This window comes from Cervus elaphus, chromosome 26 (assembly GCF_910594005.1).
Source record: "Cervus elaphus chromosome 26, mCerEla1.1, whole genome shotgun sequence".
Classification (NCBI taxonomy): Eukaryota; Metazoa; Chordata; class Mammalia; order Artiodactyla; family Cervidae; genus Cervus; species Cervus elaphus.
Window position 1 is genome coordinate 12,953,488 of NC_057840.1, and position 288,358 is coordinate 13,241,845.

The 288,358-nt window shown below is 40.1% G+C and overlaps 3 protein-coding genes across 4 annotated transcripts; all 3 read right to left on the reverse strand.

The window, feature by feature from the left end:
- Nucleotides 1–59,485: 59,485 nt before the first annotated feature.
- On the reverse strand, nucleotides 59,486–165,555 carry LOC122684216 (cytochrome b5 reductase 4). 2 transcript variants are annotated; one of them, XM_043888213.1, is made up of 16 exons: nucleotides 165,346–165,555; nucleotides 156,607–156,760; nucleotides 136,131–136,231; nucleotides 129,703–129,784; nucleotides 109,518–109,547; nucleotides 106,617–106,677; nucleotides 102,408–102,465; nucleotides 100,487–100,580; nucleotides 96,691–96,723; nucleotides 94,560–94,682; nucleotides 81,530–81,670; nucleotides 79,743–79,895; nucleotides 72,942–73,092; nucleotides 72,556–72,642; nucleotides 62,219–62,383; nucleotides 59,486–60,076 (listed from the first exon to the last, which is right to left on the reverse strand). In XM_043888213.1, exons 1-16 carry the CDS (start codon nucleotides 165,418–165,420, stop codon nucleotides 60,022–60,024), a joined length of 1,563 nt encoding a protein of 520 aa, XP_043744148.1. In that variant the 5' UTR covers nucleotides 165,421–165,555; the 3' UTR covers nucleotides 59,486–60,021. The 2 variants fall into 2 exon arrangements, with proteins under 2 accessions (XP_043744148.1, XP_043744149.1); XM_043888214.1 differs by lacking the exon at nucleotides 109,518–109,547.
- Nucleotides 165,556–167,648: 2,093 nt separating this feature from the next.
- RIPPLY2 (ripply transcriptional repressor 2) lies at nucleotides 167,649–187,073 on the reverse strand. The gene is made up of 5 exons (XM_043887966.1): nucleotides 186,970–187,073; nucleotides 171,980–172,144; nucleotides 171,589–171,667; nucleotides 171,195–171,259; nucleotides 167,649–167,915 (listed from the first exon to the last, which is right to left on the reverse strand). The coding sequence occupies exons 1-5, from the start codon at nucleotides 187,071–187,073 to the stop codon at nucleotides 167,768–167,770; spliced, it is 561 nt and encodes a 186-aa protein (XP_043743901.1). The 3' UTR covers nucleotides 167,649–167,767.
- A 23,442-nt stretch (nucleotides 187,074–210,515) lies between these two features.
- LOC122684217 (protein LEG1 homolog) lies at nucleotides 210,516–227,252 on the reverse strand. Its single transcript, XM_043888215.1, has 6 exons — nucleotides 226,856–227,252; nucleotides 225,455–225,541; nucleotides 217,286–217,470; nucleotides 216,672–216,808; nucleotides 211,960–212,198; nucleotides 210,516–210,689 (listed from the first exon to the last, which is right to left on the reverse strand). The coding sequence occupies exons 1-6, from the start codon at nucleotides 227,169–227,171 to the stop codon at nucleotides 210,589–210,591; spliced, it is 1,065 nt and encodes a 354-aa protein (XP_043744150.1). The 5' UTR covers nucleotides 227,172–227,252; the 3' UTR covers nucleotides 210,516–210,588.
- Between the last annotated feature and the right edge of the window lie 61,106 nt (nucleotides 227,253–288,358).

The following is a 288,358-nucleotide window of genomic DNA, read 5'->3' on the forward strand; positions in this document are numbered from 1 at the left end:
ATAAAGATCACAGACTGATATATTTTTTTAATACTTTTTTAGAAACTATGACATATATAAAAAATAACAGAATTGAGACTACATGACTTTTAAATCAATAAATATAAATGGAATGAACATATTTATTAAAAGAAAAAGAATTGTAGGCAAGACTAAAAAGCAAAACACAACTCCAAGCTGTGTGTATAAGATTCACTGAAAACAAAGTCAGAAAGGTTTAAAATAAAAGTGGGGAAAGTTATACCAGGTATTTAGAAACCAAAAGAAAGCAGGAATCCCAATTATAAAATAATAGTAGATGTAGTACCAGAAAAGGAACATTAAATGAAACGATGAGAATACATTTTAAAATCCTAACTCCTTATAATTAATGGTGACTCTGTAACAGCTATAAATATTTACTTGAGCATAAAATAACATAGCAAAAATTTTCATAATTCAGAAACTATAGGAAATACCAGAAAGATTGGCAAAATTATATTTCTAATAGGAGTTTATCTCTCAGAAATAAATTGGCAAAAATGGAATTAGGATATAGAATGCCTAAATAGCATAATTAATAAGAGATAACTAATAAAAATGCAATACCTAGAAAATAGAAAATACATCTCCTTTTCAAGCACCCATAGTATAGTCAACTAAAACTGACCAGACTAGTATACAAATAAAATCTCAATAAATTCTTTATGATAGTGAGTTTTGCCATCCAAGAAAATGAATGTCTTTCCATCTATCCAAGTCCATTTTGTCCTTCATAAATATCCTATTATTTACTTCACATAGTTCTTTGTTTAATTATTGATACACTTGTCTCTTGATATTTTACCTTATTCAAGACTATTGTTAATAGACTTATTCCATTAAGTTGTTAACTGTATATATGGATATATAAAGAAACATATATGTGTGTAAATATATATACTATTTATTAATATTAGTGTAATACTATGCTCCTTTGGGCTTCCCTGGTAGCCCAGGTGGTAAAGAATCTGCCTACAATGCAGGAGATCTGAGTTTGATTCCTAGGTTGGGAAGATCCTCTGGGGAAGGGAATGGCAACCCACTCCAGTATTCTTATCTGGAGAATCCCAAGGATAGTGGAGCCTGGAGGGCTACAGTCCATGGCGTCGCAAAGAGTTGGACATGACTGAGCTATTAACATGCTCCTTTACTGAACTGTAGATTTTTCAGCTGATTTTTATTGCCAAATACCCAGTAACTTCAATTTCCCAGTAGCCCTATAGTCCTGAGAAGGGTGGCTGGAAGGGGAATCTGGAAGTTCCCGCAAAGACTCAGAGCAGCTGATGGCCACTCATTTGCCTCCACTGCTGGAAGAGAACATAATTTCTGCTTTCTTTCCACCTTCTAAAATCTTATAATATGCATTTTATTCATACTACTCCAGTATTATTGCCTGGAGAATCCCATGGACAGAGGAGCCTGGTAGGCTACAGTCCATGGGGTCACAAAGAGTCGGACACGACTGAGCGACTTAGCGCGTACTAACACACCAAAATTACGATTGTGTGTGTGTGTATATATATATCCCTTCACATAGAAACTGCACTTCAAAAAACTTATCCTCTACATATATGTGTGAAATTTTAATAGCAAACACATGCATACAACCTAGCTGTCCATCAATAGGGGGTTGGTTTAAAAAATTATAGTATAGTCATTCAATGGATTATTGTGCATCTTAGAAAAGAATGAAGAAAAACTTTGTGAACTACTTTAGAAATAGTTGCAAGACATTAAGTGACCAAATTAAAGTGCAGAACTTTATGAAGAGAAATCTAACCTTTGTTTTTAAAAAAAGGAAAAATCACATATTATTCCACTGGCTTTTATATGCTAAAAATCCTGGAAAGGCAAACAGGAAACTAACAACAGTGGTTGTCTTTGGGAGAGGACAATAACAAATGTGCAGATGGAGGATAGGACGGGAAAGATATAATACTATTTGGGAATTTATGTTTGAATTATTTAAATGCATTGCCTAGTCAAAAATAAATAAATGAGTTTTTAATGATGAAGCTTGGAGGAAGAAAAGAACTTGGCAGAAGTTCAGTGGAACCCTATAAAAGCAGTTATCTAAAGACTTGAGAATAAGCTCCATGAGGAGTAAGTCTGATTCAGCCTAGAAAAGGGAAAACTGGGAGGTGACACAGCAGAACTTCTGTGTACAAGACGGTTGCTGACCATTTGCCATCTTTCCTGAAGACGTGAATGGTTGAGCTTGAATATCCAAATCAGACTGTGAAAACAGGACTAGGTTATCAAAAGCTTATACAGACTGAAGCCAACCCGCCTTGAGATACTGAATTCTCAATTCGCTTGCTTAAACACTCTGCACTGGCTTTTTGTTCAATTACTTTATTTTTTTTTTTAATTAATTAATTTATTTATTTATTTTTGTCATACATTGATATGAATCAGCCATAGATTTACACATATAGAACAGGGAGCAGAGCCCTTCATAATCCGCACCAGGATACCTTTTAAACCAGGCCCACTGCTAGACACCTGCTGCCTCTCTCTACATGATACACTCTCGTCTCTGGCCTGGTTTTAACTTCCTGTTTTTAAAACCTCTTGTGCATTTTCATGCCTCCATGCCTTTGTTGATGCTGATCTCACTTTTTGGAATATTCTTCTACTTATCTTCCTAAAGGGACCCTACTCATTCTTGAGACTGAAGAAGTAATGCCTTTGCGAAACCGTTTGAAGCCCTCCTTAATTATGGCATAATTCACTGGGTCTTTCTATGTCTTCTCCAGCTGAATGCTGGATATCTCTGTTTTATTGTTCACTAAGCTACATGGTGATTAGTGGAATAGAAGTTTGGTGTCCCATTAAAATCAGCAGATACTAGATGTTATCTTTTTATCCTTAGAAACCAATATAGTGGCCCATAGTTAGCACAGTCCCTGGTCTTAAATCATGCTTACTATATGGAGTGTGAGGTATAAAAAATGTAATTGGGAATAAGAAAATTTAGACACTCATTCTGTGCTTATACATTTCAAACACTTTGATAGAATGATTACTAGTCTGCTCTCCTATGTTTACATCTTAAGGGACAAATTCCAAGGCAATCTGTGGGATGTACTAAACAGACTCTTGAGTACACCGGGATATATTCATTTCAAAAGATAAACAGTGGGTTTGCCACGAATGCAGTTCTACAATGGGGAATATAAATGTGCTCTGAAAGTGAAGCAGCACCTATTTTCTTCATACATGAAGAAAATGATCCTTTAGGTGTGTATTTTCTGAGACTGTATGTATTTAAAACTATGAAACTTAATGTTCCACTAATTCATTTCAGCATTTTAGTTCTTTTCCTTAAGGAGACAAAGAAGAGAAGCCCACAAAAGCTTCTACCTGATGCTACCAACACCCACCTCTCCACACCTCCCATGACACAGTAGACAGAAACAGGGCCTCTTTAAGAAGACTTGGTTTTAGAAATGGATCTCTTACATTTCAGAAAAATACATTTTAATTTATCAAAATGTTTCAATCAGGGAATTCCATCTCAGGCTCATGTTTTATATCCAAAGTCTTGTTCAAACACCTGAGTCCCTGTGAAATCATTTTATTTATCATAACTGAGTATATTATTCATAATTGTAATACATGATCATATCATTTATGAGGAACTTGAATCAAACAGAAGCCTGTGCCTTTTTTCAGTCCAATTTTATACTGACTCTGCTCAAAAGAAGTGGAAACAAAGTCCTCTAAGTTCAGCTGAGTTGGTCTGGATGTCCCATTCCATCACTGGGACCTCGAGCAAGTACCCATCCTCATTAAACCTCTGTTTCCTCCCCTCATAAAAAATAATAATGATTTTTAAAAAAGAAATAATAATAACAACATACCTTAAAGCACTTCGAATTAGAAATGGGTTGCACATAGTACCTGGCATATAATAAATTCTCCACAAGTTGTGCGTTTTTTTTTTTTTTTTCTAAATCATAGTTCCGTCTGCTTACCAGTATTTTCCTAGCTTATTGAAGTTTCCTCAGTCCACAGCAACTGTGCCCTCCATCTACCTTACCCTGATAGGCACACTCATCTTGGTCCTTAAATATCAATACCAGCGTCAACTCCCCTGAGAAAACGTCCTGATTTCCTCCAACTTTTCTAGGCCAATTAGTCATCCTTGAATGTTCTGCATACCTCTCTCATTACCCTTACTATATTGTTATGTGATATTTATTTATTTATCTATCTCCCCCACATTAGTGTAAATTCCTTGGAAAGAGAAACTGTCTTCATCTGTGATATTGTAGTATCTTTACTTCTAAAGACACTAGTTCTTTCCCACACCTGTATTTAGAAGGGAAATAAAAACAAAGCTCTTACAATGCTTTTATTCAGATGGCTGAAATGAAAGACACTCTGGATGTTAATGATATTTTGATGAGGAACTCAAGGGGAAATTTCCTATTAAGAATGTTAATCACTCAGTCGTTTCCAACTGTTTGCAATCCCATGGGTGGTAGCTTGCCAGAATTCCCCATGGAATTCTCCAGGGGAGAATACTGGAGTGGGTAGGCATTCCCTTCTCCAGGGGATCTTCCTGACTCAGGGATCGAATGCAAGTCTTCTGCATTGCAGGTAGATTCCTTACCATCTGAGCCACCAGGGAAGCACTATTATAGCAAATATTTAAAATTTTCTTAGTCCTGAGTTAGTCATTACTCTTCTCAAAAAATAAAATAGTGGTACTTATAAAAAATTAATCAAAAGAATCTTAGGTTTTGAATCTAAAGTCTACTTTGCCATATAAGTAAAACAAAATATACCTCTTCCAGAAGCAAATTCAAGTACAATATTGACAATATCCATAATGTATTTTCAAAATGTTCCAAGTTCACAATAATCTCAACAAATCTATAGATGAATAAAGAATGAATAATAGACCCTCTGTTTTAGGCGAAGTTAAAGTTTAGGGAAAAGGTTAAAAGGTTTTAATGATCAGTGTCTGTCAGAAGATTCTGTTTTTAACTCTCTGATGAACTGTGTTTGAGGGTAGAGTCGTGCTGGTTTCAGAACAGGGCTAGGAATATGTAAAAATCCTCAATATTTCCTTCAAATCCCTCTTTACATACAAATATTTCATCAAGATTAACTTATCCCTTACATGTGGAATCTAAAAAGAAATGATGCAAATGAATTTACTTACAAAACAGAAAGAGACTCAGACTTAGAAAACGAACTCATGGTTGTCCGTGGGAAGGCACAGTCAGGGACTTTGGGAAGGTCATGCTCACACCGCTATATTTAACATGGACTGTGCAGTGCATGGAGCTCTGCCCAGTGTTATGAGCCAGCCTGGATGGGAGGGTGCTTGGGGGAGAATGGATACATGTATATGCATTTATGTGGCTGAGTCCCTTCACTGTTCGCCTGAAACTACCACAGACAGTATTGTTAATCAGCTATACCCCAATACAAACCGCTTTTGGTGTTAGAAAAAAAAAAAAAAGATTAACTTAATTAACAAAATTATTTTTCAAGATGGAAAACATCACTGCAGAAAGTGAAGCAATCATTTTTTGAAAGTTATATTCAAGCACTCAATTAGAATGAGAACAACACTTTGCTAATTAAGTTGGAGGCAATCTTATACTGGCTTCTCAGGCAGCTCAGAGGTAAAGAATACTGCTGCCAATACAGAGGATGCAAGACATGTGGGTTCGATCCCTAGGTTGGGAAGATCCCCTGGAGTAGGAAATGACAATCCACTCCAATATTCTTGCCTGACACATTCCAAGGACAGAGTCTGGATATAGTCCTTGGGGTCTCAAAGAGTCAGACATGACAAGCATGCATGCAAATTCAACCTTGTACTAGGAGTCTGAAAGGCTCAGACCCTTACTCTCTATGCTTTTGCAGGACAGTACATCCAGATTTTGTTATTGATGGAATCTGAAGAGGTACTCAACTTCAAAAGCCAAGAAACCAGGTTTCAAACCAAAAGCATGCACAAGCCTACAATAACTCATATAGTTTTACACACAAGCAGAGGGAAAAAAAAGATTTTTTTATTTATAAGTACCCCTTTATTTTCTAAGGAAGAAAGATTCTGGTAAGTGAAGGATTTCAACATAGGGAAGAGGTAAAATGGACTGAGCTCTGTAATATAAACCAGCTGCCCAAGAAGCCTCCTTTAAAATGTTCATTTCTCACCAATGCTCAAGGGAGGGGCATTTTATTGGAGAATGAGGACTCTCTGACTTCTGCTCCCAGAAAGTCATGGAGTGAGGACAATAGCTTTCCCCAGGACCCAGCCACATGTGTCTCACGCAATTATTTTTGTCTTTTGGTTCGATTCAAAACCCCAAGTGGAGCAACTAATTTTATCACTGACAGAACTGAAAGCAAAACATAAACTAACCCCAACCAACGTAGGGGTTTATATACATCCTGCTGGGATTTGCTCCTGGTAGCTGACAAAAATAGTGATGTTACCTAGAATCAATAACAAACTCTTTAGAAATGTAGTTGAATGTGCCATGAAGTCACAGTCTCAACTGGAACAGCTATACTGACAGAGCTGTAACGATTTCCCTTCGAAATCACAACAGTCCAATATAGGGTGTCTTTGTAGTAAGTCCTCCCTCCTGGCTGATGAAATCAGTCACCATGGTAACAGGTAAACACAGCAAGAGGCAGAAAATCATTTTCCATCCCCAGGACGATTCCTTCCCCTTTTACAAAATAACTCCAACACTCAGACAAAATAACAAAAAGCCCTAACTGTGAACACTACAGAATTCATAGATACAGTCTCCTCCCTTGCTCCACTCAACCCATCTCCCTACACCACCCCATCCATACCAAAAATACTCTTTTTTTTTTTTAATTCAAATCTTCCCTCACTATAGCTCTCCCTTATCTTTGGATTGACTTGATAGTGTCAATTCATAGTTCTTCCCAAATGTTCACAGGCAGCCAGGAGCCAGGACAGACCCAGGAATGGCCCCAGTTTCCAGTTCATCCATCCTCCAAGTCCATTTACAAATACCTCCCCTGTGAAGGTGCATGCATCCCCTTCCCTCCCAAATGACCTACCTTCCCAAGGTCCTCATTTCATCTCAAGGTGGGGCCACTTTCTCCCAGGCCCAGACTTCTCATGCTGGTCCCAGACTTTTCACTTCTGGTCTTCAGGCCCCACCAGCTGCTAAATTTTTCAGATACTTCTTTGTTGTTTTGCTGGACTTCATCCCTTCCTCCACCCTCCCCAGCAACTTCCCAAATGTGCAAACTTCATTCACATACACTTTCCTTACTAACCTCTCTCTTGGCATCAGCTTCTTTCTCTCTGACCTGTTTCCTAACCCTTGTGTTGTAATGTAGAAGTTCAAAAACACTTTTCTTAGCTGCGAAAAACCAGAGACATCCCTTGAAGTGCAAGACCTGCCCTTGTTGAGGAAATGATCTGAATCAGAATCAGCTGCTTTTGGTTAGGAAGGGACTGAAAGTGGGTGGGACTGTTGTGGGTGAGGTGAGGGGAAGCGTTTGTTACCCGGAGGAGGAAGGATGGGACGCCAGCGAGATGACAGAGGCTTTGCACCCTAGGGCTCCCAAAACGTTTATGATCAGAGTTACAAAATGCCTGGTGAAAGCAGATTTTGGTTTTGTTTATTTTGTGAGGTTGGTGTGTGTGTGGCAAACTGGTGGGGTGCTTTGCTTGTCATCCCGGTTGACATGACAGGACTCACTCAGGCCCTTTGTCTCCCTGAGGCGGACAGAGCGCTGAGGAGAAAAACGATGAATATATGACTTGTAAGAAATTCTCAAAACCATAGAAGGGCTCTGAATTCTCACTTGTCATGTTTGACTCTCTGAAGGAGGCCCTGGCTGATGCCTAGCATACATTTTACTAAGCTTATGTAACTTTATAACCGGCTTTTAATGCTTTCTGGCCCAAGGGAGAACGTAAAAATAAACAAACACATGTAAATCCATGGCTGATTCATGTCAATGTATGGCAAAAACCACTACAATATTGTAAAGTAATTAGCCTCCAACTAATAAAATGAAAAAATAAAAAAAAAGAAAAATTGTAAAATGTGAATAGGACACTTTATACACTGTGATTATAACCTTATGAAAACTATTTATACGCAGGGGGCATGGGTTTGATCCATGGTCAGGAAGCTATGATTTCACAAGCCACATAGTGGGGCCAAAAAGTAAAAAAAGAAGAAAAAGTTAAAAAAAAATTTTAAGTAAAAAAATAAGAATTAATTTAAATAAAAAGTAAATTTGAATTAAAAAAATATACCAAAGATCAACAGTTTGGTAGTGGAATTATTGGTAACTCTTTTTCAAATGTTCTGTGATACAATTATATTAGTTTTACATTTTAAATAGGCAATTATGAAGGTTAAATAATAATATGAGGAACTGTTCATGACAGTATATTAAGTTTAAAAAATAGAGTAAAATAGTGCTCTGGTATGTCTGCAATAATGTAAAATAAAAATCCAATATAGTTAGTTACCCTCCACTCTCTTTAAAAGTTCACTTTTATACCACTTCATTTTTATGAGGGTTTTACATTAGCACCTGCTTTCACTAATGGAAAGAAATCCTAAAAGGATTCTTGCTTTTATGAAAAAAAGGTGAAAAACAAACAGAATGTTCAGCATTTGCTTGCAGTGAGCGGTCACAGGCCATGTGTACCCTAAGCAGAGAGAATTCACCACCAAGCTCTTTCCTTGGATCTACAGTCAGCATCTCAGTACCAGGGTGTCTTAGCTTTGACTGGGTCTCTGAGCAAGTGCACCCGCTCATTTGTATCTGACTCTGCAAATCCATGGACTGTAGCCTGCCGGCTCCTCTGTCCATGGGATCTTCCAGGCGAGAATACTGGAGTGGATTTCCATTTCCTCCTTCAGGGGATCTTTCTGATCCAGGGATTGAACCCGGTCTTCTGCATCTTCTGCATTGATGGCAGGTTCTTTACCATTGAACAACCTGGGAAGCAGGTGTCTGTGAGCATCTGCAGTTTAATTTCAATTTATTTTGTGTCTCCCTTAGCTGGGTGTGTCCCTGGGCAATTGCTTCTTCACTTCACACCATTCTGATTTACAAAAAGTTTCTTAGGAACACTCTGTTTTGGATATGGACGAAACCCAGTATGTAGATAAGGGGTGGAAAGGTGTTAAAAATGGTCCCAGTTTGATTCTTTTCAATTAATTTTTATTGGAGTATAGTTGTTTTCCCTGGAGGAGGGCATGGCAACCCACTGCAGTATTCTTGCCTGGAGAATCCCCATGGACAGAAGAGCCTGGTGGGCTACAGTCCATGGGGTCATGCCTGAGCGGCTAAGCACATAGCCGTGTTATAATGCTGTGTAGTTTCCACTGCACAGCAAAGTGAATCAGTCGTGTGTGTGTGTGTGTGTGTGTGTGTGTGTGTGTGTGTGTGTGTGTGTGTGTGTGCCCCTCTTTGGATTTCCTGCCCGTTTAGGTCACCACAGAGCATTGAATAGAAGCCCTGTGTTATACGGTAGGTTCTCATTAGTCATGTATTTTATACATCATAGTTTATATGTCAATCCCAACCTCCTAATCCATCCCACTCCCCACCTCCAACCTTTCCCCTTTAGTGTCTATAAGTTTGTTCTCTATATCTGTCTCTATTTCTGCTTTGCAAACATGTTCATCTGTACCATTTTTCTAGAATCCATATATACTTGATACTATACGTCACTCTGTGTGACAGAGTGAAGTAAGTCAGAAAGATCCAGTGTGATTTTTATGGGAGGCAGACTCTGTGATAGAGTTGACTTCAAGTTGTGTTTTAGGGAGCCCTTAGTATCAAGACTTGTGGGAAAGAAGAATTGGAAGGGGGGAGGGCAGGGAGAAGTCTAGCCGCCCTGGTCCCTGAGTTGTCCCTGTTGGGCCGGAATCCCTGTTCTGCATGGTTCCCCAGGCTCAGTCCCAGGACGCGGGCCACTCCAGGGAGGGGTGGCCTCAGGGGAAACAGTTCTCGGTTGCAGGGGCTCCATCTGAAGGTGTCTGCTGACAACACTCTTAGCAGATGAGCCCACAGTTCCTTCCTTGAAGCAACCTGAGTCACACATGTCCCTGTTCAGTGCAAAAATGAGAACATTTGGTATGAAATATACAGTGTCTTCGTGTGTGTAAAAATCCCTTTTAATGTTGCTACATCAAATTTTTATTGCTATAGATCTGTGCTTTGAATAGTACCCATCTCATAGTATTGCCATGAGAATTAAGATAACAAATGTAAAGCACAGGCCTGGCCCAAAGTGCTCAATATTATTTAATGGTTATTTGCTTTTCATTTCTCCTAACTTAAGCCATACTGGGATGAGTTAGTCTTCTCCTCTGCCTTCCTTGTGTCACGAGTCAGGGCCAAGCTACACTTTTTTGCATCTGCCCCTTCTCTTTCTGCTTCCCAGCATTAAATATGACATAGGGAGTTTGGGATTAATATATACACATATAAAAAAGACATAACCAACAAGCAAGGCCCTACTGTACAATGCAGGGAACTATATTCAATGCTCTGTAGTAAATTATAAGGGAAAAGAATCTGAAAAAGTATATATGTGTGTGTATATACATACACACACAAATGATGTATATACATACAAATATATGTGTAGGTATAACTAAATCACTTTGCTGTATGTCTTTACTCATATATATATGACTATATTTATTATATGTTTTCATATATATGTATGGCTTTCCTGGTGGCTCAGTGGTAAAGAATCTGCCTGCCAATGCAGGAGACTCAATCCCTGGGTCGGGAAGACATCCTGGAGAAGGAAATGACAATCCACTCCAGTATTTTTGCTTGGGAAATCCCATGGACAGAGAAACTTGGCAGGCTATAGTCCATGGGGTTGCAAAAGAGTCAGACATGACTTGGCGACTAAACAACATATATGTATATATTGATATATATATATATGAATATATTATATACATTCATATATATGAATATATATATATGTATAACTGAATCACTTTGCTATACACCTGGAACACAGCAGTGTAAATCAACTATACTTCAGTGAAAAAATTTTTTTAATTTGAAAATAAAATGATGTAAGGATGTGATGCTGGAGTCACACCAGCCTTCTTACAAGCATCTGACGACGGACAAGAGGGACAGACCCACACCCTAAGATTGGGGAAGCAGGAGGACACATAAATAAATGAATAATCCATGTTTTTAACGTCGTTTTTGAGATGACAAGCAATCCTGAGTTGTTTTACTCAGTAAACAAATATATATATATCCTCATGATATTTAAGCTACTCATACTTGCACTTTATTACTTGCAGCTAAAGATATTTCTACCTAAAACATAGGGAAGAAGGGATAGATGGAAGATTGGGAGGAAAGAAACACTTAAGGTTTACAAGCTGGCTTGAGTTCTGGAAAGTTGGGAGAGTTGTGTGAATACAGGAACTTTATAAATAGAACTTCATGATGAGGTCTCTTCCGACTGTGTCTGCTTCAAATTGATCCAAAGTTTAATTTTCTGAATACCTCCCTTCTCCTGACACAGAACAAATTAAGCCCCTCTTCGCCTCTAGGCTACATGGAGCAGGTGTGTGCAGAAAGAAAGGGTGCTAATGAGATTTTCTGTTATTGGTGGAGACTATTGTGGCCATTAAAAAACAAATGAAAAACTGTTTCCTTCAGACATAGATTCCTAGAACTTTAGTAAGAAGACCTGCATTCTGACAGTTTCCAACATTACCTATAATTTTAAGCTGTTCATCCTCTTTATTATTCATCAGCATGGAGTTGTGGAAAGACAGTTGTGGAAAGACATCTCCATCCTCAGGAGACTGTGTGCACATGATTCAGCTAGTGACTGGCTGTGGACCTTGGGGGAAGAAATTCAGGAGCTAGGAATTTAACTCACTTGCCAGAATTCCCCCAGTAAATGAGGAATGGAAAGCGGAATAGACTTTAGTGCTTCCCCAATTTTTATTCTTCATTCTAACTCTCTAAATGATGCTGCTTATCAGAAGCAGATTTCAAGCTTCTATACTGTCATAGATGAAAGAGATGGCTAGGAAATAAAATCTCCTTGAATGATTAATTTAAATGAGTTTCAAGAACTGTAGAGTTCGGAACATTATGAAAAATAAAATTTTGAAATATAAAAAATGAAATTATGAAAAATAAAACTGACTTCCTAGGTTGACTTTTAAGAAAATAGAGTGAATCCATTTCCAAGAGATGGACGAAATGACCCCAGCCCAGGCCCGCGGATCCCACACACTCATACACACTTGGAAATGTCAGTTATTTAGCGAGATGCGGGTTATATGTATGCTAAAACTTCTGTTTTGTGTTGGCTTTTAACTTTGTGTGGGTGACCGTACACTTCTCCCAACAAAATGATTTCTCAGTGCATGGTGGAGGCTCCCAGGATTAGCAGACCAGCTCCCTGCTCCTCTCTGCTGGGCTGTGCTTCTCTTCCAGCGTTCCACACTCCCCAGCTCAGGCATCCTGTCACGTCTTCCCAGACCTGTCTTTCAACTGCTTACGTGACTGTGTGTTTTATCTTTGACCCCTCAAGTCTGCACAATCAAGTTCACACATATAGGGACTTCCCTGGAGGTCCAGTGGTTGAGAATCCACCTTGCAATGCAGGGATGCAGGGATGTAGGGATGCAGGTTGGATCCCTGGTCAGGGAACTAAGATCCCACATGCTGCAGGGCAACCAAGCCCATGTGCACAACTGCTGAAGCCCGTGTGCTGAGGGCCTGTGCCCCACAACTAGAGAAACCCACAGGCAGCAATGAAGACCCAGTGCAGCCAAAAAAGAGGACGTCGACACATGAAATGTCCACAGAGCCTGGCTCTACTAAGACTGTCTGCTGCTTCTCTCAGCACATTAGATGAATCCAGAACCCCGAGGAGGGGCACTGGGGCAGCTGGTAAGTACAGCCTATGGAGCCTCACTCTGACCTGAGTGCTTCTACCAGCAGGCCAGCTCTCAGCTCCTTTGTTCTTGTTCCCCTTGGGCCCTCTGCTCATAAGCAATGCCTCAGCAGTTCTCAGCATCACACACAAGTTAAACAAGTACATTCTCACCTTGAGGGTGCCTACAAGGCACTGAACCAGATCAGGTGATCTGAGTAGATAAAAAGGCCTCTATAAGCACAGCCATGCAAACCCTGAATAGACACATCAAGTGCATAATCAGTTTAGTTCAGGGGCTCAGTCATGTCTGACTCTCTGCAACCCCGTGGACTGCATAATGATGGTTACTTTTTAACCTCAAGCCAAAGAATTTGGTATAGAAGGGGCCACTTTTAATCTGTGAGATCAAACAGTAGTTAGCAAAGTGATTCCCTCTAATTCATGTATGCCATGAACTGGTAGCAGAAGTAAAGGTATAGGATATTTCCTCCGGATAACAGACTCTTCTTAGAGTTCTCTGTTGAGGCTAAATGGGGGTGTGACAATGTTGGGCAGTGTCTCCCATGTGTGGGCTGAGAGTCCTTTTCCTCATATATCACCAGGGTGGCTTATTTAAAAAGTAATTTTGTAGACTCCATCCAAGAGTTAAATCAGAATCTCTGGCAGGTGGGATGCTAGGAGTGTGTACTTTAACCAGTTCCCCAAATTTGAGACCCACCCAAGTAGAGACAGGGCTTCCCCTGTGGCTCTAGTGGTAAAGAACCTGCCTGCCAGTGCAGGAGATGGAAGAGACTCAGGTTTGATTCCTGGTTTGGGAAGATCCCCTGGAGGAGGGGATGGCCACCTATCCCAGTATTCATGCCTGAGAAATCCTATGGCCAGAGGGGCCTGGTGGGCTACAGATCATAGAGTCACAAACAGCTGAACACAACTGAAGCAACTTTGCACACATGTGGAGAATGTGGAGTTTGACTAACATATCAATGTTTCCCAAATGTGCCTGGAGCCCCAAGGTCCTTTTCAAACAGACTCCCAGACCCCTTCCCTGGGAGATGCAGGTTCAATAGGTCAGGGGCAGGGCCCTGGAATCCGTACACTTAATGTGTCCCCAGTGACTCTGGTGGGACAAGTTTGGGGAACTCTGAATAGGGGAAAATTGCAAGGCACATCACAGTTAAAACTGTAATAGTAAAGCTGACAGTTATTACATCCATCCCACTAAACACTGCTGAATGTTTTCCAGTGTTTGCTTACCTTGAAACAATCTTATCAGATCAGTGATCATTATTTTATGGAGGAGAGGAATGAAACTTTTTAGCAAAGTAACCTGAGGTCACACAGCTTGTAAGTACTGAAGTCAGGTCCTAGAAGTTAAAAGCCCCTGCTCCTTCCCAGGCTGTCTCTGTCTTTACACACAAGACAAGACCAGGACAGAGTGCCTTCTCTCCTTCACTACCCCAGGGAGAGCCTCTTCCATGTGGTTTTACAGCGTTTTGAAATAGGACTTAGCACTCAAGGTCATAAAATACATTCCTCTTCATTTTATAAAATGTTTTGCTGATCAGAATCTTATTTTTAGGGTTTCATTTTGAAAACTGTTTTTCCAATGTTCACATTTTATGCTAAGTTCACTTCTTTATCAGGACATCTGAAGCTTCACATCATCAGCTTCTCCCCCAGTGACCTTGTAGAATTAACCTCTGTGTCACAGCTGAGAACTCAGAATTATCTATTACTGCCAAGAGGCTAGAATGAACATCACAGAGTCTCTCTCTGAGCAGCTGCAACAAATATGCTTTGGTCTTAGGTGTTCATAATCTTTTTTTTTAAACCATGTGTATTGTTCACATGGAAATTCCAGGTCAGGCTGAACTCCTGAGCTTGTTAACTAATTTTTAAGTTTGCTGAAGAGAGTTTGCTTAAAAAAAAAAATCAATCTTCAGAAAACTACTTCCTGTGCATACATATTGTCATATTGCCTGGGGCTCTGGTATTTCAAAGAAAGGGTCGTGTCAGGGTTAGGGAAGGCAATCAGGTTGGGGGGTGGGAGAAGGAGATGAGGTGGTCTTATCCTAAACTAATGGATATTATATGTAATTTCACATTCAGATTCAAAGGTAGCAGGAAGAACTTGATGGCAGGCAGCCCAAGCCTGACTTTGAGTGTGGCCAGTGTCCTGAAGGATTGTATGGGTCTCTGAGGAACAGAGCAATGGACCATGAGTAGTTCAAATGCACAGGAAAAGCAAATCAGGAGTTATTCTTAAAAAGCAACTGCATTTTTCATATATCGTGTTATTGAACTGGAAAAATTATTATTGTTAAAATCACCATATCCCACCCCCCCCAAGGCAATCTACATTCAATGCAATTCCTATCAAATTATCAATGGCATTTTTTTTTCACAGAACTAGAACATTTTTTAACTTTTTATGGAAACACAAAAGACCTCAAATAGCCAAAACAATCTTGAGAAATAACAAGCTGACGGAATCATGTGCCCTTACTTCAGACTACACTACAAAGTTACAGTAATTGAAACAGTATGGTGTTGGTGCAAAAACAGACACATAGATCAACGGAACATGACAAAGAGTCCAGAAACAAACCCACACACTTATGTTCAATTCATCTATGACAAATTATGCAAGTGGAGAAAAGATAATCTCTTCAATAAGTGGTGCTGGGGAAACTGGCCAGCATGTAAAAGAATGAAATTGGAACATTCTCTAATGCCAGATACAAAAATAAATTAAAAATGGATTAAAGACCTAAATGCAAGATCAGATACTGTAAAACAAGGGAAAAACATAGGCATAATGTGCTTTCACATAAATTGCAAAAAATTTTTTTGATTAATTTCTTAGAATAATGAAAAAAATAAATAAATGGAACCTACTAAAACTTAAATCCTTTTGCACAGCAAAGGAAACCATAAACAAAACAAAAAGACAATTTATGCAATGGGAAAAAATATTTGCAAACAATGTGACCAACAAGGGATTTGTTTTGAAAATATGCAAACAGATCATACAGCTCAATATCAAAAAACAAAAAGCCCAATCAAAACATGGGCAGAGGACCTAAACAGACATTTCTCCAAAGAAGAAAGATGGTCAACAGGCACATGAAAAGATGCTCATTATCACTAATTAATAGAGAAATGCAAATCAAGACTATAATAAGGTACCACTTCACACCAATCAGAATGTCCATCATTAAAAAGCCTACAAATAATAAATGCTGGGGAGGGTGTGGAGAAAAGGAATCCTCCTATACTGTTGGTGGGAATGTAAATTGGTATAGCCACATAGAGAACAGTATGAAGTTTTCTTAAAAAACTGAAAATAAAGTTACCATACGATCCAGCAATGCCACTTCTGGGCATATAGTTGGAAAAGATAAAAGATCTAATTTGAAGAGATACATGCACCACAATGTTCATAGCAGCATTATTTACAGTAGCTAAGACATGGAAACAAAATATATAAATATATAATATATAATGGAATATTATTCAGCCATAAAAAGAATGGAATAATGCCATTTGGAGCAACATGGATGGACCTAGAGATTATTACATTAAGTAAAGTAAGTCAGAGAGAGACAAATATCATATGATATCACTTATAAGTGAAATCTACACTGGATCTTAGCCAAAAGGCCAAGGAGTGATTATAAGTGAAATCTAAAATAATGATACAAATGAACTTATTTACAAAGCAGAAATAGACTCACAGGCAGAGAAAACAAAGTTAAGCTTGCCAAAGAGGAGGGATAAATTAGGACTTTGGGGTTAACAGATACACACTACTATTTGTATGTAAAATAGATAAACAAGAAGGACCTACATTATGGTCCAGGGAAATCTATTCAGTATCTTGTACTAACCTATAATGGAAAAGTATATATATATACTTTTTCATATATACATATATAAAATGGAATAACTTTACTGTATACTTGAAAATAACACACCATTGTAATTCAACTATACATTAAAGAAAGTAGTTTGTTTTGAAAAAAATTGTTTTAAATTTTGAGATGTTAGGGGGAAAAAGTAATTGCACTTTTATAACGAGATGAAACAGTGGCCTGTTTAATTACTGAGAATGATCAAGGTACTACTCAGACCTGTCTGCTTGAGAGTCCTATTTGTTTTTTCCTTTAAAGAAGATTCCAACAGCTTCATTGAAGTACAATTGGCATAGAATACAGTGCTCCTATATTTAGTACAGTTTGGTAAGTTCTGGCATAGGTGTACACTGTGAACCATCACCACAGGCAACATAGTGAACTACACACCACCAGCAAAAGATTCCTTTTGAGTTGTTTCCACACGGAGTCATTATGAATGAAGCTGCTATGAATATTTGTTCACAATTTTTTGTGTGATATATGCTTTTATTTTTCTTAGGTAAATACCTAGGGGAGGAATGGTTGGGTCATGTAAAAATTAGATCTATTTTTTAAAAAACCAACCTGACCTACTACATCCCAGGCCAATACTCTGGCCACCTGATACAAAGAGCTGACTCATTGGAAAAGACTGATGCTGGGAAAGACTGAGGGAAGGAGGAGAAGGGGACAGAGGATGAGATGGTTGGATGGCATCACTGACTCAATGACATGAATTTGAGCAAGCTCTGGGAGATGGTGAAGGACAGGGAAGCCAGTCTATGGGGTGGGGTGGCAAAGAGTCAGACAAGACTGACTGACTGAACAACAAAAAAATTTTTTAAATTAGATTTATTTTAAAAAACCTGACCTACTACATCCCAGGTCCTGAGTTACAGATACACTCTTCACAGGCACTCTGGAGGCTGATTCATAACCGTATCTTGCCTCCCTTCAAGCAGGACATCCTACCACACACAGGATTGCTGGTGGTGCCTCTGCTGACACCACACACCAGTGAGTGATCATAGTCAGCTTTTTCAGGTTCATGGACTGGTAGTTATGTTATTCGTTGGCAAATGCAATACTTGGATCTCCTCAAATGCTCCTTGAAGACCACCCATTATTTCAAGGCTAATTAAGTGACTGGACTTTTCCCATGTATAAACAATATGGAAATGGACAAATTCTTAGAAAAGTATACCTTTCCAAAACTGAACCAGGAAGAAATAGAAGATCTTAACAGAGCCATCACAAGCAAGGAAATCGAAACTGTAATCAGAAATCTTCCAGCAAACAAAAGCCCAGGACCAGATGGCTTCACAGCTGAATTCTACCAAAAATTTAGAGAAGAGCTAACACCTATCTTACTCAAACTCTTCCAGAAAATTGCAGAGGAAGGTAAACTTCCAAACTCATTCTATGAGGCCACCATCACCCTAATTCCAAAACCAGACAAAGATGCCACAAGAAAAGAAAACTACAGGCCAATATCACTGATGAACATAGATGCAAAAATCCTTAACAAAATTCTAGCAAACAGAATCCAACAACATATTAAAAAAATCATACACCACGACCAAGTGGGCTTTATCCCAGGAATGTAAGGATTCTTTAATATCCACAAATCAATCAACGTAATACACCACATTAACAAATTGAAAGATAAAAATCATATGATTATCTCAATAGATGCAGAGAAAGCCTTTGACAAAATTCAACATCCATTTATGATTAAAATTCTCCAGAAAGCAGGAATAGAAGGAACATACCTCAACATAATAAAAGCCATATATGACAAACCCACAGCAAGCATTACCCTCAATGGTGAAAAATTGAAAGCATTTCCCCTGAAATCAGGAACAAGACAAGGGTGCCCACTCTCATCACTACTATTCAACATAGTTTTGCAAGTTTTGGCCACAGCAATCAGAGCAGAAAAAGAAGTAAAAGGAATCCAGAGAGGAAAAGAAGAAGTGAAACTCTCACTGTTTGCAGATGACATGATCCTCTACATAGAAAACCCTAAAGACTCTACCAGAAAATTACTAGAGCTAGTCAATGAATATAGTAAAGTTGCAGGATATAAAATTAACACACAGAAATCCTTTGCATTCCTATATACTAACAATGAAAAAACAGAAAGAGAAATTAAGGAAACAATGCCATTCACCATTGCAACAATAAGAATAAAATAGTTAGAAGTATATCTACCTAAAGAAACAAAAGACCTATACATAGAAAACTATAAAACACTGATGAAAGAAATCAAAGAGGACACAAACAGATGGAGAAACATACCATGTTCATGGATTGGAAGAATCAATATTGTCAAAATGGCTATACTACCCAAAGCAATCTATAGATTCAATGCAATCCCTATCAAGCTACCAACGGTATTTTTCACAGAACTAGACCAAAGAATTTCACAATTTGTATGGAAATACAAAAAACCTCGAATAGCCAAAGTAATCTTGAGAAAGAAGAATGGAACTGGAGGAATCAATCTGCCTGACTTCAGACTCTACTACAAAGCCACAGTCATCAAGACAGTATGGTACTGGCACAAAGACGGAAATATAGACCAATGGAACAGAATAGAAAGCCCAGAGATAAATCCACACACCTATGGACACCTTATCTTTGACAAAGGAGGCAAGAATATACAATGGAAAAAAGACAACCTCTTCAACAAGTGGTGCTGGGAAAACTGGTCAACCACTTGTAAAAGAATGAAACTAGAACACTTTCTAACACCATACACAAAAATAAACTCAAAATGGATTAAAGATCTAAGTGTAAGACCAGAAACTATAAAACTCCTAGAGGAGAACATAGGCAAAACACTCTCCGACATGAATCACAGCAGGATCCTCTATGACCCACCTCCCAGAATATTGGAAATAAAAGCAAAAATAAACAAATGGGACCTAATGAAACTTAAAAGCTTTTGCACTACAAAGGAAACTATAAGTAAGGTGAAAAGACAGCCCTCAGATTTGGAGAAAATAATAGCAAATGAAGAAACAGACAAAGGCTTAATCTCAAAAATATACAAGCAACTCCTGCAGCTCAATTCCAGAAAAATAAATGACCCAATCAAAAAATGGGCCAAAGAACTAAGCAGACATTTCTCCAAAGAAGACATACAGATGGCTAACAAACACACGAAAAGATGCTCAACATCACTCATTAGCAGAGAAATGCAAATCAAAACCACAATGAGGTACCATTACACGCTAGGCAGGATGGCTGCTATCCAAAAGTTTACAAGCAAGAAATGCTGGAGAGGGTGTGGAGGAAAGGGAACCCTCTTACACTGTTGGTGGGAATGCAAACTAGTACAGCCACTATGGAAAACAGTGTGGAGATTTCTTAAGAAACTGGAAATAGAACTGCCATATGACCCAGCAATCCCACTTCTGGGCATACACACTGAGGAAACCAGGTCTGAAAGAGACACATGCACCCCAATGTTCATCGCAGCACTGTTTATAATAGCCAGGACATGGAAGCAACCTAGATGCCCATCAGCAGACGAATGGATAAGGAAGCTGTGGTACATATACACCATGGAATATTACTCAGCCATTAAAAAGAATTCATTTGAATCAGTTCTAATGAGATGGATGAAACTGGAGCCCATTATACAGAGTGAAGTAAGCCAGAAAGATAAAGATCATTACAGCATACTGACACATATATATGGAATTTAGAAAGATGGTAATGATAACCCTACATGCAAAACAGAAAAAGAGACAGAGATGTACAGAACAGAGTTTTGGACTCTGTGGGAGAAGGCGAGGGTGGGATGTTTCGAGAGAACAGCATGTATATTATCTATGGTGAAACAGACCACCGGCCCAGGTGGGATGCATGAGACAGGTGCTCGGGCCAGGTGCACTGGGAGGACCCAGGGGAATCGGGTGGGGGTGGGGTGGGAGGGGGGATCGGGATGAGGAATACATGTAACTCCATGGCTGATTCATGTCAATGTATGACAAAACCCACTGCAATGTTGCGAAGTAATTAGCCTCCAACTAATAAAAATAACTGAAAAAAAAAAAAACACAATATGGTGGACAAATCTTGTGTATTTTAAGATATTTCTTATAAAAAACACTGGACCCTGTCTCCAGGGCATAATAGCTCCAGGAGATTTCTCAGCCCTTCAGGTGCTTATTAAAGACAATATTTTTTTCTTTCTTCCAACTCTGAAGAAAGACATTAACCTCATAAACAGTTCATGGGAAATTAAACACATCTAAACTCCAGAAGCGACTGAACTGAACTGAACTGAACTGAAACTCCAGGTTTAAATAGGAAAAAGAAAGGCTTGCAACTGATCCAATTTGAAGTGATTTGAAGGTTCAGCCAACATCATGTGACTAATTCAAATGTATAATAATGACCTGCTTTCCCTGAACAAACTGCAAACAATATTATGTGCTTTCAGGCAACAAGTCTTCTCTAGTCCTTTTCCCAGTGTCTGAAAGAGTGTACACTAGAGAAGAAGATTTATTGATTCTTTTGGGCAGGATGACTTTTTCCAACTACAAACATTTCATAACATAATCCAGAGATGTTTATTCCCAATTGGAACTTATTTGTCTTCCCTTCTGTTTTGTTCCTCTGAGTAATTTCTGCTGAGAGAAGTGCTCTCTTCACCTCCTTCTGAAGGGGTTTTCTATTTATACACAGCGGACGGATATCTTGTGCAACAGTCGTGTTTGAAAGGTGGCCCCTTTCACTTATCCTAGACGTGGAAAGTTTTGTTCTGTGGTTAAGCTAGTCCCTCTCAAGATGCATCCAGATATGACCCAGCGTGGTGGGGGCGGGCGGTGAGACAGTCTGTCTAGGACTTGGGTCCAGAGAGCTGCCCACTGGAGCAGGAAGGCACAGAGGGAAGGGCTCTGGAACCTGGAGATTCCCACCCCACCCTGAATCTGGTGAGCTTCTAAAGGTCAGCTGAGCCCTACTGCACTTATCTTTTTAAAATTTATTTAATAAACATTTATAAAGAACTTAGCGCAGCCAGGCATCACCTAATCATTTACAAAGACTCATTCGTGAAACGCCCATCATTGCCTTGTGAGGGTGTGTTATGATTCCCACTGTTTAGAGGAGGGAATGGAGGCATTGGCAGGTTAAGAAACCTGACCCCAAGTCACCAGGTCAGGATGCAGGAGAGTCAGACAATGGGTATCTGAGTCCACTCCCTTCATCTCCACCCGTGCCAGATGTGGACAGTGGCTATGGCAGCAATCCCGGCGCAGTCGGATGAGGGTGAGGGGAGGGGGCACACAGGAGTCCAGTTGAAGGGAGTGTGTAAAGGAGGTCTGTGGGACCACGGGGACAGGACCCAGGCTCCCAGACCAGCCCACAGGTGGACAAGGAAGCACTGAACTGCAAGTGCAAGAGGTGGCATACTCATTCAAAGCCTCAGCTTTGCTTCTACTTTGTCTTGTAGTTAAATCTGATCTTTTGATTAAGGACTCTATTCATTCATCCATTTGCACATTCATTCACTTGTGTATTTGCTCAGTCAGTCATTCAACAAACATTTACTGAATGTGAATTGCCAGGATCTTTGCTAAATGCCAAGGAGAAAACATAGCAATAAACCACAGACTGTACACTAATTTAAGGTTTAATAATAATGACCTTAAGTTAAAGGAATCCATGCTTAAGAATCCCAGTGGATAATTTACATTTAGACTTATTTAAAAATGAAGGCTCATTTCAATTGAAATAGATACATTTCATTTAATAGACACATACACATTTAACGTGTATCCCAGTCATTGAACCATTTTGGTCAAATGAATCCATTTCTCCCACTTTGCTAAGCAGATATTAAAAAAGAAAGAAAGGGTAATAGGAGGTGAAAATATAAGTTTTGATTTCAAATTCACTAAAAAGAAAACAAAATACTATAGGTACTATTGAACCATACTTTCTTTCTGGTTGGCTTGTGGGATCTTAGTTCCCCAACCAGGGACTGACCTCAGCAGTGAAAGCGTAGCCCTAACCAGTGGAGAGTCAGGGAATTCCCCGAACCATATACTTAAGTGCTAAACCAGCATTATTGTTTCTATGAACAATTTTATAAGGCATAGGTTAAATTTTATTTCCTTAGCAGAGTGTAGCTTTTTAATAGACAATGTAAATATAATAGGTAATTTCAATTAAGGCATTAATTAAATAAATTGGGCAAACTTGGATTTACTTTAGACCAGTGGTTCTCAAATGTTTTGGCCTCAGGACTCTTTTTTACACTCTTAAAAGATTGTTATCTCATATATTTTCCTTTTTTTCTCCCCTTTGTGAGAATATTTATACTCTCTTAAGAGATTTCAGTTATATAATTCTGTGTTACTAACTACGATCTGCATGTTTTACATTAGCTCCTCACACCTTATTCATCTTATTCCTGAAAGTTTATATCCTTTTCTCAGCCTTTTCTTAGTTTCCCCATCCCAACCCCTGCTAACCATTTTCTACTCTGTTTCTAGGAGTGTGACTTTGCATTTAGATTCCACATATAACTGATTTCATGCAGTACTTGTATTTATTTGTCTGACTTATTTAACTTAGTATAATGCCCTCAAGTTCCATCCATGTTTTCCCAAACAGCAGGATTTCCTTCTTTCTCATAGCCAAATAATATTCCTTTGTATCTATGGGGCTTCCCTGGTGGCTCAGTGGCAAAGAACCCACCTGCCAATGCAGAAAACTCAGGCTGGATCTCTGGGTGGGGAAGATCCCCTCTAGAAGGAAATGGCAACCCACTCCAGTATTCTTGGCTGGGAAATTGCATGGACAGAAAAGCCTGGCAGTCTACAGTACATGGGCTCACAAAAGAGTCGTAAAACACATCTTTATCTGCTGCCAGACACTTGGGTTGTTTTTATACCTTGGCTTTTGTGAATAATACTGAAATAAACATGGGAGTGCAGATACCTCTTTGAGATCCCTTTTTTTCTTCCTTTGAATATATATATACTCAAATGGGGTTGCTGGGTTGTACTTCTGTTTCTGGTTTTTTGAGGACCCTGCATAATTTTTTTCCACAATGGCTGTACCAATTTTCATTCCTACCAGTAATGCATAAGGGTTCCCTATTCTCCACATGAGAGAAGCATTTAAATAGCCTTTAAATAACTATGATAGCATCACCAACTCAATGGACATGAATTTGAGCAAACTCCAGGACACAGTGGAGGGCAGAGTATCCTGGCTTTTTATAGTCCATGGGGTCACAAAGAGTTGGAAGTGACTTAGTGGCTGAACAACAACAAATAACCATGGATAACCTTGTTTGATACAATATCAAAATTCAACCACAATAGTTTCTCAACAGTAAACCACATTGTGGAAACTGAAATGATATCAATGAACCTTTTATATTTTGTAACATTAAAATCCATTGGTCTATCTTGTACTTTGAGTAGATCTTTTAATTATGGATTTTTTTTTTACCAGATTGCATATTGGTAAATATCTACTCACAACATTGTACAGGTCTTTCAAATGTTGATATCAACTAGATGGTGAAGGACAGGGAAGCCTGGTGTACTGCAGTCCATGGGGTCACAGAGTCAGACATGACCAAGTGACTAAACAACAAATTGTACAAAATCAAAAAAAAAAAAAAAATCACATCTATCAACAGCTCCATCAATATCATCAAAAATATCTTTAAGTATTTAGAAGCTGTCAAACCCACAGAAGACACAAGTTTTCCAAAATTCTAGCCTCTTGAAAGTCAAAACTTTATCATTAGCAAAGAATAAAAAATTAGCCAAAAATGTCAGTCCTGGGAGTGACAACCTACTTTATAGGTTTAAAAAAAAAATTGCCTGCCACACCGACCAGTCTGAATAACCATAGCTTGTATGCCATTTGTTATTTCAAGTAAAAATAGTCTTCTCTGAATAAAACAGTCAGCTCAGCTTACAATTCAAAGAGCTTTTCCCTCAAACAACTGCCTTCAGTCTACAGCAGAAATATCTTATGTGTCTTTACTATTTTGTCTCACACAATATTTTTCTTCTGCATCAAGGGCATTGTTAAGTGAAACTGGTGTTTGTTTTTTTCAGGGCGTGCGTGATGTTGAATAATACAAACACCACTGGTTCAGTGCAATTACCTTAATTTGTATTAAGGCTCCAGCTCCAGCGTTTTTACACACCAATGCTTTTGTATCTTCAATAAAATGTCAACACATTTGTAGAAGGATAAATCATAAGATTAAAAAAAAAAGTGAAACAACCCTTTGAATTTCCCAGTGTAGCTGAGGCTTATTGTGGAAGGTTCACGTTTAGGAAGCTCTTCTTTGTGCTAAGTTAGTACTGATAAGAGATGAGCCGATTACATCAAGAAACAAGAAAAAAGCCAAATAAATAACCTAACTCTACACCTAAAGCAACTAGAGAAGGAAGAAATGAAGAACCCCAGGGTTAGCAGAAGGAAAGGAATCTTAAAAATTAGGGCAGAAATAAATGCAATAGAAACTAAAGAGACCATAGCAAAAATCAACAAAGCTAAAAGCTGGTTTTTTGAAAAAATAAACAAAATTGACAAACCATTAGCAAGACTCATTAAGAAACAAAGAGAGAAGAACCAAATTAACAAAATTAGAAATGAAAATGGAGAGATCACAACAGACAACACTGAAATACAAAGGATCATAAGAGACTACTACCAGCAGCTCTATGCCAATAAAATGGACAACTTGGAAGAAATGGACAAATTCTTAGAAAAATATAACTTTCCAAAACTGAACCAGGAAGACATAGAAGATCTTAACAGAGCCATCGCAAGCAAGGAAATCGAAACTGTCATCAAAAATCTTCCAGCAAACAAAAGCCCAGGATCAGATGGCTTCACCGCTGAATTCTACCAAAAATTTAGAGAAGAGCTAACACCTACCTTACTCAAACTCTTCCAGAAAATTGCAGAGGAAGGTAAACTTCCAAACTCATTCTATGAGGCCACCATCACCCTAACTCCAAAACCAGACAAAGATGCCACAAGAAAAGAAAACTACAGGCCAATATCACTGATGAACATAGATGCAAAAATCCTTAACAAAATTCTAGCAAACAGAATCCAACAACATATTAAAAAAATCATACACCACGACCAAGTGGGCTTTATCCCAGGAATGTAAGGATTCTTTAATATCCACAAATCAATCAATGTAATACACCACATTAACAAATTGAAAGATAAAAATCATATGATTATCGCAATAGATGCAGAGAAAGCCTTTGACAAAATTCAACACTCATTTATGATTAAAACTCTCCAAAAAGCAGGAATAGAAGGAACATACCTCAACATAATAAAAGCTATATATGACAAACCCACAGCAAGCATCACCCTCAATGGTGAAAAATTGAAGGCATTTCCCCTGAAATCAGGAACAAGACAAGGGTGCCCACTCTCACCACTACTATTCAACATAGTGTTGGAAGTTTTGGCCACAGCAATCAGAGCAGAAAAAGAAGTAAAAGGAATCCAGAGAGGAAAAGAAGAAGTGAAACTCTCACTGTTTGCAGATGACATGATCCTCTACATAGAAAACCCTAAAGACTCTACCAGAAAAATACTAGAGCGAGTCAATGAATATAGTAAAGTTGCAGGATATAAAATTAACACACAGAAATCCCTTGCATTCCTATATACTAACAATGAAAAAACAGAAAGAGAAATTAAGGAAACAATGCCATTCACCATTGCAACAATAAGAATAAAATACTTAGGAGTATATCTACCTAAAGAAACAAAAACCTATACATAGAAAACTATAAAACACTGATGAAAGAAATCAAAGAGGACACAAACAGATGGAGAAACATACCATGTTCATGGATTGGAAGAATCAATATTGTCAAAATGGCTATACTACCCAAAGCAATCTATAGATTCAATGCAATCCCTATCAAGCTACCAACGGTATTTTTCACAGAACTAGACCAAAGAATTTCACAATTTGTATGGAAATACAAAAAACCTCGAATAGCCAAAGTAATCTTGAGAAAGAAGAATGGAACTGGAGGAATCAACCTGCCTGACTTCAGACTCTACTACAAAGCCACAGTCATCAAGACAGTATGGTACTGGCACAAAGACAGAAATATAGATCAATGGAACAGAATAGAAAGCCCAGAGATAAATCCACGAACCTATGGACACCTTATCTTTGACAAAGGAGGCAAAGATATACAATGGAAAAAAGACAACCTCTTCAACAAGTGGTGCTGGGAAAACTGGTCAACCACTTGTAAAAGAATGAAACTAGAACACTTTCTAACACCATACACAAAAATAAACTCAAAATGGATTAAAGATCTAAATGTAAGACCAGAAACTATAAAACTCCTAGAGGAGAACATAGGCAAAACACTCTCCGACATAAATCACAGCAAGATCCTCTATGACCCACCTCCCAGAATATTGGAAATAAAAGCAAAAATAAACAAATGGGACCTAATGAAACTTAAAAGCTTTTGCACTACAAAGGAAACTATAAGTAAGGTGAAAAGACAGCCCTCAGATTTGGAGAAAATAATAGCAAATGAAGGAACAGACAAAGGATTAATCTCAAAAATATACAAGCAACTCCTGCAGCTCAATTCCAGAAAAATAAATGACCCAATCACAAAATGGGCCAAAGAACTAAGCAGACATTTCTCCAAAGAAGACATACAGATGGCTAACAAACACACGAAAAGATGCTCAACATCACTCATTAGCAGAGAAATGCAAATCAAAACCACAATGAGGTACCATTACATGCCAGTCAGGATGGCTGCTATCCAAAAGTCTACAAGCAAGAAATGCTGGAGAGGGTGTGGAGGAAAGGGAACCCTCTTACACTGTTGGTGGGAATGCAAACTAGTACAGCCACTATAGACAACAGTGTGGAGATTTCTTAAAAAACTGGAAATAGAACTGCCATATGACCCAGCAATCCCACTTCTGGGCATACACACTGAGGAAACCAGGTCTGAAAGAGACACGTGTACCCCAATGTTCATCACAGCACTGTTTATAATAGCCAGGACATGGAAGCAACCTAGATGCCCATCAGCAGATGAATGGATAAGGAAGCTGTGGTACATATACACCATGGAATATTACTCAGCCGTTAAAAAGAATTCATTTGAATCAGTTCTAATGAGATGGATGAAACTGGAGCCCATTATACAGAGTGAAGTAAGCCAGAAAGATAAAGAACATTACAGCATATTAACACATATATATGGAATTTAGAAAGATGGTAACGATAACCCTATATGCAAAACAGAAAAAGAGACACAGAAATACAGAACAGACTTTTGAACTCTGTGGGAGAATGTGAGGGTGGGATATTTCAAAAGAACAGCATGTATACTATCTATGATGAAACAGATCACCAGCCCAGGTGGGATGCATGAGACAAGTGCTCGGGCCTGGTGCACTGGGAAGACCCAGAGGAATCGGGTGGAGAGGGAGGTGGGAGGGGGGATCGGGATGGGGAATACGTGTAAATCTATGGCTGATTCATATCAATGTATGACAAAACCCACTGAAATGTTGTGAAGTAATTAGCCTCCAACTAAAAAAAAAAAAAAAAACAAAAACTCCAACTCCATATATATATCAAAATGTAAAGCCCTTAGCTATTATTCTGTTATTTTCATCAATTATTTTATCAATTATAATCACTATTAAATTTTATCATATAAAAAAAAAAGAGAGAGATGAGCCATAGGGAAAAAAGCCAGTCCATCCCTGTCTATAGGCCAGTGCATTTGCAAGGTGAAAGTGTGGTTCTGCAGAGGGAAGATGAGGACTCCGTCACTATGTTTGTAGCTAAGTCCTGGGTTCACTGAGCTGCTGATGGGTGCTGACGGGATTCCATTTGCTTACTGTCCACCCACCAGGCAGTGAGCAACACCCGGTTATAAAGTCGTTACAGGATATATGTGTCTCAGACTTGTCTGTCTCCTTCAGTCACGTAACTTATCCTAGAAGATGCTTCAGGGAGTTCTCATCTCTAGTTCAAAAGCTGAAACAAATCATTTTTGGAATTTAAAGAGCTCATCAAGCCTATGTTTAAAATATTTGATTATTTATTCTTTAAACTCTGATTTACTGGTCTCAATGTTGGCAACTCTAAATTGGCAATATAGAGTGACAATTTAATTAGTATTCTATATTATCTAAAAATTTTCTATTGCATAAGACCCAGTTGGCAAATTATTAACACCTATAAAGCAAAGGAAACAGAGGTTTTGTCATCTGTTTCATGTAGTTTTGCAGTCTCTTTTGTCAGAGAATTCTACAGTGTCAGTTTCCATTTTCGTCAGCATCTTTAGACATGGATGGTACAACGATGGTTTGAGAGAGCAAATCTCATCTTTCTTTTTTATGTCAAGAGCCTTTCTTTAATGATAAGAAAAATTATAACTTTTAAATTCTACAATAAAATTATTAAACTCATAAAATTCTCAAATATAGTTTTTTCAATCAACTTTTAAGTCTTGTTTGTATCTATCATATGCTCTCACTTAAATAAAATTATGTATGTCTGTACATCTAAATGTAGAAAATGGATGCAGAATGGCCACCCACATGTTAATTGTAATGGTGATCATCTTGGAGTAAGATTGGTGGGATTTTAGCCAGTTTTGCTTTTTCCTTTATGTTTTTGCATATTGCCTACATTTTTTGCTGTGTTTTTAAAACAGCATTTAGAGGCTATTTTCCTTTGTTTTTTGCAGGGAGTTACCCATTCCCTACTTAGATTCTGGTGTGTGATGTGCTGTGGAAAGGATGAGTGGGACTAATCAGGCAATTTGATTGATGACTGTGATGAACCTGCCCAGAAGTAATTTGGGAGACAGAACTTGTCCATGCTAATCAGAGCTTGCAAAGATGGATCTGAATATCAGAAATTGAATATTTTCACTTAATTTGCTAAGAGAACTATAGCTGTCAGATTCGACCAGAATATCATCATCTCATTCTCTTCCAAATCACAGAGTTGATGTGTGAAAACACATTATGGAGTCATGGTGGCACAGTGGTAAAGAACCCGCCTGCCAACGCAGGAGATGCAAGGGACGCGAGTTCGATCCCTGGGTCAGATGGATCCCCTGGAGTAGGCAATGGAAACCACTCCAGTATTCCTGCCTGGACAATCCCATGGACAGAGGAGCCGGGTGGGCTACAGTCCACGAGGTCACGAAGAGTCGGAAACCGCTGAGCACACACACACACACACACACACACACACACACACGGAAGGCCAGAGCAGGAGAGGAGCTTAGAGACTGGCTGGTCCAGACCTGCCATGTTACAGACAAGAATTCTAGGCTGCAGGCAGAGGAAGTACATCTCCCAGGTCATGGAGGAAATCTCAGAGCATGTGTGTGGTAAGAACTGGTGCCATCTGGGAGACCTGGGATTACGTTCTCATAGAGCCCTGATTAACCAGCCCTGGAGAAACGGTGTCCCAGCCCTGACCCTCTACCTCTCCTTTATCAGCATCATGAAGACTTCCCACAAGCTTCTTGTCAGAGCTTCCAACATGTCTTCTTGTCGTGGTTGAATTACATGTACTCGCCTCTTGGTACAGGAGAGGCCAAGGAGGACACTACGCAGCCGAGTGCTGGACAGACAAGACTCACACACAGAAAGAGACAAAGCGAGATGAGCCCCAGTCATATGCACCGGGCTTCTTGGCTGGTGGATCCACCTCCACGACAGCAAATGCAGTGCAATTGGCCTAAGAACCCCCAAGCTCCTAGCATCGCTCCTCAGCAGCAGTAATAGGACCCTGACTGGGTCTGAAATACCACAAGCTGGGGTTGTACCTGAAGGCCATCGACATACCTACTTAAACACAACAAAGAACACTTATCCAGGAAAACCTTTGCCACACAAGGTTACTAAGCAGCATGAGAATAATCTTTACTTTGAGGTGAAAAAAAGCAAAGTCCTGCTTTAGGTACCGTCCCCTCCTCCCTCCTGCCCACTGTCCTTTGAGGCCACTTCACCCCACTGAGCACTCCAGCTGCCCCCACCGTGGCCTTGGAGGAAGAAGGTAAGGCAGCGGTCCCCAACCTTTTTGGCACCAGGGACCAATTTTGTGGAAGACAGATGGTGGGCAGGGGAGGGAGAGGATTCAAGCATTACATTTATTGTGCACCTTATTTCTATTATTATTACATCTACCTCACCTCCACCTCAGATCTTCAGGCATTAGAACCTGGAGGTTGGGGATATAAGGGGCTATCAGGTTCCCTGATATAAGGGGAACAAGGTCAATTCCTCCAACTGCTGACCCTGTTCTCACTTCAAACTCCCATTATGCTCCCCAGGACTGAGAACCTCCTTGGTCTGCCAAGCCTTAAAGGACGAGACATCCTGCCCATCTCCATCCTCTCATAACCAACCAAGAGTACCCAAGGCCGAGGCTATGGTCAGGGAGACGTCTATGTGGGCTGAGAAGTCCAAAGACCTGGGCATGAATCCTGAATGTTGTACTCACCAGCTTAGTTAGTTATGTAAGTTCCCCAGCACCTCTTCCCCACCTGCAAAGTGAGCATTATTGATAGAGTGCAATGTGTAGAGCATACCGTTTGGTGAGGAAAAAATGAGATGCAGCTCATGAAAATGCTCTGCAACATTTGCTAGAGACCTCAGTTATTCCCTTGACTGGGGCTCATTGCAACCTCATTCCTCAGAAACACTTTGGATCAGGGACTTACCCCTGTTTACACATCCAGGGCCGTGTTGGAGAACAGAGGGAACAAAAATTGCTCACTGAACTGAGAAGGCATCTTGAGATGGAAAAGTGAGGCAAACAACTTCATACAATCAAAGAATCAGTTTAATATAGGGTAACTTCCAGGGTGGTATCTGGATTGGGGGAGGGGAGACAATGACCTGGAAGTATTTGCAGCTGCATTCTGCACCACACCAAGGGGTCATTGGGGCAATTTTACAGTTAACCTGAGTTATTTGGTTAGGTATTCAGAAACAGGAAGCACATTCTTAAGTCAAGATTCATGAATGGGTAACTAGTCTCATGGGTGCCAGGAATATGTCAGTGAAGGTTTTCATGATTTCAGGGGGCACTAATAGAGCATTGAGGCTACCTGGTCCTATTGATTGTTAAATAATACCTGTTAACTAAAAAGCCCTTGATAACAGAGAAGTGATTTTTGCTGTATAGTACAAATCCTGGGCAGTCAGCAGGACAGGAGAAACTGTAAGGGCCCCAGATGGCATCGGTTATGCTAATTGCCACACACTCCATCCATGACATCTTTTTTTAAAATTTTTGGCCACAAAGTGGAACCTTAGTTCCCTCCCTAGAGATTGAACCCACACCCCCTACATTGAAAGGTGGAATCTTAACCATTGTCCCATCCCTGACATCTTGAAGGCCTCTGAAATCTTATCTAGCATTCTTCCGCACAGACCCTAGAGCCAGAGATAAAGATTACGTGTAAGAAAACTGGTGTAAGAAATTCTATTAATAACACAATTTTCTTATATTTCTTATGGCAATAACTTCAAAGTTATTTTTTAAATATTACATTCTCCAAGAAGGTTTAGGTCCCCTATTTGCTCCCTGTCGCACATGGTGGGGTCAGCCTGTTGGTCAGAGAGCATGGCCTTCATTCAGTTTACATGTCCCAAGGCCTGGCTTTTACTGACCAAATCAGCCTGGGCCCCCATCCTTGACCACCCTGGTCTGGCTCAGCTGATACTCCCTTCTAGAAATGACAAGGCAGGAGAGAAGATCATCAAGTGGCAGGGTCTAGTCATTTGAGGGCACATGCAAACAGCAGACCAGCCGGGTGAGATGGGAGCAGACATCTCAGGCTTGGAGCAACTCTGATATAGCGCTGTTGTCCTTTAGGTGAAATCTGAGACTTGGAACCCATCTTCTGCGCAGGACAGCACTACTGCTCATCCATTAAGGAAGGGATGCTCCAGCACTCCGCTCTCTGCTCCTCTCCTGCCTCCTTCCTCATGACTGGAGCATTTCAGCTTGTTTGACACTGGCTTCTCCCTGGCCTGGCCTCACTTCCTTTTATGACTCACTCATCCTTCATCCCTCTGGCCTTAAATCGTCTTACCCCTCCATGCCCATTCTGAAAGTGACTCCCCCAGCTTGATAACCTAAGCTTCTGTTCTTCTTCCAGGAAACCTGTTATGATTCCTTGAGACTAAGAAAGGAGTATCTCTATACTTCTAGTATTCTTTGCATATTTCTAGTGAGCATTTATTGCAATGTACAATTGTTTGTTTACTTATTTGTTATGCTCTAAATTAGGGTCTTCTGGATTAAAAAAAATATTCTATTGTACTGAGGGATGGAAGTGTCCACCCAAAGTGGGCTTGGAGGTCACCAGAAATTTTGAGTTAACACAGGGATGAGGTGGGTGAAAATAAAAACTGAGATGAACAGACTTCCTCACAATTGTGTATCACTTGGGTGCTTGCAGATGCTGGAGGTAGGGAATATCCTGCCATTTGTGTGGGCCTTGGCTTCATGTGGGTAGGGGTACATCAACGAGGCAAAATGCCAGAGCTCAGCTTGTGAACTGTGACTTAGAAATAAATTATAGAGTCGTTGTTTTCTTATTTTCTCCTCCCTTGCCTTCCATGCTGTAATGTAGCATTTACAAGCTCTACAATTAATCATAGCAATAAAGATCCTTTTCCTGTCGCCTCTAAGATTGCCTAGACATTTGTTATTCAGTAAAAACAGCCATTAACATTCTATGAAAATATTCCCCTAGAACATATCTTCCAGGGCTTTCCAAATAGCTGAAGGAAGAGTTTCAAAACTTTTCCTTTAAAGAACAACTTGAGACTAGCACTTCTTGGAAGAAACGCCAGCCTCAATTTTTCTTGGCTTAATTTCATTTCAAGAACAGCACATTTTCTTCCTCCTCCTCTTGAGCCTCACTTGCTAGTCCCAAGAAGAAAAGCAGTCATGATGAAGCAGCTCGGGTTAGTCAATGAAAAGGGGAAGGATGGAAATAGTAAGGTTGACAACAAAAACACATTCGGGAGGACAGAAAAAACCAGAAATTCATCATGTGAAAACACTAGTAAAATAGCTAAAGTATGGAAAATACTGATGAGAGAGAGATAATTAGCAAATAAGGAATGAAGAAAATGCCCTTAACTACAGCTATAGACCCAACACCCAAAACAAGAAAATACTTTGAACGATTGTTTCCCAGTGAATTAGAAAAGTTAGATAAACCATTTTCTAGATGAATACATTAGGAAAACTGACTCAAATGAGGGGGGAAAGCACAGAATCCCTGCTATAGTCTAAAATGTTTATGTCACCACAAAGTCATATACCGAAAGCCTAACCCCTGAAGGTGATGGTATTAGTAGGTGGGCCCTACTTAGTAGGGGGATGCTTAAGCCATGGGGATAGAGCCCTCATGAATACTAGTGCCATATACAAGAGAGAGCCCTACCCCTTCCACCATGTGAGGACGCAGAGAGTAGGTGCCAGCTGTGAGCCAGAAGAGGCCTGGCTGGCACCCTGATCTTGGGCTTTTTGGCCCCCAAGACTGTGGGAAATAGATTTATGTTGCTGATAAGCTACCCAGTCTGTGCCATTTTATTATATCAACCTAAACAGACTAAGATAACTCCAAAGAGACTCAAAAATATTAAAGACAAAGAAGAATATATTGTGTTGGCCAAAAAGTTCACTCAGATTTTCCCCATAAGATCTTAAGGAAAAACATAAACAAACTTTTTGCCAACCCAATAAAAATCTGTCCATAGGATCAGGGGAAAGTGATGAAAGTTTCACAAAAGATCCACCAACAATGGAAGTGCCACCTAGGAACTTTACCATAAAATAGAAAAAGAAGAATTATCTACTCCAAAACACACATTCAGTTCAGTTCAGTCCCTCAGTCGTGTCTGACTCTTTGTGACCCCATGAACCGCAGCACACCAGGCCTCCCTGTCCATCACCAACTCCCGGAGTTTACCCAAACTCATGTCCATTGAGTCAGTGATGTCATCTGGCCATCTCATCCTCTGTCGTTCCCTTCTCCTCCTGCCCTCAATCTTTCCCAGTATTAGGGTCTTTTCAAATGAGTCAGCTCTTCGCATCAGGTGGCCAAAGTATTTGGAGTTTCAGCTTCAACATCAGTTCTTCCAATGAACACCCAGGACTGATCTCCTTTAGGATGGACTGCTTGGATCTCCTTGCAATCCAAGGGATTCTCAAGCGTCTTCTCCAATACCACAGTTCAAAAGCATCAATTCTTAGGCACTCAGCTTTCTTTATAGTTCAACTCTCACATCCATACATGACTACTGGAAAAACCATAGCCTTGACTAGACGGACCTTTGTTGACAAAGTATTGTCTCTGCTTTTTAATATGCTGCCTAGGTTGGTCATAACTTTCCTTCCAAGGAGTAAGTGTCTTTTAATTTCATTGCTGCGATAACCATCTGCAGTGATTTTGGAGCCCCTCATAATAAAGTAATAACCAGTATTACTCTTATATCAAAACCAGGTTAGAATGACTTAAAGAATGAAAATAACAATGCTAATTTCACAAACACTGACAAAAACCTCCTTAATAAAATGTTAGCAAAGAAGATCCAATGATTAGAAAATGAAATAAAAATTATGACCCAACTGGGTAACTGGGTTTACTCCAAGAATATGAGTTAAGTCTAGAAAAACCTGTTTTTTTAATATCTATATCTAAATTTTATCTATTATCATATTAACTGAATAAAAGAGAAAATAAGATCCTCTCAATAGATGGAGAAAAACTTGTTTTTTAATTTGATGATTTTAAAAACATAGCATATTTGTTTGCAGACTTAGAAGGAAATTTCCTCAACCTAATACAAATTTTAATACAACTGAAAAATCATACTTAAAATAGAAAATAGAATAAGAAAAACATTTGATAAAATTAATACCATTAAAAATTAAAAACATAGACTCTCAGATATAAAGAACAAAGTAGGGGCTTTCCTGGTGGCTCAGTGGTAAAGAATCCACCTGCCTACCAATGCAGGAGATGCTGGTTTGATCCATGATCTGGGAAGATCCCACATGGTTGCATGGAGCCACAAAGCCCGTGCTCTACAACCACTGAGCCTGTGCTCCGGAGCCCGAGAACCTCAACTACTGAAGTCCCCATGCCCCAGAGCCCATGCTCTGCAACGAGAGGGGCAGAGAGAGTTTGTCTCTCAGTCATGTCTGACTTTTTGCGACCCCATGGGCTGTAGCCCACCAGGATACTCTGAACATGGAATTCTACAGGCAAGAATACTGGAGTGGTTGCCACTTCCTTCTCAGAGGATCTTCCTGACCCTGGGATTGAACCTGGGTCTCTCACATTGCAGGTAGATTCTTTACTGTCTGAGCCTCCAGGGAAGCCCCCATAACAAGAGAAGCCACCACAAAGAGAGGCCCATGGACCACAACTAGAGAGTCACTCCTGCTTCACTGGGGCAGTGAAGACCCAGCACGGCCAAAAATAAATCATAAAAACTACATATACAAAAAGAACAAACTAGGGTCATCTGTGGGGAGGGGGGCAAGACAGAGGTAGGGAATTAAAAGGTATAAAATAAGCTACAAGGATGTATTGTACAATGCAGGGAATACAGCCAATATTTTATAATAACTATGAATGAACTAATTTAACAGTTGTGATTCACTATATTATATAATATAATATATAATATTGTACAGCAACTATACTTCAATTAAAAAAATTAAAAACAAATGCCATGCATATATCTGGAGAAAATTATAGTTTGAAAAAGACACACGTGCCCCAATATTCAAGTTACAAAAGCCAAGACACGGAAACAACCTGAACGTCCATTGACAGATGAGTGGGTAAACAGGACGTGGGGCACATATGCAGAAAAGAGTAAAATAACGCCATCTGCAGTAACATGGATGCAACTAGAGATTATTGTACCAGTGAAATAAAAAAAAAACACCATATGATGTCACTTATATGTGGAATCTAAACTATAACATAAATCAATTTACCTGTGAAACAGAAGCAACTCACAGATAGAACAGACTTGTCGTTGCCAAAGGGGAGGGGGTTGGGGCGGGGTTGATTGGGAGTTTGGATTAGCAGACGCAAACTATGGTACGTAGAATGGATAAACGACACGATCCTTCTGCAGAGCACCATAGTACCGGACCATAGTGTTAGTCGCTCAGTCGTGTCTGACTTTTTGATTCCATGGACTGTAGCTTGTCAGCCTCCTCTGCCCATGGAATTCTCCAGGCAAGAATACTGGAGTGGGTTGCCCTTCTCCAGGGGATCTTCCTGACCCCGGGATCAAACCAGGTCTCCCACACTGCGGGCAGATTCTTTACCATTTAAGCTACCCAGAAAGCCCTCTGTAGAACACAGGGAAATATACTCAGTATCCTGTGATAAATCATAATGAAAAAGAATATGAAAAGACTGTATATGTATGTGTGTGTGTGTATAACTGCCTCACTTTGCTGTGCAGCAGAAATGAACACATAATAAATCAACAATACCGCAATAAATTAAAAAACAAAAAATAATGCTGTGCAAACTATGAATAAAAAGGGATTTCCTAATCTGGTAAAGCTTGTAAAACTAGCAAATATCCTATCTAATGGTGAAATGTTAATTCTAAAGAATTTTAAAATTAGTTTAAAGGTAGAAATAAAACAACCATTATTCACAAATAGTATTCATTGGCCTGCAGTCCAGGGGGTCGCAAAGAGTCGGATACAACTGAGTAACTGAACTGAACTGAATTCATTATTTAACTCAAACTTGAGAAAACTCAATTATTAGAATTACTAATTGAGGTCATAATAAGACAAATATATATATGAATAGGTTGCATTCCTACATACCTAAATATAAGTATGCATACAATTTTAAAGTATATCATATGTAACAGCAACAAAATGTAAGGTATTATAAGTAAATCTAAAGAAAACATGTATATCTTTATAAAGAAAATCATAAAAATCTATTGGAAGACATTAAAGAAGTTCACTATATAAATGGATAAGAAGAGTGGATCCCATGTTCAAGGATAAGAAGAGTGATTATAAGGATGTTAACTGCCCTCCCACCCCATAAGCTATAAAGCTTCAGTTACAATCCCAACACTATTGTTCATGGAATTTGACAAGCTGTCTTAAATTTCATGTAGAAAGCAAAGAACCAAGGTCAGACATGACAATATGGAAGAACTTCAGGGTGAGGACCCTCATCCTGGCACCTATGCAGACTCTCCTAAAACTTGAAGAATGAAGCAGCATGGAACAGCGGAGAGCCAAAGAAGCATACAAACAGAATGGAGAACTCGGGTATTGATGCGTTCACAGATGAAACCCTGACCTGTGACAGAAGCGACTTTGGAAAACAAGAAGGACAAAGTAGTCCGGGGTTTTTCACATTTTGTTTTAAATTACCCACAGTAAGAAAAGAATCTAATATTGCAACCCAAACCACACAATTATGTGTACGTAGGTCACTATATATCAAAACATAAAACGAAAGCAGAAGATTCAAAGAAAATAGTTGCAGTTACTATGTGCAATGCATTCTGGTATTTTTCTATCAGTCCTATTTATTTAAAAAAAACCACAGAATTGTTGCAATGCGTACAATTGATACCACAATGACTGCAGACTGTAACCCTCAATGAGAAACACTGCACCGCACAAGGAAGCTGGTGACAGACGTTCCATGCAGTGGGGATGCTAATGTGGCTCTCCAGGAGTGGGAGAGGGAGTTGATTTGCAGTGTTTGCCTGTAACTGTGGTACAAAAATTCCTACCATGGCTGATATGAACTAGCAGTGTGATTACCAGCCAGCTAAAGAGATTCTTGAGAATTAACAAAGAATTTTTATTGTTGGTACAAGGTAGGGGCTGCTCAACACTGATTCTAGGATAACTGGTTACGCAGAAGAAATAATCAGACCTCTATATTGCACCATACACGGACATTAACTTCAGGTGAACTAGATACCTGGCACATCCTTGAAGAACAAAGATGTGAATATGAAATGAGAAAAGCAAAAGTTAGAAAAGTGCAAAACAAAAAAACAGTAGTATGTCCTTTTAACTCCTCTGTAGGAAAGGATTCTTAAATGATATGAAAAAACATAAGCCACATAAACATAAGTCATGAAGGGATAGCTTGATACATATGATTACATTTAAAATAGACATTCCTAAGTAATAAAATGTGTTTAGTTACTCAGTTGTGTCCAGCGCCTTGCGACCCCATGGACTGTAGCCTGCCAGGTTCCTCTGTCCATGGGATTCTCCAGGCAAGAATACTGGAGTGGGCTGCCACGCCCTCCTCCAGGGATCTTCCCGACCCAGGAATGGAACCCAGGTCTCCCACATTGCAGGTGGTTTCTTTACCATCTGAGCCACCAGTGAAGCCTGAGAATTAAAAAAACATCACTTAAAAAGTGAAAAAAAAAAACAAGTCATAGACCAGGAGACAACATTTGCAGCTCATATATATTCAGAATTTTAAAGGCATGCTTACAAATCAATAAGAAAACGACACTCCCAAAGAAAAAAGTACAAAGATATGTGCAATTCGTTCACGGCCGAGAAGATCTAAAGGGCAGAAGAAAAAGGAAGAGAGGGGAAAGAGGGCTGGTGAGGAGGGTGAAGGAAAAGAAAAGCTCAATGCCACTTGGGTCAGATGTATCATCTGGGTTCACAGTGGAAAGCAACTATACATTAAGTCCTTCAATTTGTTTGCTGTTGTTGTTCAGCTGCTCTCGTGTCCAGCTCTTTGTGAACCCATGGACTGCAGCATGCCTTCAATACAGGATATTTAATATAGAGGCTTTGAAAACAAAAGAGACATAACTGCAGGAACCCCTAGGCTGGAAAGGCAAGAGAAGTGATGGTGTTTTCAGACTCCAGGACTTGGGGCCGCCCAGCAGGCCGTGAGTGGAAAATGGGCCATCCAGCCAAGTTAGAGCCTTGGCAGGGGCTGGCCAAGGGAGCTGGGGCCATGGAGACACAGCCCAGGCCCCACTGGAGGCAGAAGGGATGGAGAGGAAGACCCTGGCTTCTCCCCTTCCCTTTCCTACCAGTGTCTCCCTCCCATTAGCTGAGCAAAAATGGAAGCCAGCAGGCAAGGGACCCTGGGAATTGTCCTTTAGAGATGGGCTACCTCCAGGACTGTTGTTGTTTGCTCAGTCATGTCTGACTCTTTGTGACCCCCTGGACTATAGCCCACCAGGCTCCTCCAGCTATGGGATCTCCAAGACTAGAATACTGGAGTGGGTTGCCATTTCCTTCTGCAGGGGATCTTCCCAACCCAGGGATCGAACCTGCATCTCCTGCATTGGCAGGTGGATTCTTTACTGCTGAACCACCTGGGAAGCCCTCCTTCTGGGATAGGAGAGAGGAAAGATTTGATAGCAAAGAGGTAAATGCCCAACACACTGGATGCACTGAGAGCATTCCAAATCCATTAGATCTGAAATATTTCTAAAGTTAAGCAATAAAAACCATTTAAGGATTTGAATGGATGAGAAATCCAATCCACTGATAGTGAGTGGGTAAACTGACACAATCAGTTGAAACAGAGGGTTTTTCTCTAGTCTAAAGGAAGGTACACACATCTGTGACCTAAAAATTCTACTCCTAGGTATAAATTCCAGAGAAAATTCTCACATATAGGTACAAGGAGACATGCACAAGAATAGTAACTATTTGGAGATGGTTAAAAAAAAAATGGAAAAACTTTCAATGTCCATCAATAGGAGAGTTGATTTTTTAATGTTATGTATTCATATCCATGTTTATTCATATGGAACACTATATCACAGTTAAAATGAAGAAACTAGTGCTACATGTATTAAAATGAATTTATCTCTCAAACCATGCCATTAAAGCAAAGTAAGGAGCACAAGACGATATACAATTATCAGTTATATAAAGTTTAAAATTATACCAAGGAAGTTCTTGCACTGTTGAGAAAGTTCTAGGCCCCACAAAAGACTTGCCAGCCAGGAGATCCAGCAAAGGGACTGGGAATACCCAGAGAATCTGACGTTGAAGGTCACTGGGATTTGATTACAGAACTTCCATAGGATCGGGGAAACAGAATCTTGGAAAGCACAAACAAAATCTTGTGCACACCAGGACCCAGGGGAAAGGAGCAGTGACCCCACAAGAGACTGAGTCAGACTTGCCTGTGAGTGTTTGGGAGTCTCCAGAGGAGGTATGGGTCGACAGTGGCCTGCCTTGGGGTCAGGAACAATAGGAGAAGTGGTCCTGGGAGGCATGGCATATTGGCATAAGTCTTCTTGGAGGATGTCGCTATTAGCCCTACCATAGTGACTGCAGGCCCCAGGACTGGGCTGCCTCAGGCCAAACTGCAGTGGGTGAGCATAGCCCCATGCATCAGCAGAAAATTGGCAGATCAAGGCCCTGCCCACCAGAGCAAGACCCAGTTTTCCCCACAGCTAGTCCCTCTCATCAGGGAGCTTGCACAAGCCTCTTATCCTCATCCACCAGAGAACAGACAGAATGAAAACCACAGTCACAGAAAACTAACCAAAATGATCACATAGATCATAGCACTGCCTAACTCAATGAAGCTATGAGCCATGCCATGTAGGGCCACCCAATACAGATGGGTTATGGTGCAGAGAGATGACAAAACGTGGTCTACTGGAGAAGGGAATAACAAACCACTTCAGCATTCTTGGCCTGAGAACCCCATGAACAGTATGAAAAAGCAAAAAGATATGACACTGAAAGATGAACCCCCCAGGTCCGTTGGTGTCCAACATGCTACTGGGGAGAAGTGGAGAAACAGCTCCAGAAAAAATGAAGACGCTTAGCCAAAGCAGAAACAACACCCAGTTTTGGATATGTCTGGTGGTGAAAGTAAAGTTTGATGATAGGAAGAACTATATTGCATAGGAACCTAGTATGTTAGGCCCATGAATCAAGGTAAATTGGATGCAGTCAAACAGGAAATGGCAAGAGTGAACACCCACAATTTTAGGTATCAGTAAACTAAGATGGACAGGAATGGGAAAATTTAATTTTGATGACCATTATATCTAGTACTGTGGGCAAGAATACCTTATAAGAAATGGAGTAGCCCTCATAGTCAAGGTCAAAAGAATCCAAAATGTAGTACTTGTGTGCAATCTCAAAAATGACAGAATGACCTCATTTTGTTTCCAAGGCAAACAATTCAGCATCAAAGTCTATGCTCTAGCCACTAATACCAAAGAAGCTGAGGTTGAATAGTTCCATGAAGACTTACAAGATCTTCTAGAAATAACACACACACACACACAAAATGTTCTTTTTATCAAAGGGGTTTGGAATGCAAAAGTAAGAAGTCAAGAGAACCTGGAGTAACAGGGAAGTTTGGCCTTGGAGTACAAAATGGCAAAGGCTAACAGAGTTTCGCCAAGAGAACACACTGATCACAGCAAACACCCTCTTCGAACAACACAAGAGACACTCTACACATTAACACCACCAGATGGTCAATACCAAAATTGATTGATTATATTCTTTGCAGCTGAAGATGGAGAAGCTCTATACAGTCATCAAAAACAAGACCTGGAGCTGACTGTGGCTCAGATCATGAGCTCCTCATTGCAAAATTCAGGCTTAAATTGAAGAAAGTAGGGGAAACCACTAGGCAATTCAGGTATCACTTAAATCAAATCCCTTATGACTATACAGTGGAGGTGAGGAATAGATTCAAGGGGCTAGATCTGATAGACAGAGTGCCTGAAGAACTATGGATGGAGTTTCATAACATTGTACAGAAGGCAGTTATCAAAACCATCCCCAAGAAAAAGAAGTACAACAAGGCAAAATGGTTGTCAGAGGAGGGCTTACAAATAGCTGAGAAAATAGGAGAAGGGAAAGGCAAAGGAGGAAGGAAAAGATATACCCGACTGAATGTAGAGTTCCAGAGAAAAGCAAGGAGAGATAACAAAACTTTCTGAAGTGAACAATGCAAAAGAAATAGAGGAAAATAATAGAGTGGAAAGTTAAAGATCTCAAGAAAGTTAGAGATACTAGGGGAATGTTTCATGCAAAGATAGGCACAATAAAGGACAGAAACAGTGAGGTCCTATCAAAGCAGAAGAGATGAAGAAGAGGTGGCAAAAATACACAGAAGAACTTTACACAAAATGTCCTAATGACCCGGGTAACCATGATGGTGTGATCATCCACCTAGAGCCAGACATGGTGGAGTGGGAAGTCAAGTGGGTCTTCAGAAGCATCACTATGGACAAAGCTAGTGGAGGTGATGTAATTCCAGTTGAGCTCAATATGCCAGCAAATTTGGGAAACTCAGCAGTGGCCACAGGACTGGAAAAGGCCAGTTTTCATTCCAATAACAAAGAAGGGCAATGCCAAAGAATGTTCAAACTATTCACATGCCAGCAAGGTAATGCTCAAAATCTGTCAAGCTAGGCTTCAACAGTACGTGAACTGAGGGCTTCCAGATGTGCAATCTGGATCCAGAAAAGTCAGAGGAACCAGAGATCAAATTGCCAACATCTGTTAGATCATAGAAAAAGGAAAGGATTCCAGAAAAACATCTGCTTTATTGACTACGCTAAAGCCTTTGACTGTGTGGGTCACAGCAAACTGTGGATAATTCTTAAAGAGATGGGAATACCAGACCACCTTACCTGCTTCCTGAGAAACCTGTATGCAGGTCAAGAAGTAACAGTTAGAACTGGACAACAGAGTGGTTCCAAATCAGGAAAGGAGTACGTCAAGCCTGTATACTGTCACCCTAATTATTTAACTTATATGCAGAGTACATTATGTGAAGTGTCAGACTGGATGAAACACAAGCTGGAATCAAGATTGCTGGGAGAAATATTAATAACCTCGGGTATGCACATGACACCACCCTAATGGCAGAAATGAAAGAGGAAGTAAAGAGCCTCTTGATGAAGGTGAGAGAGGAGAGTGAAAAAGCTGTCCTAAAAGTCAGCATTTAAAAAACTAAGTTCATGGCATCTGGTTCCATCACTTTATAGCAAATAGATGGGGAAAAAGTGGAAACAGTGACAGATTTTATTTTCTTGGGCTACAAAACCACTGCAAATGATGACTGCAACCTTGAAATTAAAAGATGCTTATTCCTTGAAAGAAAAGCTATGACAAACCTAGACAGTGTATTAAAAAGTAGAGATATCACTTTGCCAACAAAAGTCCATATAGCCAAAGCTATGCTTTTCCCAGTAGTCATGTATGGATGTGAGAATTGGACCATAAAGAAGGCTGAGTGCCAAAGAATTGATACTTTTGAACTGTGGTGTTGGGGAAGACTCTTGAGAGTCCCTCGGACAGCAAGGAGATCAAACCAGTGAATCCTAATGGAAATTAGTCCTGAATATTCATTAGAAGGACTGATGCTGAAGCTCTAATACTTTGGCCACCTGACCGGAAGAGTCGGCTCCTTAGAAAAGACCCTGATGCTGGGAAAGACTGAGGGCATGAGGAGAAGGGGCGACAGAGGAAAAGATGGATGAATGGCACCATTGACTCAATGACCATGAGTTTGAGGAAACTCGGGAGACAGTGAATGACAGGGAAGCCTGGCTTGCAGTCTGTGGGGTTGCAAAGAGTCAGACAAGACTGAGTGACTGAAAAACAATGAACTTAAAAACATAAAAGACAATTCCCTATTTTGCATGGGGATATTGTTTAGGCCCAGGTACAAAGTTAAAGAATAAAAAACTATGCATGGGAATGATAAACACAAAATGCAGAATAATGGTAACTCTGGGGGTTACCACTCCATGGAATCACGGGAGTGTCCCAAGGAGTCTTCACTAGTATTTAAGTGCTTTGTTTCTCAGGTTAGGTGGACAATACTTGCCTGTTCCTGACAGTTTCTCTAAATCTTTTTTAGATGTCTAAAATCCTAGATTTTTGTTAAAAAGATAAGAAGTGCTGACATCAGATTACTTTGTTACTCAATCCTCAAGTTGGCCAAAACTCTGAAAAGTGTTTATAAGAATTCATAACACAAAGTAGTGTAAGAATAGCAATGGTTCATAAAGTTCCCATTAATTTCATCCTATGTTCCTGAGCTTACAAATACTTGTGACCTTTCCTCCAAAAAGCTCAGCTCTGTGTTCTATCAAATATATAAAAAGTCAGAACATTTTGAGATTGCATTAGAGGCTAAGGTGTATTCAGTACTTTCTCTGCTTCAGGCACCAGCATCCCACTGTACATAATGAGAAAAACAGGGCACCAAGGGAGGACGTCCATTTCCCAAAGCCACCCAGCTAAACGGGGACAGAGCCTTCTCTGCACTCACTCTTCTGCCCTGCCCAGAATAGCCCCTGTTTTTCTGTCTCATCTCAGAGAAATTTTTAAACCAGGATACATAAAATCTGTAGGCCTATGCAATCTCTAGGCCTGATCATAATATGAAAGTGAAAGTTGCTCAATCGTGTCTGACTCTTTGTGACCCCGTGGACTATAGAGCCATGGAATTCTCCAGGCCAGAATACTGGAGTGGGTAGCCTTCCCTTTCTCCAAGGGATCTTCCCAACCCAGGGGTCGAACCCAGGTATCCCGCATTGCAGGTAGATTCTTTACCAGCTGAGCCACAAGGGAAGCCCAAGAATACTGGAGTGGGCAGCCTATTCCTTCTCCAGCGGATTTTCCCGACCGAGGAATCAAACCGGGGTCTCCTGCATTGCAGGCGGATTCTTTACCAACTGAGCTATCAGGAAAGCCCTGACCATAATGTGGTGTTTTCTAATTTCACAGAATAGAAAATAAAACTCAAAGGGCTCCCAAGAAAGAAGACAGCTCTCTCTATCAGCACTCCTGGCTCCAAGGCCCTGTGACAACTCCTACCAGCTTGTGAATTTGCCCATGTTAATCAGACCAACTGCATTCCAGTCCTGGTTCTACCACTTTCTGACCTGTCACAGCTTCTTGCATGCTCAGTAGCATCCATGACCCTTTGGACTGTAGCCCACCAGGCTCCTCTGTCCATGGGATTTTTCAGGCAAGAATAATGGAGTGAGTTGCCATTTCCTTCTTCAGGGGATTTTCCCGAACCAGGGATCGAACCTGCGTCTCCTGTTTCCTGTATTGCAGGCAGATTCTTTATCCACAGAGCTATCAGAGAAGCCTTAAAGAAGCCTTTAAGCCTAAAAAACAAACAAACAACAACAACAACAACAACAAAAAAAAACAGAGTATTTAATACCTACCTCATTGAGTGACTGAGAGTGCTAAGTGAAAGTACATCAACAGCTCCTGCCCACTGTCTGGTCCATAACCTGAGATGGTTACCCATGGGGTAAAGTCAACGGCACCCATCTCTTCCCAAGGCCATATTCAGTCACCTCACATTAAATCTGGCCATAGCAAAAGGACCTAAACCACACAAATGGGCAAATTATATACACCAGTGCTTTTTGTTCTTGTTTCTCTTAAGAGTTCAATGTTCCATGTCCACTTCTAACTGTTACCTCCTGATATAAATACAGATTTGTGAGGAGGTAGGTCAGGTGGTCTGGTATTTCTTTTTTTTTTTTTTTTTCATTTATTTTTATTAAGTTGGAGGCTAATTACTTTACAATATTGCAGTGGTTTTTGTCATACATTGACATGAATCAGCCATGGATTTACATACATTCCCCATCCTGATCCCCCCTCCCACCTCCCTCTCTACCCGATTCCTCTGAGTCTTCCCAGTGCCCCAGGCCTGAGCACTTGTCTCATGCATCCAGCTTGGGCTGGTGATCTGTTTCACCCTAGATAATATACATGTTTCGATGCTGTTCTCTCGAAACATCCCACCCTCGCCTTCCCCAACAGAGTCCAAAATTCTGTTCTGTACATCTGTGTCTCTTTTTCTGTTTTGCATATAGGGTTATCGTTACCATCTTTCTAAATTCCATATATATGCATTAGTATACTGTATTGGTCTTTATCTTTCTGTCTTACTTCACTCTGTATAATGGGCTCCAGTTTCATCCATCTCATTAGAACTGATTCAAATAATTCTTTTTAATGGCTGAGTAATATTCCATGGTGTATATGTACCACAGCTTCCTTATACATTCATCTGCTGATGGGCATCCAGGTTGCTTCCATGTCCTGGCTATTATAAACAGTGCTGTGATGAACATTGGGGTACACGTGTCTCTTTCAGATCTGGTTTCCTCAGTGTGTATGCCCAGGAGTGGGATTGCTGGGTCACATGGCAGTTCTATTTCCAGTTTTTTAAGAAATCTCCACACTGTTCTCCATAGCGGCTGTACTAGTTTGCATTCCCACCAACAGTGTAAGAGAGTTCCCTTTTCTCCACACCCTCTCCAGCATTTATTGCTTGTAGACTTTTGGATAGCAGCCATCCTGACTGACGTGTAATGGTACCTCATTGTGGTTTTGATTTGCATTTCTCTGATAATGAGTGATGTTGAGCATCTTTTCATGTGTTTGTGAGCCATCTGTATGTCTTCTTTGGAGAAATGTCTGTTTAGTTCTTTGGCCCATTTTGTGATTGGGTCATTTATTTTTCTGGAATTGAGCTGCAGGAGTTGCTTGTATATTTTTGAGATTAATCCTTTGTCTGTTGCTTTGTTTGCTATTATTTTCTCCCATTCTGAGGGCTGTCTTTTCACCTTGCTTATAGTTTCCTTTGTTGTGCAAAAGCTTTTCAGTTTCATTAGGTCCCATTTGTTTATTTTTGCTTTTATTTCCAATATTCTGGGAGGTGGGTCATAGAGGATCCTGCTGTGATTTATGTCAGAGAGTGTTTTACCTATGTTCTCCTCTAGGAGTTTTATAGTCTCTGGTCTTACATTTAGATCTTTAATCCATTTTGAGTTTATTTTTGTGTATGGTGTTAGAAAGTGTTCTAGTTTCATTCTTTTACAAGTGGTTGACCAGTTTTCCCAGCACCACTTGTTAAAGAGGTTGTCTTTTTTCCATTGTATATTCTTGCCTCCTTTGTCAAAGATAAGGTGTCCATAGGTTCATGGATTTCTCTGGGCTTTCTATTCTGTTCCATTGATCTATATTTCTGTCTTTGTGCCAGTACCATACTGTCTTGATGACTGTGGCTTTGTAGTAGAGTCTGAAGTCAGGCAGGTTGATTCCTCCAGTTCCATTCTTCTTTCTCAAGATTACTTTGGCTATTCGAGGTTTTTTGTATTTCCATACAAATTGTGAAATTCTTTGGTCTAGTTCTGTGAAAAATACCATTGGTACCTTGATAGGGATTGCATTGAATCTATAGATTGCTTTGGGTAGAATAGCCATTTTGACAATATTGATTCTTCCAATCCGTGAACACGGTATGTTTCTCCATCTGTTTGTGTCCTCTTTGATTTCTTTCATCAGTGTTTTATAGTTTTCTATGTATAGGTCTCTTGTTTCTTTAGGTAGATATACTCCTAAGTATTTTATTCTTATTGTTGCAATGGTGAATGGTATTGTTTCCTTAATTTCTCTGTTTTCTCATTGTTAGTGTATAGGAATGCAAGGGATTTCTGTGTGTTAATTTTATATCCTGCAACTTTACTATATTCATTGACTAGCTCTAGTAATTTTCTGGTAGAGTCTTTAGGGTTTTCCATGTAGAGGATCATGTCATTTGCAAACAGCGAGAGTTTCACTTCTTCTTTCCTATCTGGATTCCTTTTACTTCTTTTTCTGCTCTGATTGCTGTGGCCAAAACTTCCAACACTATGTTGAATAGTAGTGGTGAGAGTGGGCACCCTTGTCTTGTTCCTGATTTCAGGGGAAATGCTTTCAATTTTTCACCATTGAGGGTGATGCTTGCTGTGGGTTTGTCATATATAGCTTTTATTATGTTGAGGTATGTTCCTTCTATCCCTGCTTTTTGGAGAGTTTTAATCATAAATGGATGTTGAATTTTGTCAAAGGCTTTCTCTGCATCTATTGAGATAATCATATGGCTTTTATCTTTCAATTTGTTAATGTGGCATATTACATTGATTGATTTGTGGATATTAAAGAATCCTTGCATTCCTGGGATAAAGCCCACTTGGTTATGATGTATGATTTTTTCTAAATATGTTGTTGGATTCTGTTTGCTAGAATTTTGTTAAGGATTTTTGCATCTATGTTCATCAGTGATATTGGCCTGTAGTTTTCTTTTTTTGTGTCATCTTTGTCTGGTTTTGGAATTAAGGTGATGGTGGCCTCATAGAATGAGTTTGGAAGTTTACCTTCCTCTGCAATTTTCTGGAAGAGTTTGAGTAAGATAGGTGTTAGCTCTTCTCTAAATTTTTGATAGAATTCAGCGGTGAAGCCATCTGATTCTGGGCTTTTGTTTGCTGGAAGATTTCTGATTACAGTTTTGATTTCCTTGCTTGTGATGGCTCTGTTAAGATCTTCTATTTCTTTCTGGTTCAGTTTTGGAAAGTTATATTTTTCTAAGAATTTGTCCATTTCTTCCAAGTTGTCCATTTTATTGGCATAGAGCTGCTGGTAGTAGTCTCTTATGATCCTTTGTATTTCAGTGTTGTCTGTTGTGATCTCTCCATTTTCATTTCTAATTTTGTTAATTTGGTTCTTCTCTCTTTGTTTCTTAATGAGTCTTGCTAATGGTTTGTCAATTTTGTTTATTTTTTCAAAAAACCAGCTTTTAGCTTTGTTGATTTTTGCTATGGTCTCTTTAGTTTCTATTGCATTTATTTCTGCCCTAATTTTTAAGATTTCTTTCCTTCTACTAACCCTGGGGTTCTTCATTTCTTCCTTCTCTAGTTGCTTTAGGTGTAGAGTTAAGTTATTTATTTGACTTTTTTCTTGTTTCTTGAGGTAAGCCTGTAATGCTATGAACCTTCCCCTTAGCACTGCTTTTACAGTGTCCCATAGGATTTGGGTTGTCGTGTTTTCATTTTCATTTGTTTCTATGCATATTTTGATTTCTTTTTTGATTTCTTCTATGATTTGTTGGTTATTCAGAAGCGTGTTATTTAGCCTCCATATGTTTGAATTTTTAATAGTTTTTTTTTCCCCTGTAATTGAGATCTAATCTTACTGCACTGTGGTCAGAAAAGATGACTGGAATGATTTCAATATTTTTGAATTTACCAAGGCTAGATTTATGGCCCAGGATGTGATCTATTCTGGAGAAGGTTCCATGTGCACTTGAGAAAAAGGTGAAGTTGATTGTTTCAGGGTGAAATGTCCTATAGTATCAATTAGGTCTAGCTGGTCCATTGTGTCATTTAAAGCTTGTGTTTCCTTGTTAATTTTCTGTTTAGTTGATCTATCCATAGTTGTGAGTGGGGTATTAAAGTCTCCCACTATTATTGTGTTACTATTAATTTCCTCTTTCATACTCACTAGCGTGTGCCTTACATATTGTGGTGCTCCTTTGTTGGGTGCATATATATTTATAATATTTCTATCTCTTTCAGAATTTTCCAAGTTTGTTGTGATCCACACAGTCAAAGTCTTTTGCACAGTCAACAAAGCAGAAGTAGATATTTTTCTGGAACTCTCTTACTTTTTTGATGATCCAGCAGATGTTGGCAATTTGATCTCTGGTTCCTCTGCCTTTTCTAAATCCATCTTGAACATCTGGAAGTTCACAGTTCATGTATGGTTGAAGCCTGGCTTAGAGAATTTTGAGCATTACTTTACCAGTGTGTGAGATGAGTGCAATTGTGTGGCAGTTTGAGCATCCTTTGGCATTGCCTTTCTTTGGGATTGGAATGAAAACTGACCTTTTCCAGTCCTGTGGCCACTGCTGAGTTTTCCAAATTTGCTGGCGTTTTGAGTGCAGCACTTTCACAGCATCATCTTTTAGGATATGAAATAGCTGAACTGGAATTCCATCACCTCCACTTGCTTTGTTCATAGTGATGCTTCCTAAGGCCCACTTGACTTCACATTTCAGGATGTCTGGCTCTAGGTTGGTGATCACACTGTTGTGATTATCTGGGACATGAAGATCTTTTTTGTATAGTTCTTCTTTGTATACTTGCCACCTCTTCTTAATATGTTCTGTTTTTATTAGGTCTATACCATTTCTGTCCTTTATTGTGCCCATCTCTGCATGAAATGTTCCCTTGGTATCTCTAATTTTCTTGAAGAGATCTCTCGTCTTTCCCATTCTGTTGTTTTCCTCTATTTCTTTGCATTGATCACTGAGAAAGGCTTTCTTATCTCTCCTGGCTATTCTTTGGAACTCTGCATTCAGATGGGAATATCTTTCCTTTTCTCCTTTGCCTTTCACTTCTCTTCTTTTCACAGCTATTTGTAAGGTCTCCTCAGACAGCCATTGTGCCTTTTTTCATTTCTTTTCCATGGGGATGGTCTTGATCCCTGTCCCCTCTACAGTGTTATGAAACTCCATTCTTAGTTCTTCAGGCACTCTGTCTATCAGATCTAGTCCCTTAAATCTATTTCTCACTCCCACTGCCTGGTCATAAGGGATTTGATTTAGGTCATACCTGAATCGTCTAGTGGTTTTCCCTACTTTCTTCAATTTAAGTCTGAATTTTGCAATAAGGAGTTCATGATCTGAGCCACAGTCAGCTCCAAGTCTTGTTTTTGCTGACTCTATATAGCTTCTCCATCTTTGGGTGCAGAGAATATAATCAATCTGATTTCAGTATTGACTATCTGGTGATGTCCATGTGTAGAGTCTTCTCTTGTGTGGTTGAAATTTTTGCTATGGGTATTTGCTATGACCAGGGCGTTCTCTTGGCAAAACTCTATTAGCCTTTGCCCTGTTTCATTCTGTACACCAAGGCCAAATTTCCGGTTTACTCCAGGTATTTCTTGACTCCCTACTTTTGCATTTCAGTCCCCTATAATGAAAAGGACATCTTTTTTGGATGTTAGTTATAGAAGGTCTTGTAGGTCTTCATAGAACTGTTCAACTTTAGCTTCTTCAGCATTACTAGTCAGGGCACAGACTTGGATTACTGTTGAATGGTTTGCCTTGGAAACGAACACATGGAACAACAGATTGGTTCCAAATAGGAAAAGGAGTACGTCAAGGCTGTATATTGTCACCCTGATTATTTAACTTATATGCGGAGTACATCATGAGAAACGCTGGGCTGGAGGAAGCACAAGCTGGAATCAAGATTGCTGGGAGAAATATCAATAATCTCAGATATGCAGATAACACCACCCTTATGGCAGAAAGCAAAGAAGAACTAAAGAGCCTTTTGTTGAAAGTGAAAGAGGAGAGTGAAAAAGTTGACTTAAAACTCAACATTTAGAAAACTAAGATCATGGCATCTGGTCCCATCACTTCATGGCAAATAGATGGGGAAACATTGGAAACAGTGGCTAACTTCATTTCTTGGGGCTCCAAAATCACTGCAGATGGTGATTGTGGCCATGAAATTAAAAGACACTTGCTCCTTGGAAGAAAAGTAATGACCAACCTAGACTGCATATTAAAAAGCAGAAACATTACTTTTCCAACAAAAGTCCGTCTAGTCAAAGCTATGGTTTTTCCAGCAGTCATGTATGGATGTGAGAGCTGGACTATCAAGAAAGCTGAGCATCAAATAATTGATGCTTTTGAACTGTGGTGTTGGAGAAGACTCTTGAGAGTCCCTTGGACTGCAAGAAGATCCAACCAGTCCATCCTAAAGGAAATCAGTCCTGAATATTCATTGGAAGGACCGATGCTGAAGCTGAAACTCAAATACTTTGGCCACCTGATGTGAAGAACTGAGTCATTGGAAAAGACCCTGATGCTGGGAAAGATTGAAGGCAGGAGGAGAAGGGGACGACAGAGGATGAGATGGTTGGGTAGCATCACTGACTCGATGCACATGAGTTTGAGTAAACTCCGGGAGCTGGCAATGGACAGGGGGGCCTGGTGTCCTGCAGTCCATGGGGCGCAAAGAGTCAGACACAACTGAGCAACTGAACTGAACTGAAAAGTTGGTTGTTAAACATTTACCCAGCTACCCTTGCAGGATTATTAGAACTGGCTTTGTCAATGGAAAAAGCACTACGTAAGTATTCACTATAATTAAGATTTCAAGACCAAGAGGACAAAACAGGGCATGTTTAGGAATGAAAACGCTTCCCGCAAGAGCTGATTGTCCATCCCACAGGACACATGGCAGCACACACAGGTAAGGCCTTCCTTTGTGCCCGAGCTAGGATGGGGGGCACCTAGGAACCAGGAGTTTTTCTAGAGTTGGTCCAGCATCAAGGGGATGAGTTCCACAGCTTCATTACTGAGTGAGCAGATGGTATCTTCACATGTTACTTTTGTGTATTTTTTAAAGTTAGAGTATAATTGCTTTACCATATTGGAGAAGGAAATGGCAACCCACTCCAGTATTCTTGCCTGGAGAATCCCATGGACAGAAAAGCCTGGTGGGCTGCCGTCTATGGGGTCACACAGAGTTGGGCACGACTGAAGTGACTTAGCAGTAGCAGCAGCAGCTTTACCATACTGTGTTAGTTTCTGCTATACAATGAAGTGAATCAGCTGTATGTATACATATATTCCCTCCCTCCTGGACCTCCCTCCCATCTCCTCCATCCCACCCATCTAGATTATGCTTTTCCTAAACCCTAGTAATTACCAGGAGCCCTGTATTTGAGTGCTTTTGCCACTTCCTAACTGGGTGAGGTGGAGAAGGCATTGGCACCCCACTCCAGTACTCTTGCCTGGAGAATCCCATGGATGGAGGAGCCTGGTAGGCTGTGGTCCATGGGGTCGCTAAGAGTTGGACATGATTGAGCAACTTCACTTTCACGCATTGGAGAAGGAAATGGAAACCCACTCCACTGTTCTTGCCTGGAGAATCCCAGGGATGGGGGAGCCTGGTGGGCTGCTGTCTGTGGGGTCGCAGGGTTGGACACGACTGAAGTGACTTAGCAGCAGCCACTGAGTGAGGAAGAATGGCCCTTCTTCTAATGGTATATTGCACAGAATTCTCACCTCCCCAAAGAATTAGAACAATTAATTCAAGATTTTAACATACTATATACTTTATGAGTGTATACACAGTTGTTAAGTCATGTCTGACTCTTAGCGAACCCCATGGACTGTGGCCTGTCAGGCTCCTCTGTTCATGGGATTTCCCAGGTAAGAATACTGGAGTGGGTTACCATTTCCTTCTCCAGGGAATCTTCCTGACCCAGGGATCAAACCTGCATCTCCTGCATTGGCAGGTGGATTCTTTACCACTGAGCCACCATAGTATATATTAAAATACACCACATAATATGTGAAAGGCAATGAGGAAAATCTAGATTCATAATGATGTGATTTTTTTTTTTTCTAAACTGTGTGAGCACATGGCTATCCAAGACCTGCCTTGTGACAATTCTTATATATAAGTAAAATATTAACTTGCTCAGAAAGTGAAAGATCCCCAGCATAACAAATACCTGAATGTATTTCACTAAGAATTTCAGCAGCCTTTCCCTTAGATGTGTTTACAAGTAAGAGTTATTTGTACCGAACACAAATAACTGTTTTTCAGCATGTTCTAAATGAGAGGAAATAGAATTGTAATGAAGTCCATGCAGGCTGCCTCAGCAAACATTATGAAAAAATACATCCCCCTCGCTGTTCTAATCATCATGGGCTGCGATGGCTAATTAGAGAATCCTGAGTCAGAACATAAGCTCTTCGAATTTAAGGAAGAGGGTTGCCAGCAGCTTTTTCAGATTTACCTCCAAGTGCCCAGTTGCTAACAGAGCAATGGACAAAATGTACTGTAATAAGTCAGTGGTTGTTTCTCCCCCAAAGCAAAGCTTCCACAAAGCTCGTGTGGTTTGTATTTGCCGACAGTGATGATTTTCATTATTTAATGTGTTTGTCACTGAACCAGAATTGAAGCTGTTTCATTATGATCCTGCTTGTCATTAGCTGTCTGCCTCTCTGATCGTTCCCTTCCAGAATATTCTCCCAACTCCATTGCCAGAGTTCTCGTCCTAGAATTTTAGTCATTCACATATCAACTTCAGAGTGGCCCTCTGCACTATTATTTATTTTACTCTCTTGGTTTAGTCAAATTTAAATTGATTTATATCTCTAAACTTATTCTTGTACTAAGCACTCCATAGGATTTGCTGTCAAATAATGGAAGAAAATATTCATGAAACAAATCTGAAAAAGGACTTATCTAGATATATAAAGAATGCTTACAATTTAATAATAAAAACAATCCAATTAAAAATGGAGCAAAAGATGAAAACAGACACCATATGAAAGCCAATACACCAGCGGCCAATAGGCACATGATAACAAGTTCGACATGAGTAGACACCAGACAATGCGTTAAAACTATAATATTGTAAAGCAATTAACCTTCAATTAAAAATAAATAAATCAAAAAAACCACAATAAGGTACCCCTACAAGCTTAAAAGATTAATAATTCAAGGTTGTTGAGGATGTGGAAGAAGTGAAATTCTGATACAGAGCTGGCAGGAATGTAAAATGGTACAACCAGTTTGGGAAAAACAAACTAAAAACCCACTAAACCTGGCATTTTCTTAAAAATCTGAAACAGTACATTCAAAAGCATGATTATCTAACTAGCATGTCTCAACATTAGATCTAAAAATATATGCAGAATAAAATAGAATTAAATATACAGTTACCATATGACTCAGCAATTTCAGTAGTAGGTATTCATCCAAGAGGAATGAAAAAATACATCTATGGAAGGATTTGGATATGAATATTCTTGGGATAACAGAAGCTTCTCTCGAGGTGAAGAGAGCTGAGCACGTGCTGGAGGACTAGGGGGCTGGGGGCAGCGGCCTGAAGTCCTCAGGCCTTGCTTTCCTGGTGAGGAATCAGTGCCTCATTATAGGGGCCCCAAGCTCAGCACGTTGCCCCCAAGGAGGAGCCTCCATTCCATGAGTGGGGACTGGGCAGCAGAGGAGGACTGGAACCAGGGTAGAAAACACGTTTTTGCATTGTAGATAGGTTACCTTGGCGTTCTGAGGCCTGCCAAACTGGCAACCCTGCGTGAAGATGATTCACTGGAAAACCAAAGCAGAAAGACACCAAGAGAAGGAGTCTGGTGGAGGCTTCATTTTTTTTGGAGCTAGCAACCACCATTCTAAATATCAGAGACCAAGCAGAGACTGTCATCTGCCCAAAGATGGGGGTCTGTAGTTATTAACAAACACAGCCCCAAACTAGTTTAGGACAAGTTTATGTGGCTAGACAAAATATAATTATCTTACCTTGGACAAGTTTCTCTCTGTTCCCTTCACAGACTGCAGTAGGCAGAATGGTCTTCCAAAGACGTTCTTCAAATGGTCTCCAAAGCGAAATGTTCTCCAGGGAAGAGTCGAGCCCAGCTGACAAGCCTGATTACAGGCTTGCGAGAAGACCCAGATGAGCCTCACTGGGCCCAGACATCTAAGCCATGGAACAAATGGGCTGTTGTTTTAAGCCACTAAATTTGGGGTACTTTGTTCTGGCAGAAATAGAAAACTGACACATAAACACATTTTTAAAAGGGAGTAAGCAAGCAGAATTCTCAAGGAAAGGTGACTTTGAGTATAATTCCCTTTTCTTATTGCAAACACAGGAAATAGGAGTCTTGGAGCTCTTTGCTCAAGAACAATAGTTACAGCCACGTGTGCCTCTCAGCATATGGCTGCGTTAAATGGGAGACGGGCTCTAGTTAGAGGAGTTCCCCAGGCGTTCTAGAACACACTGGGGTGAAGAATGGATTTCAGTGAGATCAAGGCTGCAATCTTTTGTTGTTGTTCTTAGTTGTTCAGTTGTGGTGACTCTTTATGAACCCATGGACTACACAGCTCGCCAGGCTCTCTGTCCATGGAATTCTCCAGGCAAGAACACTGGAGTGGGTAGCCATTTCCTTCTCCAGGGGATCTTCAGGCCCAGGGATTGAACCCTGTTCTCCTGCACTGCAGGCAGATTCTCTATCACCTGAGCTACCATAGGAATAGTAATTAAAGACTACAATAGGAAGACCAATTCTAAGGCTTTCACTGGTGTGGTTTAGGGCCAACAGGGAAGGGCTGGTTGGAATGAAATCAGACTGGAGAGGGTGACACTGAGCCTGAATAGTTCTAGAAGGACTGGCGAGATGGAAGGTAGCACCGGTGAATCGAAGAATTCAAGAGGAGGAACAGACTTGGGAGAGATTTAAACTGTGGGTCGATTCAAATCCACTTCAGCTGGCTTCACTAATCAAGGCAGTTTTAAGACTTGCCTGTCTTCCAAGGGGCATGTAGCCAAAGCAATAAGATATCTGCCTAAGTTACTTTCCTGGGAACTTGGAGTCAGCTGTGTCTAGCTGGAGCTGAGCTGGTTAAGACTAGATAGGATCACTGACGCTCCAAATGGCACAGATGATGGCCACACAGTGACCTTTTGATATCAGAGGGCTAAAAACTCCACACTTGGGTCCTGCAGAGTGCCTCCACTTTGGAACATGCAAGGGCCTGGAGCTTAGTCACGCACGTGCAGAATGACAATTGCCCTACCTTTTCCCAATCACCTCTCCCCATGCCTCAGAAAATCCTGCTTCTTTATTCTTTATCCCATAACTACCCCAGCCCCTTCCAGATCTGAGACTTGTTCTCCGGCCTCCTGACTTGGCAGATTTTTTTAAAATAACCCTCAGTTCAATTCAGTCGCTCAGTCATGTCCAATTCTTTGCAACCCCATGGACTGCAGCACACCAGGCCTCCCTGTCCATCACCAACTCCGGGAGTCTACTCAAACTCTCGTCCATCACGTAGGTGATGCCATCCAACTCTCTCTTCCTCTGTCATCCCCTTCTCCCACCTTCAATCTTTCCCAGAATCAGGATCTTTCCAATGAGTCAGTTCTTCGCATCAGGTGGCCAAAGTATTTGAGTTTCAGCTTGAGCATCAGTCCTTCCAATGAATATTCAGGACTGATTTCCTTTAGGATGGACTGGTTGGATCTTCTTGCAGTCCAAGGGACTCTCAAGAGTCTTCTCCAACACCACAGTTCAAAAGCATCAGTTCTTCGGTGCTGAGCTTTCTTTATGCTGGAGACCCGGGTTCGATTGCTGGGTCGGGAAGATCGCCTGGAGAAGGAAATGGCAACCCACTCCAGTACTCTTGCCTGGAAAATCCCATGGACGGGGAGCCTGGAGGCTATAGTCCATGGGGTCGCAAAGAGTCGGACATGACTGAGCTACTTTACTTACTTACAGCTTTCTTTATAGTCCAACTCTCACATCCATACATGACCACTGGAAAAACCCTCACTTTGCTGCAAACCTTGGTGTCAAAGTGTTTTGGCTTGCTAACCATCAGCCAAACAAACCTGGTTGGGTTACATGGTGGTCATGGCAAAAGTTTAGTTTGGGATCTATTGAATTTTAGGGGGTTGTGGAACATCCAGGTGGTGAAACTGGGAGGTGAAACTGAAGCTCAGTTGATTCTCAATTTAAGACACTAATCTGCGGATTATTAATATACAGGTTTAGAGGATGCTTATGGGTTTTATTTTGCTTTAAAATGCAGTATGAAGAGGATAGAGGAAGAGATATAGAGGGTAACAACAGAGACTTTGTTTACTGGAGGCAGTTGAAAAAGGGTTGGAGGAGAGAAGAAAAAGGATAGAAAAAATAAGAAAGCTGGCTAAGGTAGAATTAATTTCTATATTACTAATTAACAACAAAAAAGGTATACCTAGAAAGTTCATAGTCTTAGGGGAGAAAAAGCAGGGGGTAGGAAGGCAGGAGGTAGAAAATGTTTGTTAGCCGCCAGGGAGCACTGAAGCCCAGGACAGCCAGGTCCCGCCTGGATGAGTGAGGACAGACAGACGAGGGACACAGGGATGGACAGTGCTGACTCAGCCACTTGCACTTGGGGAGCTTCCGAGGCTGGGGGTGTGTAATTTGAGGAATGTTAATACTGTGTTTTCTCTTGAGTATACCATTCATTCGGTGAAGCTTCTGTTTACAAAATCATTTACAGGGAACTTGGAGACACCCCTCCCCCGACCCCCCTCCCCGGCATTTCTGTAAAAAAGCAATGCTGCTATCCTGAATAACACTGAAAAATCGAGGTCAGCTTATGCAGAACCACCCATGCATCCAACACGGTTTCCTCATGAAAAGCTCACAACGGCTCTTCCTGATACCCTCTGAAGAATCCCCGTCTGTGAGAGCTTTTGCTGGTTGCGCACAGCGGCAGGCAGAGAGAGTAAGATGACCTCACGGCAGTTTAGGAGGGCTCCCCGCTGAACTGGCATTTGTGGGGCGAGCAGCCAGTCAGGGAAGGTATCATTCAGGATGGCGTGTTCCTCATTTTCCTAGCTGGTCTAAAGGCAGACTCAAAAAGAATTTAAATTTAATCCATTCCAAAGCAGCAAATGATTGTTTTAGGCCATGGGACCAGAGGCTACACTTCCATTATCTTTCCCAATGCCTCTAGTTTTGGCTAAGAATAGTTGTCAAAGTTATCTAAATTTCTAAATACATCTAATTCAAAAGTACCTGTGTGAAGTGTCTCCAGAATCTTTTATCATTGCCTCTTAAAATTCTCCTTAGATACCACCCCAAACATGCATTCAAACACATTTCTATGACAAAGATTAAAAAGTACTTAAGTATATTTTTATTCTACTCTGTATCAAGGCCATAGACACAAAATGTTTGGATTGCTTAATAAGTTATAACATTCCATGTTTTCATAATAAGAACAAGGACATAAATAATCATTTCCTGAGTTAACAGTGCAATGTAAAATTTAATTTGTATTGCTAATCAGACATTGTACAGCATAGAAATGTGATCAAAATGATCATTTGCTTTATCATGTCATAAAACACGAGAGCTTATTGTAGAACAGTGGTATAGTTTACATGGTAAGGAACATTGTGATTCATAACAAAGAATCCTATATGTACTTGTTGTCATGATTGACTTTTCAGGACAAATATCAGTAGTAAAATAAGTTAAAGTACAAAATAAAGTCCACAAGGTAACTATAGTGAAGAAACATTTGTTTTTGTTTAAGAAACTGAAACTTGGATTCTAGTTAACCTTTTAGTATATACAAAAATGTTCTCTTAAAAAAAACCCGAAGTAATCACAAATTTAGATTAAACAGTTGAATGACAGCTCTTCATTATGCTGTAAAACTATGGATCTCATCTTTGGAAAAGTTCAGATCATGCAGCATCCTGAAAAACAAATACAAAGCACGTGTTTCTCATGGAAGATGCTTGAAAACAAAATAAGGTCAAAGTTTACCATTGAAACCATAGTGTTTTTTCATATTTCCCAGTTAGTATGTGCTGTCTAAAAAATCCCATAATTTTCACTTCTAAAAAATTAACAATAATTCCTTAGTGTCATCAAATATCTAGTAAGTGTTCACATCTGCAGCTGTCTCATAAGTGTTATCATTTTTAAAAGTATGTTTGAATCAAGATCCAACTGAAGTCTATTCACTGTGACTGGCTTATATGTGTTTTAGGTATCTCTTGAGCTGTAAGATCCCCTCCATCTCTCTCTGTCCTGTAATTTTTTTGTTGACAAAATGAGATTTTCACACATTGACTCCCCCATGGTTCTGATTTTGCTGTATCCCCTTGGCTTTACTCTAATAATATGTTCCCTTTTCCTTTTATCTCCCTAAATTTAATCAGATCTAGAGTTTGATCAGATACAGGTTCAATTCTTTTTGACCAGGCTACGTCATAGATAGTGCTCTCTCATCACGAGGCACATAATACCTGGTTGGCTCTCTTTTGGGATGCAAACCACCATTGATGATCTAGGTGCAGATCAATTAGTTCATTAGGGACTGAAGTTGATGACATCCTACTTCTATCATTCTTTATTTGTTTATCAGCCAAGGAATTCTCTAAAGAATAACTTCTTCTCACTTGTTATGTGGTTACCCAGTAGTATAGCTCATACAGAAAAGGCAGAATAAATCCTTAATTTTTTTCCTTTTATTTATCAGTTTTCAAAGTAAGGAGTTGATACCATAGCATTCTATTTTAATTTTCCCTCACTGAACAGGAAAAGCAGAAAACACTATCAAAGGAGACTGAAATCTTAAAAGTAGCTGTTTAAAATGCTGCTGTAAAAAATAAACATTTATTTAGAACTCCCTCTATGTAGTCACTGTGCTAAGCACTTCACGTGCATAAACGTTATCATTTATTCCCTTGTATAAATGGGGCTTCCCAGGTGGCAGTGGTAAAGAATCTGCCAGTCAATGCAAGAGATGCGGGGTTGATCCCTGGGTCGGGAAGATCCCCTGGAGGAGGAAATCGCAACCCACTCCAGTGTTTTTGCCTGGAGAATTCCGTGGACAGAGGAGCCTGGCGGGCTACAGTCCGTAGGGTCCCAAAGAGTGGGCCATGACTGAGCCACTGAGCACACACATGTGCATGCAGGTGAGCGCACTGAAGTTTAGAAGCTTTGGCTCATAGCTAGTGGCTGCAGGGCGCCTGTAAGCGGTGGAGCTGGGACTCCAACCCAAACTGGCAGCTTCCAGAGCAGACACGCATATTCACACCAAGGGCCAGGATGGCACAGTAGTCAACAGGACCCATGTAGCACAGCGGGAAGCCTCTCACCATCTAATCCCACCCTACCTTTCCAGCCACACCTCCTGTTTTTTTCATAATTAAAAATAAAACAGCAAGAGAGAAAACTGTCTAGAAAGTGTTAGGTTCAGTCATATACCAAACAAGGAAAATGCAGAGCATTTAAGGCAGCTATATTTTAAAATCATCTAGAAACCCAATAACAGTGGCTATCGCTGTATCTAACCAAAACACGCTAATGTGTCATTTTAGAGTTAAATCAGATCAAGGTGATTTTTAAATAAGATAGTCATACCACTGATTTTTCATTGTGCAGAGTTCAACTCTTTGACTAATGCTCACCCAGCTGCAGAGAGTGAAGGAGGATCAAAAGCTAAAATGAGATGAACACAGCTTATATTTTTAAAAGATTATTATATATTATGAAGCTTTGGTGGAAGGAGAGGTTGAATCTAGCGTCCCAGAAAAGACTGGGCACCCATTCTGTGAATGTGTTCATGCTGCCTGCCCCTATGAGAGGCTATCAAGAGCTGGGTATGTCTTACTTTTGTGTTCAGGTTTAACTCTGTGCGTAACTGGGGCCTCCAACCCTTCACTGCATACAGATTAAACACTTCGTCATGATTTTCTTACACTGTGACAGACTACTAAAGTGTGGGCTCATATGAACAGGAAGAACTGAGAGCCACATCAGCTGCTTTTTATAGAAGGTGGTCATTTCACCAGTGCTGCAGTTCTTTCACCTACCACATTGCTACTCACTTCATTCCTTGTTCTGTAAATGGTGTTGGTCCACAAAGGCAGATGAGGACTTTGGATGTGTCTGAACTTCTTTTCAAAAATTCAGAGAGCAGAGCTGGTGAAATGTATCCCTGTTTGCTACTCCATTCAGAAGTAGGTGCTGAGAGAACAAATTCAACCTCAAATCTGGAGAAAAGAAACATTTCTTTAAAAAGTTTATTATGTTAAACACACAATGAACATGTTTCAAGTTCACTAAAACATCTTTTTCTCCTCTGGAGAACAACTGAATATAGGAAGGATGATACACTTGCTAGAAGAGCACTGGAAGGGATTGTAAACAAAGATTTCACAAAAAATACAAGTAAATCCATAGTAATTTAATATAAACTTTTGTTACAGGAAAGAGAATAATGTGACATTTTTTACTGAACTCAGACAGAGCTTAGCCTGGGTTCATGACCTGTGTGTAATTACATTCTACCTACATATAAATGTACTCCACTCAAACAATTGTTGAATTAAACCAAGGATGACTATACCCAAGACAGAGAATGTGGTTTTTAGGGACCCTACAAACCAAATCATTTGAAATTAAAATATTTTGAATTAAAAAAAAAAGAAAGCTCACAGTTACCTTAGCTCCAGCTTCTATTGATCTGCTCAGTAAAGAACACGTGCATTTTAACCTGACTCAAACCCGTCCAATGAGTCCTTGACTCCGATAGCCAGCTGCCTATCTGACTCTCCCACTACTGTCTGCACCTCACCACGCAGGGTCCCTGCGCCACACCTGGCTTCACTGCTGTGAACGGTACCACAGGCACGTGGGGCGCACAAGCCAGAAACCGGAGATGGACCTGCCTCACCTTTCACACCCAAACCCCCCCAGGCCTAGCTCCCAGCTCTGCGCCCTGCCTCTCTGCCTGCACTGCCACACCCTGCCTGCTCTCTTTCCCTAAAGTTTCTACCGCACCCCACCGCTCGGCTCTTAGCTCAAGCATCACTTCCAGGGAAGCACTGCTGTTCCACCAAGTCTCTCCTTACACGTGTTGTAGAGACGCTTCCCTTTTCCTCTTCTTTATCACTCTTAAATCAGGCTGTAATAGGTGGCCACCGAGATGATCATGTTAGTAATGTCTACTTTCCCCATAAGACTAGAAACTCCATGAGGGCAGGGACTGGTTACCGCTGCGCCCCTAGTGGCCAGCACACGGGAAGCGCCCAGACACTGGGGAGTAAGGCATTAGACAAGGGCACAGAATTACAATAAGAAAGAAGTACATCAAACCAAGCCTCACAGGAGCTCCAGACCAGTTCTTCCCACAGCTCTGTAATATGTTATGTGAACTGCTGGTGAAGAGCCACAGCAAATTGAAAATTCTAAGCTGTACCCGGTTCCTTTGCTCTGTTTTCACAAACACCACTAATTCTTATCATTTTTCAGCAGCATACATCAAATTCCTTGCTGCATTTTCTGCTTGAGTAATTCAGATATTTTCTCAAGAGTGGCAGAAATTAATTATATGCTAATCTCAAGAAAACGCTGAAGTGAATTACTTCTCTTGCGAGGTGGCCTGGGTAGCCAAGTATCAGAGCAGAAACAAGAGGCAGCTGGAGCAGCGGTCCTCGCCACTGCGCGCTGCAGCAGGTTCACGCTCCGAAGCTGACGGGAGCCGGGGCGGGGAGGGTGTGGGCTGGGGATGGTGAGGGTGGGACAAGGACACAAATCAGCTCAGGGCCAGCTGGGGATAGAAAAGCCGTCCCAGCTCTCAGCAGAGCCAGACTCGAGGTGGGAAAAACTACATGCTCTTACAAGTCTAATAATCTGATTTTATATTTAAAAACCCTATAGAGACATGTTTTATTTCTTGCTTTCAAGATTCCCATTTTGTTTTAGCAGTCATTCAAATCCACCCTATACAAAATAGCACCCCCCAAAAACATTCTTTCACTAACATTTTTTCCTTTCCTGCACTTATAATTAAGAAAGTGTTAGATAATTCTGGAATGTGATGTCTGTTTACTGCTTCATGAGGGCAGAGTCCTTGTTTATCTCCTTCTACACTGTATTCAGGCTTGGTTTGAGACAAATGTGCAAAAAATACTTGAGGAATAAATAAAGGACTTTTTTGAACAAGCTATATTGGTTAAAAATAAACACTATACTTGGAAAAGCAAAGCCATGTGCTGGTATCTATGAAATTACATATAAAAATGTATGTGAATTTGTAAGAGCATTTTTCTGGGAAGGTCCATAACCTTTCATCAGATTATCAAAGGGAACCCAAGAGCAGCTGCAGAATCTTAAGACATTTCTAATCATACATAGTGCAATGGAATGCAGCAGCTGCCTTGTGAAATTACAAATGAAAGATAGTCTCCTCTGCCTCTATCTTCCAATAAACCTCTCAGCTGGAATAAAACTGCTAAGATATGTAAATCAATATTGGTGTCCTTTGTCATCCAAAAAAATCCTGCTTCTCCTTGAATGAGCTGCTTTAAAAAAAAAAAAAAAGCCTAATCAGTGGCATACTTTCTGTAGGCATCTACCAAAGGGTGAGGAATAACTGTGATCCTTACGTAAATGGTATAAATGCCTTATGTGTTTCGTATTTAGTTACACAATGGTCCCCTGGGCAGACCTTAGGGGCTCTCAACGGAAGAAGACCAGGTGGCATGGATGCAGTTTTAAAGCATGGAAGGAGGCTGCCCTGGAGGAGGACACGGCGCCCACTCCAGTGTTCCTGCCTGGAGAATCCCATGGACAGAGGAGCCTGGTGGGCTACAGTCCATGGGGTCACAAAGAGGTGGACACGACTGAATGATATTCTCCTTCTTGGGACTGCAAAAGAGCTTAAACTGGAGTGGGAGCAACCCCAAGTTAACTCAAAAATACCTGAATGAAGGATTTTTTACACCACATCAAGATAGAGATGGTTATTATGGATGGTTACTTCTGAATTTTTCTAAAAGGCAACTTACTGTCTGGAGCATTTGCAGCTCTGAGGCATGCAGGGGTGCACTGGTGAATGTCCTGAAATCCCTTTCTACCGTATGATTTCAAAAGTGCCAGAAAGGACTTGGACTCTTGAAAAAGTTATCAGAAAATACATTTCGAGGATCCATAAAGTGCAAGGCAATATATATGAGAGAGAAAGAGAGACCTGATTCTATGAGGTCTAAATGTCAATGGAAGTAAACAAGCTTGTCAAAAAGAAATTATTTTCAAGTTGACTAATGACGACTTGAGATAAAAAATCTTGAAATACAAATGTATTCATTCAGTCTAAACCACATGCAGAGCCTGAAGTCATTTCACAACATATTCCCTCCTCCCCCAGGCAATAAACTTCCCGGACCCACTGATTCTTATTTCTTACACATGCGTGGCCCTGCCCTCCCATTTTTACTGCCACAGCTTCAGTTCCAGCCCTTCTATCTCTTGTCTAAGATGCTGCTCTATTAGCCTTATCCTCATCTACCTGGCACATCCTTGTTACACTAGTTCTCCTAAAAACCCAGATCCAATCTCACAATTACTTTGCTTAAAAAGCTTCAGTGACTTGTTACTACCCACAAAATAGTATTTTAAGAGTATTTGGGGCCCCAGCTTTCCCTGGCTTCTCTAAAGAAAAATACTAGAAACTGTGGTGGATGCTGTTTGCTCATGGGAAAAACAGCTCCTAAAATAAACAGCTGATGTTAACAAGAGATAAAATGTACATCTTATAGAAACATTTCTCAAAATGAATCTGATGACACTTGTGTTCTTCCCAATGTTAGTGGTAGTCTCATGGAAAAAAAAAAAAGGTAACCTAATCAAGTAAGTTTGGGGGAAAATTAAAAGATATTTCTTTAGAATTTTTCAAAGCCTTGAATATGGTAAGTTCATATTAAGCTTCAAGAAGCTAACAAAGCATACATTATTTCTCAAACCTATTTAATCACAGAGCCCTTTAGGGTGGGAATACATGAACACATTCCAAGAAACACACCCCTGGAGGAATACCTAACAGGGAGACAGAAAGTGGTTTAGGGTCCAGATTAGGGACCCACATATCTGAGTTGCCTCACAGGCTGCAGGAAAAGGAAGGGATTCAAGCATTTTGTTCAGTTTCCTTATGCTTCTGGAATCACTGGATTTTGCTATCTTAAAGGAACTAACACATTGCTAGTCCCCAGAGTACAGAAAAACTTTTACCTTTTGAGAGGCTATCTGTCAAAATGGATCAATAGCCTTGGTACACTTTGATTTAGTGATTCTTCTGGTGAATTTTTACCATGCAGTACACAGAACTGTACAAAAAAGGTCTTAATGATCCAGATAAGCACGATGATGTAATCCCTTACCAAGAGCCAGATATCCTGGAGTGTGAAGTTAAGAGGGCCTTAGGAAGCATTACTACGAACCAAGTTAGTGGAGGTGATGGAATTCCAGCTGAGCTATTTCAACTCCTAAAAGATGATGCTGTGAAAATGCTGTACTTGAGCTGTCAGCAAATTTGGAAAACTTGGCAATAGCCACAGGACTGGAAAAGGTCAGTTTTCATTCCAATAACAAAGAAAGGCAATGCCAAAGAATGTTCAAATTACTGTAAAATTGCACTCATTTCATATGCCAGCAAGGTAATGCTCAAAATCCTCCTAGCCTGGCTTCAATAGTACGTGAACTGAGAACTTCCAGATGTACAAGCTGGATTTAGAAAAGGCAGGAGAACCAGAGATCAAATTGTCAACATCCGCTGGATCACAGAAAAAGCAAGAGAATTCCAGAAAAACATCTACTTCTGCTTCATTGACTACACTAAAGCCTTTGGCTGTGTGGATCAGAACAAACTGTGGAAAATCCTTAAAGAGATGGGAATACCAGACCACCTTACCTGCCTCCTGAGAAACCAGTATGCAGGTCAAGAAGCAATAGTTAGAACTGGATATGGAACAACAGATTGGTTGAAAATTGGAAAAGAAGTACATCAAGCCTGTATATTGTCACCCTGCTTATTTAACTTATATGTGGTGTACATCATGAGAAATGCTGGGCTGGATGAAGCACAAACTAGAATCAAGACTGCCAGGAGAAATATCAATAACCTCAGATATGCAGATGATACCACCCTTATGGCAGAAACCAAGGAGGAACTAAAGAGCCTCTTGATGAAAGTGAAAGAGGAGAGTGAAAGAGTTGGCTTAGAACTCAACATTATGAACACTATGATCATGGCTTCCGGTCCCATCACTTCATGGCAAACATGGAGAAACAATGGAAACAGTGACAGACTTTACGTTCTTGGGCTCCAAAATCAATGCAGATGGTGACTGCAGCCATGAAATTAAAAGATGCTTGTTCCTTGGGAGAAAAGCTATGAAAAACTTAGCATATTAAAAACAGAGATATCACTTTGTCAACAAAGGTCCATATAATCAAAGCTATGGTTTTTCCAGTAATCATGTACCGAGAATTAGACCCTTAGACCCTAAGGATGAGCACTGAAGAACTGATGCTTTTGAACTGTGGTGTTGGAGAAGACTCTTGAGAGTCCCTTGGACTGCAAGGAGATCAAACCAGTCATCCCTAAAGGAAATCAATCCTGAATATTCATTGGAAGGACTGATGCTGAAGCTCCAATACCTTGGCCACCTGATGCAAAGAACTGACTCATTGGAAAAGTCCCTGAATCTGGGAAAGATTGAAGGTAAGTGAAGGGAACGACAGAGGATGAAATGGTTGGATGGCATTACCAACTTAATGGACATGAGTTTGAGTAAGCTCTGAGAGTTTGTGGTAGACAGGGAAGCCTGGCGTGCTGCAGTCCATGGGGTAGCAAAGAGTCAGACACGATCAAGTGACTGAAAAACAATGAACTCAATGACCAAATACAATGCAGCTATTAAAAACCATGGTATAGTGCAGGCTTTCCCAACTAGCACTACTGGCATTTTGGGCAGAATAATTTTCTGTCATCTTGTGTTGTTCTGTGCACGGTAGGCTCTTAACAGCATTCTTGGCCTCTACCCACTAGGTGCCAGGGGAACCCCCTTCATTAGTTGTTAATCAAAAATGTTTCCAGACATAAATGCCCCCTAAGGTGTAGACTCACTCTAGGTCAAGAGTCAGGTTTAAAGTATTCTATACATAGAACACACACAATACACTAAAGAGAAAATGTGGTTATAAAAAGTATAGTCAGTAGGACTACATTATTTAAAAAATACAAAAGAAAACAAATAATACATGTATGTAAGTATGTGTGGGCGGGGGGAAAAGGGGAGAAAGAGAAAGAAAATGGAAAGATACAGACCATTATTGTTGCTTGGATGGTAAGACTATAGATGATTTTTTTCCCCATATATATTTTTCTACATAAATTCATATTAATTCTATAAACAGAGAAATCAACAAATCATCAATGCCACCCAGAAGTCAATCTCATTGTAAAACTGTCCTTCCCCTAAAAACTAATTCTGCAAAAACCGAGAACTCAGAGTAGGTGCATTCTACTGAGGAGCGAGGGAAGTACCAATGCATAATACTGAGCCAAGCAGGCCTCATAACACTGCTCAGTAAAAGACAAAAATACGAGAAACTTAATTTGGATCGCAGTTTACATAATAATTAGCTATAGCTGCTGCTGTACATATTTATGTTCTGTTTCTCTCTCATTTTTCTTTAGGAACGTATATGTGGGAGACTTCCCTAGACTTGGAATGTTGTGAACCAAATTCCAATTACTGGAGTTAATGGTCAAGTGTAATAGTATATTTGGATAAAATTCAGGCAAGCTTTCTTTCCCCACTCACATTTACGGCTTAATGACATGAAAACTGAACTGAAACAGAAACATCCTAAAAGAACACTTATGGTCTTCCTATTTTCTGTGGTTCTAGTAAATTTAGCAACGTGGGAAAATGGATTGCATGAGAAAACAAGGCAACACAACATCCCTGTTTCCTATCATAACCCTGGGGAACAGGCACATGGCAGATGCTCACAAGTATTTCACGAATGAATGAACGTTACAAATATACTAATTCTGGGCCCAGCACCTACTCTGCCATTCCACTGCCCCCATATGCAAACAATCCTATGATGCAGATATTGATGTCCCTTTTCACAGATGGAAAAAATGAAGCTCCATCAGATCAAGTAACTTGCCCAAGGTCACAAGGTTAATAAGTTTCCATTATACAATTATGTTTCAAAGAATTTCCCTTGCCAACCACATTATTTGGATAAACATGCTTGTTGAAAATGAAAATACTAGATTACACACCAGTCTCAGCATCCATTTTTCCTATTCCTCCTTTTTCCACAAAGGACTGATTAGAAAACTGTCCTAAAAAGAAAAAAAAAAGGAAAACTGTCCTAATCCTACAGAGAACAGGGTATTTCATTTAACTACACATGTTTTTATTGCCACAATCCAATAATAATCTAACCAAGATGATGTGTTCAAGTGTCACATTTTGTCATCAGAAATGTATTGGTAAAATGAGAAGTGACACAGGAGAGTCAAGATGTAGGAAAGGGTGACTTAACAGAAAAAAAAGCCTTAAATGTTAACTAAATGATGTTTATGACTGTAGCCCACCAGGCTCCTCTGTCCATGGGATTTCCCAGGCAAGAGTACTGAGTGGGTTGCCATTTCCTTCTCCACTGGCAGGCAGATTCTTTCCCACAGAGCCAGCCTGGAAGCCCAACTAAATGATAGATGTGACCAATTAAAACTACCTTACAGTAAATTTAAGCTTTTACTTTCCTTCTATGTATGGGACTCAACAATTATATATCTTGAATGAACACTACTACCAAAACCCATCGGTAAGCCTTTAAGGCCAGGTTTCTCCTCCATCTGCATCAGTCTCAGAATATGGAAGGTTCCTGATAACTGTTCCAAAGCCACGTACCCATATGAAGCCACGTGTTTTCCAGTGAGGGTCTGACCATGAGTCTCCGGAGGACACAGGTCAGCCAGGGCTGGAAGTCAGTGCCAGCAGCAGACCTTCAGTAAGGCGAGTGTGTCTCCAGAAGGCAGAAGAATGGGCAGGGGGCAGAGAACACACAGGAGCGGGAGCAGAAGAGAGAGGATAAAGGTGGGCTGGCAGTCAAAACATTCTCACTTCTCCCAGCAAACTGGAGCGTCTCACTCACCTGATGAGTGCTGTTAGAGCCACTCATCCAGGAGTGGGGAAAGGGGGGCCTTTCCTTATCCTCAAGCCCACACAATGCCACCAACCCAATTACGTGGGCCATGCAAGAAAAAACACACAGGGGATGTTGTTAAAGAGTACTTTGTGTTCAGAAGCTGTCAACACAGTCCCTTCACCAATTAGTTCTTACATCAAAGAAATACTGTTCGCTGAAATACTAGTAAAGGAATTTTCCTTGTACAAGGAAAAGATCTTACAAAATACCATGTCCCCAAACTGCCAGAAGTACTTACAAAAGAAAAAACAAAAAACTAGCTACAAAAGTATAGCTCCGTCTGTCTAAAGTCTTTTAAATGATTGTTTAGGAAAAAGAATCTCAAGTAGTCAATACAGAAATGAAATGCATGTCCACAGAGGTCCTCCCTAACCGCAATCCAAATATCTGAGGCAGGGCTTCACAGTTTCCAAAGCATTTACACTGCCTTCTCTAGTCCTCACAATAGCCTTAGGAAGGAAGCACGACAAACGTCATTATTCTATTTCGAAGATAAAGAGGCCCACAGAGTCAAGTAATTTTTGAATACAGCTTCAAGCTAGTAAAGGGTAGACAGAAAGCCAGAATTTAGGTCTTCAGGTTTTTTCATAAACGCTGCTTCCAATTTTCCACTTTGAGTGAAAAAGACACTTGAAAAACCCAGGAATCTGTATTTCTTTAAATTAGGCTCTAAATTGCCATGCAACTACTTAGACATAATAAATATTCTTAGGATTATGTTTTAAGTATATTAAGAAGAGAAAACACTTCAAAGATCATTAAGTTCAGATCACTCTTAATTTGTGCAAATTACTTACTAAAAGAGAATGAGGGGGAGGATGGGAGACTACAGGGAGGAAAGACGAGGAGGAACCATGGCATCACCTTACGAAAGATGTTTGGAAAATACTCAGAAGTACCTGGAGGCCCTGGGACAGCTGAGTTCCTGAAGTCTTTAGGTCTGAAAACGCAGAGAACTTTATCTATACTATATCGTCAAAAACATAAACATTTACGTCAGCTGTTTTGTGTGACTTAGGAAGTTCTGCAATTCTAGAAATAGTTTTTAGCAATTACAAAAATGCTTCAGGATGTATGACACATTGTTCAATTCGCTCTTCTTCTAAAAGATGTGTTTTGAATGTCATGCTGCACCTCTCTTTAGGGGAGATGGAGCATATGCCTGTTAACCCATCTCACCTTCTTCACTACGCTTGGGCTCCTTTCTCAATGAAACAAATTGTGACGCTGCTGTCCTTGCTGCCTCATTCTACCACTGAATTCAGCCTGCCTCAAATTCTCTTCCATGAACTACACTGGCATTTCCCAAAGTGTCTACTGAGGATCATTTGTGATATTTAATGTGTTTATGTAAACAGACAAAAATGAAGAGAATCTTGCTAAACAATGTATAACTAACCCCCTTTCTGGAGAGTCACAATGGGCACTGGCGTGGCTGGTGAAGACTCTAAGGAATCCTGTAGCAGAGAATCATGTTTGCTTATTTATTTAATGTGGGATCCTGAGTTGCACCATGCAGGACCTAGCTCCCTGACCAGGGATCGAACCCAGGCTACCTGCACTGGAAGCATAGCGTCTTAAACACTGAGCCCCCTGGGAAGTCCCAAAACATGTTTATTTTTGTTTAACTCATCTCACCAAACTGATTTGATTTGTCCCCATTATAATTAGAAAATCTTGAATTACCAAACTGACTACACTGGATCATTTTCAAAGAAACCCAACTCACTATAAATAACAATATAAACAGAAAGCCCAGAACTTCCCTGCGGTCCAGCGGTTAGGACTCTGAGCTCTCAGTGTGGGGGGTGTGGGTTTGATCCCTAGTTGGGGAACATGATCCCATGAGCAATGTGGCGCCGACAAAATTTTTTTTCTTAATTTAAACAATCAAGTCCATTATAAAGTCCATTATATATTTTATCAATACATATTTGATGTCACATTGACCTTATCAAATGGTATTTCTTTGGGAAAGGTGTATTAACATTACTTGCATTTAAATTTTTTTAAAGAGAATTACTGATTTGTTTACTTTTTGTTAGAAGGAGTTTTCTGGTCAACTAAAAACTTGAACTGAAAGAGGTTAAGGTCTCAACTGACTGAACACGTATGAAAATATCTAAACACAGAGCTAGTACTACTTTAATACCTTTTATCCTTAAATGCTAATTTCTCCAACTGGCTTCTCCAAATTATGTCATCCTCTGTTTTATTGAAGAACATCAGCTTCACTTTCCTTAAAAGAAAAAACAACAATTCAAAAGTACTATTTCAATTATATTTAAAATATGCACGAATGGAAATTCTAACCGTGAATTAGCAAGAATGTTTTTCAGTGCCAATTAGGTAATCAAAGGTATCAAAACTAAAGGAATCAAATGAATAAAACAGCTTAGAGTAGAGAAGGAGTAAGAAATGATGACCGATGATGAGAACATGTCTGTTGAAGTCCACTGAGTTTTTAATCAATTTAGAATACCTTCTACTAATCTAACAGCCTCAAAAGGGATAGTAATTAAATGTAAAATGACATACCTGAGACTGGGTATATTAGTCAAAGCATAATTCAGTACTTTAACCATTGGTGTGAAGCCTGTTCCTGCTGCCAATAAAAAGAGATCTTCCAATTCTTGGAGCTGGGATATTATAAAATTGCCCTCAGGATTGCTTACAGAAACATAATCTCCTACACAATGAAATATACATGAAATCAGAAAAAAAAAAAATCAGGAAAACTCAAACAGAACACTAGGAGAAGCAGGTTGCATAATTATCAGACTACATCTCAGTTTTCAAGGAATGTAAGCAGTTTTGCGAATATTCATTAGGCCCCCAAGTATGTCATTATACTCAAATTTTCATTATAATCAAATTAATAATAAGGTTTGATTATACTTATTTCCCAACATTATTTTCCTAAACCATCTGGAGTCTCTAATTTATAAACTACTGCCACAAATTATCAAAAAGTCTTGATTGCTAAATTATTGATAAAACTAAGTATTTCAAAAGCAGAGTCTGTGTATACCTGTCTTGCATAGTACAGAGTGGAGAATATATATTCACTACTTACATACTGATTCTTAATCATAGTAATAAACCTAGTAGGAGAAAAAAATTGAAATAGAAATACTTTCTAATATGTTATTATCTTTTTACTGTTAATTTTTTAATTACAAAAGTTACATTTCCTTACCAAAGAACATTCAAAAATACACAAATATATAGCAATAAAAATCACTCCTAGATACTGTTAATAATTTGAGAGAATTCTTTAGCCCATTTTATTTTAATTTTTTTAGTTCAGTTTATTTTATTCCCCACTCCCTTCACTGAGGTTACTTCATACATTTGTAAAACAGATTCATTAGTCACACTCTGAATTCCATCTGGGATTCCCTGACATCACCAAACACAAGTTGCAGAACTTGCATTTTCTTCTGAAAGTTTTATATTTTTTTCACATAGTAAAATTCACTCTGCATGGTCTTTGACAAATGCATAGTCATGTGTCCACCATCTCAATAGCATACAGAATGCTTCTATCACCCTAAAAATTCCCCTTTGTATTCAACCTCTCACCCCACCCCTCACAACTATTTATCTGTTCCATTCCTACAATTTTGCTTTTTCCCAGAATGTCATATAAATGGTAAAATTGTACAAAAATTGTAGCCTTTTGAGCCTAGGTGGTTTTGCATAGCAAAATGCATTTTTTAAATATTATTATCTTATGTACTAATGTTTTCTTAGCTCAGTCTCCCTAGACAATAGAAATAAAAACAAAATAAACAAATGGTATAGACTTTTGCACACAAAAGAGACTATAAAAAGAAAAAAAAAAGACAATGTACAGAATGGGAGAAAATATTTGCCAATGATGTGACAGACAAGGACTTAATCTCCAAAATATACAAACAGCTCATACAACTCAACAACAAAAAAACCAAACAACCCAATGGAAAAATAGGTGAAAGATCTTAGTAGACATTTCTTCAAAGAACATACAGATGGCCAATAGGCACATTAGTTCAACATCACTAATTATTAGAGAAATGAAAATCAAAACTACAATGAGGTACCACGTCACACCAGTTAGAATGACCATCATTAAAAAATATACAAACAACAAATGCTGGAAAGTGTGTAGCGAAAAGGGAACCCTCCTACTCATTTGGTGGGAATGTAAATTGGTACAGCTACTATGGAAAACAGTGTGGAGGTTCCTCAGAAAACTGGAAATAGAATTACCATATGATCCAGCAATCCTATGCCTGGGCATTTACCTGGGCAAATCAATAATTCAAAAAGAGACATGCACATCTATGTTCACAGTAGCCAAGACACAGAAACAATCTAAATGTCTAGCAACAGATGAATGGATAAATGTACATGTGTACAATTGAGTATTACTCAGCCATAAAAAAGAATGACGTAATGCCATTTGCAGCAACATGGATGCAACTAGAGATTATCATACTAACTGCCGTAAGTCAGAAAGAGAAAGACAAATACCATAAGATGTCACTTATACGTGGAATCTAATGGCACAAATGAACGTATCTACAAAACAGAAACAGACTCACAGACATAGAAAACAGACCTGTGGTTGCCAAGGGGGCAGAGGTGGGAGAGGGAAGGACTGGGAGCTCAGGATTAACAGATGTGAACTATTACATATAGGATGAATAAACAGCAAGGTCCTACCGTATAGCACAGGAAACTACATTCAATATCCCGTGATAAACCCTAATGGACAATAACATTAAAAACAGAACGTCTCTGTGTGTGTAACTGGGTCAGTTTGCTGTGCAGAAGAGACTGACACAACATGTAAACCAACGATGCTTCAATAAAAACGTCTTTAAACACAACTGAAAAAAACCAAAATAAAACAAGAGCCGTTCTGAATTCCTATAAAAACAAAGCATGATCAGAGACCATACTTGGGGCACACTAGTACTGAATCTATAATCAAAATAGTTGAATAAACCCTTTTCTGGTATGCAACTGATATAATCTCTGTGCACCACTCAGATAAGAGAACTGTCTTTAGGACATTTCAGAAATTTTCAATGTAATATTAAAAATAAAAAAATAAAGCTGTCCATACTTTAAAAAACAATTTCAAATGCTCTGGTTTATTTTTAAATACTTGGCTGCTCATCTCTTTTCCCTTTCTTGTCCATGGAAGGATAGTAAGAATTGGGTATTAATTGGTGAGTTAAACATTAGAAAGTAACAGAAGCTCCCTGTTATAATTTGAAAGGAACTATGAGATCAGAATATCCTCAAGAAAAAGTCAGCTGTTTGTTTACTAAAGAAGCCTCACAGAATGATATTATCTTCATAACTTCTGTGCACAGTCCAGTCTTTCCAATGTCATAAGATTGATTAGACTCAGGCAAGGACCTGCTGCTGCTGCTGCTAAGTCACTTTAGTTGTGCCCGACTCTGTGTGACCCCACAGACGTCAGCCCACCAGGCTCCCCCGTCTCTGGGATTCTCCAGGCAAGAACACTGGAGTGGGTTGCCATTTCCTTCTCCAGTGCATTAAAGTGAAAAGTGAAAGTGAAGTCGCTTAGTCCTGTCCGACTCTCAGCGATCCCATGGACTGCAGCCCACCAGGCTCCTCCATCCACGGGATTTTCTAGGCAAGAGTACTGGAGTGGGGTGCCATTGCATTCTCCGCAGGCAAGGACCTAATGCTACTCTAATTCACAAGAGATTAAAGCACACCTGCCAGAATGGCAACGGATCTTCAGCCAGACTACCCGCATCTAGTGATCTGAGCTCCATCCAGGGCTTCTCATTCCCAGTGCAGGAAGATAAAAAACTGGACCATTTGGACGGCCAAAATAATCATATAAAATTGCTTGATGAACATAGAATTGAAACAAAGTGGATAGTTTGATAAGGTAGCTCCTGTAGGTCATAACGGAGTTTCCTGAGTTATCACGGTCACGCCAGTGTACAACCCTCTAAGGGGCGCCAGTGTCTGTGCCATGAGAGCGCCCCTAGATAAAGTTGAAAAAACACTGACGTTACTATTTCAGCTTCCTTCTGCATGCTGTAGGCTGCCTCTCCACCCTGTTCTCTGATACACAATGTCTACAGACAGGCTATAATACCACTGGTTAAGTTTCCACCTTCTATATTACTCCTTCACGAGGTGGTATCACCTTCATCAGATCTGCAGGTATTCCAAAATTCTATGGGTTCACATTTATGTTCAATATTCTGATTTATGTAACCAAAGATGCCTCATCACATCTGTTATGTGTTGACTGTTGAGCTTAACTTTCAGATAGCAATAAATTTTTTCTATTTCCAAATTTCAGCAATCTATTTCACTCGATATAACTACTAATATGGTCTTAAAGGGGGAAGGGCACATTTATTATTAGGCAAAAGGCAGTGAAAAGTTGAAGACACAGAAAAAGGAGTAAAACAGTAAGGGAGGGAATATCTAAATATTAGTAGATTTCATTATAGTCCCTTTATTAATTCTTTCAGAGTACTTTTATTGAGAGCCCATTATGTGCCAACTGCTCTGCTAGGTATGGGAAATACAAAGACAATCTATACGCTTAAACTCAAAGTCCTGTAAATAAGAAATATTATGTATTCTTATCCTAGAGCTATGAACAAAGTTCACAGTTACTGAGGGGTTACTCAGTTACTGAGGGCTTCAGAAGAGGAGGGAGGTTTCATAAAGGAAGTGATATTTTTAAAAAATACTAAAACAAAGGAACGTGACAAGTAGAAAGAAGGTCAGTGGGCTCCTACAAAGCTCATGTACCCATGAATGAGGATGGCAAACTTGCAGAGTCTGAGTAGCGCAAGTATTTTGTATAGTGAGAGGTGAAGCTCAGAGTTCATCAAAGTCTTCATAGGCCATGAAAAGGGTGTTATCAGTTAGGTAATGGAGACCCATCCAAGGTATCAAAGCTGCAGAGCAGCATGATTAAATTGATTATCAGGGCAGATATGGATAAGGAACTGGAAAATGCAGATTAATAGTAAGATACCAGTTAGAGGCAACTGAGAGAGACCAGTTACAGATCAAGAGAGAGGTGATGAAGGATTGATCTAAGAGGTGGCAGAAAGGTTGGAAAAGACAGATTAAAAAGCCACTGGGAGGTAGACTCATCAGAACTTAGCCATTGACTGGACTGGGAGGAAGGCAATCGTTGTCTGAGGAGGCCTTATAAATAGCTGAGAGAAGAAGAGAAGTGAAGGCAAAGGAGAAAAGGAATGATATATCCATCTGAATGCCGAGTTCCAAAGAATTAGCAAGGAGAGATAAGAAAGCCTTCCTAAGTGATCAATGCAAAGAAATAGAAAACAATAGAATGGGAAAGACAAGAGATCTTTTCAAGAAAATTAGAGGCACCAAAAGAACATTTCAAGTAAACATGGGCACAATAAAACAGAGAAACAGTATGAACCTAACAGAAGGTATCAAGAAGAAGTGTCAAGAATACACAGAAGAACTACACAAAAAAGATCTTAATGACCCAGATAAACCACAATAGTGTGATCACTCACCTAGAGCCAGACATCCTGGAGTGTAAAGTCAAGTGGGCCTTAGGAACTATGAACTAATCGCTATGAACAAAACCAGTGGAGGTGATGGAATTCCAGCTGAGCTTTTTCAAATCCTAAACGATGATGTTATGAAAGTGCTATACTCAATATGCCAGCAAATTTGGAAAACTCAGCAGTGGCCACAGGACTGGAAAAGGTCAGTTTTCATTGTAATACCAAAGAAAGGCAATGCCAAAGAATGTTCAAACCACTGCACAATTGCACTCATTTCACATACTAGCTAGCAAAGTAATGCTCAAAATTCTCCAAGCTAGGCTTCAACAGAATGTGAACTGAGAACTTTGAGATGTTCAGGCTGGATGAAGAAAAGGCAGAAGAAGCAGAGATCAAATTGCCAATATCCATTGGATCATAGAAAAAGCAAGAGAATTCCAGAAAAACATCTACTTTTGCTTCATTGACTATGCTAAAGCCTTTGATTATGTGGAAAATTTTTCAAGAGAATACCAGACAACCTTAACTGCCTCCTGAGAAATCTGTATGCAGTTCAAGAAGCAACAGTTAGAACTGGACATGAAACAACAGACTGGTTCCAAATTGGGAAAGTAGTAAGTACGTCAAGGCTGTATATTGTCACCCTGCTTATTTAACTTATATGCAGGGTATATCACGTGAATCTTTGATTCGATGAAGCACAAGCTAGAATCAAGACTACAGGGAGAAACATCAATAACGTCAGATATGCAGATGATACCACCCTTACGGCAGAAAGCAGAGAGGAACTAAAGAGCCTCTTGATGAAAGTGAAACGGGAGAGTGAAAATGTTGGCTTAAAACTCAACATTCAGAAAACTAAGATCATGGCATCTGGTACCATCACTTCATGGCATATAGATGAGGAAACAATGGAAAGAGTGACAGGCTTTATTTTCTTGGGTTCCAAAATCACTGCAGATGATGACTTTAAATTGAAATTAAATTGAAATAAACATGAAATTAAAAGATGCTTGTTCCTTGGAGGAATAGCTATGACAAACCTAGACAGCATGTTAAAAAGCAGAGATATTACTTCACCGACAAAGGTCCGTCTAGTCAAAGCTGTGGTTTTTCCAGCAGTCATGTGTGGATGTGAAAGTTGGACCATAAAGAAAGCTGAGCACTGAAGAATTGATGCTTTTGAACTGTGGTGTTGGAGGAGACTCTTGAGAGTCCCTTGGACTGCAAGATCAAACCAGTGAATCCTAAAGGAAATCAGTCCTGAATATTCATTGGAAGGACGGATGCTGAAGCTCCAATATTTTGGCTACCTGATACAAAGAACTGACTCATTGGAAAAGACCCTGATGCTGGGAAAGATTGAGGGCAGGTGGAGAAGGGGACAAGAGAGGATGAGATGGTTGGATGGCATCACTGACATGATGGACCTGAGTTTGAGTAGGCTCCAGGAGTTGGTGATGGGACACGGAAGCCTGGGCATGCTGCAGTCCACAGGGTCGCAAAGAGTTGGACACAACTGAGTGACGGAACTGAACTGAACTGAATGGGAAGACTCAGGGAAGACTCAAGTCTCCAGATGGGGTGGAGGATGAACAGATAATATTCTGCAAAGAAGCAAAGAACAGATGAGGGATATGGAAAGAATATGGGGAGACTAAGAGAACACAACTTTGGCTGCAGACATGGTGAGTTTACGATATTTGACAGATTCCACAAGGAAACAACCAAAGGAGAGTGTCATATGTGATCCAATCTAGAACAAAATCTAAGTTAAAAAAAAAATACTAACCAATCTGAAGCTGATCAAGCTCTGGTGTGAAGAATCCAGCAGGGTAGATTTTGATCAAAAAGTAGATGTATATATTGTTGGGAAGAACTGGTTCCTTGAACTCTGAGAATAAGGAATCAGATACAGGTGTATATGGCTTCACAATTTCAGTACCTGGAGAAAATCAAAACAAAGAAATTCAATTCTAAAAATCTAAACAAATGAAGACGAAACATAAAAATGTCATGATGCTATCAGTATATATTTAAAACTGTACCCTTACTGTGAATACAGTTCTGACTATATTCTATATGTATACAGCACATGTCTATATACTCCAAGCCAATGTGTGTTGAAATAATTTTAACAAATCAGTAATTCACCATAATGTAAATAATCTGTTTGTACTAAGTGTGGCATAAAATGATAGGATTTTATGTTAATAAACTTAAAACAACCATCTATGCCATCAGCATATAGCTTTGTAATGGGCCACAACAAAAATGGCATTAGAAGTTTACACAGAGATACAAGGAGATACTTACACAATAATTTTAATTATATACCAAATTTTTAACAATGAATACCAATGACCAATGGGATCATTTGGGTTCCAGGAAGGCATGAATTTCACTTTTTATTTTGTATTTTTGAATTATTTTAACAATTTATCATTTTATGTATTACTTTGGTAATTGAAAAGAACACTAATCCAACTACTACTAAGAATATAATAGTAAAAAACAGTAAAATTAATAAGAAGCCATGTTATATTTTAGCTAGCCAAAATCCAGAGAGGAGTCAACACATTTGAAAGACCAAAATTTTATACATGGCTCCTTCACATATATGAAATTAACTATGTGTAAATTATATACAATACTTTGACAATAAATACACTGGGGAAGATATCAGTTATTGAATAACTTGGCATTAGTGATGATGAAGAGACAAACTGAACAGTATGTATCATACACTATATTTATCAAATCCCGGCTGGTAGTCTGTGAAGCTACTTGCTGGAAACACTAGGACTGACAAGGGAATGTTACCTTTTGCAGCTTCAACAGGTTACGAAGATATTAGATAACAGCTGAAAGGGTATTTAAAACAAGTAAACGAGGTAATTTGGGGGTGAAAATAAGGGAAAGAGAATTTATACAGTAAGGAATACATTTACAAGAGCTTCTTATACTGATGGAACATGCAAGGAAATCATCTATAATCATCCACTCATTTTCAGCTTTATGAATTCAACTTCATAAATGACCTTGAACTTAAAAGTGGCTAATAAGAGTTGCTAGTATATGCTTCTGGTAGCTGTCTTCACAGAAGACTGTGTGCTCTGTATCTTCTTTCTTTTAAGGCTTTGTTAATAACAGATTCCCTGGTGGCTCAGTGGTAAAGAATCGCCTGCCAATGCAGGAAAAACAGGTTTGATCCCTGGGCCGGGAGATTCCCTGCGGGAGGTAATGGCAACCCACTCTAGTATTCTTGCCTGGGAAATCCCAAGCACAGAGGAACCTGGTAGGTTGCAGAGCTGGAGACAACTTAGCAACTGAACAACAAAAGTAATAAATTACAATGCTGGTGGTGCTGTCCCTGTGACGAGTGACAATTTCTTTGCTCCGCACAGTGATGCCGCATAGCTAGAGTTCCCACTTGCAGGCACCCTGCCTCCACAAACCCAGAATCGGGCTATCACAGACCAGCTGCCCAGAAACGTTTCACTGATAACCTACATGGGTGCTTCCATTAGTACTGATGACAAACTCCTTACGGAAGAAAATGTCTCTGCAAAGCTTCACCTGTAATAGGTAGCTTGAGGTAAACGTGTTGCCCAGCTGGCACCTGAAGATGTGTGCTCGGAGGCAGCATTAAGCAGAAGAGCTTCGTATCATGAGTCACGTCTTCCTTGGAAACTAACTGGCACTTTCTGTAGAACAAACCTAGAAAGAAGTTCATTTTCTCTTAGTGACGAATAAATCAGATAAGAAGTACTCCCAGACCCACTACTCGAAAGCACAGACTCAGCTTCTGCTCTTTAGTGAGCTGGAATTTCACTAACAGGCCTAGGACATTGAAAGAAGTTCATCGCTATTTTGAAAATCTTATAGTCTTTGTTTTTTCCATTTTACTTCCTGACATATCCATTTCCTAAAACCTGTAAATACTTTCGTAATTTGAAAAAACAGCTCTATAAAATGAGTGTTATTTGCTCATGTCTGTTATTATAGCATATTAAAACCATTACAGTCTAGGAAATGAAAGCCTAGTTTTTTCTTCCTAAATTTACTTTTTAAAAGAATTTCATCCTTTATGTCTTTATCAATAGCTATACAATTAAATTGTAGATGTGAAAAATAGTTAATAACCATCAAAGCTCATTTTAAATTCTTTTCTTATAGAATGGCGAAGTCCTGAAACTCAAGCATTTAAAGTTTAACAATACCAGCACTATTTAATAACTTATAAACATTTCTTTGATAAAGGCAGGAAAATATACATTCTTGTGTCTCTGTATGTGTGTTATATATACACAAACAAAATTTATATGTATATAAATTATAGGACATTTCAACAGTCAAAATATGATTAAAGCAAAAAGAAAAAGGTTAATAAGGGTATAAGCTCTGACTATCTGGAAAAATTTAAATGAAATACTGAAGATGCCAGGTTTGTGGTACTAAAATATAAATAAAAGGAATCAAGTATTTCCATAAATACTGGAAATATCTGAAATTAATATGCTATAGAGCAAAATAATACCATTGGATTGGAAGATCTTATTATAGAAGTTCTGAAAGCATGAATATTTTCACTGGCAAATTCTCCTCTGAATGTAAACAGCATACCAGAGTAGGCTAATGACACTGATTTGTTTCATAATTTCCTCTTTTTTATGAAACAGCATTCGCAGAGATGTATTAGGAATCAATCCTAATAAAGCATATCTGGCCATGTGAAGAGTCGACTCATTAGAAAAGACCCTCATGCTGGGAAAGACTGAAAGCAAAAGGAGAAGGGGGCGGCAGAAGATGAGATAGTTTTAGATAGCATCACCAATTCAATGGACATGAATCTGAGCAAACTCTGGATGGTACTGGAGGTCAAAGGAGGCTGGTATGTTGCAGTCTGTGGGGTCGCAAAGAGTTGGACACGACTTAGCGACTGAACAAAGACAATAACAAAGCATCTTATTATTCTAATTATGCTTTTTTAACCTAAAAATATTTAAGTAGGTAAAGATTTACTTCAGACCTTAGCATGTGAAGGCCCTACATCGAATAATCAATGGTTAGTAGAAAACTAAAATTCACATAGAATCCTAAGAAACCATTTTGGCCACAGTTTCATCCAATTCTCTTCTTCCCTTTTTACTTGGTCCCCAAAAGACCCTGGTCACTACATCTTTCTACCTGGTACCATGGTAGCTCAGCATGCACATAAACTGAAGAGTGTATCGTGGCCACGGCAAAACTTAGACAAGATCATGGCCAAGGGTACCATCCCAGAGTTATACCAGAAGGCCTAATCCAGTGCTAGACTGATGAAGGATCAAAGGAGCTAGGCTCACCCACAAGAAGAAATGAAGGTTCAGATGATCTCCTTATCCCGTCCTCTAGACCCTTCCTGTGACCCAGAGTGGTAATATTGGGTTGGCCACAGAATTCGTTCAGGATTTTCCATAAGGTGTTATAGAAAAACTGGAACAGATTTTTGGCCAACCAATATGTGATGAGGGCTTCCCTTGTAACTCAGTGGGTAAAGAATCTACCTGCAATTTAGGAGACCCGGGTTTGGTCCCTGGGTCAAGAAGATCCCCTGGAGGAGGAAATGGCAACCCACTCCAGTATTCTTGTCTGGAGAATCCCATGGACAGAGAAGGCTACAGTTCACGCAGTCACAAGAGTCAGACACGACCTACACGACTTAGCGACTAAATCACAATATGCAATGAGATCTCCAGGTCTAAACACATGAAAGTTATAAATCAGACAAACAGCTGTTAAATAAAATAAGTTCTATGCTGTACCCTGAAATGTACCTTCATAATGCCCCTTTGGAAGGCTAGGTTCAAGTTTAGGATTCGTGAACTCCTCAGAGTTCCATGCGAGAAGAAGGCAGGGGGACGAGAGCTGCACCCCCAGACTGTCAGTGGCCTGAACCCTGCTCTTCTCAGCCCCGCTGTCTGACCTTGGGTGGATGTGGGGACACTAGCCCATACGTTCAAGCTTGTCTACTTGCTGTCCCCATAACTAGCCTTGGCCACTCCTTGGATTCGCTTCCCAGGTGGCTCAGTGGTCAAGAACTGCCTGCCAGTGCAGGAGACGTGGGTTTGATATCTGGATCGGGAAGATCCCCCAGAAAAGGGAATGGCTACTCACTCCAGTATTTTTGCTTGGGAAATCCCATGGACGGGGGTGCCTGGTGGGCTATAGTCAATGGGGTCTCAAAGAGTCAGAAACAACTTAGTGACTAAACAACAATTTCATGGGCAGAAGTGGATTTGGGGTCATTTGTGCAGGGAATTCTGGGGCTCCAGATACCCGGAGTGCAGTGATTAAGGAAAGAGCCTCAAATCCAGGGGGACAATTCCTCGCCTTGCACACTCCTCACCCTGTGAGGGATGTGCAGCTGGTGGAGAGCCCTTGTGCTGTTCTCCAAGCACGGAATCCAGGGTAGGTGTCCCCTGTGAAAAGGTCTAGGGGCCACAGTGCTTTCCTCTAGTCAAATCTAGTGCACACCCTCTGATGAAAAGACTCATTTTCAGACCTGACAATTTCATCTCTAGCTTTTGTCAGAAAGGATTTGTTCCAGTAAGTCTGCATCTCTTTGATTATACTTAAAACACAAGGGAACTTTGGGCTACAATGATGCACTGGCTTTCTAGACAGAGAATTAACACAGTATTCCTGCTATTTAACACTGTGAGATACTGTCAACATCTTTGTGTTAGTCGCTGAGTTGTGTTTGACTCTTCACAACCCTATGGACTGTAGCCTGCCAGTCTCCTCTGTCCATGGGATTTCCCAGGCAAGAACACTGGAGTGGGTTGGCATTTCCTTCTCCAGGGGAACTTACTGACCCAGGGATCGAACCCTGGTCACCTGCATTCAACATCTTACCAATAAAATAGTAAAAGTGCCATAATTTCAATGGGACATGCTAACCATAGGTTCTAAAAGACTTAAGAAAGATTTAAGAATGCTTTCGTCTTTCACTCTTTCACTTACACTGAAGAGAAGAGAGAAGTCACATAGGCACAGACCTAAAACATGGGGATAAAGGAAGATAAAGCAGATTTGTTGACCTGAGTCAGAATAATGCTGATATTAAGGTGTCAGGTTTTTGGTTTTATAAGCATAACTATACAAGGAAATGAGAAATAAATTTGAGATGGTAAAACAAAAACACAAGACAGAAAAATGTTTGTTCAGAAACCTAACTTCTTCTTAAAAAAAGTCTTAATTTTTAAATTGGAGTACAGCAAAGTGATTCAGTTGTATACATGCACACACACACACACACATTCTTTTTCAGGTTTTTTTTCATTACGGATTATTACATTTTTTTTTTTTTTATTAGTTGGAGGCTAATTACTTCACAACATTTCAGTGGGTTTTGTCATACATTGATATGAATCAGCCATAGATTTACACGTATTCCCCATCCCGATCCCCCCTCCCACCTCCCTCTCCACCCGATTCCTCTGGGTCTTCCCAGTGCACCAGGCCCGAGCACTTGTCTCATGCATCCCACCTGGGCTGGTGATCTGTTTCACCATAGATAGTATACATGCTGTTCTTTTGAAATATCCCACCCTCACATTCTCCCACAGAGTTCAAAAGTCTGTTCTGTATTTCTGTGTCTCTTTTTCTGTTTTGCATATAGGGTTATCGTTACCATCTTTCTAAATTTCATATATATGTGTTAGTATGCTGTAATGTTCTTTATCTTTCTGGCTTACTTCACTCTGTATAAGGGGCTCCAGTTTCATCCATCTCATTAGAACTGATTCAAATGAATTCTTTTTAACAGCTGAGTAATATTCCATGGTGTATATGTACCACAGCTTCCTTATCCATTCATCTGCTGATGGGCATCTAGGTTGCTTCCATGTCCTGGCTATTATAAACAGTGCTGCGATGAACACTGGGTGCACGTGTCTCTTTCAGATCTGGTTTCCTCAGTGTGTATGCCCAGAAGTGGGATTGCTGGGTCATATGGCAGGTCTATTTCCAGTTTTTTAAGAAATCTCCACACTGTTTTCCATGGCGGCTGTACTAGTTTGCATTCCCACCAACAGTGTAAGAGAGTTCCCTTTTCTCCACACCCTCTCCAGCATTTATTGCTTGTAGACTTTTGGATAGCAGCCATCCTGACTGGCGTGTAATGGTACCTCATTGTGGTTTTGATTTGCATTTCTCTAATAATGAGTGATGTTGAGCATCTTTTCATGTGTTTTATTACAAGTTATTGAATATAGTTTCCCATGCCATATAGTAGGTAATTGTTACCTATTTTATGTATAGTAGTGTGTATCTGTTAATCCCAGAATAAATCCTTTTTAAACATACATACCCTGGAGATACTCAGGGTAACACTGAAACAATGAGGATAATATGGTAATTTGGGCATTCTTTATTCTTCTTGTTGAAAAGAAACTACAGCTTTCCTTCTAGAGAGTAGAATTTCACAAGGCAAAAATTAAGATAAAGTTCAGTGGGAGAGAGCTGTGAAAGAGCTCTGGATTGGGAGTCCACACCTTCCTGTTCTAAGCACTTTTTTTTTTTTTTGGGCCATGCCATGTAGCACGCAGGACCTCAGCTCTTAGAGCAGGGATTAAACCCAGGCGCCCCTGCAGGGGAAGTGTGGAGTCCTAACCGCTGGAATTCCCCTAGTGTTCTTTCAAAGCACCTATTCACTCTCATTTTCCCTGCTGGAAACAGGGGCTTACAGAAGTTAAATAGTTTGTCCAAGATCACAGGGTCACTAGAGAAGATGTGGGATGGGGGAAGAAGTTATGAGAGTTTCTTGCACCAACTCACAAGCCTTGTTCAAAAAGTTTGAGAACTACTGTTCAAGACCAAGACATTGTCCTTTAGCACCTTCCTCATTATTTTAACCATGTCGGTTCAAACACAAGTTAGACTATTCCCCAACCCTTTACAACTCCCTCAGTTCAGTTCAGTTCAGTTCAGTCGCTCAGTCGTGTCCAACTCTTCGCGACCCCATGAATCGCAGCATGCCAGGCCTCCCTGTCCATCACAAACTCCTGGAGTTTACTCAAACTCATGTTCATCGAGTCGGTGATGCCATCCAACCATCTCATCCTCTGTCATCCCCTTCTCCTCCTGCCCCCAATCCCTCCCAGCATCAGGGTCTTTTCCAATGAGTCAACTCTTCGCATGAGGTGGCCAAAGTACTGGAGTTTCGGCTTCAGCATCAGTCCTTCCAATGAACACCCAGGACTGATCTCCTTCAGAACGGACTGGTTGGATCTCCTTACAGTCCAAGGGACTCTCAAGAGTCTTCTCCAACACCACAGTTCAAAAGCATCAATTCTTCGCCACTCAGCTTTCTTTATAGTCCAACGCTCACATCCATACATGACCACTGGAAAAACCATAGCCTTGACTAGATGGACCTTTGTTGGCAAAGTAATGTCTCTGCTTTTTAATATGCTATCTAGGTTGGTCATAACTTTCCTTCCAAGGAGTAAGCATCTTTTAATTTCATGGCTGCAATCACCATCTGCAGTGATTTTGGAGCCCAAAAAAATAAAGTCTGACACTGTTTCCACTGTCTCCCCATCTATTTCCCATGAAGTGATGGGACCAGATGCCATGATCTTAGTTTTCTGAATGTTGAGCTTTAAGCCAACTTTTTCACTCTCCTCTTTCACTTTCATCAAGAGGTTTTTTAGTTCATCTTCACTTTCTGCCATAAGGGTTGTGTCATCTGCATATCTGAGGTTACTGATATTTCTCCCAGCAATCTTAATTCCAGCTTGTGCTTCTTCCAGCCCAGCGTTTCTCATGATGTACTCCCTAGTAACTATTTAATGTCCAAATTAAAGAACCAGTTCAGCAAGTCACCATCTATCTCAGGTACCTCTCTTCTTCAACACCCCCAGCAGGACACCTTGGGATTTCATTATATTATTCAGAACAGTTTGCAATTGAAAACTTATGAGTTATTTCTGGAATTTTCCATTTAATATTTTTGGACCATGACTGACCAAATGTAAGTGAAACCTCAAAAAGCAAAGCTGCAAATAAGGTGGGTGGGGGGTGGAGGCACTGTATTTGTCTTTAACTCTGATCTCGAACATGGGATTCCTAATACCCTGCTAAATTCCTAAGTAATAAGGGAAAACTAGGAACATCTTTGTTCTCATGTGGTGACTCTGGGTGGATTCCTGGATGGGGGCTGGTCACCAGAAAGACTGAGCTATGGTCAAAAGTTTGGGATTTCCTGCTCCATAGCCCACCTTCTGGAGAGGAAAGAGGGGCTGGAAATGAACTTACTCAGAAGAAACAACAAAGTTTCAGTTATTATGTGCTTTTAAAAGTATTACATAGACTGAAATTTTGCTGCTGTATTTAAAAATTATTCAGCCTTTGTACTAATTTTGATAAGGCATTCACTTAACCTCTGGTGGTTGCTGTTCAGTCGCTAAGTCATGTCTGACTCTCTGCAACCCCAAGGACTGCAGCACGCCAGGCTTCCCTGTCCTTCACCATCTCCTGGAGTTTGCTCAAACTCAGTGATGCTATCGAACCATCTCATCTGACCTCTTGTAATACAGCTTTATTATCTTCACTCAAACCACTCTTGCATATATGAGTAAGAAAATATTCATAACACATCTTCAGACACCCAGAATGATAAAAGTGTATGGGTACATGCTTTTTCCATATACTGGGGTAAAAACTAATGAAGCAGTATTAGTAAATTGACAATAGGGCATAGATTCCTTTCTGTTTTAACTATTAATATTGCTATTAAAAATAAATTTGAAATGTATTCAGTTCTTTTACTATCTTACCTAGACTGATGTGAGCTGAATCTCTCTTTCAAAGTGAGGATTTTGTAGAGTTTAACAGTGTTAAGCTAAGAAAAAGGCAGCTTTTCTTCCAAGACTAGGTTCAATGGGGCCCTTAGACAATGAGGCCCATATTGTTTAGTAAGGTTGTCACTAGATTTGAACATCTCTGTGCTTATCACCTTTCCTTAGCTCCATAACTAATAATTCAGTCAACATTATACATTAAAGTGCTTGAATTCTAAGTTTTTAAACTTCTTCTATTCTGTCTTTTAACACAGTAAATAATTTCTTACTTATTTACAGCCTGCTTCATCTATTCTGTGATTCTTCATATTCAGGCCGTTCTGCTAGAAATGAGAATGAGACAGCAACATGATAACACATCTTATAGTTACCGTGCAAGCGACAACTTTACAAATCTGCTGGGCCGAGCAGGCAATTTAAAAGCATGAAGTACTGTGAAGCTTTACTTGCTAGCCATAGATTCTTTTCTTTTCCAGTAATTCTGAATGACTGCTTTAGGCAGCAAAGAAACACAGGCAAGAAAGGGCTGGGAAGGGGTGAGGGTGGTTCCTTATACACTGACAAGAAGAGCTGTTGTCCCTTATGGCAGCGAACAGCTTGCCTGCAGAATCCCAGGCCCCGTGGAAAGCCTCAATTAAGTGACTGCTCACAAAGCGTCAACAAGCACGTTTACAAGTACAGACAGCACTTCTGGATATGTAGGCATGTGGTGTTAGCAACTAAAAAGCCCTGATAAAAGAACAGGTCAAATCACGCAAAACTGCCATTTTTCTAGGTAAAAAATAAACAGCAGTGGTTTCATACAGTTCAGCATGATTTAAAAAACCACCATTATAGATTCTATATATATTTAATCTAAAGGTTTATAAATGGCTGTTGACATATCAAAATTATGACACAACTTTTCAAAATCTTGTTTATCCTTTAGTATCTCAATATTCATTTACTGAGCTGTTAGTTGTCAAATTTACAAAACAATTGTGTGATGATCTGAGTCCCCATATTAAAGGCAATCACAATTAAAATAAATTTTTAGGCTGGGTACAGAAATAGCAACCCAATATTCTATTAGTTTCTGACTCTTAGCAGACGAGTTTCTTGGTCATATCACACACACATCACACCACACAAATACTCACTCATAATCTTCATCTTTGAGAAGAAAAAGATAATTGGAAGTGCCTAAGTTACAAATGGTAATCTGGTTCTATGCATACAATTTAATTTATCAACTGTTAAACCTGGATTAAAGGTAAAAAATGAAGTAGTTTCTCTGCTCTGATTATGTTCTTTGCTATATTTAAATCTTTTGTGTAAGTAAACTCTAGATTTGACACAAGAAGGTATTGCTTTAAAAGTCTTCAAGTTACATGCTTAGTTTCAAACTTAAATTTTTTAACTAAGAAAAAAGGAAGAAGTCAGCATGCTAATATCATAAAAATTGATAATTCTGGTAATACACATTGAAAATCTAGGAATCACATGACAGAGCAAACATTTGAACTTACTGACAGCAGGTTAAATCATAATATTTTGATGATGTAAGTATTCAGCTTTGCTAGTGCAGAAAATAATCTATAGTTTTTGTCATGAGTTAGGGAAGAGAAAGGACAAAGAAGAAATGAATCTGTGCTAATTCAGGCAAATAAATAGAAAAAAAATCCCCTAAACTCTGCATCATTTTCCAAAGTAGAAAATCCAATTCACTGAAAAATACAAGCGGGGCTCCAATTTCACACAAGAAAGCAAACTATGGTGGCTCACGACTCAAGCCGAAATTTATGGCAGGGATGAAAGAGTTCATGGAAAGCCTCAGGAAATTATAGGGAAGAATACTTGAGCAATGTTCATTCGAACTATTCCTAAATAGAGGTCAACCTTGGTTCTCAGTATCATTTATTTCTAGGACTTAGCTTTTATCTGGTTTGCTATGATTTTTCAATCACTAGAGAGTCAGATAGTTGCAGGGCAACAGATTTTACCTTAATAATATCTTTTTTCATTTTCATGGTCTTTTACGTGTTCTCTTCTGATCTGTTGCATCTGCTATTATTCCTCTCTCTTCTGCCTACCTTATACCATGCAATTGAGACCTCCTGCTCTTGGAAAATGAATCTATTTGACCTTTCCCACATATGGCTTACATTTTCTTTCTCTGCCACCTGCAAAAGGTCTGGCACAATAAGTACTCAGTAATGATATCTGGAAAGTCCTTCATGATTTTCTTTTTTAAGTCACTTTCAAAACATTGCATGAAATTCACCTTCATTCATGGAGAGTCATTCAAGGTCAGATTGATCTGCATCTGTTCACTTAAGGTTACCTTAAAATATATTCAAGTTTGCACTAAGTAACTTCCTCTTATTGGCCTATGTCTTAATATAAGTATTCTTTAACCCCATGTTTATGTATGTTCTTTCTTCCACCTAGGAAAATAATCCTGATGCCATCTATTTGTTACATACCTAACAATTTGTTACATACCTAAAATAGCATTCCACACACAATAAGTATTCAAAATGCAGCTACCTGATACTCTTCTGAAAATTAAAATATTACCTACAAATATATTTTTATAGTTTTAAATATTTAAAGATGGTAAACTGAATATATGCAATTAGTTTCTTCCCTAAAATAAAAGCAAAGATGGTGCTGGTGTGTGGGTGTGTGTGTGTGTGTGTGAGACAGTGAGAGTGTTTGGTTGTTTTTTAAGGCATAGCCTGTAAGGATAGAAAGAACTGACTCAGTTAACTGGAAAGTTAAATCCCAAACTAGACATACAAAAAGCCAAGAATCAATCCATCTGTAATACAAGATCTCATTAAGGCTCAGAAATCGGCAGGACCAATTATCTCTGGAATCAGAGGGAAAGCAGAGCTGAAACTGCTTTCCGGATTGAAGTTCATTTAAGAAGCCTATCTGTCTCCCCAGCCCCACCTTTCTGAAGTCTTTCCCTATTTCACACAGCCACAGGCTGATTCTCTATTATTCTGGCAAAATATCAGAATTTTGCTCTCTTGTAGAGGGCAAAACAAAGGGTCTCTGGATTGCGTATGACTTATAGGCTGAACTGTGTGCATCTCAATATTCAACATTAAAGTCACGTCTCCAGTACTAGAGAATCCAACTATATTGTCAGGAAGCATTTAACAAAACGCTTCCTGTGTGCTGTTTTGGATCTGTCAGGAACCTTCTGGCCCTTATTGATTCCTGAATATTCAGGAGTTAAGAGGAGAGGCACACCTTTCCCAGGGTTGAGGAATCCAGGCATTTCTCATTACGGTGATAAGTACCCTCTTCCTTTTTATGAGCCATACGGCAAAAGGTGATTGTTTGCAACTCTCTCTTTGATAGGGATCGTCTTATGTTTTGTAAGTCTGGAATTTTAATCTTTATCTTTGCTGAGAATAACCACCTTGTAAGACAGTATATATGCCCACGCCATGTTGATTAAAACACCTTTGCTCCATCAGAGCTTTGGTCCCCGTGTCTTTCTATCTTTCTTTCTTTCTATTCTTTCTGTCTTTCTCTCTCTCTCTATTTCTGGCTAATTCCTTGGAGCGCGGAGGCCCGCTGAGCTCACTTTCTTGCCGGGCTTCTAAGCCCCTCTCGAGAAGGCGCACTGTGCCTTCACCCACTCGAGAGGGTGCCCGGTGCCCACGTGCAGCAGCGTGAACCCTAAGAACAGGCCTCTATTGGCTTCCCGCGTAAACCAGGGGATAGCAGCCTCTTTCTCTCTCTTACTCTCGGAACCACCAGGTTCCGGTCCATTAAAGGACCAACACTATATTAGGAAATGGGGTATTTTAAAAAGTAAATTAAAATGAGGTCATTTGGATGGTCCCTAGTCCAATGAGCCTGATGTCCTTGTAAGAAGAGGCAACAGGGACTGAGACACAGAGGGAAGATCATGTGAAAACAGCCATCTGCAAGCCAAGGAGACACGTCGGGAGAAGCCAGCCCTACCAGAATCTCAGTGTCAGACTTTAGCCTTCAGACTGGGAGAAAATAAAACTTCTGTTATTATCCCACTAAGTCTGTGGTACTTTTTTATGGCAACTTTAGTAGACTAATACAGGGCAGTTGACAAAACAAATTTTAAAAAGGAAGTTAAAGTTTACAGATACCCCTGCCTTCTTTTCCCATGTAACTTTTGAAATGTTGGGTGCAAGGTAGAAAACTGTTTAGAGACTCCAGCAAAACATTGGCATCAGACTTTTCTGATCCAACCACACAGCGAATGTTTCTTTTCTGATCCAAAGAAAGGAACCAGCCACAGAGCGAACGTTACTGTTAGCAAGGAACGTCCACACACACAGTTTCCAACCAGCTTTTTGAGTTCAACTCAGAAATACACGCAGTCAAGGATCAGCAGACATTCAAAGGAAGCATCTAATATGAAAGACAGACTAAAGTGAGGCTAGGCTACACAGGGAAACAAAAACTCTAAAACACTATTAGTAATTCTTAAAAAGCTAAGAGAACAGAGTAAATAGGATGCTAAAACAAATAAACAAAAATCAAAAGAATTCTCTGAAGCTAAAAATATGAAAGTAGAAATGTTACTCAACAGCAGTTAGAAGACACAGCTGAAAACAACTCCCAAGAAGTAGAACAAAAGGACAAAAGTGAAAATGAGAGAGAAAAGACAAGATAAATAGAGAACTGGTTAAAAAGACTTAAAATAAGAACACTTCTAGGGACTTCCCTGGCTGGTGGTCCAGTGGTTAAAATCCCACCTACTAAAGCAGGGGACATGGGTTCCATCCCTGGTCTGGGAACTAAGATCCCACAGGCCATGGGGTGACTAAGCCATAGCTACTGAGCCTGCACGCTCTAGAGCGAAGCTCCTCAACAAGAGAAGCCACTGCAACGTGAAGCTGAGCACCACACTAGCCAAAGCCCGAGCACATCGATGAAGAGCAGGTGTGCCACATCAAAGGACCCGGTGCAGCCAAAAATAAACACATAAAAAATAATATATTTTTTAAAAAGTCTTAAAAAAAAAAAAAGAACACTTCTAAAGAGTAAAAGCAGACCATGGAGGGAAGACAGATCAGTACTTGCCAGACACATGGGTCTTAAGTTTCCATAATGGAAAGATTAGCACAAAGGATGACCATTTGGCACAAAAGTTGAAAACAGACCTCCATTAAGGTCTATCAAACCATGAAATTTCAAAACAAGAGGCAAATCCTACCAATTGCCAAAGAAAATATGGAGTGTATTCACTTTGTGAAAATTCATCAAGCAGAACACTTATATCACACACCTTTGATGTTACACTTAAATTAAAAGCTCTGAAAAATAAAGGAAGAAAATGAACGGTATTATCTTTAGGAAGTAAACTCAGAAACTGGTTTAGGTAAGCATAGAGGCAATAAACGTGCCTTCTCTAACAGAAAAAAATTAGATGTGCCTACAGGGCATAAACTTTACTTGTTTTTGCACCTTTTGTAAAAGGGAACTTGGAGGAGTGAAGGAGTGAAGGAATGAAAGGTCTAAGTGGGTATTCTCCATTTAGCTATCATTACTTAATGACCCCATTATGCCTAAACATTAGACGGCAGTCAGAAATGTAATCTCTGTTTAAAAAACTAAAAAAGGAGGATAACAACCCCAATGCCCCATTTCAATTCCTTAGAAAGAGATGCAAGGACCCTTTGGCTCACTGAAGGTAGCCCTCCAAATTCTGGTACAACTGAGCCACTGACATACATTTTCATGAACCCAGGACTCAAAATAACAGCATAGTCTACCTGTATCTTTCTTCGGAATAAATGCATTATGATTCTCCAGGGGATGACCAAGGCGTTTCCAAGAAGTATTCTCTTTTTTCTTCAGGACAATCTCTATTTTTCCCACATTCTCAACAACTAGCACTGAAAAGAAGATAAACTCCATTTGTATTCATTGATATTAAATATGAGAGTTTATTTTTAAACCAGTCTTTCTCAAACAACCCAAATGTCCTGATCTGATATGAATGACATTGATCATTACTGAAATAAATACAATTTTTGGTACATACTGCTCAAAATTGTTTATGCCTTATATGATGTTAAATCCAGTTTATCTTAAATTCAGATTAACTTCTTTCAAATTAATATATCAGGGGCCGAACTAATACATAATGCTGGTTTTCATACAAGCTCAAATAGAGCCATGGCAACTAACACACAGCTTTAAAAAAAAACCTTAAATATACAAACTAGCCACTGAATGAATCCACAAAAGCAAATTTAATTTATACTCTATTAACATTTCTTGGGATCTGAGAGAGTCTTATGAGTGAACTCAGTAAACCAATACTGAGCTTAATAAACAGAAGAGGCTCCAGGAGAATGAATCCCTATAAATTATCCTTATAATTATCAATCTTTGATAATTAAAAATCTTTTATATTATCTTTTTATTTTTAAATATTTGAAATAGTTTAGGATGTATGAATATAAATAATATAATAAGCTTTAAAAGGTGATTATATTTTGTGAATTAAATGTGTTTTTAAAGATTTAAAGTATATTTCTTTTTGCCTTTAGAAACAGTATTATTCTTCCTCACTATAAACATAAAAATCAGCAGCAATTTAATAACTTTTAAAGACAGACCAGTCGGATGAATTCAATTCCATGGGCACTGATTTGAAGCTTAATAAACATAAAAAGTCCTTGACTTCAAAGAGCTTAATTAATATGATTTATAGAACCTACTATGGTGTATATAGAAAAAGGGAGGTACAGAACCAGTATAATGTAATCTCACAGTGCTTTGAAACAAGAAACCACATATATACGAATATAGAATGGAATATTATTCAGCCTTAAAAAAGGGGATCCTGATAGTTGCAACAATCTGTGATAAACCGAGAGTGCCTTATACTAAATGAAATAAATAAAATAAATAAGATAGAGAAGACAAATACTGCATGGTATCATTTATTTGTGCAAATTAAAAAAAAAAAATTCAAACTCATAGAAACAGTAGCAGAACAGCGCCAGGCATCGGGAGTGAGGGGGACGCAGGAAGAGCTGGACAAAACAGTATGAGCTTTCAGTAAGGCGAGTGAGGTCTGCAGGTCTCATGTATAACATGGTGCCTGCAGTTGATGACACTGTCTTGTGTTACTGAAATTACACACAAAGGTAAACCTATGAGATGATGGACTGTGTGAATCTTCACAATGTATACCTTTATTGAATCAACATGCTGTATACTTTAGATCTTTAAATAGATCACAATTTTGTCAATCATATCTCAATAAAGCTAAAGAAATAAAAACTACCATTCTCTGATGCGTCTTCTACCGTTAAACAGCTGTGTAAAATCCATTGTGCATTTATATGTAATGATATACATAATTTAATATGCTTTGGGTCTCCTGCATGTCAGACAGACGCTTTACCATCTGAGCTACCAGGGAAGCCCTTGTTAACATTAAATATTTATATATACACTTAGAAAAACTTGTTTGGTCAAGTATATTTCTACAAGCTACATGTCAGGAGTAGGGCAGGAGGGAAGAACGGAGACAGGAATTTTTTTTCTAATGAGAGGAAATGAAAAGGGCAAAGATGAAATGAATAGGGAAAAGGAGCAAGGGGTGGGAGGAACTGAAACCACAGGGAAAAGGTATATGTAAAAATTAACATGTAGGTTTATATAGAAAACATCATATCCCTGTTCTGCAACATGAAAATATACATATGAACAATAAGACAAACTGCTGTCCCCTCATACATGCGTATGTATATGTCAGTATATGTACATATATATATGTATATGTCTGTATATGTACATATATACATTACATTGGTAGCTGTCCCCCATAGGTGTGTATCTTTGTATGTGTGAGTATATGTACATACATACATTATGTTGGTAGCTTACCAGAAAAATCTTCCTGAATCTCATGACTTAGGGCTGGAGAAAAAGAAAAAAAATTCAGTTAAGATCCAACTTCAATTCCTACAGTCTACAAACACTGTATAAGATCATTCAAATAGTTCTTTCATGCACTATTTCAAATCTCTCAAACATATCCTAAGAAACCATAAGAAAAAACTGAATACAACCAAAATGTATCTAATACTTTGAGAAAAATTATTTAAATATATTCCTTTAGTTGTTCCATTTCTCTCCTTATTAATTAAAGAGTAAATACTCAATTGCCCACAAATGGGTAACCCACACTGGTTTAAGGATGGTCCCAGCCTGACAAATCCTGCAAACCAAGAAAGAGCAGGGCAGGGAGAGAGGCAGCACATGAAACACACAAGCTCCAGGGTGTGCATATGTGTGTGTGAGGACAGGCCAGGTCTGGGTCTGGATAAATTTTTCTTTTCTTACTGTTCTCTAAGTTGGATAGTCATTAAGAAGAACTGTATTAGAAAGATCTTCATGACCCAGATAATCACGATGGTGTGATCACTCACCCAGAGCCAGACATCCTGGAATGTGAGGTCAACTGGCCCTTAGGAAGCATCACTATGAACAAAGCTAGTGGAGGTGATGGAATTCCAGCTGAGCAATTTCAAATCCTAAAAGATGATGCTGTGAAAGTGCTGCACTCAAAACGCCAGCAAATTTGGAAAACTCAGCAGTGGCCACAGGACTGGAAAAGGTCAGTTTTCATTCCAATCCCAAAGAAAGGCAATGCCAAAGAATGCTCAAACTACCACACAATTGCACTCATCTCACATGATAGCAAAGTAATGCTCAAAATTCTCCAAGCCAGGCTTCAGCAATACATGAACTTTGAATTTCTAGATGTTCAAGCTCATTTCAGAAAAGGCAGAGGAACCAGAGATCAAATTGCCAACATCCGCTGGATCATCGAAAAAGCAAGAGTTCCAGAAAAACACCTACTTCTGCTTTATTGACTATGCCAAAGCCTTTGACTGTGTGGATCACAATAAACTGTGGAAAATTCTTAAAGAGATGGGAATACCAGACCACCTGACCTGCCTCTTGAGAAACCTGTATGCAGGTCAGGAAGCAACAGTTAGAACTGGACATGGAACAACAGACTGGTTCCAAATAGGAAAAGGAGTACGTAAAGGCTGAATATTGTCACCCTGCTTATTTAACTTATATACAGAGTACATCATGAGAAACGCTGGGCTAGAGGAAGCACAAGCTGGAATCAAGATTGCCAGGAAAAATATCAATAACCTCAGATATGCAGATGACACCACCCTTATGGCAGAAAATGAAGAACTAAAGAGCCTCTTGATGAAAGTGGAAGAGGAGAGTGAAAAAGTTGGCTTAAAGCTCAACATTCAGAAAACTAAGATCACGGCATCCGGTCCCATCACTTCATGGGAAATAGATGGGGAAACAGTGGCTGACTTTATTTTTTGGGGCTCCAAAATCACTGCAGATGGTAATTGCAGCCATGAAATTAAAAGACGCTTACTCCTTGGAAGGAAAGTTATGACCAACCTAGACAGCATATTAAAAAGCAGAGACATTACTTTGCCAACAAAGGTCCATCTACTAGTCAAGGCTATGGTTTTTCCAGTAGTCATGTATGGATGTGAGAGTTGGACTATAAAGAAAGCTGAGCATCAAAGAATTGATACTTTTCAACTGTGGTGTTGGAGAAGACTCTTGAGAGTCCCTTGGACTGTGAGGAGATCCAACCAGTCCATCCTAAAAGAGATCAGTCCTGGGTGTTCATTGGAAGGACTGATGTTGAAGCTGAAACTCTTAATACTTTGGCCACCTGACGCGGAGAGCTGACTCATTTGAAAAGACCCTGATGTTGGGAAAGATTGAGGGCAGGGTGAGAGGGGACGACAGAGGAAGAGATGGTTAGATGGCATCACCAACTCAATGGACATGAGTTTGGGTAAATGTCGGGAGTTGGTGATGGACAGGGAGGCCTGGTGTACTGTGGTTCATGGGGTTGCAAAGAGTTGGACACAACTGAGTGACTGAACTGAACTGAACTGTGTCACACATTTTGCAGATGCTGTGGGTACCACAGTTGATGAAAGGGAAAAATCTGTGCCCTTCCAGAACTTACATCCCAGAAGGGGGAGATGTAAGTATTTCTACAAACATCTGTTCTAAAGTTCTCTATGTTAATATGGTTCTGTGAAACTTACAATTTTGATTCTGATTTAATATTAGCAACCAGGAGTTTCACATTTTTGACTGCGGAGTTTTTGTTTTTTTCATGCATGTGCTAGCTACGGTTAGCTACGGTGTGAACAAAACTAGCCATAAAATATGTGAAACATAATAAATGCTGACACAGAAGTCTTCGTTAAAAAAAAAATCATGACAGATCTAATGAATAATATATACTTTTTTAGACATCTGAGTTTTTTTTTGTTGTTGGTAATACTCTCCCTAAGAGGAAATATATATTAGATCTTATGCTGGTAAAAAATAAGATAAGATGTATTTCCAGAAGAAAGGTTTAAGATTTGAGGTTGATTAATCTAATGAAAGGGGGAAAATAAGAAACAAAAAACATTTATCAACTTCAATCACATTTAGGACTAAAGGTCCTTCGTTAAGAAAGCCATGAGCAGAATCCCAAGTCAGCTGAGTCTGGAGATTTTCAGTTTGTTTTACAAAAGTAAACAGAACATTCTTTACATAAGAAAGCATGCTTAAGATACAGTTTTCCTCTTGTTGTTTGGTTTGTTTCATTTTTACTTTCTAACTGGAATATTACCTTCTTTAAAGGAGAAAAGGATGAAATCCTAGAGTCATTCCAGGTGAGAAATGGATTAGGAATCTGCTATTAATACCTCTGATTCCAGGTTTCAGTCCTGAGTTCCTTCTCCTGATATATCTGCAACCTCTCAGAGCAGACAGAAGTGAATTACATGGTTGGCCTCTGGCTGTGGCGGGACAGGCAGCGAGGGTACAGTACAGCCTTGCGGCCCAGGCTACCGTGACGTAGCCGCTGACTTCCCATGGCAGCCGGCAAGCAAGGCCCATGGGACAGCGCCTGGTGACGCCCACTCAGCAGAAGCACGTGACAGGCAGGCCTCTGCAGATGTGCTTGCAGGTATTAAGTAATACGGTCTTACAAAGCCGGGCCAGCAAGCATTTCATATGACTGATTTCGATCACATCTAATCTAACCGTGTAAATTTGGAAAAAGTGAGGTCATACTGCCATTTGCTAGCCCTTTCACTAGTATAAAGAAACAATGGAAAAAAGGAAAACAAGACCAAAACTGATCAAAAAATGACAAAGCAGGCTTCCCTGGTGGCTCGGTGATGAAGACCTGCCAATGCAGGAGACACAGGTTCAATCCTAGTCCGGGAAGGTCCCACAGGCCATGGAGCAGCTGGGCCCGGGTGCCACAACTACTGAGCCTGTGTCCCAGAGCCCGGGAGCTGTAAATACGGAGCCCATGTGCCACCACTACTAACACCTGCATGCCCTGGAATCTGTGCTCCACAACAAGAGAAGACACCACAAGAAGAAGCCCATGCACGGCAACTAGAGAGTAGACCCCACTCGCTGCAACTAGGGAGAAAGTCCACATAGGAACAAAGACCAGCATAGCTAAAAATAAGTAAGTAAATAAATAAATCTGTAAAATGACAAACCAAAATGACAGTAGCAGATAAAATATTATAGTTATCAAGACTCTACAACCAGCTACGACTGTAAGTAAACAAAAGTTGTTTCTATGAATATAGAATAAGTTACTTACCAACATGTACAAGGTATGAATAATCCTTGATGACTGTCTCGGCTCTAAAGGAATCATCCCGATGATCAACTATTACTGAATCTAAATTGATATCCTTAAACAGAAATCGAAAAGAGAAAGTAAACTTCTTTCTAAACTCTATCACTATACATTTAAGCCGATCAGTGGAAGTTCACATGGTAATTATTTACAGAGCCCACAAGCTAAATCCACATTACTCCTGTTTTTTGCTCTCTCATACAACCTCGTTCTTCTCCTTCAAAGCATACATCATAATTTTAACTACATATTTGTCTATGCTTAATGTCTACCTTACCCATTCATCTGTAAACTCTAAGCAAAAGGGACTGTCTTAACACAACTTCTTAAGCTCAGCTTATCAAAAAAAACCCAAAAAACAATTCACTAACAACTTTTCAGATGTCTCTAGTTTCTACATAGCTTTGATGCAAGTTATTCTTGTGCCTGTCATTTACACAAGGAACACACCTTTCCACACAGTAAGCCCCCTTACCCTCAGTCATCCACCCCCTGTGCCTCACTGGTGTCGCCAACGGGAGAGATGGACCCCAGGCTCCCTAGGCCCTGCCCCCTTGGTTCTAGACTGCGTGGTGAGGAGGGAGCAGGAGGCGGGACAAGTGGTGCCTCTGGACATCCTGGCTCTTTCAGGCGGAGGCTGGCCACTCCGGCAGGATCATCAACTCCTACTTCAGGAGGAGGAGGAACCCACTCACTCAGATGCAGCTCTGCCACGACACAAGTAGCATGAATTCTCGGGAATCCCTTGCTGCCAGAACTTGTCTCTAAATCTCTATGGTTCCTCAAGTGTGGAGACCCTGCAGGCTGCTGGAGGATGTGCCTGGAGATGGTGTACGTTGCCCGCTTATTCATCTGATTTCCCAGGCTGGACTATAAGCCTGGTGAGATCTCAGTCTCTATGAATCTGGCCCACCTGTAGATTTCTGAATTCTACAGCAGTGTCCATAATGAAGCAGTGTTCAATAAATACTTAATGAATGAGTTAATTCCCTAATTTTAGTTTCCAGAGGACATCTAAAGCTGGTTAGTAGCTTAAGCATACTAAGATACAGCAATACTCTCTCCTGTCTCTTGAATTCCAATACATGTGCAGAGAATCAGTCCATAAGGTGAAGTTAAACTGGGACTCTCATGCTGTTCAGTTCAGTTCAGTTCATTTGTTCACTCGTGTCCGACTCTTTGTGACCCCATGGACTGCAGCACGCCAGGCTTCCCTGTCCCATCATCAACTCCCGGAGCTTGCTCAAACTCATGTCCATCGAGCCAGTGATGCCATCCAGTCATCTCTTCCTCTGTCGTCCCCTTCTCCTCCTGCCGTCAATCTTTCCCAGCATCAGGGTCTTTTCCAATGAGTCAGTTCTTCGCATCAGATGGTCAAAGCACTGGAGTTTCAGCTTCAACATCAGTCCTTTCCATGAATATTCAGGACTGATCTCCTTTAGAATTGACTGGTTTGATCTCCTTGCAGTCCAAGGGTAACTCACTGCTGTTATCCATGCACAAAAACAAACAAAATCACAGAAGAGCATATAAAATAATGGATTGGCTGAAGGGTTTCTTCGGGTTTTTGTACGATGTTATGGAAAAATAGGATCGAACTTCTTGGCCAACCCACTACTTCCTGTTTTTTTCCTGAGATGCTATGGCTTGTTTGTTAGGAGCATATACTATGGAGCCAGCCTCCCTGGAATCACAATGTTGGATCTGCCGTTTACTGTGTGACTCTGTTAAATTATCTACTCTCTGTTTCCGCACCCGTAAAACAGGGGTAATGAAAGGGTCTATCTCATAGAACTGCTGTAAGTTAACACAAGATGAGTGCTCAGAAATGTGCCTGCAAGTAGCTTATTATTTTTTTCTGATGTTAAAAAAACATGTTTACCTTCTGTTTAGTATATATGACGATGGTGACTAAAGAGTCTGTTTGGAACCAGTCATAGCTGTAAAATATTCAAAAAAGAATGAATAGTTATATGCATTAACATAAATTAACCATTAAAGATATAATTTTAAAATATATACAATCAAAAAAACATACAATATGACACAATAGATGATTTAAAACATGTATTTTAAAACCTACAGTAAGAAATATATTTTTTGCAGGAAACTTTTTCACTAAATAATCAGTAGTGTGAGATGAAATAACTCACAATTATTTCTCAATTTAAAATGCCTATACTTCCATGTTTATGCCCCAACCACTAATGCCAAAGAAGCTGAACTTAACAAATTCTATGAAGACCTACAAGACCTTCTAGAATTAACACCAAAAACAGATGTCCTTTTCATCATAGGGGATTGGAATGCAAAAGTAGGAAGTCAAGAGATACCTGGAGTAACAGGCAAGTTTGGCCTTGAAGTACAAAATGAAGCAGAGCAAAGGCTAACAGAGTTTTGTCAAGAGAACGCACTGGTCACAGCAAACACCCTCTTCCAACAACACAAGAGACGACTCCACACACAGACATCACCAGATGGTCAATGCCGAAATCAGATTGATTATATTCTTTGCAGCCAAAGATGGAGAAGCTCTTTATTATCAGCAGAAATAAGACCTGGAGCTGACTGTGGCTCAGATCATGAGCTCTTCACTGCAAAGTTCAGGCTTAAATTGAAGAAAATAGGGAAAAACACAAGGCCATTCAGATATGACCTAAATCAAAACTCTTATGATTTTACAGTGGAAGTGACAAAGAGATTCAAGGGATTAGATCTGGTACACAGGGTGCCTGAAAAACTATGGACAGAGGTTTGTAACATTGTACAGCAGGTGTTGATCAAAACCCCTCCAAAGAAAAAGAAATGCAAGAAGGCAAACTGGTTGTCTATGGAGGCTTTACAAAGAGCTGACGAAAGAAGAGAAGTCAAAGGCAAAGGAAAAAGGAAAGATATACCCAACTGAATGCAGAGTTCCAAAACTCTGCATAAGGAGAGGAAAAAAAAAGCCTTCTTAAGTGAACAATGCAAAGAAAAGAGGTAAACAATAGAACGGAAAAGAACAGAAATCTCTCCACGAAAACTGGAGATATCAAGGGAACATTTCATTCAACAATGGACACAATGAAATGACAGAAATGGCAAGGACCTAAGAGAAACAGAAGAGATTAAGAAGAGGTGGTAATAAAACACAGAAGAACTGTACAAAAAATATCACAGCAATCCAAATAACGATGATGGTGTGATCTCTCACCTAGAGACTCCACACATCCTGGAGTGTGAAGTCAAGAGGGCCTTAGGAAGCATTACACCAACAAAGCTAGTGGAGGTGATGGAATTCGAGCTGAGCTATTTCAAATCCTAAAAGATGATGCTGTTAAAGTCAGCTCAATTCATCAGCAAATTTGGAATACTCAGCAGTGGCCACAGGACTGGAAAAGGTCAGTTTTCATTCCAATACCAAAGAAAGGCAATGCCAAGGAACGTTCAAACAACCATAAAAGTGCACTCATTTCACATGCTAGCAAGGTAATGCTCAAGATCCTTCAAGCTAGGCTTCAGCAGTATGTGAACCAAGAACTTCCTGATGTAGAAACTGAATTTACAACAGGCAGAAGAATCAGAGATCAAAACTGCCAACATCCATTAGAGAAAGCAAGGGAATTCCAGAAAAGCATCTACTTCTCGTCATTGACTATGTTAAAGCCTTTGACTGTGTGGATCACAACAAACTGTGGAAAATTCTTAAAGAGATGGGAATACTAGACTAACTTACCTGTCTCCTGAGAAATCTGTATACAGGTCAAGAAGTCAAGAAGCAACAGTTAGAACTGGACATGGCAAACAGACTGGTTCAAAAATTGGGAAAGGAGTATGTCAAGTCTGTATACTGTCACCCTGCTTATTTAACTTATATGCAGAATACCATGCAAAATGCCAAGTTGGATGAATCACAAACTGGAATCAAGATTGCTGGCAGTAATATCAATAACCTCAGACATGCAGATGATACTACTCTAATCATAGAAATCAAAGAGGAACTAAAGAGCCTCTTGATGAGGGTGAAAAAGGAGAGTGAAAAAAGCTGGCTTAAAATTCAACATTAACAAAATGAAGATTGTGGCATCTGGTCCCATCACTTCATGGCAAATAGAAGGGGAAAAAGTGGAAGATTTTATTTTCTTGGTCTCCAAAATCACTACATATGGTGACTGCAACCATGAAATTAAAACACATTTGCTCATTGGAAGGAAAGCTATGATAAACCTAGACAGCATATTACAAAGCAGAGACATCACTTTGCTGACAAAGGTCTGTATAGTCAAAGCTGTGGTTTTTCCAACAGTCATGTACAGATCTGAGAGCTGGACAATAAAAATGGCTGAATGCCAAAGAATTGATGCTTTTGAACTGTGGTGCTAGAGAAGACTCTTGAGAATCCGTTGGACTGCAAGGAGATCAAACAAGTCAATTCTAAAGGAAATCAACTCTGAGTATTCAATACAAGGACTGATGCTGAAGCTCCAATACTTTGGCCACCTGATGGGACGAGTCGACTTGTTGGAAAAGACCCTGATGCTGGGAAAGACTGAGGGCATGAGGAGAAAGGGGCGACAGAGGATAAGATGAATGGATGGCATCATTGACTCAATGACCATGAGTTTGAGCAAACTCTGGGAGATGGTGAAGGACAGGGAAGCCTGGCTTGCTGTACTCCATGGGGCTGCAAGAAGTCAGACACAACTTAGTAACTGAACAACAATACTTCCTGTATACCAGCAAATACATGGACATACACTACAGGTATACCAACTTGGATAAAAACAAACCACCTCCTTGACAAGACACTTTTTATAAAGGTTACACATCTAAAATGCCTTGTATCAGAGCAATAACACAACATGTTATCTGAAGGAAAATGACAAAATCTACATGCTTATTACCTTGACCCTTCCCTGTCACAAATATATAACTGACGAAATTAACTCACCATGGGTGTTTAACAGTCAATAGCAAAAATTTAAGGAAAAGCTACATCATATTTTGTAAAACTTCTGATCAAATTGATTCAGTTTTTGTTCTTATTATCTGTACACAGGCCCCGAGTGTGAATCTTACAAGAGATACCCCGAGGCCCTTAACTTAAAATTGTATGTGAAATAACTTAACAGATATAACAAGTATAGCAGAATGCTACTGTTACAGACTCACCTTGTGGGGAAAGGTGGTAAGAGAAAAACGACAAATAACGCCCATAACCCTAGGGCATGTGAAATATCATTAACAAAATTATACATGGATTGCTTAATTTACTAAGATAGTGCAATACATTTCTAAGAATTTTCATTAAGAAACTGATAAAACAAACTAGACATACAAAACAATGCTCTTGTTTAGTTGCTAAGTTGTGTCTGACTCTTTTGCAACCCCATGGACTGTAGCCTGCATGGCTCCTCCTCTGTCCATGGGATTTCCCAGGCAAGAATATTGGAGTGAGTTGCCATTTCCTTCTCTAGAGGATCTTCCTGACCCAGGGGTTGAACCTGCATCTCCTGCATTAGCAGAAGGATTCCTGACCACTGAGTCACTAGGGAAGCATACTGCAGTTGAATAAATTATGGATACTTGATCAATTTCCATCATATGATGGAATACAGACCAAAAAATGCCTTTGCAGAATATTTCATGACATACAAAATTGATCACAGAATATACTGTAATACTGATACTGTCAGAATAATATGGAAATAGGTACTACATGAATCAAAGTGGATAGAATAAACCAAATATTAAGAGTATATATCTAGGGTTGATGGGACCAACTTTTATCACTTTCTTTTGTATTTCCCCATGTTCCCAAGTTTGCTACCATGAATATATACGTGATAATCAGAAAAAAATAGTTTTAAATAGTTGTTTTTTTAAGTTGTGGTATTTAAAATGGGTTAAACTTCAGTTATGCTAAAAATTTGTATTTAAGGAACAGCTCATTTTTCAACAATGCCTGATAAATGAGGCAGTGCAGTTCTTGTGTCAAAAAAGCATGACTAATATAATAAGCAATAAATCAAACTTAGAGCCTTTTTTTTAATGTGCACATTTTGGTGTAGAACTGATTAAGCTTTACAGAAAGTAAAATTAAAAAGCATACCTTGGAGAACTAGGACCTTCTTTGGCAAGTGTATCTGTCACTTGGCTCTGAGGAAGCATGCCTTCACAAAGAAAAATAAACAAAATAACTACAGTTCATCTATGCAGCATTTTTCTTTCTTTCACCCCATCTCTCCAGTAAACTTCTTATTGAAATATCATAAAAGGAGACAAGTCATAAATATACTACTCAATGAATTTTCATCTGTAAAATATACCCTTGTAACCATCATCCTCCCTGTGCCCTCCCATTCACTACCCCTGCCCCAAGATAATCACTATTCTGACTTCTAACATCATAATTAGTTTTTGCCTGCATTTGGCCTTTATAAAAAAGTGGAATCATAAAACATGCTCTCTTTTGGTCTGGGTTTTTGGGACAGTTCCATAGATGTTACAGTTAATGTCAAATTAGCATGATTAACAGTAAGCAATGAGTCAGGTCTGGAGTTTTCTGAGATGTTATCCATGCTGCTGAATGCATTAGTAGTTTGTTCTGTTTTACTACTGAGTATTATTACACTCTCTGAATATACCATATACCACCATATACTAGAATCTATTCATTCTACTGTTGATGGATATTTGGGCAGTTTTTGGATATTATGTATAGTGCCGTTATTAATATTCTTGGTACACGTACACACTCATTCTTAAAGAACATCCATCTACATATCTGGTAGGTATACAGGACATGAGTATGTTTAGCTTTAGTAAATACTGCTAAACAGTTTTCCAAAAAGGTCACACTAACTTACAATTTTTACCATAAGGGTTTGGATGCCTGGCTGCTTCACTGCCTTGCTGACATGTGGTTCTGTCTTTTTTCATTTTAGACTTTCTTGTGGGTGTGTCTCATCACATTTTAAATGGTCACCAAGGCTCTGGTTTTTGACTTGTTTTTGAAAACTCTGAGAACAGGGAAGAGCTTCAGAGATTCTGTAAACATTAACTATTTTTCTTCCATAATAGGAGTGTACTCTTTGTGCAGGAAAAAAAAAAAATTTAGGCTTTGGCAAGTCTTAGAATTCTCAATTAGAAGTCATGGTAATTATATAAAGTCAGTGTTGGGAGGCACCTAGGAGACATGGTAGTCTAGAGGTTTTCAAGATTCTTCTTATCCAGAGAATCTTCTGCTAAAACACGAGCGAATTGATGGACTTATGTCAATTTGAAGAAATTAGGTCTCTGGAGGAATGCTGGCTTCAGTGTTTTAAATGAAGTTTAAATGATGACACGGAAGGCAGGCAGATGCCGTCTGTGAACATGCAGACTTAACCACAGACACTCATATAAGCCAAATACCTGAGGCATACACAGTCATATAAAAGAGGTAACTATGCTGGCCAGACCACTGGACAATGTAACAGAACATTTTTAAGGCCACTGTTAACTGAGATGTTAAATGCTATGCATCCAAAGGAAAGCAATGTGGTGGGAAAGAAAATACCCAGACAATCAGTAATTAGCCTTTAAGGAAAGGCTGTTTGCCTAGCATTATGGAAGAGCAAAGCATGAGCCGAAATCCAGGAAGAGTCCCTCCTTCACTGCGGTGACCCCGTCAGACAAACAGCTTCAGGCGGCACATCACACGCTGCATACATCAGTCTATAAGAAGACTGTTTCCTCTACTTGAAAGAGAAGAGGTCATTCATCTGGCAATCCAGCTTGTTGCTGAATTTCTGTAACTTTCTTGTCCAAAACAGAAAGGAAAAAAAATGCCTTTTAAAACATATATTAGTATTACAGTTCAGTCAGAGTAGCCCCAGGCAGTTTTGAAAGCCTCACACCAAAATTTCTGAGGGGTTAGGGGTAGTGTCAGTCATGATTCCAAATCACAGTGAATGGCTGAGGAGAGCTGCCAAGCCCAGAGAAGAGGGGATTAATGGGCGACTCAGTATCTGGAGGAGAGCCCTGTGCCCGAGGGAGAGGTGTCCTCAGCCTGGCGTCGGAGGGGCAGCTCCCAGTCAGCGCAAGTGTAGTGAAGTCCCCTACACAAGACCCTTCAAGCCTGGAGCTCTCAAAGCTGCGCACGCGCGCGCACGGCCCAGGCACGTCACTCAGCCGGTGTGTGTGGGGCACGCTGCCGCCCGCGAGCGTCCTCCACAAGCGCTGCGCCTCTGTGTCCGGTGCTGTGCACTTCTGTATAGACGGCACGTCTGCTGAGCCGCTCCAGTCGTGTCCGACTCTGCGACCCCCTGGACTATAGCTTTCCAGCCTCCTCTGCCCATGAGGTGCTCCAGGCCAGAATACTGGAGTGGGTCGCCACGCCCTCCTCCAGGCGATCTCCACCAAGGGATTGAACCTGTGTCTCTTCCGCCTTCTGCGCTGGCAGCTGGGTTCTTTACCGCTAGTACCAGCTGGGAAGCTGGGCACGGAGTATCTTTATTTCAAGCCCAGGATACTGGGAAGCAAGCGCAAAAGCAGCAGTGATGCAACTGGTACCGCTGTACTTTTCAAGGTACTATAAGCCTAAAAATGTTTTCTTTATTTTTTGTCTTCTTTACGTATTATTTGTGTGGAAAGTATTATAAATCTGTTACACTACACTACTATATAGCCTATTGTACTAGGTGGGTACCTAGGCTAACTTTGTTGGACTTATGAACAAACTGGACTTATGAAGGCACTCTCGGAACAACTTGTTCGTATACAGGGGACTTACTGTATTCCAGCTGAGGACAGATGAACACAAGCTCAGAGATGCCATAGAAAGGACTATAGACGGAGTCATGGCTTCAGTAAGGGATCTACAGAGTCCTGTCAAATCCTCTAAGCTTAGGCAAGTAAGCACATCTTTTGCATAAAAATATCTAAATACCCTAAATAATTATGTAAGGCAACTTTGTATACAATCATGTGAATATGATTCAGTTTTTTACTATAAATGTATACGACTTACCATTTAAGACTTTCTTTTCCTCATGATAGTCTGTACAGCAGTTTAGGAAAATAAAAAAGTTAGGTAAGAAAAGTGTAACATCAGAGAATATCAGTTTATATTATTGACATAAGGATAACAGCCCTCTTCTAGAAGGGCTTTCTTTAAGAAAAGCCCTGAGGAGAGAAATAAGGCTGATAAACAGATGGCCTATCTTTTAAGTAAGTCATTTCATGTCTGAGGACTGCCAAGTCATTTCTGCAGATGTTTGTCTCAGAATTCACTGGGCTTTCCCCTCCTTTTCTGGATTTTTTCCCCCCTAATATCTTGGTGAATTTCTTTAGAAAGCACACAAAGAGCAGAGTTTTCTCCAGATTGTCATTATCTAAATTACTCAAAACTATCCAAAATTTATTAATTTCACTTTATATCAGAAACATACATATTAACCCAAAGAAAGACACCTTACTACCTTTCTCTCTTAACCAGGTGAGCACTTAAAATGATTATTCAAATTTAAGTGCTGAAATATGTTAAGATTTTCACTTGTATATCAGTACGATCAACCATCAGGGTTATAAGCCAGAAAAAGTTTAATGGGTGTTATCTTTCAGGATGGCAACCAGCCCACAAATCTATATCATACCTTGATCACCACAAGTTTTATAACCATATGTCAAAATAAAACCCTCAGCAAGTTGCCAGAGTTCTATTAAAAATAAAGAATGCCAAGCTAACAAAAATATTCAAGAAGTAAACTGAATTGATACACATTACTTGTTAACACGACATCACCTTGTTTTGTAGAAAAAGAAACCAAAATATGTACATCAAAGTTTTCAAAATTTTTTATATTCTAATTTTCAATCAACTAGAGATCTCACAAAATTACTACCCCTTGTCACTCACATGTCATAAAATAACTATGATTAAGGAGGTCAGATAACCATTCTTTTAATTTATTTTTCCCATTTTACTGAAATAAGTTCAGAGCTGAAAGGGATGTTAATAACACACACCAAATTATCATCCATTCTCCTCACTGAAGGTTGAAAATAGAGGTCAGGACTTGAATGAAACCCATGGCTCTTTAGCAGTAAAGCTGAGGTTAAACTTTATATCCCCTGAACTTAACACCATTTTTCTTAACATGCCATTGAGAGAGTTAATACTTTCTCAAAAGACACAAGACCTAAAGACCTTTTAAATTATGTCTCAAAATGAGTTTTGTTTCTCAACTTCTAGATAAAAATCTAGTCATTAGTTTACAAGGGATCACTGACGGTCTGGCTTGGCAACTGACCTCCATCCAATTTCATCTGTCTTTGCTACTGTACTTGTGATCATTGGTTTTATCTTAGAACAAATACAAACTCACCATAACAAAGTAAATTAAGTCTATTTTCAGTGCACAACATATTTGGCAGTTCAATGAATCTCATCGATCATGTAAAATAATTTGCTTTTATCTAAGAGGCTCACAGATTTTAAACACTTCTCCCAAGTAATTTGTTTCTAGGGGAAAAAAAAATCATCTATGTTTACTTCCCATCTGATGTGAATAGATTTGAACCTGTCAGATCCTGCTAAATTAACTGCTTTTTTCTAAGCTTTTTTTTTTCTTTAATATAAAAGGTACCAGCAAGAAGAGAACACCTACTTAAATGATCTAAAAAACCTTTAAAACTCTACAAGTCTTATCTTTGCAATTCTTTTGGAAAACTGAGTCACAGAAATAAGAGACTATTCTTTACTATGAAGCATATTCACAACTGAGTCATTTTAGGCACGAGATACTTTCCTCTTTAACAAAAAACTTAACATTCTGTTTTGTTGACTAATTCTACTATTTGGTTGGCTCCATGGCCAAGAAAATTTGCATCTTCTTATAACAGTGGTCACGTATGGATGTGAGAGTTGGACTGTGAAGAAAGCTGAGTGCCGAAGAATTGATGCTTTTGAACTGTGGTGTTGGAGAAGACTCTTGAGAGTCCCTTGGACTGCACGGAGATCCAACCAGTCCATCCTAAAGGAGATCAGTCCTGGGTGTTCATTGGAAGGACTGATGCTGAAGCTGAAACTCCAGTACTTTGGCCACCTCATGCGAAGAGTTGACTCACTGGAAAAGACCCTGATCCTGGGAGAGATTGGGGGCAGGAGAAGAAGGGGACGACAGAGGATGAGATGGCTGGATGGCATCACCGACTCGATGGACTTGAGTTTGAGTAAACTCCGGGAGTTGGTGATGGACAGGGAGGCCTGGCGTGCTGCGATTCATGGGGTTGCAAAGAGTCGGACATGACTGAGCGACTGAACTGAACTGAACTGATAACATTGGTCAGAGTGCATTACTCTGATAAGAGCCTCTGCTTTCTGGAAAATGAAAGTCACTCAGTCATGTCCAACTCTTTGAGAACCCGTGGACTGTAGCCCGCTAGGCTCCTCTGACCATGGAATTCTCCAGGCAAGAACACTGGAGTGGGTTGCCATTTCCTCCTTCAAGGGCTCTTCCCAATCCAAAGAGCGAACCGACATCTCTCGCGGCTCTGGGATTCGCAGGCAGATTCTTTACCACTGAGTCACCTGGGAAGCCTCTAGTGTCTCTAGACACTGTCAAATGTCTGGCAGGGAGAAAAATCAAAACCCAAGAACCACTGGTGTATACCAAAGGAAAAGAAATTATTCAAAAGAGGATAACTTTAGTGAGGTGATCTCTACCTTACAAAAAGAAGGACCCAGGATTTCTTTCAAGGGTGAACTTTTCCAATTAAGTAACTATTATTAGTTAAGGAAGGTATATATACCTACAAGCTTCAGTATCTGAACTTTTAAACTGAGGTTGTTAGAACAGAATCCCTCTTCCACCTCAAATGTATTCTCCTGATTTATGGCTCTAAGCGCTTTATAGTCAGTAGCTGCTTGAGAAAACAGGCATGAAAACTCACAACATAAAGCATTAATATTAGAAATCATGGTAAACCTATGAGAAATTAAGCAGAAACACCCAGGTGGTAAAGAATCTGCCTGCCAAAACAGGAGATACAAGAGATCTGGGTTCGATCCCTGGGTTGGGAAGATTCCCTGGGGAAGGAAATGGCAACCCACTCCAGTATTCTTGCTTGAACAATTTCAAGGACAGAGGAGCCTGGCGGGATACAGTTTATGGGTCACAAAGAGTCAGACAGGACTGAGCAAGCACAAGTGTGTGCATGCACACACACATATGCACATTTCTGACATGAGCTATGCCATTAGAAAATATTTTACAGAATGACCATCATTACAAATAAATGCTGGAAAGGATGTGGAGAAAAGGGAACCTCCTACACTGTTGGTGGGAATATAAACAGTTGGTGTTTACATTCACTGTTGGTGACTGTTTGGTACAGTCACTAGTATGGAAAACAGTATAGGGGTTCCTCAAAAATCTAAAAACAGTATTACCATATGATGGTGCTACGGTACCATAGCATAGGTACCATATGATGGAGACTCTTGAGAGTCCCTTGGACAGCAAGGAGATCAAACCAGTCAATTTAAAGGAAATCAACCCTGAATATTCATTGAAAGGACTGATGCTGAAGCCGAAGCTCCAACGTTTTGGCCACCTGATGCGAAAAGCTGACTCATTAAAAAAGACCCTGATGCTGTGGCAAAGACTGAAGGCAGGAGGAGAAGGTGGTGACACAGAATGAGATGGTTGGATGGTATCATTGACTCAATGGACGTAAGCCTGAGAAAACTCCAGGAGACAGTGAAGGACAAGCCTAGCATGCTGCAGTTCATGTTGGGGTCGCAAAGAGTGGGACATGGCTGAGTGAATGAACAATAACCAGCAACCCCATTCCTGGGCGTATATCCAGAAAAAACTCTAATTAAAAAGATACAGGCACACCTAACAACAAGAGTCACATTAGCCAAGACATAGAAACAATCTAAATGCCCATCAACAGATGAATGGACAAAAAAGATGTGGTACCTATATACAATGGAACACTATTCAGCCAGGAAAAAGAAAAAAACAATGCCATCTGTAGCAACATGGGAGCACTTATCATACTAAGTGAGGTAAGCCAGAAAGAGAAAGACAAATATCATGATACATGATATCACTTATATGTGATACATATAAGATACATATAAGATACTTATATGTGATACATATAAGATACATATAAGATACATATAAAGACAAATATCATGCTACATGATATCACTTATATGTGGAGTCTAAAATTTGACACAAATGAACCTGTCTACAAAACAGAAACAAACTCACAGACATAAAAAACAGACTTATGTTTGCCAAGAGGAAGGGGAGGTAGGGAAGGGATGGAGTGGAAATTTGAGGTTAGCAGATGTAAGCTATTACATATAGAATGGATAAACAAGGTCCCACTGTATGGCACAGAGAACCATATTCAATATCCTATGATAAATCATAACAGAAAAGAATTTCAAAAACAGATTGTGTGTGTGTGCATGTGTGTGTGTGTGTGTGTGTGTGTATATATATATATATATGCGATTCACTTTTCTGTGCAGCAGAAATGAACACACTGTAAATCAACTATATTGCAATTAAAGAATATATATTCTTTAACTGAATGTACATTTACATATATATACATATATATATAAAGAAAATGTGACTATTTAAAAAAATGATTTCAGCTGGAGTTTTGTCATTTTTTTTCAATAAATAATTACTGAAAATCAGAAATGAAGGGAACTCCCTGGTTGTCCAGTGGGCAGGACTCGGTGCTCTCACCACCTGGGCTGGGAAGTAAGATCCCATAAACCAGGCAGTGAGGCCCCTCCCACAAAATTAAAATTTTAAAAGTACATTTAGGTCTGGAATAGTGCTGTCCAGAAGAAGTATAATACAAGTCACAAGTATAATTTAAAAATTTCTAAAAACCACATTCAGTTCAGTTCAGTTCAGTTGCTCAGTTGCATCCGCTTCTTTACGACCCTGTGGACTGCAGCACGCCAGGCCTCCCTGTCCATCACCAGCTCCTGGAGCCTACTCAAACTCATGTTCATTGAGTCGGTGATGCCATCCAACCATCTCATCCTCTGTTGTCCCCTTGTCCTCCCTCCTTCAATCTTTCCCAGCATCAGGGTCTTTTCCAGTGAGTCAGTTTTTCTCATCAGGTGGCCAAAGTACTGGAGTTTCAGCTTCAACATCAGTCCTTCCAATGAACACCCAGGACTGATCTCCTTTGGGATGGACTGGTTGGCTCTCCTTGCAGTCCAAGGGACTCTCAAGAGTCTTTATCAACACCACAGTTCAAAAGCATCAATTCTTCAGCGCTCAGCTTTCTTTATAGTCCAACTCTCACATCCATATCACATAACCACATTAACAAAGTACAAAAAGAACAGGTCAAATTAACTTTAATAATATATTTTTACTTAATACAACATATTCAGAATATTATCATTTACACATGACAATGTAATCAATGTAAAGTTATGAGATATTTTACAATTTTTCGTCCTAATTCTTAAAATGTAGCACTTAGGCTTCCAGCACATATGGAGAGAATTCCCACGCTCACTAGGCAGCCACATGCGGCTAGTGGCTATAACAGACAGCAAAGGATTAAAAAAAGACAAAAAGCAAGAATATTTCTCATCTTTGCCAGAGAATGAAGTATTCCACATAAATAAATCAGCAGTGACTGAAGCTCACCTTTTCAATCAAAGTTTCTCCTTTTATTCATTATTGATATCTTTCTAAAGCATGAAACAAACTACAGTCCTTTTTAAACAAAGGATTATAAAAAGCAGACTGATTTTTGGCTTGATAAGGCTCACTAGTATTACCTGTTTTATATTCTGACAGTTAGATCTTCTGTGTTCTTTTCAGACATCTCTCCCCCATCAGAAGCCAGGTGATAAATGGAAAACTGTCCTCTGAAATCTGCTCAGCTGTGAGGATGCCCATGAAATGCTACTTCTGGACCCTCCCTGCACTGGGGTCTGGCAGTCACCCCACCTAAAATATGGTGTTGGGGATCTTGTATGGAAAGAAGTCCATGTACAAAATTTCTCTTCAGTATATCCACTGTCCCTCCCAACCCCTTGTAAATCCTCATGTTAGCAAGTCTCCCCATCTACTACCTACTGTCTCTGTTTTTATCCTCTATTCCCATTTCATCTCTCTGTTTCCATTTCATCTAGAAGTTCTAATTGTAGATTAGAGCATGTGAATACATGCTTGAGTTTGCCACAGAGAGTCACCGTTTACTGCCTACCCTCTCTTGAACTAGTGTAACTACTAACAGAAGCCCCATCCTTTCTCAAATCCATCCCAGTTTGGACAATGACACTGCTACCTCATCTAATAGTTCTATCCCTAAGTCTCAGGCCAGTAGCCTGCAATGATAACCCTGCCCATAGATAAAAGGCATATGAAATACTCTTAAAAAATATTTCACTTTAATTAATAAATAATTCTTTAAAATAAAGAATATTCTTTATCTCTGACACATTAAACCCTTCTCTTCAGTTACTCTGTCCCTTTTACATGATCTACTCCTCTTGTTAGCCTGCAATTCAAACTATAACTTGTTAGATCTTAAAGTCTCTACTGTTTAAAAAAACAAACAAACAAACACACAAACAAACCTGATCCATTTACTTGCAATCAACACGTTCCTGCAGAATTCTTGTCTTTGCTCCCTAACACCTTGCAAGCTGCCTTATATCACTACCTGTTACCGGCCACACCCCAGCAAAACATTTATAATCCCCAAAGGTTTTATAGTGAAACAGAGATTCACAGCCATGCTCTCACATGCCCTGTCAATAATGATGATAATACTTGATTTTTCCCAGAAACAGAGCCACGGTAAGACACATCAGTACATGCTGATAATTACAAGGACACAAAAAGGGAACAGAAAGCATAAGCAGCCTTAGCATCACAGGAACAGAGGGGCAAACACAGCCACTAATAGCAACACCCACTTCTACTGTCCCTACCAAGTGTTGCTTCTAAGACATCGAGTGGTTAGCAAACATTATTTAATCTTCACAATGACTCTGGGATGTTTCATTCTTAAACCCCATTATACTGCTGAAGAAAAACAAAACAAAACAAAAGTCAGGTCTGCTAACTGATGCTGAAGATCACAAAAGCATACAAGTGTAATCTGAGGCAGAGATGAGGTCTGAAGCCATGTCTGTCTGTATGAAACCTGTGCTCTTTCTACAGATCATGCAGCCTCAGGAATCAAACTCAGAGCTACAGACAGTGTGGAAAAGGGAACTTTTAATTTATGAATGCAAAGCATTTCAGAGTCCACGTCTCATTCCAGGTAAGAAATACATTTGCACTTTGCTGAACCAGATGGTGAGAAGGAGAAGGAATACTCATGACGGTTTAGTTCTTTACCATTAAGATTCAGTCAAATCCTCAGTTTCCTCAACCCTGCTGATTTTGGTTTCATATATTTGCTTTCATTAGTCTTTAAAAAAAAATAATTTATTTTAATTGGAAGCTAATTATTTTACAATATTGTAGTGGTTTTTGCCATACATTGACATTAATCAGCCATGGGTGTCTGTCTTCCCCATCTTGAACTCCCCACCTACCTCCCTCCCCATCCAACTAACTTTATTTCAACCTTGTTACTAAATAAACTTAGGTTGTCATATTTTCTCTCAGAACTTTCAAGGTAATGTTCTATTGGCTTCTGTCTTCTACTGATATTCTAGTAAATTAGCTGTAACAGCTAGTAAATTACACAAGTAAATTAGCTGTCAATTTACTGGTTTCTCAGTGACTCACTCTCTCTGGATGTTTTTCATATCTTCTCATTGTCCTGGTGTTCTTCAATTTGACTACAAAGAGACTATGTGCATATTTCTTTTTATTTATCTTGATCAGGATTTGGTGAATTTGCTATCTCTGAGATTTGTGATTTATCAATTCTGGAAAGTTCTCAGCCATTCAGATGCCTCTTCCTCATTCTCACTACTATTTCCTTCTGGAAATCTGATTATAAGTGTTAGATCTCATTACTGTATTCCCTGTGGCTCTTGAATGTTTTTCTATATTTTGTTTCTCTGTACCACATCCTGTCCAATTTCTGCTGCTCAATCTTATAGTTCACTGGTCTCTTCTATGTCTAATCTCTCACTATCCATGTTATGCACTTTTTTATTTCACCAGCTTGATTTTTCATTTCCAGAGGTTCTATTGTTTTCAATTCTACACAATTACTAGTCTCCTTCTTTACTATGTTATTAATTTATTCTTATTTTCCTAACACATCAAACAAAATTATTTATTCTGTATACAAATAATAAAGTCCAACGGGTGAAATTCTGCCTTTATTTCTGCTGACTTGTTTCCTCAAATGTTGTTTAATTTTTCACTGTACGCTAATAACTGCTGCTCTATACCTGTGGGGATTCTGAGGGTTTTAGATTGAAAATTTTTCCACCACTAAAAAGGTATACATAAATCTGCCAAGCAGCCTGGGAAACCAGTAATGGGAGACCATTTTACTTCCTGGTTTGAGGTTTCTAAGACTACATAGGTGGTATATATTTGAATTCCCAACTCATATATGGGCAAGACTGTGGCTACAAATTCTCAAAGGAAACTTCTCTTTCCTCTCCCCCGTCACCTCATAAACAAGGTCAAGGCAGGCTATCCTGACATCTCCCTTTGTTGTTGGACAGATTTTTCTGTTAAGCCTTCTCATTTCACTGATTATACGGACTTCAGGAGCCAAGCCACAGGAAGAGATCTCAGTTCTAATTCATTCCTTTACAGACCCAAGATCTGATCTTTCTTTTCCTATGTGACCACTAAAATTCCTGTGGGCTCTAAGTTCCAAGTATATGATAAGTGTTTTCTGAAAGTGAAGGTATGAGAGCTAGCTTATCACTTTGGATTGCTCCTTCTAACTACTTTTTTTCCCCTTAACCTGCCAACTTCCCTATGGAATCTGCTCATTTTAAACAGCGTCTGCTGTATTTGGTGAAACATTTTGAAGGTTCTCTGTCTTTCATTTCCAGGCAGGAAGGAAGGAAATCCTAAGGGTCCTTTCATTTGTTTCATGCCTATGACACAGAAGCCTAAGGAGTTGGGACACTTTCTGACCACCCTGAATGGTATTACGGAGAAGCATGTGACCTTTAGTACCAGACTGTGTAAACAAGACATGTAAAATTTAGGGTGACGTAAAGTTAATCACTTAGAAATCTTAGTTAAGAACATGTTCCCTGCTGGCAGTGACCTGGTGAGCTCTAGAGCAATTAAGAAAAGAAAGGGATTTGTTCACAAAAGTAAGTTGGTTTGGGAGAACTGTCAGACACTAAATTTCAAACTAATTTGCTTTTGGTGTACCAGCAGACCTCGTTTATTGTGCATTGCTTTATCCACTTTGCAGATACAGCATTCCTAAAAAATTGAAGGCTTGTGGCAACCCTGCATAGAACAGGTCTACTGGGGCCATTTTTCCAACAGCATTTGCTCACTTCAGGTTTCTGGGTCACATTTTTCGTAATTCTGGCAATATTTCAGAATTTTTTTCATCATTATTATATTTGTTATGGTGATCTGTGATCAGTGATGTGATGTTACCACTGTAACTATTTGGGGGCACCATGAACTGCACACCCACGTAAGACTGCAAATTTAATCTATAAATGTGTTTATGATTTGACTGTTCCATGGACTGGCCATTTCCCTCTCTTCCTCTCCTTGGGCGTCTCTATTCCCTGAGACACAACAATTTGATATTAGGCCCATGAACATAACCCTACAATGACCTTGAAGTGTTCAAGTGAAAGGATGAGTTCCACGACTCTCACTTTAAATCAAAAGCTAGAAATGATTAGGCTTAGTGAGGAAGGCATGACGAAAGACAAGACAGGCTGAAAGCTAAGTTTTCTATATCAAACAGTATGGAGATGTACAAGATTCATGCTGTTTTCAGGTCTGCTAACACAACATCTAGGATTCTCTTGCAGCTCAGTGGTAAAGAAAGTGCCTGCCAAGCAAAAGACGCAGGTTTGATCCCTGGGACAGGAAGATCCCCTGAGGAAGAAATGGCAACCCCCTCCAGGGTTCTTGCCTGGAGAATTCATGGGCAGAGCCTGGTGGGCTACAGTCCCTGGGGTCACAGAGTCAGACACGAGTGAGTGACTGAACAACAACAGCACAACATCCACTCTGTGGCCTGTGGATCAAAGAGTCACTTTGACTTGCAGGTGCCATAGATAGTGATGGGTCTTGGCAAAGTCAACTGAAAACCTTCTGGGAAGGAGTAACTATTCTAGATGCCACCAAGAACATTCACGATTCATGGGAAGAGGTCAAAATACAAACTTAAAGAGGAGTTTGGAAGAAGTTGATGTTCTGCCCGTAGTCCGAGTCCCGAGTCGGGAAAGAAGACTCCTTGAAACAATGCAACTCGCATAGGGGAATTTATTTCTGACTCGAGCCAGGGCCTCCTGCCCTCACCAGGTGTGTGAGGACGAAAGGCCCCGAGCCCCAGTTCTCTCGGGTATTTATTAGGTCAAAATAAGCAGCAGGTAGTTGGCGCAATCGGATTGGTTACACAGTGGGTAGTTGGTGCAAGCTGATTGGTTACACAGTTGCAAGGTAATTTTTGTTGGCCCAATGTGGGGCTTTCAGCTTTCCCCTGATAGGTTCCCTTTTTTCTGGCTAGGCATATGTTGATTGGCTGGCTCCAGGAGGCCTGATAATTATGTTACCCCGGGAAACCAGGCCTACTCCTAATCTAGGCTGCCTGCCATGGCATTAGCCGTGACAGCCTCACAGTTCCCCCCTGTCTTTGTACTTTTGTAGAGAAATCTCTCTCTTCACCCTGTGAAACTGACTGATATTGTTGTCTCAATACCATAATTTGGATGGTATTTAGGCGCTCCCTAATAAATGAGACCAGACGGTTTAAAATGCATGGACCAAAGGTCAGTATGAGTGGACCCAGGAGGGTGGAAATCAAAGTGGTCAACCAGGGGGAGCGCTGAAACCAAGATTTAAACCAGCCTTGTTGGGCTTTTCGTTCTCTCTTTTGCTGGGCTAGTCCCTCTCTTACTTTCTGGAGAGATTTTTGTACCACCCCTGAATGGTCGATATAGAAACAGCATTTTTCTCCCAGTGCTGCACATAATCCTCCTTGTTGCAGAAACAACAAATCTAAACCTCTCCTATTCTGTAACACTACTTCAGCCAAGGAGCTCAAGGATTCTTGGAAGTGCGAAATGGACTGTTCCCGTGGTTTCGCAACCCCAAGCGGCCTAATAAAAAGAGTCAACTCCCCCACATTTTTCAATTTGGTTTCGATCCCTTCTTCCCCCTGGGCAGACATAGACAGGCACCTGTCCGTAGTACTGTGGGCCTTTTCATCTAGGTTCTAATGCTTTAGATTGGTGTCGTTTTACTCAAACCCAATCACCTGGGCCAATATTATGTGAGGAGATGGTCTCCTTGCTTGGACCCTCGTGTATCTCTCGAATTAATTTTTAAACATGGCTATGTACCTTACTTAATGCCATCAGTGTTTGCTGGAATTGTCCCAAGGTAGGGGGTGGTAGGCATTTTCCCTCGAATATAGGACACACAGGAGGGGGTCTTCTATACAGAATCTCAAAAGGGGTAAGATTCAGCTTATAAGGGGTGTCACGCGCTCGAAAGAGTGCAAAGGGAAGGAGGGTCACCCAGTCCCTGCCAATCTCTATTGCCAACTTTGTCAAAGTTTCTTTTAGGGTCCAATTCATTTTTTCAACCTGTCCTGAGCTCTGGGGATTATATTCACAATGTAACTTCCATTTTGTCCCCAGAGCTTGGGCCAGCCCTTGTACAATCTGGCACACAAAGGCAGGTCCGTTATCAGAGCCCATAGTCACTGGCAGCCCGTACCTAGGCACTATCTCTTCTAAGATCTTTTTAGCAACCACTGTTGCTGTCTCTCCCTTAGTGGGGAAGACTTCTACCCATCTCGAGAAGGTATCTACCAGAACCAACAGATAGCGATACCCGTACTTGCCTGGCCTTACCTCAGTGAATTCTATCTCCCAGTGTTGCCCTGGCTCTTCCCCTCGGTACCTCATTCCAGTGTGCTGCCTTTTCCCTGTCCTCATCAGCTGGCACGCTTTGCAAGCCTGGATTATTTCTCGTACAGTTGCATTTTGTCGAGGGAACCTCAGGCAGGCTGTCTGGAGAAGTGTCAAGGTCTTTTTCTCCCCCAAGTGTGTGGTTGTGTGCAGGTGTTCACATAGGTGACGACCCAGGATGGCAGGCAATATCAGGTTGTTGTTTTGATCTCGGTACCATCCATCTTTGTCATCCTTCTGGAGGGTGGTATCCTCGTTGATCCAAACGAGGTCAGGGAGGGAATAGTCGGGGACTGGCGGCAGAGTCCCCATACCAGGAGGTGGAAGTCCCACGGCTAATATGGGGGCGGTGTAGTCCCGCCTGGCCGCTTCTCGAGCGGCCGCATCAGCAGCCTGATTGCCCCGTGCCCTAGGATCTTCTCCTTTCTGGTGACCGGGGACATGTACAATTGCTACTGCCCCGGGCAGCTGAACAGCTTTCAGGAGCCTGCGGATCTCGGGCAAATTCTTGACTTCTTTTCCCTCCGCTGTTCTAAATCCCCTTTCTTGGTATATCGGACTTTGAATATGGACAGTGCTAAAAGCATATCGGCTGTCTGTAAAAATGGTGACTCTCTTCTCTTTTGCTTGTTCCAGAGCCTGTATTAGGGCAATCAACTCTGCTTTTTGTGCAGACGTGTTTGGGGGAAGTGTCTCAGCCCATATTGTCTGCCCTGAATAATCAACTATAGCGGCTCCCGCCTTCCTTTGTCCATCTTTTACATAGCTGCTCCCATCAGTGAACCATACTGGCTCACTGTTGTTTAGCGGCACATCAGTTAAGTCTTTTCGAGCCGCCAGGGCCTCAGCCAGTATCTCACTGCAATCATGGAGAGGGTGGTCCTTCTCTGGGTTAGGTAGAAGCGTGGCTGGATTCAGGAAGCAAGGGGTCTGAAAATGCACCCATGGGGCATCAAGCAGCAGGGCCTGGTAATGTGTCAAACGGGCACTGGAGATCCACTTACCCGGTGGCTGCTTTAGAACCCCTTCAATGGCATGGGGGGTGTAAACCCAGAGTTGCTGTCCATACGTCAACTTGTCGGCGTTGCGGACGAGGAGGGCAGTGGCTGCAATGATGCAGAGGCAAGGGGGCCACCCAGAGGCCACCAGGTCCAATCGCTTTGAAAGGTATGCTACCGACCACTTCCATGGTCTCCATTGTTGCGTCAAGACCCCCTTTCCTATTCCTTGCTTTTCATCTACAAACAGCTGGAATGGCTTATTTGGGTTAGGCAGGGCAAGGGCTGGGGCTTCTAGTAGGGCCCGTCTGAGTGTCTGGAAAGCCTGTTTCATTGGCTCAGTCCAAGTCCAGTTTGGGGTCTCTTTACTTCCCTCATACAAGGGCCGGGCCTTCTCAGCAAACCCCGTGATCCACAGTCTACAATCTCCAACAGTCTCCAAAAACTCTCTCACCTGGCGGGGGGGTCTTGGGCTCTGGTACCTGCAATATTGTTTCCTTCATGGCCTGAGTTAGCCACCTATGCCCCTGCCTGATCTTATACCCCAAATAGATGACCTCTTGCCGGGATATTTGCACCTTCTTTGCGTTAGCATGATATCCCAAGGTGCCTAGAGTCTGTAAGAGGTCACCGGTGGCACGGCTGCATGCCTCCTCTGTGGCTCCAGCCAACATAAGGTCATCCACATATTGCAGCAGGATGACCTCTGGGTGGCGAGTCCAATAGTCATAGAGGTCCTCACGCAAAGCCTCGTTAAACAAGGTAGGGGAGTTCTTGAACCCCTGTGGGAGGCGGGTCCAAGTTAGTTGTACTACAGGTTGGCCTTCCCCCTCAGTCCACTCAAAGGCAAATATTTCCTGGCTCTGGGCTGCCAGGGGTAGGCTGAAAAAAGCATCTTTCAAGTCCAACACAGTGTACCAAGTGTACTCAGGCAGCAGACTGCTCAGGAGGGTATACGGGTTGGGGACAGTAGGGTGTATGTCACTCACCCGCTTGTTGACTTCTCATAGGTCCTGGACAGGTCTGTAACCTGTACTCCCTGGCTTCTTCACTGGTAGTAAGGGGGTGTTCCAAGGGGACTGGCACCACTTGAGAATTCTGGCATCCATGAGCCATCGAATGTGGGGAGTGATCTCCCGCCGAGCCTCCTGGCTCATAGGATATTGTTTCACCCTCACAGGAGTCGCCTCAGCTTTTAGTTCGATGACGACTGGATGTCTCTGTTTAGCCAGTCTCATTCCTGCTGTTTCTGCCCATGCCAATGGGTATTTGTGGACCCACGGTTGTATATCTGGTGCTATAACCTCTGAGGGCTTAGGCACAAAAAGTCTGTGTTCATCTCTTAAAGCTAGAGACAAGACATGTATTGGCTGTCCAAGGCCATCCGTGACTGACATTCCCCCAGGGTCAAAATGGATCTGAGCATTAACTTTAGTCAACAAGTCCCATCCAAGTAGAGGGGCTGGGCATTCTGGTATCACCAAAAACGAATGGGACACCTGATGGGTCCCCAGATTTACTTTCCGTTCTGTAGTCCAACAATATTTTTTTTGTCCCCGTGGCTCCCTGCACCAAGCTGGTTTTCTTAGACATTGGTCCCAGTTTTTGATTTAAAACAGAGTGTTGGGGGCCAGTGTCCACCATGAAGCCAACGGGTTTCCCTTCCACATGTATGGTTACCCAGGATTCGGGGAGGGGTGCCGAGTCTTGACTCCCCTAGTCACTGTCTTCCCCCACATATAGAACTCTAGTTCCAGGGGAAATTCTCTCTCCCTGGGTTGTTCTTCCCTTCAGGTCCCTCTTAGGGCACTCCTTTTTCTAGTGCCCCCGTTCTTTGCAGTAAGCGCACTGATCTTTCTTTAGGGCCTACCTTTTTGGTCTCTCTGTTTCTCCTGTCTGGGGGCCTCGAGGCTCCCTCAATTCTGTTCCGGCCTTCATCCCCACAAAAAGAATCTTGGCTAGCTCTCTCTGGTTCGTCCAGTTTTCTTTTGCCCTATGTTCCCTATCTTCTTTCCTGATCTTCTCAGCTAGTTCCCTTTCCTCCCGACGAAGTCATTCCTCCTTTTCTTCTGGGGTCTCCCTATTATTAAATACCTTTTCAGCTGCTTTCAGTAAGTCTTGTATTGTCTGTTCTCCTAATCCCTCTATCTTTTGTAATTTCCTCTTAATATCTGGGGCTGCCTGATTCACAAATGCTAGTAGAACTGCAGCGCGTGATTCCTCAGCCTGGGGGTCCATGGGTGTATATTGCCTAAAGGCTTCCATTAGCCTCTCTAGGAAGGCTGACGGGCTCTCAGTGGGCTCTTGCCTTACTAAATTTACCTTTGCCAAATTTGTTGGCTTTTTAGCTGCGGCCCACAGGCCAGCCATTAGAGTCTGGCGGTACACTCGGAGACGCTCCCTACCTTCCACTCGCTCAAAATCCCAGTTAGGTCGCAACAGAGGAAACCCCTTGTCCATGAGATGAGGCTGGGCGGTTGGTTTCCTGTCGACCCCCAGGACCTGTTTCTGCGCCTCTGCCAGGATTCGCTCCCGTTCTTCCGTGTTGAAGAGCACCTGCAACAGCTGCTGGCAATCATCCCAGGTGGGGTTATGAGTGAACAAAATGGGAAAAGGGCCAGTACTGATAGGTTCGCTCTCCATCCGGGTTAGCTGGTCCCACCCGGACGGGGAGTGCCTGTACAGTAGATGAAGGTAACTCCGGGTCCCCATGATCTTGCTCACCCCTATTTCCTTTATTCCTTCTCTGGGGTCGGGATTCCCTATCCCTTCTGATTCATCGGGGGGGCTTTTCCCCCCGGGGGAACCTGCAACGGAGGAGGGGCATATGGCGGGGGCCTAATTTCCTTCTCCAAGTCAATCAGGTTCCGGTCCGAGGATTCCTGCAAGACCGGTTTTGGGCCCTTATTCTTGGCTTCCTCTGGGGGAGTGGGAGTTTCCATAACCAGGGCCTGCACATTAGGAGAATCAGGGAGTTTGTGAACAAAAGGTTTTAACCATTCGGGCGGATCTTTTACTAGATCTTGCCAGACCATAACATATGGGACTTGGCTCAGGTGGCCCCAGGGATCAGGAGCCATAATTTTTTCTTTCACCGCCCGAATAATAGAAGGTTGAAAAGTTCCCTCTGGAGGCCATCCAACTTGGAAGGTGGGCCACTCTGCAGAGCAAAAGGTTATTAATTTACTCTTTGTAACCAGTAGCAACAGATCATACGCTCTAGCCCTGACATCCGAGAAATGATCAGTCATGAGAGAGAGTGAGGTAGATTTTCTTTGCCCCATAGCGAGAGTCAGAAGAAAGTCACCGAGAATTACCACCAATAAATCCTATCGGGAGTGGTGGCTGCCAGGAGGTTGGGCTTGTGGTATGCTTCGTGGAACTATTTGAGTGCCTTAGTCGTTGCACGGAAGTTTTCTTGCTGGGGGCGGGCACCCTAAGGGTTTCTAGCCCGTTCCGTGACCTCCTTATCCTTTCACGGGAGTCTTCCAGTGGCAGGCGCCGTATCGGCTCTTAAGTGCCTGTCCCGTGCCCACAGAGATGGGTTTTTATTTGGCCAGATTCTCGGTTTAGAATACGAGAAAAAAGAAGAGTTTCACCCTCTCGGGCTCCTGTTACTGGGGCTGACTTGTTGGGAGGCCTTCAGAATCCGCCAGAGAGTAGCCCTGGCTGGGACTCGTCAGTTGCCCCGACAACTGTCTGCCTGTTCACTGAAACTCCCAGAAACAGAAATGAGGCTCCAAGGCTTTATAGGAAGAAGTAGACAACGATACACCAGAGAACAACGAGACAGGAGACAATGCCGGCAGTTATACAGAAAAATACACAGACAGACACACATCGGCCGACAACACAGATCCTCTGGAACAAGGGTCACCTTACCGTATGGCGTCCACTGTTCCCCAGATTCGGGCTTAGGAGAGGAGGTCTCCTTCCCGCAGAGCTGGCTGCCTCCCAGCGCGCTCGCTGGCCTCGGCCTCACGCCAGCCGGAACGGCTAATCCGTTCCCTCATGGAAAGCTTTCCCTAACGCCAGACACCTTCCTGCTTCACAGCAGAGCCCCGGATTTACTCTGGTCTTTCTGCACCAGACACCTTCCTGCTTCACAGCAGGGCCTCAGATTTACTCTGGTCTTTCTCCGCCAGACACCTTCCTGCTTCACAGCAGGGCCTCGGCTTTACTCTGGTCTTTTTCTGTGCCAGACACCTTCCTGCTTCACAGCAGGGCCTCGGCTTTACTCTGGACTTTTCTAGACCTGCCTGAGCACCGGTGCTATTACCTATCTTTTTTTCCCCTTTGTTCCAAAGAGCGTTCTTCCCCAGTCAAGGGATCCAAGACGAGCCCCCAAATGTTCTGCCCGTAGTCCGAGTCCCCAGTCGGGAAAGAAGACTCCTCGAAACAATGCAACTCGCAATAGGGGAATTTATTACTGACTCGAGCCAGGGCCTCCCACCCTCACCAGGTGTGTGAGGACGAAAGGCCCAGAGCCCCAGTTCTCTCGGGTATTTATTAGGTCAAAATAAGCAGCAGGTAGTTGGCGCAATCGGATTGGTTACACAGTTGGTAGTTGGCGCAAGCTGATTGGTTACACAGTTGCAAGGTAATTTTTGTTGGCCCAACGTGGGGCTTTCAGCTTTCCCCTGATAGGTTCCCTTTTTTCTGGCTAGGCATATGTTGATTGGCTGGTTCCAGGAGGTCTGATAATTATGTTACCCCGGGAAACCAGGCCTACTCCTAATCTAGGCTGCCTGCCATGGCATTAGCCGTGACAGCCTCACAGTTGACTCTAACCCTCACAGATACTCTGAGGGGTTCAAGACTACGGTGGAGTAAGTAACTGCAGATGTGGTGGACACAACAGGAGAACTAGAATTAGAAGTGAAGCCTGAAAATGTGACTGAGCTGCTACAATTTCATCACGAAACTTGATAGATGAGGAGTTGACTCTTATGGATGAGCACAAAAAGTGGTTTCCTGAGATGGAACCTACTCCTAATGTAGATGAAGGTTATTGAAATGACAACAAAGGATTTAGAATATTACATAAACTCAGTTGATAAAGTAGCAGCAGCAGTGTTTGAGAGGACTGACTGATTTTGAAAGAAGTTCTACTGTGGGTAAAATGCTCTCAAACAGGTCTATATAATACAGAAAAAACATTAATGAAAGGAAGAATCAATCAATGTGGCAAATTCCATTGTGATCTTAAGAAACTCCACAGCTGCCCCCAACTCCAGGAACCAACCACCACCCTAATAAGTCAGCAGCTATCAATGGGGCAAGACACTCCACCAGCAAAAAGATTACGACTTGCTGAAGGTTCGGATGATGGTTAGCTTTTTCATTCCAGTAACAAAGTTGTAGGGAAAGAGCAAATTAGCCAAGATGGCATGGTCAGGCTCTCTCACCCCACGGCCTCTCACTCTTGCCCTACGTTTTGTAAATAATGATCATGAATAGCTGAGATCACTTTCAGCACTGCACATGAGCATCATGATGTGCTCCCTTGGTCACGGGCCACCGTGTGTGGTACGCCTGTATGAGTTTCACCCTGAAAGCCCTGGCTGAAGCAGCACTGAGGCTACTGGAATGACATCATGACTGTGCTGTACAAGGTTATATTATGGCTCTGTTAGGGCTGTGTTACGGCTGTGTTGTGGCTGCTGCTATGGATGCTGCATTAGCCAGGAGAGAGGCCGTGTGACGGCTGCTGCTCCAGCCAGGAGAGAATAAACGTGTCTGCACCTCTTATAGCTCCTCGAATCTCCTTCCAGCCTCGGAGCTTCTGCCTTGCCTACCCTGGGTTCAGCAAACAGTATGAACAGCAAGACAACTGGCATCACAAACAGGATGAGCAATACAAAAGTGTTTCTCAATTAAGGTATGCACACTGTTTTTGCAGACATACTGCTATTGCATATTTAATATAGTACAGGGTAAATATAACTTTTATATGTATTGGGAAACAAAAAAATTCATGTGACTTCCTTTACTGTGGTATCGGCTTTATTGTGGAGGTGTGAAACTGAACTTGCAATACTTCTGAAGTTTGCCTATATACGTGTATCGCTTATTTGTTTTGTATTAGTATTAGTAGAAAGAAAAAAGCCTTTTTGAGTATCTGCTACACTGCTATCATGCTAATTTTACTCATATGAATTATTGCCCTATCAATCTTTGCACACATAAAAAAAACTTGAGGTTCAGTGATAGAAAGGGCCATCATTATGTCACCGTCAACAGACCATGGAACAAGGGTTCAAATCTAGGTAAGTTGATGCTATTTTTACACAGCCAATGGAGGCCTCCATCAATAAAGCCTGGAAATACAAAACTCACTTAACTACATAAGTAGTAGCAGAGTCAGGTCAAACAAGCCAATTTACTCCTACTTTGGAGGTTAAAATCAAGAGTTGTTCAAAAGAAATGACTCCATTCCATTCATAGTAAAGGACTTCTGACACTCCTACTTCATGTTGAAACTTTGCAAAGGGCACTATTCTAAAAGAAACTTAGGAGTAAAGAGATGCTCTCCGACACTGTGCAGATTGCAGAGTGGCAGTTGTCAAGGTAAGGGCAAGAAATGGGTTTTTAAAAAAAGTACTTTAAAATCAGAATATGGTTGTCTATGATAAATAGTCAAGGAATGGGAGATAAAGATGGGAAGGAAAATTTCACTGTATAACTTTTTATATTTTCTGATTTTTGAGTCACGGGAATACAATTACATATTCAAACAATTACACTCTAGGAAACTAGTCTAAAAGTCAACTAATCAAGTGTTCAAGCTACTGTATGTAATGAGACTGGTTACATACAGCCTTGTAACAAAAGCTAACAAAACCCGAGTAAACAAAGTCCTCTCACTTCCATTTTGTTTATTCCCCACACTATAAAAGTTCTCTCAAAACAGTCAAATTTTTCAGGTAAAGTCACTGTTTCATTCTAAAGAACTAAAGAAAAACCTTTATAGTGGCTGGACTAGGAGGCCAGTGAAATGAGAACAATTTAATGATTTATTTGAATATATTTGCTGAGATCCTTCTAAAAGATAGTCCACCTGTGTCAAACACCAATGTCAGTTTAGCCCTGGATCCACGTACCTTTAGGAAGAGCAGGTTTCATGGCCATCCTGCCCACCAGGCATTCTTTCAGCATGGATTCATAGTTGACCCAACGATGAACCTGGCGTGGGAGAAAAGTAACATGAAAGCAACGTGACTCCAACTCCATGAGATGCTACCATTTTTTTCTGATCAAAACTAGACATTCTTACACTGCTCTGAAAAACTAAAAAGCAGGTTCAATTAGCCAACAAGGGAGGGACAGAATGAGAGCATATGCAGGGATGGTTTAGAAAAATGTTCTCCAAGTGTTGTCTATAGACCTCTGGAGAATCCCGATGCCCAGACACCCATGAGGTCTTGACTAGCATCAATACTGGGTTGATTAAAATGTTCACTTGGGTTTTTCCATAATGTCTTATGGGAAAACCTGAATGAACTTTTTGGCCAATTTAGTAACACTAAGATGTTATTTACCTTTTCCACTGTGTTGACATTTGCAATGGTTTTTGACAAAGCAATGTGAGTAAAACTGCATCTTAGCACATATCAAGGCAGTGGTCTCAATCATGATATTCTTTACCTCAGACTCATGGGGGTGGGGGAACTGGTTTCATTTGAGATCATCCTTCCTGAAGTAGAAAAAACAACTTTCTTAAACCTGAACTCTTGGTTTCAGGACTTTTTTAATATGCTGTATAACAAATGGGAAGTTCTCAAAAACATTTATGCTACTACGTAAGATGGTTGCCCTGAGGAAAAACCTAGGCAATTGTTTGATTTGCACATCAAACTGTGTTTTTTCTTGAAAAGCTGTTCATAAGTAAAAGAAAATGAATGACCTATAAACTAGTTACTTGGACTTGGGTATCTGATAGACATTTTCTTCAAAATTAACAAAGTGAGATTGTCACCTCAAGGAAAACAACTGACAGTATTTGTTGCCAGACTTACAAATGGGAATTAACTTTAAACAACCTTTCTGGAGGACAGCTTCTCAATACACACTAACCTTAAAGTATGCAACTGTTCTATTCAGTAATTCAGGAATTTACCGAAAATATTTACATATACAGAAAGATCCAGGCACCAGGATACTCATCATAGCACTATTTATATTAGCAAAATATTGGGAACAATCCAAAAGACCAACTGTAAAACATAATAATGGAAAGTCATAATATATTATTCAATAAATGCTATAATCATTAAAATAATCAGGTCGAATAATACTGACACCAGAATCTTTATGTATGTTTCCTGAGTATATAAATTTACACTAAAATAGAAAATATGTAAAAATATATATATAATTATAAATGGGCAGTCACTAATATAAATTGAAATTTTATTTACCAAATATTTATGGAGTATCCAGTTATGTATAAAGTACCATCCATCTCTGGAGCTACGTAGAATTTTAACAGATAGATGAAGGAGAAAGATATTCAAAGAGGTAAAGGTACAGGGTTTGTTAAAACTAGTGATTCGCTCAAAGCAATTCAGTTTGCTCAAAGCAAGTTGCATGTTGAAAATATTTACCTTGATATTTTTAGGCCCTCAAAAGCCAGACTAATGACCTTAAATGTATTATACTGTGTGAAATGGAATATCTCCTGCCACATCAATGAAGAAGGATGAAACAGCCATCAGAGATTTCAGGCCTCCAAATGTGAATTTCTGAGCCAAGAGAGCCCCCAAGAGGAAGAAAAATGCCTGCTATGAAGCAGCTGTTAGCCAAGGAACTTAAGGCTGTCACAGTCATCAGCCATTACATCCCTCCAAAGTAAGCCAGTGAGCCCTAAGGGAATTCAAAAAGGAGAACACTTGTTTATCAGGCTACAGCCACTCTCTACAGATGAGGGGTAGGGGGTATAAAAACAGATGGGCGCAGGATGTTGGCCCTAGATAGCTAAGAAACAAGTGAAAGACATGATTTCAGTAAGCCCTGAGGCTAGTATCTTCCATTTTGCTCAGTCGTGTCCTACTCTTTGCGACCCCATGGACTGCAGCACTCCAGGTCTCTCTGTTTTTCACTATCTTCCTTAGCTTGCTCAAACTGAAGTTCACTGAGTTGGTGATGCTGTCCAATCATCTCATCCTCTGTCATATTCCCTTCTCCTCCTGCCTTCAATCTTTCCCAGTATCAGAGTCCTTTCTAATAAGTCAGTTCTTTGCATCAGGTGGCCAAAGTATTGAAGCTTCAGCCTCGGCATCAGTCCTTCCAATGAATATTCAGGATTGATTGGTTTGATCTCCTTGCAGTCCAAGGGACTCTCAAGAGTCTTCTCCAACACCACAGTTCAAAAGCATCAACTCTTTGGCATTCAGCCTTCTTTATGGTCCAACTCTCACATCCATACATGACCACTGGAAAAACCATAGCTTTGACTATATGGACCTTTGTTGGCAAAGTAATGTCTCTGCTTTTTAATATGCTATCTAGGTTCATCATCGCTTGTCTTCCAAGGAACAAGTGTCTTTTAATTTTGTGTCTGCAGTCACCATCTGCAGTGATTTTAGAGTCTAAGAAAATAAAGTCTGTCACTGTCCCATGTATTGAAGAGCACTAAATTCCTTAGTTTGAGATACCTGGCTTTCCTTAATTAACAATAATCTTTCATGTTCAGACTATCTGACCCCTTTGCTGCACACTTTTATAAAATCTGATTCCTTCCCCGCCTCCTTGGAGCAGTTTCTGAGAGCTACTTGAGATGTTGCCTCTGGGACTGAAGTCCTAAGAACTCTCAGTTTTCAGGTTGTGACTATTTTTTAGTCGACAACTGCCAACGGTGAGCCTTTGAGAGCTGCAGAGCAAGGTTCTAAGACGACTGTCTCTCAGAATACTATTTCAGATGTAATGTTCTGTAAACGGTGCTGAAAGGCAAAGGTATCAGGGCAGTAGTAAAATACTAGGGTGAGAGAGGGTGGTGATGACCTCACTAGCGGCAGTGGGGAGAGAGAAAAGGTGCAATATTTAAAGACAGAACCACAGAATTTCACCAGCAATTGGATACTGGGGCACATTTGTTACCAAGAGTGTTGCCCCAGAATCATAACCCTGCCCCTCCCTCATGTGGAAACTAACTACCCTTATCTGAGTTTCTGGCCCAATTAGAAAAGAACAAAGCTGCTCCTAAAGGACTTTCTAAAGAATCAGTTAGAACCAACTAGGCCCAGATGGCAGAAGACCTGCTGAATTCCAGTGGACTGAGCCCTCTTTATACGTCCATCGTAACACATTAGCATGCTAAGGGACACATCCCCCAGCACCACAACAGTTGACAGTTGTCATGACAACAACCAGAAGAACCCCAAAAAGGACGGAAAAGGAGTGCTGCCTCAGCTCTGGGTCCAAACCACACCCCTGTTTCAGAAAAGTCATTAATATTCCTCCCGCTCTTTACCAAATTCCCTCCATTTTACCTCAATCTTCTATATATATGGTGTCTCAGTCTGAGCAGAGTTGAGAAATTGATCTGCGAACTAGTTCTTGCTTCTCCAACCTTTGACCACTGAATAAAGCTTGTGCTGTTCCAGTCTCAACACTGGTTTTGTCATTGGTTGTACGAATCTGATCAAAAAAAAGAAACCCCCTGGTTGAGACAAGGGGTCTCGGCCTAGGCTAAGACTTGGACACAAGTCCAGGCGACCGATTCGGTAACACAATGAGAGAAGGCAAAGATTACCCAAGTGGTTTCAAGTTCTCATTTCAAGAAACAGGAAACAGAGGAGGGAAAAAAGGGAAGAAGACTATGAGCTGATGTTATCTGAGGGTGCACTGAGCTCCAATGTCAGCAGGTTATCACACTGTCCATCCGACAACTGGAGATACTAAACAAGCAATCAGAAGTGAGAAAAAAACTAGACAGAAGTCTGACAGCAAAGAGATCACTTAACATTCTTTGTACAACTCAAATACTAGATATTAAAGAAACAAGAAGTTCCACTACCGTTTGTAGAATATAAAGTTTCTTTTTGTGGTGAGGAGAAGTCATAAACAAACATCAACGGTCTTATTAAAGCCAAGGGGAACGCAGCAATCTGGTTACTGGTGTGGACAAAGAATGCAGCCTGCCATTTTAGTAAACAAGGATCTTGTAGCCATAAAGCGATCAACCACGGCAGCTGCCTGCTATGGGGTGCCGTAAGTGGAATTCAGGCTCCTCTGGTGGCTCGGCTGGTAAAGAATCCATGTGAAATACAGGAGACCTGGGTTGGGAAGATCCCCTGGAAAAGGAGACGGCAGCCCAGTCCAGTATTGCCTGGGGAATCCCATGCACAGAGGAGCCTGGTGGGCTACAGTCCATAGGAGTATCAAGACAGTCAGACATGACTTAGTGACTAAACCATCACCACCCACCCAGGGGAATTCAGGACGGAGAAAAAGAGGATACTGGCTCTAGGGAGTTAAGGGGACATCAAGGGAGTAATTGATCTTCCTATAAATAGAAAAACACTAAAATCATTAACTTGAGAGGTTTTCTTTTTGTGATTAGTAACAATCTTTTGATATTCTATTGATGTTTATTTTTCCAGCAAAAATTCCTATAAATCCTGGTTTCTCCCTTACCTCTTTAGGAACAGCTTTTCAAAGTTATCTGACAGGCTGCTTCTGGACTATAGTTCTCAGTAACGCCCGGAATAAAACAAAATTCTCAACTTTCAGGTTGTGCTTTTTTTTTTTTCCCGTCAACAAAAGGATTGTAGAAACTGCTGAAGAATTCAACAGTATAGCATTTCTTATGACTTCCCCCAAACAAGCTTAAATAAGGTCCTTACAATCACATGACACTAAGAATATAAACAGGACTAGATGTTAACTGGAAATTCATCTATGGAAGAATACATTCAGCATCAAGAGGTTACAGGAGCCAACTAAAAATTGTGTCTTGCCATCTGCCTCTACAAAGATGAGGTCACTAGCCCCTGCAGCCACTGACCTTCAACATACCCTGAAACAAATTCAGGGCACAGATCAAGAATGAGACACTCTGTGTTCTGGTAAAAACTGGCAAAAAAGGCCTTCAGAGAGTTAGACATTTTCAAGAGAAGATTTTATGAGCCCAGATTCTTACATCTTCTCACACTTACAAAAGCACTGAAATCACTAAGAGTGACATCTGCTCTTTGTGACTAGCAGCAAGCCTCTGCCAAAATATGAGCCTGACTGCATGTACCCCACTTCACTAAATCATACGACCTCTCCCCTAACCCCACTGGAGCGGTTTCTCAGAGCTCTCTGAAATGCTGTCCCCCAGGCTACAGTTTTCATTTCGCCACCAATAAAACTCAATCACAATTCTCACATTGTTCTTTTTTTTTTTTTCCAGTTGACACACAGGAGAGATGAAAATCTGGTAGATACATCTTTCTGGCAAATGTTCCCAAACTTTTCTATTTCACTTGCATTGCTAGCAGACAACCAATACCAAATTACAATGGGAATTTACCTTAAATTAGCAATAAGAGCCTTCCAAGGAGAATCCTAATATCACTGATGAGCAAAAATGACTTTTCTCTAAATCAGTCAAAACATTAATAGCAAATGATATTCAGCTATTTAAGCAGGTGCGTGTAAGTACATTAAAATACAAAACAAACTGTATTTCTGGTAGCCTGGTGAAAAAATAAATCTCCAAATGGATAAGAAGATAAGAGGAACAGAAATTAAATTTAATTTGTTCAGAAGGCAACTCTAAAAATAACTCAACTGGTGCAGGTATCTCAACTGGTAAAGGCCAGTACTACGTGAACTTTATTTATTTACTAACAATGTGGTTATTAATCATCACTAAAATACAAAATAAAGCATTTGTTAAGACGAAGGCAAATTTCTATTCCTATCAAGATAGTTGTTTCAAAATAACAATTCAGCCAATTGATAGTAGTTATCACATACTACATAATTTTTAAATAGTATAAGAAATAATCACTCTTTTAAATAAATATAAGGGGGAAAAGTGACTCATTTAAATATCTTTTGATATATACAGACCCTCTGCTATCACTATAGGAAAAATATGTTTCCTATTCATTAATGATCTTTCTACATAACATACAGATTGAGCAGAGCAAAACAGGCTGATCATGTAACAATCCCCAAACAAGAAAAGACTAAGAGCCAAGAAGCTAAGTGACTGTCTCCTCTAACAGTTACTGACCCTATTAGTCAATCAATGATCAAAACTGATAAAAACTGAGTGAACAGTTGCCAACAGAGAAGGCAGCGAACACTTACGTGTAGACTCTCAGATACAGATCTGAGAGAAACTCTAAAATGTTAGTAAAATAATTCAAAGGCAAATTAAATGAGCAGCTGCTATTTATGAGCATCTTTCCACACTTAAAATTAAAGCCGACACATCTGAAATTTATGCCACTGTTTTCTCTCTCCCTACCACTGCCACACTACTGAACCTGAGTGTGGTCCCACTGGGATAGAAAGATTACTTTCAGCACCTTACCTGATCAAAAAGGTCAGTACCATCTGATCCTGCTGCTCTCATAAGTTCATCTTCTCCACCAGGATGATACTCCATGTACGGGCTGACATTATAAACAAAGCCTACATCAAATAAGGAGAAATAATACCCTAAATGAACTTCTTACAAACTGTACAAAGTAGATATTTCTATAAATTTCCCAAATACATCCCACGTAGAAGTACTAAGGATATAAACGCTCTGAGACTTCACCACACTTGCAAGCTAACAAGTCAGGCTGCTGGTTTCACGGGTCCTGACAGAAGAAACAAGACCCCAGGTTAGAGACAAAGGAGAGCCGAGTACTTACACCAGCAGCGGCAACTAGAAATTTCAGCGTCTACCTAAGTTTCCCGAGCCCCAGTTCCCACAGAGCTATGTGAAGAGGGCCAGCTAGCAGCTGTACACTCATGTGTTGCATGATGGAAGAGGAACCTTGAGCACAGGAAGCCCCGAACCTCTTATAAGGGGCAGTAAATACACCTGCCCTTTGTTCTGGAGGGAGACATGATCTCTGTTTATACTGAACAGTAAACAAATCTCTCCTTTGCTCTAGAAGGAGACACTAGCTGTACCACTGAAGGATGACCACCACGCAAACACTTCTGAAAAGGTAGCTAGAACAAGACAAGAGTCCATGCCTCGGCTTGCAAGATGTGCAGATGTGCAAAAGACCTATAAGAGAACTGCCTCCCAACATACAAAAAAATCATGAAACACTGAATTCAATGCTTTAGAAGTTCTCTCTCCTCCCATCCCTCTCCCCCTACCTCTCTCTCATTTTATCACAGCATCCTCTGCTGCCCTGGCAGCAGAATCTGATGGAAAAGAATGGAGCTGCCATCCATAAATCGATCATCTCAGTCAAGGACGAGAGATGGGGACTGGGCCCCTGAGGCACTCTGTGAAAGCACTTGTTTAAGGAACCAAGATTACTGTTTAGATCTTAAGAATTCTATCTTCCCCAAATATTTATTTCATCTGTTCATATATTTAACTATATTTTTGTTAGGGAACCACTGACAGAAACATTCCAGCCATGGCCAGGCAGGATAATAACCGCTTGAGTGTTATCTCACATGGAACCCAGAACTGACAAGTTACTGCCAGCTGGAAGAATTCAGGAGAGGGCATAAGGGGTAAGGAGACACCCACCCATAATATGTCCTGCCAACCTTCCAGGAACCCTTGCACTGGAAACCATCTTGACTGGGAGATGCGATCACAGGCACAAGTGAGGTGATTGGCCAGAGACAACCTGGAAAACCAACCTTATTATCATAAACCCTGAGCCTGCGAGCCACACGGCAGAGCGGTTCTCCTGGGTCCTCTCACCCTGCTGCTCTCCCACCCAGGCTCCCCTTTCCAGTAGCGTCTTTTGCTTTGTCAGTACATGTGTCTCCTTGGACAATTCATTCCCAAGTGTTAGACAAGAGTCCACTCGTGGACCCTGAAAGGGGTGCACCTTCTGGTTACATTTTTATCTTTTAAGAAGAAGGAAGAATAGGAAGCAACAAATAGAGGAGAAGAGCTCACTGAATAGTCTTCCCAAGGAAGTGAACTTCTTTTAATCCTTTATTTGAAAACTAGATAGTAGACAAATCTAGCCTTTCAAGACACCTCAAGAGTGTAAGGAGAACAACTGGCTTTCTTATTTCCAGGGCTAATCCTTCTTTATGTAATGACTTCCATGAATTTAAATAAACTCAGATAATTTAAGATGTTCATCCTACATAATCACCTTGGAAGGAAAGTAGTTAAATTTCAAACCCAAGAAAGGTACCTGCAGTTTCCCCACCAATTTAATTTTGGAAAATAACCAGCCAGTCTGAATTGCTTTAAAAATTACTTAAAGGCAATTTAGGCAACAAAAAGAGGTAAATTCACAAAATCTCTCTTTCAGCAGTCCTCCAAATAAGTCAGGAAAATGGGGGGGAAAAAATGGTGGAGCACCCTCCTCTCTCCTTCCTCATAAACCTTTCCCAGCCAATTCAGAAGGAATTTTTGCTACTGCTTAATGCTCCAAAGTCCCACGGACCACAAATGTCTGAAGTAATGATTAGAATAAGAGTTATTCCCAATAGGTTTTTAAAGACAGAGAATGCATTCCAAACATTCAGAGTTCTAGTGTTTCTCAGGAACATGAAATCTGTAACACACAGTCATCTAACCTTCTGATGGAACTCCACGTGTTTCAGCGACAGCAGAGAGATGACCAGGCAGTTTAACAGCTGCCCCGACCGCACAGGGGGCCCTGCGTCCTCCCACATGTATTCTCGACTGCCTCACAGTGCTTCAGATCGACCCTCATCCTCTCATAACCTACCCTCCTTTTTGATGGACTCCAGACCTGAAGAACTTCTCATCCCCTTCAAATGGACAAAACTAGGAATGCTTATAAAATCTCTCACTGTGTGGAATTAAAGCCCAAGAAATGTTAGATCCAACCACATCTGGCAGTGTTAGTGATTTGCTAATTATGAGACTTTCAAACCTGTCCCAAAATGTGACAGGTGCATCTCCTCTGGTTCAGAGACTCTCTCTTCCCTCTTTTTCTTCTTCCCTCTTATCGCTTTCCATTTTTTTTTTTTCTCAAAAGCATTTCCTACCAACTAAAACTTGGACCCCTGACTGTGGCAGAAGAAAACAGCCACAAAGAACCTAGCTTTATGCTTTTCCTTCATGCTTTACTGTATTCTATTTGCACCATGGACTTCCCAAGTGGCTCAGCAGTAAAGGATCTGCCTGCCACTGCAGGCAGTGCAAGAGACTTGGGTTCAATTCCCGGGTCAGGAAAATCCCCTGGAGGAGTAAATGGCAACCCACTCCTGTATTCTTGCCTGAAAAATCCCATGGACCGCTGAAGCTCCAATACTTTGGCCACCTCATGCGAAGAGTTGACTCACTGGAAAAGACCTTGATGCTGGGAGGGATTGGGGGCAGGAGGAGAAGGGGAAGACAGAGGATGAGATGGCTGGATGGCATCACCAACTCAATGGACATGAGTTTGAGTAAACTCCGGGAGTTGGTGATAGACAGGGAGGCCTGGTGTGCTGTGATCCATGGGGTCGCAAAGAGTCGGACATGACTGAGCGACTGAACGACTGAGCCCACCAATAAGGAGGCAACTGTATCTCCATGGCTCAGGCCACACACTGTAACTAATAAAGTTTCATTTTTTCTTTGTTCTATTTTATAAGTCAGGGAGTTTCAAAGTATGGTTGAGGGGCTCCCCCACAGCTCAAGACTCTTTCAGTGGTCCAAGATCAAAACTTTTTCACAGTGATATTAAGATGCTGCCTGCCTTTCTAAAAGTCTCATTCTTTCACAAGTGTATAAGATTAAAAACAGAAGGGGACATCAGAATACAGTTGTCATCTGCAAAGCCATACATTAAAGATATCTGCCAACGTGTGAAACAATGCCACTTATTCACTATGTTTTGTTTTAGAAAACATATTTTTCATGAAAATATTACTATTTATGATAATATACAGTAAATTTATATTTTTACCAATTTTAAAAATTCTTTCAATTTCTCAATTTTAATTTCTGAAGGGTAAACATCAATAGATATGAATGTCATAAACAAAAGTTCTTTGGGGTCCTCAATAATTTTTAAAGGAGTAAACGGATCTTAAAACCAAGAAGTCTGAGAACTACCGCTACTGAGGAAAAGTGGTATTTTTATAATTAGATTTTAAAATAATTTTTGTTTTAAAATTAAAAAACAAATGTAACTCCAAAGCCCCACGTTACATTCATCCAACAAAAATTTATTTAATGTTTATCAAACATGTACAAAGTATTATGATACTATACTGTGGTATACCTATGTATTATACTAATCACCACCGTTCATTTTGTTGGCTCTAAAATAAATGAAGGAAAAAAGGTGTGTTCACATAGTAAAATATGGCATATTTCACTGTATTCAATGCACAGATCCATTTTTGCAAGTATTGTGACTACTCTGCCATCTAGTGTTCAGTAAAGAAATTGCACATTACTTTCATTATTTTATTTTAGAGATAAAATGACGAAACTATTTTGATATGCTTATCTAGGAAATGAAATGAAACCATATATGATGTTTATTTAGTTCTAACAATTGCTGAGAGAAGATGTTTAATATACCCAACAATGACTGTGAATTTGAATTTTTCTTTTGATTCTATTAATGTTTGCGACATATATTTTGAATCTGTTATTGGTTATAAACAGAGTTCCTAATGATCCTTTCAACACTACAAAATACTTTTATCTCTAGTAATGTTCTTTGGTAACAGTCTTCATCTGATATCAGTATAGCCCATCTTATTACAGTTACTGGTCTTTTTTTGGCCATACCACATGGCTTTAAGGATCAGAATTCCATGACTAGGGGTCAAACCCGGGCCCAGGGAATGACAGCACCAAGTCCTAACCACTGAACCTTCATGGAATTCCATATATTTACTTTTTACATAGTAGAGTTTCTCCTACACGTTTACTTTCAACTCTTGTCTTTTATATTTGAAGCATCTCTCTCATTATGTAGTTGGGTCTTACTACACATATACACACAGAAAATCTCTATCTTTCAATAAGAATTTACATTTACACTTAATTACTGATGTGACTGAATTTAGAGCTACCATCTTATTAGCTACCCTCTCCAAACCCAAGTTTTCTTTTTTTTTTTTTCCCTCCAAGTTTCCTGATTGTGTCTCTATTCCTCTTTCAGTGACTTCTTTTGGGCTAACCAAGTATATTTTTAGAATTTCATTTTATCTGTGGGTTTTTAATATACCTCTTTGCACTGTATTTTAAGAGACTGTTGTAGGCATTACTTACAATATATATCCTTAACTAGTTTACTTGAGTTAATGTTGTAACCTCTTCACATGTAATATAAGAACCATTTACCACACTCCATTCCTGCCACTTTAAGGAGCTCTACAACACAGTGTTATAGTTTTTGCTTGAAAAAGTCATGCATATTTTAAAAGATAAGGCGAAAAAAGACTAATCCTTGTATCCTCACACAGTTACTATCTCCTAAAGATCTGAGTTTCCATCTGGTATCATTACCCTTTAACCTGATGAATTTCTTTTAGAGCTCCTTGTAGCATAGGTCTGCTGATACTAAATTCTTAGTTTTTGTTTATCCAAAAAAGCTCATCTTTATTTCATCTATATCTTTAAAGTAGCTTTAATGATACAGAATTTAGAGTTGATAGTGCTATTTTTTTTTTTTTTATCTCCAGCAGTCATTTTTATAGGGCCCAGCTGTTTTACTTCTGGTTATTTTCAAGATTTTCTCTTTATCTTTGGCTTTCAGCAGTCTGAATATAATGAGCCCGTATTTGATTTTTTTTTTTGTATTGATCATGTGTGGATTTGCTAAGTTTCGCTTCCCTGGTGGCTCAGCTGGTTAAGAATCCGCATGCAATGTGGCAGATCTGGGTTCAACCCCTGGGTTGGGAAGATTCCCCTGGAGAAGGGAAAGGCAACTCACTCCAGTATGCTGACGTGGAGAATTCCATGGACTGTACAGTCTATGGGGTTGAAATGAGTTGGGCACGACTAAGCAATTTTCACTTTCTTTCACTTTGAATTGATAATTTTAGGCCTTTCACCAATTTTGGCCAATATTTCTCCAAATACTTTTCTGTACCATTCTCCCATTCCTCTCCTTCTGGAACTGCCAATAAACATATATTAGACATTTTTATTTTATCTCAGAGGTCCCCGAGCCTCCATTCATTTTACTTTGGGTCATTTTCCTCTCTGTTCTACAGACTGGATAATACCTATTAATCTATCTGCAAGTTCACTAAGCTTCCTTTTGTTAGCTCCAATCTGCTATTAAGCCTATTTGGTAAAATGTTTTATTTCATATATAGCACTTCTCAGGTCTACATTCCCATTTTTTATAGTCTATTTGTTCATTATGAAAAATGATGAGACTTTCTGAGATTTCATATTTGTTCATTCATTATATAATCTATGTTTCTCTACTTCCTTGAGTATTGCCATGATAGGTGCTTTAAAATCCTTGTGAACTAAATTCAACATACGGGTCACCTTGGGTCAATCTCAAAGAGTGAGTGGTCTTTTCCCTTGAGCATGTCTAGAAACTCTGGATTATATTCTGGTCATTGTAAATAATATGTTGCAGAAAATCTGGATTCTACCGCATTCCTACAAAGATTATTGCCTATTTTAGTAGGCATTTAACTTGACTGCAGTCAAACTCCAAACTCTTGTTTCCCCTGTTGGGGAATGAAAACTAAAACCTCTGTTCAATCCTGCCCAGAGTTTGTCCATATGCAAGATTTAGACAGCTCATACTCCTCTCTGGATCACTTTTTCTGGATTTTCTTCCTCATTTTTCAGTTAGTACAAATGCTCCAAATTGTGTCATCTAGTTCTTTAAGCCAGCCAAATTCTGGATTCTGTCAAGTTCCTCCAAAGGTTATTGACTATTTCAGCAGGCATTTAACTTGACTGGAGTCAAACTCCAAACTATTCAAACCAAGACTGGGGGTCTACATCTAAATTTTAGTTACCCTTCACAGTACCAAACTGGGCATGACCTCAAGTTAAATGCCATAAGAAATGGCAATTCACCCAGTGATAATTCCTTCTTACAAGTACTGGTTTCTGTCTGCTTTTGGTTGCTCACCAGTGTTGTTCAATAGCTTTTTCTTAAAATATGTTGTCTTGAGTTTATCGTTGGTATTTGCAGGACTGTTAGCCCAAAAGCAGCTAATCAGCTATAACCAAAAGGAGAACTCTGCACATTATTTTAGAAAACTAAGCAATTAACTTGCTACTTTCAATTGAGACAAATGGAAAAGAAAGTAATGAAAGATAAATGGATTTTATAATGATTAAAAGTAAATCATCTTGGGGCCTTGGTATTTAAGAACAATAAATAGAATATAGGCTTGCAAGGTTTTGGATAATAGAGTATTTTAGGACTTCGGATTAAAAGCACTCGTTTGCCTCTCACACTCCTCAAATCTTTCTAATGATTACAAAGAATAAATAAGTAATAAAACCACAGAGGCACAGACATTTGAAGAGGAGAAGACAACAATAAAATTTTGGAAGACTGACAAGCAAATGATAAGCAACAATATACTTAGCAGAGTAAAGAAAGGTGAGATAAAGTCGATGTGTAAATTGGAGGGGAGCCAGTATGTGCAACAGAACCCCCAAAAGGTGCAGTAATCAGAAACCCCAGGTAGTTCTGAAAGCGAGAGTGCAGGACAGTCTACAATTCAATATAACAAGCAGTATGATGCTTAAATCCTCTTTGCATCCCATACAACCAACAAGCCCTCCCTATCTAAATCCACAAGAAGTGTAGGCTTACTCCCTAGGGCAATGAGAGACAGCACCCTCAGGAAAACAGCACAGTTAGTGGAGGAGAGGCCTGAACTACAAACAAGAAGTAAAAGTTCATGTGCCAAATGTTATCAAGATCCACCTCCTACCACCCATCACAGCAGAACATTTGCAGATGACTGGAAGACTGTAGCCTAAAAGAAAAGACTCAAAGGAGGCTGGGGATCCCCGCCACTGGGCTTAGCCGCTCAGTCGTGTCGGACTCTTTGCAAACCCCGTGGACTGTAGCCCCCCAGGCTCCTCTGTCCAAGGGGATTCTTCAGGCAAGAATACTGGAGTGGGTTGCCATGCTCTCCTCCAGGGGATCTTCCCAACCCAGGGATCGAACCCAGGTCTCCCACATTGCGGGTGGATTCTTTACCATCTAAGCCACCAGGGAAGCCCTTCCTGCCACTGCCCCCAGTCAGTTCATAAAAAAAGGTTCTGCCTGTACTCATGGAACTTCCATTCAGCTTTCTGGGCCATCACTGCCACCAAAAGGGGCAGATCATTTGACCAAAGCCTCTAAAATTAAAATTAGTATATTGGGACTTCCCTGATGGTCCAGTGGTTAAGAACCCACCTTTCAATGCAGGAGATTTTGGGTTCAATCCCTGGTTGGGGAACTAAGATCCCAAGTACCGCAGGGCAATTAAGCCTGTGCACTTCAACTAGAGAAGCCTACGTGCCACGGCAAAAACCCAGCAGAGCCAAAACACATAAATAAACTCACATTCTGTAAAAAAAATTAGTGTCAAGTACTCACTGTCAAGCTCTGCTGCACAATTTTTAAGGCGGGGGTGGGGGGGGGGGCGGGCGGAGACTAGAAATACCAGCACTACCTCAGAGAAATGAGAACCAGGTAGCAACTGTCCTGAATATAACTTAGAAATTCAAACTGCACCAAACAACTTCAGTGATGGCCAGCCCAATTAACAAAAGGGCTAAAACAATCTGGTCTGGATGCCTTAGTTTGCCCAGGAAAACTGAAATGGAATGTAATAAAGGTCTCTAGCACTTCAGAAGGTCTACTGGCATAATTATCAAAGGTCATCTTATGTGACATTATTAGTACTAGGAAAAATAGTCCTGACATTTAAGTAAAAGGAAACTGACCTGTAAGCATTAAAAATTAACCATCAGTCTGAGCAGTCAGTTATACTCTTGAGTATTTTGGGGAAAAAATCCACAAACTTTTTCTAGAAAGAATAATGACCAAACCTTATTAATAACAGTTACCTTTACTACTCTTAAACGGGATTTACAACATACAACAGTATTAAGCAAGGCATCCTATCTCTAAAGGATCAGTTTTCCAACCCCCTCTTTCCTATTCCATGTGATAATCTCCCTCTGTCTGTGCCTTAGGGCTACCAAGGACAGTTACCCCAGCACTGAACTTCCCCGATATTGAAAAAAAAAGGCCAACTATGTCCTTATGCTTTGAGTTATTTCCTATTTTCCAAAACAAGCAAGCTGCAAAGATTAATTAAGATGTCATGATGTGGACTTCTCTGGTGGTACAGTGGTTAGAACTCTAAATTTCACAGGATGACAAGCCCTCTTGAGGAAATGGGACACACGAACCACTTCTCATCACCTTTGACAGAGCACAGCAAAGAGAGATGTTGCTGGGACTTCCCTGGTGGTCCAGTGGTTAAGACACTGCGTTTCCACTGCAGTGGGTGTTGGTTCGATCCCTGGTTGGGAAACTAAGGTCCCACATGCTATGCCGCGTAATCAAAATAGGAAAAAAAAAAAGAAAGAAAGAAAGAAAGAAATGTTGCTGTAAACAACTGAAATTTTAACAAACTCTTCTAGGGCCAAATATGCCAATTTAGAACTCCAAGAGGCCCAGGCACAAGGGGATTCTGCACCCACTCAATTCTTCTTTCATGGTCCTGTACCTCCTGAGATGATCACGAAAAACAGTGTGAACAGGGCAGATTTGAGAAAGGCCCATGTGTGGCCCAGGTGCACAGTACCTGCTCCAAGACTTGAGGCTAGAGCAGGGGAACCAAGACAAGTTCATCCACATTTCAGGCCTGCAGGAGCACTAGGTGATGATAACTCCTGGGGAAGGAGCAAGAAATCCATCCTTGTCACAGATCAACCCTGACAGGTAGCAAAAGCAGTCTGCTGCTGGGTAGGGATAGGACAGCCTCCCATATGCAGGCCCTGCAGGGACAGCTGGCACAGGTTAGCTGCTGCTGGGAAAAGCAGGAAACACACGTCCTCCTTTACCAGAGTGAGGCAGAGGCAAGCCAAACACTGGAGGAGGGGCAGAGAGCCCACTCGGGCCAGATTCTACGCTGGTATGAACCAGATGTCTCCTAGCACTGGAAGACAGGCGGGGAAACTGCTCACCCCCCACACCCTCCGCCCTGCTCCCCTCCTCCTCCCCTACTGGTAAAAGCAAAGCTCAGCCATCACAGACAAGAATCTGCCTGCATTCTAAACCCTGCTCTGAGTCAGAGGCAGTGGGGAAGTGACAGAATCACTGAGAAAGCTCTGCCCTTGGGGCTCAGGTAACAGAACTGGCCTAAGACTGAGGTTCAAACAGGAAAGCTGCAAAACTCCTTCCAGCACCTAAACCTTACCTCAAACAACAGGAGCGGGCAGTCTGCCCCTGGGAGGGGGCAGGAATATGGTGAGAGACCCTACACAAGCACACAGGGCAAGCTGCCAGTGAAGGGTGGCACAGACAGGAGCAACCACAAAACCCTCCAACGCTGACGGCTTCACGGCAAAAACAAGCGGCACTGACCCACTGCGAGAGGAACCTGAGGTCAGTGGTACACCAGTGTAACGATAACCACCACCCCAGACCTCGCTCAGCAAACTAGACTGACTCATCCTAATTACCAGGAGCGGGGTATGAGTTCTGAGTGTAAATATCTAAGGTTCTACGCTTCATCTATAATCAACGTGTAACACTCAAAAAATCACAAGAAACATCTTTCAAAATGATAAAAACCACTGTCAAGAGAGAAAAATAGCAACAGACTCACACTTAGAGATGGTGCACATATTGGAACTTATCAGATAGAGACACTGAAATAAATTTTAATATATTAGAAGATCTAGTAGAAAATAAGGTTGACACTTAATAAATGTTCAGCACAGAGATGAAAGATGAATTCCTCTGAAGGGTGAATCAGCAGACTGGATACAGTAGAAGAAAGAATAAGTAAACTGGAAAGAATAAGTAAACTGGAAGAAAAGTCAACAGTAATGATTAAATGGAAACACAAAGAAAAAAATGAGTGAAAAAACAGAATGGTGCCTTTTAGAGCTGTGGGACAATACAGACTAACATATTTGCAACTGGAATTCCAAAAGAAGTAATGAGTAGAAGAAGTACTTGAAGACATAATGGCCCCAAACTTCCCAAAATTAATTTAGAAAACTCCAAGTAGTTCCCTGGTGGCTCAGATGGTAAAATGTCTGCCTGCAATGCGGGAGACCAGGGCTCGATCCCTGGGTCAGGAAGATCCCCTGGAGAAGGAAATGGCAACCCACTCCAGTACTCTTGCCTGGAAAAATCCCAAGGATGGAGGAGCCTGGTGGGCTACAGTCCATCGGGTTGCAAAGAATCTGACATGACTGAGTGACTTCATTGATTGATTGACTGAAGTAGAAAATATAAAAGGAAAATTACATCATATAATAGTCAAACTGCTGAAAAACAAAGTAAAATTTTAAAGGCAGTCAGAGAGGAAAGAAACCTTATGTCCTAAAGGGAAACAGTTAAGAACAACAACAGAGTTCTCATCTATGCAAACTAGAAGATGGTGTGATATTTTTAAAGGGCTGAGGAAGATAAATGGCTAAACCTAGAATTTTACACCCAATGATAACACATCCCTAAAATGAAGGCAAAACAATGACACTGACAGATGAGGAAAAGCTGAGAATTTGTTGCCAGAAAACCTGTACTACAAGAAATGTGAAAGTCAGGTCTTTAAGGGAAGTCTGGATCAATACAAAGAAATAAAAAGCACTGAAAATGGTAAAAATATGGGTAACTTTTTTCATTTTCTTAATCTCATTAAAAGATAAGTGACAGTCTAAGCAAAAATAGTAATATATTGTAGGATGTATAGAGTATGAAGAATAAATAACAAGGATTAGACAAGACACAAGAGAAAGAAATGGAAGTATAGCCTGTGTACTCTTATACTGTACATAAAATGGTTTAATACTGTTTGAAGGTAGACTGTGATCCATTAAAAATGAGTATCATAAACCCTTAGTGCAATGACTAAAACAAAGATGACAAAAAGGTATAAGGAATAAGTTAACCGTGAAGAGAAAATGGATTCATTAAAATATAATGATGACTATGTCAACAATGCGGGAGACCCGGGTTCAATCCCTAGGTCGGGAAGATCTCCTGGAGACGGAAACGGCAACCCAATCCAGTATTCTTGCTTGGAAAATCCCATGGACAGAGAAGCCTGGTAGGCTGTACATGGGGTCGCAAAGAGTCGGACACGATTGAGCGACTTCACTTTCACTTTCATGTCAACAACAGATGATACCACTCTAATGGCAGAAAGCAAAGAGGAAGTAAAGAGCCTCTTGATGAGGGTAAAAGAGGAGAGTGAAAAAGCTGGCTTAAAACCCAATATTAAAAACACTAAGATCACAGCATCGGATCCCTTCACTTCAAGGTCCCATCACTTCAAATAGAAGAGGAAAAAGTGGAAGCAGTGACAGATTTTCTCTTCTTGGGCTGTAAAATCACTGTGGATGGTGACTGCAGCCATGAAATTAGAAGACACTTGCTTCTTGGAAGGAAAGCAATGACAAGCCTAGACAGTGTATTAAAAAGCAAAGACAGCACTTTGCCAACAAAGGTCCATACAGTCAAAGCTAAGGTCTTCCCAGTAGTCATGTATGGATGTGAGAGTTGGACAGTAAGGAAGGCAGAGCACCCAAGAATTGATGCTGTTGAACTATGGTGCTGGAGAGGACTCTTGAGAGTTCCCTGGGCTGCAAGCAGATCCAACTAGTCAATCCTAAAGGAAATCAACCTTAAATACTCACTGGAAGGAGTTTTGCTGAAGCTGAAGCTCCAATACTTTGCCCACCTGATGCAAAGAGCTGACTCACTGGAAAAGCCTCTGGTGCTGGGAAAGACTGAAGGCAGAAGGAGAAGAGGGCAGCAGAGGATGAGATGGTTGCATGGCACCACTGATTCAATGGACACGAACTTGGGCAAACTCCAGAAGACAGTGAGGGATGGGGAAGCCTGGCGTGGTACAGTCCATGGGGTCACAAAAAGTCAAACACAACTTAGTTACTCAATAACAACAACAACAACATTAGCATGTCAACAATGGTTGAGTCAGGATAGGTGAAGGATTTCTAGAGATCACTGCATCACCTTTACAACTGGGTTTTTTTTTTTTTTTTTTGTAAGTTTGAAACTTTCTCAAAATAAAAGGTTTAACTGAAAACATTAATGACAAAAACTGTCCCTGAAGAAACCTCCAATATTTACTTAACCCCTGCTGAGTGCAAAGCCTGCAAAAGAAAATATGAAGCTGTGTAAGGAAAGATAACATATGAGCTCCATCAGGCTGCAGCTTACATTCTATGAGACCCCAAAATGAATAACTGACCATGAGTATATATCAGAAAACTGTCTAGAAATAACAAATATTTTGATTAAGGAACTGATATATTTCCTAACTCCAAGAGCCAATCATCTGGAAATAGCAAAAATACAAGTCTCTCAACTGGTTACTATTTTGTGAAATCATTAAAATATCCCTACCAAAGGTGGTTTAAAAGTTCTACACATGACTCAAAGGATACTTACTGAGCACTAACCAGGAGCCATGCCCTGTACTAGATGCTATGGGCAGGGAGAGAAACAGCATATTAATACCCTGAAACTCAATTTAAATTAAAAGACAGAAATAGATGAAGTGCCCCAAAAGATAATATATTAGGTGGGTGCAAAAGTAACTGAAATTTTTGCATTGTTGAAATTTGCCATTTGATATTGGAATACATTCTAAATAAATACAGTTATGTTATATATAACTTTAATGCACATTTCTTGCTTTTATGTTTTTTTGCTAATGACATTCCTTGCTATTTATATTTATTTTAGACTACAGAAATGATGTTAGACAAAAAGCAAATTTGAGTGATTTTCTTATTGGAGTTCAAAATGGGTCATAAAGCAGTGAAGACAACTTGCAACATCAACAACGCATACGGCCCAGGAACTGCTAATGACCATTCTATGGTCGTTTGGCATTTGAAGCAAACTGGAAAGGAAAAAAGCTCGATAAGTGGGTGCTTCATGAGCTGACCACAAATCAAGAAAATCATCATTTGGAAGTGCCGTCTTCTCTTATTCAATGCAACAATAATTTATCAATCAGATTGTGATGTGCAACAAAAAGGTAACTGTCAGGAAGCATTTAACAGGAGGTTTCCTGTGTGCTGTTTTGGATCTGTCATGAATCCTCTGTTCCTTATTAATTCCTCAGGAATTAAGAGGAGAGGCACGCCTTTCTGCCTCTCCCGGGGCTGAGGAATACAGGCATCTCCTTCGTTAGTTTTTCAATACGGTGATAAGTACCCTCTTCCTTCTTATGAACCATACGGTAAAAGTGATTGTTTACAACTCTCTCTAATATGGATAGCCTTATGTTTTGTAAGTCTGGAATTTTAATCTTTATCTTTGCTGAGAATAACTACCTTGTAAGACAGTATAATGCCCACACCAAGTTGATTAAAACACCTTTGCTCCATCAGAGCTTGGGTCCCCGTGTCTTTCTTTCTTTCTCTCTCTCTCTTTCTCTATTTCTGGCTGATTCCCTGGAGTGGGAAGGCCGGCTGTGTAACCCAGAGAATATTAGCCTTTCCTTCTTTCACTGTCTCATCATCTACTCCGGACCACCAGGTTCCGGTCCATTAAAGGATCAACAGGTAACAACTGGCTCAGTAGCTGGACTGAGAAACTTCAAAGCACTTCCCAAAGCCAAACTTGAGCCAAGAAGAGGTCATAGTCACTGTTTGGTGGTCTGCTGCTGGGTTGATCCACTACAGCTTTCTGAATCTTGGCAAAATCATTACATCTGAGAAGTATGTTCAGCAAATCAATGAGATGCACTGAAAACTGCAAAGCCGGCATTGGTCAACAGAAAGGGCACAATTCTTCTCAATGACAATGCCCAACCGCATGTCACACTACCAATGCTTTAAAAGTTGAACAAATTACATGTAAATCCATGGCTGATTCATATCAATGTATGACAAAACCCACTGGAAAAAAAAATAATAATTAAAAAAAATAATAAAAAAAATAAATAAATAAAAGTTGAACAAATTGGGCTATGAAGTTTTGCCTCATCCGCCATATGCACCTGACCTCTCGCCAACGGACTACCATTTCTTCAAACATCATGACTTTTTGTAGGCAAGATGCTTCCATGACCAGCAGGATGTAGAAAATGCTTTCTAAAAGTCCGTGGAATCCTGAACCACAAATTTTTATGCTACAGGATAAACAAACTTATTTCTTGTTGGCAAAAATGTGTTAACTGTAATGGTTCCTATTCTGATTACAAAGAAGTGGTTGAGCTTAGTTATAATGACTGAAAATTCATGGTGAAGTGAAACTCACTCAATCGTGTCTGACTCTGCAACCCCATGGACTGTAGCCTGCCAGGCTCCTCTGTCTATGGAAGTCTCCAGGCCAGAATACTGGAGTGGGTAGATATTCCTTTCTCCAGGGGATCTTAACAACCCAGGGATTGAACCCAGGTCTCCCACATTGCAGGTAGATTCTTTACCATCTGAGCCACCAGGGAAGTCCAAAATTCATGGTGTGAAACCATAATTACATTTGCACCAACCTAACATGTTCTAACAGAGGTCCTATATCAAATGCTGAGGAAGGAAGCCCAGGGGAAGAAGCAAGTCCAAGAGAACCAGGCTAAGAGAAGAAGACTGAAAGGAAGAAACTGTTAGGAGAACGAACTGTGTTTAAACAATGGTTAAACAACTGCCCAAGATCACAGAGGAGGCTGAAGAGAACTGACAGGAGCACAAAAAGGGTCAAGCCTTAGAAAAGAGTGAGCCTTAGAAAGAAAGTGTCTGACTTTTTAGCACAAGGGAGAGAAGAAAGAATACAGGTATCACTAACTTGAAGTTCCTTGTATTCACAATGAATACCTATGGGTTGCACTTGGGCTTTTAAAAAAATTTTATTTTAATTAATTTTTATTGGCGAATCGCTGCTTTGCAATGGTGCTTTAGTTCCTACTGTACCGCACGCTGAGTCAGTTACATGTGGACATAGGCACCTTTTCCCCCTCACAGTCACACCATCCAGCCTGTGCACACGCTTTTTCCGGAACCTACAGTATTGTTCCCTTTCCTCTGTGTGGTTCACACCCACTTATCTTTGATCTCTGCTCAGTCTTCCAGTCTTCACTCTTAGCGCAGCAGACCTCGCTTTCACAATACTCCTCAGTCTTGGTTAACACTTCGTGTTCTGCACTAGATTATAAACTCCGTAACAGCAGGGGGCACCTCTGTTCTAAATTTCCAGGTCACAACCCAGGGCCTGGTACAGTTCGGGACACACAGCAGATCCCAGGGAACTATTGCTTAAATGGTGAACCAACACACAGAAAGAGAAGGTAAAACTTACAGCCTCTATTTTCTATGAGTGACAACTACACACACAGTCACACAAAAAAGTAAAAGCTATACTTCCCTAAATTTCTAAAAATAAAAATTGTCTCAATCTTCGTTCAGGTTTTTCAGTAATATCTTATGGAAAAACCTGTATGACTTTTAATTAGTAATGTTATTCAGCACAAGAGAAGAGCTGCAAGTAATAGGCACTTCACTGTAACTTCATAATGAATTAGTTCACAAATGGCACTCACAAGTGGGTTACGGCACAAAGGCTGAGCCAGGATCCAATCTAGAGTTGAATATGATAAAACAGGAAGCAGTGCAATGTAGTTTAAGCATAACAGCTTAGAATCAAGTTGCCTAGGTTAAAATAGTGGCTCCATTTTCATCAGCTATGACTTTGGCAAGCTACTCTACTTTTTGTAGTGGCCTTAACTCCAGGACGCACTCCACTTCCAGCAACAGCATCACTTTTTGTTCAAGGAGTCATATCCTCCCTGACACTTCAGTCTGGCCCTTCTCTAAGCTACAGGATGAACTTGTAACCTAGGTTTAAGTGATTAACTTATACCGTTTCCCCCTAAATAGAACCACTATTCTAGCAATCAGAACATGATCAAAACTGTGCCAATCAGAGCCAATCCCAAGAATCTTCTGTTAGTTACTAGATAAAGGGGGTAGAAATCTTCCCTGATGGCTCAATGGGTAAAGAATCCGCCTGCAATACACGAGACACAAGAGATGTGGGTTTGATCCCTGGGTCAGGAAGATCCCCTGGAAGAGGAAATGGCAACCTCCTCTAGTAATCTCGCCTGAGAAATTCCATGGACAGAGGAGCCTTGGGTGCTACAGTCCATGATGTCCGTAACAGTCAGATAGGACTGAGTGTGTTATTCAACATCCTGGAGAAGGGAATGGCTACTCACTCCAGTATTCTTGCCTGGAGAATTCCATGGACCGAGAGGCACCTGGTGGGCTATAGTTCACGGGGTTGCAAAGAGTCAGACATGACTGAGTGACTAACACTACACTACTGCAGATATTAAATATTACATACTAAAGTATATATTTCTTATAGAGACACTTTATGTCTCTCTTGGGCCGATCAAGCTGAAATCTGAACTGACATAAAAATGGTGTAATTGTTAGAAAATGAAGAATATTTTAAAAATGAGGAAAAAAATTTATGCCATGATCTGTGCTTCTCTGTGGTACAGCTTTGATTAAAACTTGTGTCCAAACACTATCTCTGACCTACGAAGCTAGATCTGGCGTACATTTCCTTTAGGAAGGTATCATTAACATTTTAAATTAGAACAATTAAGAAGAAAAAGACAATTACATTTAGCCCTGTGCTTTCTTCTACTTTCCTAGATGACTGTGCCAGAAATTACCAGTAATCTGTCTGTCTCACATTCATCCTACTTTGTTGCCTTTGACAACATCCTGGGTTATCTATTACCTCCTGAACTTTTGTATGAGCTAAAAACTTTGCTAGTCTCATGTCAATTCACTATACCCATCACCAGACTGATCTTTCCAAGGCTATCTCTGATCATACTGTTCCCACATCCAAACATCTCCAATAGTTCACAATGCTATCAAAATTAAGAATACATTTCTCAGTCTGGTTTTCAAGGTCCTCTGCAATCTTCCCTAACATGCCTTTATAGTCTCCTTTCTTATAATTCTCTTAACAGGTAGACTAAGCTCCAGAACACACCTCCAGCTTTTCTGTGTCGACAGCCTGAGTTATGCATTTCCCTTCACTTGGGTGTGCTTCTGCCTCACTTCCCACTGAAATCCTGAAGACAGTTTCAAGGCTCATCTGTATCATAAAGGCGTCTCTGACTTTCCTAACCCACATCTCCCTCCCTGAAGTCTGATCTCACTTTCCTTATAGCCCTCATAGGGCACTTCTCCAGGTCCTGTCCAACAGTCATTTACTTTCTCCTGCTAGCAGGAGGATCCCAGGGCAGTGCCTCAATCAACTGCTGCTTGATTAAAATTAAAAACCAAACTCTGTCAACAGGAAAAAAAAAAAAAGACATCTTACTTGGCAATCGGGGGAAAAGTCTTATTAATAGGGTAGAATATACTGTTCAATAGAAACTCCAAAAGAATTTAACCTTAAATCAATGACCTCACTGGAAGAGTGTCAGCCACTCAAATCACTGTGGGAGATATGTAGCTGGGAACAACATGTGTTATGTTTCAAACAGAGCAAACTAGTCTCTGGTCTCCACCAATATATCAAATGAATAATAAATGAATGAATAATAATAAAAATGAAAATAATAAATGAATAATAAAGTATGACTGTCCTATTCAATGGCTCATTTATTTAACAGCATTAGGATGTGAAGGGTTCACATGAGAAGCTTTTCTGGAAAAGTGGCTTCCTACTGCAGAAACAGGTCAGACATGCCAGCAGCCTGGACCAGCTGAGAGATGCTCATGGGAAAGCTGACCTCTACTTCACAGAGGCCAGCAGAAGACACTCAGGCAGAAAGAGGGCGGCACCCGCTGCCAGTGACCTGCACCTGGTAAGCGGGTCTGCAGCACACACAGAAGGTAAGAGGGTGTTAGAAAACAGTTTATTTCTCTGTGAAACTTCCCAAACAGCATCTGTCCTGGGACAAGCTATCCCAGACCCTGCTGGAAGATTCCATACCCTCTGCTGCTGGAAAACATTCTGCACACTAATTCCATCTGCAATGAGTTGACCTGTGTATCCCTCAAACTCAGATGTTAAAGTCTTGCAGTACTTCAGAACATGACCTTATGTGGATACGGGGTCAATGCAGAGGTGAGGTCATAAGAGAATCAGGCAGACTCCTCCCCCAATATGACTGCTGTCCTTATAAAAACAGCAAATCCGGACACCGACAAGCGCACAGGAGGAAAGTTATATAAAGATGAAGTCAGAGATCAGGGTGATTTTCCAACAAGCCAAGCAACTCCAAAGACTGCCGGCAAACCACCAGAAGAGAGGCGAGAGGCATGGAACAGATTCTTCTTCAAGCCCAAAGATGAGCCTGATCTCAAAGTTTAGCCTTCAGAACTGGGAGATAATAAATTTCTGTGGTTCAAGTCACTCAGTTTGTTATATTTTGTTTGGGCCTACTTAGCAAACTGACAGAGCTGCTGGTGTCTTTCCATTTATCCTATCTCTGATTGACTGTGACAGCCACACGCCTCTTCAAGTAACCAAACTTCTTGAAAATGGTAAGTGTTGCACTAGTTCAACAAACACAAAGGGATGACCTGAATGTGGCACGCACCGAAGGCAGGGCAGGTGACTGACGTGGTCTCTGCCCTCATACGGGTGACAGTGTTATCAGGATAACTAACAAGAAGCGGTTTCCCTGCTGGCTCAGATGGTAAAGAATCTACCCACAATACAGGAGACCCAGGTGCAACCCTTGGGTTGGGAAAACACCCTGGAGAAGAGAATGGCAACCGATTCTAGCATTCTTGCCTGGAGAATTCCATGGACAGAGGAGCCTGGTAGGCTACAGACCATTGGGTCGCTAAGAGTCAGACACGACTGAGTGACTAACACACACACACACAACAAATCAAAATTACACAATGATAAAATTACAGCAGCGATAACAGCAATGAGTGATGCATTTCCTTTCCTCTTTAGACTGAGGATAGCAAATATACTGAACTCTTCCTGGATGACTCATGGACTCTCCGTGGAGACCCGGCGTATGGCTGTAAGCCCTTCATTGTTTTTGCTTCCCTCCCCATGCCAGGCTGGCAGACACCACGAAGTCTACTTCCATCAGCTACTGTTCTACTTCTCTGCTCACTCATTCAGGTTTTTCTATAATATCTTACGGAAAAATGCGAATAAACTTTTTGGCCAACTCAGTATTTCCAGCTTGGTGCTTCTAATTTGTTGTGGGCTACGAAAATCAGGTAACTAATATTGCTAACAAACATGGACTAAGTAATAAAAATTGTTGCAAATGAGAACAAAAGATCCTGCTTGTCTCAGAGACAATTTTTTCCTATGGAATTCTGTTGTAAGACAAAGGTGGAACATTGTTGCATTTAAACTACATGTTTTTGAATAATTTCATTAGTTTGTATTATATTACCTGTCAAACCCTTGTTTTCTTTCAAAGGGAATACAGTACAGGGATACTGTATGAACAGTGATTTAGAGAGAAATACTGTCCAAATTCAGAATTAAAGAATTTATTGTCCTGTGTAAGACATGCTTTTTACTAAGTGCAAATGTTTGTTACTAACTGAAAATTATGTTTATAGTTACTAACTAACATGGTTGTTACTGTGAATCATATTACCAAGTAACAGGGCTAAGAGGTGTATAGCATTACAACTGTGGAAAGCCTGCCAAAACATTCTGCAGTACACAGTAAATTCCACCTACCTCTTATGCATATCCAACAGTCATCTTTTTTGTTGTGTTTTTTAAGTTCTTCTTCAGTTACTTCAATTAACCTGCCTTTTAATCCCGTTAGATCCTTTCCACTTTTGGTCAGTCGAATCCAATCCATGAGACTTCTGCCCTGTTTCAGAGGGACCTCAAAAAGGAAAAGCGAAGAATTCAATGTGGCTTCTTCAAGTCAGCTCAATTTCCTTCCCCCTCCTGCTGCTTGTCTTAGGACACTTCATTACTCTGATTCCCACTCAAAAGGATAAGAAAACAAATCTAAAATTTCTAAAAATCTTCTTCCATCTTTAGGAGGGTGTATTAGAATTACAAATGGAACATTATATAAAACACCTGGGCCATGAGATGGGGTTTAGAAATTCTGGACACAAATGAAGATCTAATGAAATCATAGTACAAGGGCAGTACTGAACCCAGAGTTAGAAGACAAGTTTTGGTCCTGGCTGTATCACTAATATGTTGTAGCTGCTTACTAACCTGGACCAACATTTTTTTGCCTTAAAAAAATCAAATGAGATTTGATAGAAGAAAATAGAAACAATTGGCTAAAGTTGACTTTCCAGACTTTCAACATCCCCAGAATATTAGGACTACATGAAATAGAAAGATGTTTTCTAAGAATCCATCCACCAAGAAACAATGGTTATCAAGTAATAGAAAACAATAAAACCGCCTCACTCCAGGGAAGGGGCTGGCAAACGGGTCTGTGCCTGTTTCTGTGCAGCCCTTGAGCCAAGAATAATTTCTACACGTGGTGGTGGTGAAGAGACTGAGTCCTTATGACATCCTCAAAGCCTAAAATATTTATTATCTGGCCGTTTCCACAAAACTCTGCCTGCACCTGTTCAGAGGGTCTAATAACAAGATGTTTGGGATTTTGCAGGGCTTTGTGTTTAATACAAAATACATTTTCAAGGCTTTTAGAAAAGGGGTATTATTATGTCATTAGTATTTAAACCAGTTAAGACATCCCAGTGGAAATTTTTCCAGACATCTAACCTGTATAACTAGCATGTAATGCAGTAACAGATAACTGTTTAATGTAAAAGCAGTCACATTATTCAAGGAAGCTTCTTGCTATAGACTGAATGTTTGTATCCCCCCACCAAATTAGGTTGAAATGCTAATCCTCGATGTGCTGGTATTAGGAAGTGGGGCCTCTAGTGGGTGACGAGGTTGTTGGGATTAAGGCCCTTATAAAAGAGGCCATATAGAGAGCTCCCTCACCTCTTCCACCAAGTAAGGACACTGAAAAGATGGCTACAAACTAGGAATCAGGCTCTCACCAGACACAAAACTGGCCAGTTTTGCACTGATCTTGGATTTCCCAGTCATGATGAGTGAGGCAGGAGGTAGATGGGCCACTCTAGCGTAAAGTCACTGGAGATTCATTCCTGGTTGACCAAAACTCCAAGACTAGAACAGTTGGACAACTGAGAGAGGCGATCTCCCCGACTACATCTGTGCAGAAAGGATCCTTGGAAGCCAAAATGGGACAGATGCCAACTGATGCTCTTTACCCATAGGCTCATTGTCCATCTTGGCTAAGAGACGTGTGCACACACATTGGAGGATTCTGAGATATACCAAACACAGACTCTGAACCAGGCAAATCAAAATGACTGGCCACTTCAGGCTCTACTACAAAGCCACAGTCATCAAGACAGTATGGTACTGGCACAAAGACAGAAATATAGATCAATGGAACAGAATAGAAAGCCCAGAGATAAATCCACGAACCTATGGACACCTTATCTTTGACAAAGGAGGCAACAATATACAATGGAAAAAAGACAACCTCTTTAACAAGTGGTGCAGGGAAAACTGGTCAACCACTTGTAAAAGAATGAAACTAGAACACTTTCTAACACCATACACAAAAATAAACTCAAAATGGATTAAAGATCTAAATATAAGACCAGAAACTATAAAACTCCTAGAGAAGAACATAGGCAATACACTCTCCGACATAAATCACAGCAAGACCCTTTATGACCCACCTCCCAGAATATTGGAAATCAAAGCAAAAATAAACAAATGGGACCTAATTAAAATTAAAAGCTTCTGCACAACAAAGGAAACTATAAGCAAGGTGAAAAGACAGCCTTCAGAATGGGAGAAAATAATAGCAAACGAAGAAACAGACAAAAGATTAATCTCAAAAATATACAAGCAACTCCTGCAGCTCAATTCCAGAAAAATAAGTGACCCAATCAAAAAGTGGGCCAAAGAACTAAACAGAGATTTCTCCAAAGAAGACACACAGATGCCTAACAAACACATGAAAAGATGCTCAACATCACTCATTATTAGAGAAATGCAAATCAAAACCTCAATGAGGTACCACTACACGCCAGTCAGAATGGCTGCTATCCAAAAGTCTACAAGCAATAAATGCTGGAGAGGGTGTGGGGAAAAGGGAACTCTCTTACACTGTTGGTGGGAATGCAAACTAGTACAGTCACTATGGAGAACAGTGTGGAGATTCTTTAAAAAACTGGAAGTAGAACTGCCATATGAGCCAGCAATCCCACTCCTGGGCATACACACCAAGGAAACCAGAACTGAAAGAGACACGTGTACCCCAATGTTCATCACAGCACTGTTCATAATAGCCAAGACATGGAAGCAACCTAGATGCCCATCAGCAGACGAATGGATAAGAAAGCTGTGGTACATATACACCATGGAATATTACTCAGCCATTAAAAAGAATTCATTTGAATCAGTTCTAATGAGATGAATGAAACTGGAGCCCATTATACAGAGTGAAGTAAGCCAGAAAGATAAAGACCAATACAGTATACTAACACATATATATGGAATTTAAAAAGATGATAATGATAACCCTATATGCAGGACAGAAAAAGAGACACAGATGTATAGAACAGACTTTGGGACTCTATGGGAGAAGGCGAGGGTGGGATGATCTGAGAGAACAGCATTGAAACATGTATATTATCTATGGTGAAACAGATCGCCAGCCCAGGCTGGATGCATGAGACAAGTGCTCAGGGCTGGTGCACTGGGAAGACCCAGAGGGATGGGATGGGGAGGGAGGTGGGAGGCAGGTTCAGGATGGGGAACACATGTAAATCCACGGCTGATTCACGTCAATGTATGGCAAAAACCACTACAATGTTGTAAAGTAATTAGCCTCCAACTAATAAAAATAAATGGAAAAAAAAAAAGACCAGCCAAAGGAAACCCAGAAGATATGCCCCATGTAAGTAATTCAAACTGCCATGAGGATACGACTCAGCAACTCTCTCTTAGTCTGCCTGTGTGTCTATCCACATGTACTGTACTCTTTTGCCTCCTAATAAATACTTTACTTGTTTCACCACTTTCTGTCTTTGTGGGAATTCTTCTTCTGCAAAGCCGAAGGGCCAGGGCCTTGTTACTGACTGCTAGCCTGTTGGCTAGGATTCGGTGTTCTCAACGTTACAACTCAAGCTTTGGCCAGGAACCCAAGCCCTGCTTCAAAGGGCTGCAGGTCGAGGTGACCTGAGATCAATTAGAAGCGTGAGAAGTAAGTTTCTGTTGTCTATGAGGCGCCTATGGTATTCTGTTAGAGAAGCCCAAGGGACTAAAATGCTTACATGTGTCAATTCCCTAAAGCATATCTATTGTAGACATTCAATTGTCCCCAAATAGTCAGGTTACTCGTTCTGTGGTGCCTTGCCAATTTCACATTTCTTCTTACCAATCCTCATCATCCTATTCTTAGCATCACTAACTACAACTCTCTAGGTCTCTTGGTCTTCAGAAATGAAGTGTGAGAACCTATGATCTTTCCTATCCCAAAGACAGGAAAGATTCTTTCACCATTCCATACCTGCAGGGTAGTTAAAAGTTATCTTTTGGAAATGCAGATCTAATTCAGGGCCCTGCCTCCTTCAGTGGCTCCTCATATTTCTTATAATGTTTCTAAATTCCCTAGAGAGGTTGACCACACCCTTCATAATCTGGTCGGAGTTGACTTCACTAGCTCCATGTCTGCACTTTAGTCCCTTCCCATTCTATGCTTTGCAAATGTGCATGTTCAGTCAGTCTCATCCCACTCTTTGCAACCCCATAGACTGTAGCTCACCAAGGTTCTCCATCCATGGGATTTCCCAGGCAAGAATACTGCAGCGGGTTGCCATTACCTCCATCAGGGAATCTTCCCAACCCAGGGATCCAACCCGCGTCTCCTGCGTCTTCTGCGTCGGCAGGCTGACTCCTTGCCACTAAGCCACCTGGGTAGCCATTCTATACTTTGCTATGCTGTGCTTAGTCGTTCAGTCATGTCCGACTCTTTGTGACCCCACCGACTATAGCCCGCCAGGCTCCTCTGTCCATGGGGATTCTCCAGGCACAAATAGTAGAGTTCCATATTTTAGGCAAATGGAAAATGATTCGCCCCTCCCCGCCACAGACATTACTTCCTCCAGAAGCTTTCTCTGGCATCAACTTCTTCGTGGTCATAATAGACTGTTATAGTCCTTAGGCATTTATAACTGTGAAGCCCACTGGTTTAAACTCTTCGAAAACAGAGCTGTTGGGGCCCAGCACAGGCCATGTAAGATGAATCCTTGAACTACCCTCTTGGTCTCCTTGAAAGGAGGAAACAAATCTCCCCTGTGGAAGGTGCCCTTCCTGTACTGGAAGATAGAAAGACCCCTTCTCCCAGCAATAGTAAATTCAGGGCCCAGAAGACTATAAGCAAGCTGTGTTACTTCTTTACTCATCTACTACCCAAGCCCAAACTTTGTTTAAATTCCTTACTAATTAAGTACCCAGACCTAAGTTTCTTTGTGCCATCAATTCCTCTCAAATTTGGTATCATGCAGGGCCCTGTTGGGCTCCTGGGCACAGAGCTTTTCTGTGTCCCTCATTTCTTTGATTACTGGAAACAGCCTTCATTAAGCCTCTGTAACCTTCCCTGAGTTCAGATGGGCAGCTTCAAGCAGCTGCTAATTAGGGAAGGGAGGGGTGGTGAGACCAGGGAGAAGCAGTCAAGAGCAGTCTTGGGGCAAGTTCCTGTTTCCCCATCAAGTCTGCGTGCTCAGGTCCTTCAGTTGCGTTGACTCTTTGCGAGCCCACGGACTGCAGTCTGCCGGGTTCCTCTGTCCATGGGATTTCCCAGGCAAGAAGACTGGAGTGGGCTGCCGCTTCCTTCTCCAGGAGATCTACCCGACCCAGCGATCAAACCTGCATCTCCTGTGTCTCCTGCATTACAGGAGGATTTTTCACCCACTGAGCCACCTAGGAAGCCCAACAGTATCTTTGAGCTGTTTTTGCAGATAGTGAAACCCCTTCGAGGTGGGGGAAGTTATGGTATGCTGCCCACAAACACACAGTCCCCCAGAGCAGCTGGACCTGAAGGCTGTCGATGTTGACTCCTATTTGTTGTTGTTCAGTTGCTCAGTTGTCTGTCTGACTCTTTGCAACCCCATGGACAACAGCACACCAGGCCTCCTTGTCCTTCACTATCTCCTGGAGTTTGCTCAGACTCATGTCCATTGAGTTGATGATGCCATCCAACCACCTCATCCTTGGTTGCCACCTTCTCCTCCTGCCCTCAATCTCTGTCAGCATCAGGGTCTTTTCCAGTGACTCCTATTTACCTCACCACCAACCCATTGGAAGAACTGTCCACGAGCTGATCACACCTTCTTTACCACAGGACTTGCCACTCTCTTGCCCAAGTTGGGACGCGCGGTTTGAGGACAGGAGCCTGCCCTGTCTCCCTCTGCCTGGCAAAGCAGTGAAGCCGTCCTTTTCCCACTTCACCAAACTCTGTCTCCAAGGTCTGATTCAGCACCAGGGTACACAGAAGCTGAGCTTTCAGCATCAAATTTATTGTCTGAAAGCTTAAAAGCATGAATAAAATTTAAATCTTCTCTACTGCTAATCTGTCTTGTGTCAACTTTATCAGTCTAGCCACAAGAACTCAAGAGGGATGGATAAAAGTGGAAATTTCTCCCTCCCCAACAAAGACCACATCTCGAGCATATGTTAGGTTCTCAATAAATACTTACTAGTTGCTTATTAGAAATAACATTAGCCACCATACTGAGTGCATACTCTGCACCAGGCACTGTGCTACGGGCTTTTTCACACAGCAATCCCTCAACAATCAATGAGGTCTGCATCAAAGTCTACAGGCCAGTAACATCTAGTAAGTGCTTACCATAACCCAGGACTATGCTGAGAGAAACTTTAGCTCATTTAATCCTATGAACAATCCTATAAAATGGATATGATTCATATTATTCCCATTTACAACTGAGGAAAGAGACTCAAAGAGGCTAAAAGGTAGAGATGGAAAAAGAATGAATCTTTCTCACTCAAAAGCCCATGCTTCTAACAAATATGATACACAAACCTCCCCAGCTAAGTTCTGTCTTCTCACCCACAACCTATTTCATACACTCCTGACACAGGTTCTCACATGTTCCAGATTAGCCAGTTTTGAAATTGAGCAGGGCCCTGAGGGACCCTCCCGGGTGCGTGTCCCTGCTTCTTGTTTTTAGAAGAAGATTTCGCCTCCGAGGCCTTCCCCTAATTCCAAAGAGCAGACTCAAACAGCTAATGACTACAGATGTGAGAAAACGCAGAAACCCAGGAACATTGGTCAAGCAAGAAAATAACATAGTCACAGAATTCCTAGTCCCTCCTGAATGGATACAGTTAAATTGTTTTACAGAAACCAGAACCTCAAGGGAGAGAAACTGCTAATCACAAGCATACAGACCCTAGACTGGCTGGAACAAGACAGAGGATTGAGATTTCTAAAATATCACCAGCAACCAAACAGAAGAGATACACAAGCTAACCATGCACCTTGAGACTCTCATCTCAAATGCTGAGTTTAAAAATCTTTGCCTGAAAGCCATCATGGAGTTTCGGTCTTTTGGTCATTAGCTGCCTGTTCTCCCTGCTTCTTCTTCTTGTTCAGTCACCAAGTCGTGTCTAACTCTTTGAAACCCCATGGACTGCAGCACACCAGGCCTCCCTGTCGCTCACCATCTCCCAGAGTTTGCCCAAGTTCACATCCATTCCAACAGTGATGCCATCCAACCACCTCATCCTCTGTCACTCTCTTCTCCTTTGCCTGCTTGATGCCCTGCAAATAAAAGCTGTACTTTCCTCCATCACAACCCAGTGTCAGTGGATTGGCTTTGCTGCATGTCAGGCAAGTGAACCCAAGTTCAGTTCAGCAACAATTTCACAAAGGGGGAAAAAAAAATCAGTCTGAGTGTGAATTGCACACTAATCTTATTTTATTCACTTTCTGGGCCCAAACACTCACCTGTGACATCACTACCATTTCCTTTAAACGATACTGAGAACATGGCTGATAGCTTTAAAGGAGAAGGGCAGCAACTCTCATATTCTAATTCAGAGGTTCTTTCTTTGCAAAGTTTCTACTGTTTAGCCAAGCATTTAAGGAGAGAAACAGGTCAAACCCCAAGGAGAGGACAAGTGATTGGATGGTTGGCCGATATATGGAGCAATAAAAGAAAAGTCACCATCAGAGTCACACCATATGAAGCCTCTTTCAAGGCAGCATTTCTTAACCTGTTTCCTTTGCTGTGAAATGGCGATAACAAAAGCAACCATTTCACAGGGTCACTGGAAAGACTACACAAGCTAATACATGTAACGCACTCAGGCTGTCAGTGAGCATTTAATCAATCTCAGTTACACTATTATAGTTGGGATTACAGACTTCTGAAAAAGCTAATGAAAGCTACAGATCTCTGAACCCATAATTCTGACCTAGGGTCAAACTCTAGGTCCATGTGGAGAAAAGAAAGTTGATGAAGTTCCCAAATGATGTTAATGCTAAAGACTCAAGAGTCCAGAAATGAAGAAAGGAATGGCCCGATCAGATGGAAGTCTTGAAAACAAAACATGAAGATGTGGTTATTGAATGAGGAACTAACAAACAACAGGAGCAAGCAACATTCATATTGCAACGAACATGGGAGACAATTTCATTAAATTCTGCAAATATAAAACACATTTGCATCCCACCTGTTGGTAACAGTATGTTCAACAAAATCTTAAAGAGATTAAAGAGATTATTAGCTTCAAAATTAGCAAGAGATATCACTAGAAAAGACAGTGATAAAACAATCAAGAATCAGAGGAAGAGACAAAGGCAGTGTGCCTTGGAGAAGTGTCCCTAAACCTAACCGGAGGTTTGTATATGGAAATTTGTTCTCTCTTCTCCAATCTTCCCTAGGTCCTGGAGTCCCCACCCTTGGCAGGATAAATACTGGTCACTGTTGCTGTTGCCCAGCCTTTCCCCTCTTCTAGGGAACCCAGATCGCTCACAACTCCTTCGGAAAGTGAACAAAGGAACGAAGAGCAGGTTATGTTGAAAGAAGGAAGCCGATACAGAGTACCTACAATATGGGAAGCACAGAGCCTGGCATTACCTTATATCTGAATTTGATTAATGGGAAAAAGAGTTGCAAGAAGGGAACTGACAGAACGGGATAAAGGGATGGATAAGAAAAGGGGCCAGTTGGTAAGAGATGAAGGTTAAGAGAGTTCCAGGACTGGAGAACCAAGGGATCTGAAAGAGATCGCCAGCAAGGGTAGGAGGGAATGAAAACCGGAGGTGGGGACAGGAGGTGGGAAAGCGTACCTAAGGAGAGAACGGACTGTGCCGGAGGCTGAGATGCCGGCGAGAAGAGAGGACTGCAGCGCGCTTACCTTGCTACGCCCCCCGGAGGCGACGCGCTGCTGCGAGCTGGGGCCCGGGAAAGACTGGGAAGGGACGTTCAGCATCCTGGACCCCTGGCCCGGGCCTTGCCCGGGGTCCGCCGCCCGACTCGACAGCTCAGGTCAACGCCTGTGGAGTAACACCTCCCGCTCCGGCTCCGAGGCCGGGCAGAGGCCAAGCCCCCTACCCACTTCCGGGGTCGCCCGGGGTGAGGCGCGCCATGACGCAGCACGTCGAGGCCGTGGGGCGGGGCCAACGAGGCGAACGGAGAGCGGGCAGGGGCGGAACCAGTGCAAACTACGCATGCCCCATTCGTCCTGCACCCAGAATTTCAGCACTGCAAGGAGGTGACAGCTATTCGGTGGAAAGATTAAAGAGTGAAACTGTTGCTAAGCCTTGGTGCTGACCGAATCTGAGAATAAATTTTTAGAGATGCCTGTGAGCCCAGAACACAACTGTCTGTCCATTGTTAAAGCACTACCATCACACTGCTTGAAATATGGAATAAAATAACACTATTAAGGCATTTTGATTTGCCAGAAACTCTCTTTTAAGGCACCAATCTGTACAGAAAAGAGAACTTTTAAGAGCTGAGATGTCACATGCAAACAGGCACTCCTGTGAGGTGCAGAGAACACTTAACCTTTAAGAACTCTCGCTAATGACTAGTGAACGAGTTGAAGAGGTTAGTAAATTCTCACTCTGCTCCATTCACCCACCCACTAGGTCTTCCTCCTCATTTAACTTCCTCTCTTTCTTGAAAGATACGGCGAAATGTGACTAATGCAACTCACCCCCGAATGTTGTGTTGCACAGTTAGCCAAGTTTAAGAATCAGATAGGTTTAGTTTGGATGCCATCCCTGGGGTTAATAAATGAGCAATATCTCAATGCCTCATTTTCCATTTACCTAATGAGTTTAGGTCTTAGTAAGGATTAAGTGAGATGTCTGGCTAATGGTAGGCACTCAATAAATGTGACTGTGGATCTTAATACTATTCCAACATATTAATAACAGCAGCACAAATACTGTGCACGCAAACACCAGTCTCTAATGCTCAAGGTCCATGTTGGATGTATGATCTGGTGGGGTTTTGCATGTCTCTTGAGGAACACGTATATCCTGAGAGTAGAATCCAGTGAAAGGAAAGTTTTCAAGAGAAGAAATATAGTTCTAAGTAACTCTCTCTACCCTCTTTCTGTAACTAATTTCTCCTGACTATGAAACATGGTTTGAACTTGTTCTATTTCAATTGCTTTGTTCTTAAAGTGCCTGTAAATCAATGTCTGTAGTCTCTTTCCAATTAGAAGAGGAAGTGTGTGAATGCATGTAGCCATTCAAGTAAGGGGCATTTCTTAGCTAAGCAATGGAAATGCTTGTATTTCAGCTACTTGTAATTGAAAAGATTGTATTTGAGCTAAAAGGCTTTCATGATCATGACTACTATGTTACCTCTACCATGCAAAGTGATCCTGTTTTCTCTTTCATTAAAAAAGGATGTGTTCTTCTATAAATCTTTTTTTTAAAGCTAATCACTAAGAATTTCGTATTTCATTTCCCAGGAGAAAATTTTTTAAATGAGAATATAGGACCTGGGAACCAGAGCAATGGAAGGTGATATTATCGGAGAATGTTTCCTATCTGCCAAGTTTCTTAGCTCCCTTGTGGACTGAAATGAAAAAATGATTATCAAATTCTGGCATTTTGTCTCCCCCTTTTTAGACTCCATTTAAGTTAGAAGTTTTGTTTGAACTATGGGGATCCCTCAGTGTGGTGCCATAAGTACTAAACACGCATGCTATTTTACTGCTGAATTTAAGGGCAGCAGAAGAGTATTAAAGTGAGAATACCTTGACTCACCATTCATTAAAATTGCTAAAATTTATAGTCCTAACATTGATTCCCAATCTTAATTATAGACAATGATTTACAATCTTTTTCACCATCTGCTAGCTAACACATAATAGTAACATGTGATTGATAACGTAAGGTGATTTTCCTCATTACCTAATAATACTCATCTGTAACTACAACATCTAATGGGGATCAGTAGGAAATATCAGATGTTACAAATTCAGTCTTGAAAATTAAATATTGTTATTCTTTGAAAAGTCATACATAAATGTTTTCAAAATTATAAACAGATAAATTTGTAATTTGATGAAGCAATTGAAATTATCTTTTGTAAGCTCCAAATGTTTACAATACAATCAAGACACTTGTAAACAGAACCTATTTTTAAATTCCAACACTGAATTATAGTGTAGGGATTAAAAAGGCCAAACTACCATAGTAATTACTAAATATTTCATTTTATTAATAATTTATATACAAATAATTTAAAAAGGATTATGATACATTTGTACACTAATTTGTACCTACAAGCTTTGAATGTCATCAAAAGTAATCAGGTTAATTTTCACAGATCAGCTCCTCAGTTTCATCTTCACTATCAGAATCTTCATAAAATGAAATTGTGGCTTGAATTGGAAAATTTTTCAGAAGAGCTTCTGCTTCTTGATATAAGTAATCATAACACTTTGATTTTGGCCAAAATAGTCTGAAAGAAGCAGACAACATAATATGCTTTATTTTTTTTTCACACTCAGAATCTTTGTTCTCATGAAATGCTCAAATTTCAAGAGCTCCATATTTTTATCAACTGATTTATGCATTTAAATAGAGTTTAAAATGCTGCTATTACAGTTTTCATGGAGTCTATTTGATAAAGTATCAATAATTGATTCATTGTTTTAGATCTTTATCCAAGTTATAAGTTGGGTCAAATTCACATTAAACCCTCCATGAGCTTAAGGCCAATATTTAGATAGCTTACTTCAGGCATTATGGATATACTTATTCTTACAAAATACAGAAGAAAGTTTATCTTCCAGTTTCCAAATTCCTTTGGGGAAAAAATGAATCCTACCATGACATTAAATATTGGGACGACAACAACTTTATAAAGATGACATATTATGCACCTTACACAAAGGCAGAAATTACCTAGCATCTTGTTTGACACTCAGACTTAGTTCTTGGAAACAGATGGAACCGAAGCAAGTTTAGAAACACACAAAAAGCAACTTTTTCAAAAGGCTATCTCTGACCCCAACCTTGATCCCATCTCTCTCCCTTTTCCCCACCCAACTAAATTTGGGAACACTATATTGATATATTGAAAATAATACTGATTTTGTACAAATAATTTGCATGTAACTGTGATTACCTTAAAATTTCAAATTTACAACAAATATTAATCTCACCATCTGATCTTCTATTATTTTTCATTCAAGGGAAATAAAAGGACAAGGTTGCACCACCAACTAGAGTGCATGGTATTTTAGTGTACAATAAATAGCCTCATGTGCCCAAATCAGATTGATTCTAACAAAGAGAAAGTTTCATTATGTTCAGTATGTTCCATTTTAAAAAGCAAAAACATAGGCAATGTAGTTGATAAATATTTCTAGCCAAACAGTTAAGTTTATAAATTGGGTGCCTAAATAAGCAACATCAGTAATCCAGTCATTCTATAAATATTTTAGTAATCTCTTATGCCAAACATAACTCATAATTCAAAGATAGATAAATCATGATCCCTATCTTCAAGAAGATGATAATTGAGTAAAAAGAATCAGAAACACATAATACTATACAAGACAGAATTTAAAGAGAAATACAAAGAAACTGCTACAGTAGTTCAGAAAGGAAATTGCTCCTAAAAACTGCAATTGATTTTCTAATGTGTAAAACTGTCAAATCCAAAGAATGTTGTTTAATTATTATCACACTCTGTCTCCCCAGAATCTCTCACTGGCCATTTTCTTACAGGGACTTTACACTTTGCTGACTTCTTCCCTGTTCTGAGTGATTGTTCTCAGTCATGTTTGTGCACCTCTCTTTTTCTGTAGACAGGTTAGATGCTGGCCTTCCCCCAACATTTTATCAGGAATGATCATCTCTCCTCTTTCACTCCTTCAGATGACCTGACCCACTGCCATGATTCCCCTAACTGTTTATTTACCAAAGCCTTCCAAGTCTGTATTTCCGCTTAAGAACTGGACTCTGGACCACTGACCTGTATATGCAGCTCTTTACTGGACAGATCTATTCGGAGGCCCCATATGCACATGAAGTATGACAAATGGGGAATCTGACATGCTAATCTTGTTCCCAAGTTATCTTTTAAGTCTTAATTTCCATTTCATTAGTATAGCATTCACCTGGTCATCAGGCACCAACCTGGGAACCATTCTGTCTTTGTACTTCTATTTACCTACCATATCCAATACATCATAAGCCTAAGCCTAATTTACTCTGACAACTAAGCATTCCCCAAATTCACCCAGTTCCATCAATGCCTTAATTGCAGTAACTTCCAGGATCACTTTTGATGTTCTAGCTAAGGCTATATATGATTTCCTTACTGATTTTTCTGAAGCATAAATCTGATTACATTAATAATTTAATTAAAATCTTTTGAGTAACCCCCAATACCACCTACAGAATGAAGTCCATAAGTTCCCATTGCCATACACAGGATCAGGACAAAAGTATTGTACCAAGGTGTATAAGATCTGGCTCTGGCTTCCCTGCTGGAGTGACCACAGCTCCACACACTCAAATGCCGGTTCCTTGATGCTCCCAGAAGGAACTGTGCTATTTTTTTTCCTCTCAATGTCTTCTGCCCCACCCCCCAGGTTCCCCATTGGGTTAACCTCAAGACTCAGCCAGGTAATCACATCTATGATACACACTTCTCTGACTCTTTCCCACCTCCCCACCTCTGATAGAGTTAGTCATAAAATTGACCAAAGTAAACCATTATAACACTTCCAAAGGGCTCTGATTATTTTTTCCTGTGTTCTTCACTAGTGCCAGCAAAGGGTAGGAAATTAATTAACACTAATTGACTACTATGGTCTTCCCCGGTGGCTCAGATGGTAAAGAATCTGCCTGCAAAGCAGGACACCCAGTTGGATTCCTGGGTCAGGAAGATTCCCTGGAAAAGGGAATGGCTACCCACTCCAGTATTCTTGCCTGGAGAATTCCACAGACAGAGGAGTCTGGCAGGCTACAGTCTATGGGATTACAAACAGTCGGACACAACTGAGTGACTAACACTTATTGACTACTACATGCTATTATAAACACATGCACATTCTGCAAACTTCATACAGCTCTTCATATAACAGCTCTCTAAAGCAGGCAATGAAGACTTAAGCTTTCACTTGATTAAAAGCTACTCATCATCTTGCAGTAAGACTGACTTCCTGTGACTAGGAACAGCAAACTAGCTCTTAATTGTTAGATCAAATAACTTTCGATCCCTTTTACGGTCCTTAGTAATCTTTGGGATTTTCATTACGTTTCCATTTTCTCTTCCGTCTCAAGTTCCATTTGTTGATTTGTTCGGTTTGCTGTAAACCGCAACTGCGAACACCTTTCTTGATTCTGGTTTGCAAGAGAGTAAGAATATTTCCACTCGGCCTGGTGTGAAGCCAGTTTCACTCAAACCCTTTGGCATTAAAAAGAAATTGTTTCGCCGGCACAAGACGTCATCATTCTACTTTTACTAATGCTACCCGCGTTCCCTCTTCATAATAGATATTTTAAAGCGCTTACTGAGTGGGCACTGATTAACCGTTCTTTCAGGTGAGAGCGTGAACTCCTACATTTTTCAACTCCATGAGCAAAGGACCTCTGGGACGAGGAAGATAAACCTTGAAGGTAGATTTTTCCAAGAGAGAAAAACTTCGGGATCAGCTGCTGAGCAGGGCTGCGCGAGGCCCTTCCCTGGAGCTGCCGGCGCCCTTCGATGAGGCCTGTCACTCACCTGACTGGGTGTCTGTATTGGGAAAGCTTTCCTGAGGCGTCCGTTATTCCGGGGCCATCTGGCATCTGAGGGGGTGTAAGGAAACGGATCGCAGTTATCACTCTCCCTTTTCTAAAAAAAACTGCAAACCCGGGCGACCTGGCGTTCCTCCCGTCTGCAGGGAACATGACCCCGGGGGCTCAGAAGTCTCGCTCCCGGCTGGATGCTGGCGTCCCGGGAGCGGCGGACGCACTCAGCGCACGGCACAGACGAGGCCACCGGCAGGGCCACCTGCGGGAGCGAAATTACGCCGGGGGCAGGCCAGGCGTTCGTCTCCCCGGTGGCCGGCGTACCCTGCGCGGGTCGATCGGCGGCGCCCCCGGGAGGCGCGGCCCGCCACGCGCGGCTCACTCACCGCCTCCACGGCGTGGTGCGGCGCCTCCTGCTCCTTCTCTCCTCCGTCTTCAATCCACGGTCTCCAGAAGCTTGCGGATCTGCGAGGTGGTGAGCATAAGGGGCGCAGAGAAGATGCGAACCTAGACCCAGGAGACCAGACCTCCGCGGAGCCGGGGAGGGGAGGGTGTGGGGCTGGGAGGGCCGAGGGGAGGAGCCGGGGAGGCGCAGGCGGGAGGGCTGGAGCCGGGTAAGCGCGAGGCGGGGCCAAGGCGCTGGACCCCGAGTCCGCGACCCTGTGCCGCATCGCCAGGTCGGGAGCTGGCGGCGGGCGACCGAGGTGCGCGCGCTGGCCGCTCCGGCTCTCGGTACGTTCACCGATCTCCATGGACAGGCTGGCCCCTGGCACCCACCTGGCCCGAACCCAAAGCTTTATATAGCCCCCGGGGCCCGCAGCATCTTTACACGCTCGCTCCCTCTCTCCCCTGCTGGCGGAGTAAACAAAAAGGCTGCGCGTGAAGGCCCAGCGGCCCGAACCCCGGGGACGAACGCGTGCAACTCCCAAATGGCCGGGGACGCTGTTTTGTCAGGCGAGTGTTAATCACTCTTCCACCCTGGGCTGCGGGGGTGGGGTGGGGTACAACATTCCTCAGAGCATCCAATTTCCAAGTGATGAGGCTAGGAGGGGTTAAACCTAAGCGATTCTACACGTTCTGTGTATTTCTGCAAAAAAGGCCAAGTGGCAGGTCATCGCTGCACTGTCCCACGGCTTTTGGCCTTCGGCAAAGGCCACTGGTTCTGGACTCCTTAGGAAAGGAATATTGTGTTTTTTTTGTTTGTTTGTTTCTTGTTTCTTTTTTAAAAAATATATTTTAAAATCATTTGTTTGGCTGCACCAGGTGGTAGTTCCGGCGTGTGGGATCTAGTCTCCAGATCAGGGATGGAGCAGGGTCCCCTTGTATTGGGAGCCTGGCTTTGCAGCCATTGGAGTAACAGGGAAGTCCCTTGTTTGTTTCTCAATATATAGACAGACTAGGTTCCTACATCTGCCTATTATTATTTGAAGATGAAAGATTTGCAAGAGCTGAATTATAAAAGGCAACGTTCCAGCCTGGAGGACCGGAGAGCGGAGTCATGGGATTCGGGCCTAGAGCTCTCCAACGTCTTATCAGTGTCCTCTTAAGTCTTGAGTGTCATCTATACAATTCTGTCACTCTTGGAATTTTGCCACTCAGGGATAATTAGCAAATTCTTTTGTGGGTGATGGCTGTGTGTAGAATAATAATGAAATCTTGAAAAGTTACGATGTAGAACCAGTTAATCAACCCCTCTGTGCCTGTATCTCTTATTTAAGTTACTTCTTATCATAGAGGTCCATGAAACTTGGTAACAAATGTTATGCTCCAAAGAAAAGATGATATAGCAGTGTCATAATTTTTGTTCCAAATAGCTGAACTGGGACTTCCCTGGTGGTCCAGTGGTTAAGAATCTGCCTTGCAATTCAGGGGTTGCAAATTTGATCCCTGGGCGCGGAAGTAAGATCCCACAGGCCTTGGAGCTACTGAGCTGTCCTGCACATGCTGCACCTAAGACCCAATGCAGCCAAACCAATAAATAAAAATAGATAAACAAAATGGCTGAACTTCCTCTTGAAAGTATAGAGAAAACCCCCAGATGTAAGCTGTGATGTTTCTGCTATTCATTCAATTACTGTGTAGGAAAGAAATCCATCCAATTAATACCCAAGAACCTATAATGACCTACCTGTCAGAAAGATGAAATAGGCTTTGCTTCAGATAATGAAATCAGTAAGGATAGGTATCTAATACATGTTTCAGTGCCCTAGAATTACTGTTAGGCTAAATAAAATAAAACTTACAGAATAGCTGCTATAGTGCCTGACACACAGTAAGCTCTCAATAAATTTTAAGTTATATAAAAAATGTAACCCTTAGCAGATGCTAAGCTATCTGAGGAAATGGCTTATCATTTCCATTTTGTAAACATCTTTTAGGGTGTCTGTAATGTGCTAAGTTCTGTGCTTTCCATATATAATTGCAGTAAGATATCTCCCTATTCTCAAGAGGATCACAACCATGGCCATCTATGGCCATCACAGTGGCTATATGAGCAAAGGTTTTTAAAAATTGCCACACTCAATAGCAAAAGCACATTTTAAGCAAAGAAGTAGTCCAGGGAGAGAAGTGATGTGTGTCAAAACCAGAAAAACCTTCTTAAAGTAACAGAAACCAAAATTGGGATTTCTAGAAGGATCCGTTGAGGACACACACTTTGTGTGTATGTGTGTGTGTGTGATGCAAGAGTGGAAGGACCACACACACTCTGTGTGTGTGTGTGTGTGTGTGTGTGTGTGATGCAAGAGTGGAAGGACCAATGCTTCAAGGGATTAGGTGTTGCTGGAGCAGAGATGTGGTTGAGGAGAGCGAAAAGGCTTGGAATATTGAGTCTAATATACCGTGACAAAGCATTTCAGCTTTACTGTGTAAGCACTGGTGAGTGATTTTAACAGGAGAATGGAATAATCCAAGTTCGTGTTATAAAGTTACTCTGACAGCCATGTGGATTTAGGGAAGCCTGATACTAGAGACAAGGAAATCATTTACAAACTCACTGAAATAGTTCAGGCAACAGATAATGAGAAGATGTATACTAAGGATGGAAATAAAAGAAAATATTTGAGGGATTCTGACATGAACATGAAGTCTAGATATGCTTTCCATAACACATCAATGAGAATTAAAGTTAGGATTAAAAATATAGAAACCTTAATTCCTTCAACAAATATTTATTGAACACCCACTGTGTGCCAGACACTGTTCTGGCAGCTTGGGAGATGTCAGTGGACAAAACAGACAAAATTCCCTGCCTTCAAGGAGCTTATACTCTAACAGACATCTAAGCCACCAGCTTTTATATTTTACCTTAAAAACATACTATAAATTCACCTTACACATGATACGTGTGGACCCAATATGCTTTTTAAAAAAAATCTTTGGATTTACGAATGACTACAGGATGAAAGAAAGCAGGCATGTCCTGGAGAAAGGATGCTAGGTGAGAGTCCCTGAGTAAGAAGTATGGAAAAAATCGAGACCACATTTAAAAAAACGGATAAGGGCTTCTGTCTTATCCAGAAAATAATAACCAACAAAAATAAAAATTAGACCTTGAGGTAATTTCCCATTTTGAATGTGACCTGATGTTTCCCTGCTCTTTTTGATGGACAGGATGACCTCAACGTGGGCAAGACTTACTCTCCACTTAGAGACTGGGGTGAGAAGCTGCCATGAGAAGCTCCATGAGAAGCAGGGATCCAGGGAAGATAGGGGCTCACAGCCGCTGTTGCCACCACGTGCCTCCTGAGTGAGACCTGTTTGCTTGTTCAAAAGCAGGGCCAGTCTCAGTTCTTATATATCCTCTCTTTTAAAATTTTTTTAACTTCTTATTTTATATCAGGGTGTAGACGGTTAACAATGTGATAGTTTCAGGTGGACGGCAGAGGAACTCAGCCATACATAAACATGTATCCATTCACCCCTGAATTCCCCACCCATCCAGGCTGCCATATAACATTGAGCAGTGTTCCCTGTGCTATACGGTAAGTCCTTGCTGATTATCCATTTTAAATATAGCAGTACCTACACATCCCCTCTTACCCATGATCTTATGAATATTACTTTTTAAAATTATATTATCTCTCTGCTTAGCTAGACTCTTTTGTAAAAGGTTGTACATACAAAATGCTCCTTTCTGGGAAAAGGATTCATTTGTGTGTGAATGCCGACAGAATCAAATTTGTTAACATTTTTGGTATTTTACTTCAGTGATATAATTATGTTTTCATACATAAAATCTGTGAAAAAGGCAGTATAAAACCCTGAACAGGAGGGAGAGGGGAGGGAATTTCAAAAGGGAGGGGATATATGTATACCTATGGTGGATTCGTGTTGAGGTTTGACAGAAAACAGTGAAATTCTGTAAAGCAATTATCCTTCAATAAAAAATAAATTAATTAAAAACCTTAACATAATACGAATGAGAGATCTTTCTGAAGAGATGTTAATTTTTTCAATTCATTTACTTTATTTATGGTTTATGAAATATGATGGTATCAATAGCTTTAAAGATCTAAAAGAAAGGTTATTCTTTGTAGAAAATTGTTTCATCCCACTCTGAATTATATATGATAATAAACGGTTAATGTTGTTGTTGTTTAGTCAGTTAGTCGTATCTGACTGTTTTCTGATCGCATGGACTGTAGCCTGCCAGGCTCTTCTGTCCATAGGATTTCATAGGTAAGAATACTGGAGTGGGTTCCTTCTCCAGGGGATCTTCCCCACCCGGAGATCAAACCCAAATCTCCTGCATTGCAGGTGGATTCTTTACCACTGAGCCACTGTGGAAGCCCCAAAACTGTTAATAGTAGTATATATTTTCTAAAGTTAAATTTTGTATTCATAATCTTAGTAACACAAAAAAAGATTTATCCCTTACTGTTGGGATGGGTATGAAGCAATATGCATTATGGATATGAAGCAATATACATTATGGTATGAAGCAGTATACTTTATGATGGAAGTGCACTAAAGAACGGCTTCCTAATCATACTTAGTCTAGACTTGAGGAACTAAACACTGCAGTCAGAATCAAGCCTTTTTCTTAATCTATTTTTTTTGGCTGCACCACACGGCAGGTGGAACTTCCCTGACCAGGATTCAAACCTGTGCCCCTTGCAGTAGAAGCACAGAACCCTGATCACTGGACCACCAGTGATGGTGAAGTCCTCACCAGTGAAGTCCTCAAGCCTATTTAGATGTTTCTGATAGGCTGGTTTTTAAAAACATGCATCTTTGGTAGAAAAAGTGATTGTTAGGATGGCTGTGATCACTTTAGAATTTATTTTAAAGCAGACATTTATTTATACCGGTCTCTGGACAGTTCTAGGTATTTTTATTGCAGTGGTCTCCTTGAGGTTCCATATGAATGGATCATCCTTGGCAATCAGAGCAAGTTATTTAGAGAAGATTGTGCTGGGTCTTCAGTAAGGACATCGGCCTCCAAAGCATCAAGTGCAATAACAAACTATCTGAGAGGTCTTTGTCAGCAAGGTCTCCACTACTGCTGATTTGCCAGAACCTAAGACCTCACACTGAGGCCATTATAAAAGGAGCTTTTGAATCACCCTTACTTGAGATAGATCCAAAGTCCAAGCCAGTGTGCTCAAGTAGCTAGGAATTTTATTTTGCATTATTAGAAAGTCAAACACATGAATGTATTCTAAACTCAATAGGAAGCTAAAATTCTCTTTTTTACCTTACAGTTGAATTGGCACTTCTGTGATCAACATTTTATGACAATAAAATTTTGTTTGAGGTAGTTGACTTAATAGAGGTCTTTTTTTCAATCTGAGGATCAGATTCTTTGTGAAAGGTGGCATTTCCAAACTTGAGGCATTTGAGAAACTTCCCAGGCTTAAGATAAAGATAACAGTTGTGGCAAAAAACTAAAAACTGAGCAGATTGAATCTGTGTTGTTTTAAACCAAGAAGGTGCTCACAGATGGCTCAGAGAGAGATTTAGCAACTCTGTGCTAATCACACCCGTACATGGGAATATCTCCATTGAAAACAGACAGACTCCAAGTCACCCTTTCAGTAACTTGCTTACTTCGTTAATAACAATAAAGTATAATATTTAATGGCCTAGGGACCTCCCTGGTCATTCAGTGGCTAAGACTTCAGTTTCCAGTGCAGGGGCTGTGGGGTCATCCTTGGTTGGGGAGCTAAGATCCCACATGCCTCGAGGCCAAAAAACCAAAACCTAAAACAGAAGCAATATTTTAACAAACTTAATTAAGACTTTAAAAATGGTCCACATCAAAAAAAAAAACAAAAACAAAAAACCCTTTAAAAAATGTTAAATGGCCTAAAATATTCCATGCTTTGTTTTATAATTACAATTGAATGTATATTATTATAATCACCATGAGAGTTCATGAGAGATGGTTCTCATTCAAAGTATATTGAAGATACAAAATATCTGGTGAAGTTTAGATTTGGACAAATAAAATACTGTAAGTTCTTGCCAGGCTTGTTTCTTGACACTTCTAAACTGTGTAAGCCCCAGATTAAATAATTAGGTTAATTTCTCATACCTAATAAATTATCTGAAATGAAAATACAATATGTAAAAAAAGTATCCATTTGACATAAAAAGAGATTGATTTGTCTGTGTTTTACAGTGTTTTACCACATCTGACACCTTATGTGAAATATCCATTAATTGTATAGTTACAATGTCCTATATTATTACATGTCAATGACCAAAATATGATAAGCACCAAGATTCAAGCTTAAATTTTACTTTCAGAATATAACATGAAATAGTTTTCTTTCTCAACTAAATATCTGTTGATCAGCCACTATGTGTCAGACACTGTATTAAACTTTGAGTACACAGTTTGAAATAAGGCCAACATGTTTTCCAGCTCTCATAGTGCTTATATTCTAGTTGGGAAACAGGAAATAAACAAATGCATGCACAAGAAGTTACAGATTTGCAAGAGTGCTATAGATGGAATTAGAAGAGTTATTTAATATAAAGTAATCGGAGAAAGCCTGTTTTAAACAGGGTGGTCAGGAAAGGCCTCTGAAGAGATGACATATGAGCTGAGCCTTGAAGGAAAAATGGCAAAGGATTATTTCTTGAATGATCTATAAATCATTCCTGCTATAACCAGACCATACAGGATCATAGCAGAAAATATGTACCTGCTCTTGTGGCTCATAGTGTTAGTGACAGACCAGACAGCTGTTGTGTGGGTTGTTTTAGAAAAGGAAGAACATACTGAACGGTATTTTTATTTTTATTTTTTTTGCGTGACGCTGAGTGACCTTTGCTGATTCAGAAACAGAGCTGTTCGCCCTTTTGTTTGCAGCACGCTGGGTCCTGGCCCTGCAGAGGCGCTGGTGCTGGCGGGAAGCAGACGCCTGAATGGTATTTTTCTGTATTTGTTTTGGACTTTCATTAATTACTTAGAGAATTACTTGGATTATAGAATGAAATTTATATTCTTCAAATACATAAATGCTTCCAGTTTAATGGGGAGTCAAATTTTAACTGAAAGCATTAAGTGTAAAAGGTATGATGCTATAATGTATCATCAGTGACACGTGCAGAATAATTTAAGGAAACAAAAATGTAGTAGTAGCAGATTAAGTAGAATTAGCTTTTTGTTATTATTGAATAAATTACATATTACAAGCTAAGAATGAGCTATCAATAAAAATTTAAATGAGACTTTGTGTATCTTTAATGCACCTAAGCATTCATTAGGCACTCTATGACAACTGACTAATTAAAAGAAGGAAAACAGACAAATATGATGTTTATAAAACATCTCTGAATTTTTTTTTTGACTGAGCCATGTGTCATCTAGGATGTTAGTTCCCCAACTAAGGATGAAACCCTTACCCCCTGAAGTGGAAGTGCAGATTCTTAACCATTTGGCTACCCAGGAAGTCCTAAAATGTCTGAATTTTATCTTTTGTGCTGGCCAAAAAGTTCATTTGGGGGCAGTACAGAAAACCCAAATGGACTTTTTGGCAAACCCAATATTATTCCACAATAGTCTTGGATACTACAATGAGACATTTCAGTTGTCATGATTATTCAGGAACCTACTGGTTCCCTAGTCCATAGCTATTCCCCATTCCCACCCTCATTTTTACTGAAAGAACCACAATTTTGTGCTAATATCAAGAAGTCAGATGTTTTTGGAATAGCTATGTCCTTCTTCAACCACAAAGAGAATCATGATTGATCTCAGTCAATCATGGTAACCTCCATTCCACTGTCCCAGGACTGGTTTGAGCTTCTCCACTGGCTGGGGATTGGTGATCCACTTCTGACACAAGATACTTGAAAACAAGTCAGTGTTATGGTGGCAGGGTGATTTCAGGAAAAATCCTTCTTGCTGTCTAAAAGAAACACATGGGAAAAAATATGCCACTCATCTATGTTCTATCTCTTGATCTTATATTTACTTTTGATGTCAGTATTTGGGGCTGGTAAGAATGCATATGAGACAGGATCCAGAAACTAACAAGTTAGAAGGATATAAGGATCCTGGGAACATTTTAATGCAACTGAGGTTATCAAATAATCTTCAGTGGAAATACCCAACATATGGATTCCTTATATGAAAATGGTGATTTTATTATTTCAATTTTAGCCTCTTTTAGATGAGTTTTAGTTATCGGCAGCAGTGTGTATCTTCATTCAGGGACTAGTTCTATTCTCAGGTAGTATTTAGCAGATTAACTGAATATATTCTTTTATAATCTAGATATACAATTGACTTCATATTTCATATAGATAAGGTCAAACTACTCTTCTCAGCAATGGGATGGGTGTTCCAGGCAATGCTGTACGTATGTGTGTGTGCTCAGTCGTGTCCAACTGTTTGTGACCCCATGGACTGTAGCCCACCAGGCTCCTCTGTCCTTGGAACTTTCCCAGGCAAGAATACTGTTGCCATTTCCTCCTCCAGGGGCTCTTCATGGCCCAGGGATTGAACATACGTCTCCGTGGCTCCTGCATTGCAGGTGGATTCTTTACTAATGAGACACTGGAGAAGCCTGCTCCTTATATAAGTAAGTAAAGTCGCTCAGTCGTGTCTGACTCTTTGCGACCGCATGGACTGTAGCCTACCAGGCTCCTCTGTCCATGGGATTTTCCAGGCAAGAGTACTGGAGTAGGTTGCCATTTTCTTCTCCAGGGGATCTTCCCGACCCAGGGATCAAACCCTGGTCTCCTGCATTGCAGGCAGACGCTTTACCATCTGGGCCACCAGGGAAGCCCATATAGGTATATTCAAATTGTCATCCTTATCTCACTGATCCTGAAAATCTTTTTGGTAGAGAAAATGTTTTTTAGTAGTTCTCTCTTTTGAAAGATTAAATTGAAATTTACCAAGCAAGATATTATCTAAGGTGGTTCTTAATACTTTTAGTCTCAGGACCCTTTTAAACTCCTGAAAATTATTGAGAATAATTATTTGAACTGTGGTGTTGGAGAAGACTCTTGAGAGTCCCTTGGACTGCAAGGAGATCCAACCGGTCAATCCTAAAGGAAATCAGTTCTGAATATTCAGAAGGACTGAATGCTGAAACTGAAACTCCAGTACTTTGGCCACCTGATGCGAAGAACCGACTCTTTGGAAAAGACCCTGATGCTGGGAAAGATTGAAGGCAGGGGGAGAAGGGGATGACAAAGGATGAGATGGTTGGATGGCATCACTGACCTGATGGTCATGAGTTTGAGTAAGCTCCGGGAGTGGGTGATGGACAGGAAAGCCTGGCGTGTTGCAGTCCATGGGGTCGCAAAGAGTTGGACATGACTGAGTGACTGAACTGAACTGATTTCAAAATGAAAAGTTAAGAGCCCCAAGGACCTTTACTTAATGTGGATTATATCTGTCAATAGTTACTGTATTAAAAATTAAAAGTGAGAACATTTCAAGCTATGTATATTTATTCCTTTAGAATAACAATATCCTGTTGCATATTAATATAAAATATGTATTTTATAAACATAACTTTTTTCTAAACTAATTTCTTTTGCAAATCTCTTTAATATTTAACTTTATAGAAAATGATTGGATCTCTTGTCTGCTCTGCATTCAATATATTGCAGTATGTCATCCTGGTCGAAGTACACGAAGGAAATCTGGTCTCAAACAAGTATGTTTGGAAAAGAAAGCATTTTTTTTTAACACTTGCATGCATTCTAGAGATTCCATAGAAGTCCTGCATACTTCATGACCCACTAATCTAACATGGTCAGACCACACCGACAAGACTTTAAGGGTCCATATTATTTCATTTTCCATCATCAGGTAGTCACAAGCAAATACTGGCAAAAATTAGAAGAATTAGAGCCAGTTCTCTGCCTTCAGGAAAATTTCACTCTATATCATGATAAATGACTCATCTGTTAACCAGCCAAATCTGCCTTATCTTTAAAAATTATTGAAAGAAAATTCAGGAGAAGACTAAGATGAGAAGCCATGAGCTCAGAATCCGTTGTGAAATGCTTTATCTGGTAGTCACTAGGAATATCTGGTTGTCACTAGGAATTCTGGTCATCACTAGGAATATCTGGTCGTCATCCAGGAATTCTGGGATGCTCATCTTAGGTACATGGCAGGGTGCACTTCCTGCCTGTCACTTGAAGTCAGGTGTGGCCTTGTGATATATGGTGGAAGTGATATGTCTCATTTCTGAGTGGAAGCCTTAAGAACCAATGGGCAGTTGTCATGTTCCTTTCCTCCTAGTCTGGATGGAGGAGATTGCAGCAGTCAGAATAAGGAAGATATGGAGGAACTCCCACCAACCAGAAGCAAACTTTGTGGTTTTAAACTAGTGAGATTTTGGAGTTGTTTGTTCCTGATATGACACAGTCTGTGCCTCCTGATTCATTTTACCTTTTGATCTGTTAATAAAGAATGCCATAGAAGCAAACACTATAATCATAAAATTCTCCCTATAATTTTAACAAGCTAGAAGTCTAGATAAGGGTTATTTTGCTTTTGACCAAAGGTTTATAGGGAAATAAATAGATTTAACGAATCATAGTGATCAAAAAGCAATGCCAAATTGGGGTGAATTTCTAATTATGTAGGCAGCATTTTCGAGTTGTTTTTATTAAAATAGTTTTCATTCATTCTAAAAATATTCATCTATTAAAACTATGTGAAGACTCTGCTAGACTCTAGGAAGATATATCAATGGGATCCACCCTCATGGAGTGGATTATCACCTGAAAACTTTATAGAAACTATGAGTCTAAGTCAGACTTTAGCCCCTTATATTTTTTAAAAAGTACCATTTTTTTTATGATACATAATAGAATCTCAAATTAGCAATGACAAACAAAATTAAAGTTTCTATTTCTCCTGTAAAGTAAATATAGTTTAATGAGTAGACATTCTAAGGTTGGTATGACAGCTATTTTTAATCAGGGACCCACAGAGTTTCCTTCTGTCTGTCCTACCACTCCAACGGTATGGACCTTGCCTTTGTTGCCCAAGATAGCTGCTAGAGATCCAGGCCTCACATCTACACTCCAGGTATTATGGGAGAAGAGACAAAGAAGAAGGGTAAAAGGACTTATGACTGATTCTTTTAAGAAGGTGTTTTGGAAGTTACCATATAACTTTCCTTTTTATTTTCTTTGGTCAGAATTTAGCCAAATAGCCACACCTAGCTGTAAGGAGAATTGGGAAATAAAGTTTTTATTGGGAGCAGCCCTTTCCCTTCCTAAAAATCAGGGATATTTTTACCAAGGAATAATGAATATTGAGATGGCAACTAGCAGCCTCTGCCACACTGTTCTATAGCAGTTATTATGTAAAACTACCTGCAAGAAATTTTATCAGAAGAATAATCCATAAATTAGTTGATTCTCTACTTCATACTTGGGACTTCCCAGGTGATGCTGGTGGTAAAGAATCCACTTGTCAATGCACGAGATATAAGAGATGAGGGTTCAGTCCCTGGGTTGGGAAGATCTGCTGGAGAAGGGCATGACAACCCACGACAATATTCTTGCCTGGAGAATCCTGTGGGCAAGAGGAGCCTGGTGGGCAACAGTCCATGGGGTCACACAGAGTTGGATACGACTGAAGTGACTTAGTATGCATGCACACTACTTCATACTTATAGATTCAGTGGGCTCTGGGAGTCTGGAGCTATCATGCCTTTGATCATAGCATTAGGTATGATTAGAAAGCAAATTTCTCTAAGTTTGGATAGATGAGACAGGATAAATTGGCCTACTGGGATTACCCTTAATCATCGAATGACACCTGAAACAAGATTATATCTTAAAGGGAATCTTTTAACCAGAGTATATCTTTTATAGTTTTTAATATTGTATCATCTTGAACTTATGGAAAGGTTGCAAGGGCCTCTGGATGCCGTTTACCCAAGTTCACCAGTTGTTAACCATTTTGCTCTTTGAGTCTTTCTCTCTCTCTCTCTCTCTCTGTCTCTGTATGTATATACACACACACACAGTCATTTTTCTCAAGTTGCAGCCATTACACCTCTTTACTCCTAAACACATTAGTGTGCATATCTTCTAATCAAGGACAGTTTCTTTAATAACCAGCACAATTAACAAAACCAGGGTATTCTACCTTGATATTGTGACTATTATCTAATCCCCAGTAAATATTCAAATATAACCAATTACCCTAATAATGCCTTTTATTCCTGTTTTTCTTTTCGCCTATCAAGGATCCAATCCAGGATTATATACTGATTTTAGATTGTATGCTTCCTTAGTCCCCTTTAACCTGTAACAGTCCCTTAGTCTTTTTGTCTTTTATGACCTTGGCATTTTTTTCAAGAGTGGTGACTGATTATTTTGCACTTTGTTTAGTTGCCAAGTCATGTCCAACTCTTTGTGACCCCATGGACTACAGCACAGGCTTTCCCAGTGGCTCAGAAGTAAAGAAGCCTCCTGCAATGCGGGAGATGCAGGTTTGATCCCTGGGTCAGGGAGATCCCCTGGCAGAGGGCATGGCAAGCCACTCCAGTATTCTTGCCTGGAAGATCCCATGGACAGAGAAGGCTGGCAGGCTACAATCCATAGGGTTGCAAAGAGTCAGACATGACTGAAGTGACTAAGCATGCACACCCAGACTGTAGCACGCCAGGCTTCCCTGTCCTTCACTGTCTCCTAGGGTTTGCTCAGATTCATGTCCATTGAGTTGGTGATGCCATCCAACCATCTCGTCCTCTGTTACCCCCTTCTCCTCCTGTCTTCAATATTTGCCAGCATCAGGGTCTTTTCCAATGAGTCGACTCTTTGCATCATGTGGCCAAAATATTGGACCTTCAGCTTCAGCATCAGTCCTTCCAGTGAATATTCAGGGTTGATTTCTTTTAAGATAGACTGTTTTAATCTCCTTGCTGTCCCAGGGATTCTCAAGAGTCTTCTCCAGCACCACAATTTGAAAGCATAAACTTTCTTTGTACTGGGGCATAACTGATTAACAAACAATGTTGTAACAGCTTCAGGTGAAGAGTGAAGGGACATAGCCATGCCTTATATGTGTTGTTTTTTATTTTTTACACATAACCTAAGGCTGATTCATGTTGATATATGGCAGAAACCAACACAATCTTATAAAGCCATTATCCTCCATAAGTTTTTAATGTCAAATATATTGGTTTTATGAATTTGGAATTGTATGGTTCAAATAAACATATAACTGCTTTGAAAGATGCTTAAGTATTTTCACAACATTCAGGGAACTCAAATCAGTTTGGCTGGGTTGTACTCACTCTGTACAGCCAAACACATAAAGACCTTGTTACAAAGGATCTGTGGTTTCACAGTCAAACTCCAACTCTGATTAAGCTCTGCATTGCAACAGGATTTAAGGCATCTATATTTTGGATGCAGAGGATTAAAGAGCCCACTTTATCTTATCACACTCTCCAGGAAACAAATGCTCCAGATATCAGCCCAGCGGCAGCAAATGCTCCCTCCCCAGTTGCCTCACCAATGCCTCATCTTTAGGTAAATCTTCGCTGAGAGGTTTTCTCTTTTGGGGGATGGGAGCTTTCCTAGTGGCTCAGGCTAAACTAGCTGCCTGTAATGCAGGAGAGTCGAGTTCAATCCCTGAGATGGGAAGATCCCTTAGAAGAGGGTATGACAACCCACTTCAGTGTTCTTCCCTGGAGAATCCCATGGACAGAGGACCCTGGCAGGCTACAGTCCATAGGGTCGTAAAGAGTTGGGGCTGACCGAAAGACTAACACACACACTTTCTTTTTTTAATACAAGCATAGAAAATTCTTGGGGAAAAATTTGTTTTAACGACTAACCTTTAAAGGTATTTCTTAAAAACATAATCTATATACGTTATACGGGTGACATTATATAGTCTCCATCCTTGATAAGAATATTCCTGCTAATTTCCTCATCTTTCCTTGGAAGGTCCAGATCACAGGAGAAAAAGTATTCAGTGAATCTCACTCTTTTCTGTCCAAAATTGCTCTCTTCCATATTGAAACACATTTAAGACATCACAGAAACCACAACCAAACTCTTTGGAGACTAAGCAGTCTAGTCCAGATTTGGTAAACATCTATACTTTGCACTTCCTTTAAAGAAAACAGAAAGTACTGGTTTGGCTGGAGACCAGTCTCTGTGTTAATGAAAACACTCCACATGGCCCACGTGGCGTGTGACTGGCAAGTGTTACTCACACAAGTACCTGGGAAAAGACCGTGTTCCACATAGTGTAGGAAGCAGGCTTTGTCCCGTTCATGTCGTTTGTTGATACTTTAAAGGCACCAGTGTTCAAACTTGAGTTTCTCTAACTAGTCCTAGTGTCTATTTGACTCTCTCTACTTCTGTCTTACAATGTCATGCCATACTTTAATACCCTCTCACAGAGAGTGAAAGATTATTCAGTATTTGGGATAAAACAGACGGTAACTTAAAATTCTCCTTCATTTGGCTTAATTTCCATGTATTTTAGGTATTTATTGATCATATGCACTTTTATTTGATTAACCAGAACACTGAAGTCAGAAGGTGCAAGATGAAGAAGTTAGACTTACATAACCCAATAGGAACAGAATCCAGACTGTATTTCAAAGGGCTTCTGATCACTCATGATATTCAAAGGACTTTAGAATAGGCCAGGTGAATAAGGAATGTGTGCTGTTTTAACTCTTGGACTGACTCAGCCGCTCCAGAAAACAATGTGAAATAAAGCTCTTTCAAATACAGAATTTTAAGTTATAGTCTATTTTATCCTAAATACTGAATAATCTTTCACGTTCTGTGAGAGGGTGTTAAAGTATGGCATGACATTGTAAAACAGAAGCAGAGAGAGTCAAATGGACATTAGGACCAGTAAGAGAAACTCAAGGCCATATGACCCAGTAATTCCACGCCAGAATATATACTCAAAAGAACTGAAAAAAGTGCCCAAACAAAAATTTGAACATGAATATTCAGAGCACCACTATTTCCAACAGGCAAAATATAGAAACAACCCACATGTCCAAAAGGAAATTTCTTCCTAGAAACTACTATATCAAAGGCACTCTGTAGGAACTCTCATTCTATATGTGCATTATTTAACTTCCAAATTACTTAATCAATTCCAGAATAATCTAAAGAGGAGGCGGGGTAGGTAACCAAGATGCATATAAAGTCTAACCAGCTGCCGGTGGCCCCTGGAAGCCTGTGGCGCATCCACACACGTGCTCCGTGCAGCATGTCAATGCATACACTCTTCTCTGGAGTGGTCGAGTCAGTCTGAGGGTTAAAGGAGCACATGTTTCCTTACTCACCTGGCCTGTTCCAAAACCCTTTGAATATCCTGAGTTATCAGAAGCTCTTTGGAATACAGTCTAGATTCTGTTCCTATTGGGTTATGTAAGTCTAACTTCTTCATCTTGTACCTTCTGACTTCAGTGTTCTAGTTAATTAAATAAAAGAGCATTTGTGAGAGAAATTAGATCTTGGTGCAATGATGACAGGCAGCTTCTTTTTCTTTTTAATAATGAGAAACATAATGGAAACGAAAGTTTCCAGTGGCCTACAGAGGCTTCCCCAAACTCCCCTTGTGAAAACTGAATGCCTCAAGCCACACATGAGCCAGTGGCCCAGGGACCCATATGTGTGGTTTTCCTCCAGAACTGACCTGCTTCATAGGTGAGCCGCTTCACTGTGACTTGATCATTAACTGCACTATCCTTGGAAGTTTGTCCTAACTTGGGAGGTCCAGGCACTCTTCAATTACCCAAGACCATCATTTGCCAGGTTTGTGTCCCCTAGATCCAGAACATCAAAATCAATTTGAACCTGATTTTGCCATGACTTTGGACAATTTATTGAAATCACTTACAAAGCCTCAGTTTACCTATCTGTAAAATACTCCTCAGGTTTAGGGTATGTCAACTGAAACATGTGTTTAAAATGCTATCACAAAGACATACAGATGGCCAAAACGCACATGAAAAGATGCTCTATGTCATTAATTATAAGGGAGATGCAAACCAAAAGCTATAGCAAGACATCACTTCACACCTTCTAGGAAAGCTAGAACTAAAAAAAAGGAAAAGCAGTAAATGTTGGTGATGATGTGGAGAAACTAGAACCCTTGTATATGGCCGGTGGTAATGAAAACTGGAAACTCTGAAAAATAGTCTGGAAGTTTCTCAATAAGTTAAGCATAGAATGACTATATGACCCAGTAATTCCACACTAGAATACATACTCAAAAGAACTGAAAAAAAAGTGCCCAAACAAAAATTTGAACATGAATATTCAGAGCACCACTATTTCCAATAGACAAAACATAGAAACAACCCAAACGTCCATCACTTGATGAATGGATAAACAAAAGTGGTACATCCAAACAGTGGAATATTATTTACCCAGGAAAAGGAACAAAGTGCTTACGCATGCTGCAACACGGATGAAATCTTAAAAATAATACACTCAGGAAAAGAAGCTAGATCTAAAAAACTGCTTATTAAATGAATCAATTTATATGAAGCACTCAGAATAAGCAAATCCATAGAGACACATTAGTAGGTGCCAGGGACTGGTAGGAGGGGAGGCTGAGAAGTATAATGGATATGGGGTTTCCTTTTGGGGTGATGAAAATGTTCTGGGACTAAAAGGGGGGATGGTTGTACAACATTGTGAATATTAAAATGTTACTAATGATACATTTTATACTACATGTATTTTACCACATTAAAATTTGTTTTTGCATAGTAAGCATTCCATAAACATTAGTTATTATTACTAGATAACTTTAGGCGTTTTATGTATCCTCAGAACAGAATTATCTAATGGTTATTATCTAACAATATTATGCATTGGACTTCATTCTATTGCTTTCTAATTGATACACTTCTTATCTCCTTATTGCCAACTGAACTGCACGCTCTATCAGATCAGGATAAGACTTTGTTATCCTTCACCAAGCCAACCTTGTACCTACACAGAACTTTCTGTGTGAACTGATCTGAGAGATGCTGAACGTCTTACTTGTTCCAAGGTCTTCACCCCATGGACCTGCTCTGAGCTCTGAAATCCCACACGAGCAGGACTCTCATGTGTAAGGCACTATGACCTTACTGTTGAACTGCAGGCTTATTATCTAGGAGATAGTTAATAATTATATTAAATGTAATAGTTAATAACTGCATTAAATGTAACATCTTAGTGAATTAAGTCAGTCACCAAAGAAAACACCTGGGGACCTGGGACCTTGGTGGGGGATGAGTAAGGGGACAGTTCGCCCTGCTAAGGTGGTCTTCAGGGTGCAGTTCTGAACCACCAGGGTGGTGGGAGGAGACAACTGTGGAGCAGGCAGCTGAGAGGAAAGGAATTTGAGAAACAAATTTCACTTAGTTGAGATTTTGTGTCCAATGCCATTATGTCTACCCCATTATAGCGGGCACCCAGTATGAAAATCAAGAGGTTTCTTTAGAATGAAGTAATGAGTGAATGAATGATGTCTCAAATAGGTTTTAAAAGGCCCCCTTTCTCTTTTTTCTAAACTTTTTTTTGTCCTTGCCACATGGCATGTGGAATCTAGTTATCAGATATCAAACCTGGGCCACCAGCACTGGAAGCACAGTCTTAATCACTGGCTACCAGGGAAGTCTCCTACACCCTTCCCTTTTATCACCAATGTAACTAAAGTAATAATAATGAGTTAACATTTTTATAGCTTATCATGGGCTAAACAGCACATGTGATTATTTGATTCAATCTGCCCATCATCCTATGAAATAATTAAATTCATTATCTTCAATCTACACACACACAAAAAGGACACAGATTTAGAAAAGTTGAGCAGTTTGCCCAAATTAAAACCTCACAGAGTCGAGGTTCCATCTAGAACCTCCACCCTACCCACTACACTGATAATTCTAATGCGCTCTGCCTCTGTTCATGGGAACATCAGCATGGGCTGAATTGATGTTAGAGTGTGAGTCAGAGCCAGCAGTACCAAGAAGCAATCACAGACACTGTGGGATAGAGGCCACTTTGGTCATTTCTGCTCTTGACAATCACCCATATCTCCCACCTGAGCGTGGGAGCAGTAATTGTTCATATCAAGGCAAGATCACTGTAGCCGCTATGAGGGGAGCATATCAAGTGCTCATTCCAGGTGGGCTGGCCTTCTGTCTCTGTAGAAAACAAAACTAAACAGAAATATGTCTTGAAATAATGTGGATGAAACTTGCAACTCCATCTGGCCACAGGTGATATTTGTTGCAAGTGCTATGTTTAGCTTGTATGGAATATCCACAGCCCATTTTATTTCTTTTATTTTGTCTCAGTACATCTACCAAGTAGCCATTCATGAGCTTCAGTAACACATAAGCTATGCCAGCTATATTTATTCAATGACTTCTCAGGATAGCCAAAGACCAGAAACTTCAGACAATCCAAACACCTGGGTTGAATATTTCTTAGTATTGCTACTAACTATTGTATACATTGGGCCAGTTGTCCTTACACCTGCATAGATTTGTTTATTGCATTTATGTGCTTTCAAGACAGGTGAAAGAAAAGTAAGACTTCGGATCCAAAACAACTGTGTGTGGAATGTCATACAACCAATTCATTTGGTAATATTTGGAATTTTTCATTCTCCACTCCAGTGCCTTTGTATAGTGCTTTCAAATTAATCTGCATATGCATAATTTAAGAAGATATAAGTAGACTAAATTGACTTAGCAATCACTTTTCTTTTCATTCTCTATCATTCTCTTCAATGGCTCAAAAATTCAGTGTGGCTTTTATCTAGAACTGCTGCTATTTTCTTGACTTGTAGGCTTTTCCTTTCACAGCTAAGGCTATAGCTTCTCATCCAGTTAACTGTAAAACCTTTATCTTTTCCATGCTGTGATATTCTCCAGAGACAGTGAGCAGGGAATGTTTCAGGATTTAAATTCAAGAGTGGTGTGACCAGGAGCAGCTGTCCCTTTCTGACTTGAGCAGAGGCATGCAGTGACTGGGGACACGTTACAATCCTGTCTGTGCACATGTGGTAACGTGTTACTCCAAACACCCAACGGTCCTGGCTTCTGCACACACAAACCCACATGCTGGCAAATGGCTACAGTGCTGCAACCAGATGGGTGAGTGGCCTGAGAGTTGCTGAGACCATATGATGCAATCAGAAATTTGACTTGCTGGAGATGTTAATTACCTTGCATTCAGGTAAATACAATAATGTGTTCAGGAGGGAATTGTTATTTCGAGGAGACTCCCGTTCTAGAGCATGGGCTAACAGGAGACTGCTCCGGGTGGTTGCTTTAGGATCTACACTGTCAACAAGTCTTCCTGAAAAAATAATTAAAGGACTCCCAGCTCGGCTAGGCACATAATGTTTATACCAAACAGAAAGTAACAATAACAACAACAAAATTATCAAAATTTGTAGTTTGGTTTCTGACGTTTTGCAGGAATCCAAATCAATTCAATTCAGTTGCCCAGTCGTGTCTGACTTTGTGACCTCATGGACTGCAGCATGCCAGGCAGATGGGCTTGTGCATGCTCCTGCAAAGTGGCTTCAGTCGTGTCTGACTCTTTGCGACCCTATAGACTATAGCCCGTCAGGCTCTTCTGTCCATGGGAGTCTCCAGGCAAGAATACTGGAGTGGGTTGCGATGCCCTCCTCCAGGGGATCTTCCTGATCCAAGAACTGAACTTGTGTCTCTTACGTCTCCTGCATTGGCAGGTGGGTCCTTTATTACTACACCACCTAGGAAGCCCCAGTTTTGTGATGGTGAGGTAAAAAGTACATAGATGAAAATCCAACAGGCTGAGAATGGTGAAACCAAAGTGCAGAAAGATGTTTATGGGTTGTTGATGAAATTTTGGAAGAAGACAGTAAATATCCTTACAGTTTAGAATTCCATTAATGTACTCTTCTATGACGTGTAACTGAAGGTTTTCTAAACTGTTACAACCTATATTCATAAACTATCAGCCAAACAAAAGATAGTTCTAAAATATGTGATGTTAAATACTAGAGAAAGGATAATTAAAACAGAAATATTTATCAAATACACACTATGTACTAGATATTCTTCTTGATGTTATTAGACATACACATTGGAAAAGCATAACAGGCATTACCTCCTCTATAGTAGAAAAGGTAGAACTTGATCAGGGCCCTGAAAAGTGGTTAGAATTGACACAGATAGTAGATAAGAAAGGGGACATTTCCAGGGAAGAAACGTAACCTAAACACAGGTAGGGAGGTGTGAAAGGTCTTGATTTCCTCTGGAGACAGTAAATAGGTCTCTGCATGGAGGGATAATGCATTGGGGAGCAAAGACAAGTCAGGTTGGCTTGATTACTGAAGGTCATGATAGCCAGAGGAGTTTGGGCCTGATCAAGTAATCAAAAAAATAATGATGGTCAAAGAAGGACTGTGAAGAAAATGATGGCAAAATTACAAGCAGAATGGAATGGAGGGGATAGAGTCTGGGAATAGATGGGCCAGTTAAAAAACTGTTACAGAAATAATAATATTAACAGAACATTACAATAACCATAGCTAATGCTTACATGGCTTCCCAGATGGCTCAGTGGTAAAGAATCTGCCTGCCAATGCAGAAGACACAAGAGATTCAGGTTTGATCCCTGGGTCAGGAAGATCCCCTGGAGAAGGAAATGGCAACCCACTCCAGTATTCTTGCCTGGAGAATCCCATGGACAGAGGAGCCTTGTGTGCTATAGTCCGTGGGGTCTCAAAGAGTCAGACATGACTGAGCACACACACACAAAACAAAACACAAATGCTTATATAGATTTTATTATAGGCCGGACTCTCCTAAATGCTCTCCATATAGTAATCCATCTAATCCTCAAATGACTCTGTCAAATAGGTAAGAACACTTTTACAGATAAGGATCTGAGCCACTGAAAGTTTTCCTAACTTAGCAAAGGTAACAGTTTAGACAAAGCAGTAATACAGTAATTAAGTAGTAATATGGATATGAGGGCTTAGGCTAGGGTAATGTATTAGGCAAAAGAGAAAAGAAATCCTAGTAAGCTCTGTAATCTTAATAGCACACTTCTTGCCCCCAAAGTCATCAATAGAAGCTCATAAAGTTCTCTTTGCCCAACATTTATGCTTCTAGAACCCTTTGTGGACCTTGTCTCTCAAACTTGCTTATTCCATCATTCAGGTTCTATGCTACCAAGCCTTCCCCATATTTCTCACTGCTGTTCTCAGTCCTCTCCAATGGACTTGCCACTTTGACCTCTCAGTGATTCGTGGGTGATGAATCCCAAGTGTCCAGTGCTCTGGTCACATGGTCGCAGCCCACCCCCTTCCCATTCCCATGCCCAGGCTGCTTTAGTTCTTAGAGCCCCAGACCTCCAGCTCACTCTGCAGGAAGGGCAAACAGGATGCATGTGAAGGACATTTACAGAGGAAGATTGGATTGTTGATGCGTTGAATGAGAAGATAAGGTTCTAGACAAAAATATCTCCAGTCGAAAAAAAAAAAAAAATATCTCCAGTCTCCAGAGAAGTACTCTGTATTACCACCCATAAAAGATGTATTGTATTAGTATTACCACCCGCAGAACATGAGATGTGGAAAAGATCCATGATAAGATCAATCTGGATATAAAATGATAGCCCTGTAGCCTAAGAGTTGTCAGAAGGTATTCATATTAGAGGGTTATTGAGTCAAATCCTCCTATGTTGGGTTTGTATGGAACATGCAGGCAGAAGGGTCCTAGGGAGTTAATAGCTAGGATGAAGCAGCCCAGTACAAAGTCTGGGGCCTCAAGATACTGGTTTGTGAGTCAAAAACCTAGTCATGGGAGTGAATAGTGAACTGGGCTGGGTGAAGCAAGCAGATATCAAGAGAAGAGTCTAAGGGCTCAGGGGACAAAAGCTCAAATAGGAGGCATGAAAGTACATGGAAACCAAGGAACCAAAATGGAGACTGAGAAGGAACAGAAGAGGAGGAGACGATGGACACCAGGGCCAAAGAACTCAAGAAGGGACGAGAGTTTCAAGGAGTTTTTAACCTGATTCAAAGTCTCAGAAAAGTCAATGTTAAACTGAAAAAATATATTTTCTCGAAAAAAATCTCCAAGCATTTAGAGTTAGATCTTACTTTACAGAAAAGAATCTCATAAAGATCCTTATCAGATAAGGATCTGATAAATCAATATACTTTCAAATTCTGCCCACTGGTTTTTATTCATTTCCTTACTAAAGGAGATCTTTGATTGCTTCTAAGTTTTGGAGATTATGAATAAATCTGCTATAAATATCAATTTGTAGATTTTTGTGTGGATATAAGTTTCAACTCCTTTGAGTAATACCAAAGAGCACCGCTGCTGGGTCATATTGTGAGAGTATGTTTAGTTAGAGACCACTGAACTGCCCTACAGAGTGGCTGTACCATTTTGCAATCTTATCAGCAATAAATAAAGAGTTCCTACTTTAATTTAAATTAATTAAAATTAAATCAAATTTGAAATCAATTTTCTCCATTGCACAAGTGTCACATGTAGTTAGTGGCCACTACTGGGCAGATCAGATACAGAACATTCCCATCATCACAGACAGTTGTGTTGGACAGTATGTTCTATAGATTCAAGGGATTGTAGTTTTACAGGATAAGGCTAGGTGTATATTCTATCTGAAGATCAGAAAGTCTCTACATAATGCCAGAATGATCTGATACTTCTGTTCTTTTGCTCCTGTCATTAATTAAAATTTCTGCCTAAGTGGATCATTGTTAGACATAGTTAAGGTAATTTGCCACTATTCCAAGATGTTCCCTTCAATTATGAATGTCTATCAAGTTGCTATTACCTTTTCATAGTTCTTAATTCATGGTTAAGGATATGGATTCCCTATGTATTCCTTATGCTTCAAGCTCTAGTTGAGGATATAAAGGAGAAGAATCTGAGTTCACTAGGAAATCAAGACTTGGTGGTTATCCTTTTGTCCAACTTGAATGTCAGAGCATTTCATGAGGATGGAATGTCCTGGTATAAATAGAATACAGTCTCTGACTTAAGTAGGTACCTTGGAGCTAGTGTCTACTAGACCATAGACTAAGACATGTGGAGTAGATCGAATTAACAAGAGCATTAAATAAATAATGGATATAACTTCAACTAAATAACCAAGTAGAGTAGATAAATAAATGCTCAATTGGCAGGATACTCTTGTCAATCCTAAATCCAATCAATATTGGCCAATTACCAGTCTTCTTGATGCAACTGGAACACAGTAGTGTCCATGTGCTGTCCTCCATGTAGTACTTTTTTTTTTTAACAGGCAGGAATGCATACTATTCAATGTCATGCTCAGATCATGCAAAGTTGTAACTGCAACTTTAAAGCTTTGCTGTATTTTGATTTTCCATTGTAATTGTCATCTATATGCTTATATACTTCAGAACTTTATGATGTTTCTCTCCAAAGATATAAGAGATAAATGCATAGCAAGCCTTGGGATAAATATATGTGTTTTGTGTCCCTGTTCCTATGTTGATGCCTTTCTCTTCTACATGCAAACACAGACATACACACACACAAATTCACAGGTGCATACAAACCCTGGAGCATTAGCTGGGAAGAAAACCTCCCAGTAAATCCACTTACAATGTAAAAGCAGCTTTTCATACTTTCCATTGCAAGACCAGAGGAAAACATCAGTATTTCTGCTCTCTTCAGAACTTGATGAGAATTTTTGAATGGTGACTCTCAGAAGACATTCTCTCATTCCTTTATCTTTCAAAATGCTCTGAAAAGGAGTGTTATGCTAATTTTTCTGTTCAAAAATCATCCAATGTTTCCTGTGAGTCATCAGTTGGAAAAGTAGTATGACTCCATGTTATGGCTGGGTAAACACAGAGGTTTGATTTCATGCTAAGGACAAATTTCAAAGTGCAAATGTGAATCACATAGTTGATCCTTTTTTCCCCCTCTTCTAAGCAATCTACCAGGCATCCAATAAGAGAGTGAAAATCACTCCACATGATTCCCCACTTTTCATTACATTTTTATTTTGGTTAAAATAATTTCATTCTTGAATGCATCTTTCTATCAACTTGGGTCATCTTTGTAATTGATTTTTTAAAGATATTACAATTATTATTATTATTATTATTTGGGTAATGAATGGGGGATTTTCAGGACAAAGCACCAAGGAACTGTTCTTAGAGTTTCTTTTTTTTTTCTTCTTTTTTTTATCATTTATTTTTATTAGTTGGAGGCTAATTACTTCACAACATTGCAGTGGGTTTTGTCATACATTGACATGAATCAGCCATGGAGTTACATGTATACCCCATCCCGATCCCCCCTTCCACCTCCCTCTCCACCCGATTCCTCTGGGTCTTCCTAGTGCACCTGGCCCGAGCACTTGTCTCATGCATCCCACCTGGGCTGGTGATCTGTTTCACCATAGATAATATACATCCTGTTCTCTCGAAATATCCCACCCTCGCCTTCTCCCACAGAGTCCAAAAGTCTGTTCTGTACATCTGTGTCTCTTTCTCTGTTTGGAAATGGGGTTATCATTACCATCTTTCTAAATTCCATATATATGTGTTAGTATGCTGTAATGTTCTTTATCTTTCTGGCTTACTTCACTCTGTATAATGGGCTCCAGTTTCATCCATCTCATTAGAACTGATTCAAATGAATTCTTTTTAACAGCTGAGTAATATTCCATGGTGTATATGTACCACAGCTTCCTTATCCATTCATCTGCTGATGGGCATCTAGGTTGCTTCCATGTCCTGGCTATTATAAACAGTGCTGCGATGAACACTGGGTGCACGTGTCTCTTTCAGATCTGGTTTCCTCAGTGTGTATGCCCAGAAGTGGGATTGCTGGGTCATATGGCAGGTCTATTTCCAGTTTTTTAAGAAATCTCCACACTGTTTTCCATAGCGGCTGTACTAGTTTGCATTCCCACCAACAGTGTAAGAGGGTTCCCTTTTCTCCACACCCTCTCCAGCATTTATTGCTTGTAGACTTTTGGATAGCAGCCATCCTGACTGGCGTGTAATGGTACCTCATTGTGGATTTGATTTGCATTTCTCTGCTAATGAGTGATGTGGAGCATCTTTTCATGTGTTTGTTAGCCATCTGTATGTCTTCTTTGGAGAAATGTCTGTTTAGTTCTTTGGCCCATTTTTTGATTGGGTCATTTATTTTTCTGGAATTGAGCTTCAGGGGTTGCTTGTACATTTTTGAGATGAATCCTCTGACTGTTGCTTCATTTGCTATTATTTTCTCCCAATCTGAGGACTGTCTTGTCACCTTGCTTATAGTTTCCTTTGTTGTGCAAAAGCTTTTACATTTCATTAGGTCCCATTTGTTTAGTTTTGCTTTTATTTCCAATATTCTGGGAGGTGGGTCATAGAGGATCCTGCTGTGATTCATGTTGGAGAGTGTTTTGCCTATGTTCTCCTCTAGGAGTTTTGAGTTTATTTTTGTGTATGGTGTTAGAAAGTGTTCTAGTTTCATTCTTTTACAAGTGGTTGACCAGTTTTCCCAGCACCACTTGTTAAAGAGGTTGTCTTTTTTCCATTGTATATCCTTGCCTCCTTTGTCAAAGATACGGTGTCCATAGGTTCGTGGATTTATCTCTGGGCTTTCTATTCTGTTCCATTGATCTATATTTCTGTCTTTGTGCCAGTACCACACTGTCTTGATGACTGTGGCTTTGTAGTAGAGTCTGAAGTCAGGCAGGTTGATTCGTCCAGTTCCATTCTTCTTTCTCAAGATTGCTTTGGCTGTTCGAGGTTTTTTGTATTTCCATACAAATTGTGAAATTATTTGTTCTAGTTCTGTGAAGAACACCATTGGTAGCTTGATAGGGATTGAATCTATAGATTGCTTTGGGTAGTATAGTCATTTTGACAATATTGATTCTTCCAATCCATGAACACGGTATGTTTCTCCATCTGTTTGTGTCCTCTTTGAATTCTTTCATCAGTGTTTTATAGTTTTCTATGTATAGGTCTATTGTTTCCTTAATTTCTCTTTCTGTTTTCTCATTGTTAGTGTATAGGAATGCAAGGGATTTCTGTGTGTTAATTTTATATCCTGCAACTTTACCATATTCATTGATTAGCTCTAGTAATTTTCTGGTAGAGTCTTTAGGGTTTTCTCTGTAGAGGATCATGTCATCTGCAAACAGCGAGAGTTTCACTTCTTCTTTTCCAATCTGGATTCCTTTTACTTCTTTTTCTGCTCTGATTGCTGTGGCCAAAACTTCCAACACTATGTTGAATAGTAGTGGTGAGAGTGGGCACCCTTGTCTTGTTCCTGATTTCAGGGGAAATGCTTTCAATTTTTCACCATTGAGGGTAATGCTTGCTGTGGGTTTGTCATATATAGCTTTTATTATGTTGAGGTATGTTCCTTCTATTCCTGCTTTCTGGAGAGTTTTAATCATAAATGAGTGTTGAATTTTGTCAAAGGCTTTCTCTGCATCTATTGAGATAATCATATGGTTTTTATCTTTCAATTTGTTAATGTGGCATATTACATTGATTGACTTGCAGATATTAAAGAATCCTTGCATTCCTGGGATAAAGCCCACTTGGTCATGGTGTATGATTTTTTTAATATGTTGTTGGATTCTGTTTGCTAGAATTTTGTTAAGGATTTTTGCATCTATGTTCATCAGTGATATTGGCCTGTAGTTTTCTTTTTTTGTGACATCTTTGTCTGGTTTTGGAATTAGGGTGATGGTGGCCTCATAGAATGAGTTTGGAAGTTTACCTTCTTCTGCAATTTTCTGGAAGAGTTTGAGTAAGATAGGTGTTAGCTCTTCTCTAAATTTTTGGTAGAATTCAGCTGTGAAGCCATCTGGTCCTGGGCTTTTGTTTCCTGGAAGATTTCTGATTACAGTTTTGATTTCCTTGCTTGTGATGGCTCTGTTAAGATCTTCTATTTCTTCCTGGTTCAGTTTTGGAAAGTTATACTTTTCTAAGAATTTGTCCATTTCTTCCAAGTTGTCTATTTTATTGGCATAGAGCTGCTGGTAGTAGTCTCTTATGATCCTTTGCATTTCAGTGTTGTCTGTTGTGATCTCTCCATTTTCATTTCTAATTTTGTTAATTTGGTTCTTCTCTCTTTGTTTCTTAATGAGTCTTGCTAATGGTTTGTCAATTTTGTTCATTTTTTCAAAAACCCAGCTTTTAGCTTTGTTGATTTTTGCTATGGTCTCTTTAGTTTCTTTTGCATTTATTACTGCCCTCATTTTTAAGATTTCTTTTCTTCTACTAACCCTGGGGTTCTTCATTTCTTCCTTCTCTAATTGCTTTAGGTGTAGAGTTAGGTTATTTATTTGGCTTTTTTCTTGTTTCTTGAGGTAAGCCTGTAATGCTATGAACGTTCCCCTTAGCACTGCTTTTACAGTGTCCCATAGGTTTTGGGTTGTTGTGTTTTCATTTTCATTCATTTCTATGCATATTTTGATTTCTGTTTTGATTTCTTCTATGACTTGTTGGTTATTCAGAAGGGTGTTATTTAGCCTCCATATGTTTGAATTTTTAACAATTTTTTTTTCCTGTGATTGAGATATAATCTTACTGCACTGTGGTCAGAAAAGATGACTGGAATGATTTCAGTTTTTTGAATTTTCCAAGATTTATGGCCCAGGATGTGATCTATTCTGGAGAAGGTTCTGTGTGCACTTGAGAAAAAGGTGAAGTTGATTGTTTTGGGGTGAAATGTCCTATAGATATCAATTAGGTCTAGCTGGTCCATTGTGTCATTTAAGGTTTGTGTTTCCTTGTTAATTTTCTGTTTAGTTGATCTATCCATAGTTGTGAGTGGGGTATTAAAGTCTCCCACTATTATTGTGTTATTGTTAATTTCCCCTTTCATACTCGTTAGCATTTGCCTTACATATTGCGGTGCTCCTATGTTAGGTGCTTATATATTTATAATTGTTATATCTTCTTCTTGGATTGATCCTTTGATCATTATGTAGTGTCCTTCTTTGTCTCTTTCACATCCTTTATTTGAAAGTCTATTTTATCTAATATGAGTATTGCGACTCCTGTTTTCTTTTGTTTTCCGTTTGCGTGAAATATTTTTTTCCAGCCCTTCACTTTTAGTCTGTATGTGTCTCGGGTTTTGAGGTGGGTCTCTTGTAGACAGCATATATAGGGGTCTTGTTTTTGTATCCATTCAGCCCGTCTTTGTCTTTTGGTTGGGGCATTCAACCAATTTACATTTATGGTAATAATTATTATTATTATTTTTAATTATTTTTATTAGTTGGAGGCTAATTACTTCACAACATTGCAGTGGGTTTTGTCATACATTGACTTGAATCAGCCATGGAGTTACATGTATTCCCCATCCCGATCCCCCCTCCCACCTCCCCCCGCCACCCGATTCCCCTGGGTCCTCCCAGTGCACCTGGCCCGAGCACTTCTCTCATGTATCCCGCCTGGGCCGGTGGTCTATTTCACCATAGATAATATACATGCTGTTCTCTCGAAACATCCCACCCTCGCCTTCTCCCACAGAGTCCAAAAGTCTGTTCTGTACATCTGTGTTTCTTTTTCTGTTTTGCATATAGGGTTATCATTATCATCTTTCTAAATTCCATATATATGTGTTAGTATGCTGTAATATTCTTTATCTTTCTGGCTTACTTCACCCTGTATAATGGGCTCCAGTTTCATCCATCTCATTAGGACTGATTCAAATGAATTCTTTTTAATGGCTGAGTAATATTCCATGGTGTATATGTACCACAGCTTCCTTATCCATTCATCTGCTGATGGGCATCTAGGTTGCTTCCATGTCCTGGCTATTATAAACAGTGCTGCGATGAACACTGGGTGCACGTGTCTCTTTCAGATCTGGTTTCCTCAGTGTGTATGCCCAAGAATGGTATTGCTGGGTCATATGGCAGTTCTATTTCCAGTTTTTTAAGAAATCTCCACACTGTTTTCCATAATGGCTGTACTAGTTTGCATTCCCACCAACAGTGTAAGAGGGTTCCGTTTTCTCCACACCTTCTCCAGCATTTATTGCTTGTAGACTTTTGGATAGCAGCCATCCTGACTGGCGTGTAATGGTACCTCATTGTGGTTTTTTTTTTTTTTTTTTTTCCAGTGGGTTTTGTCATACATTGATATGAATCAGCCATGGATTTACATGTATTCCCCATCCCGATCCCCCCTCCCACCTCCCTCTCCACCCGATTCCTCTGGGTCTTCCCAGTGCACCGGGCCCGAGCACTTGTCTCATGCATCCCACCTGGGCTGGGGATCTGTTTCACCATAGATAGTATACATGCTGTTCTTTTGAAATATCCCACCCTCACATTCTCCCACAAAGTTCAAAAGTCTGTTCTGTATTTCTGTGTCTCTTTTTCTGTTTTGCATATAGGGTTATCGTTATCACCTTTCTAAATTCCATATATATGTGTTAGTATGCTGTAATGTTCTTTATCTTTCTGGCTTACTTCACTCTGTATAATGGGCTCCAGCTTCATCCATCTCATTAGGACTGATTCAAATGAATTCTTTTTAATGGCTGAGTAATATTCCATGGTGTATATGTACCACAGCTTCCTTATCCATTCATCTGCTGATGGGCATCTAGGTTGCTTCCATGTCCTGGATATTATAAACAGTGCTGCGATGAACATTGGGGTGCACGTGTCTCTTTCAGATCTGGTTTCCTCAGTGTGTATGCCCAGAAGTGGGATTGCTGGGTCATATGGCAGTTCTATTTCCAGTTTTTTAAGAAATCTCCACACTGTTTTCCATAGCGGTTGTACTAGTTTGCATTCCCACCAACAGTGTAAGAGGGTTCCGTTTTCTCCACACCCTCTCCAGAATTTATTGCTTGTAGACTTTTGGATAGCAGCCATCCTGACTGGCGTGTAATGGTACCTCATTGTGGTTTTGATTTGCATTTCTCTGCTAATGAGTGATGTGGAGCATCTTTTCATGTGTTTGTTAGCCATCTGTATGTCTTCCTTGGAGAAATGTCTGTTTAGTTCTTTGGCCCATTTTTTGATTGGGTCATTTATTTTTCTGGAATTGAGCTTCAGGAGTTGCTTGTATATTTTTGAGATGAATCCTTTGTCTGTTGCTTCATTTGCTATTATTTTCTCCCAATCTGAGGGCTGTCTTTTCACCTTGCTTATAGTTTCCTTTGTTGTGCAAAAGCTTTTAAGTTTCATTAGGTCCCATTTGTTTAGTTTTGCTTTTATTTCCAATATTCTGGGAGGTGGGTCATAGAGGATCGTGCAGTGATTCATGTCGGAGAGTGTTTTGTCTATGCTCTCCTCTAGGAGTTTTATAGTTTCTGGTCTTACATTTAGATCTTTAATCCATTTTGAGTTTATTTTTGTGTATGGTGTTAGAAAGTGTTCTAGTTTCATTCTTTTACAAGTGGTTGACCAGCTTTCCCAGCACCACTTGTTGAAGAGGTTGTCTTTTTTCCATTGTATATCCTTGCCTCCTTTGTCAAAGCTAAGGTGTCCATAGGTCCGTGGATCTATCTCTGGGCTTTCTATTCTGTTCCATTGATTTATATTTCTGTCTTTGTGCCAGTACCACACTGTCTTGATGACTGTGGCTTTGTAGTAGAGTCTGAAGTCAGGCAGGTTGATTCGTCCAGTTCCATTCTTCTTTCTCAAGATTGCTTTGGCTGTTCGAGGTTTTTTGTATTTCCATACAAATTGTGAAATTCTTTGGTCTAGTTCTGTGAAAAATACCGTTGGTAGCTTGATAGGGATTGCATTGAATCTATAGATTGCTTTGGGTAGTATACCCATTTTGACAATATTGATTCTTCCAATCCATGAACATGGTATGCTTCTCCATCTGTTTGTGTCCTCTTTGATTTCTTTCATCAGTGTTTTATAGTTTTCTAGGTATAGGTCTTTTGTTTCTTTAGGTAGATGTACTCCTAAGTATTTTATTCTTTTTGTTGCCATGGTGAATGGTATTGTTTCCTTAATTTCTCTTTCTGTTTTTTCATTGTTAGTGTATAGGAATGCAAGGGATTTCTGTGTGTTAATTTTATATCCTGCAACTTTACCATATTCATTGATTAGCTCTAGTAATTTTCTGGTAGAGTCTTTAGGGTTTTCTATATAGAGGATCATGTCGTCTGCAAACAGTGAGAGTTCCACTTCTTCTTTTCCTCTCTGGATTCCTTTTACTTCTTTTTCTGCTCTGATTGCTGTGGCCAAAACTTCCAACACTATGTTGAATAGTAGTGGTGAGAGTGGGCACCCTTGTCTTGTTCCTGATTTCACGGGAAATGCTTTCAATTTTTCACCATTGAGGGTGATACTTGCTGTGGGTTTGTCATATATAGCTTTTATTATGTTGAGGTATGTTCCTTCTATTCCTGCTTTCTGGAGAGTTTTAATCATAAATGAGTGTTGAATTTTTTCAAAGGCTTTCTCTGCATCTATTGAGATAATCATATGGTTTTTATCTTTCAATTTGTTAATGTGGCATATTACATTGATTGATTTGCGGATATTAAAGAATCCTTGCATTCCTGGAATAAAGCCCACTTGGTCATGGTGTATGATTTTTTTAATATGTTGTTGGATTCTGTTTGCTAGAATTTTGTTAAGGATTTTTGCATCTATGTTCATCAGTGATATTGGCCTGTAGTTTTCTTTTTTTGTGTATTTCTGCCCTAGTTTTTAAGATTTCTTTCCTTCTACTAACCCTGGGGTTCTTCATTTCTTCCTTCTCTAATTGCTTTAGGTGTAGAGTTAGGTTATTTATTTGGCTTTTTTCTTGTTTCTTGAGGTAAGCCTGTAATGCTCTGAATGTTCCCCTTAGCACTGCTTTTACAGTGTCCCATAGGTTTTGGGTTGTTGTGTTTTCATTTTCATTCATTTCTATGCATATTTTGATTTCTTCTATGACTTGTTGGTTATTCAGAAGCGTGTTATTTAGCCTCCATTGAATTTTTAACAATTTTTTCCTGTAATTGAGATCTAATCTTACTGCACTGTGATCAGAAAAGAAAACTGGAATGATTTCAATTTTTTTGAATTTTCCAAGACCAGATTTATGGCTCAGGATGTGATCTATTCTGGAGAAGGTTCCGTGTGCTCTTGAGAAAAAGGTGTAGTTGATTGTTTTGGGGTGAAATGTCCTATAGATATCAATTAGGTCTAGCTGGTCCATTGTGTCATTTAAGGTTTGTGTTTCCTTGTTAATTTTCTGTTTAGTTGATCTATCCATAGTTGTGAGTGGGGTATTAAAGTCTCCCACTATTACTGTGTTACTATTAATTTCCTCTTTCATACTCATTAGCATTTGCCGTATGTAATGCGGTGCTCCTATGTTAGATGCATATATATTTATAATTGTTATATCTTCTTCTTGGATTGATCCTTTGATCATTAAGTAGTGTCCTTCTTTGTCTCTTTTCACATCCTTTATTTGAAAGTCTATTTTATCTGATATGAGTACTGCGACTCCTGCTTTCCTTTTCCGTTTGCGTGAAATATTTTTTTCCAGCCCTTCACTTTTAGTCTGTATGTGTCTCTTGTTTTGAGGTGGGTCTCTTGTAGACAGCATATATAGGGGTCTTGTTTTTGTATCCATTCAGCGAATCTTTGTCTTTTGGTTGGGGCATTCAACCCATTTACATTTAAGGTGATTATTGATAGGTGTGGCCCTGTTGCCATTCTTTGTTGTTTTGGATTCACGTTTATACAACCTTTCTGCATTTTCTGTCTAGAGAAGATCCTTTAACATTTGTTGAAGAGCTGGTTTGGTGGTGCTGAATTCTCTCAGCTTTTGCTTGTCTGTAAAGCTTTTGAATTCTCCTTCATATCTGAGTGAGATCCTTGCTGGGTACAGTAATCTAGGTTGTAGGTTATTCTCTTTTTTTACTTTAAGTATGTCCTGCTATTCCCTTCTGGCCTGGAGGGTTTCTATTGAAAGATCAGCTATTATCCTTATGGGAATCCCTTTGTGTGTTATTTGTTGTTTCTCCCTTGCTGCTTTTAATATTTGTTCTTTGTTCTCCCTTCCTGCTTTTAATATTTGTTCTTTGTGTTTGATCTTTGTTAATTTGACTAATATGTGTCTTGGGGTGTTTCGCCTTGGGTTTATCCTGTTTGGGACTCTCTGGGTTTCTTGGACTTGGCTGGCTATTTCCTTCCCCATTTTAGGCAAGTTTTCAGCTATTATCTCCTCGAGTATTTTCTCATGGCCTTTCTTTTTGTCGTCTTCTTCTGGGACTCCTATGATTCAAATGTTGGGGCGTTTCACATTGTCCCAGAGGTCCCTGAGGTTGTCCTCATTTCTTTTGATTCTTTTTTCTTTTTTCCTCTCTGCTTCATTTATTTCCACCATTTTATCTTCTACCTCATTTATCCTATCTTCCGTCTCTGTTATTCTACTGTTGGTTCTCTCTAGAGTGTTTTTGATCTCATTTATTGCATTATTCATTTTTAATTGGCTCTTTTTTATTTCTTCTAGGTCTTTATTAAACATTTCTTGCATCTTCTCAATCTTTGTCTCCAGGCTATTTATCTGTAACTCCATTTTGTTTTTAAGATTTTGGATCATTTTTATTATCATTATTCTAAATTCTCTTTCAGATAGATTCCCTATCTCCTCCTCTTTTGTTTGACTTGGTGGGCATTTTTCATGTTCCTTTACCTGCTGGGTATTACTCTGCCTTTTCATCTTGTTTAGATTGCTGTGTCTGGAGTGGGCTTTCTGTATTCTGGAGGTCTGTGATTCCTTTTTATTGTGGAGGTTTTACCCAGTGGGTGGGGTTGGACGATTGGCTTGTCAAGGTTTCCTGGTTAGGGAAGCTTGCCTCGGTGTTCTGGGGCTTGGAACTAAATTTCTTCTCTCTGGAATGCAATGGAGTGCCCAGTAATGAGTTCTGAGAACTCATTTAGGTGTGACTTTGGGCAGCCTGTATGTTGACGTTCCGGGCTATGTTCCTGCATTGCTGGAGAATTTGCATGGTATGTCTTGTTCTGAAACTTACTGGCTCTTGCGTGGTGGTTGGTTTCAGTGTAGGTATGGAGGCTTTTGGATGGTCTCTTATTACGTAATGTTCCATGTAGTCAGGAGTTTTCTGGTGTTCTCAGGTTTTGGGCTTAAGTCTCCTGCCTCTGGATTTCAGTCTTATTCTTCCAGTAGCCTCAAGACTTCTCCAACTATACAGCACTGATAATAAAACTTCTAGGTTAATGGTGAAAAGTTTCTCCCCCATGAGGGACACCCAGAGAGGTTCACAGAGTTACATGAAGAAGAGGAAAGGGAGGAGGGAGATAGAGATGAGCAGGAGGAGAAAAAGGGGGACTCAAGAGGAGAGAGACAGATCTACGCAGTTTTCTGTTTCCAGAATGTTCTCTGTAGCCCAGACACCCACAAAGATTCACAGAATTGGATTGGGAAGAGAAGGGGAAAGGAGGAAATAGAGGTGTTCTGAGGTAGAAAACGGAGAGTCAAGATTGGGGGAGAGTAATCAACACACTCCTGAATAAAAATGGGAACTGAGTATTGGATTCTTAAATGTCCACAATTTATATCATATACTGAAAAACATAGATTAAAAATCTAGAGTAGAGGTTAGACTCTTAAAAATACAATATTAAAAACAAAAACCAAAACACAAAATATTTTAGAAATATATATGAAGTTCGGTTTAAAAATGGGCTTCTCTCTTTTTTTTTTTTGCAAGGTTATAGTGTAATGAAAATGAAAATTAAGGAGCAGTAGAGGAGTAATAGAGGACTTTAAAAGGAAATAAGAGAAAAAGAAAAATAGAGAAAAGAAGAGAAAAAGGAAAAAAAACAAGAAAAAAATTTTTTCCTAATTAAAAACATCATAAAAATCTGAAAATGAAAGTTAAGGAGTAATGGGGGAGTAATAGGGAATTTTAAAAGAAAATAAAAGATGAAAAAGACAAAAAAAGTTTTTTTAATTAAAAAAAAAAGTAAAAATATATCTATGAATTTCTCTGGAGCTGTTGTGGTCAGTGTGGGTTCGGTTCAGTTTCAGATAGCTCCTCGTTCCAGCTTATACTTGTCGATATCTACAGGCCCCTTGCGGTGTTGTCAGTGTTTTCTACAGGGATTTTAATCTGTTGCACCGGTCCCTTCTGAAGCGGTTCCCTTTGTTTATTTGGCTTCTGTTTGCCAGTCTCTTTGGTACCCAACTTCAGCCCTGACACAGGCGGGCGGAGGTGGTCTCTTATTCAGGTTGCTAGTTCCGTCGTGCTGCGGGGAGGGATGGGCGCTGCTTTCCCCGTCTGCGCTGCTCAGGCTCCTGGCTTCTCTATATCGAGCGTGCCCTGCACTGCGCGCGGTTCCAGCCCTCAGGTACTCCACAAAAGCGCGGACTTGGTTGGGCCTGCGTTTTGTGCCTTCCCCGTCCGAGCAGCTCAGGCAGCCAGGGGCTTGATGGGCGCACTCTCCCTGGGTGCGGTTCGCCTTCTCCCCTCTGCGGTCCCAGCCTCAGTTTCCACCCGCGCCCGTTGGGTGCGTGCGCCTTCTCCCCTCCGCGTCCCCAGCCCCAGTCCCCGCCCGCGCCAGTCGGGTGCCTGCGCCCTGTGTCTCACCGCGACCCTCCCGGCGGATGTCGACCATCCAGAATCTCAGGAGGTCTTTGATTAGAATTTGGAGGCCTGTTTGCAGTGCAGTCGAGGATGCAGTCCTTGGGGCCGCGCCTGCCCCTTTCCCCTCCCCCCTGCCTCCAGCCTCAGGCGGGGCTGGCCCGGTCTGCAGCCGGCTAGCTCCTCTGGACTTGCTGGGTCCCTTTGTTCTGCGAACGGCCAGCAGTGTGTTCGGGCCAGTTAATTTTCTCTCTCTCTCTTGCTATCCCACAGTTTAAGTTGGTAACTCACAAAAGCTCCCTTCGATTGTCCTCAGGGCACTCAGGCCCAGTCCTTACCCTAAGCAATGCCGCCTGTTCCTCTCCGTTCTGCACCCACTTGCTGGTGGCAGATGCAAGCGTCTGGGGTACTTTTCTGCTGGGAGTTGCTTTTAGGCACATAATCTGTGGGTTTTATTTATTCTTCCCCTCCCAGTCAGGTTGCCCTCTGAGATTCAAACTCTTCCCCCAGGCCCGCCAGTGCAAGGGTTTCCCGGTGCTTGGAAACTTCCTCTATTAAGACTCCCTTCCCGGGAGGGATCTCCGTCCTTAGCTCTTTTGTCTCTCTTTTTATCTTTTATATTTTGTCCTACCTCCTTTTGAAGACAATGGGCTGCTTTTCTGGGTGCCTGATGACCTCAGCTAACGATCAGAAGTTGTTTTGTGAAGTTTGCTCTGTGTTCAATTGTTCTTTCAATGAATTTGCTGGGGAGAAAGTAGTCTCCCCATCCTATTTCTCCGCCATCTTGGCGCCTCTCACAAAACAACTTCTGATTGCTAGCTGAGGTCATCAGGCCTGAACCTCTTAATCACCTTAACCTGTGTCAACTTAAAAAAAATGAACAATATCAGAGTTGCAAGTTAAGTTTTATTTGGGGCAAAATGAGGACTGCAGCCCAGGCGACAGCACCTCAGACAGCTCTGAGAAATTGCTGCTAAGAGGGAAGATTGGTATGTTTGTGATTTTGGTGAAGAGAGGTTACATGTAATCATGCACATATTTTCTCAGAAAGTTTCTGCTTGTCAGAGGAATGGCTGTTACCATGAAGGATTAGAGCTTTTGTAGATATGAGGAGATAGGAGTATTAGACTCACAAATCGGCTCCAGAAAATATCAAACTGTGAACACAGAGTGCTTCATTTCTGCTCTCCACTCTGAACTGCTTTCAAGGGGCGTTAAAAGCAGCAGCTGCAGCAGCACACGATTTAATCCTTGCAGAGGTAGATGGCAAGTCCCACTTTACAGCTGACATCTATTTCACACCACCGCTCACACTCTCCTCTCTGGAACCCAGCTGTTTGTTCTCTCTATTTGTGACTGTGCTTTCATTTTGTTTTGTTTGTTCGTTTGTTATGTTCTTAGAATCCCCATAAAAGTGGGACATTGCGGTCTTTGTCATTTTGTGTCTGAATTGTTTCACTTAACATGATGACTTCTAGTCAGCCCATGTTTTTGCAAACAGCAACATTTCATTTTTTCCATAGCTGAGCACTATTTTCTGCATGTGTGTTTGTGTGTGTGCCTTTGTGTTTATTCATGACAATAGGCACTAAAGTTGCTTCCTTACCTTGGCTATTGTAAATAATGTGGAGACAAACAGTGAAGTGCTGATCTCCTTTGGAATCGTTTTTGTTTTATTTGGGTAAATACCTAGCAGGGAACCTGCTGAATCACATGGCGGCTCTACTCTCCCTTTTCTGAGGAAATCCTATACTGTTTCCCTGGTGCTTCAGGGGCAAAGAATCCACCCATTACTGCAGGAGACGCAGGGTACTCAGGTTCAGTCCCTGGGGTGGGAAGATCCCCTGCAGAGGGAATTGATAATTCACTTCAGTATTCTTGCCTGGAACATTCCATGGACAGAGGAGCCTGGCAGGTACCGTCCAAGGGGCCACACGTGACCGAGCACCAGATCACTGCAAGGTAGCGTCCCGTCTCAGCTTCTCGGCATGTGGGCCTTGGATTTTCCCAACACCTTTATCAAAGAGACTGCCTTTCCCCAAGTACATTCTGATCTCCTTTGCTGTAAATTAATTGACCAAATAGTTTTAGGTTTCTCCTAGACTCTATTTTTTTTTTTTTGCACTGATCTCTGTGCTCTTTGTATGTCAATATCATACTGTTTTGGTTACTATAGATTGATTACATAGTTTAAAACCAGAAAGGGTGAGCCTTCCAGCTTTTTCTTCTATCTCAAGGTTGTTTTAGTGGTTTGGGTAGTTTTTTGGTTAGATACATCTTGTTCAATTGACTCCACTTATCAATTTTATTTTCTCACTTATCAGTTTTATTTTCTTAATGTAAAAATGTCTCACTTGTATGTAGACATTGACCAATCTGTTTTCTGCTTTTAAACAATAGATCTTCCTTAATAAGACCTTCCCCTTGGAAACACACATGATATAAAAAATCATTTATTTTCATAAGGGAATAATTTGGTTGAGAGGTAGTTTAAGAATACTGGGGCTTGCAGGGGAAATGAAAAAGTGACACAATATACGGGAAAAGTATGACTGGTGACCAGAAGCATCAGAAGATAATTAGACGACTTAATTAGTTTGAGTCATGCCATTAGGAATAGTTTAAATATGGTTTCTGATACTTTTTATTCATTTTTAGTATGTGCTGTTTTACTTAGGGGCTTCAATAGAAACAAAAATTATATTTAAAAGGAATGTTAAAGTTTTGTTTAGTTTACACCAGGGTAGCTCAGAAATTTTCTACTTGATGTTGAAATGATTTCTCCAAGTGCTCAGACACTAAGAAAGCAGCCTCTTTCACTACATGGATTGATATTTGTGCTCATATGCAAAGTACTTTGCGTTCAGTCCTAGAATATAAATTACTTAAAAACTCTCTTCAATGCCCAAAGTTGTATCTTGTAAGAATAATCTCTTAGAGGATTTGCATTGCTTACCTGTCAATATATAAATGAGCACTGAAAGAAATATGAAAATCTGCGGAAAATCCCATGGACAGAGGAGCTTGGAAGACTACAATCCAAGGGATCACAAAAGAGTTGGAAATGACTTCATGACTAAATAACAACCACCTGCCTTTGACACAGATATTGACATATTCACGTGTTCCTCAAGCAGCCTGAGATTAATTAGGGTTCCACCAGATGTGTAGCTCAATTCTAAGCAGAGGGTGGCTGAGGGGGTTATTGGCTGGTAACTTTGAAAATACAAAGATGAAGCAGAGATAATAAGGACCACAAACTTTTCACAGTCATTATAACATTTGATTGCTTTTATTCACGGAATTAAACTGATCAGCATATAGTAGCATAAATTTAGGCTACTAAATTGGTATTAAGAGTAGATTTTTAGTGAAGAAACGTGCCATATCCCGAGCAAATTTTGAAGTCATGAGCTTCTTCCAAATTGCTAAAAATAAGCCTCCTGCAAAAACAGAAACATTTATGTCTCCAGTTAATAAAATTATGAAGAACTTAGAAATGTAAAACTATACAGAGTAAGGTAAAATTTCTAATTAAAGGATTTGTAACATGTTAGCAGCTCTGTCAGACAATTAGCCTTGAAAAGTTAAAAAGAAAATGCACTGTTTGGTGCAATCTAACAGTATAATAAAGTGATATTCCCTTTATTTGAGAATGAGATGTATTCAAAGTTCTCACACAATGTAATAGTCACAATATTTTATGGAATAAATCAAATGCGCCTACTATGTATCATCACTGCATTACAAATAAAATTTTTGAGACCCATGTTAACCCCTTTCTTACTCTTATTTGCGATGTTTTCTTTCTAGAGTGAATTTTTCCCTGGAGGAAGGAGACCTCATTGATGTCCAACTGGCACTAAAACTAAGTGATATTTGCCAACTTAGCCTCCCTGATCTATAGGGTTAGTCCATGAAAAGGTGGACTAGGATAGCACAGACTCCACAGGTCTAAATTTTAAAACATTAGTATTTAAGTGTATAAGGTTCATTGGTTCATCAATACTTCTGTATTTTCAAGCCAGGTAATACTGGGTAGAAAAAAAAAAAAAAAAAGCAACACCCACAAAAATGGAAATAAAACACAACCTAGTTTTATTTTGCTTCAAATACTTACACTGTGTATCCTTTTGAACATGTGCCTTATCTTTAGTGGATCTTTTTACTCAGAAAATGCAAACACTGTCATCATCATACTGTTTTTAAGGACAATAAATAAACTGATGTGTGAAGACACGAACACTAATATCGATTATTTAACTGATATTCAGAAATGTTATATAGCTCTGTATCTCTGCACTCTGTCTTCCCAGTTGCACCCCAGCCATCTCTGTTTCTTATTATTTTCTCTGTCTTGGTGGATGAGCACACCTCACACAGGGGAGAATCATACAGCAATAATGAAGAGTCTATTATCATGGATTAGCAGTTTTGAAATGTAATCTGAAACCCAGAATATCATGAGGGTAGCAATAAGAATGTTAAGAAGAAATACATGAAAGTGTTTATTATAGAACTGTCACTGTTGCAGAAACTACATGATATGTGACGTCCTAGAAGGGTAGTTTGCAGTTACTGTCATTATATTCAATATATCTATGATACAGAAGGTACTCAATCATTACTGTTGAATGAATCATTAAATATATTTACTTCTTAAACGACTTTGGTTCATTTAGGCTTCATGTGTAGTATAGCTCATAATCATACCTGTGCTTTTATTTATTTTTTGAATGAGTTTTACTGCAGTCAAAAGTGCTTTTTCCCGTCTGCTGAAGTTACTCGTGAGAACATTATGATCCTGATCTGTGAGTAGCCTGTGTGGGAAACCCGCTAGGAATTCTGCTGAACTTTCAAAGTATGGGCGATATAATGTGGCCTCAAAAAATTCTATGCTCAGTAGGAAGTCCATAGTGAAGTCTCGTTCAGTTTCAGAAGGATAGAATGATCTAAAGAAATGACACAAAATTAGACACATGAGTTGCAAGATATTTCATTATACATGCAAATTAAAGTCTAAATGTGTCTTTTCTCCCGTGTTCCTCAGGGATTTTATGGTATTTATTAAATAGTTGACTGAACTGAGAATACAATTTCAGTAGATTGTAATTAATCCTTACATTATCCTCTACATTGTGGCTGGCTGAAGAATCTATTACATAACATTAGAGACAGGAACACATTGAATCACAATCTTTAAAAATTGTAGCATCCTAAGCAACCCCTCTCTTACTTCTACCAGCTTTGTTCTTTGTGATTTTTGATTATATTTCCCCTCTATCTAATTTCTGTGCCACTGATGTCTAACATCACTTGTTTTCCATAAGCACAGTTCAGGGACAGGGCGCTACGAGCCAATCTAATGAATAGAAGATTGTCTAACTGCAATTTCTGAAAATTCTTCAACAACATATACAATTGATTCATGTTTATTGTGTGTATATGCTTATATAATTTTTTAATTCATAGGAAATAAGAAATGGACTAGGAATTTGCCACAGTAATTGAATAATCTTCTTGAATAGAACAGAACAAGGCTCAAGGCTGAGGGACAAAGAAACAGATCAAACAGATGATCAGGGTTACATTTGAGTTCATCTAATTTTAGACTGAAATGGAAGACCCAATACTTTCTTTCAGTGAACAGCTATAAAAACTGCACAAAATGTTAAAAGGATGTTCTTGACATCAGAGAGTGGACAATGATTTTCAGAAATTGTAAGATCAAAATCCAAGAAAAAAAGTATGATGGACTGAAAATTTACATGTTGAAGTTTATATTAAAGAGGAAGAAAGACCAGAGTGCAGACTCTCTCTCTCCCTCTCCTCTTTCTTCTCCACGTGAGGAAAGAACAAGAAGGCAGCCGTCTGCAAGTCAGAAAGAGGGCCCTCGCCAGAAGCTGACCATGCTGACACCTTAATTCCTAAGTTATAGCCTCCAGAACTGTGAGAATATAAATTTCTGTGATTGAAGTCACCCAGTCTATGGAATTTGGTTATGGCAGCCAAAGTTCACTAATAAGAAGGGAGAACATCTGGTAAGTATGATATGTGAGGAGATTCTCCACCCGAGGCAATGGATGGTTTTGAAAGCTGCTGCTCTACTGTTACATGATGAGAAGAGTCTTTGACAAAATTGTGCAACTGAGAGAAGAAACATCAGAGTTAATGAATAACTAAATGGTAGTCTACACACACGCACACACACACACGCACACACACACGTGCAGACACGCACACAAGCATACAACAAAATACCAAGCCATTGAAGATCATGGAGTAGATTATTTTTTTTAAACAGCAAAAGGGATTAAAGAGCAAAGAAAAAATTACACTAAAAATTTTCTATGTTAAGAAGACTTCATTAAAGGAGTGAGCCAACAAGCATAAACTGAGAAAAGATACATTCAAGATATATAACTGACAAAGTGTTAATTGTTAATTGATGTAAGGTCCTCCAAATTACAAGTGAAAGATAGGAATTTCAATAAAAACCTTTAAGTCTGGGAACATCACAAAAGAAGACACCCATATAGTTTGCTAGATATCAAAAAACTGCCACCTCATTTAGTAATGTAGGATTTGTAAGTGATTTTCACATTTAGATACTACTGCTCAAAAGAATGGATAAAAGCATGAAAAGTGACCATTATCAAGTATAAGATGGAATATGATGCAAAAGAACCTATCGACACTGCTGAAATGAATATTAATTTGTGTTCAATACAAATTATTTGGTATATGTCTCTTCGATCCAGAAAATCTCTTCACCAGACATTTAGACATATACCTGCTGAAAGATCAGAAAGAATGCTTGCCACAAGTGTTTGTGATAGTCAAGAATTAGAAATCACACACTCGTCCTCTTACGGTAGAATGGCTAATTAAACTACCATATACTAATCTGTCATTCCACAGATATGAAAAAGACAAAATTATTGCTGCACACAGGATGGATGACCGATGAAAATTCCAAAGGGAGAAATCAATAGCTATTGTGCTATTCCATTCATACAAAGATTGAAAACAAGCAAAAATAATCCATGGTGTTAGAATAGTAGTTCCTCTTGGGTAGAAGGGAAAGAAGAGCAAATGAAATGAGGACAGGGGCTGGTCCTAGAATATGGTTAGCTTTTGTTTCTTGCCCAGGGATTGGTAGCATGGGGCTTTTATTTTGTGATAACTCATTATACTGAATACTTAGGATCTGTGTACTTCACTGCATACTTGTAATCTGTCAATAAAAAGCTCTTATAATTACCTTTCTTCTCTATTTATGGCATAAGCGTTAGAGTGACAGAAATACTTCTTTATACATGTGGAACTCAGTGATAGAAAACAGGGTTAATGGACTTTGAACACTAAGTATACTTTTCTAATCTGAATCAATTCAATTAAATTAATGGATTCATTATTTACAATAATCTCACTATTCCTGCTTTGACTATAATGCTTAAAAACCAAAATGCACATAATCTAAAATTGTTCTATTTTCTGAAACAAGATTTTTGAAAAGCTTAAATGAGATAATGCTTGCAAAGCACTAGACTGCTTGATTCACAGAAGCACTAAAAAAAGTAAGTGACTAAAAAAGACAGCAGGAGCTAATATACTGTTACTGTTAAGATGTTTATAAAGTAAGTCTGGAGTGGTTGATTTAAGAAATGCTGATGCAATGGGCATGGCATCACTAAGTCTAAAAAATTGCACAGTGTCAACCTGTATTGTAAATGGGCAACTTTGCCACTCAAAGACATTGGAATAAGCATAAAGTGATGAGGGATGGAGAAAAAAAGAATCTGCAGTGACAAAGAGGAAACTGTGCTTAGTCGCTTAATTGTGTCAGACTCTTTGTGACCCCATGGACTGTAACCCGTCAGGTTCCTCTGTCCCTGGGGATTCTCCAGGCAAGAATACTGGAGTGGGTTCCCATGCCCTCCTTCAGAGTATCTTCCCACCCCAGGGATCAAGCCCAGGTCTCCCACATTGCAGGAAGATTCTTTACTGAGTCACCAGGGAAGCCCAAAGAGGGAAACAACAAGCATTTTTATGAATAGGTGAGAAGATTTTTTGCCAAGACCATTCACCTTTGAGTATATACTTTTTTGCATTTAAATCCAAATATATTTCACTCACAAAATCAATAAAATATACTTTACAAAAGGAAGTTCCCGGAGACATTCACAGTTGAAAAGAAGGCTCTCTTCAGGGTTTTCTGGCATTCCATATCTAGGTACTGTTATAGAGGAATTCTAGGGGCTTCCTAGGTGGTTCAGTGATAAAAAAAAAAAAAAAACACAGCTGCCAGGAGTTGCAGGAGACACGAATACAATACCTAATTTTGGAAGATCCCCTGGAGTAGAAAATGGAAACCCACTCCAGTATTCTTGCCTGGAATGTCCACGGACAGAGGAGCCTGGCAGGCTACAGTCCATGGGGTTTCAAAGAGTCAGACACAACTGAGCACCTGAGCACACAGAGGTATAAAAACACCAAAATTTCTGTTCAAGGCTGTTTGGGGACAAAAACTCATCTTAGTGACTGAACATAGGTCATTGAAGTCACCACAACTCAACTCAGATTTTTACTAAGAAATAACTCTTTGAATTGAGGAGGCAATGAACAGTACAATAGGCAGGACCACAGAAGTAGACAATGAGAGTCAAGGGTGACCTAGAACCAGGGAGACAAAAAACCTAGGTGAGAAACAGGAGCAGGACCAGGGACCTGGACTCCTCCCACAGAAAGCCCGTACCTTACAGATACCTAGAGAAAGCTGACCATGCTTAGCAGCGGACTTCATTGTAGTCTCTGTCTATTACCAAATGAAATTTCCTACATTTACCTAGGTGTATGTTAAGCATGTAAGTTTCATGTAGTTTATCTTATTACATTTTTATCAGTAGAAAAAGAGAAAATGACCTCTCTTTAAGAAGTTACTTAAACTATTATGAGAATCGGATAACTAGATGAATCTCATAAAATTACCAAACAACATACTATGGATTTAAACCATTTTTTAGGAGGATGAAGGTTTGTGATGCAAATTGAAATCCAATGAGAAAATTTTACCACACTATTTGCATAACTACCTTATATAAACAGAAATTAATTGCACATTGCATCCATTAAAAAATATTGATTGGACATGAAGAATGACTTTGCTATGAGATATACTGTCAAAGAATCTATGGAACTTCCTCTCAAAAAACCTGTAAGCAACCACCTGTCTTTTCATGAATATCTTCCTTGACAGACCAGATGACTGATGAATTACAAATAATAATGGAAAAATTATTTCTTGATACCTCTTGAAACCATGAGTAATGAATATTTGAGGCAACCAAATCTTACATGTTACATTTTACAATTCCAGAAAGAAAGCCAGAGTTTAAATGCATCACATAAAACAGTTCTCTTACACATCACTGAACTTCGGTTTTGCCACATCAACGGCAGCTTGATGGGCCGCCCACATCTTAAAGATCACTGTGTCCTCATCTGTGTCATACTGAGGAATACCTCTGGTACTGGAAACTTTCTTTCTGGACAGCAGATACTGTAGAATGAGAAGTGATTTACATCAATAAAAGATTTTAAAATACATTTAATTACCAGTGTCATGAATTCCTGAAAAAGAATACCGTAGTACACTTATCTAGCTGACTCTTTACCAATGAAATTTATTTTCAAACTAAAGTTTAACACTTAGACATGTTATTTATCATAGCCTATTTGCTTTACAGATGGATGTATACTAATTTATTTGCAGAGACAGATGTAAATTGGTAATTATTACATTAATTTCCAGGAAAAACTTTTATAAATACGATTACACCAATTTGCTATTAACTATTTAGTGGTATTTCTGGCTACTAATAGGAACAGTACAAGGAGGTAGCAACAAAAATTTAAACTTAAAATTTCATATGCATATTAATGTGAAGTTTAGTCTATTTCTAAATCATAAGTCCCAACAGAAGAACTTCAATGTCTTCACTCATTCTATTCATAAAAATATCATTGCATTTTTTACCTTATAAAGCCTGTTGGCTACATCCATAACTTGTGGATAGGATGCACGGCATTCTTTGACTGAATAACAGAAATTAGATCTGTACTCCTCTCGAGATAGTAACTCTACCTCATATGGCAACTTCCCAAAAAACTCAGATTCAATTGCCGCAAGGAAATACATAATAACCACATAGCAGTTAATGCCTGTAGAAAAATAGGATGGAGTTATCTGGAACCATTAACTGTCTATACAAAGTAGGAGTTGACCAAATGACTAACGCTTAATCTATATAATTTCTTTTCTTTATTCTCCAAATCATGTTGAATTATTGGCTCTAGGAAATGCATATGATTATGAAAACTTAGGGTCAGTCACAGTCAGGAAAGTCTCCACTGGGGGCACACTCCTCGTGCAGTTATTTGTATATGGGTCTACATTCACATACAACTAAATCATCAGTTCCACATTATTTATGTCCTATATTTATTTACCCCTCACATAGGAAATAAAGAATAAGATTTGACTCAGGAAAATACTCCCTTCAGTTTGGGTATATATGTCGTAACTGTTTAGTCGCTAAGTTTTGTCCAACTCTTTGCAACACCATGGACTGTAACCTACAAGGCTCCACTGTTCACGGGATTTCCCAGGCAAGGATATTGGAATGGCTTGCCATTTCCTTCTCCAGGGGATCTTCCAGACACAAGGATTGAACCTGAGTCTCCTGATTAGGCAGGTGGATTCTTTACCACCAGGGGGGCCTTGGGTATATATATATATATATATATATATATATATATATATATATATATATATATATATTAGTGTGTGCATGTGTGTGTGTGTGTGTGTGTTAGACACCCGGTTGTGTTCAACTCTTTGCAACCCCATAGACTACAACTCGTGAGGCTCCTCTGTCCATGGAATTCTCCAGGCAATAATACTGAAGTGTGTTGTCATTCCCTTCTCAAGAGGATCTTCCCAACCCAGGTATTGAACTCTGGTCTTCCACATTGTGGACAGATTCTTTACCATCTGAGCCACTGGGGAAGCCCAGGCATACATGTAGATGCTGCTAAATATACATATATATGTCACATGTGGAGATTCTTTGCCTAAATTGTGGAAGAGATTTTGGTTTAACCATCTTGTTCTATCCTCTCAGCTATCTTAGGGATGGTTCTGAAGCCCAGCCAATTCTCTTTCCACGCAAGCTTGAATATATTGACTTGGTTTTAATTTGGTATTTTTCTTCTGGGCTTTTCTGGTGGTTCAGTGGTAAAGGATCTGTCTGCCATTGCAGATTTAGGTTCTATCCCCATGTTGCAAAGGGAACCCAGAGAAGGAAATGGCAACTCATTCTAATATTCTTGCCTAGGAAATCCCATGGACAGAGGAATCTGGTGAACGACAGGGTCGGGCATGACTTAGGGATTAAGCAACAACAATCTTTCTTTTGTTTCTTGACGTTAACTCATTTCAACCAAGTCCTCACTCTAGTATATTCTGTCTTAGAACTATTTCTCTACTTCTGATTCCTGGATTCATCTTGTCCACCAGGATTCTGATAGCTCCCAGGCCAGGGTTATTCCTAGGCATACTCCTCAGCTTGGCTTCCATCATAGGCATGAATCTACACCTTTTGTTAACGAAACACATCCCCCCCAGTCATGCTTGACATTCAGAGGACTATTCTAAATGTTAATCTAGCTGTCAAAAAGAAGCCAAAGTACTAGTGAAACAAAACATGAGGGAGAAGACACAATTGATAGGCATTTCAAGGAATATTTCCAAGCCTTTTGATGACAAATCATTTTCTTAGTATTTGAAACTTGGTACACTAGTTAAACTCATTCCACTTATTTCTACTCTGTCAGGGGACGTTCAACTTTAAGGAATCCAAAATGTGGCACTTTTCTTTTTTATAACAAAAATGGGAGAGTTTCAAGGGGAATAAGATTCTTCAATATGTGTTAATTTCAATTGTATTGTATGAGTTTCTTACGTTCAGTTCAGTTCAGTCGCTCAGTCGTGTCCAACTCTTTGCGACCCCATGAATCGCAGCACGCCAGGCCTCCCTGTCCATCACCAACTCACGGAGTTTACTCAAACTCATGCCCATCGAGTCAGTGATGCCATCCAGCCATCTCATCCTCTGTCATCCCCTTCTCTTCCTGCCCCCAATCCCTCCCAGCATCAGGGTCTTTTCCAATGAGTCGACTCTTTGCACGAGGTGGCCAAAGTACTGGAGTTTCAGCTTCATCATCAGTCCTTCCAATGAACACCCAGGACTGATCTCCTTTAGAATGGACTGGTTGGATCTCCTTGCACTCCAAGGGACTCTCAAGAGTCTTCTCCAACACCACAGTTCAAAAGCATCCTTTCTTCAGCACTCAGCTTTCTTCACCGTCCAACTCTCACATCCATAATTGACTCCTGGAAAACCAGAGCCTTGACTAGATGGACCTTTGTTGGCAAAGTAGTCTCTGCTTTTTAATATGGTATCTAGGTTAGTCATAAATTTCCATCCAAGGAGTAAGCATCTTTTAATTTCATGGCTGCAGTCACCATCTGCAGTGATTTTGGAGCCCCCAAAAATAAAGTCTGACACTGTTTCCACTGTTTCCCCACCTATTTCCCTTGAGGTGATGGGACCAGATCCCATGATCTTAGCTTTCTGAATGTTGAGCTTTAAGCCAACTTTTTCACTCTCCTCTTTCACTTTCAAGAGGCTTTTTAGCTTCTCTTCACGTTCTGCCATAAGGGTGGTGTCATCTGCATATCTGAGGTTATTGATATTTCTCCCGGCAATCATGATTCTACCTTGTGCTTCTTCCAGCCCAGCGTTTCTCATGATGTACTCTGCATAGAAGTTAAACAAGCAGGGTGACAATATATAGACTTGACGTACTCCTTTCCCGATTTGGAACCAGTCTGTTATTCCATTTCCAGTTCGAACTGTGGCTTCCTGACCTGAATACAGGTTTCTCAAGAGGCAGGTCAGGTGCTCTGGTATTCCTATGTCTTTCAGAATTTTCCACAGTTTATTGTGAGTCACACAGTTGAAGGCTTTGGCATAGTCAGTAAAGCAGAAATAGATGTTTTTTGGAACTCTCTTGCTTTTTGATGATCCACCAGATAATGGCAATTTGATATCTGGTTCCTCTGCCTTTTCTAAAAAGCTTGGACATCTGGAAGTTCACTTGTTCATGAATTGCTGAAGCCTGGCTTGGAGAATTTTGAGCATTACTTTACTAGCATGTGAGATGAGTGCAATTGTGTGGTAGTTTGAGCATTTTTGGGATTGCCTTTCTTTGAAACGGGAATAAAAACTGATCTTTTCCAGTCCTGTATCCACTGCGGAGTTTTCCAAATTTGCTGGCATATTGAGTGCAGCACTTTCACAGCATCATCTTTCAGGATTTGAAATTGCTCAGCTGGAATTCCATCACCTTCACTAGCTTTGTTGGTAGTGATGCTTTCGAAGGCCCACTTGACCTCACATTCCAGGATGTCTGGCTCTAGGTGAGTGATCACATCACCGTGATTATCTGGGTCATGAAGATCTTTTTTGTACAGTTCTTCTGTGTATTCTTGCCACCTCTTCTTAATATCTTCTGCTTCTGTTGAGTCCATACCATTTCTGTCCTTTATTGAACCCATCTTTGCCTGAAATGTTCCCTTGATATCTCTAATTTTCTTGAAGAGATCTCTAGTCTTTCCCATCCTGTTGTTTTCCTTATTTCTTTGCATTGATCGCTGAGGAAAGCTTTCTTCTCTCTCCTGGCTCTTCTTTGGAACTCTGCATTCAAATGGGAATTTCTTTCTTTCTCTCCTTTGCTTTTCGCTTCTCTTCTTTTCACAACTATTTGTAAGGCCTCCTCAGACAACCATTTTGCCTTTTTGCATTCTTTCCCATGGGGATGGTCCTGATCCCTGTCTCCTGTACAATGTCACGAACCTCCGTGCATAGTTCATCAGGCTCTCTGTCTATCAGATCTAGTCCCTTAAATCTATTTCTCACTTCCACTGTATATTCATAAGGGATTTGATTTAGGTCATACCTGAATGGTCTAGTGGTTTTCCCTACTTTCTTCAGTTTAAGTCTGAATTTGGGAAAAAGGAATTCATGATCTGAGCCACAGTCAGCTCCTGGTCTTGTTTTTGCTGACTGTATAGAGCTTCTCCATCTTTGGCTGCAAAGAATATAATCAATCTGATTTCGGTGTTGACCATCTGATGATGTCCATGTGTAGAGTCTTCTCTTGTGTTGTTGGAAGAGGGTGTTTGCTATGACCAGTGTGTTCTCTTGGCAAAACTCTGTTAGTGTCTTAGTAGTCTCCAATTTCTCTTTGGTAAGGGGCCATTGCTCTGTCCAAATAGGTTTGTCATTCTTCCAAGTTATTTTAACAATTGTATTGTTTGTTAAATGAGCAGTGGCCCTTAGGAAAAATGTGGAAAATATATTTGAGTTTGTCATAGCATAGGTAAATCTTTTTATTCGATTAAGTGGTGCATTTATCATATAAGGTTGTAATGTTGCAGGCTGGTCTTTTGGTCCTTCACAAGGATAAATTTGAATGTTTTGATAGACTTCTTGTATTTTTGTTTGAGAAATTTCTGTAATTTGGTAAGAAATTTTCTGTATAGGCCAAGATTTAGGTCATGAGAGTTTGGAAATAATAGTGATATTGGATCTAGTATCGAGGAGACCAGAAAAGCTTTTATCATTAATTTTGATATTTATATTTGGTCGGCCATATTCAGATATCAATGATATCCATAAGAATTGTTTTTGACCTGTATTTTTAAATTCATTTGTCTGTGTATCATTCAGTCAGTTCAGTCGCTCAGTCGTGTCCAACTCTTTGTAACCCCATGAATCACAGCACGCCAGGCCTCATACATATAATGATGTATATCATTAGAGGAGTTAATAGAAACGTAAGGTAAAAGAAGTAATTGTGCAATTTTGTTTCTTTTTTTTGAATTGTTATAGTATCTGAGATGACATCATAATTTGAATTTTTTTCTTATAATCTGAATCAATTATTTCAGGATGAACAGTAATTTTTTTAGAAGTCAAGTTAGATTGGCACAGTAAAAGGCCAAAGGTTTTTGGAGGTAGGGGCCTAAAAAGTCTGGTAGGTATTTTAGAAGGGACTGTGTGAGGAAAAAGAAGAAAATCATTTAGGGTTGGTATATTGATGGCAGCACTGCTGGATGTTGAGGGTTTGAGGGAAAAGGTGGAGTTTGTCCCTGGTTTTTGTTGATGGGGACTCGGGGAATCCCCAGCTTGGAGTTTCTTGAAATAGGCCTTCTTTCAACATCATATTTAGATGGATATTTTCTGGCCCAATGTATGTCGTTATGGCAATGAGGGCAGATTCTTGGAGGTTTTTTAAAAGTTTTAATTATTTTTTTAATGACTTTTGTATGCCTTTTAGGGCAATCTCTTTTTAAATGGGTTTAGTCTCCATATGTAAAATATCTTTATTTATTTATTTTTTTAAAGTAGTAGCCATTGGTTTGGTTAACATTTGTATTTTTTGAGTTTTTATTGTTGTTGTTGTTGTTGGAGGCCCCAGCGAGATAGGCTCAGATAAATGAGAAAGTTCTAGATGAAATATAGGAAATATAAATAGCCATCCAATGGGTCAGAGATCAATTAATAGATTTACAAAAACAGGCTTTGCTATAATGTGATTGGAATTCTATTCAATTTTATATTACCACTGTTTGGTTCAACTATAATGCCTACAATTGGGAACAAATCAAATTTCATTCACAAGACTTACATGATAATGCTTCCTTAAATATACAATCAGCCTTCTCTAAGAGTTTACCTTTTTCCAACAATTCTGGAAACCTTAGCTGAACAGCTAGCTGATCAATTATCCAGGCTGGACCCTCGAAGATGGTTTCAAAACATTATACATAATATTGGATCTGGAGCTGTAGTGCTGATAATTATCCTGGTGGTTACATTTGCAGTATACCGATGCCTTTCAACTATAATTGTTCAATCTAAACAAACTCATTTGGTCAACACCTTTTTCACTAAAGTATCTACAGTCACCCCCAATTATGGAAAAATAAAAAAGGGGGAAATATCAGGGGACATTCGACTTTAAGGGATCCAATATGTAAGACTTTTTCTTCATTTGTGTGCCATTTCTCAAGGATTCTCTGTTCTTTATCAGTTCCTATTCCAGGAATGAGTAGAGCTGCATGCAGTTCTCAGGACTGAGATCATGGGAAAGGGTACCTGCTTGGACTCCTTTCAGTAACTCCCTTCTGTGACTCTTTTCAGCGTCAGTGACCTTGTAGTTATTAGACTATCCATTTTATGGCAACTGATGGAATTTTGTTCTTTGTAATAGCTGGGTAATCATTTTTACTAAAGATATATAAGCCTGCATTTCTGCTAATAAAATACCCTTGCTCCACTAGAGAACTGGGTCCCCCTCGTCCTTCTTTCTGTCTTCATTCTCTTCGGAGCGTGGAAGTCTGCCAAGCTCACTCTCTCACCCTCGCTTTGAAGACCTCCTTGAGAAGATGCCCTGTGCCTTCGTGAAGGGCACAAGTCCTGCACGTGGGCTTTACTGGTTTCCACGTAACCCGAGCGATCCTGCTCTCTCCCTCTCCTTTTCCCTCTTTCTTTTCACTGACTCTGGTCCACCAGGCCCTGGTCTGTGAGAAGACCACAGGTGGCACCCACAATTGTAACAAATCTTGCCTGGGAACTTGTATCTCAAGACTTGTACCCCTGATTACACAGCAACATTATTATATCTTACCCAGAGACGTTATCTGGAACCTGTTCTCCCTGGCTAATCCTGAGCCAAAGTTATCTCAAAATAAATGTCTTGAGAGATATGCTGATTTTTTAGCTAGACTAGAAACTGCCATTTCCTGTAATGTTATCAAAAAAGAGGCCAAAATGCAAAAAAATGCTTACTTATGAAAATACAAATCAGGAATGTCAGAGAGCTATCAGTTCAACTTTTGAGACTGGGACTATTATTGATTATTTGAAGGCTTATCACCATTTAGGATTAAAAACAACAACAACAACAAAATGGATCATCTAATACGTACAAGGTCGCTGACGCTGAAAAGAGTCACAGAAGGGAGTTACTGAAAGGAGTCCAAGCAGGTACCCTTTCCCATGATCTCAGTCCTGAGAACTGCATGCAGCTCTACTCGTTCCCAAAATAGGAACTGAAAAGGAACAGAGACTCCTTGAGAAATGGCACACAAAGGAAGAAAAGTGCAGCATATTGGATTCCTTAAAGTTGGACGTCCCCTGACACTACTCAAACTTAATTTTAAAATGTGAGTGTGTGGTTGTCAATATAAACTTTATCTTGGACTCCCTATACTAGGACTAGAAGAATTTTGCTAATTACCCAGTACAGTCTTTCTTTTGAAATACACGTTTACAAGATCCACTTTTTCAAAACTTTGTAAGTAGTGAAGTTATATTTTTCAATAAAACATTAGGAAGAAGCATATATGTTGATATTACCTATAATGAAATTCACCTTGAAGGCCTAAATATGTCTTGCAATTTAAACTAAGAAATCATGATCAAGTTTTTGGGTTTTTTGCATATTAGTGGTTTAGGGAGACAAACTAGAACAGTGATTAAGAAAATGAATTTTTGTGATAGATAAATGTTGATACTTTATAATGAGTTTTATAATAAAAGGGAAATTAGTCTCTCTCAACTCTGTTTGATCATCTGTATTATGAGGATATTAATTTGAAGATCATGGTGAGAGTTGAATTAAACACTCTCTCTAAAAGGCTAGAGTGAGGGTGGGATGTAGTGAGAAATAAACAGTGACTAGTTGGAAAAGGGACTGGGAGTAGGTGAAATAAGCAACAGAAAGTTTGAAAACCTAGGTACATGTAAGGATCATTTTGTTCTCTAGTATCTATCTAAAATGAATGATGTGCTGTAGATCATAATAGAGACATAGCCATAGAAAGAATTACCATTCATGTTTGTTTTTTTAAATTGACTAGCCCCCACCCCAGGGAAGTGCACAGAAAATTGTATATACTTACAGAGTAAATATCAAGATTTAACCCAACTTAGCTTGCCCTATAGAAAAGCAGAGTGAGCAAGCCCAACAACCACAGATCAGTAAAGAAACATGGTGAAAATATAACACTTACCTCCCCAGCCACTGTTGATAGATATGCAGCTGGAGCCTCCAGACTCATAGGCACACCGGGAACTATTGGAAGGCTCTGAAAATCTATCTACAGAGTAAACAGAGTAGGTAAAAAGAGTTGAACCTTGAATAGAAAGTCATAAGAAAGGAAAAGACTCATATGCGCCCCTCCAAAGAGTAAGAAGAGGGTTATTCTGGCTAATGATATGGTCCATTCATATGAAAAGCATTTCATTCACGTTGAGGGCTCAAAGCTTCTCAGAAACTCTAGAGTGTACAGACCTTTTCTTGCATTTGTCTGGTTTTCTATTTTTCTTTATTATTTTCTTTATACTTTACCAACTCCTTCTTGACTAAACTGGACCTGCAGAGCGTTTCACAAGGCAGTCTCTGTGGGTCCTTCTTTTCTTCCTAAATCAATCAAGACTTCATTGCAATAATTCAAATGTGCAGAAGTGTTTTTTTTCCTATATGAAGGCACCACATTCTAGACCTTGTTTCATTCTAGATTCCATCTTGTCACATCCAGAGAAGACAATTTAAAAAAGAATTTCATGAGAATAGGAAGCTGATTCAGTTCCAGAATTTCAGTAGTAAATGATTGATTGAAGAAGTAGTGAGAACAAAATACAGATGGAGAAATTCACCCCAACTAAGGCAGAAAAGAGAGGAGCTTTCTAGAAACATAGAGTTCTGAGCATCACACGTGACTCCATTTCCCCATCCTACTTGTTTAAGTGCAGGAAGAGAATGTCTGCATTCTGGACCAGCCCCTCCCTCTTTTCAGCCCTTTTTTCTGCCTGAACCTAACAACTAACAGGAAAGAGACTGTAGTGAGGGCCATATCTTATCACTCTTTCCACTAATCTTTATGAGGCAAAGCCCAAGCTTTTAAGGAAAGATATGTTCCTTACCTTAGTTTGTGTAAAACCTCACCCTGGATTTCATAACTAAAAGAAATTTTGTCTTATTTCCTATAATAATTTCATCCCATTAAATGGAGATATTTATAGTGTCACATTTATCTGAGAAGCCTGTCAAACTGTGAAAAAAACAAGAGTTTTTTCATCTAGAAGGAGACATTTCTTTTTCAAACAATAAGCTTTTTCACTTTACAGGAATTTATTTTCAAAGCTGCAGGAATTTATTTTTAAACAGGAAGTCTATAAAATGTAAAGCAAAGGTATGACAAATAACTTTACTAATCAAAAGAAGTATTAGATTAAGTAATATAAAAGCCTGAGTACTTAAAGATAAATGATTATATTGACTGCATTGGTTATATTGACTGAATGCCTGAGCATTCAGACAGTAACACTTAAATAGATTAGCTGTAATGCCATTCCTAGCATCAAAGAAAGAGAAAAGCAATTTTCCTTGAGAATAATTCAAATGTACATACCTGTTTCAAATAGCCTTCCATAAAATAAAGTCAGTGCCCAAAACACATTGCCTGTGTTGTTTTTACCAAATGAAGCAAAATATTTGTTTGATTCTCTTATAAGGATCTTATATATTCTTAGTCGATCCATATATTTCCAGAGATCAACGATTATCTTGTTATTCTGCACTGGAAATTCTGCGATGTCTCCATCAGTTTGGTCCCAAAAAGGGGGGTAGATGTCATTTCCCTGGGTGGCTGACCCTGGATCTGGGGCCAAGCCCACAGGAAAAACGCTCAGGAAGAGAAAAGTGGGGATCACCGAAGAAGACCACATTCTCTCACCGCCTGTTGCTCTTAAGCGTAAGTCTCAAACAAGAGCAAGTTATATAGCAGATGGGAGGGAGTCCTTGGGCCAACTAGAGAATGATGACTATCTGAGCAGGTAAAACACTGACCAGCTAGAACCTGAATTAATGAGCAAATAAATGAGCATCTGCCAACATAGATTTAGTAATTAAAACTGCTAAAGGCTATTGCAAAACACTACAAATAAATCATTTGCGCAGATAACTTTTTGCCAATAGGCAATTATTTAATGTGGTTTAAATTACCTAAACATTATCATTTTTTCTAAAACATTGGATTAAATTTAACCCAAATACTTCCATTGTTTTCCAGGATTATTGAGAAACAATTGGCATACATCATTGCCTAAATTTAAGCATACAGCTTTATAGTTTGATCTACACATATTGTAAAATGATTATCACAATAGTTTCAGCTAGCAACCATCCTCCCACCTAAATACAATAAAAAAGAAAAGAAAGACAAAACGGGAAAACACTTTTCTTGTGATGAGAACTGCTAGGATTTACTGTCTTCACAATTTTTTAATATATTATATAGCAGTGTTACCTGTAGTTATCTTGCTGTACATTACATCCCTAGTATTTATCTTGTAGCTGGAAGTTTGTACTTTCTGACCTGTCTCCTTCTGCTCCGGATTGTATGAGTTGTCTGTGTCCTTTGGATACGAATCGCCTGTCAGATGCACGGGTTGCACATGTTTCTCCCGTTGTGCACACTGTCCTCTCACTTCGCTGGTGGCTTCTGTGTTCGGTCTGGTGCCGTCCCGCTTGTTTATTCTGAGTCGTTCCTGCGCTTTCTGTGTGGATTCACTGCAGTGCGGACGGATCTCACGCCAGTGCGCTTGCTGCCTGTGTTTTTAGAGTTTCCTTCAAGGAGTTTCATGTTCAAGTACTACGTTTAAGTCTGATTCCTTTTGAGTCAATCTTTATAAGTGTGTAAGATATGGGTCCAGTTTCATCCTTTCATTTATATTTATTCAGTGATCCCAATTCTATTTGTTGCAGACATTGTCTTTTCTGCACTGAGTGTTCTTGGCTCCCTTGTCAGATCTTAGTCGAGTGATTATGTTTGGGCTTATTTCTGGATTCCCTAGTCTGTTCCACTGGTCTATTTTTCTGTTTTTACGTCAGTATCATAAACTTTTGATGGTTACAGATTTATAGTATAGCTTGAAATCAGGAAGTGTGATACCTTCTACATTGTTACTCTTTCTCAGGTCTTTTTTGGCTATTCTGCATCTTTCAGGGTTCCGTACAAATTGTAGGAATGTTTTTTTTTCTGCATCTTTCAGGGTTCCATACAAATTGTAGGAATGTTTTTTTCCTATTTCTGTTAAAAAAAACCATTGGAATCTTGATAGGATTTGCATTGAATTTATACGTGACTTTTTTAAGTATCAACATATTGACAGCATCATTTCTTCCACCCATGAAAAAAGGTATCTCTCCATTTATTTATTTGTTCTTTGAGTTTGTTTATCAGCATCTTATAGTTTTCAGAGTAGAGATCTTTCACCACTTGGGCTAAATGTACTTCTATGCATTTTAATTTTTTATTCTATTATAAATGGGATTGATTCCTTTATTTATTTATTTTTAATTTTGTTGTTAGTGAATAGAGATGCTACTGATTTTTGTATGTTAATTTTGAGACCCTGAGCTTCACTGAATTCACTGTTTAGATGTGTCTTAGTCTCTGAAGTGCAGGATGGGCTTCAGCCTCATGTCTGTGTTTTAGGATTCTCTCACTGCTGTCTTGTTCCTAAATAGATGTCACCTCTTCTTCTGACAGAACTGCCTAAGCCCTCGTCTTGTTGATCTCACTCTTCAATACTTTCATTTCTATGTAAAAGATGTCTACCAAGTGACGCTAACCCCCACTCTGCCAAAAGAGGGCGAAACCATATTTTTTCCCCTTGGGACAGATTAGAAGATGAATCTTAAAGCTTCTTTATGATCCAGAACAGTTTATAATACACTTTTTTGTTGACTTTATAGGTTAGTGGTAGGGAGGAAAGAGAATGAGCATTTATTACCTCTAATTACTTGCCAGGCCTTTAAAAATTACTATTTTATGTAATTTTATAATTATTTAATTTTATATATATATATATCTTCTTATCACAATTTAAGGATTATAAAAACAGGAAAAGCAAACAAACAAAAACAGGGCCAAAAAAGACTTAGGCATATTGCTTGGTGCTTACATATGGATAGAAATTATGGTTGTGTCTATAAAGTAGAGCTTTGTGTAGCATACATGGAAGAGTCTTATCCTATGGTTAGTACACTCTTGTACTGTCTAATGTATCTTCATGAGCAAGACTTGAAAACTAGAAAACAACTTTTACATTTAATTTAATATATACATTTTTACTTAACCTTCAGAACAGTAAAAACATTTTAGACATCTGATATGCAAAAAAATATTTTCTGCATGCCAAAATTAGTAAAACATGACCAGTATTTGGAGGAAGAGAAATGAATAAAAACAAATACAGAATTGAACATATATTAGAATTATCAAATAAAAACTTAAAGAGAAATAAATTTGATATAATGTATAAAACCAGTCTAAGAAACTCAACAAAAAATAAAGACTATAAGAGCCAAGGCACCTTATAACCAAATTATAAATATCAAATTCAATCATCAAGAGAAAATTTAAAAATCAACAAAGACTAAAAAGTCACTGGAAACAATAAAAGCAAGAGAGGAGTATCTTTAAATCACATAAAAGAAAAAATTACCTGTTTCCGTACTGACCAAAAATTTTTTCAAAAAATGAAAGCTACAAAAGACTTTTTAAAACATATAAATTCTAAAACAATACATCATAAATAGATGCTCACTACATAGAATTATTAATGGATGTTCTTCAAGGAGAAGAAATATGATGCCAGAAGACTACCAGACATAATAACTACATGTTTAAATATATGAGATGTTTTTATTAATATTACTTAAGTCTCTAAGAGATTGTTGACTGTTGAAAATAACAATTTTACTATCGCAGCATTTAAAACATGTGAAAGTAAAATCTATAATAATAATAGCAGAAAGGGGAGAAACAGAAGTTTGTCTATCATCCAGTCAAAGATTATAATACATAGAGGAACAAGAAAGAATGCCCCGATTTGCCACATGGATGTGGGAATTCTAGCCAGAGTAATTAGGAAACAAATAAATAGATAAATAGGATCCAAAATGGAAAGGAAGAAATAAAGTTATTCCCATTCTTTGATGGTATAGTCTCATATGTGGAAAAGAGAAAGAATCCACAGAAGATTCCCACAAAATAGTTGTTAGAACTAATAAACAGGTTCAGCAAAATCACAGGATATGAAATCAACAACAAAAATGAGTTATGTTTCTGTGAAGCTACATTAAGCAATCTGAAAAGAAAATTATTTACAATGCTATAAAAAGAATAAAATGCTTATATTATCATGCTCAGTCACTTAGTCATGTTTGACTCTTCATGGCCCCATGAACTGTAGCCTGCCAGGCTCCTGTCCATGGAATTTTCCAGGCAAGAATACTGGAGTAGGTGGCCATTTCTTACTCCAGGGGATCTGCCCAACCCATGGATCATACCCATGTCTCTTATATCTCCTCCCTTGGCAGGCAGCTTCTTTACAATACAACCTAAAGTAAACTTAAAGAAGTTAAAGACATGTATACTGAAAACCATAAAATGTGCCTGAAATAAGTTAAAGTAGAGGCAAATAAATGGAAAAATACCTGTGTTCATGAATTGGAAGACTTACTATTGTAATGAAGATGTCAAAACTATCCAAAATGATCTATGGAATCCCAATCATGTTTAGTGCAAAAACAGAAAAATCCATCCTAAAATTTATTTGGAATCTGAAAGGACCTTGACAATCCAAAACAATCTCCACAAAAGAACCAACTTAGAGCCCTCATACATCCTGATTTCCAGCCTTATTATAAAGCTATAGTAATCAAAACAGTATTACACTGATATGAAGACACATAGACTGATGGGAGAGAATAAAAACCCCAAAATGAACGCTTACATTTGTGGTCAAATGATCTTCAGCAAGGTTTCCAAGGTTATTCAATGGGACAAGACACTGTTTTCAAACCTTTGTATATGGAAAACTGGATACCAAATTGCCAAAGAATAAAGGTCGATCCTTACACCATTTACAAAAAGTAACCGAAAATGGAGCAAAGCTCTAAAAGTAAGAGCTTAAAAGAAAACTCCTAGAAGAAAACATTTGGCACAACTTCAAGACATTGTATTTGGCAATGATTTTTTGGCTACGTGAGCTGTTTTTATTCACAACACTTCTGATACCAAATGTGTTGGGGTTTTTTCTCATACCAATCAATTCTTCAACTGGATAGTCTATAATGTAATTCAATTTTGACACTAGCTCCCCAGAGTTAACTTAAGACTCCTCTACTTTAAGAGCTCGGTCCCACAAAACTTCTCAGATTAGATGCCAATCATCAGATCAGGCCCCTAGGTTGCTCACTCTTCTGTTTAACTTGACTATGAATTTGGAGGTGTTTCCAGAATCGACCTCTTTCAGGCTCAGTAATTAGTTAGAATGGCTTGCAGAATTTGGGAAGGCACTTTATTTACCACTATAGGTTTGTCATAGAGAATAAAGCTCAGGAAGTAAAAATGGGAAAATACGCAGAAAAGGCAGGTGAGGGAAGTAGAGTTTCCATGTCCTTTGTGTGCACATACCTTCCCCAGCACTTCTGTGTTTTCACTGAGCTGGGAACTCATTATTCAGGACTTTTTTGGGGGGATTTAAGTGGATAGAATTTCTTGATGAGATTACTGGCCATTAGCAGTTAATTTAATCTCCCACCCTTGGAGGTTGAAGATAGGACTGAAAGTTCATAGTTTCCATTCAAAACTTGGTCTTTCTGGTAACTATTCAGTTCAGTTTAGCTGCTCAGCCGTTTCCCACTCTTCGCGACCCCATGAACCGCAGCATGCCACGCCTCCCTGTCCATCACCATCTCCCAGAGTCCATCCAAACCCATGTCCACTGAGTCGGTGATGCCATCCAGCCATCTCATCCCCCATCGTCCCCTTCTCCACCTGCCCTCTATCTTTCCCAGCATCAGGGTCTTTTCAAATGAGTCAGTTCTTCACATCAGGTGGCCAAAGTATTGGAGTTTCAGCTTCAGCATTAGTCCTTCCAATGAACACCCAGGACTTATCTCCTTTAGAATGGACTGGTTGGATCTCCTTGCAGTCCAAGGGACTCTCAAGAGTCTTCTCCAATATCACAGTTCAAAAACATCAATTCTTCAGCACTCAGCTTTCTTTATAGTCCAACTCTCACATCCGTACATGAGCACTGGAAAACCATAGTCTTGACTAGATGGACCTTTGTTGGCAAAATAATGTCTCTGCGTTTTAATATGCTGTCTAGGTTGGTCATAACTTTCCTTCCAAGGAGTAAGGTTTTCCAATAAGTCAGCTGACATTTTTTGATTGTTAAGAATGGGAGAAAACACTTGCAAATGGAGCCATGGACAAAGGATTAATCTCCAAAATATACAGACAGCTCATGAATGCATGCCAAGTCGCTTCAGTCATGTCTGATGCTTTGTGAACTGTAGCTCACCAGACTTCTTGGTCCATGGGATTCTCCAGGCAAGAACACTAGAGTGGGTTGCCATGCCCTCCTACAGGGGATCTTCCCGACCCAGCGATCGAAACCAGGTCTCCTGTGGCTTCTGCACTACAGGTGGCTTCTTTACCCCAGGCCACTGGGGAAGCCCCCAAACAACTTAGAACTCAATCAAAAAACAAACAAACAAAAAACCAAACAAGCCAGTCAAAAAGTAGATGGAAGACCTAAACCTTTCTCCTAAGAAGACATACAGATGGCCAAGAGGCACATGAAATGCTCAACATCACTAATTATTAGAGAAATGCAAATCAAAACTACAATGAGGTATCAACTCACACTGATTAGCATGGCCCTCATCCAAAAATCTACAAACACTAAATGCTGGAGAGGGTGTGGAGAAAACGGAACCCTCATGCACTGTTGGTGGGAATGTTATTGATACAGCCACTGTGGAGGGAAGTATGGAGGTGCCTTAAAAAGCTAAAAATAGAACTGCCATATGTGCCAGCAAACTCACATTGTGCAGGTGCCCTGAGAAAACCATAACTGAAAAGGAAACATGTACCCCAATGTTCATTGTTACTCAGTTTACAACAGTCAGAACACGGAGACAACCTCCATGTCCACTGACGTCTGAATGAGTGAAGACACAGTGCATCTATACAAAGGAGTATCACTGAGCATGAAAGGAACAAAGTTAGGGCATTTGTAGAGACGCGGTTGGACCTACAGTCTGCCATGCAGAGTAAAGTAAGTCAGAAAGAGAAAAACAAATATCATATACTAATGAAAATATGTGGAGCCTATAAAACTGGTACAGATGAAACCTTTTCCAGGGCAGGAATAGACATGCAGATGTAGAGAATGGATGGATACATGAACACGGCTGCGGGAGAAGGGGAGGATGGGATAAACTGGGAGATTGGGACTGACATAAATACACTACCACGTATAAAATAGAGAGCTAATGGGAGCTTGCGATAAAGCAAGGGAGCTCAGCTTGGTGCTCTCTTATGACTGCATGTGTGGGATGGGGTGGGGTGGGGTGGGATGGAAGTCTAAGAAGGAGGGGATATATGACCACATGCAGCTGATTCACTTCATTGTACACCAGAGACTAACAAAGTATTGGAAAGTAACTGGACTCCAACAAAAATAAAGTAGGAAAGAAACCCAAGCAAACAAAGGAAGCAGGCGTTGTGCTAGACACTAGGACCATAAAATTGAAAAAGACATTGTTCCTGCTCCTTGGAGCTCAGTCTGTGTAGAGACACTGATAAGCAGATAAGTGACCATAGCTTATACAAAGAGAGCTATCGTAAGTACAGAGGACCATGAGGACGGAGAGGGAAACTCAGCTAGGAGGGAGAGTCAGGGAGTGTTTCTCAGACCACAGTCATGTGGTTTGGAGAGGACCTCACTCCTCACTTAGATGCTACTCTTCCCTGGGACAGGGAGACAATAGCATTCAGTGTGGGATGGCAGAAGAGAGACGGAAGGGGGAAGATAAGGTGGGAGTCTTCTGGACAAATTACCTAAATATCAACCACAAGGAACAAATGTCCTATATCCATGTCCGCTTGACAATTTATGTGGTTGAAAAACCTGCTTATAATTATATGAGCCCAGGTCTTAATTCCATTAAATGTGTAAACAGTGTATGTTTGCTTGTATAATATTCACTCAAATATCATAAGGAGGTAACTCTAGGAAAGGTTGTTATAATATTTTGTAAGCTGCTTATTAGTTTATCTTGGTGGAGAATGACATCACTAATGAGAAAACCAAACCTCATTTGATTGCAAATTTTACATACTGTGCACTCTGCCCCCCCACCTAAAAAAAATAAGGACGATCTTACACCAACAATACTGACTGTTCTGCTAGTCTTCCTTGGAACTTACTCTGAAACCATTCTGCATAATAAGCATACTACTGAATAACACTTCACTTAACTTCTTATCCTAAAATAGTACTAATTTGATCTTTATTTGATTCTAACAGGGTATTTTATTAAAGTACATAACTGCCACTACAGTTAGGATTTATGATTTAAAGTGATTTTCTCTAACATTTAACTGAGAGAAAAACTGTGCTGAATAAAAACTAAGTTCAGAAAAGTTATATATTATTACTAGCACAAATATGTGCTTTCATATAACAAAGTTACACATACCTTTACAAGACAGTACTGTTCTCTAAAAATGTAGTCTACATGCTTGTGGCAGAATATAGTCTGGAACATGTGTCTGATTGATAGACGTCAATCAGAAATTAGTCAGCAAAACAGTAGCCCCTCTCGTCATTGCAGGCAGAAATGTTAACACAAACATAGGTGACTGAAGAATTATTGTTAGGACGGGAAGTACACAGTTCTTGGAAAACTGTCACTGAATCCAGGAAATCAGGAGGGTGAAAATATATAGTTCTATATTTTTAATATTCTCAGATGCTTTCGGTTTTGAAGCAGGTTTTTCATAGGATAATTCCCAGGGTCTGATCTGCAAGCTGCCTAAATATCTGCCCACATCTGCCGCTGCTTCTCTTCTTGCATTTTAACGATTTTGGGGTATAAAAGGGCAATGTTTTGTATTTAAAAATAGGTAAGATATTTGGTATGTTGAACTTTACATTGTTCTAAGAATTGAAGTTCCTATAATGAAAATGGAACATTGTCATAATAATATTACTCTAGTGTGATGTACCATGATCCATTCTCTTCAACAAAGTATTGATGAATACTCATCTAGTCCTTTCTTTAGAAACTACATGTACACCCATGGCAGAGTCAAGTCAATGTATGGCAAAACCAATACAATGTTGCAAAGTAAAATAAAGTAATCAATTAATTTAAAAAAAGAAACTAAATTAAAGATAAAACCACAGCATCTTTAAGGATGGTGAAGGAGGGATTTAGCTAACTGAAATTTCCAATTTATGAAAACTCTCTGTATATATAACTGTGGAAACAGTTTTTGCAGAGTTGATCAGAAACAATTTTGTGGTTCTTCAAACTGAACATTTGTTGGCCAAATGTAAGGGTTATTGTAGAAATCAGACATGGTTTAAATTTGATTATGGAAAACACGGTTTATTACACTTTTATAAACCAGTTTATTTTTTAGATGTTATTACATTAAATGCTGTATTTTTCCTCAGTTCTCATTCTAACAGAAAAACTAACACATAAGCATACACTGCCAATCTCATTCTAGTCATTACGAATATGATACACTTTGAAAGCTTTTCAGTTCATTCCAGATGTGAGTCTAACACCGCGTGTGTGCTTGCTCACTTGCTCAAGCCGGTTTTCACTCTTTGCAACCCCACAGACTATAGTTACCAGGCTGCTCCCAATATTGCCTAAGCTTTTTCCTGCGTTTTAAGCATGAAAGGCTTTACATATGTTTAACAACCACAGAGTTCCTCCCTCATTTATAACACTGTAAAATTACATGCATAAATAAAATTGATTTTTGCAGTGATTTTACTGTTGCCTAAATATTAATAAGACCCTTCCTCTTAGGTAGGTGTGAATGCACTGGCATTTTCCAGTAATTTTGTTGGCTTAGTGAAGAACTCATGGATTGGACAAACATATGGCTTGTTCCTGAAAGTTGCTGGCGATATTTTAAATGATGAGTAATATTAGAGTCTTACTACTTCAAATCGTCGTTTCTACTCGATGTTTAAACACACTTTCAGTCTCGTATTTTTCCTCCAGAAGTGCCATTAAATTTTCTATTTTATTAATATAATAATCATTGAGGAACCAAAGCCTGAAAATACTATACTGTTCTTATAAATGAAAATAGAAAATAATGTGTGGAAAAGAAGTCATGGACCCTCCCTCCCAAAGCAAAAAATTGCAAGGACGTTCTCTAAAAGCTAACTTACTAACAATTTCTGCCTATAACTCTTAAAAATGTAATGGAAAGTAAATATCTTCATATCTGCATATTTGGATCACAGAACTACACGTGATCAGAACACTCTGAATAAAAATAACTAGCAGTATGCTATGACAACGGAGGCATGCGTAAGAGCAAAACGAGGTTAACTAGACCATCGCTGCCTAACAGTCTGTATGTAAACACAACATAAAACTGCTTGTTAACATATGATACCAGACAAGTGTGCCATCAAAACTGAGTGTTCCAATTAAAAGAAGCAGATAAATTTAAACAAATAAATAAAATACAACAAAAGGCTGAGTATTAATAAGTGACATAACCTAAAGCCATCAGCTACCCAAAGTGAGATCGATGTGTGTTAAACACAGTGAATCCCTACATTCTTGCCTGATAGGGAGTTTGCCTGCACTTGACTCGGGGGCAGAAACTATCTAATGATCTCCCTTGAAAATTAGGGAAGGTGAGACTCAGCGAAAACTCAGTAAGTCTGCATTTATTCCTACAATTTTAAGATCTGAATACCATGAAGCAAACTTTCCAAAAGCTGAGTTTCCTTTGTGAAATATAGCCCTCATTCCTACAATCTTGATAGGATCTATCACGGTGGATTCTTATTACTGGAGATTGAGAACTCCTCGTAGTGACTTTGCTAACTTAGAGGCCAGTGTTGTCTGATCTAAATTTTCTCCAAAGCAGTTTATTCTTTGTGTGCTAAGTCGCTTCAGTCGTGTCCGATTCTGTGATGCTATGGACTGCAGCCTGACAGGCTCCTCTGTCCATGCGATCTTCTAGGCAAGAATACTGGAGTGGGCTGCCATGCCCTTCTCCAGGGGATCTTCCCAACCCAGGGACTGAACCCGTGTCTCTTATGTTTCCTGCACTGACAGGTGGGTTCTTTACCACTGACATCACCTGGGAAGCTTATTTTATAGGTTCTACAAATTCTCTGATTTTTACCTTATATGGTATGGCTAGACAAAGCATTATAAGTTCAGTCTTAGATATAAGCCATTACCATGCATGATCAAAAAAGGAAGTGTGACTTCTAGATATTTCATCCAATGTTTCTGCAACAGCTTAACCGGACACCTTTATGGCTCTCCCACAACTGGCCTGACCTCTCTATGTGTCTTTTGCAACACGTCCTTTGACTGACCTGGTGGTAATATGTAGCCTCTCTATTCCTTTCCTGGGTTGCATTACTTTTGTTTTCTTCATTGCTTTTGAACATAAAAAAAGAAAAATTAAACTTGAAAGCCTGCCGAGTTAATGGAAACAATAATTTAAACTGCCTTACCAGAACTCTGCCTTTCCAGTTCTGCAGATTTCAGACATAACCAAAAATTCTTTCCCCAAATTCTAGTGCTCTGAACCTGCTTTGGCCCTTCTCCAGCTCTTATGTTATATTGCAAAAGAAGAAACAGTTTATAATAGAAAATTTGACAGTTACCCTTTCAGCCTAGCTGCAGAATAAATGTGTCTTGCTGAACCAAGTTTTACCACAGTTGAATCATTTGTACTCTTTACAGGAAAAATATCTAAATGAATGAGGGCATGGAAGGAGGCAGTTTATGCATTTTTAATTATGCTGAGAATAACTACTTAGATATTATCACTAAGTTCTAGGTTTGAAAGGTAGAAACTATCTCTTACCTTTTAGGACATGAAGAAAAAAGATTGAGTGGAGAGTCAGAAGCATTTTTAAAAAAAACTTGGATGTTCCAAATTTAGGTTTTTATAAGCTCCAATTTTACTGACAGCATGAATAAGATATTGTATTTGGAAAACCTCAGTGAAAGACAAGGGAGACACAGTATTGTAAAGGAATTAACCTCCAATTAAAATCAATAAATTAAAAAAAAAGGGAGAAGCAAGTTTTTGAGAAAATGGCTTAGATTTAGAAATCAGACAACCACCACCACATAGTCATCATCTCTATGATGAGCCACTCTCTTCATTTCCAATGTTACTGAGAATTCAGGCACATGCCAAATTTCTTATCAGATATTTTGAATTAGGTTAAAGTAAAATAAACACAGAAAACAATACAAACTGAAATCTAAGCATTAGTTCTAATGTCTACATAATATAAAAATGAAATACACAACGTTATTCAGAACTCTTCAGTTTATGAAAAATAGGATTTAATATGTTGACCATTAAACAGTGTTCAACTGGTTTACCCATAAGAAGGGACAACATTTCCCTACACACAAGAGACAGGACTTAATTTTACCAACTTTATCCCTGAAAGTTAATTTCATATTTAGAGACACCTGTCACAGATAACTGTTATTTTCATGGATAGAACTGGCATAGGTTTTGAACCATTATTTATTTTATTCAACTGTTTGAAATCAGATAAGAACAACAGATTTTAGCCCTTGAAGACACCTACTGTGGCAGTGAGGGCTCGTATACATGTAAAGAAATAATAGCTCATAGTTACTTGGGACAAAAGAAAGCTTGCCTGTGTTTTTTTTTTTAATTTTTCATGGCAAGTTTACAAATGAATAAACAAGAATTGAATACAGATTTTAAAAACAAACTTGAAACTAGATAATTCCTTAGAGAAAATATTTGCAAATGATACAACTGACAAGGGCTTAATTTCCAAATATACAAACAGATAATGCAGCTCAATATAAAAAAAAAAAATTGGCAACAGATCTAAATAGACATTTCTCCACAGAAGACATACAGATGGTTAACAGGCACATGAAAAGATGCTCAACATTGCTAACTATTAGAGAAAAGCAAATGAAAACTACATAGAAGTATCACATCATACAAGTCAGAATGGCCATCTTCAAAAAGTCTACAAATAATAAATCCTGGAGAGAGTATTGAAAAAGGGAACCCACCTACACTGTTGTTGGGAATGTAAATCAGTGCTGCCGGTGTGGAGAACAGAATGGAGGTTCCTCAGAAACTAAAGATAGAGTCACCATCTGACCCAGCAATCCCCCTCCTGGGCACATATCCAGATAAATCTCTAATGTGAAAAGATACACACACCCCAATATTCATTGTGAAACTACTTACAAAGCCAAGACAAGGGACAGCCTCAGTGTCCATCAATAGTTGAACGACAAAGAAGATGCAATACCATGGAATATCAGTCATAAAATGAATGAGTGAGGTTATTTGCAGCAACATGGACAGGCCTAGAGATTCTCACACTAAGTGCAGTCAGACAGACGAATACCATATGACATCAGTCATGTGAATCTGAAAAATGATATAAAGGTGCTTATTTACAAAATAGAAAAGGACTCACAGACATAGAAAATAAACTTACAGTTACCAAAGAGGAAATGGGGGGGGAGGGGAGGGATAAATTAGGAGCTTGGAATTAACAGATAAATACTGCTATAAATAAAATATATAAGCAACAAGGTCCTATCGTATATCACAGGGAACCATATTTAAAATCATGTAATAATCGATCACAGAAAGGAATCTGAAAATATATATATACATACACACACACACACAGACATACATACATGAATCACTTTGATGGCTCCCCTGTCCATGGGAGTCTCCAGGCAAGAGTACTGGAGTTGGCTGCCATCCCATCCTCCAGGGCATCTTTCTGATCCAGGGATCAAACTGGCATCTCTTACATCTCCTTCATTGGCAGGGGGGTTCTTTACCATTCTGGCCATCTGGGAAACCCCAAAACTGTCATTTATAAATGTACAACCAAACAAAATATAGTAAAGCTAATATTTATCTAGTACACTATAATTTAAAGCTGGGAAACGTTGAGAACTGAGTCTCATGTCTCTTGGTAAAACACATCTGAAATAGTACAAACCGTTCCTGCCTTCTTCTCATCATATATCTTACAGTAAACAGCAAGTATGCCTTGGTGAGCTCTGACACCTTTTTCTAAGTTGGATCAGCACCCAGCATCTCACCGTTTCAATGTTGTGAAATATCTCAGAGGGCTCCTGTCATGTGGACATCTGTGCCGTCACCGCCTTGCTGGAGGCCTCTTCATCCTCACACCCACTTTCTTCATGTACGCCTTCGTCAGATTGCTCTGGCTGCACGCTTAAAGTCTCTCAGAGGGCAGCAGGGCCAACATTCTCCCAGCCAGCTCTTCTTCTACAGCTCCATTCTTGCTTTGATCCCCTTTCCCGTCAGTGTTATCACAGTTCATTGATTTGCTACACTTTCATTTTGGTTGGCCTTTTGATACCCTCTTTGGGTTATCCAGGAGAAGGAAATGGCAACCCACTCCAGTACTCTTGCCTGGAAAATCCCATGGATGGAGGAGCATGGTAGGCTACAGTCCATAGGATCGCAAAGAGTCAGACATGACTGAGCGACTTCACTTCACTTGGGTTATCCAATGGTGTAAAATGTCAGGGGACTTCCCTCGTGGCCCAGTGGTTAAGATACTGCCTGCCAATGCAATGGACATGGGTTCAATTCCAAGTCCAGGATTTGACTTCCAGTAGACCTTCAACCTTGTTATATACTCATTGAAATATATATGTATATTCTAAATGACATACCCCAGGTGCCATGACTTCTTCTTCTTGGTCAGTACCAACCCAAATGCAAACCCCAGACTTCCTTCCATTAGCAAAAAACAGGGTTGACACCTTGTAAATGTAATATAAAAGGAATCATGCAGCATATACTAGTCTTGTGTCTGAATTCTATCGTTCAGCATCATGGTTTTGAAACATACTCAATGTTGCATGTATCACCACACTCATGTATCACCACACTCATGTATCACCACACTCATGTATCACCACACTCATGTATCACCACACTCATGTATCATCACACTCATGTATCACCACACTCATGTATCACCACACTCATGTATCATGACACTCATGTATCATGACACTCATGTATCATCACATTCATGTTGCTGAATCACAATTTAGTTCTCTGTTCTGTGTCTCATGGCTCTAGACCAGGCTCAGCTTGAAGCTATTGTGAGTGCGGCTGCTACAAGCATCTTTTTTACCTGTCCCATTGGTAGGTTAATGGACTCAGTTCCTTTTTAATTAATTTAATGGGAGTCTGATTTACACATAGGAGTGGAAATTCTGAATCACAGAGTAGATATTTGTTTATCAACTCTTTGAATATTGCCTTACCTCAGTCTAGCACCAGTCTCTCCATTTCTCTTGCTCTAACTCTAGTTAAATAAGTATTGTTATTGTTTAGTCCCTCAATTGTGTCCAACTCTTCTGAGACCCATGGACTGTAGTGTGCCAGGCTCCTCTGTCCAAGGGCTTTTCAAGGGAAGAATATTGGAGTGGGTTGCCATTTCCTTCTCTATAATAAATATTATGCCGTCTAAAACTCATCTGAATGTCTTTTAATATCTCTTTTATACTTCCTTTTGTGTTTTTTGTTGCATTTTGGGTGATGACTTAATTACTACTATCCCTACAATCTTCTCTCCTGTTGCCCCTAAGCTGTTTTTCTAATATTTTAAATGTTTATTTTATATTCTTACAAGACAAGACTATTAGAATAAATTTCAGTTTCAGATTGTCAACCAATATACAAGACACAATAGGCTCACCCAGCACCAAGTTTGCTTAGCTTCGTGAGGGGTAAAAAGCATGCTGCAGAGCAAGAGAATCCTGGCAGCATCTCACATGCACTGTCATAGCACTGTCGTCAAGAAATGACAAAAACCAATAGTGTGAGTCACATCAGCATAGGGAAGCTACAGAGACTAAGGACCCCCAGCTTAGTTACCTAAAGGGCATTCTTTGGTATGGCTCCAGTACAGTAAAGATACAGTATATAATAAACAGAGTATATACTATATATAATCAACAGAGTGTGTAATAAACTTCTACTTAAAAAGAAACTGAATAAGGTACACTTGATTCAGTCCAGACTTTCATGTATTTTAAATTTTTCACAATTTATAGGGTAAAACTCTAAGTAAAACAATTCAGTAGGTGTCAGTAGACACTGTAGTTGAATGAATTTATTTCATTTTGGTTGTACATCTCAGTAGGTATTGAGTCTTTTTCAATATACTGTTTCCACAATAGCTATAAAGAGTTTAATTTTACACTTTGAACAAAATATCTGGGCTTCCCTGGTTGCTCAGTGTTAAGGAATTACCCATCAACGCAGGAACCACAGGAGATGCGGATTGGATCCCTGAGTCAGGAAGATCCCCTGGAGAAGAAAATGACAACCCACTCCAGGATTCTTGCCAGAAAAGTTCCGTGGACAGAGAAGCCTGGTGGGCTAAATGGGGTCGCAGAAGATTCAGACATGATTGAGTGCGCGCACACACACATACATAATGAGCAATTGTGGCAGTCATGGATATTGTGCTTAGGTTTAAAAATAATACAAGTCCTCTTAAAGTGAAAAAGTGAAAGTGAAGTCGCTCAGTCACATCTGACTGTTTGCAACCTCATGGACTGTAGTCTGCCAGGCTCCTCCATCCATGGGATTCCTTCTCCAGGGGATCTGCCGGACCCAGGGATTGAACCCAGGTCTCCCGCATTGCGGGCAGACTCTTTACCATCTGAGCCAGCAGACAACTCCTCTCTGAGTAGCTCAAGTAATAAATAAAGTCTGCTAGGTCCATGCAGTCTCCTAGTGGGTTCACTGATTCCACAGACCCTACTCGCAGTCATTTCTTCACTTCTCAAGTCATAATCAAAACACTTATACATCGTGGCTCTTAAAACCACAGCAGTGGGGAAAGAGCTCATGGAGCAGAAAAAACTTCACTGAATCCCTTCAAAGTATCTCCACTTACTTCTGGCCAATATAGCGATCATAAAGCAATATTGTATCTCAGTGTACTGGCAGAAATCAATGCCACTCTCAAAGATTTCAGGATTATACATTGCATGTTAGATAGAAAAATATTATTATGGAGAAAAAGAAAATGGGAAGCAGACAGGAAGAACCAGGTGGGGTTGGGTTTGGGGTTCCACTGTGAGGCAGTGTGGTCAGGGCAGGCATTCGTGTGATGAACCCTGAGGGAAGTGAGGGACTGACCTGTATGGCTGTCTGAGCAAAGAGCTTTTCCTGGTGGAAAGAAAGCAAAGCAAAGGCCTGGAGATGACTGCCCAGTCCTGTTGGATGAACAGTGCGGTGGCCAGCATGACTTGGCAAGGGAGTGAGAGGACAAGAGGTCAGAGAAGTAACAGGAACAGACCGTGTAGGGCTTTGCAGATCATGTCACGAATTTTGGCTTTTACTCTGAGCGAGGTGGGAAGCAACTGTGGTGTGAAATCACCTGTCCTAATGAGATCATTCTCAGCCCTGTGTTAAGCAGGAAAGGAGCGCATGGTTACAAGGTTACTGCAGAAACCCAGGAAGAGAGGATGGAACCTGGGCCTCAGCGGGAGCAGGAGAAGCAGTAGAGTCACACTGTGCAAATTTTTGATCATCAAACCAAAACAGTTTTCATTCTGTTGGGCTTGAGTTTCCAGTATTCCAGCCTATTGGGATATATTCGGACTCCGACCTTCCTTCCCAGGGCTTTTACACATCCTTTTCATTTTGGAAGCAGGTTGAAACTTAAGCCTTTGGATAAACATTCATAAGTCTCATTAATATTGACTTTATCTTAAAACAAATACTTTTTATATTAAAGTCTTGGTTATAAAATGCTACCATGCCTCAAATCACCTTCCTGTCTTCATGTCTCACCCCCTTTCCATCCCCTTCCCCAAAATGTTTAATTCAGTTAGAAGGAAGGAAGCATTGATTGTTGGAGATCTTGGCGTCTATCTATGCAGCCCTGTTATACCATGAAATTTGATCATTGTGCTCAGCACTATGGACTTCCCTGATGGCTCAGCAATAAAGAATTTGCCTGTGATGCAAGAAACGCAGATGTGGGTTCAATCTCTGGGTGAAGAAGATCCCTTGGAGGAGGAAATGGCAACCCAGTCCAGTATTCTTGCCGGGATAATCCTATGGAACAGAAACCTGTTGGGCAACAGTTTATGCGGTCTCAAAGAGTTAGAAGTGACTGAGTCAGCCATCTAGGTCCTTGTTGTGGGTGGCAGAGTGAGGAGTAGGTACCGCACTTCTCCTGGCTTCTTTAACACAGGTAAACATGTTTCAAGCGTGCATGTGTACTCGTGTCTGAATTTGTGACCCTGTGGACTGTAGCATCCCAGGCTCCTTTGTCCAGGGAATTTTCCTGGCAAGAATACTGAAGTGGGTTGCTGTTCCCTACTCCAGGGGATCTCCCTGACCCAGGGATTGAACCTGTATCTCTTGCATCTCCTGAATTGGCAGGTGGTCTTTCCCACAGTGCCACCTGGGAAGGCAACACAGGTAAACTTTTTCTTGAAGATCTGATTTCAATCCTAGTTAAAGAATATTCTATTTGTTCCAAGACGATAGTTATTAAATATGACAGAGAACATACACACAAGCAAAACAAACTTTATTTTCAATTCCCAAATTCTTCCATAGATGAGCATGAAGTTTATTACGTCTTTCAAATTCAAGAAAGCCAGAAACAGGGTACATAAAAGGACTTGCATTATTAGAACTGTTATACATGATTTTGAGAAGGCAATGGCACCCCACTCCAGCACTATCACCTGGAAAATCCCATGGACGGAGGAACCTGGTAGGCTGCGATCCATGGGGTCGCTAAGAGTCAGACATGTCTGAGCAACTTCACTTTCACTTTTCACTTTCATGCATTGGAGAAGGAAGTGGCAACCCACTCCAGGGTTCTTGCCGGGAGAATCCCGGGGCCGGGGGGCCGGGTGGGCTGCCGTCTACGGGGTCGCACAGTTGACAAAACTGAAGCGACTTTGCAGCAGCAACAGCAGTGGCAGCATATATGATTTCCACCAGAAAGCTCTTGATGATTTATGACTGAAATAAGACATGCCTCCTCTTAATTTTCTAATCAAAGAATTGTACTTATTATAGGTACGGACTTAATTGCTCTCATATAACAAATAAAAATACTAACTATTCATTATTACTTGAAAATTAACAAACTGGCCTGTGAGTTTCATGAGTTTGCCAAAGTTGTTGAGAAAGGATTCTCAGTGGACTTCAATAATCAAACGTGGGGACATAATCTTGTTTTTATGGGCACAAACAATGGAAATAGATAAAAGTGAAACATCAGAACATTTTAGAAATCACAAATAACAATATATTACCATATCAAGTCACTAAATAATCCTTAGGGTACTGGAAATCAGGGTCCATTTCCACTTAAAAAGGAAGAAAAAAGGTACAGAGAAGCAAGCTAAGTCAGCATATAAGCATCTGTGAAAGATTTCTCATTGTAATTCTTTTCTGTTGAAAAATTGTTTCATGATTTGTCTTCAGAAACTAGTACTAAAAGATTGAATAATTTCTATGCATAATATAAAATAATTACGAGATATGAGATTACCTATATTTTGTATAGGGATTCCCTGGTGGATCAGACGGTAAAGCGTCTGCCTGCAATGCGGTAGACCCCTGGGTTCGATCCCTGGATTGCGAAGATTCACTGGAGAAGGAAATGGCAACCCACTCCAATATTCTTGCCTAGAAAATTCCATGGATGGAGGAGCCTGGTGGGCTACAGTCCATGGGGTACAGCACAACCTATGAAGCAAGTCCAAAGTTGGCCATTAAATTCCTGTATAATACCTGTATGGATTTCCACGAATCCAGAAACTAGCTGAGTGACTCCTACATATCAGGGGAATGGGGGTGGGGGGAAAAAAGCATGCGGAAGGAGAAGCTGTGCCCTAAACTCCCTTCCTGCGGCACAGGAAGGAGAAGCTGTGCCCTAAACTCCACCCCTGGCACAGTGACACACATCTGGGATGGATCTGACAACTCCCAGCTTCTCCCTAAGTATTGAAGGGTTGGACCTACATCTGGCTTCCCAACTTTTGGGATGTCCACCTGAGAGATGAACCCCAAAACATGTAGCTTTGAAAGGGCAACAGGGATTCCATCTATGGAACCCACGAGGCTAAAGTGAACCAAGGGCCTGTGTAAACTCACTGTGGCAAAGTCCTCAGAGTCCACAGCGGAGGCAGCAGACTGAAACAGGCCCAGTCATTCCAGGAAAGATGCCTGTCTCTTTACCTTAGAACCTGCAGACTAGGAGCAGTCTCCTAATTTAACACCCATCAAGATGCTGGCTTCATCACACTCCAGAGACTGGAGTCCCAGTGGGTTCCATCTTCACACTCTTCCTCCATCTCACTGCAGATTGCTGATATCTCCTGGAAAGGAGCTTGTGCACACAGTTGGTGCCCCGCTTGTTTTCACAGCTGCTGTGTAGGGGATGCCCTTTGAGTCCGTAGCTGTGGTCTTCAGCAAACTTTAAGTTCATAGTTTCCAAGCACTGTAATGAACCAAAACTGTTGCCTGAGGATCCAGCTTGCCATCAGCCCACATCTAGGTGCTATCTGAATTCTCCCCTTTGGGACAGGGACCAGTCTCGGCATACCCTCAACTCCACTAACAGAACAGTGTTGCTTAGACAATCATGAAGGATTGAGAAACAACCAAAAGCTGGGTCAGGGTTAAATGATAAATTTCACCCTCCATATGAGGCTGCTCCTTCAGGATGGAAAGGGGTGGTTGTTCTTTGCTTTTGTTTTTTAATTGGAATATAATTGGCTTACAATGTTGTGTTAGTTTCTGCTGCATACCAAGCTGAATCAGCGATGTGTATGTACATGCATATCCCTTCCCTCTTGAGCCTCCCTCCCCTTGCCCCCGGACCCCCTCTCCAGGACGTCACAGAGCACCAAGCTGAGCTCCCTGTGTTATCCAGCAGCTTCCCCCTGGCTGTCTGTTTTACATGCTCTGGAGTTGATACGAACAGAGAGGCCTGGTGTGCTGCAGTCCATGGGGCCGCAGAGTCGGACACGACTGACTGAACTGAGCTGAACTGAACTGAGCGTATATGTGTCAACGCCACTCTCCCAATTCATCCCACCCTCTCCCTCCTTCCCCCAGCCCTTCCACATGCCCATTTTCTATATCTGTGTCTCTACTCCTGCCTCACAAATAGGTCCATCAGTACCATTTTTCTAGATTCGATACATGCGCATTAACATGCAATCTTTGGTTTTCCCTTCCTGACTTACTCACTCTGTGTGACAGACTGTAGTTTCATCCACACACTACAAATGCAGGCGTGGCTGTTTAATACAATGCATAGAAATCAACACAGAAAAATCTAGAACAGCGAAGAAAAGAAGGAATATATTCCCACTGAAAGAAAAGACAACACCTCAAAGAAAACCCTAATGAAACAGAGATAAGTGGTTACCTGATAAAGAGTTCAAAGTAATGGTCATGAACATACTCACTGAGGTCAGGAGAACAATGCATAACCAGAGTAAAAAGTTTAGCATAGAGAAAACACCGGGAATCACAGAGGTGTAGAATACAATAGCTGAACTGAAAAGTTCAATGGAGGAGTTCAGTGACATGCTGTTGAAGTGGAAGAATGGATCAAAGAGAGGGCAGTGAAAGCCACCCAATTGAAGAAGCGTTGGAATTCCCTGGTGGCCCAGTGGTTAGGGCTTTGCAATCCCACTGCAGGGGGCACGCGTTCAGCTCCTCTTTGGGGAACAGATCCTGCAAGGTTTGCGGAATGGTCCAAAAAAAGACAAAAAATATTAAAGATAGCTTAAGGAACTATTTATAAAAATAAAATGGTCCCATATTTGCATTATAAGGGTCCCAGAAAGGGAAGAGAGAGAGAAAGGGGCAGAAAATAATTTGAAGAAATAATGACTGAAAACATTTTTAATCTGGGGAAGAAAACAGACATCCAGATTTAGGAAGCCTAGACAGTTCCAAATAAAATGAACTTAGGACCCACGCCATGACACATTTTAATTAAATTGTCAAAAGTTGAAACAAGAAGAGAATCTTCAAAGCAACAGAGAAAAACAGCTTGCTATGTACTCGGGAGCCCCCAAAGGACTGTCAGCAGATTTTTCGGCATGAGCTTCTTGGCCAGAGGGAGTGGCACAATGTATTCCAAGAGCTGAAAGGAAAAACGTGCCAACCAAGAATACTCTACCTGGCAGCGCTGTGGGTCAGACTGAAGGGAGCAGGAAAGCAGACGCTGGCGTCCAACACCAAAAAGCAACCTCACAAGCAATGTTAGAGGGGCGTTTTAAAGCTGAAAAAAAAGGGTGCAAATTAGTAACAGGGAAACATATAAAAATATGTCCCACAGATAAAGGTAAAATGCAGTTAAATTCAGAATAGTCAAATGTTATAGTGATTAATCATTTGTAAACCTAGTATGAAGGCTAAAAGACTAAGTAGTCATAATAACTGTAACTCCAATTATTTGTTAATGGATACACAAGCCAAGGGGATTCCCAGGTGGCACTAGTGGTAAAGCACCCACCTGCTAATGCAGGAGAAGTAAGAGACATGGATTCAGTCCCTGGGTAGGAAAGATCCCCTGGGGTATGGCGTGGCAACCCACTCCAGTATTCTTGCCTGGAGAATCCACACGGACAGAGGAGCCTGGAATCCTACAGGCCATAGGATTGCAAAAGGTCAGACATGACTGTAGCGACATATCATGCATGTGTGCACACAAGACAAGAGATGTTAATTGTGACATTGAAAACATAAAACTTGTGGGGTGGGGCATGAGAGTAAAAATGTAGAACTTTAGAATGTCTTCAAATTTAAGTTGTAGACTTAAGGTAGACTGTTATAAATATAACATATTTTATGTAAGGCTCATGGTAACCTCAAAGCAGAAATCTATAGTAGAAACATCAAAGGTGAAGAGAAAGTCATCTAAGCATACCACTACAGAAAATCATCAAATCACAGAGAAGGAGAGCAAGAGAAGAAAGGCACAAAGGAATTATAAAGCAACCAGGAAACAATTGAGAGAATGGCACTAAGTCCATCTCTCTCAGTAATTACTGTAACTGCCCGCAGACGAAATTCTCCAATCAAAAGACAGACTGGCTGAATGTGTAAAAAATAAGATCCGGCTGTATGCTGCCTACAGGAGACTCATTTCAGATATGAGCATCCTCAGACAGAAAGGGAAGAGTTGGAAAAACATACCCAATGCAAATGGAAACCGAAAGAAACCTCAGGTAGCTATACTTATACCAGAAAAATAGACTTTAAGAGAAACATAGTATTAAGGAACAAAAAAGATTATTGCATTATGAGACTAAATGGTCGATCTCACAGGAAGACGTAACACTTGTAAATATTTGTTTCCCCAACATTGTAGTACCTGAATATATAAAGCACAGTAACAAATTATAAGGGAGAAATAAATTATAAAAAGTAATACTAGAAAACTTCAACACAACTTTTATTAATGGGTAGATCATCTAGGCAGATGTTTCCCTACATCTAGGATTGAAGAGTATTTTGGAGACTATTAGAGTTTGCAAACCACTGATTCAGGAATGGATCGAGGCTTTTTTGTTTGGTCTACAAATATAAAGATTTAAAATATCAAAGTATTTGTGAAAATATAATAATGATAAATTTCATGGGAGCATTTATGATTTAAATTTAAATTTCTGAGGCTCTCCTAAAAAATATAATGCAGGATATGCTTGGACCACATTTCTGCATGTCACCAGACTCCTGAAGTTGAGTATCAACTGCCTCTTCTTGAAATAGCTTTTATAGCTACCAGCATTACTAATTTTCTGTTTTCTTTCCTCTCTGTTATTCTCCCTCCCTGTCTCCACCCTAGCTTTATCTTAAGGGGACATTTGCGGGCCCCAACTTCACTCCGTTGGTTTTCATATGGTCGGGTCTGCAAACACCTCCCCAGTGAACCGCATCCTGAGGGCTCCAGCAGCAATCCTGGAGTGCACAGCTGTGTCTTCTCCCCCATCCCCAACTCCCACGTGCAACTTTGCCTCTCCCACTACTAACTTGCTATATTTACCTGATCTCAAACATTTATGTCACCTTCCTGGCCTCTGTGGACATTAGATATGCAGCCTCTGGTATAAGTAATGACTAGAGGAAAACAACACAATGGGAAAGACCAGAGATCTCTTCAAGTAAATTAGAGACACCAAGGGGATATTTCATGCAAAGATAGGCTCAATAAAGGACAAAAATGGTATGGACCTAACAGAAACAGAAGATAGTAAGAAGAGGTGGCAAGAATACACAGAAGAACTGTACAAAAAAGATCTTCATGACCCAGATAATCATGATGGTGTGATCACTCACCCAGAGCCAGACATCCTGGAATGTGAAGTCAAGTGGGCCTTAGAAAGCATCACTATGACCAAAGCTAGTGGAGGTGATGGAATTCCAGTTGAGCAATTTCTAATCCTGAAAGTGATGCTGTGAAAGTGCTGCACTCCATATGCCAGCAAATTTGGAAAACTCAGCAGTGGCCACACGATTGGAAAAGGTCAGGTTTCATTTCAATCCCAATGAAAGGCAATGCCAAAGAATGCTCAAACTACCACACAATTGCACTTATCTCACACTCTAGTAAAGTAATGATCAAAATTCTCCAAGCCAGGCTTAGGCAATACATGAACAATGACCTTCCAGATGTTCAAGCTGGTTTTAGAAAAATCAGAGGAACCAGAGGTCAAATTGCCAACATCCACTGGATCATAGAAAAAGGAAGAGAGTTCCAGAAAAACATCTATTTATGCTTAATTGACTATGCCAAAGCCTTTGACTGTGTGGATCACAATAAAGTGTGTAAAATGCTGAAAGAGATGGGGATACCAGGCCACCTGACCTGCCTCTTGAGAAACCTATATGTATGTCAGGAAACAACAGTTAGAACTGGACATGGAACAACAGACTGGTTCCAAATAGGAAAAGGAGTACGTCAAGGCTGTATCTTGCCACCCTGATTATTTAACTTATATGTAGAGTACATCATGAGAAACACTGGGCTGGAAAAACACAAACTAGAATCAAGATTGCCAGGACAAATATCAATAACCTCAGATATGCAGACACCACTACCCTTATGGTAAAAAGTGAAGAGGAACTAAAAACCTCTTGATGAAAGTGAAGGAGGAGAGTGAAAAAGTTTGCTTAAAGCTCAGCGTTCGGAAAACTAAGATCATGGCATCTGGTTCCATCACGTCATGGGAAATAGATGGGGAAACAGTGGAAACAGTGTCAGACTTTATTTTGGGGGGCTCCAAAATCACTGCAGATCGTGATTGCAGCTATGAAATTACCAGATGCTTACTCCTTGGAAGGAATGTTATGACCAATCTCAATAACATGTTTAAAAGCAGAGACATTACTTTTTCAACAAAGGTCTGTCTAGTTAAGACTATGGCTTTTCCAGTAGTCATGTATGAATCTGAGAGCTGGACGGTGAAGAAAGCTTAGCACCAAAGAATTGATGCTTTTGAACTGTGGTGTTGGAGAAGACTCTTGAGAGTCCCTTGGACTGCAAGGAGATCCAACCAGTCCACCCTCAAGGAGGTCAGTCCTGTGTGTTCATTGGAAGGACTGATGTTGAAGCTGAAACTCCAGTACTTTGGCCACCTCACGGGAAGAGTTGACTCATTGGAAAAGACCCTGATGCTGGGAGGGATTGGGGGCAGGAGGAGAACGGGACGACAGAGGATGAGGTGGCTGGATGGCATCACCGACTTGATGGACATGGGTTTGAGTAAACTCTGTGAGTTGGTGATGGACAGGGAGGCCTGGCGTGCTGCGGTTTATGGGGTTGCGAGGAGTCATACACGACTGAGCGACTGAACTAACTGAGGGTTTTATATATGTATATGAATTAAATCCCTCGAGGAATGATTACTGGTAATGGTGCAGAATCAATAGGTCACTTTTTTTTTTATTCCTGCCTAAAATAATACCCGTTGAGTCAAGCAAAGGAAGGGGTGAATGGAGGTGGACCCTCAGGGTTTTATTTAATTGGAGGATAATTGCTTTACAGTACAGTGTTGGTTTCTGCTGTACAACATGAATCAGCTCTGAGTATATGTACATCCCCTCCCTCTTGGGGCTGCCTCCCACTTCTACCCCAGAACCTCCACTTCATACTGAAAGACAACTGAAGAACATGACTTAAGTCTCCCCACTTTGTTGTTGGTGTTCAGCCCCTAAGTCGCATTCAACTCTTTGTGACCCTGTGGACTGCAGAACCCCGGGCTCCCCTGTCCTCAGACATTGTCTCCCAGAGTTTGCTCAGAGTCATGGCCATTGAGTCGGTGCTATTAGCCCTCTCATCCTCTGCTGACTCCTTCTCCGTTTGCGGCTAATCTTTCCTAGCACCAGGGTCTTTTCCAGTGATTCAGCTCTTTGCATTAAGTGGTCAAAGTATTGGAGCTTCAGCTTCAACATCAGCCCTTCCAGTGTCTATTCTAGTTTGATTTCCTTTCGGATTGACCAGTTTGAATTCCTTGCAGTCAAGGGACTCTGAAAAGTGTTTTCCAGCATCACTATTTGAAAGCATCAAATCTTTGGCGTTCAGTCTTCTTTATGGTCCAACTCTCACATCTGTACATGACTCCTGGAAAAACCACAGCTTCGACTATACAGATCCTTGTTGACCAAGTGATGTCTCTGCTTTGTAATAGGCTGTCTAGGTTTGTCATAACATACCCCTGTTTTAGATCTGGGAAAGGGCACCCAAGGGAAAGTTTTCAGAATAGGTCAGTATCCTAATATCAATTCCTAACTAGTCTAGATAGAAAAAAAGAGAAAAGGAGCTATCCTTGGGTTTTAGGACTTTCATAGATGAATTCTAGTGAACTGAAAAGCATGAAAGGAATGCTGTGACCCATCAGTCAGGTAACACGCTATATCTCCATGGAAGAGAGTAGAGGACGTTCATGAAAATAGCTCTCCCTGGAAATTAAAGGTTATCCTATCACCCCCAAGGAGGCTAGGAAGAATGAGAAGGGTCCAAGTATTCTGGATACTTCCACACTGTTACCTCTTGTGCATTAACAGATCTACCCTAAAATATTTCTTTTCAAAAACTGTTTTTAAAACTCTATTTTCTCTCTACTTATATTGCACCTTAACTGCTGTACATTTCACTGACATTTAATATATTCAAACTTCATAAGTCCAAGTGACATGTCAAATGAAAATAAAAGTCTTCTTCATCATCTTTCTTCACTTATGTGTTTTTGTCTTTTACCCAATTCAAAAAAATTGGTCATTGGCACATATTTACAGAATTAAAAAAAACACTTTCAACAGTTCAAATAAATGAATAAATAAAACCACGTTGTTAGTATGAATGAAATCATACTCACTGCTCTGCAATGAGTATATTATACTCTATACTAGAAAGAGTATACTTTTTACTAGAAATTCTTCCTGGAACCTTTTCTGTATCAGGACATATTGATCCAAACGATTCTTTTTAATTATATGTAGTGTTAATGAATACACTATAAACTATGAGCATTATTTTATGTTATAAACTAGTAAAAATAATATAGTAATAGCATTTTATGTATTTATTTCTTGCCATAATTTGTTATTTTAATAGCAATATGTATGTAGAAAGGAAACATATTCAAATTGATGGGTCAAATATTACCAAATGGTATTAAAATTTTTTCAGGAGTTTACATTTTTGTTATAAATGAATGAGCTTCCTGTTTTTTCCAACTTACTCTCATATAGCAATTTCTAAAATTTGTGTGAAATGTAGAACATGCTGCTTCACTCTTATATGAATTTACAATCTTTGAATGTGTCTGTGTGCTTTTCCCAGTTTTCTGGTTAGTTGCTTATATTTCTTATTGAGTTTTCTATGAAGATTTGGTCAATTAATTTTAAATTTAAAAACTTTAAGTGTGCAATTATCATGTAATGGACATATATATTTGTATCCAAAAGACATAGTGAGTGAAGTGAACTCGCTCAGTCATGTCTGACTCATTGCAACCCCATGGACTGTAGCCCACCAGGCTCCTCTGTCCATGGGATTTTCCAGGCAAGAGTACTGGAGTGGGCTGCCATATCCTTCTCCAGGGGATCTTCCCAACCCAGGGATCAAACCCGGGTCTCCTGCATTGCAGACAGACACTTTACCATCTGAGCCACCAGGGAAGCATTTTAGCATGTGAGTATACATTTAAATTTACATTAATTATTTTATGTCTTTTCCAGGTTCACTATCTTTGAGTATATGGAAATTTTTAATGAAGACACAGGCTGCAATGATGCTAACTACGGAGCTTCCTGAGACAGTTCTTGCCATCTTTAATTCAGCATTTCTGGAGATGATTAAGGAATCAAAGTGAACATTTCTAACTGGCTAGGCAACAGTAATTTCAAAATTTAACACTATTACAATCATATAGTTTTCTGATTTCTGGTGTTTTTGACTTATGCTCATTTGTTAGGACTTTGTCCATGCATTCCTATCCTGAAATTCAAATTACTGCTATGATTGTTTTGCTCATTTAAAAAGTCTTGACTTTTGAATTCATTAGCACTTTAAATGTTTAGGATCTAAAGAAGATTATATGAAGTCATCATAAATCACTGAAAATTAATAAACAGAAAATTAATTTGTATGGCTCTTCTGTTGTTCAATTTCATGAAATATATATCTGATTTCGTGAAACTTAAAGCAATATGTCTTGTGGATTTATAACCAAAGTCCAGAACATTTTAAACTGAAATCCTGACAAACTTTCAAGTCTCATGAAACTGAACTGACAAATAAAACATAATTAGTTTTTTAGGGTTTTTTCTGTGTGTGTGTTTTCACTAATGACAAGTTTACACCAATAGGTAATTTTCCCTTCCGTTTGTCCACACTTGATAATGAATGCTTAAGGTTCAAACTTTTCAAGTTTGATCTCTTAGGAAAGAGAATACAGTTGTTAGGATGTGGTGGCTTTTAGAGCGTGAAACTTTCATATAAAAGCTTTCCAAGACTTCTGTGGTTGCTCAGTGAAATGGACTCTGCCTGCCAAGCAGGGAACACGGATTTCATTCCTGGTCTGGGAAGATGTCACATGCTGTGGAGCTACTGAGTGCATGTGCTACACCTACTGAGCCTGTGCTCCAGAGCCCTCAAGTCATAACTGCTGAAACCTGCATGCTCCCGGGCTCATGAGCCACAATTAAAGCATCCCTGTGCTGCAACAACTGAAGCCCGCACATCCTACAGGCAGCAAGTTGCTACTACTGAGCCTGCAAGCTGCACCTACCGAAGCCCATGCACTTAGAGCTCTGCAATGAGAGAAGCCACAGCACTGAGTAGTCCATGCATCACAACTAGAAAAAGTCCTCTTGCAGCAACAAAGACCCAGTGCAGTCAAAAATATATAAATAAAGCGGTTTATACCGTTCAAAAAAAGGAACACCTTATAAAAGTGTATTTTTAAAAGTCAAGAACATGTCCCTTAAAAAAAAAAAAAAAAAAAGAGTTTTCCAGTTATAGAGACAGAGTAAAGAAACAAAGTACTTCAGTTTTGAGGGTGCTCCAAGGAGGTTGCACAGAGTTGGACCCGACTGAACGACTGAACTGAACTGAGATAAACAACTTTGAAAAGATAAAATGTCTCCCAAAGCCTCGAGCTCTTCTCCCTTGGTTCCTCCTCAAGCAGCACCTTGTCCCTTTCCCTAGCTCCTCCTGGCCAGACTTCAGCTCTGATGCCATGATCCTCCTTCCTTCTACACCACCCTCACCCCCTCTATACCCTCAATTCACCCATGACAACTCTGTCACTCAACTTCCCCCTTCTCTGAAACTCTCCATTCTCTTTTCCTTTGAACTTGTCAGGGTCTCTTCCTTTAAATTTAAGCCTTCTGATGATCCAGAGAACAAATCCTTAATTTCTTATACTCCCTGGACTAAATCTGAACTGCACATCTTTGTCAAAGATTTTCCCAAAATAACCGAAGGTCCTCACAGGTTTGTTATGCAATTGAATATTGTGTTTCAAACTTACCAAACTGGTTTCTCTGACTTATGCTAGCTAGTTCATATGCTTGCTGGTGAACACTGGGCTCAGCGTTGCATATGCATGCACGCTAAATTGCTTCAGTCGTGTCTAGTGTCTGACTATTTGTGACCCCATGGTCTGTAGCCCCCCAGGCTCCTCTGCCCATGAGGTTTCTCAGGCATGAATATTGGTTTGGTTTGCCGTGTCTTCCTCCGGGAGATCATCCCAACCCAGAGATTGAACCCACATCTCCTGTCTCCTGAATTGGCAGGCAGGTTCTTTACCACTAGTGCCAGCTGGGAAGCCCATAATTGCATGAAAACTGCTAATAGGGAAATCCTGAAAGATCTCTAGGAGATCAGCCCACTAACTTACTACATGCTCACACTCGAGCAACCTCCAAGTGATTTCATCAAGCAGCTTCCAGGGTTTTTCCAAACACTGATTGGAACAAAATTCAGGCTTGCACACAAAATTCTGTTAGTTAAAGAAAATCACCCTGTCAATAATTCCACAAGGAATGCTGCCCTTAAAGGTACCGTTACCAGCCAAATCTCTGTCATGTTCCAAATTAACATTTTCCCAAATGATAACGTAGAAAAACTGACTAGAGAAGCCCATCAGTTGGCCTCACGGAAAGAAATACAAGGTTGTAAATTTCACAATTGTTTTTCTGTTAAAAAGAGAAAGCTCTGGTTTGATCAAATGACAACCTGGTCATACTGGAGACTCTAAGATTCCCAGTCCTCAACACTGAACATGCAATAAACTCCTGATCTGTTGTCAAAATGATAAACTTCATGAATCAGTTTTGGTGAGGAAACATTAATAAGGTCACAAAAAGTGCCTCCTTCTTTATAGCCAAACTGCTCTCACCTCCTGTTGACTTTTCCTCTGAAGAAGATTTTTCTTGGCTTTGATGGCAGGAAATACATCATTCTCAATAACATTGACAAGACTTGTTTTTTCCTTTTTTGTTTTTTTGGTATCCAATTTTTTCTAGAGTAAAATTACTGTTATATTTTTTACTATTCAAACTAACTTATTCAGGAAACATAAGAGATGTGGGTTAAATCGCTGGGTCAGGAAGATCCTCTGAAGGAGGGCAAGACAACCCACTCCAGGATTCTTGCCTGGAGAACCCCATCAACAGAGGAGCCTGGTGGGCTACAGTCCACGGGGTCGCAAAGAGCTGGGCACACTGAAGCAACTTAGCGCATCCTTACTAATCTCAAACTGTGTCCTTGAACTCATTCTGTTTCTTTGTTCATGGATTATTTGTCTTTTTAGCCCATCAACATTTACTCTTTTTTCAGGATTCATTTCCAATCATATTCTATTCCCAGATTATTCTAGCACACAACACTCTCACTTTTATCCAATATTTTATGCCTTAACCTCTTATTGTCCTCTGTATCATTTCTAACTTTTCTTAGAAAAATGTCTTTCAAAAAACGATTGAAAGTCTGAGTCAGGATAATGCCTTTGCTTGAAGATGTTCCAATGTAGTACCTGTGAAGTTGGGGAGTAGGGTGGGGTGAGGAGTTAGTGGCATGTGGGGGTCAGGGAGAGAGTGGACATCAGAGTTGGGAAGTCCTTGAAAGTAAAAATAAAAAGGGCAAAAGAAGTTTTTTAGAGTAATGCATGCAGTCATTATCTATGATGAGTGGTCCAAAGCCATAATACATATATCAGATTTATCAGTAAGTATACTTTTAAATGGGCAAATTTTTGTATGCTAATTGTATATTAATAAAGCTATTAAAAACTCTACTAAACAAGGAAGAAGCAAACATCCAGAAGTCTTATTGCACAAGCATTACATCTTTGTTGTTAAACTAAACCTTAAGAGCCCAATTAAAATGCCTCAGTCTGAATTTAAAGATATTTCTTAAACAGGCCCTAATGGATCTTCACGGGAGAAGGCAATGGCTCCCCACTCCAGTACTTTTGCCTGGAAAATCTCATGGACGGAGGAGCCTGGTGGGCTGCAGTCCATGGGGTCACTAAGAGTTGGACATGACTGAGAGACTTCACTTTCACTTTTCATTTTCATGCATTGGAGAAGGAAATGGCAGCCCACTCCAGAGTTCTTGCCTGGAGAATCCCAGGGACGGGGGAGCTGGGTGGGATGCCATCTATGGGGTCGCACAGAGTCGGACACGACTGAAGCAACTTACCAGCAGCAGCAGCAATGGATCTTCCCAAATTTAGTATCCATTACTTCTTTTGCATTCCAATTCTCCCACCAACGTGATAGTCTTGTTTCTGATACAATCTTCTGTCATTGCCATTTCTGTAATATTCTGGCAATGCCTTTACCATGTTCCTTGGCCCCTACTTTCTTCTTATGTAGGGGATTCTCTGTGGTGTTGGAGAACATTCTGTGGTGTTAGAGAAGACTCTTGAGAGTTCCTTGGACTGCAAGGAGATCAAACCAGTCCGTCCTAAAGGAAATCAGTCCTGAATATTCATTGGAAGGACTGACTGATGCTGAAGCTCCAATACTTAGGTCACCTGATGCAAAGAACTGACTCATTGGAAAAGACCCTGGTGCTGGGAAAGATTGAAGGCAGGAGGAGAAGGGGATGACAGAGGATGAGATAGTTGGATGGCATCACTGACTCGATGGACATGAGTTTGAGCAAGCTCTGGGTGTTGGTGCTGGACAAGGAAGCCTGTTGTGCTGCAGTCCACGGGGTCACAAAGAGTCAGACATGACTGAGGGGCTGAACTGAACTGAACGGAAGGGCTTCCTTGATAGCTCAGTTGGTAAAGATTCCGCCTGCAGTGCAGGAGACACCGGTGTGAGTCCTGCGCTGGGGAGATCTGCTGGAGATGGGATAGGATAAACATCTAGGATTCTTGGGCTTCCCTTGTGGCTAGCTGGTAAAGAATCCACCTGTAGTGCAGGAAACCTGGGTTTGACCCCTGGGTTGGGAAGGCTCCATGGAGAAGGGAAAGGCTACCCACTCCAGTATTCTGGCCTGGAGAATTCCATGGACTTGATAATATACATGAGATTTGAACAAAACCTGAATGGAGCAAAATGTGAATGATAACACCAATCATAATGTATATAGTAAAATGTGCAATGAATTCTTGTGCATTGTATAATGTATCTTGTATAATGAACTTTTGATCAATTTTAAGCTGTAATAACTTCACAAGGTAATGTCTATTCCATCACTTTCTACAAAAGTATTGATATATCTCCAGCCAATAATGTGTTAATCTCAGCCTATGGTTGACATTCTTTTATGAGCTATTCTTGTACTTAAAGTCCTTATCTTATCTTTGAGGCTTATTGGTGAGATCTTCCCTGGTGGCTCAGATGGTAAAGAATCCTCCTGCAATGCAGGAGACCTGGGTTTCATCCCTGGGCTGGGAAGATTCCCTGGAAGAGGGCTCTGTAACCCACCCCAGTATTCTTGCCTGAGAATCCACATGGGCAGAGGAGCCTGGCAGCCTACATTCCATGGGTTGAAAAGAGGCAGAAGTGACTGAGCGACTAAGGAGAGTCCAACAGCTATACAGCAGTAATTAACCACCATTGAAAATCAGTCCAGTTCAGTCGCTCAGTCATGTACGACTCTTTGCCACCCCATGGACTGCAACAGGCCAGGCTTCCATGTCCGTCACTAACTCCTGGAATTTACTCAAACTCATGTCCATCGTATCAGTGTTGCCATCCAACCACCTCATCCTCTGCCATCCCCTTCTCCTCCTGCCTTCAATGTTTCCCCGCATCAGGGTCTTTTCCAATGAGTCAGTTATTCGCTTCACATGGCCAAAGTATTGGAGTTTCAGCTTCAGCATCAGTCCTTCCATTGAATATTTAGGACTGATTTCCTTTAGGATGTTATTTCAAGATGGCAGAGTAGAACGACTTGTGCTCATCTTCTCCTGCGAGAACTCCCAAATTACAACTCTCTGCTCAAGAGCTGTTGACAGGAGAATATTGGATCCCACCAAAAAAAAGATACCCCACATCCAAGAACCAAGGAGAAGTCCCAGCAAGATGGTAGGAAGGGCGAAGTTGCATTTAGAATCAAACCCCATTGGAAATCAACTATACTTCAATTTAAATAAGTCTTTTCATTTTAAAAATGGGCAAAAGACATAAAAGGCCATTTTAGGTAAGAGAATATATGGATGTTAAATAACGACATGAAAAGATGTTAACAAAATTAGCTATTGAGGATATTAAAGCCCATAGTGAGTGGTCATTACATGCCTATTAGAATGGATAAAATAAAAAGTAGAGATAATACAAATGCTAGTTAGGATGCAAGAAATTGGATCAGTCATATGTTGTTGAATGTTTTGTAAAATGGCAAAACCACTTTGGAAAATAATCTGGCAGTGCATTTTAATACTAAAAATGGACTTACCATATGACTTAGCAATTAAACTCTTAGGTATACATCCCCAGGAAATGATAGCTTATTTCCATGCAAAAACTTTGTACACAGAGGTTTTTTGCAGCTTACTTTGCAGTAGCCAAAAGGTATATCAGCCAGAAGCCCGAAGGACGTTAGTGGATAAATCAGTAAACAAACTTGTAAACCTACAGCAAAGCATATTAGTGGTTCAATTGCCAAGTCAAGGCCTACTCTTTTGAGACTCCAGGGTCTGCAGCCTGCCAGGCTCCTCTGTCCACTGGATTTCCTAGGGGAGACAACTAGCATGGGTTGCCATTTCCTTTTTCAAGGTATCTTCCTGAACTAAGGACGCTACAATTTTTAAAGATTGTGATTCAATGTGTTGCTGTCTCTGTTGTTATGTAATAGATTCTTCAGCCAGCCACAATGTAGAGGATAATGTAAGGATTAATTACAATCTACTGAAATTGTATTCTCAGTTCAGTCAACCATTTAATAAATACCATAAAATCCCTAAGGAACACGGGAGAAAAGACACATTTAGACTTTAATTTGCATGTATAATGAAATATCTTGCAACTCATGTGTCTAATTTTGTGTCATTTCTTTAGATCATTCTATCCTTCTGAGACTGAACTAGACTTCACTATGGACTTCCTACTGACCATAGAATTTATTGAGGCCACATTATATCGCCCATACTTTGAAAGTTCAGCAGAACTCCTAGTGGGTTTCCCACACAGCCTACTCACAGATCAGGATCGTAATGTTCTCACGAGTAACTTCAGCAGACGGGAAAAAGCACTTTTGACTGCAGTAAAACTCATTCAAAAAATAAATAAAAGCACAGGTATGATTATAAGCTATACTACACATGAAGCCTAAATGAACCAAAGTCGTTTAAGAAGTAAATATATTTAATGATTCATTCAACAGGAATGATTGAGTACCTTCTATATCATAGATATATTGAATATAATTATGACAGTTACTGCAAACTACCCTTCTAGGACCTCACATATCATGTATGTGAGTGTATGTATGTTTCTGCAACAGTGACAGTTCCATAATAAACACTTTCATATATTTCTTCTTAACATTCTTATTGCTACCCTCATGACATTCTGGGTTTTAGATTACATTTCAAAACTGCTAATCCATGATAATAGACCCTTCATTATTGCTGTATGATTCTCCCCTGTGTGAGGTGTGCTCATCCATAAAGACAGAGAAAATAATAAGAAACAGAGACTGCTGGGGTACAACTGGGAAGACAGAGTGCAGAGATACAGAGCTATATAACATTTCTGAATATCAATTAAATAATGGATATTAGGGTTCGTGTCTTCACACGTCAGTTTATTTATTGTCCTTAAAAACAGTATGATGATGACAGTGTTTGCATTTTTTGAGTAAAAAGATCCACTAAAGATAAGTCACATGTTCAAAAGGATACACAGTGTAAGTATTTGAAGCAAAATAAAACTAGGTTGTGTTTTATTTCCATTTTTGTGGGTGTTGCTTTTTTTTTTTCTACCCAGTATTACCTGGCTTGAAAATACAGAAGTATTGATGAACCAATGAACCTTATACACTTAAATATCAATGTTTTAAAATTAGACCTGTGGAGTCTGTGCTATCCTAGTCCACCTTTTCATGGACTAACCCTATAGATCAGGGAGGCTAAGTTGACAAATATCACTTAGTTTTAGTGTCAGTTGGACATCAATGAGGTCTCCTTCCTCCAGGGAAAACGTTCACTCTAGAAAGAAAACATCGCAAATAAGAGTAAGAAAGGGGTTAACATGGGTCTCAAAAATTTTATTTGTAATGCAGTGATGATACATAGTAGGCGCATTTGATTTATTCCATAAAATATTGTGACTATTACATTGTGTGAGAATTTTTGAATACATCTCATTCTCAAATAAAGGGAATAGCACTTTATTATACTGTTAGATTGCGCCAAACAGTGCATTTTCTTTTATACTTTGTCAAGGCTAATTGTCTGACAGAGTTGCTAACATGATACAAATCCTTTAATTAGAAAATTTACCTTACTCTGTATAGTTTTACATTTCTAAGTTCTTCATAATTTTATTAACTGGAAACATAAATGTTTCTGTTTTTGCAGGAGGCTTATTTTTAGCAATTTGGAAGAAGCTCATGACTTCAAAATTTGCTCGGCATATGGCACGTTTCTTCATTAAAAGGCTACTCTTAATACCAATTTAATAGCCTAAATTTATTCTACTATATGCTGATCAGTTTAATTCCATGAATAAAAGCAATCAAATGTTATAATGACTGTGAAAAGTTTGTGGTCCTTATTATCTCTGCTTCATCTTTGTATTTTCAAAGTTACCAGCCAATAACCCCCTCAGCCACCCTCTCCTTAGAATTGAGCTACACATCTGGTGGAACCCTAATTAATCTCAGGCTGCTTGAGGAACACGTGAATATGTCAATATCTGTGTCAAAGGCAGGTGGTTGTTATTTAGTCATGAAGTCATTTCCAACTCTTCTGTGATCCCTTGGATTGTAGTCTTCCAAGCTCCTCTGTCCATGGGATTTTCCGCAGGTTTTGATATTTCTTTCAGTGCTCATTTATATATTGACAGGTAAGCAATGCAAATTCTCTAAGAGATTATTCTTACAAGATACAACTTTGGGCATTGAAGAGAATTTTTAAGTAATTTATATTCTAGGACTGAACTCAAAGTACTTTGCCATATGAGCACAATTATCAATCCATGTAGTGAAAGAGGGTGCTTTCTTAGTATCTGAGCACTTGGAGAAATCATTTCAACATCAAGTAGAAAATTTCTGAGCTACCCTGGTGTAAACTAAACAAAACTGTAATTTTCCTTTTAAATATAATTTTTGTTTCTATTGAAGCCCCTAAGTAAAAAAGCATGAATTAAAAATGAATAAGATGTATCTGAAACCATATTTAAACTATACCTAATGGCATGAATCAGACTACTTAAGTAGGTTAATTATCTTCTGATGGTTCTGTTCACCAGTCATGGTTTTCCCCTATATTGTGTCACTTTTTCATTTCCCCTGCAAGCCCCAGTATTCTTAAATGACCTCTCAACCAAATTAGTCCCTTATGAAAATAAATGATTTTCTATATCATGTGTGTTTCCAAGGGGAAGGTCTTATTAAGGAAGATTTATTGTTCAAAAGCAGAAAACAGATTGGTCAATGTCTACATACAAGTGAGACATTTTTACATTAAAAAAATAAAACTGATAAGTGAAGTAATTGAACAAAATGTATCTAACCAAAAAACTACCCAAACCACCAAAACAACCTTGAGATAGAAGAAAAAGCTGGAAGGCTCACCCTTTCTGGTTTTAAACTATGTAATCAATCTATAGTAACCAAAACAGTATGATATCGACATACAAAGAGGCACATAGATCAATGCAAAAAAGAAAAAAAGAGTCTAGGAAAAACCTAAAACTATTTTAGTCAATTAATTTACAGCAAAGGAGATCAGAATGTACTTGGGGAAAGGCAGTCTCTTTGATAAAGGTGTTGGGAAAACCCAAGGCCCACATGCCGAGACGCTGAGGCGGGACGCTACCTTGCAGTGCTCTGGTGCTCGGTCACGTGTTGCCCCTTGGACGGTGGCCTGCCAGGCTCCTCTGTCCATGGAATGTTCCAGGCAAGAATACTGAAGTGAATTATCAATTCCCTCTGCAGGGGATCTTCCCACCCCAGGGACTGAACCTAGTACCCTGCGTCTCCTGCAGGAACAGGCGGATTCCTTGCCCCTGAAGCACCAGGGAAACAGTATAGGATTTGCTCAGAAAAGGAAGAGTAGAGCCGCCATGTGATTCAGCAGGTTCCCTGCTAGGTATTTACCCAAATAAACCAAAAACGATTCCAAAGGAGATCAACACTTCACTGTTTTTCTCCACATTATTTACAATAGCCAAGATAAGGAAGCAACTTTAGTGCCTATTGTCATGAATAAACACAAAGGCACACACACAAACACACACACAGTAAATAGTGCTCAGCTATTAAAAAAAATGAAATGTTGCTGTTTGCAAAAACATGGGTGGACTAGAAGTCATCATGTTAAGTGAAACACTTCAGACACAAAATGACAAAGACCGCAATGTACCACTTTTATGGGGATTCTAAGAACATAACAAACAAACAAGCAAAACAAAGTGAAAGCACAGTCACAGATGCAGAGAACAAACGGGTGGGCTCCAGAGAGGAGAGTGTGAGCGGTTGTGTGAAGTAGATGTCAGCTATAAAGTGGGACTTGCCATCTACCTCTGCAAGGGTTAAATCGTGTGCTGCTGCAGCTGCTGATTTTAACGCCCCTTGAAAGGAGTTCAGAGTGGAGAGCAGAAATGAAGCACTCTGTGTTCACAGTTTGATATTTTCTGGAGCCAATTTGTGAGTCTAATTCTCCTATCTCCTCATATCTACAAAAGCTCTAAAATTCTTCATGGTAACAGCCACTCCTCTGACAAGCAGAAACTTTCTGAGAGAAAATATGTGCATGATTACATGTAACCTCTCTTCACCAAAATCACAAACATACCAATCTTCCCTCTTGGCAGCAATTTCTCAGAGCTGTATGAGGTGCTGTCGCCTGGGCTGCAGTCCTCATTTTGCCCCAAATAAAACTTAACTTGCAACTCTGATATTGTTCATTTTTTTTAAGCTGACACAGGTTAAGGTGATTAAGAGGTTCAGGCCTGATGACCTCAGCTAGCAATCAGAAGTTGTTTTGTGAGGAGGAGTCAAGATGGTGGAGGAATAGGACAGGGAGACCACTTTCTCCCCAACAAATTCATCAAAAGAACAATTGAACGCAGAGCAAACTTCACAAAACAACTTCTGATCACTGGCTGAGGTCATCATGCACCCAGAAAAGCAGCCCATTGTCTTCAAAAGGAGGTAGGACAAAATATAAAAGATAAAAAGAGAGGCAAAAGAGCTAAGGACGGAGATCCGTCCTGGGAAGGGAGTCTTAATAGAGGAAGTTTCCAAGCACCAGGAAACCCTCCCACTGGCGGGTCTGGGGGAAGTTTTTGAATCTCAGAGGGCAACCTGACTGGGAGGGGAAGAATAAATAAAACCCACAGATTACATGCCTAAAAACAACTCCCAGCAGAAAAGTATCCCAGACGCCCGCATCCGCCACCAGCAAGTGGGTGCGGAACGGAGAGGAGCAGGCGGCATTGCTGAGGGTAAGGACCGGGCCTGAGTGCCCTGAGGACAATCGAAGGGAGCTTTTGTGAGTTACCAACTTAAACTGTGGGATAGCAAGAGAGAGAGAGAAAATTAACCGGCCTGAACACACTGCCGGCCGTTCGCAGAACAAAGGGACCCAGCAAGTCCAGAGAAGAGCTCGCAGGCTGCAGACCGACCCAGCCCCGCCGGAGGCAGGAGGCAGTGGGGAGGGGAAGGGGCAGGCTCCGCCCCAAGGACCGCATCCCCTACCGCACTGCAAACAGGCCTCCAGTTTCTAATCAAAGACCTCCTGAGATTCTGGATGGTCGACATCTGCCGGGAGGGACGCAGCGAGACACAGGGCGAAGGCACCCGACCGGTGCTGGTGGGACTGGGGCTGGGGATGAGGAAGGGAGAAGGCGAACCGCACCCGGGGAGAGTGCGCCCGTCAAGCTCCTGGCTGCCTGAGCTGCTCGGACGGGGAAGGCACAAAACGCAGGCCCAACCGAGTCTGCGCTTTTGTGGAACACCCGAGGGCTGGAACCGCGCGTAGCACAGGGCACGCTCCATATAGAGAAGCCAGGAGCCTGAGCAGCATAGACGGGGAAAGCAGCGCCCATCCCTCCCCGCAGCACGACGGAACTAGCAACCTGAATAAGAGACCACCTCCGCCCGCCTGTGTCAGGGCGGAAGTTCGGTACTGAAGAGACTGGCAAACAGAAGCCAAATAAACAAAGGGAACCGCTTCAGAAGGGACCGGTGCAACAGATTAAAATCCCTGTAGATAACACCGACTACACTGCAAGGGGCCTGTAGATATCGAGAAGTATAAGCTGGAACGAGGAGCTATCTGAAACTGAACCGAACCCACACTGACCGCAACAGCTCCAGAGAAATTCCTAGATATATATTTACATTTTTTTTTAATTAAAAAAACTTCTTTTTCTTTTTTCTTTTTTATCTTTTATTTTCTTTTAAAATTCCCTATTACGCCCCCATTACTCTTTAACTTTCATTTTCATAGATTTTTACGATTTTTTTAATTAGGAAAAATTTTTTTTCTTGTTTTTTTTCCCTTTTTCTCTTCTTTTCTCTATTTTTCTTTTTCTCTTATTTCCTTTTAAAGTCCTCTATTACTCCTCTACTACTCCTTAATTTTCATTTTCATTACACTATAACCTTGAAAAAAAAAAAAAAAGAGAGAGAGAGAAGCCCTATTTTTAAACTGAACTTCATATATATTTCTAAAATATTTTGTGTTTTGGTTTTTGTTTTTAATATTGTATTTTAAAGAGTCTAACCTCTACTCTAGATTTTTAATCTATGTTTTTCAGTATATGATATAAATTGTGGACATTTAAGAATCCAATATTCAGTTCCCATTTTTATTCAGGAGTGGGTTGATTACTCTCCCCCAATCTTGACTCTCCGTTTTCTACCTCAGAACACCTCTATTTCCTCCTTTCCCCTTCTCTTCCCAATCCAATTCTGTGAATCTTGGTGGGTGTCTGGACTACAGAGAACATTCTGGGAACAGAAAACTGTGTAGATCTGTCTCTCTCCTCTTGAGTCCCCCTTTTTCTCCTCCTGCTCATCTCTATCTCCCTCCTCCCTTTCCTCTTTTTCATGTAACTCTGTGAACCTCTCTGGGTGTCCCTCATGGGGGAGAAACTTTTCACCATTAACCTAGAAGTTTTATTATCAGTGCTGTATAGTTGGAGAAGTCTTGAGGCTACTGGAGGAATAAGACTGACATCCAGAGGCAGGAGACTTAAGCCCAAAACCTGAGAACACCAGAAAACTCCTGACTACATGGAACATTAAATAATAAGAGACCATCCAAAAGCCTGCATACCTACACTGAAACCAACCACCACCCAAGAGCCAGTAAGTTTCAGAACAAGACATACCATGCAAATTCTCCAGCAACGCAGGAACATAGCCCAGAACGTCAACATACAGGCTGACCAAAGTCACACCTAACACATAGACCCTTCTCAGAACTCATTACTGGGCACTCCATTGCACTCCAGAGAGAAGAAATCTACTTCCACACCCCAGAACACCGAGGCAAGCTTCCCTAATCAGGAAACCTTGACAAGCTAATCATCCAACCCCACCCACTGGGAAAAACCTCCACAATAAAAAGGAACCACAGACCTCCAGAATACAGAAAGCCCACTCCAGACACAGCAATCTAAACAAGATGAAAAGGCAGAGAAATACCCAGCAGGTAAAGGAACATGAAAAAATGCCCACCAAGTCAAACAAAAGAGGAGGAGATAGGGAATCTACCTGAAAAAGAATTTAGAATAATGATAATAAAAATGATCCAAAATCTTGAAAACAAAATGGAGTTACAGATAAATAGCCTGGAGACAAAGATTGAGAAGGTGCAAGAAATGTTTAATAAAGACCTAGAAGAAATAAAAAAGAGTCAATTAAAAATGAATAATGCAATAAATGGGATCAAAAACACTCTAGAGGGAACCAACAGTAGAATAACAGAGACAGAAGATAGGATAAGTGAGGTAGAAGATAAAATGGTGGAAATAAATGAAGCAGAGAGGAAAAAAGAAAAAAGAATCAAAAGAAATGAGGACAACCTCAGGGACCTCTGGGACAATGTGAAACGCCCCAACATTTGAATCATAGGAGTCCCAGAAGAAGAAGACAAAAAGAAAGGCCATGAGAAAATACTCGAGGAGATAATAGCTGAAAACTTCCCTAAAATGGGGAAGGAAATAGCCAGCCAAGTCCAAGAAACCCAGAGAGTCCCAAACAGGAAAAACCCAAGGCGAAACACCCCAAGACACATATAAGTCAAATTAACAAAGATCAAACACAAAGAACAAATATTAAAAGCAGGAAGGGAGAAACAACAAATAACACACAAAGGGATTCCCATAAGGATAACAGCTGATCTTTCAATAGAAACCCTCCAGGCCAGAAGGGAACATAACAAACGAACAAACAAAACAAATTGAAACCACATTCACAGATACAGAGAACAAACGGGTGGGCTCCAGAGAAGAGCGTGTGAGCGGTGGTGTGAAATAGATGTCAGCTATAAAGTGGGACTTGCCATCTACCTCTGCAAGGGTTAAATCATGTGCTTCTGCAGCTGCTGATTTTAACGCCCCTTGAAAGCAGTTCAGAGTGGAGAGCAGAAATGAAGCACTGTGTTCATAGTTAGATGTCCTGTGGAACTGATTTTTGTGAGTCCAACTCTCCTATCTCCTCGTATCTAGAAAAGCTCTAAAATCCTTCATGGTTATAGCCTCTCCTCTGACAAGCAGAAACTTTCTGAGAGAAAATATGTGCTTGACTGCATGTAACATTCTCTTCACCAAAATCACAAACATACCAAACTTGCCTCTTAGCAGCAATTTCTCAGAGCTATCTGAGGTGCTGTCTCCTGGGCTGCAGTCCTCATTTTGCCCCAAATAAAACTTAACTTGCAAATCTTATATTGTGCATTTTTTTAACTTGACACAGGTAAAGTAGATTAAGAGGTTCAGACCTCCCATTATGAAATAAATAAGTCAGAGGAATATAATATACAGCTTAAGGAACATAGCCAATAATATTGTAGTTACTTTGCATGGAAACAGATGTTTACTAGGGTTACGATGACCATTTCATAATGTATTTATGTGGTATATCTCTGTTGTACAGTGGAAACTAATATAATCTTGTAGATCAAGTGTTTCATTAAGAAGAAATAAATTTGAAAAGCCTATCAAGAGTGGTATCTACAAAAGTCACAAATATTTAGAAACTAAACAATGAAGGAACAAATAATTCATAAATAACAGAATATATGACAAAGAACACTTCAAAAAATTTACTGAATGAAAATAAATGTCTCATAGTCCAAAATCAGTGGAATACTCCTGAAGCAGTGCTACAAAGGAAATATATATTTTTTTAAAAGTTAGATTGAAAAAAGAAATGGGGTCAAAAGTCAATAATCCTCTTCCATGCTAAGAATCAAGAAAAAGAAGACAAAAGCAGACTCGAGATACAATAAGAGGGAGAAAATAATGAGTAGATATTAAGGAAAGAGCGAAAGAAGAAGAATGGATCAACAAAACCAGAAAATAATCAGTGGAAATCAAAGAAATACGAAAAGAAGAAGAATGGATCAGCAAAACCAGTTTCAAGTTGTTTAAAAATGCGAGTACTGTTGATCGAGATAGAAAGATAAAGACATTAACTTAATGAAGGAACATCACTACACACCCTATAGACATTAAAAAAAATAATAGAGAAATATTATGAGCAAAATGGTACTAATAAATTTGACTTCCAAAAAATAGATTCATGGAGAGACACCCTTTACCAAAACTGATTGAGCAGACTTCCCTGGTGGTGCAGTGGTAAAGAATTCACCTGCCAATGGAGGAGATGCCAGAGATGAGGATCTGATCCACGGGTCATAAAGAGCCCCCGGAGAAGGAAATGGCAACACACTCCAGTCTTCTTGCCTGGAAAATTCCATGTACAGAGGAGCCTGTCAGGTTACAGCCCACAGGGTCCCAACAGTTCCAAAAGTCTTAATGCATTTCAACATTAATTCTCATCTAAATCCCGTATGGCTGAGACTCAAGGTACGATTCTTCGTGAGGCAACTTCTTCTCTAGCTATGTGCCTATGAAACCAAAGAAAGTGTGTATCTTCTAAGATGGAACCGTCATAAAATTGGCATTCTGATTCCGAAAGGAAGAAGAAAGAAAAAGAAAGAAGTAACTGGTCCCAAGTAAGTCTAAAAGAGCAAAGAACATGACACCTGAAGGTTTTTTGATTTGATTCCTTGTCTTCTGCATTCTTCTGAGGATCAACATTACCCCATCAGCTCAGGCAGGTGGTCCTTGCAGCAGCTCTCTGCTTCTTTATCACTTATCACAAATAAAGAGAGAAATTTTAGATTTTGGGGGCAGAGCTGGTGATGGGATTTAATCTTGTAGGGTATTTTTAAATCTGTGTAAGTATAAACTAGCATAAAACTGCAGAGCCCCAAAAGTAAAATAACTGCCTTTCAGAGAAGTGAATTTGCATACATTTTTCAGATGACATCTGTTAATCTGAATTCAAATTGCATATTAGTGAAGTAGAATGAGACAAGCAGGGTGCAGTGTCTGAAGACTTCTTGCCCTTCAAAAATAAAATCTGTCTCCATCTGCTTCTTACTTATATCCTTAAAATTATTAATGAAGTTTGGGATTGGGAAAGATTTACAGTTCATGTGAATATGCTTTGACAGTTATATTCTTTGTCTTAACACATTCATAATAAGAGAAATGAAAATTAAGCACATGCTGGCACACCAGTTCTCTACTCTGAAATTAGCAAAGCTAATTTATGAAACATGAAATCTTTATTACCAGTTTGTATCTGCTTAGTCGTTCAGGCATGTCCAACTCTTCGAGACCCCATGGAGTGTAGCCCACCAAGCTCCTCTGTCCATGGGGATTCTCCATGCAAGAATTCTACACTTGATCTTAGCCAAAAGGCCTAAGCGATGGATGCAAGAATTCTGAGTAGGTTACCATGGCTTCCTTCAGGGGATCTTCCCAACCCAGGGACTGAACCCAGGTCTCCTACATTGCAGACAGATCCAGGGAAGCCCTACCCCACAAATATGGAATGCTTCATGAATTTGCATGTCATTATTACCAGTTCAGTTCAATTCAATTGCGCAGGTCTTCTGACTCTTTGAGACCCCATGGACTGAAGCACACCAGGCTTCCCATCACCGACTCCTGGGGCTTGCTCAAACTCATGTCCATTGAGTCACTGATGCCATCTCATCCTCTCTCATCCCCTTCTCCTCCTCCCTTCAATCTTTCCCAGCATCAGGGTCTTTTCCAATGAGTCAGTTCTTAGCATCATGTGGCCAAAGTATTGGACAAGGGCAAAATAGTACAAGACTCACAGAAGGACATGGCCATGTATAACAAGACCACATACATTCTCACTTTTAAAGTTTATTTTGTTGTAACCATAAATTCATTTCTGTTCAGTCTCTGACTCAAGTACAACTCTTTGCTACCGCATGAACTGCAGCAGGCCAGGCTTCCCCTTCCTTCACTATCTCCCAGAGTTTGCTCAAACTCATGCCCATTGAGTTGATGGTGCTATCCCACTACCTCATTCTCTGTCGCTCCCTTCTCCCCCTGCCCTCAATCTTTCCCAGCACCAGGGTCTTTTATAATGAGTCAGCTCTTCGAATCAGGTGGCCAACGTACTGGAGCTTCAGCATCAGTGCTTCCAATCAATATTCAGGGTTGATTTCCTTTCAGATCAACTGGTTTGATCTTCTTGCTGTCCAAGGGATTCTCAAGAGCCTTCTTCAACACCACAGTTTGAAAGCATCAATCATTTGTTGGAAAGTGCAAAACAAATGTACAGGGAATTTTCCCAGGCACCCATCACCTAAATTCCCTCAATGTTAAGATTTTACATGATCAAAACCAGGATATTGATATTGACATTGTTTCAATACATACAATCTGTTTGGATTTCACTGGTTACAGCAGTACCCATTTGTGTACCTGTATGTATGTGTATCTCTGCAAATGTATCACATGTGTAGGTTTGTGCAATTATTACCATAATTAATACACTTAATTGTACCATTACCACAAGGCTCGGTCATCATTCTACCTCCCTACATGACTTCCCTGATGGCTCAGTGGTAAAGAATCCGCCTGCCAATGCAGGAGACGTGGATAACATCCTTAGTTCAGGAAGACACCTTGAAAAAGGAAATGGCAGCCCATGCTAGTTGTCTCCCCTAGGAAATCCAGTGAACAGAGGAGCCTGGCAGGCTACAGTCCCTGGAGTCTCAAAAGAGTGGGCCATGACCTGGCAACTGAACAACTAATATTCTTTGCTATAGGTTTACAAGTTTGTTTATTGATTTATCGACTAATGTTCTTTGGGCTTCTGGCTGTTATAGATTTTGGCTACTACAAAGTAAGCTGCAAAAAACCTCTGTGTACAAAGTTTTTGCATGGAAATAAGCTATCATTTCCTGGGGATGTTTATCTAAGGGTTTAATTGCTAAATCATATGGTAAGTCATTTTTAGTATTAAAAGGCACTGCCAGATTATTTTCCAAAGTGGTTTTGCCATTTTACATTCTGTCAACAACATATGACTGATCCAATTTCTTGCATCCTAACTAGCATTTGTATTATCTCTACTTTTTATTTTATCCATTCTAATAGGCATGTAATGACCACTCACTATGGGTTTTAATATCCTCAGCAGCTAATTTTGTTAACATCTTTTCATGTCGTTATTTAACATCCATATATTCTCTTACCTAAAATGGCCTTTTATGTCTTTTGCCCATTTTTAAAATGAAAAGACTTATTATTTAAATTGAAGTATAGTTGATTTCCAATGGGGTTTGATTCTAAATGCAACTTCGCCCTTCCTACCATCTTGCTGGGACTTCTCCTTGGCTCTTGGATGTGGGGTATCTTTCTTTTGGTGGGATCCAATATTCTCCTGTCAACAGCTCTTCAGCAGCGAATTGTAATTTGGGAGTTCTCGCAGGAGCAGATGAGCACAAGTCCTTCTACTCTGCCATCTTGAAATACATCCTAAAGGAAATCAGTCCTAAATATTCAATGGAAGGACTGATGCTGAAGCTGAAACTCCAATACTTTGGCCATGTGAAGCGAATAACTGACTCATTGGAAAAGACCCTGATGCGGGGAAACATTGAAGGCAGGAGGAGAAGGGGATGGCAGAGGATGAGGTGGTTGGATGGCAACACTGATACGATGGACATGAGTTTGAGTAAATTCCAGGAGTTAGTGACGGACATGGAAGCCTGGCCTGTTGCAGTCCATGGGGTGGCAAAGAGTCGTACATGACTGAGCAACTGAACTGGACTGATTTTCAATGGTGGTTAATTACTGCTGTATAGCTGTTGGACTCTCCTTAGTCGCTCAGTCACTTCTGCCTCTTTTCAACCCATGGAATGTAGGCTGCCAGGCTCCTCTGCCCATGTGGATTCTCAGGCAAGAATACTGGGGTGGGTTACAGAGCCCTCTTCCAGGGAATCTTCCCAGCCCAGGGATGAAACCCAGGTCTCCTGCATTGCAGGAGGATTCTTTACCATCTGAGCCACCAGGGAAGATCTCACCAATAAGCCTCAAAGATAAGATAAGGACTTTAAGTACAAGAATAGCTCATAAAAGAATGTCAACCATAGGCTGAGATTAACACATTATTGGCTGGAGATATATCAATACTTTTGTAGAGAGTGATGGAATAGACATTACCTTGTGAAGTTATTACAGCTTAAAATTGATCAAAAGTTCATTATACAAGATACATTATACAATGTACAAGAATTCATTGCACATTTTACTATATACATTATGATTGGTGTTATCATTCACATTTTGCTCCATTCAGGTTTTGTTCAAATCTCATGTATATTATCGAGTCCATGGAATTCTCCAGGCCAGAATACTGGAGTGGGTAACCTTTCCCTTCTCCATGGAGCCTTCCCAACCCAGGGGTCAAACCCAGGTTTCCTGCACTGCAGGTGGATTCTTTACCAGCGAGCCACAAGGGAAGCCCAAGAATCCTAGATGTTTATCCTATCCCATCTCCAGCAGATCTCCCCAGCGCAGGACTCACACCGGTGTCTCCTGCACTGCAGGCGGAATCTTTACCAACTGAGCTATCAAGGAAGCCCCTCAGTTCAGTTCAGTTCAGTCCCTCAGTCATGTCTGACTCTTTGTGACCCCGTGGACTGCAGCACAACAGGCTTCCTTGTCCAGCACCAACACCAGAGCTTGCTCAAACTCATGTCCATCGAGTCAGTGATGCCATCCAACTATCTCATCCTCTGTCATCCCCTTCTCCTCCTGCCTTCAATCTTTCCCAGCATCAGGGTCTTTTCCAATGAGTCAGTTTTTTGCATCAGCTGGCCCAAGTATTGGAGCTTCAGCTTCAGTCAGTCCTTCCAATGAATATTCAGGACTGATTTCCTTTAGGACGGACTGGTTTGATCTCCTTGCAGTCCAAGGAACTCTCAAGAGTCTTCTCTAACACAACAGAATGTTCTCCAACACCACAGAGAATCCCCTACATAAGAAGAAAGTAGGGGCCAAGGAACATGGTAAGGGCATTGCCAGAATATTACAGAAATGGCAATGACAGAAGATTGTATCAGAAACAAGACTATCACGTTGGTGGGAGAATTGGAATGTAAAAGAAGTAATGGATACTAAATTTGGGAAGATCCATTGCTGCTTCTGCTGCTGGTAAGTTGCTTTAGTCGTGTCCGACTCTGTGTGACCCTATAGACAGCAGCCCACCAGGCTCCCCCATCCCTGGGATTCTCCAGGCAAGAACACTGGAGTGGGTTGCCATTTCCTTCTCCAATGCATGAAAATGAAAAGTGAAAGTGAAGTCGTTCAGTCATGTCCGACTCTTAGTGACCCCATGGACTGCAGCCTACCAGGCTCCTCCGTCCATGGGATTTTCCAGGCAAGAGTACTGGAGTGGGGTGCCATTGCCTTCTCCGGGGAAGATCCATTCGGGCCTGCTTAAGAAATATCTTTAAATTCAGACTGAGGCATTTTAATTGGGCTCTTAAGGTTTAGTTTAACAACAAAGATATAATGCTTATGCAATAAGACTTCTGGATGTTTGCTTCTTCCTTGTTTTGTAGAGTTTTTAATAGCTTTATTAATATACAATTAGCACACAAAAATTTGCCCATTTAAAAGTATACTTACTGATAAATCTGATATATGTATTATGGCTTTGGCCCAATCATCATAGATAATGACCACATGCATTACTCTAAAAAATTTCTTTTGCCCTTTGTATTCTTACTTTCAAGGACTTCCCTACTTTGATGTCCACTCTCTCCCTGACCCCCATATGCCACTAACTCCTCACCCCACCCTACTCCCCAACTTCACAGGCACCACTGATCTGCTTTCTATCACTGCAGATTAGACATTACCTAGAGATTTCAAACTGTTGTGTGCCTTTTTTTGTCTGCTTTATTTCAGTTATAATTATTTTGAGATTCAGCAATCTACTTGCACATGTCAGTATTCATTCATTCTTATTGCTTAGCAGGCCTTTAATTGAAAAAGATGTTGGAACTGTAAAGAGATGATTGAAAGTCTGAGTCAGGATGATGCCTTCACTTGAAGATGTTCCAATGTCGGACATTTTTCTGAGAAGAAAAGTTAGAAATGATACAGAGGACAATAAGAGGTTAAGGCATAAAATATTGGATAAAAGTGAGAGTGTTGTGTGCTAGAATAATCTGGGAATAGAATAAGATTGGAAATGAATCCTGAAAAAAGAGTAATGTTGATGGGCTAAAAAGATAAATAATCCATGAATAAAGAAATAGAATGAGTTCAAGGACACAGTTTGAGATTAGTAAGGATGCGCTAAGTTGCTTCAGTGTGCCCAGCTCTTTGCGACCCCGTGGACTGTAGCCCACCAGGCTCCTCTGTTGATGGGGTTCTCTAGGCAAGAATCCTGGAGTGGGTTGTCTTGCCCTCCTTCAGAGGATCTTCCTGACCCAGCGATTTAACCCACATCTCTTATGTTTCCTGAATAAGTTAGTTTGAATAGTAAAAAATATAACAGTAATTTTACTCTAGAAAAAATTGGATACCAAAAAAACAAAAAAGGAAAAAACAAGTCTTGTCAATGTTATTGAGAATGATGTATTTCCTGCCATCAAAGCCAAGAAAAATCTTCTTCAGAGGAAAAGTCAACAGGAGGTGAGAGCAGTTTGGCTATAAAGAAGGAGGCACTTTTTGTGACCTTATTAATGTTTCCTCACCAAAACTGATTCATGAAGTTTATCATTTTGACAACAGATCAGGAGTTTATTGCATGTTCAGTGTTGAGGACTGGGAATCTTAGAGTCTCCAGTATGACCAGGTTGTCATTTGATCAAACCAGAGCTTTCTCTTTTTAACAGAAAAACAATTGTGAAATTTACAACCTTGTATTTCTTTCCGTGAGGCCAACTGATGGGCTTCTCTAGTCAGTTTTTCTACGTTATCATTTGGGAAAATGTTAATTTGGAACATGACAGAGATTTGGCTGGTAACGGTACCTTTAAGGGCAGCATTCCTTGTGGAATTATTGACAGGGTGATTTTCTTTAACTAACAGAATTTTGTGTGCAAGCCTGAATTTTGTTCCAATCAGTGTTTGGAAAAACCCTGGAAGCTGCTTGATGAAATCACTTGGAGGTTGCTCGAGTGTGAGCATGTAGTAAGTTAGTGGGCTGATCTCCTAGAGATCTTTCAGGATTTCCCTATTAGCAGTTTTCATGCAATTATGGGCTTCCCAGCTGGCACTAGTGGTAAAGAACCTGCCTGCCAATTCAGGAGACAGGAGATGTGGGTTCAATCTCTGGGTTGGGATGATCTCCCGGAGGAAGACACGGCAAACCAAACCAATATTCATGCCTGAGAAACCTCATGGGCAGAGGAGCCTGGGGGGCTACAGACCATGGGGTCACAAATAGTCAGACACTAGACACGACTGAAGCAATTTAGCGTGCATGCATATGCAACGCTGAGCCCAGTGTTCACCAGCAAGCATATGAACTAGCTAGCATAAGTCAGAGAAACCAGTTTGGTAAGTTTGAAACACAATATTCAATTGCATAACAAACCTGTGAGGACCTTCGGTTATTTTGGGAAAATCTTTGACAAAGATGTGCAGTTCAGATTTAGTCCAGGGAGTATAAGAAATTAAGGATTTGTTCTCTGGATCATCAGAAGGCTTAAATTTAAAGGAAGAGACCCTGACAAGTTCAAAGGAAAAGAGAATGGAGAGTTTCAGAGAAGGGGGAAGTTGAGTGACAGAGTTGTCATGGGTGAATTGAGGGTATAGAGGGGGTGAGGGTGGTGTAGAAGGAAGGAGGATCATGGCATCAGAGCTGAAGTCTGGCCAGGAGGAGCTAGGGAAAGGGACAAGGTGCTGCTTGAGGAGGAACCAAGGGAGAAGAGCTCGAGGCTTTGGGAGACATTTTATCTTTTCAAAGTTGTTTATCTCAGTTCAGTTCAGTCGTTCAGTCGGGTCCAACTCTTTGCAACCTCCTTGAAGCACCCTCAAAACTGAAGTACTTTGTTTCTTTACTCTGTCTCTATAACTGGAAAACTCTTTTTTTTTTTTAAGGGACATGTTCTTGACTTTTTAAAATACATTTTATAAGGTGTTCCTTTTTTTGAATGGTATACACCGCTTTATTTATATATTTTTGGCTGGACTGGGTCTTTGTTGCTGCAAGAGGACTTTTTCTAGTTGTGACACATGGACTTCTCAGTGCTGTGGCTTCTCTCATTGCAGAGCTCTAGGTGCATGGGTTTTGGTAGTTGCAGCTTGTGGGTTCAGTAGTTGTGACTTGCCGGCTGTAGGACGTGCAGGCTTCAGTTGTTGCAGCACAGGGATGCTTTAATTGTGGCTCATGAGCCCGGGAGCATGCAGGTTTCAGCAGTTATGACTTGAGGGCTCTGGAGCACAGGCTCAGTAGGTGTAGCACATGGACTCAGTAGCTCCACAGCATGTGACATCTTCCCAGACCAGGAATGAAATCCGTGTTCCCTGCTTGGCAGGCAGAATCCATTCCACTTAGCCACAACGGAAGTCTTAGAAAACTTTTATATGAAAGTTTCACGCTCTAAAAGTCACCACATCCTAACAACTGCATCTCTCCCCTAAGAGATCAAACTTGAAAAGTTTGAACCTTAAGCATTTATTATCAACTGTGGACAAACGGAAGGGAAAATTACCTGTTGGTGTAAACTTGTCATTAGTGATAACACAGAGACACACAAAAACCCTACGAAACTAATTATATGTTTTATTTGTCGGTTCAGTTTTATGAGGTTTGAAAGTTTGTCAGGATTTCAGTGTAAAATGTTCTGGACTTTGGTTATAAATCCACAAGACATATTGCTTTAAATTTCATGAAATCAGATACATATTTCATGAAATCAGACAACAGAAGAGCCATACAAGTTTATTGTCTGTTTATTAATGTCCAGTGATTTATGATGGCTTCATATAATCTTCTATAGATCCTAAACATTTAAAGTGCTAATGAATTCAAAAGTCAAGAATTTTTAATTGAGCAAAACAATCATAGCAGTAATTTGAATTTCAGTATAGGAATGCATGGACAAAGTCCTAACACATGAGCATAAGTCAAAAACACCAGAAATGAGAAAACCATATGATTGTAATAGTGTTAAATTTTGAAATTACTGTTGCTCAGCCAGTTAGAATTGTTCACTTTGATTCCTTAATCGTCTCCAGAAATGCTGAATTAAAGATTGCAAGAACTGTTTCAGGAGCTCCGTAGTTAACATCATTGCAGCCTGTGTCTTCATTAAAATTTTCCATATACTCAAAGATAGTGAACCTGGAAAAGACATAAAATAATTACATGTAAATTTAAATGTATAATCACTTGCTAAAATGCTTCCCTGGTGGCTCAGATGGTAAAGTGTCTGTCTGCAATGCAGGAGACCCGGGTTTGATCCCTGGGTTGGGAAGATCCCCTGGAGAAGGATATGGCAGCCCACTCCAGTACTCTTGCCTGGAAAATCCCATGGACAGAGGAGCCTGGTGGGCTACAGTCCATGGGGTTGCAGTGAGTCAGACATGACTGAGCGAGTTCACTTCACTCATTATGTCTTTTGGATACAAATATATATATCCATTACATGATAATTACACACTTAAAGTTTTTAAATTTAAAATTAATTGACCAAATCTTCATACAAAAGTCAATAAGAAATATAAGCAACTAACCAGAAAACTGGGAACAGCACACAGACACATTCAAAGAATTGTAAATTCATATAAGAGTGAAGCAATACGTTCTACATTTCACACAAATTATAGAAATTTCTATATGAGAGTAAGTTGGAGAAAACAGGAACCTCCATTCATTTATAACAAAAAAGTAAACTCCTGAAAAAAAAATTTAATACCATTTGGTAATATATGACCCATCAATTTGAATATGTTTCCTTTCTACATACTTATGACTATTAAAATAACAAATTATGGCAAGAAATATATACATAAAATGCTATTGTTATACTATTTTTACTAGTTTATAATATAAAAATAATGCTCATAGTTTATAGTATATTCATTAACACTACATATAATTTAAAAAGGATCATTTGGATCAATATGTCCTGATATAGAAAAGGTTCCAGGGGGAGGAGCCAAGATGGCGGAGGAGTAGGACGGGGAGACCACTTTCTCTCCTACAAATTCATCAAAAGAATATCTGAACGCAGAGCAAACTTCACAAAACAACTTTTGATCGCTAGCTGAGGTCACCAGGCGCCCAGAAAAGCAGCCCATTGTCTTCAAAAGGAGGTAGGTCAAAATATAAAAGATAAAAAGTGAGACAAAAGAGCTAAGGACGGAGATCCATCCGGGGAAGCGGGTCTTTAGAGGACGTTTCCAGACACCGGGAAACCCTGGCACTGGCGGGCCTGGGGGAAGTGTTTGAATCTAGGAGGGCAACCTGACTGGGAGGGAAACAATAAATAAAGCCCACAGATTACGTGCCTAAAAGCAACTCTCAGCATTAGAGGACGTTTCCAGACACCGGGAAACCCTCGCACTGGCGGGCCTGAGGGAAGTGTTTGAATCTAGGAGGGCAACCTGACTGGGAGGGAAACAATAAACAAAGCCCACGGATTAGGTGCCTAAAAGCAACTCTCAGCAGAAAAGTACCCCAGACACCCGCATCCACCACCAGCAAGTGGGGGCGGCACGGAGAGGAGCGGGCGGCATTGTTTGGGGCAGGGTCCGGGCCTGAGTGCCCTGAGGACAATCGGAGGGAGCTTTTGTGAGTTGCCAACTTGAACTGTGGGAGAGCAGGGAAGAGAGAGAAAATTAACTGGCCCGAACACGCTGCCGGCAGTTCGCAGAATAAAGGGACTGAGAAAGTCCAGAGAAGAGCTCGCAGACTGCGGACAGGCCCACACCCGCCGGAGGCGGGAGCAAGTCGCGGCGAGACACAGGGCGCAGGCACCCGACCGGCGCGGGTGGGGACTAGGGCTGGGGACGCAGAGGGCAGAAGGCGCACACACCCGACTGGCGCCGGCGGAAACCGAGATTGGGACCGGGGAAGGTAGTGGGCGCGCCGCACCCGGGGAAACTGCGCCTGTCAAGCTCCTGGCTGCCTGGACCGCTCAGACGGGGAAGGCACAAGAGCAGACGCAGCCTTTTGTTCCGCGCTGTTGTGGAACACCGGAGGGCTGGAGCTGGCACAGCGCGCGGCGCGCTCCATATAGAACAGCCGGGATCCTGAGCAGCGCAGACGGAGAAAGCAGCGCCAGCCTCTCCCGGCAGCGTCAGCCCATCCCGGCAGCGTCAGCCCCTCCCAGTAGCGCGACAGAACTAGCTACCTGAATAAGAGTCCACCTCTGCCCGCCTGTGTCAGGGCGGAAATGAGGATCTGAAGAAACCGGCAAACAGAAGCCAAATAAACAAAGGGAACTGCTTCAGAAGGGACTGGTGCAACAGATTAAAATCCCTGTAGAAAACACCAATTACACCGGAAGAGGCCTGTAGATATCGAGAAGTGTAAGCTGGAACGAGGAGATATCTGAAACTGAGCCGAACCCACACTGACCTCAACAGCTCTAGAGAAATTCCTAGATATATTTTTACTTTTTTTTTTTTTAATAAGAACAAAAATTTTTTTTTAAATTTTTTCTTTTTTATTTTTTCTCTTTTATTTTCCTTTAAAATTCCCTATTACTCCCCCATCACTCCTTAACTTTCATTTTCATAGATTTTTACGATTTTTTTTTAATTAGGGAAAAATCTTTTTTTTTCTTTTTTTTTCTCCTTTTTCTCTTCTATTTTCTATTTTTCTTTTTCTCTTATTTCTTTTAAAGTCCTCTAGTACTCCTCTACTACTCCTTAATTTTCATTTTCAATACACTATAACCTTACCAAAAAAAAAAAAAAGAGAGAGAAGCCCTATTTTTTAAACTGAACTTCATATATATTTAAAAAAAATTTTGTGTGTGTGTTTTGGTTTTTGTTTTTAACATAGTATTTTTAAGAGTCTAATCTCTACTCTAGATTTTTAATTTCTGTTTTTCAATATATGATATAAATTGTGAACATTTAAGAATCCAATATTCAGTTCCCATTTTTATTCAGGAGTGTGTTGATTATTCTCTCCCAATCTTGACTCTCTGTTTTCTACCTCAGAACACCTCTATTTCCTCCTTTCCCCTTTTCTTCCCAATCCAATTCTGTGAATCTTGGTGGGTGTCTGGGCTACGGAGAACATTCTGGGATCAGACAACTGCGTAGATCAGTCTCTCTCCTCTTGAGTCCCCCTTTTTCTCCTCCTGCTCAACACTATCTCCCTCCTCCCTCTCCTCTTCTTCATATAACTCTGTGAACCTCTCTGGGTGTCCCTAACGGGGGAGAATCTTTTCGCCATTAACCTAGAAGTTTTCTTAGCAGTGCTGTGTAGTTGGAGAAGTCCTGAGACTACAGGAAGAATAAAACTGAAATCCAGAGGCAGGAGACTTAAGCCCAAAACCTGAGAACATCAGAAAATGCCTGACTACATGGAACTTTAAGTAATAAGTGACCGTCCAAAAGCCTCCATACCTACACTGAAACCAACCACCACCCAAGAGCCAATAAGTTTTAGAGCAAGACATACCAAGCAAATTCTCCAGCAACGCAGGAACATAGCCCTAAACGTCAACATACAGGCTGCCCAAGGTGACACCTAACACATAGACCCATCTCAAAACTCATTACTGAGCACTCCATTGCTCTCCAGAGAGAAGAAATCAAGTTCCACGCACCAGAACACCGACGCAAACTTTCCTAACCAGGAAACATTGACAAGCCAATCGTCCAACCCCACCCACTGGGAAAAACCTCCACAATAAAAAGGAACCACAGACCTCCAGAATACAAAAAGCCCAGTCCAGACACAGCAATCTAAACAAGATGAAAAGACAGAGAAATACCCAACAGGTAAAGGAACATGAAAAATGCCCACCAAGTCAAGCAAAAGAGGAGGAGATAGGGAATCTACCTGAAAAAGAATTTAGAATAATGATAATAAAAATGATCCAAAATCTTGAAAACAAAATGGAGTTACAGATAAACAGCCTGGAGACAAAGATTGAAAAGATGCAAGAAATGTTTAATAAAGACCTAGAAGAAATAAAAAAGAGTCAATTAAAAATGAATAATGCAATGAATGAGATCAAAAACACTCTGGAGGGAACCAAGAGTAGAATAATGGAGACAGAAGATAGGATAAGTGAGGTAGAAGATAAAATGGTGGAAATAAATGAAGCAGAGAGGAAAAAAGAAAAAAGGATCAAAAGAAATGAGGACAACCTCAGGGACCTCTGGGACAATGTGAAACGCCCCAACATTCGAATCATAGGAGTCCCAGAAGAAGAAGACAAAAAGAAAGGCCATGAGAAAATACTCGAGGAGATAATCACTGAAAACTTCCCTAAAATGGGGAGGGAAATAGCCAGCCAAGTCCAAGAAACCCAGAGAGTCCCAAACAGGATAAACCCAAGGTGAAACACCCCAAGACACATATAAGTCAAATTAACAAAGATCAAACACAAAGAACAAATATTAAAAGCAGGAAGGGAGAAACAACAAATAACACACAACGGGATTCCCATAAAGATAACAGGTATCAATAGAAACCCTCCAGGCCAGAAGGGAATGGCAGGACATACTGAAAGTAATGAAAGAGAATAACCTACAACCTAGATTACTGTACCCAGCAAAGATCTCATTCAGATATGAAGGAGAATTCAAAAGCTTTACAGACAAGCAAAAGCTGAGAGAATTCAGCACCACCAAACCAGCTCTTCAACAAATGCTAAAGGATCTTCTCTAGATAGGAAATGCAGAAAGGTTGTATAAACGTGAACCCAAAACAACAAAGTAAATGGCAACGGGACCACACCTATCAATAATTACCTTAAATGTAAATGGATTGAATGCCCCAACCAAAAGACAAAGATTGGCTGAATGGATACAAAAACAAGACCCCTATATATGCTGTCTACAAGAGACCCACCTCAAAGCAAGAGACACATACAGACTAAAAGTGAAGGGCTGGAAAAAATATTTCACGCAAACGGAGACCAAAAGAAAGCAGGAGTCGCAGTACTCATATCAGATAAAATAGACTTTCAAATAAAGGATGTGAAAAGAGACAAAGAAGGACACTACATGATGATCAAAGGATTAATGCAAGAAGAAGATATAACAATTATATATATGCACCCAACATAGGAGCACCGCAATATGTATGGCAAACGCTAACAAGTATGAAAGAGGAAATTAATACTAACACAATAATAGTGGGAGACTTTAATACCCCACTCACAACTATGGATAGATCAACTAAACAGAAAATTAACAAGGAAACACAAACCTTGAATGACACAATGGACCAGCTAGACCTAATTGATATCTATAGGAAATTTCACCCCAAAACAATCAACTTCACCTTTTTCTCAAGTGCACACGGAACCTTCTCCAGAATAGATCACATCCTGGGCCATAAATCTGGTCTTGGAAAATTCAAAAAAATTGAAATCATTCCAGTCATCTTTTCTGACCACAGTGCAGTAAGATTAGATCTCAATTACAGGAAAAAAATTGTTAAAAATTCAAACATATGGAGGCTAAATAACACGCTTCTGAATAACCAACAAATCATAGAAGAAATCAAAAAAGAAATCAAAATATGCATAGAAATGAATGAAAATGAAAACACAGCAACCCCAAACCTATGGGATACTGTAAAAGCAGTGCTAAGGGGAAGGTTCATAGCATTACAGGCTCACATCAAGAAACAAGAAAAAAGCCAAATAAATAACCTAACTCTACACCTAAAGCAATTAGAGAAGGAAGAAATGAAGAACCCCAGAGTTAGCAGAAGGAAAGAAATCTTAAAAATTAGGGCAGAAATAAATGCAAAAGAAACTAAAGAGACCATAGCAAAAATCAACAAAGCTAAAAGCTGGTTTTTTGAAAAAATAAACAAAATTGACAAACCATTAGCAAGACTCATTAAGAAACAAAGAGAGAAGAACCAAATTAACAAAATTAGAAATGAAAATGGAGAGATCACAACAGACAACACTGAAATACAAAGGATCATAAGAGACTACTACCAGCAGCTCTATGCCAATAAAATGGACAACTTGGATGAAATGGACAAATTCTTAGAAAAGTATAACCTTCCAAAACTGAACCAGGAAGAAATAGAAGATCTTAACAGACCCATCACAAGCAAGGAAATCGAAACTGTAATCAAAAATCTTCCAGCAAACAAAAGCCCAGGACCAGATGGCTTCACAGCTGAATTCTACCAAAAATTTAGAGAAGAGCTAACACCTATCTTACTCAAACTCTTCCAGAAAATTGCAGAGGAAGGTAAACTTCCAAACTCATTCTATGAGGCCACCATCACCCTAATTCCAAAACCAGACAAAGATGCCACAAAAAAAGAAAACTACAGGCCAATATCACTGATGAACATAGATGCAAAAATCCTTAACAAAATTCTAGCAAACAGAATCCAACAACATATTAAAAAAATCATACACCACGACCAAGTGGGCTTTATCCCAGGAATGCAAGGATTCTTTAATATCCGCAAATCAATCAATGTAATACACCACATTAACAAATTCAAAGATAAAACCATATGATTATCTCAATAGATGCAGAGAAAGCCTTTGACAAAATTCAACACCCATTCATGATTAAAACTCTCCAGAAAGCAGGAAGAGAAGGAACATACCTCAACATAATAAAAGCTATATATGACAAACCCACAGCAAGCATCACCCTCAATGGTGAAAAATTGAAAGCATTTCCCCTGAAATCAGGAACAAGACAAGGGTGCCCACTCTCACCACTACTATTCAACATAGTGTTGGAAGTTTTGGCCACAGCAATCAGAGCAGAAAAAGAAGTAAAAGGAATCCAGATAGGAAAAGAAGAAGTGAAACTCTCACTGCAGATGACATGATCCTCTACATAGGAAACCCTAAAGACTCTTCCAGAAAATTACTAGAGCTAATCAATGAATATAGTAAAGTTGCAGGATATAAAATTAACACACAGAAATCCCTTGCATTCCTATATACTAACAATGAAAAAACAGAAAGAGAAATTAAGGAAACAATACCATTCACCATTGCAACAAAAAGAAAAAAATACTTAGGAATATATCTACCTAAAGAAACAAAAGATCTATACATAGAAAACTATAAAACACTGATGAAAGAAATCAAAGAGGACACAAACAGATGGAGAAACATACCGTGTTCCTGGATTGGAAGAATCAATATTGTCAAAATGGCTATTCTACCCAAAGCCAATCTATAGATTCAATGCAATCCCTATCAAGCTACCAACGGTATTTTTCACAGAACTAGAACAAATAATTTCACAATTTGTATGGAAATACAAAAAACCTCGAATAGCCAAAGTAATCTTGAGAAAGAAGAATGGAACTGGAGGAATCAACCTGCCTGACTTCAGACTCTACTACAAAGCCACAGTCATCAAGACAGTATGGTACTGGCACAAAGACAGAAATATAGATCAATGGAACAGAATAGAAAGCCCAGAGATAAATCCACGAACTTATGGACACCTTATCTTTGACAAAGGAGGCAAGGATATACAATGGAAAAAAGACAACCTCTTTATCAAGTGGTGCTGGGAAAGCTGGTCAACCACTTGTAAAAGAATGAAACTAGAACACTTTCTAACACTATACACAAAAATAAACTCAAAATGGATTAAAGATCTAAGTGTAAGACCAGAAACTATAAAACTCCTAGAGGAGAACATAGGTAAAACACTCTCCGACATAAATCACAGCAAGATCCTCTATGACCCACCTCCCAGAATATTGGAAATAAAAGCAAAACTAAACAAATGGGACCTAATGAAACTTAAAAGCTTTTGCACTACAAAGGAAACTATAAGCAAGGTGAAAAGACAGCCCTCAGATTGGGAGAAAATAATAGCAAATGAAGAAACAGACAAAGGATTAATCTCAAAAATATACAAGCAACTCTTGAAGCTCAATTCCAGAAAAATAAATGACCCAATCACAAAATGGGCCAAAGAACTAAACAGACATTTCTCCAAAGAAGACATACAGATGGCTAACAAACACATGAAAAGATGCTCCACATCACTCATTAGCAGAGAAATGCAAATCAAAACCACAATGAGGTACCATTACACGCCAGTCAGGATGGCTGCTATCCAGAAGTCTACAAGGAATAAATGCTGGAGAGGGTGTGGAGAAAAGGGAACCCTGTTACACTGTTGGTGGGAGTGCAAACTAGTACAGCCGCTATGGAGAACAGTGTGGAGATTTCTTAAAAAACTGGAAATAGAACTGCCATATGACCCAGCAATACCACTTCTGGGCATACACACTGAGGAAACCAGATCTGAAAGAGACATGTGCACCCCAATGTTCATCGCAGCACTGTTTATAATAGCCAGGACATGGAAGCAACCTAGATGCCCATCAGCAGATGAATGGATAAGGAAGCTGTGGTACATATACACCATGGAATATTACTCAGCCATTAAAAAGAATTCATCTGAACCAGTTCTAATGAGATGGATGAAACTGGAGCCCATTATACAGAGTGAAGTAAGCCAGAAAGATAAAGAACATTACAGCATACTAACACATATATATGGAATTTAGAAAGATGGTAACGACAACCCTATATGCAAAACAGAAAAAGAGACACAGAAGTACAGAACAGATTTTTGAACTCTGTGGGAGAAGATGAGGGTGGGATGTTTCGAAAGAACAGCCTGTATATTATCTAGGGTGAAACAGGTCACCAGCCCAGGTGGGATGCATGAGACAAGTGCTCGGGCCTGGTGCACTGGGAAGACCCAGAGGAATCGGGTGGAGAGGGAGGTGGGAGGGGGGATCGGGATGGGAAATACGTTTAAATCTATTGCTGGTTCGTGTTAATGTATGAC

What these genes read in the sequence shown, in the direction of transcription:
- RIPPLY2 (XM_043887966.1), bottom strand. Translation starts at nt 187,073, where the DNA reads ATGAAGAAGTTAGACTTACATAACCCAATAGGAACAGAATCTAGACTG. An exon ending in AGGGTTTTGGAACAGGCCAG is followed by an intron (nt 172,145 to 186,969) that starts GTGAGTAAGGAA and finishes CTGACAAAACAG; the next exon opens with CGTCCCCGGCCATTTGGGAG. An exon ending in CAATACAGACACCCAGTCAG is followed by an intron (nt 167,916 to 171,194) that starts GTGAGTGACAGG and finishes TGCTTCTTTCAG; the next exon opens with ACTATTTTGGCCAAAATCAA.
- LOC122684217 (XM_043888215.1), bottom strand. Translation starts at nt 227,171, where the DNA reads ATGTGGTCTTCTTCGGTGATCCCCACTTTTCTCTTCCTGAGCGTTTTT. An exon ending in AAACCGAAGTTCAGTGATGT is followed by an intron (nt 212,199 to 216,671) that starts GTAAGAGAACTG and finishes TCATTTCTTTAG; the next exon opens with ATCATTCTATCCTTCTGAAA. An exon ending in AAAAATAAATAAAAGCACAG is followed by an intron (nt 210,690 to 211,959) that starts GTATGATTATGA and finishes CTGTTTTTGCAG; the next exon opens with GAGGCTTATTTTTAGCAATT.
- LOC122684216 (XM_043888213.1), bottom strand. Translation starts at nt 165,420, where the DNA reads ATGCTGAACGTCCCTTCCCAGTCTTTCCCGGGCCCCAGCTCGCAGCAG. An exon ending in CCTCCGGGGGGCGTAGCAAG is followed by an intron (nt 156,761 to 165,345) that starts GTAAGCGCGCTG and finishes TTCCTTTTTGAG; the next exon opens with GTCCCTCTGAAACAGGGCAG. An exon ending in GAAGGTCCTAGTTCTCCAAG is followed by an intron (nt 102,466 to 106,616) that starts GTATGCTTTTTA and finishes AATATTTTACAG; the next exon opens with CTATGACTGGTTCCAAACAG.